We start from the raw sequence: 288,358 nt of genomic DNA, 5'->3' as shown, positions 1-288,358 counted from the left end.
AAAGTTATAATTGCACTATATGTGCTATAGTCTATTATTAATTATGCAATAGCATTATGTCTATAAAAATGATGCATATACCTTAATTAAAAATACTTCATTGCTAAAAAAATCATCTGAGCCTTTAGCAAGTCGTGATCATTTTGTTGTTTGAGTGTTACTTCCATGTTGATGGCTGTTGATGGATCAGGGTGGTGGTTGCTGAAGGTTGGGGTTGCTGTAGCAATTTCTTAGAAAAAACCACAGTGGAGTTTGCTGTATTGATTGACTCTTCCTTTCATAAACCAATTCTCTGTAGCATGCAATGCTGTTTAATAGCCTTTTACCCAGAGAAGAACTCCTTTCAAAATTGAAGTCATTCTCTCAAACCATGCCACTGCATTATCAACCAAGCTTATGTAATATTCTAAATTTAGGGGTGTCATTTCAAGTCTTCACAGTGTCTTCACCATCTCAAGAATCATTTTCTCTGCTCATCCGTAAGGAGCAACTACTTATCTGTTAAAGTTTTATCATGAGATCATAGCACTTCAGTCACATCTTCAAGCTCCACTTCTAGTTCTTTTGCTATTTCCACCACATCTACAGTTACTTCATCCACTTGAGCCCCCTGAAGTCATCCATGAGGGTTGGAATCAATTTCTTCCAAACTCTTGTACATGTTGATATTTTGATATCCTCGCCTGGAGAATCCTGGGGACAGAGGCGCCTGGTGGGCTGCCGTCAATGGGGTCGCACAGAGTCAGACATGACTGAAGCGACTTAGCAGCAGCAGCATGAATTATAAATGTTCTTAATGGCATCTAGAATGGTGAATCCTTTTCAGAAGGTTTTCAGTTGACTTTGCCTAGATCTACTGGAGGAATCACTATCTATGGCAGCTACAGCCTTACAAAATATATTTCTTAAAGAATCGGATTTAGAAGTCAGAATTACCTTTTGATCCATGGGCTGGAGGATGGATGTTGTGTTAGCAGGCTTGAAAACATGAATCTTGCTGTACATCTCCATCAGAGCTCTTGGATAATCAGGTACATTGTCAGTGAGCAGTAATATTTTGAAAGGAATCTTTTTTTTCCTGAGCAGTAGGTCTTAATAGTGGGCTTAAAATACTCAGTAAACCGTATCATAGACAGATGTACTGTCATTCAGGCTTTGTTGTTCCATCTCTCGAGCACAGGCAGAGTAAATTTAGCATAATTCTTAAGGGCCCTAGGATTTTTGGAATAGTAAATGAGCACTGGTTCCAACTTCAAGTTGCCAGCTGTGTTAACTCCTAACAAGAGAGTCAGCCTGTCCTTTAAAGCTTTGAAGCCAGGCATTGACTTCTCCTCTCTAGCTATGAAATTCATAGGTGATTTCACCTTCTTCCAATATAAGGTGATTTTGTCGACACTGAAAATCTGTTCTTTAGCATAATCACCTTCATTAATTATCTTAGCTAAATCTTTAGAAAACTCATCGGAGCTTGTACCTCTGCACTTGGGTTTCATTGTGTGATTTTTGTTGTAGTGATGACTTCTTTCCTAAAGCCTCTGCTGGCTTCAGACTTGCCTGCTGCAGCTTGGTCACCTCTCTTGGCTTTCATAAAACTGAAGAGAGTTATTACTTTGCCCTGGATTAGGCTTTGGCTTAATTGAAAAGTTGTGACTGGTTTGATCTTCTTTCCAAAGCACTAAAACATTCTCCATATCAGCAATAAGGCTGTTTCACTTTCTTTTCATTTGTGTGTTCACTGGAGTAGCATTTTTAATTTCCTTTAAGAACTTATCCTTTGCATTCACAACTCAGCTAACTGGTGCAGGAGGCCTTGCTTTTGACCCGTCTTGGCTTTTAACATGCCTTCCTCGCTAACCTTAATCATTTTTAGTTTTTGATTTACATGAGAGACGTGGGACTCTTACTTGAACATTTAGAGCCATTCTAGGGTTATTAACTGGCCTAATTTCAATATTGCTATATCTCAGGGAATAGGGAGGCCTGAGGAGGAGGAGAGAGATGGGGGCATGTCCTGGCAGCACAGCAGTTGGAATACACATATTTATCAAGCTTGCCAGCTCGTGTGGGTGTGATTTGTGAGCCCCAGAACAATTACAATGGTAGCATCAAAGACCGCAGTGACAACTAATACTGCAAATTTTATACTAGTAATGATGGAAAGTTTGAAGTACTGCACGGATTACTAAACCATGACACAGAGACCTGAAGTGAGCAAAAGCCGTTGGGAAAAGGGTGCCAATAGATTTGCTTGATACAGGGTTATCACAAGGATTCAGTCTGCTTTTACAAAATGAACAAAACGGTAATACTCATCAGAGAAGTGCAATAAAACTAGTTATGCCTATGTACAGATGTCCAATTATTACATTGCATACATGTACCAGTATAGTACCGTATGTCAAATATACTTCAATTTTTTTTTAAAAAGGAAATGTGATGTCCCCACAGATGATATCCAAAATGAAGGGACATTCTTGGATACTGATACCAGGAACTTCTGAATACAAAGTGGACTTTTTGTCATTTTTTCCCATGTTGACATATTTCTTTTTAAATCAGATAAAGCATTGATGACAATGATAAATGATGAGAGTTAACATTTGCTAGCTATTGTATTGTGTGTGAAATCTGTGCAAAGCCCTGCACAGACTTGGTTTCTTTATTCTTGCAGCCACTCTCTATGATTTGTATTTTCTCCTTTATTTTTAGACGGGGTAATTGAAGGTCAGACAGGTTAAGTAACTTGTCCAAAGTCACACACTTCACAGGGACACATCTGAAATATGAAAGCCAGGTATGTTTGACTCCAAAATTCACACTCTTGACCTCTGATTATGATGTTTCATAGCAAGCATGACTGTATTTTTGGTTTTTTCGTTTGTTTGTTTTTCACATTTTTAAGTATACAATTAATGTATGCTCATTGAGAAAATCTGAAAATCATACAAATGTGTCTTAGGTGGCATTTGGGAGCAACTGGGTGTTTGAAATAAGGGAATAAAATTGCTAATAAAATTATGATATAGATTAACTTTTACTGCTCTTAATGGATGTGTATGACATACCAAATGAAATATGGGTTAAACCTCAATGGGATCATGTGATCTCCTTACATATAAATTTTTATTATTTAAATATATGTAAATTACATATTGAAAATATTTGTAAAGAGAAAGATCTAGACATTCTTATATCAAAATGCTAACTGTCTCTGAGTGGATTTGGACAACTATCTTTCTTTTTGCTTTGCTGTATTTTCTGATTGTTTTAGAATCCTTGACTTCTGAACATATCAGTTCTCTGGATTAACTCATTCTTTCCATTTCCTTTGAGAATATGCCTAATGCCCACTTCAGGTTAGACCCTCCTGGCTAGTAGACTGCTCCTTGATAGCCCAGCACACTTCTGCTTTCACTGACTTTCCATTAGCCTACAATTACAATCCTGATCACAACAGATAAGAGTGACTCTGCTGTAATGGGAGCAGGCGGGGCACCCAGTGTCAGACAATTAGTAAGTGGACTCTAGTCACACGGGTGAGTTGTGTGAAGGGACCTCACACACAGACTTCACAATGACCGGTCTACGCATGTCCAGGCATTCTTTCCTTCATTTTGTTCGTCTGTGAGATTCTCCTCTTCCTTGCCTTTTCCTTCATATGTTTAACTGTCAGTCTCTGTCAGGGGATGACAACAACAGCCAGCAGAAAAAGCTTCTGTCGGTTCATCAGTTCAGTCCTTAAAAAAGGAGGGGGGGTGGTTAGTTCTTCTGAGGACAAATGTTTATCTCAACATAGAGCACATTGCCAGTATTTGAATATTTGTGTCTCCTTTTAATTATTCATAATAACTTGGAAGTCCAGGAAAAGGCAAAGAGGCTGTTGGCAGATTCATCAGTTTTTATTAATGATAACAAATTACATTTCTTAGAAAGGACAACAACACACAGGTTCACCCCTCTCCAGGGGGTTCAGAGAATGATGGTGCTTTCTCAAAGAAGGTCTTTCAAGTGAGTTTCTCTGTTCACGATAACAGATCTCAGAATGTGCAGGAAAAGGCCTTAGATATTGAGTCTAGCCCTTACCTCACAGATAAAATGCTGAGGCTGAGACAGGGGAAGTGGTCAGCCAAAAAGAAAAGAGCAAATCACAGTCCAAATCCAAGAGCAGAACTGAGTCTCCTGACTTTGGATCTAGGGCTCTTTCTGTACAGCATCCAGCAGTTAAAGTACATGGGTAACATTCACAGGGAAGGCCTCAGTGAATTGTGTGGACTGCAGTGAACTAGAATGAATACCATCTGCCATTTTGCTGAAAAACACACACATACATTTACAGGATGGATTTGGATCCTGACTCTTAGTGTGCACACCCTGCTATATTAAATATCTCATTTAGAAACTCCAATTCATTTATAAATAGCTTTCTTTGTGTATATTGAGTGGATGATTTCCTGGCTTCATGAAAGGGTTTCAGAGATCATTTACCTGAGTCTCCAGTTAAAATGCCTTTTGCAGCCATCCATTCCCTCCCAGTGATGGGGAACTCGCCACTATACAATTTAGGACATTTGATTGGCAAACAGCCCCAGTCGTTAGAATTCTCTTCATCAAGACAAAACAAAGTTCTTTTTACTGGTAAAACTTTTGCCTCTGAAGCCAAACAAGAATTAGCATTCTCCATTTTAAAACTATAAGCTTCTGAAATACACGAAGGTGGTTTGCATGTCCTTCCAAATTTTCTCATCTCCTTTAACCATTCTTCATATGATATATGATATTCAGCTGGGTGGTGTATTCAAAAAGGTAAGGGAAAGTCCCTCCAAACCAAAATAGCTCTTCAGATAGTCCATCATCATGCCGAAAAGTTAATCCAGGGTACTAAAGAATTCAAAGAGATGTCAAAAGAAGTGTAAGAAAGGTTCAGAAAGGAAACATGGGGAGGGTATTTGAAGTTAATATTAATAACAATGACATCTAACATTTATCAAAATCTTACAATATGCTAAGACTCTGTTGAAATCCTTATATATATTATTGCATTCTATTCTCATTGTTACCCCAATATACAGGCATTTTATCCCCACTCTGTAGATGAAGAAATTAAATCTCAGGGAGGTAAATTGACCTGCTCTCAAGTTGCTTCCCTGCGGCTCAGCTGGTGAAGAATCTGCCTGTGATGAGGGAGACCTGGGTTCGAGAATGGACCTGTTCCCAACACCAGTATTCTGGCCTGGAGAATTCCATGGTCTGTATAGTCCAAGGGGTCGCGAAGAGTAGGACGTGACTGAGTGACTTTCACTTCACACTTCAAGTTTACTTAGCCCCAAAGTAGCAGAGTCAGGATTTGAATCACATCTGTGTAAATACCAAGGGCTTCCCTGGTGGCTGGAACAGTTAAAGAATCTGCCTGCAATGCAGGAGACATGGGTCTGATCCCTGGGTCAGGAAAATCCCTGGATCAGGAAGATCCCCTGGAGAAGGGAATGACCACCCACTCCAGTATTCTTGCCTAGAGAATTCCATGGACAGAGGAGCCTGGTGGGCTACAGTCTGTGGGGTCTGTAGAGTCAGACACAGCTGAGCGGCTATATATAATTCCAAAATCAGTGCACTTACCTTCCATCCTGGGATGAAGTACTGGAAAGTATATTGGAATTTCTGTTAAAACACTTGGGTGTGATATCTATTTACTTCATCTCTTTGAGCCTCTGTCTTTTCATCTGTTCTGCATAATTCTTTCACTTGTCTCTTCTTTTCTATTTATTATGATCCAGTTTCCCATGAATGGGATTAGTGCTCATATAAAAGAGGCCCCACAGAGCTTCTGAGCACCTTCCACCAGGCAAGAGCACAAGAAGTCTGAGATCTGAAAGGAGGGCCTCACCTGACCTTGCTGGCACTCTGCTCTCAGACTTCCAGTCTCTAGAACTGTGAGAAACACATACATTTCTATTCATTATATTTTTATTTACAACATACAGCACATTAAAAAAAAATGAAGTTAGTGCCTACTAGGAGCAAGACGCAACGCATGCTAGGAGCTGCGCTGCCATAGCACCTGACAGTTTCTTTAATGAAGGAATAAATGTGTGAAGCCAGAAAGACCAGACTTCCTTCCTCCACAACAATTAACATTTTATTAAATGCGATGAATTCCATTTGCCACAAAACAGCGGCCCATAAATGACTTTCATTTGGATATAGAGATATAGCTTCACATTCAGGGAGCAGAAGATAAAATCAGGTGCCCTGTCGTTACCACCACCGCTGTCATTATGGTTATGATGATGAATATGAGATTATTATTATTTTTATTCTCTTTAGCAAATGAGTTTTCTTTCTTTCCTTGGAGCTTCCAGGAATGTGTCTCATGTGTTTCCAGCTGTTCCATCTTGTTCTGACACTTCTGCTAGGGAGCTATGTGGAGAGGGGCGAGGGGGCAGAGGGTCCAGGGGCTGACCTTGAACGCGGGCTGGCCTGCTGGCTGCAGGCTGCCCCGAGGCTGCCGCCACAACTTCATCCCTCCCTGGGATGCACTCAAGGCCACCACTGATCAGCGCGCTGAGCGCTTTACAGCTGCAGCCTTGGACAGGCTTTCAGAGAAATTGATGGCAGTCAATTCCCAGCAGATTGAGGCACATCGACTTGTCTTCTGGTCCCAGTGAGTACCTTGGCTCCCCTTTTAATTACTCCAGTAAGCTTTCTGCATATCAGCCAGGGCAAAACCTGGAGAGAGAGAGAGAGAGAGAGGGAGAAAGGCAGAGACGGAGAAGAGGGAGTTGAAACACAACAGAGTGGGGGTGCTTTCTTCACTTTTGCCAGAAAACTAGGTCACATGTGTTCATTTTGAATTAGGATATGAATTACTGGAGAATTTGATTAGAGAATCAAGAATCAAGTTGAGTTCAAGACCCAGCTCAGCCAACTAATTTGGTAAACTTGGCAAGCTGTTTAACGTAGCTGAATTCATCTTCATACCTAAAAGAGAAAATTAGTAAGACCACTGTAAACAGAGGTAAATGTAGATAAAACTATGGCCACTCCTACAGATATGATGAAGACAAAGAGAGTGATAAATGCCGATGTTTATTGAGCAATCAGAGCAACCATCATAAATGCTTTACACGGATGATTTCTTTAACTCTTTTTTTAAATCACCTTATCATTTGATATAGGGAAAATCTTTTCTTCATTTTGTATAAGCGGACGGTGAGGCTAAAAAGTTTAGGCTTGTTCATGTTTATAATACTAGAGATCAAACCTAGGTTTCTCTATACACAGAGTTCTTGTTCCATGTTGTCTATGTAAAATACTGGGGAACTTGTTTATGCAAATTCCCCTGATTTTATGTTTAGCCTTCCAGCTCTCTGTGTGCATTGTACAAGAGACATTGGATACAGGCATCTTAGCTGGATACTCATTTAATTTAAAAGTCTCGATTCTCTTTCTTTCTCAGAACAAAGGAAAGCTCTGTGCCTCCAGTATTTACATATTTGCATCTTTGCTTTTAAGACCAACCAGAAGTGTCATATATCAGTGGTTTCTACCTTGTATGTACATCTTTCTCATCAAGGCTTTAAAATCATGTAGTGATTGATTGTCATGATGTGCGCAGCAGACTTCCTACATCAAAATCTCTCCAGGGACTTGTTCAAAAATATATTCCCCATCCCCTTCCAGCACTATTTAATTACAATCCCTCGTGCAGGGACCTAGGACACTGCATTTTAACAAGGGCCCCTGCTGATTTTCAGAAACACTAATGTTTGAGAACTACTTGTGGCTGAACACTGTGGTTCAACCAGAGCTTGAATTCAAGACAGTACGTCGGCCTCTCCTCAGCCCAGCAGGCCCTGTATGATGCTGCCTTCACAGAGGGTTTAGAGCCTTCCTCCAGGATTTGTGATCCGAACACTCGGTTGTCTCCCCACCAACCCTCCCGACACCCTTCCTTTCCCGCAACACCTGCTTTCTTGCACATAATACTGAGTTTCGTTGAGGGGAATGTACCTCGGCCTAGAGAATGAATCATGATTCACTGATGGTCAGCCCCATTCCTCTTTGCTAGTGACTGGCTGTGGATGAGAGTGTGAGCTGATTCTGCTAATGTGAGGCAAAGGTGGGGGTGGGGTGGGGTGGGGTGGTGCTCCTGGGAACCATGTTCATTTCTTACAAAGAAATATACATAAGGAGAAATTCCTTTACTCAGTCTCCTTGCTGCTTTGGCCACAGACCTGTCAGGACATGATGTTTAAAAATACCCTCTTTATCTTGCTACTATGAGCTGACCAACACAAGAATGAGAAGCCAACATAGTGAGGATGACAGGATAGAAAAGTACATCCTCGAAGACAAGCTTAGATTGACTCTGGTCTCACTGTGTGAATCAGTGTATGAATCTCACTGTATGAAGCTTAACTTTGGGTTAAGCTATTGTTAGTCCATTGTTAAGTCATCATTAGATTCCTCTTTGCAGCCACAAACATCTTAAGTTTCTTCTTACAGTCTTGACCTGTAGCATTTCTTCCCTCTGAAATCTATGCAGAATAGTTGTTTTGAGACTTTATCAACCCAGCATGCTACCTCTCCAGTGGAGGAATTAGATGAAGAGAAGTTAACATGGCCATTTAACTGAGTTGTCACATATCTGATGTCATAACTAATCTTTGGCAGGTTGTAGAGCCCAGCCAGAATTGTTTCTGTAGACCAGGGGTCAGCAAGCTGTGGCCCATAGGTCAAGTGAAGCTCATTGACTATTTTGTAAATTAAGCTCTATTGGAATACAGCCACATTCATTTATTTACATATGGTATATGGTTGTTTTCATGCTACAAGGACTGGTTTGACCATCCCCAAGAAAAAGAAATGCAAAAAAGCAAAATGGCTGTCTGAGGAGGCCTTACAAATAACAGTGAAAAGAAAAAAAGCAAAAAGCAAAGGAGAAAAGGAAAGATTTACCCATTTGAACACAGAGTTCCAAAGAATAGCAAGGAGAGATAAGAAAGCCTTCCTCAGTGATCAATGCAAAGGAATAGAGGAAAACAATAGAATAGGAAAGACTAGAGATCTCTTTAAGAAAATTAGAGACACCAAGGGAACATTTCATGCAAAGATGGGCTCAATAAAGGACAGAAATTGTAGGGACCTAACAGAAGCAGAAGATATTAAGAAGAGGTGGCAAGAATACACAGAAGAATTGTACAAAAAAGAGTTTCATGACCCAGATAATCACGATGGTGTGATCACTCACCTAGAGCCATTCATCCTGGAATGTGAAGTCAAGTGGACCTTAGAAAGCATCATTATGAACAAAGCTAGTGGAGGTGATGGAATTCCAGTTGAGCTATTCCAAATCCTAAAAGAAGATGCTGTGAAAGTGCTGCACTCAATATGTCAGCAAATTTGGAAAACTCAGCAGTGGCCACAGGACTGGGAAAGGTCAGTTTTCATTCCAATCCCAAAGAAAGGCAATGCCAAAGAATGTTCAAACTACCACACAATTGTACTCTTCTCATATGCTAGTAAAGTAATGCTCAAAATTCTCCAAGCCAGGCTTCAGCCATATGTGAACTGTGAACTTCCAGATGTTCAAGCTGGTTTTAGAAAAGGCAGAGGAACCAGAGATCAAATTGCTGACATCCACTGGATCATGGAAAAAGCAAGAGAGTTCCAGAAAAACATCTAATTCTGCTTTATTGACTATGCCAAAGCCTTTGACTGTGTGGATCACAATAAACTGTGGAAAATTCTGAAAGAGATGGGAATACCAGAGCACCTGACCTGCCTTTTGAGAAACCTATATGCAGGTCAGGAAGCAACAGTTAGAACTGGACATGGAACAACAGACTGGTTCCAAATAGGAAGAGGAAGAAGTCAAGGCTGTATACTGTCACCCTGCTTATTTAACTTCTATGCAGAGTACATCATGAGAAACACTGGGCTGGAAGAAGCACAAGCTGGAATCAAGATTGCTGGGAGAAATATCAATAACCTCAGATATGCGGATGACACCACCCTTATGGCAGAAAGTGAAGAAGAACTAAAAAGCCTCTTGATGAAAGTGAAAGAGGAGAGTGAAAAAAATGGCTTAAAGCTCAACATTCAGAAAACAAAGATCATGGCATCTGGTCCCATCACTTCATGGGAAATAGATGGGGAAACAGTAGAAACAGTGGCTGACTTTATTTTTTGGGGGATCCAAGATCAGTGCAGATGGTGATTGCAGCCATGAAATTAAAAGACACTTACTCCTTGGAAGAAAAGTTATGACCAACCTAGACAGTGTATTAAAGCAGAGACATTGTCAACAAATGTCCAGTCAAGGCTATGGTTTTTCCAGTAGTCAGGTATGGATGTGAGAGTTGGATCATAAACAAAACTTAGCATTGAAGAATTGATGCTTTTGAACTGTGGTGTTGGAGAAGACTCTTGAGAGTCCCTTGGACCACAAGGAGATCCAACCAGTCCATCCTAAAGGAGATCAGTCCTGGGTGTTCACTGGAAGGACTGATGTTGAAGCTGAAACTCCAATACTTTGGCCACCTGATGGTGGCCATCAGTGAAGAGCTGACTCACTTGGAGAGCTGACCCTGATGCTGGGAAAGACTGAGGGCAGGAGGAGAAGGGGATGACAGAGGATGAGATGGTTGGATGGCATCAAACTCAATGGACATGGGTTTAAGTGGACTTTGGGAGTTGGTGATGGACAGGGAGGCCTGGCGTGTTGTGGTTCATGGAGTCGCAAAGAATCAGACATGACTGAGTGACTGAACTGAACTGAACTGACTGGTTTGAATGAATTCCACAAACACCACTGGCCTCAATGCTGAAAATATTCACTAGCTAGCCCTTTACAAAAAAAATAAAAATTGCTGATCCTTGATATAAATAAACCATCTGTTGGTTAAAGAGAATATCCTGTGTTTTAGATATCATATTGGAAGGAGATCATTCAAACTTTAAGCATCAGACTTTTCAGTTCAGTCCAGTTCAGTTGCTCAGTCATGTCCAACTCTTTGTGACTCCATAGACTGCAGCATGCCAGACTTCCCAGAGCTTATTCAAACTCAGGTCCATCTTGTCGGTGATGCCATGCAACCATCTCGTCCTCTGTTGTCCCCTTCTCCCTCCACTTTCAATCTTCCCCAGCATCAGGGTCTTTTCAAATGAGTCTGTTCTTCGCATCAGGTGCCAAAGTATTGGAGTTTTAGCTTCAGCTTCAGTCCTTCCAAGGAATATTCAGGACTGATTTCCTTTAGGATTTTTACTTTCATCCAAATGGAAGGGCAACCCTCTTTACCAACGGTGTGGACAGAAGGGGTCTCTGTAAGCAGAACCAGGACATTGTCACGCAAAAGAACCTCAAATCTTCCCCAGCCTTTGGACAGGCAGAGGGTAAAGCACAGCAAGACTCAGACTTGAATGCCTGCCAGGCAAATGGCAAAACCCAAAGGAGGCACGAACACAACCGAGAGTGAAGCTGGATCAAATACTGAGATTCAAAAGAGGATAATAGCTTAAGCTGAGCAGTGTGGTTTCTGGAACTGAAAACCAGAAGTAGTAAGCTTGGGGAGTCAGGGATGGAGGGTCAGGAAGTCCAGCCTAACTCTGATGGGCTGCAGTTTGTAGGTTTGGATTTGGCCTGCAACTCTCTGTTAAAGGGCTTCCTAGGACCAACCTGGTGTACAAATGGCTGCCAAGAACTGAGTAGCTGATGGAGGGCCCACGTTTCTGGGTAGCATGGTAGAGACTACGTGAGCCCCATTTTTTTTTCCTTGACGTTTGAATCACCAAATAATCTCCTTATCTATAGAAGAATGGTGTAGCCACCCAAATGTCTTAGGCAAAAAAGGAAGGATGTCTTTAAAGGGGCATTTAAGGTCAACTGAGCCCATGGGGGTCCTGGTTCACCCCTGCAACCTTAAGTAACATCTGCACCCCCTGGGCTTGTTCCCTTATCTACAAAATACAGTAGGTGGGGTATCAATAAAAATATATGTGGGTGGGCACATGATGTTTAGAAACATGAAAAGTGCTTGCTAAATTATAAAATTCTGTGTAGATGTGAGGTGTCACCGTTACTGAAGGTGACGCCATCCTGGTAGCCCTGCAGAGTGAGCTGGCCTAAAGGATCACCTAAAATAGCCATCTAAATTAACCTGTTGACGGGGAGAATTCACGACTCCCTGTAAGATGTTGTAGAATGCCTGCCAAGAGCTCTTTCTGCTTAGTGTAATTGACACTGAGAAGATCCTTGTGACAGTAACTAGTCGCAGATTCAACCTCTTCCAAAGACTGTTCCTTGTCAGAGATAATAAAGCAATAATATCCACATGGATATGGGTGCCCATTTTTCTGCTTGTTAGAAAGGAAATGTGCATGCAGCTCGGCTACCGAAGAGCACCAGCATACAGGTCTAATTTAATAAAGAGGTGAAGAGCTGTATCAGGCCAGAAACACAGTCATGGGAACTAGAATGCATGGCAGCACGATCTGGAAAACTGGAAACCACACGAGTACCCGAATCAGTGGACGGGATAAGCCAGGTGTAGAGTCCCGTATCAGGGTGCCCTTGGCAGAGGCTAGGCATTTAGGGAAGCCGCGGGCCCTGTCCGGGGCCGTCAGCTCCGCTGGAGGGAAGCAGGCAGTGTCCAGACATGGAGGTCAGAGCTGAGAGAACTGGGCTGGGGATGTTTGACCCTGGAGCAGAAACAGTTCACTCCGTTCTCCATCTGGGTTTTCACTCTTTCTAAAGAAGCTCTAAAATGTTTCAAAATTCTTAATCGTACGTGTAAAGTTTGTGTGCTCTGAATTAGACACAGTCTTTAACATAATACATAAATTTCTGGTATTGAATTTGAAAAGACAGCTTATCCTGCCTCATTTTACTTTACTATACACAGACAGCCTGCTTACTTGCATAGGACTGATCTTGCCTTTCTAGTTAAGTGCTGTGATGTTTATCCGGATTCATAGACTTCTCTCTGTTGAAGCTTGGCACGTGGGCAGCCCCATCCAATGCTAAATTTGCAAGTAATTCGATCTGAAATACAGCAATGAGCATGAACGATCTACAAGTGTAGTCAACAGAGTGGACGCCTCGCACTCGAGCTAAAGAATATCGGCACGAATGGTGCCATGTTTGTGAAGCACACAAAAGTGGCAGAATAACTCGTGTCAGCGGATGAACGACTCGTGTATCACTGAACACATTGAATCACAATAGCGGTTACTCTCAGACACGTAGTACTAGGAGGGAGCCTCAGAGGGGCTTGGGGGATGCTGATTGTCTTTTTTCTTGATTTTTAGTTCATTGAGGTATCCCATTCATAAAAAAAATCATCAAACCATGAATTTATGATATTTCTACTTTTCTATGCGTGTCATACCGACATAAGAAGCTCTAAAAAATGAATATGGAACCAGGGACCTAAGACAGTGAAGCTCACGAGCAGCTCAGTCACGAACTAACTGTAGCACCTTGGCAAGTCATGTTACCAGACTGAGCCTCAGATGTTCCACTTCTAAAAGAGGATTAGTGATCCCTGCCTCACAAGGCCATTGTGGATGTTCAACTGAAAGGGAAGATAACATGTAAAGCACTTAGCACAGTGCCCGGCACACAGCAGACATCTAGTGTCTGGTTGCCTCTCTGGTGGTGTGGTCCTTACATCGCCCAGGCTGGTGCCATTTCACACTGAATGGTAATGTCAATGTGAACCATCCTCTGGGATCCAAAAGGACACACACACTCACTGTGCCCTTTGGGGGCGCCCAGGCTGTGCACTAAACACAGGAAAGAGACGGGAAACTGTATGAGACAAGGAGATAGAGCAGCATCTGTGGTTTCACCTTCCCTCAGGCTCAGTTACCCTCGATCCCAAAATATTAAATGGAAAATTAAAAAAAAAATTAAAAATCCACATATTTTAAATTACATGCCAGTCTGAGTCATGCAATGAGATCTTGCAGTCCTGTTCATCCCGGGATGTAAACTGTTCCAGTATGTGATGTTTCCAAGCTGTATATGCTACTTGCCTGTGAGTTTAGGAATAAGCACTGTATATACAGGGTTTATACTATTGTGATTCCAGGACTCACTGGGGATCTCAAAACCTGGCCCCATGAATAAGGGGGTGCTAGTACAAAGCTAGAACAAATCAAATCCCCTACGACTATACAGCGGAAGTGACAAAAAGAGTCAAGGGATTAGATCTGATAGACAGAGTGCTTGAAGAACTATGGACAGGATACAGGGAGCAAGACCATCCCCAAGAAAAAGAAGTGCAAAAAGGCAAAAGGGTTGTCTGACGAGGTCTTACAAACACCAATGAAAGACGAGACGCAAAAGGCAAAGGAGAAAAGGAAGGATACACCCATCTGAATGCAGAGTTCCAAAGAACAGCAAGGAGAGATAAGCAAGCCTTCCTCAGTGATCAGTGCAAAGAAATAGAGGAAAACAACAATAGAAAAGACTAGAGATCTCTTCAAGAAAATTAGAGATACTAAGGGAATTTTCATGCAAAGATGGGTACAATAAAGGATAGAAATGATATGGACCTAATAGAAGTAGAAGATATTAAGAGATAGCAAGAATACACAGAACTATACAATAAAGATCTTCATGACACAGATAATCACGATGGTGTGATCACTCACCTAGAGGCAGACATCCTGGAATATAAAGTCAAGTGGGTCTTAGGAAGCATCACTACGAACAAAGCTAGTGGAGGTGATGGAATTCCAGTTGAGCTATTTCAAATCCTGAAAGATAATGCTGTGAAAGTGCTGCAGTCAATATGCCAGCAAATTTGGAAAATTCAGCACTGTCCACAAGACTGGAAAAGGTCAATTTTCATTCAAGAAAGGCAATGCCAAATAATGTTCAAACTACCACACAATTGCACTTATCCCACATGCTATCAAAGTAATGCTCAAAATTCTCCAAGTCAGGCTTCAACAGTATGTGCACCATAGACTTCCAGATGCTCAAGCTGGTTTTAGAAAAGGCAGAGGAACCAGAGATCAAATTGCTGACATCCATTGGATCATCAAAAAAGTAAGAGAGTTCCAGAAAAACATCTATTTCTGCTTTATTGACCTTGCCAAAGCCTTTGACTGTGTGGATCACAACAAACTGTGGAAAATTCTTCAAGAGATGGGAATACCAGACCACCTGACCTGCCTCCTGAGAAATCTGTGTGCAGGTCAGGAAGCAACAGTTAGAACGGGACATGGAACAACAGAGTGGTTCCAAATAGGAAAAGGAGTACGTCAAGGCTGTATATTGTCACCCTGCTTATTTAACTTCTATGCAGAGTACATCATGAGAAGCATTGGGCTGGGTGTAGCACAAGTTGGAATCAACATTTCTAGGAGAAACATCAATAGCCTCAGATATGCAGATGACAACACCATTATGGCAGAAAGTGAAGAAGAACTAAAGAGCCTGTTGATGAAAGTGAAAGAGAGTGAAAAAATGGCTTAAAACTCAACATTCAGAAAATGAAGATCATGGCATCTGGTCCCATCACTTCATGGGAAATAGATGGGGAAACAGAGGAAACAGTGTCAGACTTTATTTTTCAGGCTCCAAAGTCACTGCAGATGGTGATTGCAGCCATGAAATTAAAAGATGCTTACTCCTTGGAAAAAAAGTTATGACCAACCTAAACAGCTTATTGAAAAGCAGAGACATTACTTTGTCAACAAAGGTCCGTCTAGTCAAAGCTATGGTTTTTCCAGTAGTCATGTGAGAGTTGGACTATAATGAAAGCTGAGCACCAAAGAATTGATGCTTTTGGACAGTGATGTTGGAGAGACTCTTGAGAATCCCTTGGACTGCAAGGAGATACAACTAGTCCATCCTAGAGGAAATCAGTCCTGAATATTCACTGGAAGGACTGATGCTAAAGCTGAAACACCAATACTTTGGCCACTTTATGTGAAGAACTTGCTCATTTAAAAAGACCGTGATGCTGGCAAAGATTGAAGGTGGGAGGAGAAGAGGATGACAGAGGATGAGATGGTTGGATGGCACCACCGACTCAGTGGACATGAGTTTGGGTAAACTCTGGGAGTTGGTGATGGACAAGGAGGCCTGGTATGCCGCTGTCCTTGGCTTCACAAACAGTCTGATATGACTGAGTGACTGAACTGAACTGAATTGAGCACAAAGCTGGAGAGCTCATTAAGAGAGAAATCATGGAGGTTAAAGAAGCCCAGAGGTTGGATTTTATTCTGCAAGTGAAAGTTACTGAAGCTAGTAGTTTGGCAAAGCAGTCGCATGAAGCTGGGGTTCTGCGAGATTAATCTTGTAGAAAATTAAAAGGGATTAAAACAGAGAAGGGCTTCCCTGGTGGTTCAGAGGGTAAAGAGTCTGCCTGCAATTCAGGAGACCCTGGTTCGGTCCCTGGGTCAGGAAGATCTCCTGGAGAAGGGAATGGCAACGTACTCCGGTATTCCTGCCTGGAGAATTCCATGGACGGTGGAAGCCTGAAGACAGATGTTGCCTTAACAGAAAGCATATCAGCTCTCTAGAAATCAGACAATGATAATGTTATTCTAGTTGTTATTATTAATACTGTAAGCAATAACAATGACCCCAAAAGTGGGGAACAATGAGCACAATCACTGTTATTTCACTGTGTGTCTGCTAGGTACCACATATTTTAAAAGCATCTCATTTAATTCTTACTCAGAGCACAATGAGGACGGTAGTCATTTATCAGGTTCTTACTAAGTGCTAGGCACTGTTCCAAGCCTTTATACATATTAATGCTTTTAATCCCCATAAGATCCCTGGGAGATGGGTACTATTGTTGTCTTCAGTTTATAAATGAGTAAACTGTAGCAAAGAGAGATTAAATAACTTGTCTAAGGCCACACTGCTGTAAAGTGACAGAGGTGGGATTCAAACCCTGGCAGTCTGACTCTGACACATACGCATTGTATCAATATTCTAGGTATTATTATGCTTATTCATTCACACTAACTTAACTAAGACAGCGGTTAAATCACTTGCTCCGAGACACAGAGAAAGAGGGAGAGACCCTGATTTGCATGATGATGAAACTTATGGGCTTCATCACCATCCAGTCTGCTAAGAGCAATAGCTTCCAGTCATGATTGAAAACAAATGAAACATCAGTCAGATATTTTAAGGAAGAAGAGCAGTAACAATAGTAAACATTTATTGAACACTTTTACGCCTAGGAGTTTATATGTGTTATCATATTCTAGAAAGCCTATCAGGAAGGACTTTTTATCCCTGTTGAACTGATGAGGAAACTGAGTCTCAGAGAAGTCACAGACTAGTAAGTGAGAAATCCAACTTTAGGAGTTAGGCAGCCCAACCCAAAAGCATGCTCTTATCATTCTACTCAACTGCCTGTAAGCCATAAAGAAGCTGCTTCCAGGATTTGAAACATCTCCCACCCTTCTGCACCCCCATCCCCAGCTAATTCTGTACCCAGTGGTATCCCGGGGCAGTTTAAAAAGCATTCCAAGTCTTAACTACTGCAAGGAATTCTTAGCTAACCTTTGCAGGGTGAGCTGCAGCAGCAGATTTTTTCCCAGGTTACTAGAAACCCTCAGGCTTCAGAAGAGCAGGTGCTTGGCTAACCTGAGTGTCACCTACGTCTGATGTATCTCATTAGCCTCAGGGAGAAACACAGTCTGATCTGCTCCTTCTCCCAGATGCAGCCCTGGTGCAGCAAAAGGAAGAGCCAACAGCCTGCTTGTGGAGGAGCCGGAGTCAGCTTGTCTTCCGAAAGCACAGGAGCGGCAGGGCACCCCCGCCACACCCCTTCGTTCGTAAATGAGGCTCTGCTATGATCACAGGCCCAGAAGTGTGGCTGGGGCCCGCACTCGGCTTCTATGGCATCTGTTTCAGAGGGAGTTCAGAGGCCCCCTTTCCATAAACACCTCTGCTTCCAGTCTTGTCTTGAGGTCCAAAATCTGCCTCCACAGTTGGGCAAAACTCCTTGTATCAGTCAGGGTTTAAGCAGAGAAGGAAAAGCAGCAGCTTAACAGAAACAGTGCCAGCAGGACATGCACACACACACACATCCATACACACATATGTAATACACACACAGGTATCTTGTCACTGGAAAGACTGATGCTCAAGCTGAAGCTCCCATACTTTGCCCTTCTGTTGTGAAGAGCCGACTCACTGGAGAAGACCCTGATGCTGGGAAAGATTGAAGGCGAATGACAGACGATGAGATGGTTGGATGGAATCACTGATTCAGTAGACATGAACTCGGGCAAGCTCTGGGAGATGGTGAGGGACAGGAAGGTCTGACGTGCTACCGTCCATGGGGTCGCGAAGTGTCGGACACAACTTGGTGACTGAACAACAGCAGGAATCTGCAAAGCAGCCCAGAGGCTGGAAATTCTAGGGCAGGAGCTACGGCTCTTTGGTGGGGTTTCTTCTGCCTCAGGACAACCTCAGTCTTGCTCTCACAACCTTTCAACTGTTGAGTTGGATGAGGTGCATCCAAATGACAGAGGATACTCTCCCTTGAAATCAACTAATTATTGATACTAACCGCATCTACAAAATACCTCCCCAGAGACACCTCGTGTGTCATTGCCTAACTAGGTGCTAGCCAGTTGCCCAGTTTTATGCATAACTTGGTCTAGCCAAGTTGGCAAACAGAATTAACCATTGTGCTCTTCATGTGACAATGGGAAATTCATGAAGATAGTGGTTATGGCTCTGACTTTCTGTTATCTTGGGAAGGTCCTTTTTCTTCTCTGAAACTCAGGGCTCACTTCTGCAAAAGGGATGTTGTGAAGAAAATGCAATCGGAGCAAGTCGTGGCGGTTTACACTTGCTAATCTCATACTCCCAATTTATCCCTCCCACCCTTTCCCCTTTGGTAACCTGGAGTCTGCTTCCAGTGTCCGTGAGTCTGTTTCTCCTCTGTGTATAGAGTCATTTGTATTGTTTTTCTCAGATTCCACATTTAAGTGATATAACATTTGCCAAACCACTATACATAAAATAGATAAGTGAAAAGAGTTTACTGTGTAGCACAGGGAATTAGATTCAGTATCTTATAATAACCTAGTAATGGAAAATAAGCTAAAGATATATTTTATAACTGAATCACTTTGCTATACACCTGAAACTAATATAATATTATAAATCAATTATACTTCAATTAAAAAAATTGAGTAAGGCATGAAAGTTGTTTTTAGATATTTCAAAGTGTCTGTCGTGAAACAACTAGCTTTGTTCTAGGGAGTTCCAGAGGACAAAGCCAGGGCCATTGCCTGGAAGGAGAAATGAAGATTTCAGCTTGAAGGAAGATTGTCTCACAGTGAAGTTTCACCCTAAAAGAGAGGGCCTTGTAAGATAATAACCTCCCCACCTGCAGAGGAGTTCAAACAACGGATGAAGGAGCATTTATTTTGGGGAGAACAGTATAGTAAGCATTACGTTTGGTGCTAGATCTTCTGGAGAAGGAAATGGCAACCCACTCCAGTATTCTTGCCTGGACAATCCCTTGGACAGAGGAGCCTGGAGGGCCACAGTCCACAGAGTCAGACACGACTAAAGGGATTTAGCATGCGCACAGAGTCCCAAAAGACTCCCCAGGTGGTGCTATCGGCAAAGAACCCGCCTCCCAATGCAGGAGACTTTATAAGAGACGTGGGTTCAGTCCCTGGGTTGGGAGGATCCCCTGAAGGAGAGCATGGCAACCCACTCCAGTATTCTTGCCTGGAGAATCCCACGGACAGAGGAGCCTGGTGGGCTCCAGTCCATGGGGTCGCAAAGAGTCGGACATGACTAAAGAGACTTCACAAGCTCCAGTACTCAAAACTGCCTGCTAGCGTGATCTTTCTTCACTGCTAGTAAGACTTGCCTTCTTTCCTTCTCTCTTCCTGCACCCTCCCCTGCTTCCGAAGCTTGTCAACAGACTGTGCTAGGCGACATAAAATGTAAACAGATCCTGGAAGAAATATTACTCATTGTCACCCATCAGATATATTCTCTAGTTTATTCATGAGATTAACTGTATATCACCAGGATAATCTCTTAAACCAGTTTAGATGCTCTCACCCAGCAAGGCACTGAGAGATAAAGCACAGGAGCATTTTCTGATTTGGCAGATGAAACTGGACTTAAGAAAGAATACAGGGATGGCTGTTGTATCCAAAAGGTTGCTTTGCATAAAGATACAGTGAAAAAAAGGTGTGGCCCCTGGCCTCAGACAATATGGTGACATTTGGGTTAGCCAAGCACCTGCCCTTCTGAAGCCTGAGGCTTTCTACTAACCTGGGAAAGAATTTGCTGCTGCAGCTCACTCTGGAAAGGTTAGCTAAGAATTCCTTGCAGGGGTTAAGACTTGGAATGCTTTTAAAACTGCCCCAGGATACCAGTGAGTGCAGAATTAGCTGGGGATGGAGGCGGGGGTGGGGGTGGGGTGGGGGTCCTGGAAGCACCTTCTTTCTGGCTGAGAGGTAGTTGAGTGGAATGATAAAAGCATGGTTTTGGGTTGGACTGCCTAACACCTAAAGTTGGATTTCTCACTTCCTAGTTTGTGACTTCTCTGAGACTCAGTTTCCTTATCAGTTCAACAGGGATAAAATGTAGACACAGTAGCTTATAACAGATATAGTGTGAAAACTCCGATTGAGTGAGACCACGGCAGAGGGGCAGATGAATCATAGTGAGGATAAGCAACTACTTTTTAGTGGATGGGCAATTTTAGCCAAGATGGAACAAAAAAAGACTTGGACAGACAGGTGTTCTGGGGAAACGTGTGATGGATGATCTGTACAGGTCAATAGGGTAGAAGGAATGTACTGAATCTGGAGAGAGTTTAAGTGAAAGGTATCGCAAGGGCTGCAGGAGTAGCAATGATATGATTCTTATGGAGCTGAAAGAGAAGATGGGGTCTAAAAATAAAGAAGGAAGTTGAAAGAAAAAGTGACAGTTTCCAGTTTCAATAAATTACCAAGGGACAGGTTCTTATTAGGTTTTATCCTTGCTACCTGTAAAAACCTCTTATCGGCAAATGTAGTGGGGAGTCGCCACGTGGCCCAAAGCCCAAAGTCATGGTGGAGAATGTGCTGAACTCACTACCTGGGCTTGGTTACCTCTCAGAGCCTTGGTTTCCCAACCTGTATGATATGGATAATCTTCCCTGCTCTGCAGGCTTGCATGGATGCTGCTTTGTAAGCCGTAAACCTCTGTGCAAACACTCATGTACTCAGGGACATATCCTGTTGGTCCTGAGGGAATTTATAGCGCTTGAGACCAAGTCCCGAATCAGCTACATTTTACCATCCAAATGAAAGTGGCAGAGTTGACATAGAGCCTGGTGACAAAGACATTTACCCTGTGGCCGTCAGAGCTGTGTGCTGGGCATCTGTGGAGTGTGTTAGCTGCTTGGATTGTTCAGTGTGAAATTTAATTTGGGCTCCTGGGTGAGCAGGGAGGAGGGCGTGAAAGATATGACACTGGTTAATTTCATGTTTTACAGGCCCAGCAACCCCAAAAGTATATTTCTTGGCGAAAACTGAGACCCTGCAGGCCACTGCATGCAATGATATGCGGTCCAGGGGGAAAACAGAGATAGTGAGAGAAAAAAAAAAGCATCAAGAATATATCATTTCCTGAAATCAAATAAACTTACAGGCTTCCATCTCAATGGGTGAGACTGACAGGCAGAGAGAGAAAGGCGAAAAGAGGGTTTCTTTTAACTCTTGCCAATACATTTTCACATAACTGCAAACACTCCTCGGGATGGCATTCCAAGTGCCTCGCCTCGGTCCTCATCCATCTTTCAGTGGGCAGATCGGATCATCTCTTTCTCGCCGCCTTGTAGACAATAGCAGAAGACTCAGACTCCAAATCGTAGCACAGCTGTCCCTGGACTCAAGTCCTGCATCACATCCCCCCCTGCTCTCATGGCCACCCAGAGCTGACTCCACCAGCAGTGCCGATTGATGGGTTCCTAAACCTGCCGGCTCTCTCTGCTCCCCATCTCTACACCTGTGTATGTATAGGTTCCTTCTCCCTGGGATTTCTTCTACTTTGGCTGTTTCCTAGGTTTCAGGAAAACTCAGTCTGTACAGACAGCAACTGAGGGCCAAGACTTTGGCATAAAGTAGACCTGATATTGGGTTTCCCTCGCAGCTTGGTAAAGAGTCTGCCTGCAGTGCAGGAGACCGGAGTTTGGTCCTTGCATCAGGACAATCCCCTGGAGGAGGGAATGGCTACCCACTCCAGCATGGACGAGGAGCCTGGAAGGCTACAGTCCATGGGGTCGCCAAGAGCTGGGCACAACTGAGTGACTCACACTTTCACTTTTTTCAGGCATCTTAATTTTACTGGCTTCCGTCAGGTCATCCTGTGGTCCCCGGTTGTTATGGAGACTCAGTTGGTTAATGTATAGAGCAGAACAAAATGCCTGGCACATGGAAAGTAGCTGGTAAGTGGCTTGTTTTTATTATGAATGTAGCTCCAAGTACTGCCTCTATGAAAGCTTCTTTCGTTTCCACATGCAGAATCAAAGCGCTGGTTCCATTGCTCCGTAAATGGTCCAATTGCATCTTGAATGTGCATCAATTACTGCAAACATTGTGTTGAATATTGTACTTAATAGTCACTTTTGTGTCCCCCCCACCCCCATTACACTGTGTGTTTAGATGCCTGGACCAGATTTGGCCATCTTTGTATGGCCAGGGCTTAGCCAAATGCCCAATACAAAGTAGATACTTGATTCATGTTGGCCAAACTAGTGAAAGAGAGAATGAATACACGATTCCATGCACGGATTACCCTGCAAGGGCTGGATCAGGTGCCAGCTCTCCCAGGAAGTCTTCTCTGTCTTTATCAGCAGAATGAAGGATCCCCTTCTATGACAGCTCTTTGCCCACATCCTGCTGCCATCGTGCTGTGACTGCCACACAGGAGGCTCCGGGTCTTACTCACCCCATCAAGCCATCATCATTACTATTATTAGCACAGGTCCTGGAACAGAATAAGGACTCAGTATATGCTCTTTTCCCTCGTCCTTCTCCTTCTCCTCTTCATTATCGTTGTTTCCAGGGTAGCCAACATTTGGGAGTTCGTCAGGGTCAGGACAGGGGAAGGGTTTGCTAGATGCTGAGGTAGCCATGGGGGTGGGTTTAGTGCCCAGACCACACACACAAAGGCATATGGTGGCAGGAAGCTCTGAAGACTGTCCATAGCAGCCACAGAAAGTCAGTATCCAGGAGAAGCTGTGAAAACATTTCTTATGTTAAACACAACGTCCTTTAGCTTGATGGATACTTGTAGGCAGGAAGGTTTGTGTCAGCCTGTGAGAACAGCATCACGGGCCATTTCGATTCTGTTTAGGAAGCTATCAATTGTGAGTTTTTGAACAAAGAAAAGCTTTGAAACCATTACAGATAAACAAAGCAGGAGGTCAAAATAATTATTGGACGAGTGCATATATATTTGGAACTATTTTTAGAGTATGTTTGTATGTGAAGGAAGATAATCACAATATAATTTAGTGTGTGTTTAGTATGTGTCAGTTCCTGCTGTCAACCCTGTACACGTGTCAACTCATTTAAAACACACAACCATTTAAAGGAGGTATTGCTGGTCTCATTGTGAAAGGGAGACTCATGGTAAGTGAATAATTTGCCCAAGTTCTTACGGATAGTAAATGGTGAACTTGGATTTGTACCTGAGCAAGTGACTTCAGCACTCCTGTTCTCTGTGTATATAAAAAGGGTCTGTGGGTATTAGGAGTAACTGAGAGGCAAGCACATGCAGTGTGGTTTCTAAAAAAACATATTCAATGGGTGTTTACTGAGTATCTACTGTTGGGTCAGGTTTTCTGCTAGGTTCACAGAGTGATCCCAGAATGAATGGCTGGCACAGTCCTGCGTTCAAGAAGCTTACAAACTTGGTGAGGGAGCAGGTGGATCCAAATAGATATTAAGGACTTCAGCTCAGTTTCATCAACTCCTTTACCATTGATTCTGTGTTGGGTACTGTGTCTGGTCTGGGGCTTAACAGAAATGAGGACACGATGCAGGCTTTCAGGATGCTCAGAGAGTATCAGACAGTGGTAAGTTTTATAATTAACACTGCAGTCATCACATGCTTGTTCAGCACCTACTTCCTCTCAGTATAAACCCAAAGTCCACCGCGCTGAGCCCATCGCACATTCTCCTGGCCCCTGGCTACTTTCTTTTGTCCTTTAGAAGGCAGGCCCTTTCAGGTCTGGGTCTTGTCCTCAGTGTCACTCCACTGCAGCTGCTGGGCTGGTTCCAGGCTCTGGCCCACCGAACCTGCCTTATCTTGATGCGGTTAATCAGCTACTGGTACCATGTGGGCTATTGTGTCTGCCAGACCCAACCCCTCCTACTAGACAAAAGCGCCCCACTTACAGAGCCCTACTGTTTGGGGACAGATACTAATCAGCTCAGGAATAGTCACCTGACCTGAGAAGACTTATGTGTTAGCTGAGAGTGAAGCATGAAATAGCTTGTCCTAGAGGGTGAGCTGAATCCATCAGATTTCTTCTTAGAAAAGTTAGACCGGAAGGACAGGAGGATTAGGTTAGTTGTAGACAGGCAGAGAAACAGGCCAGTTCAATCGGTAGTGGGGCACTTAGTAAGGATTTAGAAAGCTGAGTTGGCTGAATGATTGCATGTTCTGCCATCTTGAAGCTGGGATAGTCACAGGTGCCTGGCCTTCCTGGAGTGGGTCCCTGATGACTTGAATTAGCTCCGTTGGTTCACTCTCCCTGGAAGCCAGAACTGGTGGGTTGGGTCATACCCCTTCCTGTTCTAGTGTGTTAGTGTTAGTCACTCAGTCGTGTCTGACTCTTTGTAGCCCCATGGACTATAGCCCATGGGATTTTCCAGGCAAGAATACTGGAGTGAGTTCCCATTTCCTTCTCCAGGGGATCTTCCTGACCCAGGGATCGAACCCAGGTCTCCTGCATTGTTGGCAGATTCTTTACCATCTGAGCCACCAGGGAAGCCCCAGTTCTAGTGGGTGGAGACAAACCAAAGGAAGCAAATGTCCATAGGCTCTTCCTGGAGAAGCTCCTGTTGACCACTTGATGATTATCCTCCGTCTAAACACACACACACACACACACACATGAATCATTCCTTCTCTCTCTGCCCCAACTCTCACCCCATGCCATTTTCTCTGTTGTGCTCAGTCACTTCAGTCATGTCCGACACTTGGCAGCCCCATGGACCTCAGCCTCCCAGACTCCTCTCTCCACGGGATTCTCCAGGCAATGATACTGGAGTAGATTGCCATGCCCTCCTCCAGGGCAGCTTCCTGACCCAGGGATGGAACCTGTTCCTCTTGTGTCTCCTGCACTGGCAGCCAGGTTCTTTACCACTAACACCACCTGGGAAACCCCTCTCTCTGTTGAAAGGGAAGGAATGATTTTGATGCAAGTGACTAACTAACCAAGAGGGTTTCATTGGGTATTCCCTCTTCCAAAGTAGCAAAGTCACTTCCGGAGAGTCATATAGGAGTAGATTAATAAAATGTCTCTTGAGCATCTGTTGTGGGCCAAGGATACGAAGATAAAAACTACTGCCCTGCAGGACTCCCCAGAGTGTGAGAGAAGCAGCGTCATAAATGGATGTTTACACTCTAGGGAGCCCTGGGCTTGGTGGGGGAAACACTGGCTATCGGGCCGGCAGTGAATCACTTAACTTGGCCTGAGGAGAGAGGGTAGGTGTGAGCACATGTTGTGGGGCCCATCACGGGAGGTTCTGAAGAGGTGACAAACAAGCTCGGTCTTTAAACATGAGTAGGGGGTTCTCATCGTCAAGGATGGGAAGAAAAAGATCCAGGGGAGATCCTAAAAATGGGAACAGCTTATGTGAAGACTTCAAGGCGCAGGAGAAATGGCTCTTCGCAGGAGAGCAGAGAAGGGTCTGCAGAGATGGGCAGACAAGTATCTGGAGAGGAGCTCTGAGGGTCCCTTGAGGAGGCTGACTTTTCCTGAACACTGTTGGGAAGAGACCAGTGACCAGTTTTAAGCATGGAAGTGGTGGCGAGTTTGGTGACTGTCTGTCTCCTGGATTGGAGCAGACGTCTGATAGCAGGAATCCAGCAGAACTTGGCAGAGCTGCTGGGAGTTTATGAAGAGGAGAGTGACCGGACTGAAGATGGTGTGTGTGCCCACTTCCCAGGGAGTCACAGGTGTGTGGGCGGGAGTCTCGGGGTCTCCAGAGCCAGGTGAAATCCCCATAAATGTGTGGCCGTGGGTGAACCCTGTCCCTTCTTAGGGCTTTGGTTTTATGACTTGAAAGTTGAAGAACGGGCCTTGGGAGTATCAACCGTGAAAGGCCTTGATGTGTTTTAAAAGGCTACTCATATGCTGTCTGCTCACAGTTTATTGGCTAGTTATAAGCAGTTGTGTGAGTGAGTGTTGTGTGTGTGTCCTTGTGTGTTGTGTAGATGGAGAAGCATTTTTTCAGTTTGGTGGTGAGCTTGAGAAATAGCTGGGACAATCACCTTCAAACTGAGAGGAAAGGAGCCCACCCCTGAAAGCAGCTGTCACTCTCCCTAGGACTGAAGCTCCCTGCTCCCTGGAGAACAGCCCGCAGCTGTGCCGGGCTGACTCACACCGCCCTGCGTTCGGTCCTTGGAGCAGAAGCCTCAGGTGGACGCAGGGTATGGAGCTTTCATCCTCACCTTCGTCCCTATGATCAGAAGATTCTTTCAGAGACACAAAGCCTCTCTGAACTGGACAACACTTGGGGTGCTGGCCAATGCCCGAGTTCCCGCCCTTCCTGCTGGCATGTTCTGGAGCCAGGAGCTTGTGTCCTCCTTGCCTCATCTCTTGATCTCTGCCCTCTCCAGCTCACTCCACATTTTCTTGTTTGGTTTGATCTTGACTGACGTACTCTGTCCTTCTTCCGTTGGGACCTTGCTTCCCTTACTGTTCCCTCGCTCTCTGGAACATCTGTCCCTGCTCACTTCGCCCAGCTGTGTCACACGCCCGCTTCATGCCCCCCGCATCCATCCCTTCCTCCCAGTGGCCTTCGCTCACCCTTCCTGACCCCGGCCGTCTGCCCAGCTTACCCCAGGGGTGAGCCCTGCTATCTCCCTACCCTTCTCCCTCACCACGTGGAGTTGCTTATGGAATCAGTTTTGTAATTTTCTGTTTGTTTACTTTCCGTCTTTCCTCGTAGACCAGTGGCTGTCAACATATGGCGGTTGTGTTCCCAAGGGACATTTGGCAACATCTGGAGATACTCTGGGTTCACAACTGCTCGGTGCTATCTCAGGGATACCACTCCTTTCCCCATAATGCACAGGACATCCCACTCCCAACTAAGAATCTGGCTCAAAATGTCAGACATGCCATAGACTGTGGGCTTGATGTGGAGAGACTGTATTCATAACCTTATGTCCTGCACTGGGCCACAAGCATGTGGACTGGCCTGCTATTGTCCAGTCGCCCAGTCGTGTCCAACTCTTCATGACCCCATGGACTGCAGCATGCCAGGCCTCCATGTCCCTCACCTGCTGCTGCTGTCACTTCAGTCGTGTCTGACTCTGTGCGACCCCATAGACGGCAGCCCACCAGGCTCCCCTGTACCCTTGATTCTCCAGGCAAGAACGCTGGAGTGGGTTGCCATTTCCTTCTCCAGTGCATGAAAGTGAAAAGTGAAAGTGAAGTCGCTCAGTCGTGTCAGACTCTAGCGACCCCATGGACTGCAGCTCACCAGGCTCCCCCGTCCCTAGGATTCTCCAGGCAGGAGTACTGGAGTGGGTTGCCATTTCCTTCTCCAATACAGGAAAGTGAAAAGTGAAAGTGAAGTCGCTCAATCGTGTCCGGCTCTTAGCGACCCCATGGACTGCAGCCCACCAGGCTCCTCCATCCATGGGATTTTCCAGGCAAGAGTACTGGAGTGGGTGCCATTGCCTTCTCCATGTCCCTCACCAGTGGATGCTTAATCAATTTCCGTGGACTGTCACACACACAGACACACACACACACACACACACACAGATCAGTCTTGTGAGCAAACTCATGCTCGTGCGTGCCTCCCTCCCAGTGGCCACTTCTGTTCGTCCGTATACAGGCCCCCACACCCTCAGGTTGTGATTCCAAGTGAAGCTACACTTTATACGTACATGCCTCATTCCACCTAATATGTAATTCACCACCTCCTCAACAGTGAAGTTGTCTTACCAACTTCCACCTAGCCCCAAACTGATCCCACACCCGCACCCACGTAGGTATCCCCGTGTGTGTACATGTAGGTATAACTGTGTGTACATGTAGGTATCCCCGTGTGTGTACATGTAGGTATCCCCGTGTGTGTACACGTAGGTATCCCCGTGTGTGTACACGTAGGTATCCCCGTGTGTGTACACGTGGGTATCCCCGTGTGTGTACATGTAGGTATCCCCGTGTGTGTACACGTAGGTATCCCTGTGTGTGTACCCCTGCCCAGAGACCTGGCACATTTCCCTTCACCTGCACTTCATCTCCCAAGACACAGCAGCTCTGCAGCAGAGGCTTTCTCTTCTTGATCACATAAAGCAGGTGCCAACCGACAGGCCTGCACGACACACCAGGAGCACACACTAGTGCTGCACACCAGAAGACTGGTGGGGGAGGGCACGGCGCAGAGGGACGCCCGGAGCACTTAACAAAACCTCCTGTGGCCCCATCTGAGCTAGGGACTGTGAAATGCTTGCCATTAAAACTCGATCCGAACCCAGACTTCAAGCAGAGGTAGCAAATCCAACTCCTATTAAATCCTCTGTCTCTCTGTCTCACCATCTCTGTCTCTAACACACAGAGACACACACAGACACACACACATACAGAGACCCCTTTACAAATTTTCTTTTAAAAAAAAAAGTCAAACTGCAGAAAATAATTTTAATCAGCGTCATGCCAGTGTGGGCTGAGGGTGAAATAGGATATTAATGCTTTTATCTCTGCTGGGGACACGGCTGACTTCACCACTGATTCCGTTCGAAGTCGCACCCCAGGTGTGTTCCCGTAGCATTTCTGCATTAAGCAGCTGCGAGACCAGATCTCACATCTTTTATTATCTCGGCAAAGCTGCGCGCACCGAGTGGCAGGGCCATAATGAAAAGATCCAATACCCCATTAACGCAGCTAAATATTTGACTTCTAAACTCAAGTGGAAAATGAAACTCGGGGCCTGGAGAGGAGCGGGGAAGGGGCTTTCACGTCTGAGAAGTGAACCACGACGGCTTCTCGTTCTGCAGCACTTTATGGTTTGCAGAGCCCCTCACGTGCATCTTTTCGCTGAATGTTCACCACTGCCCCCTGGTGTGGGCGTTCTGAGCCCTACTTTGTAGCCAGGGAGCTGAAACTTGGGGACATCAAGTGACTCGTCCAGACCCCACATGGCCCGACTCCAGGCAGTTTTGGTCGGCAGAGTAGGAGCCCCAGTAGCTTATATTTATTCCGTTTTAGTTAATTATTTTTGGCGGTACTGGGTCTCTGCTGCTGCGCATGGGCTTTTTCTAGTTGCAGCAAGCAGGGGCTCCTCTTCATTGCGGGGCATGGGCTTCTCTTGGGGGTGGCTTCTCTCAATGCGGAGCAAAAGCGTGAGGGCCCACGGGCTTCAGTAGCTGTGGTGCACTGGCTTGAGTTGCTCCAAGGCACGTGAAATCTTCCCAGCCCAGGGCTGAACCTGTGTCCCCTTGCACTGGCAGGCAGCTTCTTATTCACTGTCCACCAAGGAAGTCTCTGCCACAGTAGCTTTTAGTCCGTGTCAGTTCTCTTTTTCTTTCCCACCCTCTGGCTCAGACTTTCATGTTACATTGAGAATTTTCTCAACAGAGAATATGGTTTCCATCTCACATGGGGGGAAACCTGCCTTCCTGCCTTCCCTCTTCTCTCCCTCCCAACACAATTGTACTGAACCCCTGCTGCTACGATGTGCTGATCCTGGCTGGATGCTCGGGATGGAGCATCCCAGAGAGGGACTGAGGTGGTCCCAGTCATCATGAAGCTTCCCATCCATCTAGCAGGAGGGACAGGGGGCATTCCTGAAAATAAGGAACAGAGAAATACAAGGAGCCAGAAGAACTGAGGGGATGTGAGGAGGATGGCTTAGGGAAGGCTTCCTAAGAAAATGACCTCAAAGCCGAATTCATGTGAGGCTCAGTTATGAGGAGGGGAGGAGATGGAGTTTCCTGGAAGAAGTATCCTGTGCACATGCTCAGAAGTGTAAGGGAACATGCTGACTTCAGTCTCTGAGAGCAGTCCATTGTGACGGGGAGGGAAAGCTGGTAGGAAATTGTCCAGAAAAACAGACAAAGGATAGACCTCAAGGGAGGTGGGGAACTGAGTTGAGACGCTGTTATGAAAGTTGCTGGTGGCTACGGGAAAGGAGGGAACTTTCTCAAGCTTTAATATATGAATAAATCCCCCAAGGCGTGCAGATTCTGAGTACGGAAATCTGGGATGGAGCCTGAAATTCTGCCCTTCTCACAAGCTCCCAGCGATGTGCAAGGTGTGGTCCGTAGACCTCACTTGAGGAAGAAAGCCTAGACAGTGCTATCTGACTTGGTGTCCCCTGAGTACATGCGGCTGTGGAGCAACCGAGACACGGTCAGTTCAAACTGAGATGGAACCGGAGCGTAAAGCAGGCACCGATTCTGAAAGCTTTGATCGTAAAAAAAAAAAAGTTAAAATGACCTCTTACTACTACTATGACTAAGTCGCTTCATTCGTGTCCGACTCTGTGCGACCCCATAGAAGGCAGCCCACCAGGCTCCCCTGTCCCTGGGATTCTCCAGGCAAGAACACTGGAGTGGGTTGCCATTTCCTTCTCCAATGCATGAAAGTGAAAAGTGAAAGTGAAGTCGCTCAGTCGTGTCCGACTCTTAGCGACCCCATGGACTGCAGCCCACCAGGCTCCTGCATCCATGGGATTTTCCAGGCAAGAGTACTGGAGTGGGGTGCCACTGCCTTCTCCAAAATGACCTCTTAGTAATGTTTTTATTATTTGCCTGTTGAAATGATCAAATTTTGACACACTGGGTTAAATAAAGTGTCATTAGGATGAATTTTGCTTGGTTTTACCTTTTGAATGTGGCTAGAAAAATGTAAGTTACAGACGTTGATTACATGTTAACCTCTTTGGGATAGATAGGTTAATTTAAATAAAATAATTTCTAAATTTGATCCTACCTGTTTCTTTTCCTTCTCTAAATACAGGTCCTAGGAGACTTGGGATCCCCCTTGTGGCTCGCGTTCTATTTCTGCTGGGCTGTGCTGCTCTGGGCCTGGTTTTCCAAAGCCCACTGTCAGTTACAGTTATATATTGACACAAATGATTCACATATTCATACAAATGTGAAGCGAGCAAGGCTTCTCCTCTGCGTGCTCCTCTGATCTCTGAGGAATTACCCTAATTACAGTTTCCTAAGGAATCTCAGTCTCCAGACAGCTCCGGTGGCAGCACAGCAACTCTGGCCTTCTCTTAAACTATGTACCTCCCCCTTCTCTGTGGGTTCATGTTTTAAAGTTGGACACAATATATTTAGAAGGTTCTTCATTCATTCTAATTTCCCCTAAACACCCCTCTGGGCAGGAGAAAGTGTCTGTAGAAACGTTGCCTAATGAGTCCTACTAAATCAGAAGGGAGTTCAAGGCTGACTTTCGATGGGACCACTTGCACCTGGACAGCGTCACTCTGGTTTTATACAATGTCAGGCCCAGGAAGGGTTTTAGAAGTCACTGTGTTCATTGGCATAGAGGTCTGCAGACCACACCTTGCACATCACTGGCAGGTGGAGTTGCCTGGTCGTGCCCGACTCTTAGCGACCTCATGGACTGCAGCCTAGCAGGCTCCTCCGTCCATGGGGTTTTCCAGGCAAGAGTACTGGAGTGGGGTGCCATTGACTTCTCTGAGAGGTGGCAGTGCCTTAGCTGAGACTGTAAAGGCAGTTCGTGGCAGAGAAGGAAAGAGCTCAATATCTAGACTTCCAGCTCTTGTCATGGCCACCAGGGCAATGGTATTGACATATGGCCCAGCCAAGGACAACGTCAGTGTTGCTCCACTGACTGGCAAAACCAGAGCGAGCAAGCCACTGCTCTTGGCCTTAATCACATTAAGTGTGAATTCACAAGCACAGTTCAGTGTGAACATTGCAACTGTACGTGCAATGTAAGTGAGGCTGCGATTCCCAGTGTTTTTCTTTCTCATCTGGTGATAGGTGCTTTCATCCTTGGGGAGCTTTGTTTTTTATTTCTACATCCCTATAATACCTCTGGGGGCTTCCCTGTTAGCTCAGTTGGTAAAGAATCCGCCTGCAAAGCAGGAGACCCCAGTTTGATTCCTGGGTGGGGAAGGTCCGCTGTAGAAAGGATAGGCTGCCCGCTTCAGTATTCTTGGGCTTCCCTTGTGGCTCAGCTGGTAAAGAATCCACCTGTGATGTGGGAGACCTGAGTTTGAGCCCTGGGTTTGGAAGATCCCCTGGAGAAGGGAAAGGCTACCCACTCCAGTATTCTGGCCTGGAGAATTCCATGGAGTCCATGGGGTCGCAAAGAGTCGGACATGACTGAACGACTTTCACTATAATACCTCTGTCCAATAGAAAGATAATGTGAGCCAGAAATGCAAGCCATGTTTGTAATGTTAAATTTTCTGGTAGTCACATTTAAAAAAGTAAAAATAAATTGGTAGATATAATTTTAATAATGCATATTTGAATGAATATATCCAAAATGTTATCATTTCAATATGCAATCAATTATAAAACAACCCTAACGAGGTATTTTACATTCCTTTTTTCATACCAAATTTTGAATTAAAAAAAAAAACTGTGCAAAGAGAGTTAAAATTGATTTTAATACTGTATGGTTCTGTGTGCATTTTATGATTACAGCACAATTCTCAAGGTGGCTCCATTCTAGTGCCCAGAGCCACACGTGGTCAGTGGTCACCCTATTGGGCAATTCCAGCTTTAGAGCTTAGGAAAGTGCCGGGCACATAGTAGGAACTCAAAAACTACTTAGGAATAAGTGAATGGACTAGAAAGGTGTGCCTTGCCAGCCCCCTGGTAGAGTTCAGTCGAGTCAGAGAAGGGGACACGAGGCGGGAGGAGACAGTGCCTCACTCCCTGGTAGTTCACATAATTGCCTTCCTCCTGGACTAGAAAGCGAGTATGGCGCCCGGCCGGGGAGCAGGCCCTGCCTACCCTTGACCATGGCTACCCGGGTGCTCAGCACAACCCTGACATGTAACAGGTGGCTGGTAGGTGTGTGTTGAGGGAAAGGTCACCTCGCTAATTGGTAAGAGAGCAGAGAAAAGCAGAGGCTCCTGCCTCCCGCCCAGGGCTCTTTTCATTGTACCCTGCTGTCATGAAAATTGATTTATGCTCAGGACCTGGAAGAGTGTATAACAATTGCATCAAGGATATGCTGGGGGGTGCGGATGCTGAGACACCGATTACTGTTTAAATCTCTCTGTGAATAGGTGTTCAGTGGGCACAGTTGGAACTCATTGTGTCGGGGCCTGAATGGGCCGGCAGTTGGGGTGCTGGATGTCATTTACATGGAAGACAGGAGCCCGCTCCCCGGTTCCTTTCAAACAGACATATGCTTTGAGATGTACCTGGGGCTCCCTGGACTTCAAGCCGCAGGATGACAGAGCTGGCACAGCATGCATCAGCTAGCCCCGGCCTCTCCATCAGTATGGATCTCCATTCCCGCCCCCCATCATTTAGGGCCCAGAGAAGGGCAACCCCAGTGACCCCTCCCCAGACCTGTCCTATGCAGGGAGGAGCCCCTCTTTCTCCTCTGGCTGAGACGTAGCCAAGTTCCCTTCTCTCCAGCTGTTCTCACTGGTTTCCAGCAAGACCGCATTCCAAGGGAGAAGTCGTGTCTCAGAATCCCATAACTCATAGCTATCACATGTCTGGGTTCAAAGGCATCTTGCTTGTCTTTTAAAGCCGATTCCCAAACTTCACGTATTTGCACATCCCGTCACGATCTTTGTTACTCCTATCTCCCGTTCCCAGTGATGTTTCCTCTAAAGCTTTCTGCTTTCTAAAGTTAAATAAATTCATTTTTGAGGGAAAATAATAATAACTCTGGAAGTATATGCATGCATATTACAAATACATTCCATATGAAAAATAAATATACAGTCATTTGATGATAATCAAAATGTATTTAATATTTACATGGAGCCACACAGTCTCTCTGCATCTTCTACAACCAACTGTGCCTCCACCAGTGATACATGTCTCGCTCTTAAAACACTGTTTTCTAGGACAGCAGCCTCATCAGGCAGGGAAGACTGAGGCTCAGGGAGAGGCAGGCTCTGTCTGTTACCAGGCAGGTCTTACAGAGATTGGGTGGCAACGCTGGCTTGGCACTTGGACTCACTGCTTCTGCTGTGGGAGCAGCCAGTGGTGAACTCAGTGCCTCCATCTAATGTGGTAAGAAAACAGAGGCTTTTAAGTCACAGGTTCGAATCCCAGCTGCGTATTTGGGATTGCATGAGTTCATGCCAATAGCTTCATCTTCCCTAGTCTACACCTTTCAGGAAACAGGGATGATGCCCAGCTTGGAGTCATAGAGACATCTGCATTTGTAACCTGGCTCACAAAAAACTCTGCTCCACACACTAGCCCAGCTCTGTTCAGTAGAAACTTAAAGCAAGCCACCTAGATCCTTTTAAATTTCATAGGAGCCACATTTTAAAAAAAAAGAATAATAAGAAATAGGGAAACTTAATTTTAAAATAAACAATATAGTTTATTTAACCCATTATCTCAAGGATATTCTCATTTTGATGTGTATTCAATTTAAAACTTTTAATGAAATAGTTTTTCTTTTTATATGATAGTTTCAAAATCCACCCTTGTATTTCATATTTTAAAGGATGTTGAACTTGAACATCTTCAAAATACTTGTACCTGTGACGGTTTATTTGCTCACATCACAGCCACTGATGAGACAGGCTGGATAGATATTGACATCCCCATTGTAAAGATGGCAGAACTAACGCTCAGGAAGGTTAAATGACCAGTTTAGTGCCACACAAGTAGTGAATAGCAAAGCCAAGTCTGGAATTCAGGCTTGCCAGTTTCTCAAACAGGGCTTTGCTCAGAATCCTTAATGAAGATTCCAAGTTCACCTACTCTTTGTAAAGCAGTCTGATTTGGAGACCAATCTACCAAGCTTATTCCTTTAGCATACCTGCTTTACTATATAGTTGGTGTTTTTTTTGTTTCTTTTTAAGCTAAAAGGAAGGGAGATGAGGTTATTGCCAAATGCTGAACTAATTAGCTCCACTGTAGGTTTACTTAGAAGGCTCATTTTAGCAGGTGTATTATTTAAGCATCAGATAACTGATGTGTTAATAACTCTTTTTCTTGCTCTGGTGAGTATAATTTTCTTCTCTGGAGTTCAAAGAGGGAAAACTTTCCCCACACAGAGACCTGATTGTAATGTTCAGTCTTTGATAAGATTTATTCTTATGTCAGGTTTTCTGGTTTTCTTTCCCTGTTCTTTTTCTCCCCCCAGGTTGCAGGGTGTGTGGGAGTGCTAATCTATACAGAATCTTTTTCTTCTCCTCTGTTTGTCTTCCTTTGACTATTTTCTCTTGTGAAGGCAAATACAATAATAACATCTTACTTTCTAAAGCTCTTTTCATCCTGCTCGAGTTCCGAGTGCCACAGAACACACTGCATTTCAAAACTTATGGAAATGCAGTCTTATAGGTCACAAATTTAGACAACATGAAAAGTCAGACACGCAGGGCCCTTGAAGCACATTAATTCACTCACAACACGCTCCGTCCTCTGAGCAGCTACAATTAATCGTCTCTGAGCTAAGCCAAGCCTTTTGCTCAAGGTAGCACAGACCTCGTGAAGAGAAAGGGAATGATGTTTATTTATGTGTCTACATTTCCATGTGATTATTGGGAGCCCACGCAGATCTGTTGGGTTCATACCAGGGACGTTGGAAGAGGAGCTTGTATTCTTGCTGCAGTTTTGCAGACAAACCAAACGTTTGCATCTTTATTTATTTATTTTTTTTACAGCTCACTTTTCCTATTCCTTCTCTCCAGAGCAAAAGAGTCCATGTTTCTTTTATAAACTGTGCAAAGCCTGCCGATAATAATTTAGAAGAATACAACCCAGATGCCTACCATCTTGTGTGAACTCTGGCTTTAGCAACAGCCTGTCTCATCTCAAACCATGCATATCTCTCACCCACACTGCCCAGCCTGCTCCCTCAGCCACCTGGGCTCTCTGCCTTCAGCCACATTGGGATTTTCATCTGGACCAAGCTCCTTCTTGCCTCCAGGAACATTCTTCTTATAATGTTCTTCTGTCAGCAGTTCTGCTGGCTTCTGATTGCTCGGAAGGTCTTGGCTCTACTGGACCTGCTCTGTTAACCCATCAGTTTTTGTCATGTTTTTCTACGTTACTGTTTCCCTTGCAACTCTACTGTGTTTTCTGTCTTTGTTCATTTGTGTAATTGTTCAGCGTTTAGTGTTCTCAACTGGAGTGTAGCCATAGCACTGAACGCATAGTGGAACCTCCAGGAGACTGTTCTCGTCAGATGCGTCACCCTTGCAAAAGAGTGTTTGGAGTCATACACAGTGGTTTTTACTGCAAATGTCAGTGTTTAGGGTCTGAGTTCAGTTCAGTTCAGTCACTCAGTCGTGTCTGGCTCTTTGCGACCCCATGAACCACAGCACGCCAGGCCTCCCTGTCCATCACTGGCTCCTGGAGTCCACCCAAACCCATGTCCATTGAGTCGGTGATGCCATCCAACCATCTCATCCTCTGTTGTCCCCTTCTCCTCCTGCCTTCAATCTTTCCCAGCATCAGGGTCTTTTCAAACGAGTCAGCTCTTTGCATCAGGTGGCCAAAGTATTAGGGTCTAAGAGTAATTTCTAAGTCTATCATCCATGCGGGAATGTAGAGAGTAGCAACTGGTTCCCTGTCTCCTCCAGCTTGTGGCTGGAGAAAACTGTTACTCCATTGATCAGATTGGTCAGGGGATATGGCAAGACGATTTGAATCACTGACTTTTCCATCCAACTGCCTGGCATTATTTTTTGCCATTGGTATCCTCTCTGAGAATGTCTTACTTAGCTCTTCTATTTGTAGTTACTTTCTTTATATTGTGCATAATGGAAAGGGGACCCTAAAATTGGAAAGAATCAGCATAAGTCCCTTTCACTGTACCTTAGTCCAAATTAACATGTAAGTTGATTTCCAGGAGAAGAAATGAGCTTGTATTACACTGCAGCCATGTAAACTTTGTGAGAGAGAGGGCAATGGAGGTCAGAAAATAGAAAATTTACCATTGTCTAATGTCGGAACTTCCAAAGTCCTTTTGCATGTGTTATCTCATTTAATGTTCACATCAAGCTTAAGCGGAGTTGAATAGTGTAGGATGCAAACAGGAAAGTAAAGACTTAATAGGGAAGACTCTTGGGTTGCTGTTTGTACGTAAAGGATGTGTGTGTGTGTGTGTGTGTGTGTGTTTCACACGGGTTTCTACTCAAGTGTTTACCTGATCTGTTTGTGGTAGCTGTGGACAGAACTGAACTGTTAGGAAGTTCTGGTACTGTGTATGGTTTATCCAGACTGTGTGATGATTGATCGTGTTTGTCATGGATGTGGCCATGGTGGTGGTGAAAAGGCAGAACACACAACATATAATTTAAAACCTTGGCAAATTCCAAGTTCCAAAGTACTAGACATCTGTGTAATCTGGCTTTTGAGTCTTTGAGACACCAGGATCCTATTTCTGACTCCTCTAGTAATGAGTAGTGCAGTCTTCAAAAGGTCATTTCCTTCACAAAGGTCATTGTGAGTCTGTAAAATCTGAATATTGTAGTAGATAATTGATACAGTTTTATCCAGCTGAGAGTGTCTTTGATTTTATAGGAAATTTATAATGACTACATTTTTAGAACATGCATTCTTAAATAATGGCATATTCCATCCTAATAGACAAGTACATTTTTCTCCTCTTTTTCACCCATATAGGTTCCTTAAATAGGATATTTACTCGTATAAACAACAATATTGGCTATATTGGCTATTTAAAATGCCAATATTGACTCATTTTGTGTACAATTTGAAGATGTCATGTGTGTTCTCTAACACGTATCTTGGAAGCACTCAGATTCTCATCTCTTCTTACTTTTCATGGTGACAGCAGTTGACCTCCACAGTCCATTCTCTATAATGAATATATGTTGGGGAACACGCAGGGAGCACAGCAGAGAATCACAGATGCAAACTGTGTGAAAAGAGGATCAAAAGACACTATGATTCTTGAAGTTCTGAGGAATTTTTGTCCTTCCTATGACAAAAATAAAGCATGCTCATCATGGAAAGAGTAAGAGAGAAGAAAGAAGAAGCAGCTGGTTTGCACGTGTGTCCCTGACAGCAGAAAGTGTGTCTATCTTGCCAACTGTTGTATCTCCAGTGATTTGTAGAAGTTCTGGAACTAATTAATAGATAGATGCTGAGTTTATGAATAAGTAAATGAATGCCAGCTAGAAGGAAAAAAATAGACACACCTAATCCTGAACCACACAGATAACCACGGTTAACAGGGAGTGCACCTCCATCTAGACTTTTCGCCGACACGTGTGTATTCGTTTTTTAAAATCAGCCTTATTGAGTATAATTTACATACAATAGGCATCAAGTTTAGACTACAGCTCAATGGGCTCTGACAAATGCATACAGTCATGTGCCACTGCTACGGTCACGACTATTCCTTCATCCCCAGTAAGTCTCGTGATACTTTTGTGGTCAGTCTTTTTTCCCTTTGGTTGACCCGTCACCGCCACGGATCTGATTTCAAACTAATCTGGAATAACACAGCATGCAGGCTTTTATATTTGGTTTCTTTCGCATGGCATAAAGGCTTGGAGATTCATCCGTATTGCGTGTTATTCGTCTGTTCCTGATACTTTCATTGGTTATACAACAACTCGTTCATCTGTTCACCAGGTAATGGACATTGAGCTTTTCCAGTTTTGACTGTTGTTAATCCTGTGCAAGTCTTTATATGGACATATATTTGGCTTTCTGTTGGGTAAATACCTGGGAATGTAAATGCAGAGTTAAATTTTAATTGTATGTGAAATTACCGTCTTCCAAAGTGGTTGTTATTATTCTGCATTCTCACCAGAAAAACTTGTGAGAGAGCAAAATTTGCTGTTGTCTTTCTTAATTTTAGTCATTCCAGATGAACGTATAGAAGTATCTCACTGAGGTTTTAATTTGTATTTAGCTTATGACTAGGGATGTTGAATATCGTTTCCTGTGCTTATTTTGCCATCTCTATGTTATCTCTTAGTGAAGTGTCTGTTCAGATTACTTTTTCTTCCTTTTTTAAAAATCTAGTTGTTTATCTTTTTGTAATGGAGTTGGATGGGTTATTTACATATACTGGTTGCACGTTCTTTATCAGATATGCTTATTACGTATTTTTCCCAGTGTGGAGTTTGCCTTTGGATTTTCATTACAGTGTCTTTTTAAGAGCAAAGAATTTTAATGTGGATGAGGCCCTATCTGAGAATTCTTTATGGTTTCTCTTTTTGATATGCTATGGTTGAAATTTTTCTCTAGCTCAAGGTCACGTGGATTTCTTTCTGTATTATCTTCTAGATTTATTTTTTAGCTCTTAAATTCAGTTTTATGATACATTTTGAGTTAGTTTTTGTGACTGGTATGAAGTAAGGGTTGAGGTTCATTTTTAAATATGTACATGTTCAATTGTGCCAGCACCATTTGTTTGAAAGGCCAATACCTTTCCCCATTGAATTCCTTTGACTCCTTTGTCAAAAATCAATTAACCAATTATGTCTGAATCCATTTCTGATATTCTTTTCTGTTCCATCAATTTAAATGTTATTTTTATGCCAAAACAGCCCTGTCTTAGGTCTGCAGCTTTATTAAGTCTTCCAAACAAGTACTTTGCCTCTCAACTTTCTTTTTTATCAAAATTGTTTTGTTTTTCTTAGGTTGTTTGTATTATTTTGATTTCCACAAAAAAATGCTTATTGGGATTTATGTGAGTCTATTTATTAGTGTGGTGAGAACCGACATCTTAAAAAGTATTGCCTTCTGATTCATGAGCATGATACATATGCTCATGAAAAAACAGAGATCCCTTTTTTCACGTCTTTTAAAAGTTTTCTTTCAGCAATATTTTCTAATATTCAGTATATAGAAATTTTCATACTGTGTTAAATTTACCTCTACATGTTCATGGTTTTTGATGCTATTATAAATTATGTGTTACATATATATTTTTAAAAATTTCACTTTCTAATTATTCATTGCTGGTATATAGAAAAATAAAACATTTTGGGCATTTATCTGGTATTATTCAGATTAAGAAATTTATATTTCTTTCCTAGTTTGCTGAAGGTTTCTTTTTAATCACAAATAATTAATGGATTTTTCCAAATGCTTATTCTATATTGGTCAAGATAATATGGATTTTCTTATACTAATATGAAGTCTTCCCTGGTGGCTCAGACGATAAAGCATCTGCCTACAATGCAGGAGACCTGGGTTTGATCCCTGGGTCGGGAAGATCCCCTGGAGAAGGAAATGGCAACCCACTCTAGTACTCTTGCCTGGAGAATCCCATGGACGGAGGAGCCTGGTAGGCTACAGTCCATGGGGTTGCAAAGAGTCGGACATGAAAATATGGATTTTCTTATTAGTATACTAATATGATAGATAACATTGATAGACTTCGGAGTGTGGTTACAGAATAAGGAATTTGTCTGATCTTTGTTGTCTCTGGTTCCTGGAATGGAACTTCTGAACATTTGTAATTTCCTGACTGATAGAAATGTCCTGTTATTCATGGTGGGTCCCTGGGAATGTGTCTGAACTTTTACTAACAAGGCAATTCATGAGGAATTCCTAAATAGTATCAGAGTGAAAGCTGGCCTTGATGGAAAGACCAACTGTGCTGTTAAGAGGCTTGGGGTTTTGATCTAGCTGGTATCAGCTTGACTTCTAGGGAGAGCACAGAGGCAGGAGATTGAGTTCAGTCACATGCCCAGTGATTCTATCCATCAGCCTATTTAATGAAATCCCAGTGAAAATTCTGGACACCAAAGTTCATTGGCACTTCTGGTTAATTAACCCATCAGTGTGCCAGGATGGTGACTTGCCCAGATTCAGTGGAGAAAGAACATGAAATTTTCATGTTCAGCAGACCTCATCCTATAAGTCTTTCCTTTTAGCTGGTCCTGATTTGTACCCTTCATAATAAAACTGCAATTATTAGGAAAGCACTTTCCTGAGCTCTATGAGTCATTCTAATGAACTATTGAACCCAAGAGGATAGTGAAAACCCTTGCATTTGCAGCCAGTTTTTCAGAAGTACGAGTGGCCTGGGGACTTGGCAATTTATGGCAAGTGTCTGAAGTCATGGCAGTCTTGTTAGGGACTGTGTTCTTAACCTGTGAAGTCTGTGCGAACTCAGGATAGTCAGTGTCAGAACTGCATCGTAATATTGCAAATGTTGAACCAATATTTTATTCCTGAAAAAATAATTCCACCTAGTCTTAAAGATTTATCCTTTTAAAATATCACTGAATTCATTGTGTTAATATTTTATTAAGGAACTTTTCATCTACACTCATGAGAGATATTGTTCTATATTTTTCTTTTCCCTTAATGTCTTAATGGTTTTGATGTCAGGATAAGGCTGTATTCATAAAACACACTGGGAAGTGTTATCTCTTTCTATATTCATCTGAAGTGTTTATGTAAGGTTGGTATTATTTCTTCCTCAAATATTTGGTTGAGTTCATCGTTAAAGCTACATGCACCCAGACTTTTCTTTGTGGCAAAGTTTCTAAGTATAGATTCAATAACTTTAATAGATAGTGTTCTAGATATCTGTTTCTTCTTCAGTGAGCCTATGGTTAGTGTCACTCCATTATGTAATACATTTAATCTTGGTGTCAAAATTTTTGTCATATAGTTATTTGATAGGTGATATTCTCTTATTATTCATTTAATGTCTATAGGGTCTATAATGATGCCCCTTTTATCATTCCTGATATTGATCATTTCTATTCTTCTTTATTTCTGTTAAATCTGCTAAAGTTCTGTCTGTCAAATTTTTCTCGTTTCAAAAAATCAGATTTTTGTTTTATTAATTTACTTAATTATTTGCTTGCTTACTGTTTCTTTGATCTTCATTCTTAACCTGAGTGTTTCCTTTTTTTTCCCTACCTACATTAGATTTTCTTTGATCTTCTTTTTCTAATCTTCATGTATTGTTTTCTATGTATTTTTTAGCTTTTATGTATTATGCATTGACTTGAGACCTTTCTAAACTAAGTGTATGATGCTACAAATTTCTATCTAAGCACTGGTTTATCTGCATAGCACAATTTTGTCATGGTGTATGTGTGTGTGTGTTTATTTTCACTCAATTCAGAGTGTTTTTTTAACCTCCTCTGTGATTTCTTCTTGGACTCATGGATTATTCAGATACGTGTTGTTTAATTTCAAATATTTGAGGATTTTTTGGAAGACATTTACTTAGATTTTTGGGGTGCCTAATGGCACCCCACTCCAGTACTTTTGCCTGGAAAATCCCATGGATGGAGGAGCCTAGTAGGCTGCAGTCCATGGGGTCGCTAAGAGTCAGACTGAGCGACTTCACTTTCACTTTTCACTTTCATGCATTGGAGAAGGAAATGGCAACCCACTCCAGTGTTCTTGCCTGGAGAATCCCAGGGACGGGGGAGCCTGGTGGGCTGCCGTCTATGGGGTCGCACAGAGTCGGACACGACTGAAGTGACTTAGCAGCAGATTGTTATCCTTTGAAACATTTAAAATGAAAGTGAAAGTCCCTCAGTCGTGTCAGAATCTTTGAGACCCCATGGACTATACAGTCCATGGAATTCTCCAAGCCAGAATACGGGAGTGGGTAGTCTTCCCTTCTCCAGGGTATCTTCCAAACCCAGGGACTGAACCCAGGTCTCCTGCACTGCAGGCGGATTCTTTACCAGCCGAGCCACGAGGAGTGCTCTCTGGCACTACATTTTTACTTGAAAGATTGTGGATTCTGCTGCTGTCCTGTGCTAACCTTCCTTTAAAGTTTATTTTATTTTATTTTTAATACAGATACTTCAAATTCCTTCCGTTTAGTGTTACCATGATACACTTCTCCCCCATTCTTTTACTTTAACCTTGTCTTTGGCTCTATAGCCAAGTGGCTGAGGCATCATATAGTTCAGTCTTGCAGTTTGCTATACAATCTGCTGTGTCTTTTTCTAGAGTTTGATTACTTATATTTAATTATTGATATGGATAGCTTTATAGCTAATGTTATGCTATTTGCTTTCTATTTGTACCATCTGTTTTTGTTCACTTTCTCTTATTTACTTTTCTTTCTTTAACTGAGCATTTTCTATGATTTTATTTCATCTCTACTATTTGTTTACCAGTTAATCTTCATTTTCATTTTTTAGCAATTAGTTGCTCTATGGTTTATGATACACTTGAACTTATTGCTGTTTATCTCCAAGTAACACTACACCAAGTTACATATTATATAAAAGCTTTGCAACAGCATGCTTCTATTTCCCTTATTCTGGCCTTCATGCTGTTGTTTTCATACATTTTTACTCCTACATATGTTACCAATTCCACAAAACACTGCTAGCATGTTTTAAATAGGCAATTACCTTTAACAGTATTTAAAATTATGAGAAAAAGGGACATATACAAAAACTATGTGAATTATTAATTTTAAATGTGTCTCCTAAGGCATGACCTTACATTATAATTAATTTAGTTCAGTTATCTTCACCTTCCTCATCTTCAACTTCATGACTTAGAAAAATGTTAAAGGGCCCTTTTAGAGCAGAGGTCTTGATAGTACTTTTGATAATGCATCTCTTAGGAATAAAAATATCATAAATATCTCTCTCTATATGTCATATGTTTATTCATAAATGTTATACATTGCCATAGAGCTTCTCTGGTGGCTCAGTGCTAAAAGAATCTGCCTGAAATGCAAGAGACCACCTGCAATGTAGGAGATGCAGGTTCAATGCCTGGGGTGGGAAGATCCCCTGGAGAAGAAAATGGCTACCCACTCTAGTACTCTTGCCTGAGAAATCCCATGGATGAGGAGCCTGGCAAGCCACAGTTCCTGGGGTTGCAAAGAGTCAGACATAACAGCGACTAAACACATACACTGTCATACTTATAGACTGAGTGCATTTGTCATCAACTATGTGCATAAGAAAAATAAACTCCAAAAAATAAAAAAAATAGAAATAGAATTCCAGTATCATCTTCTCGGAACTCTTTAAGGATTATCTTTGCATCTCTAAGATGTATGTTTACCCATGTTAGAGATTGCTACTCTCGAATGTGGGATTCCCCTGGTGGGCTGCTGTCTATGGGGTCACACAGAGTCAGACACAGCTGAAGCGACTTAGCAGCAGCAGCAGCAGCTGGTGGCTCAGATAGTAGAGAATCCTCTTGCAATATAGGAGACCTGGGTTTGATCCCTGGATCGGGAAGATCCCCTGGAGAAGCAAATAGCTACTCACTCCAGTATTCTTGCCTGGAAAATTCCTTGGACAGAGGAGTCTGAAGGGCTACAGTCCATGGGGTCACAAAGAGTCAGCCAGGCATGAGTGAGTGACTAAACACTCTCAAATATAAAAGAGTATAAAATATGGGATAGACAGGCAAGGTAATGGACTTATTGACATGACATATGACAACTCAAAAAGGCATAAACTTATCATTCACATAGTATTTTATATATATAAGGAAACTGAGGCTTATATGGGTTAGCAAACCAGCTAAGATTGCATATTAGGCAGAGAGGAGTCAATTCTAAATGGAAGTTTCTTCATTATGAATCCAATTAAGTTTTCTTTGCACCACTGTATTCCACCTTTTGAAAAATGATACATTGTACCTGATATATAGACAGCATCATCAAGCAGCTGAATAACTGTCATTAACTCAAGAATCTTTCATAATATGAGATTAAAACTGTAGATTCCAAAATAAATCACACAAGGTATTTTATTAAATTAGCACTATTTAATAATGAAATTATAACCATGTTAGACTATATAGATGACATTTAATCCTGTGTTTCTATATCATTTGCCCTTAATGCTTTCATTTCAGATACAAAAGTGAGGTCAGTATGAATCAACTTTTCATTCCAATTAATACAGGAAGGTTTGTAGAGAAAAGTAGTCCTAGAAGAATGTCATGGATTCAGACTAGAAGGAAGGAGAGAGGAAGGGAGAATATTTGGAGAATCGAGGCCCCTTTGGAGGAAGTCCCAAATCCCAACTTCTGTTCACCGAGTAATCACATAGAGCAGACAGTGAGAGACTGGACCAGATTCAGTCACTGACCTGGAGATGAAATTCTCCACTTTCCATTATCAACTCGGCCAGAAATCCACTCCCCCTGGAGCCATACTTAGCCAACTTGCTATCTCCTTCTACCCTGCCTGGTTCATAAACACAGATACAGGCATGGAGGTGCACAGACCCAGCACTTCTTCCCCAAAGGGCAAACTATTTTTGTACAGCATCAAGCAGAGTGCAGGGACCAGAAATAGTTGTAGTAAATAAAATAACAATATTAAATCCTGTTCGCAGTTCTGTGAGTGATGGGTAAAAGGAGATAAGAAGAGAAGATGAAGAATCAGAACTGAAAATCTTCAGCCCACTGGCTATAGTAAAGTAAATACATTTTATAGAGGTTTATTTGGTGTAAGAGAAAGAGCATGGGCTTGACACTGGAGAGACTTGTGTTTATGCTCCCAGTTCTACCGTTTCCCATGGCTAGATTGTTAGCACACCACCTCAACCCTTCTGGCCTCAGTTACTTGACATTTCAAAAGAGAATGCAATTACTGAAGTCACCATAGAATTGTACTGGATATCAATGTGAGAATAAATATGAGACTGCTTCATTTCAGTTCAGTTCAGTTCAGTTGCTCAGTCATGTCCGACTCTTTGCGGCCCCATGAATCGCAGCACGCCAGGCCTCCCTGTCCATCACCAACTCCTGGAGTTCACTCAAACTCATGTCCATCGAGTCAGTGATGCCATCCAGCCATCTCATCCTCTGTCGTCCCCTTCTCCTCCTGCCCCCAATCCCTCCCAGCATCAGGGTCTTTTCCAATAAGTCAACTTTTCGCATGAGGTGGCCAAAGTATTGGAGTTTCAGCTTTAGCATCAGTCCTTCCAATGAATACCCAGGACTGATCTCCTTTGGGATGGACTGGTTGGATTTCCTTGCATCCAAGGGACTCTCAAGAGTCTTCTCCAACACCACAGTTCAAAAGCATCAATTCTTCAGTACTCAGCTTTCTTCACAGTCCAACTCTCACATCCATACATAGCCACTGGGAAAACCATAGCCTTGACTACATGGACCTTAGGTAGCATTTAATATTTACCATCTATACATTCTCCAGGGTCATGATGAAGTCAGTCTTCCCTCCCAAGTTCTGATCATTCCATTACCTTCATCTAAATTGACTGTTTGCTCTTCCTAGATCCTTCAGAACAATTGGTAGCCACTTTACAAAGAGTAAAGTGAAATGGATGAAATTTATTATGATATTTCATTAAATTCCACAGATCAAAAATACCAGAATTATAGCATGCAACTAATATAAAAGATAACAGATATTTTACATTCCTTTTCCATACTCTATCAATATACGGTATACATGTTACACTTACAGCACATGTCAGTTCAGACTAGCCATATTTCAGTTTCTCAGCAGCCACTTGTGGCTAGCCACTGCCACTCCCGAGAACTAGTCCAAGGGAGGGCAACTTTCCTACTCGCTATGGACTGCGTGCTTTTCTAAGGCCATTCTTGAGCGGCAACCACCATCCAGTGACCCAGGGCAACTCTCCGTAAAACCAACTTAGTTTTTGAGTTTTAATCATTTTAAATATCTTTCCTAATGGCTGAGATTCAAACGTCAGATCGAAAATGGGACTTGACCTGTGAGGGTACTGACTCAGTGCCCCAAGGGTACTTTTATTTATTTATTTTTTTTCCAAGGATACTTTTAAAGGCCTCCTCCATTGTTCAGATAAACGAAGCTGGGAAGAGAGATTAGAAGCCGATTGCTCTCCTTTAACTATCCAGCAATGTTCAAGAGCTGCAATGTTATTGGATTCCAAAGGTTCTGTTTGTGCTGCATGAATGCAGAAGTGCCCAAGTGTATAAGACCCTTGCTCAGTCTACCATAGCCTACATTTGGCAGGCTCACTAAGGCATGGAGGATTATGCAGCTTAAATTGGATGAGAATGGTGATGGTTGTTAAAAAAATATCATCAACAACAACAGAAATCAAAACAGAAGTACAACAGACATTCCCCTATCCGCCAATGTAATATTTTACCTCAAAGCTCTAGACTAGACCAAAGATCTCTTAGAGCCAGACAGTCTTAACTGAACCTGTTAATCTTGAAATTTCATGGCTATTAACATGTGGGGAAAGTGCCCATGGGTTTGTAAAAGCACGGAAGCCTGAAGAAGGGTGTGGATTCTACATCGTTTCTGCATAAGTCCCTAGGAAGCGCCCAGACTTGTGATAATTGAGTGGATGCACACTGATCTTCTCTCAGGTAGATGGCAGCTTCCTGGGAGACAGATGTTTGCGCAATGAATTCTGGGCACAGTCAAATAGGATCAGCACTTAGAGAGGTATTTATTTGCAGGGGAGAAATGCAGTTCTCATTCCATAGAGCCCTGGAGAACAGCGAAATATGAACGCAGCTCTCCTGGAGCACGTGTCACCTCAAACGAGCTCGTGATGAACAGGTCCAACTATTCTGACTTGAAAATAATGCACGCTGCAAGTGCTTGAAAATGGCTCCATGCTTCTTCCCATCTCACAAGCTGCATTTTATGAAAGCTGGAGGAGGAACAAGGAGGCAGGTCTGATTCTAGCTCATCAGTCAGGGGAGTTTGTAGCTAGTCTCCTCTGTGAAACATCAAGGCGAAATGAAATGTCCCTTCTTTTCTCAGGGGACCCCTTTCTTGCCTGCCTTCAGAGGAGACTTGCAGGGCAGGCAGGACCTATCTTGGCCCGTTTCTGGGGTGACCTGTCAGGGATTTGGGGCACCAACCAGAGCTGGAGTCCTTGCTGCACTTTTTTCCAGAGTCCAGGTTCATTTCAGTTTATAGGTAATCTTTTTTTTAACAGAGTAAATGTAAAAAATGGGGTGGTGAGGAGGGGCCTCCTCTCACTTAATGTGCTTTACCTTCAGAATTGTACAGGGCAAAAATGGTAACATTGTACATACTAGGGGAATATTTTCCCTTGTTTGAGTGGCTCATGATGCAGGTAAGTGCACCAAGCAGAAAACATTAGGGTTGCTCATCAGAATGAACTTTTCATTATTGTATGCAGAAAATGATAAAAAGAGAGAAAAAGGAAGATTGGATTAGGTACTGGTAAAACTAAGTGTATTGATTATTCATTCACTCAGTAGCCATTTGCTGAAGGCATGTTCTGTGTTAGAGGATACCCTAGGTTCTGGGTTTTAATCCTGCAAGTATTGTAAGGCCTAGGCCACTTTCTGAACCTTCATTCCCTTAACAGGGAGATCACACACAATCTGATTTCATCATATACTAGATTGAGAATTGTGTAATATTTTTATTACTGAATTTTCTAAGCTAAAAAGTATCGGGCCACTTTTGCATATGAGTAAATTGAGACTCGGAGAGGAGAAATAATGCCCCACTGGGCCAATGACAGAGGTGGGGTTTAAACCCTTCTCTCTCTCTCCAGAGGTTATGTTCTTTACCACTGTGTAAAGTGCTTATAACCACACAGAACTCTTCTCCCTTATCATTTTATTATGGTATAGCTAATTTCACATACTAACCCTTATTATCTCTATGGAAGATGAGGAGATTTTACCAGCCAACTTTTGGAGATGGAGATTTCCTTTTGGTTGGAGATGACCTGGTAGGATAGAAAGTGGATCACTGGCATCCTTAGGCCCAGTTCATCAGAGCCATGTATCAGCTAAGCTTCTGTTGCCACAGGGCTGAGACCTGGGCAGCAGTACCTGGTCCTGAATCTATGACTCCTGGATCTAATACAGCAGGCTGCCCCATGGCAGTTAGGCTCCCAGTACACACCAGAGCTCACGGACTCACAGGCAGGCAGAGACGGAAGGTACTTTTGAGAGGTTGTCATTCAGTCTTCTCGAAACTGAGGCCCTCAGGGGTTAAAAAATTTTGTTAGGGTCTGTTTTGGTAGTGTTCTCCAGAGTAACAGAATTTATGATCTCTGTCTACATAATAGAATACAAATATATAATGTTATAGTATGTTATTATATTAGAAATTATATAATAATATTTCTAATATATTACAAAAGTTATAATATATGCAATAACATATAATATGTATATTATATCAGCAGAAGAAAGCTAATGTCCCAATTGGAAAGCAGTCAAGGGAGAAGAATTTTCTCTGAGAGGGTGTGGGGATCACTCATTTTGTTCTGTTCGGATCTTCAGCTAACTGGGTGAGACCACACACATTAGGGAGGGCAACCTGCTTTACTAAGTCCACTAACATAACACACCTTCACAGAAGTAACCCAAATAGCATTGGACCCAATATCTGGGCACCCTGTGGCCCAGTCAAGATGACACATCAGATTCTCTAACCATCACGGGTCACCCCCTGAAAGGGTGGGAGAGCCACAAGGAGAACTCGGACCTCTGGATTTACTTGTTGGATTCTTTTCTTTTACATGCTAATTTTATAAATGTCTCAATATATTGATTAGACATAGCCATGCATGTACTTTAAAGAAATCAATATACTATAAGCTAATAATAGAGATCCAAGAGTGGGAAAATGCCATATTCAGGTTATTTCTGATTGGTTTATTGATATTTTGAACACATAGATGCCTAAATTATGCCCTGTAGTCTTCTTGAGCCAGGAAAAGGGGGTCATTAAAATATTTCTAGCTTCCATCTCTAGTCACATGTACTTTCTCCTGTTCTTTGGGAACATCATGAAAATATTTTAAAATTAACTGTGACCATTGAGCTATAAAATGTGTAAGGTTCAGCAATATCTCTCTGTTCTGGGATTCTGAAGCAAACCCAAGAAAGATGTAGGAAAAATATTAACTCCACGTTGAAGATGAAGATACAGGTTCTAAGAAATTGTTAAGAGACACAATTAGTGGTGAAAGTGAATATCCTGAGTGTTACCCAGTGCTTTTCAGATAAAAAGCTTTTTAAAAATTATTTAAAATGCCTTATGTGTGTTTTCCTGGGAGAGATTGATGGCCAGATATGATTAGCGTGAAATGGCTTGGTGATCTGGACATTTGTTGGAGCACTTATCTCTTCTTCATGGAGAGTCAACTGGAGAAAGTCTGTGTGTGAAGTTAGCCAGCCCAGAGAAGAACTGGGAGAGGCAGGATGAGTCCTATCAGGATTCACTGGGTTGGAGCCAAGCCTGAAGCTAGTTATATGTCTGTTTTCATCAGTTACATTATCCAACAAATTTCTTTTCAGTGTGTGCTTCAGCTGGTTTCATGTGAGTCTCTTGTCATTTTTAAGTAAGAGAGTGTTAATTGATACAGCAACTTTGATTAACTACTCCTGCTCAAAGCCTGTCTGAAGCTGTTGTAACCCCCTGGAGTGTGTAGCCATCCTGCAAGATGATTAGCATGGAAAAGTGTACGGCTTAGTTGTATCATGGTCTGATTATTTAACAGTGTTATTATTAGCAAGGTCTAATACAGGCAAATGTCCTAGCAGAGAAGAGCAATGACTAAATTCATTAACCATGGCTTTGTTTACAGTCTCATTGTTTAATCAAGCGGACATTAATGTGTTTCTTGGGATACCTGTCCCAAGAAAAGCCTGCAGTGCCCCCCTATGAGTGACAGAGAGTTGGATATCTACAGCTATGTCTGGGTTTAATATTGTCTTTCACATCAGCCAGCAGCAGGGACCCAGGCTCCGTCCACAGTGTTCTATGTGGACATTTGTAATAAAACAGAAGATGAGAAAGGTATGCAGTGTTTGACCTTCAGAGTAGAAAGGTCCTTAATTCACAATTAGATAATCTATTTGATCTTGCCATCAGACAAGCTTGCTTTATCTCACACACCCGCGGAGGAACCTTACCCATCTCAGGGAGAGAACATGCCGGGCTGACACTTAGCATCTCCAGTGACAAATCTAACTGGTATTTGTTGCCTGGAGGACTGTGCAGAGTCAGGTTTTGGACTACTGGGACAGGGTTCCATGATGAGTTGGCAGTGCCAACCCCAGGTAAGAGATGGACGAGAGAAAACACCAAGGAGACATCGAGACCTATTGAAAGCCTAGAATACCTAGTAGTTTGAAACAAAATACAGTTTAGCCAGTTCAACTCAAGCTAACTGCAGCAGAAGGCAGTTATAAACAGTGATGAAGGGATATTTTTGTCAAAATAATAATTGACCATACCTTCTCAAAAGCAGTAACCCTGAACCCAGAAAGGAAATGTGTTTATAAGCCAGTTTAATATTATTGCATAGGCTTACAGTATTGTGTCACGGTTTGCAAAGGTGTGACCCAACCTGGCTGAGCTGAAGAACATAATTACAGGGCTGGGTTTCAAGCCCTGGGCTGGGTTTCCACTTTGTCTGACTGTGTGTTCTTATGCAAATCATTCCACCTCTCAGATCCTCAGTTTCTTCATCCATGATAGTGGAGACCACCTGTGACTCACAGCCTTTCAAGGAAGATTGTAAAATTAATTTTTTAAGCTTAATAATATTTGTGAAGCTCTTAGCAAACTTTCTGTCACACTATGAACATGAAACAGGTGCAAAAACAGCAGTGCTAGTGATATCATTTTGTCTGACCCCGTGAGTGATGACAATGTGGTCGGAATTTGTTACACACGGGACCCTCAGGGTGTGGAAGCAGCATATACAGCCGGGATGTAGGGGAGGCTTCACCTTTCAAAAAAGAAACATGCAAATAGAAACTCTCTGCTTGTGTCCTCCGTTTTGCTTTAATGACATCTAATTAAAGGTGGTAGGGAATCATGGTTCAGTGCATGGAATTGTGAGCTTAGTTGTATGATTTAATTTCAGTTTGGTACTTACTAATTCTTTTCTCGTTGATGATGACAATCATAGCATCTACCTATTGGGGTTTTTGAGAAGATTACATAAGTTAGTACACGGGAAGTAGTTGGAGACATGCCTGGCCCAAAGTAGGTGTTCAATAAACATAATTATTAATAATAATATAATTCCTATTCAGAGGTATAACACTTCTAAGCATGTCTCCAATTGACTAAGGCTTACTGCATGTCAGGCTTTACATTAATTGCTTATCTCCTTTAATCATTACAGTAACCTTATTGGGATAGATGTTACTTCCTAAGGAAACTATATGTTCCCATGGGCAGCTGTGTATATTCACTGCTATAGACTCAATAGCTGACTCAGAAAAGGTGCTCATTAAATACGACCTGGATAAATTATTGGATCCTCATTTGCCGCATGAAATGAACATTAACTGAGGACGTTAATGTTAGGTGTGTGATATTCCTGGTAAGACTTACTGTAGTGATGGGGTCGCTAAGAGTTGGACACGACTGAGTGACTTCACTTTCACTTTCATGCATTGGAGAAGGAAATGGCAACCCAGTGTTCTTGCCTGGAGAATCCCAGGGACGGGGGAGCTGGTGGGTTGCCGTCTATGGGGTCGCACAGAGTCAGACACGACTGAAGCGACTCAGCAGCAGCAGCAGTGATGCCAGGTCTGGCCCAAATCTGTCTGACTCCAAAACCTGTTTCTCGTGTCTACTATGCTCACTCGAATTGACAATAATTAGCGTTTATTCATACCTCAGGAAAACGCGGTGTCACCCAAGTGAAAGTTTATCTATCTTACTATCTTACTGGGGCAAATGTGAATTCATCTTCACACCCCTTACTCCTCCAAATCATGCTCATGTAGATAGAATTAACTTCAAAATTATATTAACATCAACAGGGCAGGACTTTGTACAGAACGTAAATCACTGGATGGAACAGCTTTGCAAGCTAAGAGGGATTTCTCACTTTCTAGCCTTGGAGGTATTTCTGAATGGACATGAGCTGGCTGTCAGGGAACAAGATGTGGTACAGAAATCCCCAGACATTTAGCACAAACAGGTATTCACACCTGACCATGCAAGGTTAGAGCTGAAAGAGAAAACTGAAGGGATGGTTTCGTCCAGCCACCTCTTGATAGATTATATCAACGTTCCATTACTGTGAACCAAATTCCCACAAATTCAGTATCTTAAAAAAAACATATGTTTATTGTCTTACGGTTTCTATAGGTCAGAATTCTAGGCATGGGGTGACTTGCTTTTTCACTCTAGAGTCCCACCAGGTTGAAATCAAGGGATCAGCTGAGGCTGTGGTTCTCTTGCAGGGCTGAGTGTCCCCCTCTGAGCTCAGAGGGCAGAGGCAGAACCCATTTTCCTGCAGCTGTAGGACTGAGGTTCATGTTTTTCTGCCAGTTGTTAATCAGGGATTATTTTCAGCTCCTACTGGCCACCCTTGTTCTTTGCTGTATAATGTAACTTAATCCCAAGAGTGCTGGTTCATCATTTTCACAGGTTACACTCTCAAAGTAGAGGGGATTATACAAGGGCAAGGGTCACTGGGGGTCAACTGTGGAAATCTGTCTACCAGACACATTGAGAATACATGGCCCAGAGGACAAATAGACGTGATCTGTCTGGGAAACAGGGCTTTACTGGTGCCAGACCTGGATTAATGGCCATTCACCTGGCTCCAAGTTCATCTCTGTACTTCTGCTCTCTGTAAATCAAATGCTTCAAAGTTGTATACCTAAAAGTCAGTCATCCTGATTTATAATGCTGTATTATTCAGAACACATTAGGTAGCAAGTGAAAAAAAACCCAAATGAAGATGACTTAAATAGAAAGGAAGGTTATTGGCTCAAAGGGTGAAGTGTCTGTCTGTGACCTAAGGAACTTCCGGATCTGTTTTGTGGGTTAGTGCCCCTCCATGTCTCCTTCACGCTCGGGAAGGCCTCCTCAGGTGGCAAAAGTAGTTGCCAGAACTCTCAGCTTGGATTTTGCCAGCTCAGTATGTCCATTATTATTATTTTGGCTTTAGGAGTACTTTTAAATAATGGTTCCAGTAAATATTCCGGAGCTGACTCTGATTGTACCAATTTGTGTTAATACCTATTTCTAAACCAATCACAGTGACCACTGGGATAGAACACCCTGACTGGCCAGCCTTGGTTATACATCCTAGAAATGTGTTAGAATCAGCACCTGTAGGAACACAGGAACTGAGAAGGCTGGTTTCCCAAAGGAAAATAAAGGTCAGTTCAGTTCAGTTCAGTCACTCAGTTGTGTCCAACTCTTTGCGACCCCATGAATTGCAGCACGCCAGGCCTCCCTGTCCATCACCAACTCCTAGAGTTCACTCAAACTCACATCCATTGAGTCAGTGATGTCATCCAGCCATCTCATCCTCTGTCGTCCCCTTCTCCTCCTGCCCCAAATCCCTCCTAGCATCAGAGTCTTCCAGTGAGTCAACTCTTCGCATGAGGTGGCCAAAGTACTGGAGTTTCAGCTTTAGCATCATTCCTTCCAAAGAACACTCAGGGCTGATCTCCTTCAGAATGGACTGGTTGGATCTCCTTGCAGTCCAAGGGACTCTCAAGAGTCTTCTCCAACACCACAGTTCAAAAGCATCAATTCTTTGGCGCTCAGCCTTCTTCACAGTCCAACTCTCACATCCATACATGACCACAGGAAAGACCATAGCCTTGACTGGATGGACCTTTGTTGGCAAAGTTATGGTCAAATACTACCAACAGCCCATGTAGGGCTCCCCCTAGTGGAGTGTGGCAGAGAGTGAGAGCTAGGGTGCATGCTAAGTCCCTTTGGTCACCCCGACTCTGTGCGGCCCTACAGACTGTAGCCCCCCAGCCTCTTCTGTCCATGGGGTTTTCCACACAAGATACTGAAATGGGATGCCATGTCCTCCTCCAGGGGATCTTCCCAACCCAGAGATTGACCCCACGTCTCTTATGTCTCCTGCACTGGCAGGCGGCTTCTTTACCACTAGGGCCACCTGGGAGTTAGGGTAGGGCAGGCCTATTAGCGAAATGCCAGCCTGGATGAAGTACAAGCTGGAATCAAGATTGCCAGGAGAAATACCAATAACCTCAGATATTAAGATGGCACCACGCTTATGGCAGAAAGTAAAGAGCAATTAAAGAGCCTCTTGATGAAAGTCAAAGAGGAGAGTGAAAAAGTTGGTTTAAAACTCAACATTCAGAAAACTAAGATCATGGCATCTGGTCCCATCACTTCATGGAAATAGATGGGGAAACAATAGAAACAGTGAAAGACTTTATTTTCTTGGGCTCTAAAATCACTGCAGATGGTGACTGCAGACATGAAATCAAAAGATGCTTGCTCTGTGGAAGAAAAACTGTGACCAACCTAGACAGCATATTAAAAAGCAGAGACATTACTTTGCCGACAAAGGTCTGTCTAGTCAAGGCTATGGTTTTTCCTGTGGCCATGTATGGATGTGAGAGTTGGACTGTGAAGAAGGCTGAGCGCAGAAGAATTGATGCTTTTGAACTGTGGTGTTGGAGAAGACTCTTGAGGGCCCGTTGGACTGCAAGGAGATCCAACCAGTCCATTCTGAAGGAGATCAGCCCTGGGATTTCTTTGGAGGGAAGGATGCTGAAGCTGAAACTCCAGTACTTTGGCCACCTCATGGGAAGAGTTGAGTCATTGGAAAAGACTCTGATGCTGGGAGGGATTGGGGGCAGGAGAAGAAGGGGACGACAGAGGATGAGATGGCTAGATGGCATCACGGACTTGATGGACATGAGTTTGAATAGACTCCGGAAGTTGGTGATGACAGGGAGGCCTGGCATGCTGCAATTCACGGGGTTGCAAAGAGTCGGACGCAACTGAGCAACTGAACTGAACTGAACTGAACTGAACTGAAGCAGTCTCATATTTATTCTCACATTGAGAGTCCCTTGGACAGCAAGGAGATCAAACCAGTCAATCCTAAAGGAAATCAGTCCTGAATATTCATTGGAAGGACTGATGCTGAAGCTGAAGCTCCAATACTTTGGCCACCTGATGCAAAGAACAGACTTATTTAAAAAGACCCTGATGCTGGGAAAGATTGAAGGCAGGAGGAGAAGGGGATGACAGAGGATGAGATGGCTGGATGGCATCACTAACTGGATGGACATGAGTTTGAGTAAGCTCCAAGAGTTGGTGATGGACAGGGAGGCCTGGTGTGCTGCAGTCCATGGGGTCACAAAGAGTTGGACGTGACTGAGTGACTTGTCTGACTGAAGCCTATTAGAGTGATGTGAGAACAAAGAGAATAGACTAGACTGATTGTTCATTAAATCACCAAGACAGAGAAATCAGGAACCGTCCTAATGAGTCTCAACACCTGGGTTCAAGTTGTGGGTCCACCATTGCAAGGCATTACCTTTATGCAAATTGTACTAAGTCCTTGAGCCTGTTTCCTTTTCTGTAAAGTGGGGCTACCTGTTGTGCCTACCTCATCTTTCAGTCACTGCAAAAAATAAGGTTTCAGAAAACAAAGCGAAACAAGGGAGCAACTATCTGAGATTTCAAAAAGACTTACAGATGCTGAATTATTAATTCAGGTAGAACACTGAAATTTGCAATAAGGTTATCCCTTGAGCCTGAGCCAACAGGATAGTGTGCTTTTAAATACCTTTTCTAAAACCCCTTTTAGAAGTCACATTCCCACCGGGGTAACGGCCTGGGCAAGCTCAGATCTCAGGCAACTGAAACTTTGGCAGCCCAAAGGAAGCAGAGAAGAGAGAGAAAGCTGGGCATGTGTATTAGAACCAATGTTTATGTGCTTCTGTCCAAAGACATCCACTCTCATGGCTGGGGGAGGCAGTTGGTAAACCAGGAAGGGAACGGATCCTGGCTGAGGTACTTGTAGGTGATGACACGGCTCCAGAATTTCAGTGTGTTTGCTGAAAGAATGCAGCCATAGCTGAAGATAAAAAGATTAGGATTCACATATGCAAATAAGCTTCATAAAAGGCCGAAGAGTATCAGTAGACTGAGTGATTTAAGGGCTTAGGAAGACCTCCTGTTTATTCAATAAACGTATACTGGACTCCTCCCACGCAAAGGGGTAGGTAGAGTGGTGGCTGTGAACTTGGCTTCTGTAGCAGGGTGACTGGATTTGAATCTCGGTTCTTGTAGGTGATACAGGGCAATCTGTTTAACCTCCTCAGTTTTCCTCATAGTACAATAGGGTTCCTAATCATACTGATAGTACTGACGTCATAGGACTGTTTGAAGATTTAAATGAAAGCTTATTTGTCAAGCATGCAGAGTAGTTCCCAGGACATAGGGCATGGTTAATCCATCTTCACTGTACTTGTATGTACCAAGGTCTCATCACAAAGGTATCTTTTGTGCTTCTGAGTTTTAGTTCTGGCTCAAGAAATATATATTAAACAATAATATCACAAATAATTGTTTAACTACAGTGATGATACCTGTTATGAAAGAGAAGTTAAGAGTTGTGAGAGAGTTGATATCAGGAGACCTACCTTGGTCTGAAGGTCAGAGAAGTGACATTTATCCTGGGACCTACAGAGTGAGCAGGACTTAGCTAGTAATGGAAAATGGCTTCTGACAAGAGGCAACAGCCAGCCCAAAGACTTTGGGAGAATAAAGGAACTTTGTAACTCTAGTTATTGGAAGGGAGTCAGCATGTTTGGAGTGGAGGGGGAGACATGATAGGGAGACATGATTAGGGAGAAAGATCGTGTTCATCCTTGCCCACTTCTTGTTAAATTGAAGTTGTAGAGGATATGGCATGCATGCATGCTAAATTGCTTCAGTCATGTCTGACTCTTTGTGACCCCATGGACTGTACCCCTCCAGGCTCCTCTACCCATGGGATTCACCAGGCAAGATTATTGGAGTGGGTTCCCGTGCCCTCCTTCAGGGGATCTTCCCAACCCAGGGATCAAACCCACACCTCTTTTGTCTCCTGCATTGGCAGGTGGGTTTTGTTTTGTTTTGTTTTACCACTAGTGCCACCTGGGAAACCCTAGAGATATGGCATATGAATTAAATATTTAAGAAGGGGTCAGATTTGGTTGGGCTCCCCTGGTAGCTCAGCTGGTAAAGAATCTGCCTGCAAAGCAGGAGAGCCTGGTTTGATTCCTAGGTCAGGAAGATTCCCTGGAGAAGGGATGGACTACTCACTCCAGTATTCTTGGGCTTCCCTGTTGGATCAGATGGAGAAGATCTCCCACCTGCAATGTGGGAGACCTGGGTTCGGTCTCTGGATTGGGAAGATCCCCTGAGGAGGGCATGGCAACCCACTCCAGTATTCTTGCCTGGAGAATCCCATGGACAGAGGAGCCTGGTGGGGTGCAGTCCATGGGCTTGCAAAGCGTTGGACACAACTGAGTGACTAAGCACAGCATAGATTTGATTATACAGAAGTGAATGGTTGCTGGAAGAAAAAGACATGGCCGTGGAGGGACCAGTCTGTGATCCCTTAATTGGGGCGCAGAAATAGGGACACGGGAAGCCAGGAGCCAGTGAGCGTTAATTTTTGCTATCAGAGAAGGTTGTTGTGGTTGTTTGGTCACTCCGTCGTTTCTGACTCATTGCAGCCCCATGGACTGTAGCTTGCCAGGCTCCTATGTCTATAGGATTTCCTAGGCAAGAATACTGGAGTGAGTTGCCATTTCCTTCTCCAGGAGGTCTTCCCAACTCAGGGATCAAAGCCGAGTTTCCTGCATTGGTTGGTGAATTCTTTACTGCTGGGCCACCAGGAAAGCCCAACTGAGAAAGTACAGAGGTGATAATTAGATATGAATAAGATAGTAAAGAACACAGAGGCCAGGTGCTAGAAGGCTCTGAGTCCTGGGCAGAAAAGTTCTGATTTTGGTATTTTTATATTTTGGTATGTAATTACACATCCTCCAGGCTCTGGATAAGTAGAATGCTGGCTAAAAGTTGTGTTTTAAGCATACTGTTCCAGCAATTTTGGGGCAGGGTAAGGATGGAAATGGAAGGGCAAAGAAAGAGAGAAAATGAATTTTAATTTTTATTCAATTAGGGAGATATTCATAAAAATCTTGATGAAAGACATGGAAGGCTTGAGTGTTGCTCATACATGCTAATCACTCAGTAAATATTAGTTTTTATTCATTCAATTTATTTTAAAACAAAATAAAAAGAATTCAGTGGTTTAGTCACTAAGTCATGTCCGACTCTTGCAACCCCATGGACTATAGCCTGCCAGGCTCCTCTGTCCATGGGATTTTCCAGGCAAGAATACTGGAGTGACCTGCCATTTCCTTTTCCAGGGGATCTTCCTGACCCAGGAATCAAACCCAGGTCTCTTGCATTGCAGGCAGATTCTTTACCGACTGAGCTATGAGGGAAGCCCATAAAAAAGAATTCAGTAAGTGCCAAATGTTGTATCTCATAGAAGCAAATTGTTCCTCCTCTTATCTCTTGTAGTATCTACTGTAGACCTTGAATGTGCCAAAGCTACATTCTGTGGTGTGCTGTGATCATTTATGGAAAAGTTTGGCTTGTCTGTAGACACAGCCTCCTATAAGACAGAGACCAGGGAAGCTATTTACTTCTGACTCTTTCACATCACCTCACATTTTCTGCCTTTGTTCGGTCTATTCTAAACCCCAAACATTTCAGATTAAGGAATTTTAACTCCTTTGAGATCTGATAGGCGTAGTAAACTCAAACTTTCAATGCAGCAGCAGGTAGCTCAGATTCCTGCACTTTTCAGTCACTGAGTTGGGTCTGACTCTTTGCAACCCCATGGACTGCAGTACATCAGGCTTCCCAGTCCTTCACCATCTCCCGGAGTCAAACTTGTGTCCATTGAGTCGGTGATGCCATCCAGCCATCTAATCCTCTGTTATCCCCTTCTCCTCTTGCCCTCAATCTTTCCCAGCATCAGGGACTTTTCCAGTTAAGTCAGCTCTTTGCATCAGGTGGCCAAAGTATTGGAGCTTCAGCTTCAGCATCAGTCCTTCCAATGAATATTCAAGCTGACTTCCTTCAGGATTGACTGGTTTGATCTCCTAGATATTCAAGGGACTCTCCAGCACCATAATTTGAAAGCATCAATTCTTCGGTGCTCAGCCTTCTTTATGGTCCAACTCTCACATCTGTACATGACTACTGGAAAAACCATAGTTTTGACTACATCGGCTTTCACTGGCAAAGTGACATCTCTCCTTTGTAACATGTTGTCTAGGTTTGTCATAGTTTTTCTTCCAAGGAGAAAGCATCCTTTAATTTCTTCACAAATAGGGCCAACTCTTATCTTTATTGAAGGAGGAGAAAGTAAAACTTTCAGTTTAGCCCTGAACATTTATCTGTATTTCTTGTCTATTTGTAGGGGGAGGGGGTCAGTTTGACCAGTTTTTTGTTTTTCTTGTTGACTTCTGTTTTCCAATGTTTTAAGTTCATATATAAATGAAGCAATCTATAAAATATAATAAGGTCAGTCTGGAGACCATAAAAGTCATCTACTCTATGTGTCCTGAAGCCAGAGTCCAGGTGTAGACCATCATGAATGAGACTGGCAGAGAGGGATTCTATAAAATTCCACACAAAATTTTGTAGGTACTTAAAATATATATATTTTTCACAAGAGAGAGGATCCATAGAAATTGTGAGGTTCCCAAAGGGGTCCACGACTCTAAAAGTATAATCCAATGCTTATTAAACTATCATGTTTTGAGGACTAAAAAGGCACCATCCCATTGTCTCATTAAATGTCCTTGGGGAAAGTCCCATTCTAGTATCACCCAGGATCTACAGACAGGAAGTTCTTTCTTGAGTCTATCCTAATCCTTTGGCACCTCCCTCATCATACAAGCCCTTGGTAAATTCAGTGGAAATAGCAAACAGCTGCTCACCAACACCCACCCCAAAGAAAGAACAAGACATTTCTCACATATCTCAAGCTGCCTTAAATGTTCTTTCTTTGGCAAAGAAGAAAAAAAAGAAATATATTTTTGGCCTCTAAACCTTTTCCCACCCGTGTGTATTTCTGCAGAAATGTTATCCATATGGTTCCGACTGCTTCCTCCGTAAGTCATTAGGAATGCTTTGCACTGAGAACTTTTCTGATGACCAAAGAGTCTTTGGAGTCTTTTAAAAATGCCCCCTTTAGCCTTTCTTCATAGAAACAAAGCTGCTAAACAGAGCCAAATGGAAATGAACTAAGACCTAGAAAGGTTGAAGTTTTATTCAAAACTCAGAAACCATGAGGCTTGAGTGAGTCTTAAATATGTCCATGCAAAGCCTTCATCTCCTCTTCTAGGTACAAGAGCTGATAAATACTCCATTGGCCCAGAGGATGCCATGGTCTCAGACATTTAAGTTGATATTTAGCGTTGGATGTGGTGACCCCATTGAATTCTAAGCTCTTTCAATCACCCTTAAGCTTCCCCATTATTCCCAGATGACACAGTGAAGATTTTAGAGTCAATTTGGGTGTGGAATTTCTGACTCCATCATCTACTACCTGTACCTTGGCATACTGTTACCTATCTCATACCCCAAAACCTTTTTTAAATTGTGAAAGATAATATAGAGATGCCCCAAATTAAATGCCTGATGCACAGGAAAAGTTCAAAACTTCTCTTTCTCCATTTTCTCTTTCTCTATAACAGTAAATGGAATTTGGAAGGGTTCTGTGTTTCCTGAGGGAAATAGTGACGTGCTTGGTACAAGAGAGGATGATAGGAAAATGTCCCATAGTTTAGGTCCCCTTTTCCTAAGTCATCTGGACCACAGCCCATCTTGGGAATTTGATTAAGACAGAAAAATTAAAAGGAATTAGTCGGTACCTTGGTCCTTCCTGGAAGGTCCTTCTCTGAAGCTCCCTAACTAGGTGTTTCAGACTGATTTCAGAACTGCATTCCCAGCAGGGCTGCTGTAGCCTAATATGACTTAAGGTGGGATATTTGAGCTGGAAGATCATGGAGAAGCAGAAAGAAAGAGAAGAAAATAAAAAAAAGAAAGAGGGGGTAGCAAGACACCAGGGGTTGGGGTGGGGGAAGAGGAGAGGTAGAAGAGAACAGAAGAAGGAGCAAGCAATAAGAGAAATAGGAGATAGTGACCTGGGGCTGCATATTGACACGGATGGGAGAAGCAGTGTGTGTTGTGAGTGTATTTCTTTGTGGTCAGAATCAAAGACAGGGCTGTTTCAGGAACCATGGCCCAGGATCTGAACCTGAGCCAAAAGCTGAGGGAAGAAGAGAATTGTCCAAGCAAAAATGGGAGAAGTTTCTACCAGGCAGAACCAGAAAATCCCTCCCCTGGTCAGTGGCTGGAGAGCTGTCCGTGGTGCTGACTGCCCGTCCTTTGGAGCAGAGAGGAGAAGGAAGGAGGAACTTTGAACTGGCTACTGGTCACTCTATCTCCTCCTTCCCTCCTCAGTCCTGCACTTCTCAGACACAGGCTCACTCTCTTTTCATCTCTTTTCCCTTTCCACCTCGCCAATTAAATATTTTCTTCTCAAGTTTTCAATTCCTCACTCAAGAATGTCCTTTCCATTTTGTTTCAAGACTCCTCTTCCTCTAATTAATTCACTAGCCTCTAGATCTTTTAGGTCTAATCATCACATCTCTCTCTTATCACCCTTTGGATAATAATAAAATTAGTAACAATAGCAACTGTAGTTAAAGGTAGCATGCTTTGAGCACTCAGTATGTGCCAGGGAGTAGTCCAAATTTTCTTAGATATATTAACTCATTTAAGTATTACACCAACCATGTTAGTTGGTAGCTCTATTTTCCTATTATACAGATGAGGAATTAAGACTTAAGAGGTAAGTGATTTGGCCAAGATCACATAGCTGTAGGATTCTGACTTGTCTAGAGCCAGCGCTTTTGCTGAATCTGGTTTCCTTTAAATTTCTCATCAATTTATCGTTATTGTTCCCTGCCCTTTCATCTGGTACCTTCATCGATGCCAACCCTTGCCTCGGCTTCCAGGGACTTCAGGAGCCCTCACTGCTGATTTGGTTTAAATTTTTTAAAAAAGGAAGCAAAGTAAGCAAGCATACAGAATATGCACTGTGTGAGAATTCAGATTGTGTTCTGGCCTTCGTTTCTACTTTAGGAAGAGGCCCCGGTGTCAGCAGCCCCAGCCGGCATCTCAGACTAAATGGGGAGTCTTTGGTTCTGTGTATCAATGCCTTAGCCCCCGTATCCTCGCCCCTTTCCTCTCTCTGTGGTATGGAGAGAACTTTGCGTCTCCTCAGCGTCTCACTCCTACGTCCTGCCCACGTAGAGAAGCACTCGCTTAATTCTGGGAGGTTACACGGGCTCGTGCCTACACATACAGAAAAACAAACAGTCTTAAGTACTCAAAGAGAGGCACTAGATACAAACGGACCCACACGGGCACCTCCCCAGACAAAACCACACTCGGATAGTTACGCACCGACACACAAGCACCCGCATACCCAGAAACACTCGGATACTCGCGACGCGCACAGCTCCAGACACGCTGAAGAGCATCGCGACGCGGGGGTCTGCGCATACACGCCACATACAGTCCCTCCGGGTGCACACACTCGGAGACGCGCCACCCTAGCCCCGGACCCACGGGACTCCCTGGGGGCTCTGGCTTCAGCCCACCCAGGCCGCCCCTCCCTCCGAGGAGGAGGCCTCCCTTCCTCCGTCCTCTCTCCGCTCCTCCTCCTCCGCCTAAAGATGCACAAAACACTCCTCGGAATAAACCCTGGCTCCTGGCTCCTCCCCGCCCGCCCCCCGGCAGCCGCTCCCCCATTCATTTTCGCCCGTCGCCGGTAAGTCCCTCCCCCCGCGTAGCCCGGCCTCCGCTGCTCCCCGCCCGGAGACCGCGGCGCACTTGGACTTCCCTCTCCATTCGCTAGCCGCCTCGCTCCCGGGCCCCACGGCTGCGAACTGATCTGGCGCGGGGAGGGAGGGAGGAGGCAAGCGCAGGCGAGCGAACGGGCGAGAGAGGGAGAGAGCGAGCGAGCCACCGCCGGGGAGCCGGGAGGCAGAGGCAGTAGTGACCGCCTTCCGGAGCCGGGATTCATGCCTGTCCTCGGGACCAGCGAAGGGGTCTTGACGGCTGAGTATGAGCCAGGCTGCTAGGAGCCAGGGACCCCCACGCCTGCAGTCCCCGCGCCGTTCCCGGTATGCGAGCTGGACGCAGGGCTCTCCCAAGTTCCCTCCGAGCCGAATAAAAAGCGTCCGCCCGCAGCTCTCCGCCAAAGACGGACATTGACTCCAGGTAAGGCAGCGCCGGGCGCCGCGCCGGCAGCCCCGCTGCCCTTGGAGACCGCCCGGGACCGCATGCGGGGCGCCCCCGCCCGCCCGGCCCCTCCCCCTCCCTGCACCCTCCCGCGCTGCCCTCGGCCGCCCCGCCGCCTGCGAGTCCTCGCAGGTCCCCAGGAGGGAGGGGTGTCTCCGTATTCTGGGGCGCAGAGGGTTAAATGCGGGTCTCAGTAAGTGGCGTGTGTGTTCCCAGCGCGCTCCCGACGTGTGTACCATGGTGAGAACTTGATATGGTGCTAGTGTGTTTGCGTGTGCGGCGTCGTTTGCGTTCGATGCGTGTGTTTGTGATGTGTGTTTGTGTGTGTGTGTGTGTGTGTGTGTGTGTAGGGGAGGGGTGAAGAGAGGTCCTGTAACCTACTTAAGGCACGATGTGTGTGCATGTTTGTACGTGTGTGTTTGTATGTGCGCTCTTGTCTCTTTTTAATTAGGTCTCTCCGGCGCACAGGGAATCGGATCCTTGTTTTAGGATCACGTAGCCATCGGGAAACCCGCTGTGGACTCCCTCTGGGGCTCTGGGCTTGGGATTTGGCGAGGATTCTGGGAACCGGGATGGTACCTTATTCAGCCCAGTGTTGGTACCCTTGAAGGAAGATTTCTCCAAAGGATGGGGATCTGCTGCACTTGGACTCACCGTTTAATATGAAAGAGAAATGGCCAAACTGAGGCAATGAGACGCTGTCACTTTAAATCCCACACTGGGCAGATTCCAGGATTCTGGTGGGAATTTGGAGTCACTGGGTAGTGGGTGACGAAAGGAGAGAAGTCATCTGTGGACTCATCTGGGGCTTGGCAAGTCCGGGTAGAGTCTACCCTGCCTCTCTCTGTTTGTAATCATAACAGCATTACAACCCCTCCTGCTTTTGGTGCTCTGGGGAGGATCTGGGCAAGTTTGCATGGATGCCCCTCAAGGGAGAGGAGAAAGGGCCCTCAGGGACTTGCTCATCCATCATAGCTACAGAGAATCGCAGAAGAAATCTCATTTGGGGGCAGCTCTGGGAAACATGGTAGGAGATGGATGGGGCACTTTCCTAAGACAGGTCCGTCATTCCCTTCCCCATTCCAGGCTTGGGCAGTCCCAAGAGAATCTTTTCCTATATTGTGCCTCCTCATAGCTCCCCTGGGCTTAGGAGGGTACTGGGAGAAGGCAGAGAGGCAGTGTGTGTGTGTGTGTGTGTGTGCATGCAAGTGTGCGCATCTGTGTGTGTCTGTGTTTCAGTACTGAGGGAGACCTACAATTTGGGAACTGGTTGTGGGTGGGGAATTCATGGTGGAATGTGGCGGTAATTGACTTAAAACTGCTGCTGATGTGCACCTCGCAAACTGCCAAGGGCACACGGGTGGTGGGAAGAATCTCAGTAAGAAAGACAGTCCCTCTTTCCTCTTTCCTCTTTCCTCTGCCTCCTAGGAGGCGGCCCCGCTAAGTCCCTTGGCCTCCCTGGCCAGGTCCTGTTAGGCTTGGATTCCAGGGCCAGCCATTGATTTGATTCCCGGATGCCTCTTAAAGGCTTGCCCTACTCAGCAAAAAATGCTGAGTTTTACTGCTGTTAGCATGGCTTCCAGACTCCGGCAGCTGTTACTTTCCCAAGGTAAGAGGCAGCCATTCAGCTCTTAGGCAGTGAGGCTCCAGAGGACAAGGGCTGAGGTGCTGGGCCACAGCCTCTTGTCTGCCTCAGCAGGAAGGGGCTCCTGAATAGGCCTTCTAGGGGGAAACATAAAAATATACTTGTCTTAAATACTTACATGTATTTATTTCTCTTCCGGGGAGAGATAAAAGCTAACGTGTTTGCAGGAACCTGCCCTGGCGGGTGGGGGGCGGTGCTACCTGCAGGCACGTGCAGACACCCTGCTCTCTGGTCAGAGGCTGATGTCTCAGGCGGAAGCCTTCACACGGCCACAAGGAATCTGCTTTGGGAAACTTGGGTCAGAGCAGAGGTCCCCGGTTCACTTTGCTTGGGGTGTGGGAAGGCAAAAGAGGAGACCCCATGTTAGGAATTGCTCTCATCTTATTTTTTTAAAATACGTAGACAGTCAAAGCTGGAAAGAATATTAAAGAGCAGACAGCAGGAGTCTGCAGCAAGAGAGGACGTGAGAACTCCCCAACCTTCTCCAATGAGTTGGTGGGATGGCCAGGTCTAAAACCTGTAGTGCCTGACACCCAGATCCATGTCCTTTCTTCTTATATCGCTCTCCACCCCGACCCTGCCACCACACTCCCATCCAAGGTAATCACTTGTCTTCCCTCATCAAACTTCTCCTTTCAGAGATGCATTTCAGAGCTGCTCCATCTGGAAACATGACCTGGAGAGAAAAGGTCCAATGCTTTAATCACAGTCCCTATTAGACAGACAGAAACACGCACACACACACACGCATTCAGAAAACATACATTCTTTCTCCAGTGCCTTCAGAGAATTACGGACAGCCAGAGACCCATACTGACCATGCCTAGTAGACAGAAGCCAGCAGAGCATCTGGACTGTCCCTGAGCTCTTTATTAAGAAATGCTTTGCTTTACAGAAAGCCAAGTGTCCACCCATCTAGTGATGCAAATACTTCAGGCAAATTCATTTCTTTACATTAAGGAGACTTACCTCTATACAGTCATATGTATTGCCGTCATAGGAGCATACACAAGCACACACACATACATGCAGTCACCTGGACACGTGCAGATTCAGAAACCCTTTCTACTTGCTAAATTTCCCAGAACAGAATTGCAACCTCCACACCAAATTGCATTCCCCTATGTGAAAGCATCACCCACACAAAGACTGGGACTTATAGTCCCAGGGAAGGGGAAGTGTAAAGTCCTATGAAAGATGTGCTCTTAAGAAGTCAGGATCAGGCCCAAGCAAAAGTGAGCTCCCGGACTTCTTGGTGCTTGGTTTCGGGGTGCAGGTGAGCATGGAGGGAGAAAACAGGAGTTTCAGGCCCATCTGCAGTAGAGCCTTTCCACACAGGCTTTTCTGGGGCTGGATGGCACTTTAGCTCCCAGAAGGGGGAGCTGTGACTCCATTTCAACCATGAAGAAACAGCTCAGAGATTCCAAATCAGCTGTTGGGCCCCTGTTGAGTTTAGACAGCCCAGCTCAGGCTGCAGCGAATATATTTGAAATTGTACAGGCAGGGACCCTAGAAACACTCTCCCCTGGCCACTCCAAATAAGACATCTCCTCTTAATGCTTACAAGAGTTTATGCTTTTTACTGGAAAGTCCTCTATTTCTCTGGAAAGATCTGTGCCCAAGGGGCCTTCGGTTGTGGGAAGAGGCAGTTTCCTATTTGCATCCTCTCGCTTATCCCCCTCCCAGTTCCCCGGATGAGATCACCAGTACCTATCGCCTGAACAGGCCCCCAGGGTTAGACACATCTGCTCTTCTTCCCTCTTCACCTCCCCCCTGCTAAAATCTAAAGATGAACAAATTGTCCACTAAACTCCAGGTACTCATACTATAGACAAGACGGGAGTCATGTGAAGAGGACAGGTCTTCAAATGTCATTCTCCAAATAATTCCCCTCATTGTTCTCCATTCAAACCCCTTCTGCAAGGAATACCTCTGTCTTTCCTCCATCTCACAACGTCAGCCTCACGTTTTAAAAAATCCTACCTGTATTTCAACATGCAGCTCAAATGACTTTTCCAGGAAGTCTTCCCCACAGCTTATTTTGCAGTTAATCTCTTTCTACCCTGTCCTTGCATATAATTTTGTCTGACACTCTGTTTTAGCTTGCGTCTCTCCTCGCCCTGTCTCCTAGCTCTTTGGGCCTGCATCTTGCTTGCCCTCTTCAGTATGGTCAAAGATCTCAGGAGCACCTTTTGTCCCCAGGAACTGACACAGGGTAGTTGTTCTAGAAACGTTTGCTGTTACATCTGAAGCCCAGACTCATCAGCAGCTGTAATTTCTTTCTCTCTTTCTCTTTCCGATAATTGTTTCATATTCACTCAAAGCAATGCAATAATGGCTTCAACACCACACCCCCTTTGCCAACGATGTCGGGACACCAATAATGATACACAGGCCGGTAAACTTCTGTCCTTCTTAGAAATGAAAATTTCCCTGCTGTGTTCCAGGGTCTTTAGTTTTGTCCTTATTTAATCTTCCTTCTCACCCAATGAGACAGATACAGCCCCTTTTTTACAGAAGAGGGAAGTGAAAGGATGGAGCGGGCCCTCCACGCATCCGACAGAACTAGATGTTGAGTCTAAGACCGCCTTGCTTCGGCATCTCGGCCTTTCCCAGTGTATCGCTGAGTTAATGGTGGCCGTCGTGGACAGCCAGCAGGGTTGGGTTGTTCACTAGATGCCAGGAAGAGTTGGGGGGCATATCATTAACTCTTTGAAATTGATGTTTCATGATGTATTCATCAAGGAATCTCAGTGTTTTAAGATTTCACTGTAACCAAATCGTTCTCATCATTCAAGAATTAAGAATCCGTTTTGTAATAACCATAACACGTGGCCACTCAGCCTCATTTCTAGTACTTTTGGCAATAGTGACTTCTTTGTCACACAAACCAGCCTATGTTGTCCAGGGAGAGCTTTGTTGAATTGTTTCCTCACCTTGACACTAGATCTGTCTTCTGTTCACGGGTCTCTAAAACCGTGCAATACAAGTGTAATTCTCTTCCAGTCTTATAACTGCAAGTATTCCCTTTCAGACTGGATGGGCTTGTTTTCACAGCCCTGTCTCCTGTACTATCCATTTAGGCCTCTCACCAAGCTGGACGTTGTCCTAGGCATTGTCTAGTTTATCTTACTTACAGTGTAAGCCACAAAAAGGAGAGGGGAAATTGAGTGAGGATTAAAAGGAAGGTTCATTCACGTACTGATTTGGCTAGTATTTATCGGCTGCCTACTATCTTTCAAGACTTGCTGTAGACCCGTGCTGCCACAGAACTTTCTGTGATGCTGGATAGGCTTTCCACGCTGTCCAATATGGTGGCCCGTAACCACAAGGGACTGCTGAGCACTTGAAACATGGGTAGTGTAACTGATAAATGGGTTTTTAACCTTACTTGAGTTTTATTCGTTTTTAAAATCTGAACAGTTGTATGTGGACAGTGGCTACTGTATTGAATAGCGCAGATCTAGACATGAGAAATGTAGCATCAACATGGTCCTTTTCTCGTGGAGCTGATGATCTAGTGGGGAGAGATTGCTAACAGATGAGTAAATACATAGGCAAGCAGAATATAATTTCATATAATAGTAAATATCATGCAAGTAAAAACTGGGGCTAATAGGCTAGAAAGAAATGTAGGTCACAGAACTTTAGGGTCATCAGGAAAAGAACCTCCGGAGAGGGTGATATTAGAACTGAGATTTAAATGGAAAGGACCCACCCAAGCACGTGATTATGAGGGGAAATTCTATCGAAGGCAGAGAACAGTGATGGTGTCACTAGGCGGGGTCAGCCTCAGGAAATCTACGGGATGGTGGGACTGAAGCTTTTGCCTGAGAAAGAGAGCATCATAAGATGAGAATAAGGTAGGGAGAGGCCAGATCACAAAGGCCTCATACAGGGTGAGCGGCAAGAAATGTAGACATCTCCCCTTTGAAATCTCCCTGCCTAGGAAGTAAGTAGTCTGAGGACTGCGCTGAGGAGAGTTTGGAGATTGACAGAGCTCGTCGTTACGTATTCTCTCTGGGTTTCCATCGTGTCCATTTTTAATCAGTCATTTCAGTAAATGCTTCTAATCTTAATTCCTAGTCCTGCTCTGAGTGCTGTGAACTCTAGAAATTCCCAAATCTAAAGGGAGGAGGGGAGGACCTGAAGAGGGAAAAATGGCTAGAAAAGGAGGAGGGGGATGGATACCTGGGGAGAAGGTAATTGAAATGAAGTCTGATGAAAAAGGATGAAAGCTATAGTCAGTTAGGATCAGCAAATATTTATTGCATCTCTTGTCTGGGAAAGGCCTTGAACAAAATGGCTTAGGGGGTATGGTGATGAAATCTGCCAGGATTAGACGAGATCTGCAAATCCATAAGTGATTGTCTTTCATGGGGGACTGATTATTGTCATTTCAGAAGTTCTGGGAGACTTTGCAGAAAGGGAAGATTCAAGGAAGACACAGAGGTGGTGATGGTGGGAGGAAGGAGGCTGTGACTATAAGGTGTCAGAGATCAGAGACGATATCTTTTCGTTTTATGTCTTCATTAACTCCAAGTCTCATATACTAAGACCACAGGGACTCAGGGTACCTGATTCTAGTCCTAGCTCCCACCACCATGTATCTGGACTACCTTAAGAATGCATCTGCCCTTCTCTGACCTTGCCTTCTGCAAACTGAGAAGGACCATACAGTGGCCTGCTTTACAGAAGGGATTTGCTCAGCTTTATGGAAATGGTGCATGACGAAATTCTTGCAAAAGCAGAGAGAGAGACCCACACATGATAGTCACGCTTCATCATAAGGTACAGATGTCTTCTCAAAAGCAAATCAAAAAGAAGTCATGACTCAGGGCACAGATTGTGACTCAACATAAGGTTGCTGAGTGGGATAGCTCTGCCTTTCTTGTAACGCTTAATATCGGAGTGATTAAGTGGTAGCATGAAACCGGCTGTCCTCTTGGAACATGGTAGCCTAGAAAGGCCGCCTAGAAATCCATAGACAGTCCTTGCTACTGAGGGGGCAGAGAAGACAATTAAGAAGATAATAAGACTGAGGGAAAAGTGAAATTAATTTCTTTTTGCATGTGAGGGTGAAGGGGATCTTTATTTCTCAAAGGAACTATATGTTGGAGATTGCAGGTGGCCTGAAGGAGAACACACTGGAAAAGACAGGCTGTGGGAAAGTCAAGGGTGGGAAACCGCCTGGCCTGTCTGCTGCCCACAGGTGGGCACCCGTAGGAAGGAAGGCCTGTGGCGGACATGGAAGGCATCGTTCTGAACAAATCTTGTTCTCAGTTTGTGGAGATTTTCTCACGGGGTGCAGAGCTATACACAACAATGTCAGGCCATCTTGGGAACAGCTAAGAGACGGTGTGCCCCCCAAGGGTGAGGAGGTAGATGCATAAGGCAATTAACAAAAGCAAGATGCAGTCGTTTTTGTGCAAACTGCAAAGGTCGGAGCAGCGGGGCTCCCAGTAAATGGCCCATCTGAACAGCTAGAACCGTTTGTAAGGGTTAACCCAATACTGGCCCGCAGGGGTTTCTGAGATATAATTTATCTAGCCTTTCAGAGGTCCTGCGAATGAGCCAGTGGGAACCTCTCTGAGAAATAATGGATCCAGGGGGTATTGTGGAGCCGCCGAGTTACAGACTACAAGCTGATTCAGATGGAGGGAGGGCAGACATTTAGGATACGATTGCTCTTTAGAGAGCTCCCGCTTCTGAGTGGTCAGTTCTTACACATGTGAATTTCTCGTGGGCCATGGGATCCCTAGAGATTCCGGAAACCTCAAGATCAGTCTGGAAGAGCGTCTGAGCACTGTGGCAGAGACTCTACCTTAAGTGTGTTGGGTTACACAGTGGTTGATAAGCTGAAATTCTCACAGAATTTCATGGGTTCTGAATTTACAGGTGCATGGTAGGGGAAGGACCCACACAAAGCCTTAGCTGACACTATAAAAACATCTACACAAAACAGAGGAATCATTAAAAAAAAAAAGAAAATCAGCACTTCCGTGTATTGGGAATTCAGAGAAAGATGGAAATGTATATTACCCAGCAGGGGCTGGTAATATGGTTTTTCTGTTGGGACAAATTTTGGAAGCATGACTCTTTGAGATGGCAGTGGGCCTCATCATATGCCATTGCCAGGGGTAGATGAGGCTAGGTGGGGAGGGTGGTGTGGCTGAGAGGGGTCATCAGGAATTTTATTCTGAATGCATATCAGCAGGACAGCATCATTCAGAGTCCAGTGAAGCCTTACAAATGATCCCCGAAAATATTTCTAGATCAGCCGGAATTTTACCTGCCCTCTCCTCTCATTTCTAACGGTGGGAATTATGCATTTAGGCAGAGCCTAGGATGGAACTGGAGGAGATCTGGAAGGGTCTTCACCCACAGTGTTCAGAGATGGCTGAAATGTCACAGTGAGAAAGCCAGTGTTGAAGTGGAAGAGTGTGTGTGCCAAGCACGTCACCAGTTCCTTGTGTGGGGACGGGCGCTCGATGTAGACGTCCTGCCGCATGTTCTCAGCAAGCTCGTGCATGAGCGGTATCACCGCCCATTCGGCGCTCGGTGCAGGGTTGCCGCTCAGTCGAGGCCGCGCACGGAGCCAGTCGCATCGAGGATTTGTACTATTTCTGTCCTGCTGGAAAGTGCAGTGGCTGGAAGTTGGTCGCCGGATTTTGTGCCACCTCTGCCACTGGCTATCCCTGTGACCTTGGCCAGATTACCAGTCTATTTTCTGTGCCAGTCTCCTCATCTGTAAAATGCGGGTAGCAGTAGTCACTCTTCATAGAGACATTGCGGGGTTTTCATGAGTACAATGCCTGACAGACTATCACCATTATATAAACGTTAACTATTATGACTGGGTTTTTTATTATTACTCTACCCTGTTGCACTAGACGAGGTATTGCCCATGCCTCAGGTTTGTTCCCCAACTGGAAATGTTCTGTAGGAAAGAGATTATCCCTAGGTTCGAGGCACGACCTTGCAAACGAGCTTTCTCAATCGTCTTTGCCAATCCTGTCCCCTAATGTGGCAATGTGATACCAGCAGGTAGGGGAGAGATGAAGAGAGTGGGAAAAGGCCAAAGATTCAAAGTGATTGAGGCAGATTTTTAAATTCTTTCTGTCACCGTGTGTCCGAAACCAGATATGTTAATAGCTGTACAATCATCAAAAAGTCATCAGGGCTTTTCGGCCTTAGGGCTGAAAAGTCATCTTCAATATGGTCTGGGTCAACTTTCTCATTTTTTTTACATATACATTTTTTCCTCTTTAGGATCACACTGAATCTGAGTTGGTTGTGGTACCTCGTCCCCTGCGGCCCGGGTCACTGTAACTTGGTTTGATGCTCTCATCTTTCACTTTTGGTAAGGTCTGGGTATTCAGCAGATGTCTATGGGCAGGCAGCTGATTGACAGCAGGTTGCACGTGCTCCCGGGAACCTTGTTTATCCTTCTCCTCCTCACAACGACTCTCCACTGTCTTGTCTTTATCATGTATCTTACCAACTGCTTGCATAGCTTACCATGTTTCATCTTATTGAGGCTTCACAGTCACTTTCTGAAGTTGGAATTATTCTCCCCATTTTCCAGATGAGGACCTCATGGCTCAGAGGTGAACAGATTTGCCCCAAGATATGCAGTTAGTAATAGCATGACATCTCAGACCCATATCAGGCACCAAACATAACATCCTTCCACTGAACTGCCCTCCCTCCGCACACCCCCTAAGGCATGGTCCAGTCCTTAGCAGCTTGATGGCTTCCCCAGATCAAGGTGGATTCTTACTGTTTGCTCTCTACTGTTTCAGTCCAGGTACATTGTTTCAAATGTTTAAGCCTTCCCTCACATCAGCTCTGCCCTTAATCCCAGTCTTGTATGTGCCTAAATGAGAACGGCATCTATCTTACATGTTCCAGGAGATGTTATAAATGGTGCCATTGGGAGGACACTTCTTAAATCTCCTTAATAGCCTGCATTTTGCTTTCTCTCTGTCTTTATCTGTCGGCATCATGAGTATCTTCCACTCTTAGAGTGCTTTCTGGCTGCCAACTCCATAGCTGCTGGAAATAGACATTTAACCTCACGGTGCCTCAGCAGGAAACCTCAGCTCACCACGTCTATTTGGACCCTCAGTTGCTGAAGTTCCTGTGTTGTTGAGACTAGGACCAGTGGTCATAGAATAAGCTCCTTTTTCACTCTGAACTCCAGCCAAGAACCACAGTCTTACTTTTCTTGAGAACAGAATTGCCAAAGCCACTTCCGGTAACAGTAGCAGGTTTAAAAGTAGCTCAGGAAATAGACGGGTGGAGGTGGCATGAATTGTGATAGGCAGATGTTGCAAGACAAAAGCAATAGTTAGATAGAATATATATTATGTTTTATATATATATGTATATATATATATAGAGAGAGAGAGAGAGAGAATATGTATATGTGTGTATTCTCTCTGTATATACAGATAGATATCTAAATATAATCTCTCTTTTCACACACACACACGCATACACATGAGTGTATAAAGGATTATTGAATGTAGTTGAGAACAGGTAGAAAGGAGAAAGGCAATAAATATAGAGGGAAATTTCCAAGGCAGAGTTCTCTCTATTAATGAAACATGAGCCCAGATACGGTCATAAGATCATCTGTTGTCAGAATGTGATCGGGGAAAGGGTCTTCCAGCTGAAAATGGGATGGGGAGATTGGGCTGGGGAGAAAGAGGGGGTGGAACAAATTGGGAGATTGGGATTGATGTATACACACTATTGACACTGCGTATACAATAGATGACTGATGAGGACCTGCTGTGTGGCTCAGGGGGCCCTCCTCAGCGCCCTGTGGCAACCAAAACTGGAAGGGAATCCAGAAAGGAAGGGACCTGTGTGCACAGAGAGCTGATTCATTTTGCTGTACAGTACAAACTAGTACAGCACTGCAAAGCAGCTATACTCCAATAAAAATTAATTAAAAAGAGGGGAAAAAAAGCAGTGATACAAATGAGATGAAGCTGGTCAATAAACTTACACACAAAAAATATTCAGGTTCTCTAGTAATCGAATAAATGAACATAGTAATGTGATGCCACACAACATCCTCAAAATGTGTTTTTTTTAGTGCCAGCATCCAGTCTTGGCAAGAACGAAGGGAAAAAGACACTCTCCTGGGGCGTTGGCAGAAATCTTTATTGAATACAACCTTTTATGAAATGCGACTTTCATTCTTTCATTTAAGAAACAAACAGGCATTGTTTATCGAGCACTTGTTCTGTGTAAGACATTGTTCTAGGAGCTGTAAATGCAGCAGTGAGCAAAATCGACTCAGCCCTACCTGCTTGGAGCTGACATTCTCGTGGGGGAAAAGAGAAATAAATAAACAAGCAAACTTACAGTGCGTCAGGTGGAGGCGGAGCGTAGTGTGATGGGAGAGGGCGGGCTGATTTGGCAGATGGGCAGTGGCGGTTCCCAGTGAGATGTTGGGATCCGGCAGAGGTCTGTAGAAAGTCAGGGGAGAGCTCTGCAGACATCTGGGAAGAGCATTCCAGCTAGAATCAAGTCCCTGAGGTCAGCCTGTGTTCCAGGAACAGTGAGGAGACCAGCTGGGGCTGCGGTGAGGTGACCAGGAGGAGGGAGGGAAGAAGAGGGGGTGCCTTGGGGCAGGGGCAGATCCCTCTTCCCATCTCTACCACCATCATTGTCTCTGTCCCTTTTTTTAAAATAAGATGCAAATCCTTCCATTTTAAGAAATTTCCCATTCTAAGAAGTAATTAATTATTTGTGTGAAAAATAGGAACTCTATTAGAGTGTTCGGGGAAAAAAAAAAAGAAATAGCAAAACAAAGCATATCGGGGAACATCTAGAGTCATTCAGAATGCTAGCAGGGAAGCACACTGATACGTTAGGAGGTGGGGTGAAAAGAGGGAACCCGTGAAACGTGGCCAGCAGTGGTAGCTCCCTGATGTTCGGCTATGAGAATGAACATCACGTGCATAAAGCACTTAGCAGCATGCTTGGCATACCGTACGTGCTGGATCAATGGCACTCATGATGACTTTTATTGATATGGATAAATTTTTTGGTATCCTAAATTAAAAAAAAAAGCATAAGGTACAGAATATTGTGTATAGCATGCTATTTTTAAAAAGATCCCTAATATTTGAGTGATTATCTTGGGTGATAGGCTATGAGTGAATTTCAGTCTCTCCTTTATACGTACCTGTAGCGCCTAATATTTCTTTAATGAATGTGTGTTACTTGGGTAATGAGTGTTTTAATAGTAGGATGTGGTGGACCAGTGAACAGTTCTTGCTAGAAAAAAAGACCCAAGGTAGAGACCTGTGCTTTAATGCAGAGTTTGCTAAATTTCTAAGTCATTTGTCCTAAACCAAATTTAAATGGACTCAGTCTTTTTTTATTCCTTGATCTTGGCCTGAGCAATTGTAGTTATAAAAACCAGGTATTTGGTAAGTAACTTATGCAGTGCAGTATACACTAACGTAGCTATCGTGCCTTGGAAACAGACTGAGTCCATCGTCACCTTGCCGTCCACCTAGAGAGATCTACTGTATCTGCTTGGCTCTGTTACTCTTGTTTAAGAGTTGAGTAAAGGGTTCCAAGGCTTTAAAAGAATGACTTGAAATCATTGGTTTAAACATTAAACAGTCTCTAAAGGGGATTTAAAAATGATAGATTTGGTCCTCAATTAAGTCATTGTCTTGAGCTCTTTTGGAGGATATGTATGGCTCTGACATATCCCCAAAGGCTAAGTGGGAAGAGAAGGCATATAGAAGACTGTGTCTTTGCTACCTTTGTAACCCTGATATAATTGCCCTCAAAGATTGAATGAATTCACAAAGGTATACATGAGCTATATTCAAGGCAGCCTCTTCTGGCAATGAAATACTTCATAGGAAGCCTGAGGAGTGAAAGCGTGCCAGTCCAAGTAGCCCAGGAGAGGGTTTGTGGTGTTGTGGTTTAGTCACTTAGTCGTGTCCGACTTTTGTGACCCCATGAACTGCAGCATGCCAACCTTCCCTGTCCTTCACCAGCTCCTGGAGTTTGCTCAAACTCCTGTCCACTGAGTCAGTGAAGCCATCCAACCATCTCATCCTCCTGCCCTCAGGGTTGGGACAGGCAGTGGCATTGGAGGGAAGGATCAGACTTCATGGAAATGGAAAGGGGACATTCCACATAGAGGAAGTGGTTGGCACAAAACCATGCCCGCAAGCTTGTGTCTGTTTTCATCACAGAACCATAGAATGTTAGAACTGAGCTAGAAGGGACCTTAGGCTCCACCACACCTGACCCTCCTCATTTCTTTGAGATAAAACAGTGAAGGCTCTGACGGGGGAATGTCATGGCAAAGGCCTCGATCTTTTAATAAAGAGGTAAGGGTGTTAAACCTAAAACCCCCAACTCTGGACTCCCAGAGTATTGACTCCACAATTATTGACTCTTGGCTCCACAATTACTGACTCTTGACTCCACAATTATTGACTCTTGACTCCACAATTATTGCACCAACAGAACATTTTCATTTTCCATGGTGCGCATGCTATTCTGTAACTCTGAGAAAATGTCTTTGTGTGGTCAAGGAAATTTGGAAATTGCTTCAATGATTTACCCTCTTCTTGGTATGTATAAGCACATTCAAGGCTCTGACAAAGTCCTGTCATAGAGATTTTTATTTATTTTTATTTAGTTCTTAATGTTTTATATGGGGCTTCCCTGGTATAACAAATGGTAAAGAACCTGCCTGAAAGGCAGGAGATCCAAGTTCCATCCCTGGGTCAAAAAGTTCCCCTGGGGAAGGCAATGGCACCTCACTCCCAGTATTCTTGTCTGGAGAATCCCATGGACAGAGAAGCCTGGCAGGCTATAGTCCATGGGATTGCAAAGAGTTGGACATGACTGAGCGACTAGCACTTAATTTTCTACGTAGCTTACTTTGGGAAACTTTACAGTAGGCAAGTCTGTCTCCCATAAAAATAAGAATATAGTGAGTATGGAAAATGTTTATATAAGCAATTCTGATTGTATTATTTCAGACATGATTATCGTATTAAGAAAATAATCAAAGGTGAGTAAAAAGGGAAGTTTCCCAGATTTGACATAAATTTCACCTTCGTTCCCCTCTCCTCCTTCCTTCTGCTTTGCCACTGTTTGTCTTTGCCTCCCCATTCCCCTCATCTATCCCTCTTTCAGTTTATTCCGGCTTACCCCTTACTTTTCTTTGTGGAATTACCGTGTTCCACCATCTGGACAGTCTCCAGTGGATAGGACGTCTTTCTGATCTGAAGCTCTGCTGGTCTGATAATGAGACAGATGTGCATCATGAGGTCATACAGAGAAGCTGGTACTGAAATTGGAGCATCACAGCATGTTAGGGAGAAGAGAGGAGATCTGTCTGGGTGAGCCATGAGGGGTGGCTGGATGGAGGAAGGGCCTTCCAAGTGGAGAGTGGGAGATGGAATGGGCTTGATCAGATCTGCGGTTGAGAAAGGCAGAGAGGGGAGTGGGGGAAGGGGAGAGGGGAGTCTAGAGGTCGGGTAGTAGGTTATCAAAGTTGTTTAAATGACCAATAGAAATCTCCTTCTAGGCTTCAGTCCAGTTCAGTTCAGTTGCTCACTCGTGTCCGACTCTTTGCGACCCCATGAATTGCAGCACACCAGGCCTCCCTGTCCATCACCAACTCCCAGAGTTCACTCAGACTCACGTCCATCGAGTCCATGATGCCATCCAGCCATCTCATCCTCTGTCGTCCCCTTCTCCTCCTGCCCCCAATCCCTCCCAGCCTCAGAGTCTTTTCCAATGAGTCAACTCTTCGCATGAGGTGGCCAAAGTACTGGAGTTTCAGCTTTAGCATCATTCCTTCCAAAGAAATCCAAGGGCTGATCTTCTTCAGAATGGACTGGTTGGATCTCCTTGCAGTCCAAGTGACTCTCAAGAGTCTTCTCCAACACCACAGTTCAAAAGCATCAATTCTTCAGTGCTCAGCCTTCTTCACAGTCCAACTCTCACATCCATACATGATGTGAGAAAAACCATAGCCTTGACTAGAGGGACCTTTGTTGGCAAAGTAATGTCTCTACTTTTCAATATGCTATCTAGGTTGGTCATAACTTTCCTTCCAAGGAGTAAGCATCTTTTAATTTCATGGCTGCAGTCACCATCTGCAGTGATTTTGGAGCCTTCTAGGCTCAGGGAACTGGCAAGGGAGCGGATGGATTGGAGAAACAGTGAGGTGGGACGTGCGAAAGGGAGGGGTTAAGGATGACTTCCTCCAAGGTTCTGCCAGACCTAGGCCTGCTCTCTCTAAATAGTGCTTCCAGAAACAGCAGGGTCTCAATTATCTCACCGTGGGCTGTGAAATTCTAAAAAAAATAGTTCTCAAAACAAAATTAAGTTTAATTTGCTTTAATTGAAAAATAAACACATGCCATGTACAGCATTCTTTGGAGGAAGAGGAAAAGCTAGAAAATGAAATGAGCAGTTGGTTGTGGTAGACCCTTAATTATTAGAAATTCTGAATGAGAATTGGTATTGGTTGAGGACATTAATTGGAGTTACATTCAGGAATGGGACCTGTAGGCCTTCTCTGTAGGCACTGGTTTTCTTAAATCTCTCAAGAGGTTGTTTTTATTATTATGAAGAACATTAGAATGGAGTAGAGTCTGTAAAAATACTGAATCACTATGCCATATACCTAAAATTAACACAATATTGTAAATCAATTATACGTCAATTAAAAAAAAATGAACATTATAAGGCAGTTGTGGAATAAAGGAGTACAAAATATGGGAATTGGGGTTTCCTTGGTGACTCAGCAGTAAAGAATCTGCCTGCAAGGCGAGAGGCACAGGTTTGATCTCTGGATCAGGAAAATCCCCTGGGGAAGGAATGGGCAACCCACTTCTGTACTGTTGCCTGGGAAATCCCATGGACAGAGGAACCTGGTGGGCTGCAGTCCATGGGATCACGGAAGAGTCGGACACAACTCGGTGACTGAACAACAGCAAAACAAAACGTGGAGTCAGACAATTAGGGTTTGGTCTTTCTCTGCCACGTCAGCTGTGTGAGCTTTGGTGAGTCCTTTCATTTCTTAGCCTCAGGCTCCTCATCAGTGAAGTGAGCATACTAATCCCTACGTTATTGGATTCCTCTGAGGATTATATGACTGATATGCTTGAACGTTCTAACATACTGCTAAGAAATGATGGAGAAGGAGGGGGAAGATGAAAGAGGAATAGGAAGAAAAGGTGAAGGAAGGTTAAAAGAAGGCGGAGGAAGAATCCTGCAGAGAGTCCAGTGGAGTCACTCAGTCACGCAGGATTTATCGAGAGCCCACCCTGTTCCAGTGCGGGGGGCTGAGCCTTGCCTCTATGGCACCTCTGACAATCAGTATTCTCAACCACTAGGCCGTAGCATGGAGTCAGAGAGGCAGGCTGGGTGGAGGGAGGTGTTTGGAAAGCCTCGAGTTGTGTTTTGGGAGCCTGTATCTCAGGTGGCCCGCCCTCTTTCTCTTCACTGCCGCTCTGCCTTCCCCGAGCAAGTTCAGATGCCGTGGCTCTGACGCAGGTTCTGCGTATCACATGGGGACACAGTCTGACAGTCACTCTCATGTCAAGGTGGTGGCGGCTTGGAATTTTTAAGGCTTAAGTGTCTCATTCTAATGATACCAGCATGTTAGAATCATAGTTGTAGAATCTTAGGGTAATAAAAACTGAGAGTCAGAATCTCATGGACTCATCAGATCAGATCAGATCAGTCGTTCAGTTGTGTTCGACTCTTTGTAACCCCATGAATCGCAGCACGCCAGGCCTCCCTGTCCATCACCAACTCCCGGAGTTCACTCAGACTCACGTCCATCGAGTCAGTGATACCATCCAGCCATCTCATCCTCTTTCGGCCCCTTCTCCTCCTGCCCCCAATCCCTCCCAGCATCAGAGTCTTTTCCAATGAGTCAACTCTTCGCATGAGGTGGCCAAAGTACTGGAGTTTCAGCTTTAGCATCATTCCTTCCAAAGAAATCCCAGGGCTGATCTCCTTCAGAATGGACTGGTTGGATCTCCTTGCAGTCCAAGTGACTCTCAAGAGTCTTCTCCAACACCACAGTTCAAAAGTATCAATTCTTCGGCACTCAGCCTTCTTCACAGTCCAACTCTCACATCCAAAATGACCACAGGAAAAACTATAGCCTTGACTAGACGAACCTTTGTTGGCAAAGTAATGTCTCTGGTTTTGAATATGCTATCTAGGTCTGGACTCATAGAAAATAATATTAATGGAATATAAAAATCAAGCCTTAGTATCAACCAAATCTTAAAAATCATAGACTCAAGAAATTAGAGTCTCATGGAAAAGAATGGCATTTTGTGGTTATCTGGTCCACCCTCCTTCCTAGTTCCTGGAAAATACTAACATAGCATTAAAATTACCTTCTTGAGAATCTTTGTACAGGTTAAAGGTATCCATGCAAGAAATACAGTGCTTAATGTCACTGATGGTGATACACTGGCCAAGGGCCACTGCTGGTGGAGACAAGTGGAATTTCTGAACATCATGAATGTCCTCGATGGGGGAGTAGGGAGGGCCATTGTTGACTTTACTCTACCCGAGACAAACACTTAAGTAATAGAAAGCTTGAAGCAAAATAGAAGTCAGGGACTTTGCTCACTGACCATCCCTGCTGTGATTATTCATGTTGTCATTTTAGAAAATAGTCCCCTGAGCATCAGTCTTCTTTCTTAGGACCGTGAGCTCTGGGAGTGTGGGAGTGATACGTGGCTCTATGTGACTTCTACAAGGCTTCTAGAAAAGTGCTCTGCGTAGAGGACCTTGAGGCCTCCAGCCTTATTATCTTTTCTCTCCATAGTTTCTTCCTGTTTACCGAAGGTCAACTAGTGTTGATCCCTGTCTTTGCTTGTGTTTCCTCTGAAGTGCTGGCTTGTACGGCCAAGACTTTTCTCTAAAAAAAACAAAAAACCTGGCGTCCATTTTGTGTGGGGTCATTGTTTCCTCCACATCCTCTCACAGGTACAGAAGGAACCAGGACTGAGTGTGTAAGCGCTTTGCTTTACACAGTGGAAGCTGTGTGTGTGTGTGTGTGTGCATGTGTGTGTGTGTGCACCATATGTGGACATGCGCTGCCACGTAAAATGTGAGCTCGATTGCTTGCACGAGCATATACAGTTGTATCTAAATGTGCTCCTGGATTCCTGTGTGCATTCCTACGTGGATAAACTTGTGCGACATGATGTGCTTCTGAGTAGGTGAGATGTGTAAATGATTCTGTGGCTCTTGACATCTATTTGGTGAGCATCTACTCTATATCTGATATTGAAGACAGTGCCTCCATAGATGCAAATCTATTGCATTTACGGCTATGAAATAAGCATTAGAGTTTCTATTTTGAAGATATGCCAACTAAGGGTCTTAGGATTGAAGTGATCAGGGCTGGCATTTGGAATGGAGTCTCTATATGAAAGACGTGTTTGTATGTTTTTGTGTTTGAGTGTGTTGATATGTGAGTAGGGGAGTGTGTGTGTGTGGACTTGCAAGTTTGTTCATGGGTATATAGGTACATTTATATTTCTCTTCTTAACGTGCATTTCTTAATACCTGTGGACGCCTCTCTCTATATTTATATATGTGTGTGTATGTATATGAATATGTATGTAGTAAATATATATACACTGGCTGGAACAGTAGTCATCCAACAGAGAAAATCTGTGTCTTTGGATGTGGGGGCCAAGAGACTGTGGAGAAGCACGTCCGTGAGGCAGAGGGTGGAAGCTTGGTACAGTCCTTCCACGGTGCTGACATGACCATGTGCTTTGCAAGGATTCTTCACTACAAGTTCTTAACCCCAGAGATTTTTTGTTTTCAAAATAAGTATATTCAGGACCGATCCAGACCCATATCCGATCTTCCTTGGTAGTGCTCTGATTTGAATGTACTATAAAGTCCCCTCAGCAGTTCTGAAGAGCATCCTTAACTAACAACTTCTGCTCTCTGGCAGCCTTGCTTCAACAGAGGTTCCCAAAGACTGGTGTGTCTGCATCTTTGCAGATATTGATTGACAGGCAGGATCCTAGTCTCCACAGTCCTGGAGCCTCCCTCAGAAGTTCATGGTCTGGACCCAAGATGCTTTTGAAAAGCATCAGACATGTCCATTTCAGGCAACCCCAAGACCACAGTGAGTGAAATATTAAGGGAGGCTTTAAAGACAGAAGAAGAGGGAAGCAAAGAAAGCAGATATCCGAGGGCATCCATGATATGGATGCTGAAGGAGGGGAAAGAGATAAAGAATCGGGAGAAAGGATGCAGAAAGGTATCAGAATGTTCTGTGTGGTCCCTCTGGAAGGTACAGGAGTAAAAACCCACAGGGATTATTTTCTCTGTGTTCCACTGATGTTATTTCAGCAGGAACTCTCTGAGGCAGGCCCTGTTTCTCTGTTTTACAGATGATGTGGCTGAGGTTCAGATTTAAGTGATTTTTTTGAATTTGCACAAGAACAGAGCTGGGATTCAAACCTAGGTTTTCCTGCCATATGCTGTCTCCACCCTCCCCCAAACGTCCCTTCCCTATTTCCTACGCTGAGGTTTTCCTTAGACCCTGACCTGAACCCACATAAATCTCAAGCAGTCTGACACCAAGCCAAGCCACATAAACATCCCACATTCATTGTTCTGATGCTCTGAGGGGCTGAAATAGAACTTTGAAATTCTTTTTCACTTTTAATTAAAAAAAGATTTAGGCCAACCCTGGGTTCCCAGTTCTATTTAACTGCGACTGCTTTTAACCGTTGCTGTATTTTTATTGTTGCAAATGTGACGCACCGATCCATCTTCCCTGTAATGCTCCTCGGTTTCTGCTCCATCTGTTGGAGAGAAAACATTTGCAGAAATCTCTCGGCTTCTCTCCAAGGGCTGAAACTTCAGTTGTAGCAAGGATTACGGTGCCGGAAATGGGCTTGGCCATCGCTGGAATCAGGAAATTGGCAACATCTATTTCCAGTATCTTTTGGACGACCATTTCCCCAAACTCAGTGTTCTCCTACATGCGTGGCCAGTGCCATCACAGTTCCCAGGGTGCGTCTAGGGGTGACCGGGCACCTCCCCGTTGGGTCTGTGCACTCGCGTTTACAGTGGAACCATCCATTCTGTTCTCATTTTTGTCTGTCCCATATTTCAAGCTAGGTCTTAAAAACTGGGGCTTTTCTAATAAACTATCATTCACTCTTAATAACAAGGACTATGCTTGGTGTAGAAGGGCTTTAAGACTCACATGTTGGTAGACTGGGTTCAAGTCCTTTTTTTGCCGTGTTTGAACCCAGCAAAGCACTCAAACTCTCTGAGCCTGGATTTCCTGGGAAAGCCCTGGGATGGCCTAAGGATCAAATGGTTTAATTAAAGCCCAGATGTTCTGCAGATTGTGAGATGCTGCACTCATGCTACATACCCAGTATGCCGTGTCAGCTCAGTTTGGTGGTTCACTCTTTCATTTGGTTATTTATTTATGAGACACGTGATGAATGGATGCTGTGCTTTGGTGTGGGGGACACTGACGTGATGAGACATGTGATGAATGGATGCTGTGCTTTGGTGTGGGGGACACTGACGTGATGAGACATGTGATGAATGGATGCTGTGCTTTGGTGTGGGGGACACTGACGTGAACAGGACAAAAGCTACATGCTGCAAAGCTCACATGTATGGCAAGGGAAGTGTTAGCACATTTGCGACCTCTTTTCCTGGGGAGTCGGGATTCTTCAAAGAGGGGATGACCTTGAACTGAACATTAAAGAATAAGGGGTTTGTTAGGTTCAAGTTGGGGATAGGGTGAAGAGAGAATTCTTGGCAGAGGGATTGGTTTCAGAAAAAGGAACAGAGGGGCAAAACAGATCGGGACATGCTGAAATTATCTGCAGAGAACCTGGAAAGTAAAGGCAGAGATTCTGGGCAGAGGTGCGGAGAGTAAGGCACGGGGAACGATGAGGCACAGAGCCAGTAGCTGATAGTTGACATCCAGAGGTGGAAGGGAGCCACTGACAGGTGTAACCGAGGAAGTAACCCAGTGTGATATTGTGATTTGTAATAAGATATAAATGAGGTCTTCATCCCCCTTTCTGGCACAGACCTCTGAAAACTCTTGGAATTTCCTTAGTGATGAGCGCTATAAACCTGTCTTTTTTTATGTTAACGAGACCCCTTTTGCAAAGCACCTAAGAATGGGGGCTGGATGCCAGTGGACCTCAGCAGGTGATTAGAGGGCTGGGCCTTTCCGTCTTATCCCCCAACCTCTGGGGAAGGGAGAGGGGAATAGAGGTTGCATCAGTCAGCAATGGCCAGTGATTTTGTCAAGAAGGCTCATGTGATGAAACTTCTATAAAATCCCCCAAAAAGAGGGTTTGGCGAGCCTTAGGGTTGGTAAAGACGTAGAGATATGGAGACAGTGATGCCCTTCCTTGCCTTTGCATCTATTCCATCTGCCTGTTCCTGTAGTTATAGCTGTATTTTCTTAAAATAAATTGACAATCTAGTGAGTAAATGGGTTGCCTGAGTTCTCTGAGTCGCTTTGGCAAACTAAACCCCTGGTGGGAGTTGTGGGGACCCCTGCTCTCTAGCCAATCGATCAGAAGTAGAGGTATTTATAACCTAGGCTTGTGACCGACACTCTTAGATAGGGGGTCGTTGGAACCTTCAGTCTGTAACCAGCTGGTTAGAAGCACAGATAACAACCTGGGTTTTTGAACAGCATCTTCAGTCCAAGGCGCACAGTCTCTGGGTAGATAGTGTCAAAACTGAGTTGAATCTGGGAACACCCAGCTGGTATCCGAGAATTGCTTCTTGCTGTTGTGGGAACCACAACTCCCCCAACCCTGGTCACATGGTCGTTGTTCTCAGAAGACCAAAAGACCCAGCAATAACAATAGATGGCTCTTTACTGGACTGTGTTATTTTATCGAATGCTCAGAAAACTAAGATGCTATAGAAGAGGTGCAATTCAGCTGAAACAGGAAGTGAGGTGACAAGAGTTGACATGACTTGACCATTTAGAGAGTGGGCCCCACAGCCTGAGTCGAAGGCACACCTGTCTGCCTGTAGTCTCTGCTCTTTACCGACTCACTATCCACATTGGCATTTTTGGAATTCCCAGTTCACTTGGGAAGGAGCTGGTAAAGAGAAAGAGGCTAAACAAGTAACAAATTGTGCTTACTCCTTGAGGGTAAAGGGAAAAAAAATCCCTGTAGAATTCTAAAAAGAAGTCACTCTGGTAGTGGGATTCCTGGCATCATTCCCCGCTATTTCAGGGAGGCACTTTGGAGAAAGGAGGAAAGCCTATGTGGCAACTTATGTCTCACCAAAGGGGTGAGACAGGAGTAGGAAAGGAAGTGGAGCCCTCTGGCTTTTGTTAATTAACATCCTTCACATCAACTCTAGCAGGCTCTTAGGAAACACCTAACATTTCTGGATAATGTCATGGAAGCTGTCTTCCTTGGCAATCCACCAGACACAGAACCCCAAAGTGAGAAGGCCATAAAACAACCCATAAACTTTATTTTTTTTTTCTCTTTCTATAATTACATTTTTATGGCATTTTAAAATTCCTTGAAGGAAGAGCCATAGAATCACAAACTCTGTGGTCTGAAATGTCTCTGAGATTTTCAGCCTCTCTCTCCATCTGTGAATGCCAGCACCCACACCTCTCAACCCGACTTCCGTCTATCGCTGAAGTCTCTGCCTGTTGGGCTTTTCTTTCATTCTGTGCTCTTCTTCTTTGGTCGAAAAGTATAGATTGATGGCTTTCAAATGCAGATCTAAAATTTGTTGTCTAAATGTGAAGGACTGTCTTTTATTCTGTTTTCTGTCACTGGTTAGAACATACTTTCTTTTATAAAATGCTAATAGTAGTACTTTTGACTTCTGTTTAGCTAAATGTTCTTTCCTAGAACAAGAACATGTTGATAAGTTCCTACTGGTTCCAAAAATTGGTTTTATGAATTTGACTTGGCTGTGGAATCAGGAAGAATAATGTTGATGCTATAGGTCACACAGAATAAGTGTGGTTTTCTTTCCACATTTGACTGCAGGAGATTGCTATCATATCTTTGTATAGTTCGTCAGCTCCTGTAATACCTTGGTAATGTCTTGTGCCTACTAGGTTATCATTAAATATATGATAAGTAAGTGAATCTCCAGGTAATCAAAAACATATTGAGTATCTTTTCTGCATTCAGGACGGCTTAGTGTTAAAGCATACACAGTAGTATACACAAATTTCAGCCTGATACAAATTTTAACCATGAGCTTACAGTTAAGGCTTTGAAGCTGGGTAAGATTAGTGCTTAAGGATCAGTTTCTGGAACCAGACTGCCTGGGTGTGAGCCCACTCACTAGCTGTATAACCTCAGGCAGTATCCTTAACGATGTACATACCTGTCTGTAAAGTGGGTTATGATAAAAGCCTCTTAAAGTTGCTATGAAGAGTTTGCCTGGGTACATTTTTAGAGTAGTACCGGATACATAGGAAATGCTCAGCAGATGTTGACTCTCATCATTGAGACTTACATCATCAGACACAATAGAACAGTGAGCCCAGGTTGACCTGGATTCCCAGCGTACATGGTCCTGCTCCTGGTTGACTAGTTGAGTAAACTTGGAAGAGTTGCTTAACTTCTTTGTGTAAATCCAAATTCAGAATAGTCAGTAAGACTTTAGTAAGCTAACAAGTGTAGGATGGAGAAGAAAAAGACTCTGTGAAGAGGGACCATAAAGGATGAACAGTCTGTTGTTATGAAGAAGGCAGTGTGATGGGTGGCTGGAAAGGTGAAGTAGCCTATGGAAAAGGTCTGGGGCCACCTAGTTTCCTCCTTCTGGAAAGTTCTTTGAAGTATCCATAAGTTTATTCTTTTTCCTTAGGGTGGAGACATTAAAATGATTGCAGCTGAGACATTCTTTTTCACAGAGATACCTAGAAACAGAACTTCAGTTTCCCCCCCAAAATTCATTACCTTGACAAAGACCCTGCTTATTATAAAGGCGTTGATGAAAATGATGATGAAACTTAAAGTTGCAAATGAAATTAAGGGCAGTCCGGTTGTTAGAATGTTGTTGAGGGACTGGAATTGTTACCAAGTATACTTAAGATGGAATCAATCTGGTAAGGTTTTCTGTGTGACGTGAGTGGAATCAGATGTGTTTGTGAATATTCAAGAGGCAGAGGTTGTTGGTGCTTCTGGCTCCCTGGATTTTGCTTGTTGCCAGAGATGAGGCTGCCATCTGGATAATACCTGCGTCCAAGATGTTGCATAGATTCTTGCTGATTTTCAGAAGTTTGTCCACAATGCCTTTTGTTTATTTTCATGCAGAGAAAAAAATAAATTAAAATGCTAGAACATTAAGACTAGGAGAAGAGATTGGTCATGTAGGGTGGGGGTGGGAAGTCTGAGGCTTAGTTTTTCGCTGCTTGGGGGGGGACCTTGGCAAACCACAGCTGGAGCTGAGTTGAAAAAAAAAAAAAATCAGGCTTGAGCAGAAGATGGGGAATGGATTATCTATTTGAGTGTCTCTCTTGGTAAAGCCAAGGTGTCTGTACAACTGGGTGGGAGCTGTGGCATTTGAGGTTGTCTGCATGGCCAGAAACTGGGAGATTGCAGGGAAAGGCCTAACCTCAGCACTGGGTAAGCATTTTAACTGGAGTACCTTGGCAACCCACCTGTTCATTCACATGTTCATCTGCTCATGCAATGAGTGTGTGCAATAAGGCTCGTCTTTGTACTAGAGGCTGTGGTTAAAACGATAAAGTAGAGATGTCTCTGCTCTTAAGGAGTTTAATCAATTGATGAAAAACCTACCACGTGCCAAATACGGTGTAAAAGTGAACTAGACAGTGTGGGATTTACTTTTAAAGAGCTTAAAATTTAGGAGAAAGATTACTATTAAGCAAATAGAGTATGATATGAGTGTGCTAGAGCATGTATATATATATGTTCCAAATAATAATAATAATGACAATATATATTTATTGAGTGTAGGGCTTCCCTGGAAGCTCAGTTAGTAAAGAATCTGTCTGTAGTGCAGGAGACTGCCTGCAATGCAGGAGACCCAGGTTAGATGCCTGGATCAGGAAGATCCCCTGGGGAAAGAAATGGCAACCCACTCTAGTATTCTTGCCTGGGAAATCCCACTGACAGAGGAGCCTGGTGGGCTATAGTCCATGGGGTCACAAGAGTCAGACACGACTGAGTGACTAAACCACCGCCATATTTATTGAGCATTTATTTACTATGTATGAGGCATAGTAATAAAGCACTTTATTGTATGTACTTCTCAAATGATTTTCCCTGCTCTCGTCAGGAATAGGAAGAGTACCCTTACTCTCCAAATTTTACCAATAGGAAAACAGGTTCAGGGATGGTCGATAAGTTGCCCAGGGAAACAGAAGAACAGCAGCAGAGAGGGAAGCAAGCTGATGTCTGTAGGCCTCAGTGCCTGCCCGCTTAGCTTCCCTCCCTCTGCTCCATCCTCCCAGACACACGACAGGGGCTCTGGAGGAAAGAGCAAGTAACACGCTTGGGTCAGAGGGGTGGGGTGGGGGCAGGAGAAGACGCTTAAGCTGTGGGTCCAGTTAGAGTTCATTAGGAGGACACGTCCAGGCAGAGCAGCCCAGGGTGCCAGAAAAGAGTGGTCTGAACCATCACAGACTGTGGAGAAAGAATAAAGTGAGAGTGAAGTCGCTCAGTCATGTCCGACTCTTTGCAACCCCATGGACTATAGCCTACCAGGCTCCTCCATCTATGGGATTTCCCAGGCAAGAATACTGGAATGGGTTGCTATTTCCTTCTCCAGGAGATCTTCCCAACCCAGGGTTTGAACCCGGGTCTCCAGCATTGTAGACAGATGCTTTACCATCTGAGCCACCAGGGAAGAATTAAGAAAGAATAATCAGCTCTAAGTAGGTGGGTTGGGGGCAGCCAAGGAGTCAGGGCAGGAGAGAGTCAGCTCCATCCTTCCACACAGCACAGCCATGGGCAGGGAACCATGTCTCAGATTGCGGTACAGTCAGCCCTCTGTATCCATGGATGTGGAGCCCGCATGTTCAGATGGTCCACTGACCCGTGCCGTTTTATATAAGGGACTTGAGCATCCTTGGATTGTGGTTTCCATGGGGTGTCCTAGAACCAATCCCTGAGAATATCAAGGGACAACTTTATCTGCCAGGGATCACTTGCTTCTCAGAGACTGAATGAGAGAGGAAGAATTCACTGACCTGATTAGGAGACAAAGAGACCCTACAGAGATAAAGCAGGACGAGGCAGGTATTAAGTGTAGAAGATGGGCTTCCCGGTTTAGGAACTCCTTTGAGGGGAATAGACAGCTTTCAAACAGGGTGTTGTAGGCGGAGTAAATGTTTTGAAGAAGCCAGATCCGTCAGTTCAGTTCAGTTCAGTCGCTCAGTCGTGTCCAACTCTTTGTGACCCCATGAATCGCAGCACACCAGGTCTCCCTGTCCATCACCAACTCCCAGAGTTCACTCAAACTCATGTCCATCGAGTTGGTGATGCCATCCAACCATCTCATCCTCTGTCATCCCCTTTTCCTCCTGCCCCCAATCCCTCCCAGCATCAGAGTCTTTTCCAATGAGTCAATTCTTTGCATGAGGTGGCCAAAGTACTGGAGTTTCAGCTTTAGCATCATTCCTTCCAAAGAACACCCAGGGCTGATCTCCTTTAGAATGGACTGGTTGGATCTCCTTGCAGCCCAAGGGACTCTCAAGAGTCTTCTCCAACACCACAGTTCAAAAGCATCAATTCTTCGGCGCTCAGCCTTCTTCACAGTCCAACTCTCACATCCATGCATGACCACTGGAAAAACCATAGCCTTGACTAGACGGACCTTTGTTGGCAAAGTAATGTCTCTGCTTCAAGTTGAATGCAAATGCAGTGAGTGTGGTAAGTGCAAGTGAACGAGTCAGGAAAAACGCTGCCTAGTGCCAGGCAGGGAGTAGAGTGGTTGTTAAGTGCAGGGTTTATGACTGGAAGAACGTGACCCATATAGCCAGCTTTCTCTTGCTGATGTGTTTTTAATCAGATGTTCTTCTAAAATTCACCCTTCACTGACTCCATGTCTCATTCCCCAGAGGCAACGTGGAGCAATCTGTTTGTATCTGCACTTTATGCAGCTGTGGGTCCTTCTCCCATCACACCTGGTGGGACACATCTTGGACACAGCACAGCAGCCAAAGTACCATTGCGCCAAATGACCTGAAGGGAGCACAGCCCTAAGAACAGTAGGAAGCACTTGGAGCACACTTCCTAAGTTCCACGCACGTGGCTAACTGCTTTACATGCATTCATTGCTTTAATCTAGGTGACAGTCCACTATATTAATCTATCTTATAGATGTGTAAACTGAGGCAAAAAGCAATAAATCAACTTGCCAAACGTTTGTAAGTCATTAATGGAAAACCTAAGATGCAAACTGTCGATGTGTCAGTTCCAGAACCGCGTGCTTAGTCTCTCTAGTACACTGTATGCCTGCTGCTCTGTATAGATTTTCTAGCACAAACGCAGGGGCAGTTCTTATAAGGATAGTTACGTTTTAGAAATAGGAATGAAAGTAGTGTCAGGCCATTGCTAATACCATGGAGCTAATTGTGCTCACGACTCAGCTATCACCCACGGGGACGCTTACTGGTCACTGGTATGGAGCTCTTCCACATGCTGCACATGTTAACTCTGGGTCTACTGCCAGGCTGTGATGAAAATGCAAGTAAGATTCCTTCCCACTTTGTGGATACAGACGTGGAGGCTTAGACAGTGACGTAGTAGTCCCAAGTGACTTGTGGTAGTTGGCAGAGTTGGGGCTCAAATTGAGGCTGATCTGGTACCAAAGTCCTTGTTCTTCTGGGAGATATTGTGCAGGCCGTTTCCCTTCTCTTTGTTTCTGCTTCTTTGTCCTAAAACAAAGGAATTAGATCAATGTTTCTGAATTGGCAGCCTTTTAGGTACCACCGTAACAATTCTGCTCTGTGTTTGTTCCATTTATGCTACTTATCCTTCTTTAAATTAACCCACTTCTTATATTAATGATAACATTTACAAAGGAAGCTCTCTATCACTCTCACCAATTTGTTTTTAAAAAGCATTATGGTCACTAAATAGATGGTAACTGTACAAATAATACAATGAAAACGAAACCGGTGTAAAGATATTCTACTTTATAGTCTAATTTATACTTTCAGCTATGGTCTTGCCTGCCCAAGTCTCTAATCTCTCGCCCTGCCTTCTTTGTGTAAAAAAAAAAAAAAAAAAAATCTAAAAATGTTAGAGAGAGGCTCTAAAGATATAGTAGCTGCAAAAGGAGTCTTTCTCCTTGAACTAACCAGGATTGAGAGTTGAAAATATAATTTTTTTTCACTATAGGACTTAAAGGTACTTTATGAAAAATTGGATCTCTACTTAAGTCTCTGTCTGTTCTGGCCAGCATGAAATGCTAGACCTGGGAATCTGTAGCATCTTTCCAGCTCTTGCATTCTTTAATTCTAAGAATTTGCAAAAGCTCCTCCAATAGAGATCCAGTTTGAGAAACTTGATTGGATGGTTAAGTTGGGGGTATGACTCTAGACTGAGCTATAGAAGAAGGAAGTAGAGAGAGTTGTTCTTATGCTATAGCTGTCCAGGAACATCTACAAGGGAGACAAGGATTAGAGCCCATAAAAAGCTCATTGCTGGCAATTCGTTTCTAGAGCCATATCCCCCCATTCTAACCTTTTCATTCTTTTATCATTTCACCCTGATGCCCATCAGCTCCCTACTTTACAGCCCTTCCCATGAGTCTCATCTACCTGTCCCTCCCTCGTTTGCCAGAGAATGGAAAGGCTGATTTCCGTGTAGAAAGAGCTATTTCTAATGAGGATTTGCCTTTTTAACCCTCCTTTGAAAATTGAAGTATAGTTGATTTATATGTTGTGTTAGTTTCAGGTGTACATCAGAGTGATTCAGTTTATATAGAGATATAGATAGATATAGTTATATTTCAGATTCTCTTCCCTTATAGGTTATTATAAAATATTGAGTATAGTTCCCTGCACTATTCAGTAGGTCTTTGTTGGTTGTCTGTTTTATATATAGTGGCGTGTGTCTCCTAATCCTAATTTATCCCTCCCTTGCCTTCAGCAGTTCTGCAGGGACAATTAACAAGAACCATGAATGTAGTCTGCTCCCATCAATGGTTGAGCATTTGGCATGTGTGATGTCACTTCCTCCAGCAACTCAATGAAATGAGTGAGAGTTAGTGTCTCATTTGACACATCCAAAGATGAGATATGGAGAGTATTGGTAACTCAGTTAAGTCCCTCCACCTCTGAGGCCTGTAGAGTCTTTCTGTGGTGGTGAGGTGTGGCAGGTGTGCCTGGGTTGGGGAAGACTGGGTGCTTGGATTTGGGGCAGTTCCTGGACCATCCCTACACTCTGGGGGTGGGCACACTGTCACATGTCTCTGCTCAGCCTTTCTTTGTTCACTGATAAACTGATGATGCTAATGAGACCCTACCCATGGATGTGAGCCCCTTGGGGGCCAATTAACTTCATTTTAGTTCAGCTGCCAGGAACCTCAGAACTAAATCTAGATCAATTAACTCTTCCCAGGTGCCTGGTAGCATCTCTTCCTTCATTCATTTGAACTATTCTTTGTTCCATTTTGATTTTTAATTGTCCTAACATATTATTTAACTTTGTAATACAACTTTACATGGGTTTGAGGGTAGGTGTGGAATGGATTCTAGATAAATCAGTAAAATCTCTTTAGTATCATCTTGGTAGAGGGAGAATGGCTCTTGGGTCCTCTTCTGGATGGAGAAGAGGAGGTTGTTCCTGAGAATCTGACTTGGAGAGGTGAGCCCTTTCTGGAGCACAAGCGCCCTAGGGGAGGGGCCAAATCTGGCCCATGATATGTTTTTTGCCAGTAAAGTTTTATTGGCACCCAGTGATATTCATTTAAAAATATTATTGTCTACGATTGCTTTCATGCGATAGTGACAGAGTTGAGTAATTGAAACATGGACAATGTGGCCCCTAAACTTAAAATATTTACTACCTGACCCTTTAAAGAAAAAGTTTATATTCCTGATGATCCAGAGAAAAACAAGGTGAGTAGGTGACACTGTCTAGGTAAAAAAGAGAAGCTAAAGTTTTATCTCCCCCTTCATTTAATGTCTCATTTTTCCTTTCCTCCCTATTTTTTCTTCCTTCCTTTTTCCTTCTCTCCCTCACTTCCTTCCTTCCTAACTGCCTCTCTACCTTTTTTCTTCCCTCTCCTCCTATTTTGAGATGAAAGAGGCCTGCTAGTCAGTTCTTTTCTGTGTATGAACTCCAGAGACTGGAATTGAGAGTGGCCACGGAGACACAACCACTTCCCAGCTGCTATTTTTGTCCCAGCATGTTTCACTCTGTAATACAACATGATTAAAAGGCTAAGAAGAGATGAGCGATATAAAAATATAGGAAAAGCATTTATCACAGTGCCTAAGTACGTAAGTTCATTCACTCAGTTGTGTCTAACACTTTTTGAATCCATGGAAGCCTGATAGGACACCAGGCTTCCCTGTCCATCACCATCTCCTGGAGCTTGCTCAAACTCATGTCCATCGAGTCGGTGATCCCATCCAACCATCTCATCCTCTGTTGTCCCCGTCTCCTCCTGCCTTCAATCTTTCCCAGCACCAGGATCTTTTCCGATGAGTCAGTTCTTCGCATCAAGTGGCCAAAGTATTGGAGCTTCAGCTTCAGCACCAGTCCTTCCAATACTCAGGACTGATTTCCTTTACGATGGACTGGTTGGATCTCCTTGTGAGTCTTCTCCAACGCCACAGTTCAAAAGCATCAATTCTTCAGTGCTCAGCTTTCTTTATGGTCCAGCTCTCACATCCGTACATGACTATTGGAAAAATCATAGCTTTGACTAGAAATACCTTTGTTGGCAAAGTAATGTCTCTGCTTTTTAATACGCTATCTAGGTTGGTCATAGCTTTTGTTCCAAGGAGCAAGGGTCTTCTAATTTCATGGCTGCAGGCACCATCTGCAGTGATTCTGGAGCCAGAAAATAAAGTCTGTCACTCTTTCCATTGTTTCCCCCTCTATTTGCCATGAAGTGATGGGACCGGATGCCGTGATCTTATTTATCTGAATGTTGAGTTTTAAGCCAACTTTTTCACTCTCCTCTTTCACTTTCATCAAGAGGCTTTTTAGTTCCTCTTCACTTTCTGCCATAAGGGTGGTGTCATCTGCATATCTGTGGTGATTGATGTTTCTCCCTGCAGTTTCTTATGTGCACAGTGCTTGGCACATAATAAATGATCAGTGAAGCTCAGTTTATTTCAAGGAAAGCCCAGTCTATTTGCAGAGGCAACAATCATATGCTCCCAATCTGAATGGGGCTTCCCAGTGGTTCAGTGGTAAAGAATCTGCCTGCCGATGCAGGAAACCCAGGGAATGCAGGTTCAATCCCTGGGTCAGGAAAATCCCTGGAGGAAGGAAATGGCCATCCACTCCTGTATTCTTGCCTGAAAAAATCCCATGGACAGAGGAGCCTGGCAAGCTACACCGTCCATGGGGTCGCAAAGAGTCAGACACATCTGAGTGACTAAGCATGCACATGCAGTGTGGGGAGATAGCCAGGACCAGGACTCAGGTATTCTAGGCTCCCAAACTGTCTTTCCACTGTAGGATTCTGTGAAGTATCTATGCAATAGTGGCATACGTTTTAAGGAATAAAGAACAATTATATTCCTCCCAAGCTTTAGGATTTGAGAGGGGGCTGATGCAGTCAGGAAGGACTTTCTGGAAGAGGCAAGGCTTCAGTGGGACAAAATGGGCAGATAAAATGTTCTGCATGGATACATACAGGAGCACATTTCCCAGAGTGTTCGGAAAATGGACTCATTGTGGTTATAGGCTCTGCACTGTTGTACAGAAAAGGAAAACAGAGTGGGAATAAGGTTAGATCCTGTTAAGGGAGAGATTAATTAAGATATCTGGACTCGAGCCTGTAAACTCAGATGCACCTCTTAGCACAGGCATGCACTGTGTTTGACCCGCACGGGTAAAGGGTAAGGGAGAGAGCATTTGTCAGTACTTAAAAATGGAGAGATTTTACACACAAAAAAATCTAAATTTCCTTCTGAATTCTGAGAAATCAGGTGGCCTGGCAGCCTAGAAATATCATTCCTACCCAGAAGCGTCTGCTGTCCTAGACTGGGTAGTATGCCTACCACTTGTCACTATGCTTCCTTCTTAAACTCTGAACCAGACCACTTCATTCCCTCACATTTATGGTCTGGACTCTTTTGGCTTCTGAATTTACATTCCCTGAAGAGGTGGTGATGCACAAAAAATTCGTCATCATTGATATGATGAAATCAATGTTTAGAGGATGTTTATTTGCTCATCAAACATTTATTGAGCATCTATTGATATTTCCTGCAAGGCTCTGCAAGGGAAGAATTGAGTTCAGGAGATGAATTAGGAGGCTGGTCCAGTGGTTCAGATGAGAGAAGATTAAAACTGCTTAGGAATAGAGCCATCCATCGTGAAAGAGGTGGGACCCTTCTCCCTCAATCTTCATAGTCCCCCTTTAAAGAGAAGCCTGCCTCATTCCATTTCCATAGGATCCGGTCCCCGTCCTTTTAGACTTTTCCACCTGGCTTCTTTTATATTACATTCATCCGAGAAAAGAGATCCTTCCTCTCTCCTTCTCATAGTCTCTCTCTCTTTCTCATCTTGTCAGATGAACACATCCCATCTGGTCTCAACTCCCTGCGATTCACCCCCTGCATACAGAGTAGACGGCTCTGAACCTCCGAGGGTGGGCGTGTGCCTTCACAGACCTGCCTGGAGGAGGGCAGACCAGGAAGAGCCAGGCTGGCAGCGTCAACTTCAGAGAACTGCCTTTTCAAATCAATACAACCGCTTTGTTTTCACCTCTGCATTTGACTGCGGCAGGCTTGTTCCCTGCTCCCCAGCACGGCACAGCACGCATGCTCTCTCCTGCATTTTGCTCCCACCCTCAGAGGCCAGCCTCTCCATCACTTCCCCAGTGTGTTCCCCAAAGTCCCACATGTCTCTCCATCCCTCACTCACATTCCAGGATGATTGCTCTCAGAGTAAGGAGGAGCTGAATTTGGGAAGTTGGCATCACTGGGAATGGTTCTTATGCTGAAACAAAGCAAAACCTTACCAAAAAAAAAAATAATAATCAATACCTGTAGGAATAGGAGAGGATGCTTGGAGTAGTGAAAAGTGTATGCAGGAGGAGGCAAGAAGACTTGGTATTAATTCTTGGTTTCTGCTATTAACTGGCTATGGGACCTTGGGCAAGCTTGGTTTCCTTTTTTCAGGAAACGAAGCACCTGGACTCGATTCTCTTTAAGGACCGTTCAACCTGAATAGTTCAGAGGATTAAGAGGACATTTCTGATGGCTGTTCTTTTCAACTCATTCATGACATATTGATGTGCCAACCATAATACTTTTACCCGTATGTTTCAGCCTTAGAGAGAACTGTCCTCCTGGAGGGCAGGTGAGGCTCAGGTGAGACTCCTTGGAAGAACTTCCTGGCTGCACGAATCTCAGTGCTTCTTAAGCAGAGCTCTTTCCCTTCCTTGTAGACCATCAGGAATAAGTTTAACATCACATCACGCAATGTTAAGATTCTGTGCGCCCTGGAGATAGAAGGCTGGATCAGACGTCACACTTGGGGCCCCTCCCCACCTTAGGAGAGTGTTGATAATCTCACAGAAAGCCAGTTTTAGGTTTAATGGATGTCAGTTACCTCATCCTTTAGCCTGACACCTAGCGCACGAAAAGTATCCAGTAAGGAACTGTTGAAGGAGTGAACGTCGCTGATGTTTGATCATAGCGTGTCATAGGATGCCTGAGTCAGAAAGGCCCTTAGGGATCAACTTAAAAGCTCCCCTTGTTTTCTTCACGGACAGACTGAGGTCCATGGTCAGGATGGGATTGGACCCAGATCACACATGGAGTCAAGCCCAGCTGGGCCTGGCGCCCGGGCACCCTGACCAGGGCTTTTGCACCAGCCACCTCTCATGGCATCCAGCATGGTGACTTGGCTCCTGCAGTCTCACATTGACCATTTCCAGAGGCCCCTCTGGGTTTTGTGTAAATTATCCGAGCCTTCTGGGAGAAGCGCAGCTGGAGCTTTCTCTCCTCCTCCTGGGCTGGCTCCTTCTGTTGGTCTCTGTGAAGAGACTGTTATAATTTTCTCCCTGCGTTCCAGCAGTGCACGGCCACCCCATCACTCACTCTAACAGACCCCGCTGAGCACCCACAGTATATCTCGAAGCCATTTTCTGTTTGGAAGTCAGTGGCGGTCAGCCAACATTTCGGTAATATTTGCTTTCCTAAGGCTTAGACAAATCAAATCCATTCACTTCCTCAGACTCTATCTCTCTTGTCTGCCATAATTTCCCCTCATCCAAGGCAAGCCAGAATTGACCATGGTTCTCTCTTTCTCTTTCCTCCCTCCCTTTCCTCTTCCCTCCTCCTCTTCCTTCTCCTTCTTTTTCTTCCTCTTTCTCTAAGTTTCTTCTTCATTTCAGTAGTGAAGAATCATAGCTCAAGACAGTATTAGATTTGGAAAAAATCGAAAATAGCTAAGCCAAACTTCCTGATTCTAGTGGTGCAGAGACCAGATCCCAGAGACATGGGGATACTAGTTACCCTATGTTGATAATAACCTCTGCAGTGGTATTAGGAATGGGGTTAGAATTCAAGCATCCTGACTCAGCCTAGTCCAGAGTCAGTTAAACTTCATAGCATCCTCTAATTTATCCTGCCTCAGGCTTTATCTGCGCCGATGGTTCTGGGACTGAGGTTGGATCTAGGAGGGGGAGGGGCACCATGTTCGGGTCACCTTAGGTTCATTGCTTCAGCGCTCTGAGACTCAGTTTCCTTGCCTCTGAAGTAAGGGCTGAGTCCCACATCCTGCAGCAGATACAGTGTTGTTGTGGGGCTCAAACAAGGTAATGTGCCCCCTCAGTCCCAGAGTTTATATATATATATGTATATATATACACACACACCCATTCCTGCTGCTTGCTATTATTAGCGTTCTTCCTTGAATGGGGGCTTTCAATGGTTCAAAGCTGTGTTTATTCTATAGTAAGCATCTGGGGCATCCTGGTAAGGAAGCAGGTATGGTATTTTGGGGCAAAGAATCTCTTTTAGGAGCTCACCCATTCATCTCTCTGCCTACTGTGTGCTAGGCCCCAGGCCCAGCAGGGCAGCAGCCGCCTTCTGGGACTGCATTTAAAACTGCCTCTGTCAGGGAGTGTGCCAGCTAGAAATAGACCAGGCATTTCCTTTAGAGTTTCACAAAAATGGATCCTTTGGGTCAAAGGCTCCTTAATCTGCAAAACACAAGCTGTTTGCCTGACTTGAGGCCTCAGCAGACTTCTTAGGTTTGAAGGGGCTTTGGTATGGAAAAAATGGTTTGTGTTTTGAAGATTAAGGGCCCTTTCATCCAAAAGATGCAATTTTTTTCTTCTTTCCTCAAGCTCCCAATGAAACACCTTGTTCCTTTCTGGCTTAAAACCTACAAGCCTCCTTTCTTATGCATAGATGGATTAGGTTACACTATACATTCACAGCCTCCGAGAAGCAGGGAACCTCAGTGAATACTCAGTGCCCCCTCCTTCAAGACTAGCCCTCCTCTTTTACTCCCAATACGGGCCAATCATCCGTATAAATACATTAACATCATCTGTTTTTGCTTTTTTTTTTTAAGACTATATCTTCTGGGATTTCATCTTCAGAATTTATGATGAAGACTGGAAGAGAGAGTGCATTTAAAAACACTGCTCGGACTCACAGTCCACATGTGAGTTTAAAGATGCCAGCCTTGGGGGTCAGATTCCCCAGTCCAGTAGCTGACAGCACAGTGTGGAGTTAAGAACCTCAAATCACATGACAAATAACTCCTACTGTCCATGATGTGATTTTGAACAAGATACTGAATTTCACTAACCTTCAGTTTCCTTACCTACAAAATGGGAATACCTAGTGAGTCTGTAAGCCACTCTTGCTTTTACTCCCCTCCCCCCACTCATCACCAATTCAGTGGCTTTAAACAACTGGCATTTATTATTAAGCTCATGCATCTATAGGGAACTACAGTCAATATCCTGTAATAAGCCATAATGGAAAAGTTCATGCATCTGTGGGTCAGCTAGGGGACCACTGATCTAACCTAGTCTCACTGATCTAAGCTGGCCTTTTCTTGCTCCTGAAGTTCAGCTGAGGCTCTGCTCCAAGCTTGGCTTGGCTGAGGCATGTTAGCTGGACTTGATCCTCCTACTGAAATACCCATCACATTCGTTTTGTGGCAGTTACAGAAGCACAGTAAGTTAAGCAGAAACCTACAGGGTCTCTTGAGATACAGGTGAAGAATTAGCACAGCATCAATCCTGCCTCATTCTAATGGCCAGAGGGGTTTATGAAGATGAGCCCAGATTCAAGAAATGGGGAATAGACTCTATCCCCTTTAGTAGAAGAAATGGAAAACTCCATGCGGAAGTGCCTGACTAAAGGGAGGCGTGATCTGGGGACATTAATCAGTTCAGTTCATTTCAGTCGCTCAGTCATATCTGCCTCTTTGTGACCCCATGACATCTACAAATATCAATGGGATAGGCGTAGTATTGATACCATGCCTATCCCATTGATATTTGTGGATGTCACCTGAAATAAAATTTATAAAGTTCTTGACACAGCTCCTGTCATACACTGAAAGCTTATAAATTATCTTCATCATGATCATCAGTGTAGGAAGGCCTCAAAAATGGTGGCCGGAATGATTAAATACAGAATTCCTAAATATAGCAACAGAGATGGGGAAACGGATGCTCAGAAAGGTAACGAAGCTTTCTCAAAATCACACCATGGGACTAGTTGAGCCCTTAAAAATTAGACAGTGCATTGTTTTTGCTTTGGGATTTGGAGGACAATGGGAAGGATCCTGATACCAGCTCATGGTAACACGTGACATCCCAACAGTAGTGAGGCATTTTTTTCCTAGAGGTAAACAAGGGCCTCAGAGGATCCTGCTCATCCCCCGACCCCCCACCAGCACGTAGGTCTTCAGTGTGCATCATATTCACCTGGAACATTTATTAAAAACGCAATTTGTTTTGAGAAGTAGCTGTTATCTGGTGGGGTTTTGTGTGTTGCTAGCAGGAAAGGACCAAACTCACAGTGGATTAAAGTTAGAAAAATAAAAAAAGGAAACCAAAATAACACACTAGTTTTGAGACGATGAGAAATTTCTGAATCTTTCTGGTCTCTGCTTCGTCTCCCATTCAATGGGAATAATCAAGCCTTCTTCAGAGGCTTGTTTTGAGAGCTAAGTGAATCATGTACATTATATTGAAATGACTTACTGGTGTTCCCTTTGTTGTTATTTTTCTTTAGTCACTTAGTCATGTCCAACTCTTTGTGACCCCATGGACTATAGCCCACCAGGCTCCTCTGTCCATGGGATGGATTCTCCAGGCAAGAATACTGGAGTGGGTTGCCGTTTCCTTCTGCCTTGATGGATGTTAATTTCTCATTTCCTAAATAGGTATAAATCTGTGCCCTGTATATGTTAAAAGTAGCTCTGAGATCAAACAGGCTTGATGAAGCGTCATGAAATCTTGCTGGAATGCAAGGATGGAATGAGGAGAGTCTCAAGAGAGACGGTGCTTATCATCTCCAAAGTGACCATGCTTTTTAAAGTCTGTGACTGCTTAACTCAGCACCTGCTTAAGCCCTCAGATGTCTGTCCCTTGCCTTCTTCTTTGGGTTCCATGATTGTCAGAGACAAGCAGCAGTTGTCACAGTCCTTTTAATTCATTCTTTTAAAAGCATCATGTGCAAGGAATAAAGCCATTGCACAAGAACCAGCAGAGCCCTAGAGCTTCTATCCAAATGGATCCACCAGGAACCTTTCATCTGCTTTCATTAGTGACCTATTGAAAACATTAAGCCAAGGGTCAGAGCTTTTGATGAGTAAATGCTGAAATTTAGGTTCAGATGGAAATGTAAGTGTTTTATTTATTTGCTCCACTGAGTAATAAGAATAGATTAGCCACAGGGAAGAACTCAGGGTCATTAACTCAGCAGAACACTATTTGTTTATTGAACAATTATATTTTGAGCACCTGTAGAGCACTGGTCCCCATATTTGGCACCCCTTTCTGACTCAGGGACATTCGGTGTGCTTCTGTGGGGGAAGCAGCATTTTCTTGCTCATCTGTGTATTCCTTGTGGCATTTGGTTTAGTGATTTGCATCCAATAGGTCAGTTTAAGTGATCTGTGCCTTTTGCTCACGCTAGTCCCATTACCTGAAATACCTTCTTCTATTAAGTCCTTTTTTTCATCTCCCTTCAGCTGGAAAATGTTAAACCTTTAGTGCCCAAGAAAAATCTCAGAACCCCTGAGAAGTCTTCTTGAACTGGCTGTGTTTGAGTTATTTTTTCCCCCTCTTTGTCCCAATCACATTTTATTCAGTTGTCTGATAAAATACAATCCATTGTTTTGCAGTTTGGGGTATATGACTTTATCTCCCTGCCAGCATATGGCTCCCTAAAGCCATGGACATTATTTTTTTTTTGATTGACAGCGGCCAGTGCAGAGTTTGTCATTCCACCCCCATCCCAGACCTCATGCTGCTCTTTCAATCAGTACTAATTTCCTTTTGCTCCCATATATATATATTTTTTTCTTTTTAAAATTCTGTATCCACTCTCTGAGTTTATAAATACAAAATGGATAAACAACAAAGTCCTGCTGTACAGCTCAGGGAACTATGCTTAATATCCTGTGATAAACCATAGTAGAAAAGAATATGAAAAAGAATGTGTATATATATGTGTGTATATATATACATACACATATATATATGAAAGTGAAGTCACTCAGTCGTGTCCAACTCTTTGCGACCCCATGGACAGTAGCCTGCATCAGGCTCCTCCATCCATGGGATTTTCTAGGCAAGAATACTGGAGTGGGTTGCCATTTCCTTCTCCAGGGAATCTTCCCGATCCAGGGATTGAACCCAGGTCTCCCGCATTGTAGACAGATGCTTTACCGTCTGAGCCACCAGGGAAGACCTATATATGTATGTGTGTGTGTGTGTGTATATATATATAAATGTGTGTATATATATATAAATGTGTGTGTGTGACTGAATCACTTTGCTGTACAGTAAAAGTTAACAACAACATTGCAAGTCAACTATAGCTTCAATAAAATACATTTTATAAAATCCTCATCCTTCCATTGACTGCTTATCTTCCTGGTAGAATGAAAGGAGAAGCATTGACTACTGCTTTTTTCATCTTCTTTGCCAAGTACTCTACACTCTGTGCCTCCATTTATTCATGTCCCATGCATGCTTTATCTCTTTCAGTGAATCTTTCAGTTCCCATCAGGGCAATAAAAACTTTTAGCCTCCTCTGTATTCTCAAGTCCAATAGACATGTTAGGTCATTATGTTAGACAACTCTGTAGCTTTTCCAAACTTGAGAGTCTTCTGAAGTATTTCTGCTCCTCTCCTTGTTGGTATTATTGTCTCCTGATTCTCCCCTTCCCCTCTTACCATCCCTCCTTACTCTGCGTCATAGGATCCTTTCCTCTTCAGTCTGCGTAACTGTGAGTGTCACTCCACATTGGTTTCCATGACTGTCGACTCACACGTGTTCACGGGTACGCTCATCCAGTTCTAGAGCCCTAACTGTTGCAGGAAGGAGGACCCCTTCCAGGGCCCGAGAGTGGACTCTTGTCTAACTCTTGGAAAAGAGTTGTCCCAGGAGACACACGTGCTGACGAAACTAAGACATTATTGGGAAAGGACACCTGTGCGGAGGGCAGTAGGGTCAGGGAGCCCAAGAGGACTGCGTCTCAGGTTTTGTGGGAATAGGATTCGTTTCTGGGTTTTTTGGCCAATTATTCTAACTCAAGGTCCTTCCTAGTGGTGCACGCATTGCTCAGCCCAGATAAACGCCAGTGAGAAGGATTCTGGGAAGTGGTAGGCCATGTTTGCTCTTCCCGAACTCTTCTGGTTGGTGGTGGCTGATTAGTTTCATGTTCCTTACTGGACCTCCTGTCATAAAATAACTGAGGTAAATGGGTACTGTGGTGCCTGGCCAGGGAGCGTGGGTTCAGTCAGTGTGCTTCCCCTAATATAACTACCCCTAGTTCACACTGATTAACAAATTTCCACCCCTAGTCCTGGCCTCTCTTCTGATTTGTACTGAATGATTCTACAGCCTACTGAATGTTCAACAGATACCTCAAACTCAACAAGTCCAAGAGGAAACTTTTCATTATTCACTCTAAATCCATTGATTTTTCACTACCACTTATTATCATGAATGACAATCATCAAGCTAATCATCAAACCAGTCTTAGGAGTCATCAGAGATACTGTTCTTTCCTCGCCCCACTCTCCCAGAGTCACTGTGCTGTGTGCTTAGTTGCTCAATCACGTCCAACCATTTGTGACCCCATGGACTGTACCCTGCCAGCCTCCTCTGTTCATGGGGATTCTCCAGGCAAGAATACTGGAGTGGGTATCCTATCCCTTCTCCAGAGGATCTTCCCTACCCAGGAATTGAACCGGGGTCTCCTGCATTGTGGGTAGATTCTTTACCAGCTGAGCTACCAGGGAAGCCCAAGACTAGACTAGACTATTCGCTCAATCATGTCCGACTCTTTGCGACCCCATGGACTGTGGCCCACCAGGCTCCTCCGTCCATGGGATTCTCCAGGCAAGAAGACTGGAGTGGGTTGCCATTTCCTTCTCCAGGGGATCTTCCCGACCCAGGGATAGAACCCAGGTCTCCCGCATTGCAGGCAGACGCTTTAACCTCTGAACCACCAGGGAATCCCTAAGGGAAGCCCAAATAGTTACCAAATCATACTAATTTTGCCTTTCAACATTTTTACCTTTCTGTATCTTAAGTACGTTTTGTTTAGACTGTGTCTTACTTGGACTATCATCCTACATACGTGCTAAGTCACTTCAGCTGTGTCTGACTCTTTGTGGACCATAGCCCATCAGGCTCCTCTGTCCATGAGAGTCTGCAGAGAAGACTACTGGAGTGGGTTGTCATGCACCCCTTCAGGGGATCTTCCCAACCCAGGGATTAAACTTGGTGTCTTTTATGTCTCCTGCATGGTAGGCAGGTTCTTTACCACTGGTGCCTCCTGGGAAGTCCAGACTATTAAGATAGCCTCCTTAGTTTTATCCTTGTCTCTTCTTAAACCTGTCCACCACCCCATCGAAAATGAAACTCTTAACATAGAATTCATCTGTTTAAAAGACTTCATTGGCTCACTGTGATCCCATAGGGCTAACCATAGCTTTTGATCTGTTCTGTTCATTTGTGCCTGTCATATGATTGGTTCCAGTTCCTAGGCAAGGGGAGAAGAATCTATGTCTTCAAGAAACTGGTTGTGCATAAAGATATGATTTTTTTTTTTTTTAAAAGATCTTAATTTTAGTTCTTTTGCTTCATTTCCTGCCAGTTTTTGCTTAGAAATTGCCACTACAGTGACTTAAAAATGTTTGTATATTTTATGCTCACAACAAAATCCTTCATTCGTTTTACATGCTTCTCTCCTAGCCTGAAATATAAACCGCCCCCCCGCCCTGCCCTCCCATTTAGTCACCTCACAAATGCCCCTCGATTTTCTTAATCTTCTCCTGGATGGCCTTTCCAGGAAGCACTCTTGGATATCCTAGCCTGGGGCTCCATACTCCACAGAACACTGTTTTTGCCCTGTTACATTATTTTTAAATTATCCATTTTTTGTGTCCACTTCCTATTCTGCACTGTGAGAGCTAATTAAAATAGTAAGGATTCAACTAATATTTGTTGGATTTTACCAAACTGGCTTAGAAAAGACATTCCAAAATGTTAATTTCACTTTCCTTTTTGAAAGATCTCCTGCAGAGACTGCTGACAATTTTGAAGGAACACTTAAAAGGCAGCTTCCTTGAATTTAGATCTTCACATTTCCAAATGTGACTCCAAATAAAATATTTATTTAAAAAAATGCTGTACATAACTTACATTGTTAATTTAAAAAATGGTATTTATGAGCCCCCCCAAACAACAGGAATTCCACATATTTCTATTTTCTTCCAAGTTGTCATGGCCCTTTCCTAGATTCAGGATTTCCAGAAATTTACACCTCCATTGACTTATCGGTCATTCTATTCATTAACGTATTTGTAATTAGTGTTGTGATTTTTGTTTATGATTGTCAAAACAGGAATACTACAATCAAGGATGATGTGGGTCTTTAGCTTAATATATTAAAGCACCGAGTCAAAGAATTTAGATCTGGCTTAGGTTGAAGTTGTTGTTGTTCAGTCACTAAGTCACATTCTACTCTTTGCAGCCCCAAGACCACAGTGCACCAGGTTTCCCTGTCTTTCACTATCTCCTGGACTTGCTCAAACTCATGGCCATTGAGTTGATGAAGCTATCCAACCATCTCATCTTCTGTCATCCCCTTCTCTTCCTGCCTTCAATCTTTCCCAGCCTCAAGGTCTTTTCCAGTGACTCAGCTCTTTGCATCCAGTGGCCAGAATATTGGAGCTTCAGCTTCAGCATCAGTCCTTCCAATGAATATTCAGGGCTGATTTCCTTTAGAATTGACTGGTTTGAACTCCTTGCTGTCCAAGGAACTCGTGAGAGTCCTCTCGAGCACCACAATTCAAAAGCATCAATTCTTCAGTGCTCAGCCTTCTTTATGTTCCAGCTCTTACATCCATACATGACTACTGGAAAAACCATAACTTAGTCAGCAAAGTGATGTCTCTGTGTTTTAATACGCTGTCAAGGTTTGTCATAGCTTTCCTTCCAAGGAGAAAGCATCTTTTAATGTCATGGCTGCAGTCATTGTCTGCAGTGATTTTGGAGACCAAGAAAAATAGAATCTGTCACTGTTTCCACTTTTTCACTATTTGCCATGAAGTGATGGGACCGGATGCCATGATCTTTATTTCTTAAATGTTGAGTTTTAAACCAACTTTTTCACTCTCTTCTTCCTCCCTTATTAAGAGGCTCTTCACTTTCTGCCATTAGAGTGGTATCATCTGCATATCTGAGATTCTTGATATTTCTCTTGGCAATCTTGATTCCAGCTTGTGATTCATCCAGCTCAGCATGTGTACTGGATTCTGAGTATACAGCTCAGTATGATGTACTCTGCATATAACTTAAATAAGCAGGATGACAATATACAACTGTGATGTACTCCGTAAGTTGAAGTTAAATTCTGCCATTTTTAAATAATTTGACAATGCAAAAATAACCGTATTTGTTTTAGAAAGAGTCAGCATTTTATCATCTGCACAATAGAAATAATGCTATCTATCTCATAGGATAATTTTGTGGATTTAATGCCATGGAGAACATGAAACAATCTGGTGTAATATCTATCGGCAGCATATAGTAGGTGCATAGCAGTCATTCACTCACCCTTACTCAGGCATTTAAGTGTAAGGTGAAGCATGAGTACCCATTGCCAAAGTGGGCACTGGGAATGGACATTGTAAGAATCAGGAACAGAATAAGCAAAGGTAGTGAAGCGTGATGATTTATAGTGTAGTCAGTCAGTGCAGTCAGGGGGAGAATCTGGAGAACAGGATGTTTTGAGGGTGGGAAGTGGAAAAGTTAAGTAGAAAAACTGAGTGTATAGAAGATCCAGCTTGGAGACATTAAGTGCAAGACTAGGGGGCCAGGCAATCAGCAGGGAACTGTTGAGTCTGTCACATTAGGGGTGTGTCACGGTCATATGTGCATATGGGAAGATCACTCTGCTGACTAGAGTGGTGCTTAGGATGGAGGTGCAAGAGATACACAAAACAAGAAGTCCAGTAGGAAGGTGGGTAGGACCGTCCAAGTGAGAGAGCCATGTTCAGATGACAGATAGCAACAGAGGATGGGTTTCTGAGGTAAAGTATGCAATGAGAAGGAGGAGTACAGGATCACACTGAGGCCTACAGAGAAGCCAGAAGGATAGGATTGTCAAAAGAAGTGGATGAATATAAAACGAAAGGAAACTGACTGGACGTGGAGATGGCAGCGATGGTGGTCTCGGTGGCAGAGGTGGTTGAGTCAGGTGAGGAGGAATTTAGGAAAAGTCTCAGCCTTCTCACAGACTTGGTTTGGGAGACTGCTTCACTTCAGTGTGGATCATGAGAGGAGGAGATGGGAGAGAGCGATGATGGTTTTATTTGGGATACTTTGAAAAATCTATGGGATTTCCTAGAGATATAGATTCGGAGAAGGCAATGGCACCCCGCTCCAGTACTCTTGCCTGGAAACTCCCATGGACGGAAGAGCCTGGTGGGCTGCAGTCCCTGGGGTCGCAAAGAGTTGGACACGACTGTGCGACTTCACTTTCACTTTTCACTTTCATGCATTGGAGAAGGAAATGGCAACCCACTCCAGTGTTCTTGCCTGGAGAATCCCAGGGATGGGGGAGCCTGGCGGGCTGCCGTCTATGGGGTCGCACAGAGTCGGTCACGACTGAAGCGACTTAGCAGCAGCAGCAGAGATATAGATTATGCAGTTGAAAATAATAATATAAAATATGCAAGTTATGCATTTACTCCAGTGGTTTCTGGCTTAAAAAAAAAAAAGTGTCTATTTTCCGCCGTCCTGGGTCCTCGTTGCTGGGTGGCCTGGCTGCGGCGAGTGGGGGCTGCTCTTCTCGGCTCTGCTGGGGCTTCTCAGTGCAGTGGCATCCTTGCTGCAGAGCTCGGGCTCTGGAGCACGCGGGCTTCCGCAGGTGCAGCTCCCGGGCTCAAGACCTGTGGCTCTGCAGCTTGTGGAATCTTCTCAGACCACAGGTCAAACTCATGTCTCTTGCATTAGCAAGCCAGTTCTCTCCCACTGAGCCACCAGTTAAGCCCCAGACAACATAATTCTAAACTTGGTATACGAGGCACAGATGAATGCCAGGGCACCCCAATTCACGGAAAGTGAAGGAAAAGATGGAGCCCAGCTTCTTCATGTGGTAGGGCTCCCGTTCTTCATTCCAGTATCACCGATGATTTGTGACTGTCTGATATCTGGACTGATGTTGAAAGTAGATAACAAACACATCACTAGAAGTTCTGGTGTTGTTTTTTTTTTTTCCCTAACTGGAGTTCATTGGAGTTTTACATTGAGCTGAGCATTGAGTTACGTGTTTTAATACATGAAATCTTTACTTTTGGCCAAACAGGATTCATAGAGTAAAATCAGGAGAAACAAGCAAAAAAAATCTTAATTCTTGTCTCATCCTGTTTAAACTTATTTTTATTAGGTTTCCTCTGATATTTGGATGAGAGTTAAGGCAGGTCCATGATTTTTCCAAATTATGTTCAGTGTTTTTTCTACTCAGTTCTACTTCTCATATACAGTCTCAGTTCAGTAACTGAAGTTTCCATTTCACTGTATTACAACAAATAAATCTAATTTTATTTAAAATGGAAACTTTGCCTTCCTCCCAGTCTCTCCTGTCTTCTTCCAACTCATGATTCTGTCTTGTGCCCTCCGTCTTGTCAGCCTTGATCTTAGTTTCTTTACAGTGAGGGTTTTGGTCAAAGATGGAGAGATAAGGAGGTTGCAGGAGTCTTCCTTGCCTAGTACTTTTTTGACAGCTTAGCATCAGTTCTCTGAGGGCTTAGCAGGTGTTCGGTGCTAACTTTTTGAACTTTCAGCGTTTGTGAGAGAATATTTGGAGCATTCTTTCTTCCCTGAGATCTCTCACTGGTGATTCTTTGGATGAAGGAAAATGCACATCTCTTCGGCTGCTTGCTGACCACTCAGTCCTTGGACCCTTGATAAATGTCAGGGCAATTCCAGTTTCCTCTTGCTGGTGTCACCTGGAAAAAAAAAAAAGCGCAACCTTGAAACAAGAGTTTTATTTTATTTGATGTACAAAATGATGACTTAAGCCTGCCTTGCAGCCTCTCAGCTCTGAGAGACCACTCCAAAGAGATAAGAGTGGAGCCAGGAAATATAGGAGTTTTTGTAACAGAGGTCAGGTGGTTGGAACTTCAAAAGATTCCTGTTAATTAAAAAAAAAAAACACAGACATTGCAAGTTAATGAGTTGAACACTTCTCTGTGCATGGGAAGATGCAAGAGTCTGGGCTTATTGAGATCACCCCTTTTACACACACCTTCGCTACCTAGGGCCAGTGTTCCGTTCCGCTCCCATACTGAGTCCCTCTGGGTACACAGTCGGGGGTGGCTGCAGTGGTGAGAGCTTGGTCGAGGGCACCCTGTTTTTCTCTGGTGTTTCCAGTGTTTCCTTGGCTCTCACTATGGGTTGGAGGGTGGGGGCTGTAGTGGCTTGACGGTTGAGCCTCCTCTGTTTCCTGATAACGGCAGGCAGCATTTTCCCTTCACACTGGCACGCCCTTTCCCTCCACTGTGGGGGCTGGCCTCCTGTTGCATGTGGCCCACTCCCGATGATGGGGGACACATGCTCTACGTGCAGTCTCTACTCTGCCACCAGATTTCAGCCCTCTCTTGAGTGTCCCCCTGCAGAATTCTGTCTTTAGATTTCTGCAGTGTGAGACAGACACCCATCTGCCATATTCCTCCAAGCTCCTGGGACAGTTGTCATGTTCTTTGTGGGGTCTTGCTGAAGCTTGAGGTCCAGGGCTTCTCCCGATTCTCCCCTGGACCTGTGTGGGGTGAGTAAGGGGCCGTTCTCCCCCCAACTCCACTGGTGGCTCCAGCACCTCACTCTGGGTCATCCTGTGGGTGAGAAGTTATGAATCTCCACAAGTGCGTTTGGCTACCTTTTTTATAAGTCCTGGATAGTGGTCATGCACTCTCTTTAGAATACAATAGCTATTATCTTGGTCTTGGCTCAAACCTAGACTAAAATAATTGTATTTGAAGTCCTCTTTAATTCTTATCTGAACCCTGCAAGGCACTCATCCTCCTGTTACTGCCTGGATTTTACAGGTGAGGAAACCCGAGGTGATGGGGTTCATTCATGTGCTGAAGGTCACCCAGCTTTGAAGGTTTGTACCTCCTGGAGATGCCTCATCTGAAAGCTCCTCAGGTTGACCCAGGCTCAGGAGGCATGCAGTGTGGCTGATCTCTGATTTGGTCATCAGCCTCGGGGCTCCCAGGATGGGGGATGGAGCTGGCCTTCCCTTCTATCCTCTGGCCCCACGTGTGGGCCCCTGTCCAGCAGCCATTGCTGTAGAAAGCTCCAGAGGAGGAGCTGGTGACGGTGCTGCTGGAAGGCTCTGCTCCCCCCGTCTGCCTCCTGCGTGTGTGCTCCTCAGATGTAAATAATTTACCACAGCCACGATCAGAGGACGTGCTCTGTGTGGGGTGAGCTGTTCCTCAGTGACACTGCAGGCTTATATACAGCAGGGCTCAGGCGAGGGCCCTGCGAGCTTCAGCCCCATCAGCAGCTCCGCACCAACCCTGGCGCCTCGCAGCAGCCGGATTGTGACTCACAGAAGGTCACAGGCAGGTCAAGGACAGAGCTCAAAAACAGAACCAGCCTCTCTTTCCCAGGCTCTGCAACCCCGTGGCAGGATGTTCCTTTTATGAATGCTGGAGAAACAGCAGCGCTGAACTGCATGGTGACGGGCTACCCGGGGCTGTCCCTGGGACATGAGGATGGAGAGATGTGGCTCTGAGCAGGGGGAGTTTTTATTTCAAATAAAATGAAATGTCTGTTTGTTTATTTTGAAGGGAGGGGGCAAGTGCTCAACTAGTGATGGGGGGAGTGAACTGAGTTCTCCAAATGTTAGTAAAACAAGGAGAAGGAATCTTTAAGAAATGATACAAGTGAACTTATATATAAAACAGAAATAGAACCCCAGACAGAAAAGGAATTTATGGTTCCCAAAGGAGAAGGGGAGGGCATAGATTAGGAGTTTGGGATTAGCATATCACTCTACTCTGTATAAAATAGATAACAAACAAGGACCCACTTAAAGCACAGGGAACTATCATCAATATCTTCTAGTAACCAACAAGGGAAAACAACCTGAAAAAATATGTGTATCAGTTCAGTTTGGTTCAGTCGCTCAGTCACGTCTGACTCTTTGTGACCCCATGGACTGCAGCACGCCAGGCTTCCCAGTCTACCACCAACTCCTGGAGCTTGCTCAGACTCGTGTCCATCGAGTCGGTGATGCCATCCAACCATCTCATCCTCTGTCGTCCCCTTCTCCTGCCTTCAATCTTTCCCCAAATCAGGGTCTTTTCCCATGAGTCAGTTCTTTGCATCAGGTGGCCAAAGTATTAGAGCTTTAGCTTCAGCATCAGTCTTTCCAATGAGTATTCAGGCCTGATTTCCTTTAGGATTGACTGGTTTTATCTCCATACATACATATATATGTGTGTGTGTGTGTGTGTGTGTGTAACTGAATCAATTTGTTGTACACCTGAAACTAACACAACATTGTAAATCAAGTATACTTCAAATAAAAAAAGATAAAAAACAAGCAGATGGATGAGAGTGACCTTCTTAGGTAGTGTCACAGAGCAGAAAAGGCTTGTTTGAGCCCTGTCCTGTCCATTAAAAATAAAACACCATCCATATGTGTAATTTTAAGATTTTTGCAACCACATTAAATAATTAAAAAGAAAGAGGTGAAATAAACTTTAATAATATATTGTGTTTACTATTATACATCCAAAATAGTACTATTTCAACATATGACTGGGCTTCCCTGGTGGCTCAGCTGGTAAAGAATCTGTCTGCAATGTGGGAGACCTGGGTTTGATCCCTAGGTTCTGAAGATCCCCTAGAGAAGGGACAGGCTACCCACTCCGGTATTCTGGCCTGGAGAACTCCATGGACTGTATAGTTCATGGGATCGCAAAGAGTCAGACACTACTGAGTGACTTTCACTTTCACTTTCAACATATAACCATTATAAAATATCGGTGAGTCATTGCGCATCCTATTCCTCTAAGTCTTTGAGACCTGGTAGGTGTGTATTTATATTTACAGCACATCCCGATTTGGAAGAGCCACATTTTACCTGCTTGATAGCTGCACATGGTCAGTGGCCTCCAAGCTGGACAGCAGGTTGCTTGTCCAACTGGCCAGCTTTGTGGTGTTGGGCCAGTTACTTACGCCTCTTGGACCTCAGTGTTCCCTCTCCCCGTATTAAAACTGGGAATCACAGCCTCTCACCGTATTGCAGTGAGGTCACGTGTAATGCAACAAGTGCGTGTTGCTGGCACAGAGTAAATGCTCAGTTAATAACAGGTGATTGCCTCCTCAAACTGACCTGCATCCTAATTAAGTTCTAAGCTCCCTACGGGAGACTGGAAGACAACTTGGTCTCTGCAAACCATTGCTGACCTCCTCTCTTGCCTTTCCTTCCACTGACTTTTCTTTTCCCTGAGGTTCTGCCTCCCTCACTCCTTCACTTTCTTCAGGTCACGGTCAGAACAACTTCATCGAGCAGCTTTTCCTCAACACCGTGTATGGAAAGCAGTAGCCTCACTGCCCATCCCGTCTTAGCTGCCTTCGTTTTTTTTTTTTTTTAATTTTGAGTGTGATTTTTATTTATTTATTTATTTTGTTTAGGGCAAATGGTTTTATTTTACTTTATTTTTAATATAAATTTATTTATTTTAATTTGAGGCTAACTACTTTACAATATTGTATTGGTTTTGCCATACATCAACATGGATCCCCCACAGGTGTACATGTGTTCCCCAGAGCTCTCCACTCCACCACGTGTACAGCCATTGCCTGTTTGTTTGCTTCTCCCAACTGAGTATTAAAGAAGCTCTGCTTGCCATTTAATTTCCAGCCTAATATGTTAATGGATGAATGAATGAATATGTTGAACATCCACAATGCTTTGCCCTCAGTGTGTAGCTTAAAAATGAAATACAGTCCTTGCTTCATGAGAGATGCAGAGGGAGATACAGGTGACTGCAGGCCCTCCATCAGCCCTAAAATCTCCCTGAAGCCTCTGCCACCCTGCATGCTACCCTGGGCACACACCCCGTCACTCTGCCCTCTCCCACCTCTGAGACTTTTTGTATGTTGCCTGCTCTGCTAGAATTCTCTTTTCCTCATCTCTTCTTACCAAAACCTCACATCAGTGAGTGAGTGAAAGTCGCTCAGTCACATCTGACTCTTTGCTTTCTGACCCCGTAGACTATACAGTCCATGGAATTCTCCGGGCCAGAATACTGGAGTGGGTAGCCTTTTCCTTCTCTAGGGGATCTTCCCAGCCCAGGGATCAAACCCAGGTCTCCTGCATTGAAGGTGGATTCTTTATCAACTGAGCCACAAACCAACTCAAGTACCACCTCCCCTTCAGGGTTCTTTCCAGATCTCTTGATTGAAAACATCTCTGGCCTCTTCTCTTCCACTGGACATTTTCTGTGCTTATAGTATTGATGGTAGCATACTTCATATTAGAATTCCTCAGGTCTGTTTGTGACTTTGCAGACTATTTTGAATCTCTAGAGGGCATGATCTGATTTTACCTGTGTGTGGGGAGGGTAGCTGGAATCAAGATTGCTGGGAGAAATATCAACAACCTCAGATATGCAGATGACACCACCCTTATGGCAGAAAGTGAAGAGGAACTAAAAAGCCTCTTGATGAAAGTGAAAGTGGAGAGTGCAAAAGTTGGCTTAAAGCTCAACATTCAGAAAACAAAGATCATGGCATCCGGTCCCATCACTTCATGGGAAATAGATGGGGAAACAGTGGAAACAGTGTCAGACTTTATTTTTTTGGGCTCCAAAATCACTGCAGATGGTGACTGCAGCCATGAAATTAAAAGACACTTACTCCTTAAAAGGAAAGTTATGACCAACCTAGATAGCATATTCAAAAGCAGAGACATTACTTTGCCAACAAAGGTCTGTCTAGTCAAGGCTATGGTTTTTCCAGTGGTCATGTATGGATGTGAGAGTTGGACTGTGAAGAAGGCTGAGTGCCGAAGAATTGATGCTTTTGAACTGTGGTGTTGGAGAAGACTCTTGAGAGTCCCTTGGGCTGCAAGGAGATCCAACCAGTCCATTCTGAAGGAGATCAGCCCTGGGATTTCTTTGGAAGGACTGATGCTAAAGCTGAAACTCCAGTACTTTGGGCACCTCATGGGAAGAGTTGACTCATTGGAAAAGACTCTGATGCTGGGAGGGATTGGGGGCAAGAGGAGAAGGGGACGACAGAGGATGAGATGGCTGGATGGCATCACTGACTTGATGGACGTGAGTCTGAGTGAACTCCGGGAGTTGGTGATGGACAGGGAGGCCTGGCGAGCTGAGATTCATGGGGTCGCAAAGAGTTGGAAACGACTGAGCGACTGATCTGATCTGATCTGATCTGGGGAGGGTAGGGATATATTGGAAACTGCACATACTTGTAATCAGATATATTAATACATGAGTTAGATTCCTGAAAAACAGAACTTGTGAGCTTATTAAAGCTATTTAATGTCTCCAAGTCCCAAGGAGCTCATTTGTTAATGGGAGAGCTGTACCCATCTCTTGAGAATCACTTGGACTGCAAAGAGATCAAACCAGTCATTCCTAAAGGAATTCAACCCTGAACATTCATTGGAAAGACTGTTGGTAAAACTGAATTTCCAATACTTTGGCCACCTGATGTGAAGAGCTGACTCATTGGAAAAGACTCTGATTCTGGGAAAGATTGAAGGCAAAAGGAGAAGAGGGTAGCAGAGGATGAGATGGTTAGATAGCATTTCCAACTCAGTGGACATGGACTTGGGCAAACTTCTGAAGACAGAGACGAACAGAGGAACTTGGCATGCTACAGTCCATGAGGTCACAGAGTTGGACACAGCTTACTAACTGAAGGACAACAACAACATCCATCTCAAGGAAGAAACCTTTGTTAACCTCTAGTCTGTACTGAATGCTTTAGCTACTGCCAAGATAACAGACATTTTTTTTTTAGATCCAAGTACACAATAGATGCTCCATAAATATCAAACTTGGGGCCCTTATATTAACCCAAGTCTCTAATACAGTTGATGCTAATTCGGGCTTATTTACAGAATAAGAATCACTGTGTCTGTCATGAGTCTGTCATGATAAGACAATATTTAAGTAGCACACATACTAATCTTGCCCTTAGCTAATAAAACGTCCATTTCTATTCAAATGCACCTTCTAGAAACTTTCGTTATCATTTTTAGAGTTCTGTGAATTATCGTGATTTTTCTGAGTCAACAGAAAGATACTCAGACTTCTTCCACGAAGCACTCACCTGTGCTTGCGGAGATGTAGATTGTACCATAGTCCCCACCTACAAAGAAGGTTCAGACAGCTACTGAATGGTCTCAGCTCACCATCCTGCCAAGACAACGTGGCAGCATGAAAACCAGGAGCCAGAAGACAGGAGTCTGGCCCAGTCAGCCACTCAGTGGTGATCTTGTAAGGAGTTGGGCTAGAGCAGGATCTATCAACATCTGCACTGCTGACATTTTCGGTGTGGTTTTCTTTGTGGTGGCGGGAGGGGCTGTAGGATGTTTACCAGCCCCTGGCTTTTACCTGCCAGACACCAGGAGTATCCCCTCCGTTGTGACAATCGAAGATGTCCCCTATGGGACAAAAGGCTGCCAGAAGGGAAGCACTGGATTAGATCATCCCAATTTCTGTAAATTCTAGGACTCGGGGCTGAGGTCTTGCACACACACGCACACACGTATACACATGCTGCTATTTCCTTGTCTAGCCTTGTTTCACTTTTAAAAGCTGCAATGTTCTGAATCCTGTTTCCTTGCAAACAGTCTAACAGCCAGGCATTCTTGTTGGTGCCCACCCCGCACCCATTCACAACAGAAGCCATGCAGAAGCGCTGGATGGGTGACATGCTGTGATTTCAGCGTGTTGTAGCTCCCCGCCGGGATTTCTGAACAATCACCTCCACCCCCTGCTTGCCACTCAGGTGGGCTCCAGCAGACAGTTTTGGCAGCTGGAGCCGTTGTAGTTCTGCACTCCACATGGACGGCTTTGTTTTAGGTTCTGAACAAAACTTGCGGCCACAGCTTCTGCCAGCCCACTCGTCTGCTCACAGGCCTCTCTCCTTTGCCCCTGACAGCTGGGGCCTGTGGTGCCAAGTAGACTTCTGTAGCTACTCATAATAGACTGGCGCAATCAGACTATAGAGGGTCGTAGCCAATTGGATCGGAAATTCACATCTTTCTCCTTTTGCTTTTCTCTCTTTCTTAGCTTGACTTTCTTCCCATTTTCAGCTGGAAGAGTAGACCAAGAAGGGATCCTATTTCTTCATGTTTTTACATGGTTTTCCACTCGATAAAATGGTTTTGTCCTGGCAAGGTTTTTAAATGGTAGACATAAAAATCTGAGATCTAGATAGAGGCTATGACTGTCCAGAGTCCCATAGCCAGCCTTGTGTAGAAACAGTCTTTTAAAGATTCTTGCTGGTTAAAGACTCGCAACCCCATGAGCAAGACGATGGACACAGAGACAAATCAGTACAATAAAAGATAGTAAATACTAACATACTGTTATATAAGTGAACAACAGGAGCTGAAGGAAAGGAACAGCTAACAGCTTTTGAGAGGGATAGAAAAAGGAATGACCCTTGAGGACCTGGCCTCAGCTGGCTAGTAAAGAATAAATAGGACTTGATGTGGCAGGGGAGGCCACGGGAGCAAAGATGCTCCAGCAGGGGGTAGCCGGACATAGTCAACATTAATGTTTATCATCACCCGTGTCTTCGTCATCACTGATGCCATTTGTTGAGCACTTTCTAAAAAAAGTCAGGCGCTGCATGGGGCACTTGACGTAAATGGCGTCATTTCATTTTCACGCTAGTTCTGGATACAAGTGCTATTGCTGACTACATTTTATAGACTGAGACACTGAGGCTCAGAGAAGTGAAGTCACTTGCCTGAATATACACTGTTTATAACTGGCAGAACCTGCACTCCAAGCTGCCTTTCAGTGTAGAGTAAGATGAGCTCTTCTAGGATAAGTGGGGTGAAGGACACAGACAGCATAATGTCAAGCTAGCAGGTAGAATGATGATGTGACGATAAAAAGAAAACTTGTAAATTTGCCCAAGTCCAGGCATGGTCTAGTGGTTCCTCTTCCTTTCTCCCTACAAGGAGCCCCTACCTAAGTCCTCCCTTAAGCATTTCTCCAACATGGTGCCCCTGTGCTGTGCTCAGTTCAGTTCAGTCACTCAGTCGTGTCCGACTCTTTGCGACCCCATGAATCGCAGCACCCCAGGCCTCCCTGTCCATCACCAACTCCTGGAGTTCACTCAGACTCACATCCATCAAGTCAGTGATGCCATCCAGCCATCTCATCCTCTGTCGTCCCCTTCTCCTCCTGCCCCCAATCCCTCCCAGCATCAGAGTCTTTTCCAATGAGTTAACTCTTCGCATGAGGTGCCCAAAGTACTGGAGTTTCAGCTTTAGCATCATTCCTTCCAAAGAACACCCAGGGCTGATCTCCTTTAGAATGGACTGGTTGGATCTCCTTGCAGTCCAAGGAACTCTCAAGAGTCTTCTCCAACACCACAGTTCAAAAGCATCAATTCTTTGGCGCTCAGCCTTCTTCACAGTCCAACTCTCATATCCATACATGACCACTGGAAAAACTATAGCCTTGACTAGACGGACCTTTGTTGGCAAAGTAATGTCTCTGCTTTTGAATATGCTATCTAGGTTGGTCATAACTTTCCTTTTAAGGAGTAAGCGTCTTTTAATTTCATGGCTGCAGTCACCATCTGCAGTGATTTTGGAGCCCCAAAAAATAAAGTCTGACACTGTTTCCACTGTTTCCCCATCTATTTCCCATGAAGTGATGGGACCGGATGCCATGATCTTTGTTTTCTGAATGTTGAGTTTTAAGCCAAATTTTCACTCTCCTCTTTCACCTTCATCAAGAGGCTTTTTAGTTCTTCACTTTCTGCCATAAGGGTGGTGTCATCTGCATATCTGAGGTTATTGATATTTCTCCTGGCAGTCTTGATTCCAGCTTGTGCTTCTTCCAGCCTGTGCTACCACCCAAGAAAGAGGCGGCAAGACCCCACTAGTTCCTTGGCCTTTTGTTCCCCTTCTGAACACAAGATAACCTTGACGCTCAGAGACACTGACAGGTGGATTCTCTGGCTATGCTTCTTTGGGGTGAAGAAGACATTCCACTGAGCACTGTAGAAGGGATTCTGATGAGCTCCATAAACTCTCCACGTGTAAGGTATCCATCCTGGATAGCCGTGATCATGATGCATCCCAAGACTTTGTGCAGTCCGTCGACTGATGATGCGAAAGCAAAGCGTGTGTTCACTGGGTGCATGTCTGTGGGAGAGGAGAGAAATGTGTTCCCGCTTACTGAGTCACTGCTATGAGATTCAGGCTGTTTGTGAAGACAGCGGGCAGGGCAGATACTGAAGTTCCATCTCCAAGTCCCCTCCTGGCTGGAGGAAACTGTTTCTGCAGTTTTTCATTTCACTCTTGCTGTCAACCCATACACCTTGAATACCTTCGATGTGCCAGGTGCCAAGTTACAGATGCTTAAGCCCGGCCTCCATTTTACAGATGAGGAAACTGCATATCTAAGAGGCTAAGCAGTTTGTACATGTTTGTACATGTCCACACCACATGTGAACAGCAAATCAGGAGTGCGAGCCCAGATGTCCGTAGATGCCACACTCTTAAGCAGAAACTGCACTGATCTTCGTAAACCCTGACCCAGTCTTCTGATGTGAAGTATTATGATGAAAGTATGTTAAAAGCATTAAAAAATCTTTTCCTTTGTCTCTCTCTCTCTTGTCTGTATGTTTTTGCTTCCCCTCCCCACCTTTCCTCTCCCTCTCTCTTCCTCTTTCTTTCTCTTTTCTATTCCTTTCTTCACAGGACTCCACAGAATGGAGCAAGAATGAGAGGAAAAAGGCCGGCAGAAAAGCATGAACTGGAGGTTTGTTGAGCTCCTCTACTTCCTGTTTGTATGGGGCCGAATCTCAGTGCAGCCCTCCCACCAGGAACCAGCTGCAACAGACCAACATGTCTCCAAGGAATTTGATTGGCTTATTTCAGACAGGGGGCCTTTCCACCACTCCAGGAGCTACCTGTCCTTTGTGGAAAGACACCGTCAAGGATTTACAACCAGATATAAAATATACAGGTAAGAGCTGGGCTGAGCTCACCCTTGCCTTTCTTTCATTGAGCGCTTTGGGGGGTTATGCTTTGGCATGGGCCTTGTGGTGTGGAGGAGTATCTGGGCCAAGACTGCTAAATACTTGCTCATTGTGTATTAACTTATTTATTTTTCTATTTATTCATTTATCTGTTTTATTACAATGTGCAAGGGATTGTCAGGGACGAGTAAGAGTAGTATATTTTTGAGTACTGCATGTGTGCTGGGCCTAGTGCTTAGCACTTTGTAGGCATCCTCTCATTTAAACCTTACAGCACCATCAGAGAGACCACCTGTGTATCTTCTCCACCTTATATAGAAGGGGTACCTGGGCTTTCACTGGGTGAAATCACTTCTCTGAAGTCGCACAGTGAGTGGTAGGACTAGGGTTCAAGCCCTAGTTTGTGTGTCTCCACAGCCACAGATGGTAATTTTAGTCGGTTACATCAGGCGTAGGCTGCGGTGTTTTACAGATACTAGTAATATACCAGATATCTTACCCAAACATATTCATACATTTGGAAACAAATAGGGACACTCAGTGAATAACTCTTTCTTGAGCAAGTCTGAACTGGTCTTTGGCCTGTTGGAATCCTACTCATTCCCAAAGGACTTAGCCCAAAGTTCTTCTTCTTTGAAACCATCGTATAGACGCTCCGCATTCCACTTGAGCAGTCTTTCTTTGATATTTCCACAGCTCTCTATGCTTATGCCTCTTTAGTTGTCAACCATTTGGAGTTGGAGTGCATTCTTGTATTTCTTTCTCACCTAACTGGAAACTTCATGGGGCCAGGACTTACATATAATTCATTTCTGGATCCCCAGAGTGATTTTTTTTTTCTGCCTTGTATCATAAGCACACAAAAAAATGTGGTGGACTGAAATAAATTGAAGAGTGCAGAGAACTCTCTAGAGCTGGAGTCTTTAAGATCAAGGAAGAAAGGCAGGGTCTAACACTTCTGGGCCACTTCAAGCAGGAGACCGAGGACGCGTGTGTGGTGGAGGAAAGATGCTTACCTGCAGCTGGGAAGCCCTGAACTCAGGCCTTGTGTCCACTGTGTATTTGACATGAGCGCGGGCACGTCTCCTTTGAGCATCATGCGTCATGGGTGATTCATGAATCTGCCACCAGCTGCAGATGGCTGTGACTCTGTGCTGAATATTCAAATCTGCTTTCAAAGTTGGCCCTTAACGAGAGGACGTTTACCTCTGCCCCCGTGTTTAGATTTCACCTGTGCTTTTGTTTGGATTCCACTGCTCAAACAAAAGTCTGCAGTCATCCAATGAGCTGGTTTCTAAGATGCTTTCCGAAAGCTCTGAAATTAAACATATAAGATTGAACCAAGGTCACGTGGTTAATTAAATGATGGAGTTTAAATCCAGAAGTCAGGCCCCCGGTCATCTAGTTATTTCTTTCTTCCTTTATTTAATCCTCACATAATTAATAAGCACCAGCTAGAGGCTCAGAAACTGTGTTTAAGGCGGATGACACAGTGGTGAGTAAAGCAAACATGGGCCGTGCGCTCAAAAGAGCATTTTAATTAGACACACGAACACACACACACACACACACACACACACACAGTATAAGTGCTGCAAAAGAAAAAGGGCAGGATAGGCATGTTTGGGGGATGATAAACAATGGTTTGGGAGACTATTATGTGCAAAGATTGGGTGAGGCTCCTCTTGTAATCTTCACCTGGACACACATGCAGATAGACACCCAGAGGTCCATGTGCTCTTCTAGATCAGGTTTAGACCAGAACAAAACCAGCCCGGATGTGCTCACTGGGGCTGTTGCCAATTGACGTTTTCTCTTCACTGCTTTGTTGAAACACTAAAGTACGTTCGCAGGTGATTCCCAGTGTCTCCCCGTGTGCTAACATGGATACCGCACATTAGAAACCTGATGTTTGCATCATGAAAGAAAGACTTTTCTTCCAGCTTGTGCCATCTTGTCTGAGGCTACAGAGCCAGCCTCTCTGAAATGTCCTAGACCTCAAGCTTTGTCAAGTCTGCCAGACCCTAGAATCCAGGCTAGAACCCAGGGTGACCTGAGAGCTTCTCCTCACTTAAACATGAGGAGAAGGGTTAAGGCCATCTGCATCCTCATGCATATGCAGACAGAGGGTAACTTCAGCCCATGGCGTCCTGGTGGGGAGTCAGCGCCACTGGCAGTGATGAGAGCCTTTCAAATTAAATCTCAGCAGAAGTCCTCTCTCCCATGGCTGCACAAGCTGAGCTATGATCTGTGCACACACGGTTGTTTGGGTGCACAAGGTTCCTGCTCTGTCACTCTAAGCCTGAGCTGACACGTGGAGGCTGGGGAGTTTCCTGCTCTTGAATCTGCCAGTGCACAGCGGCAGCATCCTCGATCCTAGAGGCAGAGGACCTGGGTGCTGGCTCAGCCCACCCACCTCCCCAGGTATGATTTTGGCCAAGAAATGGAACTTCTCTGAGTTTCTGTTTTTTCATCTGTAAAATGGGAGTGTTCACTAAGATGATATCCAAGGTCCTTCCCTTCTCTGAAATTCCATGACTCCAGGAAATGTTGTCATTTGGCAATACCATGGGAGATTGGAGAGGACTCTGGACTTGGAGCCTGCAGACTCAAGTTTTGTTTATTTTGGACCCACTTTCTTCATTCTGGGCACATATGTTCATGCCTCATTCACTCGTGCTTCCGTCTAGTCCTCTAGACTTTAACGTCAATTGTATTCTGTAAGCCATGCTATGGTTTGGTAATACAGAGATGACCAACAGAAAACAGCAAAGCTCGCACACACACACACATCCCACAACAGCAAAGCTCACAGACACAGACACACACACACACACATCCCACAACAGCAAAGCTCACACACACACACACCCCCCCCACAACAGCAAAGCTTGTGCACACACACACACACACATCCCACAACAGCAAAGCTCACACACACACACACATACCCCATAACAGCAAAGCTCACAGACATACACAAACACACACACACACATCCCACAACAGCAAAGCTTGTGTACACACACACATATCCCACAACAGCAAAGCTTGTGCACACACACACACATCCCACAATAGCAAAGCTCACAGACATACACACACATCCCACAACAGCAAAGCTCACAGACATACACACACATCCCACAACAGCAAAGCTCACACACATCCCACAACAGCAAAGCTCACGCATGCGTGCACACACACACACACACACATCTTACAACAGCAAAGCTCACACACACACACATACATCCCACAACAAAGCTCACACACACACACATCTCACAACAGCAAAGCTCACATACACACACACACACACCCCATAACAGCAAAGCTCACAGACACACACACACACACCCCATAACAGCAAAGCTCACAGACACACACAAACACACACACACACACACACCCCCCACAACAGCAAAGCTTGTGCACACACACACACACATACATCCCACAACAGCAAAGCTCACACACACACACACACATCCCACAACAACAAAGCTCACACACACACACACATCCCACAACAGCAAAGCTCGCACACATACATACACACGCACACACCCCCCCCCCCCCCACAACCTGCCATGTACATTCACTCCTTCACCAAGCTCAGAGTTTGGGGTGGAAGACTGACAGGAAGAAAGAGTGAATAAGTAAGCAGTTACCATTCCATGGAGAGGTATGAATAAGTAACCACTCAGATACTCAATATTCTCCTCTGTAGAAAGCGATGATGATGTCTGTCCTACCTATGAAGTCAAATGAGATGAACCTGGTGTGAGATGCTTTGTAAAATTTAAATTTTCTTGTATCTGGGAAATTTTTTCATTAATGTTTGAAATCATCATTCTAAGATAATCATTCAGTTTCGCTTTCTGGGAAGCCCATACATATATTAGTTGTTAAATGCTCACCTTCATTCTGTGAGGAAAATAGCAGCATATTACAAATGAGAACAGCAAGTCATCAGGAGGTTAAGGAGATTGTCCATGTCACTCACCAGGCAAGTGGCAAAGCTAGGAATCAAAAATAGGCTTCTGAGACTCCACAAGTTGGGAGTCATAACCCTCTCTTAGTTCTTAGTTATCTAGCATATGACCAAAGACCCAGAGACTTCCTTTAACCACAGACAAGTTTCAACCTCTTTGAGACTCAATTTTCTCATCTGTAAAATGGAGATAATATTAAATGCTTTATGTAGTTGTGGCTGGAAATAATTCAGGGATCAGTCATGAAGACCTTGGAATTGTTGCAGGAGCTACATCAGACAGCTGGTGGTATTGCTAGAAATGATTTCTTCTCATGGTAATTATTTTTTAATTAATTAATTTTTAATTGGAGTATGATTGCTTTACAATATTGTGTTGGTTTCTACCATCTATCAACATGAATCAGCCATAGGTATATGTGTGTCCCCTCCCTCCTGAACCTCCCTTCCACCTTCCCTTCTGGTAATTTAAAAGTCAGTTTTGTCCGAAGAGTGTTTCCTATGTTTCCACTGTCTCTTTGCTTTGTATTTTTCTGTTTATCTTTTCTTGATTTTGAGATTGTGAGTAGTTGCTGTAAATTTGGCAGTTATTTCACAGGTGGACTTAAAAGGAAAATTGTGGTACCCTTTGTAAGCTTTGGCTTGGGAGGGTCAAGGCAGGGGAGGGGGACACTGATAGTGGTGGCCACTTTGCCACAGACGTGGTTTCATAATGAGTGGCTTTCCCTACAGGTTTCAGAGCAAGTGGTTTGTGGCTTATGGTGTACCTTCCTTTGAGCCTTAAGTAAGTACCTGAAACTTGAATGTAAATCAAGTCATTGTAAACCAGGTCTGATTGCCCAGCCGTCTTGCTCATTTATCAGAGTTGGATGAATTGTCATTCTAATCCACCATCTTAATGGTTGCTTCATGTATTTCATGAAAATGTCTCTAGTAGGCTTTCTGGAAAAGCTGCTTCACTCGGTGAATGGAGCTGGGGCCGGGTGGATGGTTCTGCTGAGATGAATGAGCTGTTGTCTTTGTCCAGAAATCATTCAAGAGCATGTATTGGGCACCAGTGTTTGCCAAACGCCATACCCTGGGGAGTTGATGATATGTGAGGTAGACAGGTCTCTCCTTTCGAAGAGCTTACAGACAAGGGAGGTGAGGGCCAAGTCCACCACAGCACCACTTGGGATGCTTGTGGTTGAAAGGAGACCCCAGTCTTGCTCTCACGTGGATTCCAGATACAGTCTTGGTATCACGTGGTCCAAGGGTTGTATTTCTATTAGAGTGGCTCCAGATTAGTCTAAATCAACATTTCTCACATGGAACTGGAGTTCAGTGTGATTTTAAAAGGCATTTTCTGGGGAAAAAATAATCCATAGTCAAATAAATAATAATAAAAACAGTGATAAGAGTAAGTCAGTTTCTAACTTTGGGCTTCCCACATGGCACAGTGGTAGAGTCTCCTGCCAATCCAGGAGACACAGGAAATGTGAGCTCGATCCTTGGGTCTTAAAGACCCCCTGGAGTAGGAAACAGCAACAGGCTCCAGTGTTCTTGCCTGGAAAATTCCATGGACAGAGGAGCCTGTCGGGCTACAGTCCATGGGGTCGCAAGGAGTGGGACACGAATTAGCACACGGACAGCACTGAAAGCGTGTGTGCCCACGTCTAGTGTGGACACACAGTGTACAAATCATTGCCACAGATCGGTGCTCGTAGCAATCCTGTGCTTAGGCATTTACATTTGCATAACTTGTCCAAGAAAAGAGTTTCTTCATGGTAGAGTAGAGTGTATCAGAAGCAAGCAGATTCCAGATCCTGTGTGTCGAACCATGCTATGCGGCCTCCCAGATGACATAAATATGTTTGTTTGGAAAACCAAACAAAGTTATATAGGCTTCCTGACCACAGGGCTTTTCAAGATCTTTCCTAGACTGTTTAACAGTGTTTAACCAAACCTCTTTGGCCCTGCAGCCTCTTTCTCAGAGAGACTGAAGTTCGAGTGAGCAGGCTTAAAGAGTCACTGACTCTGGCTGGCTTTGGCAGCTTGAGTGTTGTTTCCCTGGATAGCAGCCTGTGTCACAGCCATCTTAAATGACAACCGTCAGTTCACGGAGCTGGCACCCGACTGAGGAAGCCACCCTACCTGTTGGGCTTTTTCTTTGAACACTTTGGTCTACATCTACTTCCTGGTTTATAATTAAAAAAAAAAAGAAGAATTAACAGCTTCAGTTTTCCTGTCACAAGTAAATCTAATTTTCCCCTCCTCTTTCTCATTTTTTAAATTCTTGCACTGCTATTTCTTGTTCCTACATTTGGCATTCCACCCTGTAGAAGGGATATGAAAATTTCAGCAGAGGCCAGAGCCACAATTACACAGGAAGGTGAAGCCTCGGCTTAATACGCAAAGAAGTGGCTACGCATCATAATCATCGGCAAAGCTTTAAAAAAATGCCCACGCCCGGGCCCCTTTAAGATACCTGGGTTTATAAGTGGTCTAGGACAGACGTGAGAACCACCAGCCTAGGCGTGATTTGGCTTCCTAACGGGACATTCAGAAGTGCCCGCAGGCACTGTTAGTCGTCACCGTTCGTGGTGTGGGGTTGTTGCTGGCGTCTGGTGCATAGAGGCCAGAGGCCAGGGATGCTGCTGTGCACCCTCCAAGGTAGAGACGGCCTCTGCAGCGAAGAGTTGTCTGGCTCACAGTGCCAGTAACAGAGACGTTGAGAACCTTTGCTCTCGAGCAGATATTTTTAGGAAAAAAAAAAGGAAAAGTAATGGCAGGAAGGATTTTAGAATGAATGTTTTTAGATTTCAGTCATCATGAATTTAGGTTGGAATGGTTGAAATATAGGCACCAGGTAAGGGACTTTTTCCATGTTTTTAGACATGACCCCAGATCAGGGTGGCAATTGATGCATTAAAGAAGGTCAATTGATTTTTGCTTCCTGCTGCAGAGAGGCATCATTTAAGGGAAACTTCCACTTCAGAAATAGACAGCCTCCATTCCTCCAGGAGTTCTGGGGGATTCAGTGAGTTTCTCCTCTGATGATGGTGTCCCTTAGGAGGTAGGGTGTTTAGGCACCACTGTCAGGCTCAGATACATCTGGCCCGAGTCATTAAAAAAAAACAACTTGGAAAAGTGCAGTCAGAGATCCTTTTTTTTTTTTTTTTTTAAGAGCATGCCAAGTGGGCTCAAAAGAAGATGAAACTGGGATGGTGTCCCACATTTGTCGTCGTCAATTTCAGCCACTCAGAGGTTGGCATCACTGGTGAGAATCAATACCCTGTGCCCTTTCCCCCACCTTATCCCTCATTTAATCCAAGTTTCAGTTCAAGCTCTCCCTGAATAGAGAGGGATAAGGTGGGGGATAATCAGCAAACATCTCCTGGGCCACTTGGTGTCAATTCAGAGATAATCTTCTGTGTTGATTATTTAAAATTGATCTTCCACTTCCAAGCCCAATAGCTTTATTACTACCAAATTGGTACCTTTGCAGTACTCCTTGCTCCCATTCCATTACTGAACCAACTTCTGTGAGCTGCTAGGCTTCTTTTGCTGCAATCTCTGCAGAGCAATTGTCCAGCTTCAGTCAGGAGCCATCTCTGAAAATGGATTGGCTTTTACACACGTCCTTGCAGAGGGCAGACTGACATGGAGTCTCTAACTGACACAGATATGGCGATTATGATGACTAGAATGAAGGCAAGCCCTTGGGGCTGCAGACTCTATATCCCAGACTCTATGCCCCAAATCTTGGCCAGGCAGAGGGGGACTGGATCTGTGATCTGTAGCACCTGCCACCCATTCATTCATTTGAAAAATGTTTACTGATCTCCAAATTCCTGCTGACCAGTCCCTACAACAGTTGCCTGGAGATAGGGAAAGACTGAATCCCTGACCTCAGGAACTCAAAACTCTCTTGGGGAGAACTGACTGTTGGGCAGATAACCACAATAGCAGATGCTGAGTTCTGCGACTGATCAGTACGCTTGGAACTGTGTTTGCGGTGGGAAGGGCATAGAGATCATGAATGTGGGAAAGGATGGGGCAGGGAGAGACAAATCTAGGAGGTCATCCTACTGGACTCAGGCTTCGAGGAGAATCAGGGCTTTGTGAGAAGGTGGTGGTGAGAAAGCAGCCCAGGTAGGTGGAGTAGCGCCTGCAAAGGCAAGGAGGTAGAAGAAAGCCTGCATGCATGTGTGTGTGTGTGTTGAGTAGTACAGTAGTCTGCTCTTAGCCAAGGCTTCGCTTTCTGTGGTCTCAGTTACACTCCACTGCTGTCCAGAAGTAGTAAATGGACAATTCCAGGAATAAACAGTTCAAACGTTTTACACTGCCCCCCATTCTGAGTAGCGTGATGAACTCTCACACTGTCCAGCTCTGTCCCTCCCAAGACCTGAATCATCCCTTTGTCCAGTGTATCTCCTCCTGCCATTAGCAGCCACACTGATTTCCAGATCAAGTGTCCCGGGATCTCAGTGGTGGTATTCAAGTAGCCCTTACTTTATCTAATAATGTCCCTAAAGCGCCAGAGTAGCGATGCTGGGAATTCAGATATGCCAGAGAGAAACGGAAAAGTGCTTCCTTTAAGCAAAAAGGTGAGAGTTCTCCACTTAATAAGGAAAGAAAAAAATTGTATGCTGAGGTTGCTAAGATCGCTGGTAAGAATGAATCTCTTCTTTCCGTGAAATTGTGAAGAGGGAACAAGAAATTCATGCTAGCTTCGCTGCCACAGCTCAGACTGCAAAAGTTATGGCCAAAATTACATGATAAGAGCTTAATTAAGGTCGAAAAGGCATTACATTTGTATCATAAGGTGTTTGTAGAGAAAGGAAGGTGAGGGGGAGGGATCATATTTGCATAACTTTATCACAGTATATTGTTATAATTATTCTATTTATTATTAGGTACTCTTGTTAATTCCTTACTATGCCTGATTTATGTACCCAGTTTTATCGAAGGTATGTATGTATAGGAAAAACATATATAGTATATATAGTGTTCAGTACCAAGCATGGTTTCAGACATCCACTGGAGGTCTTGGAACATTTCCTCCATGGATAAGGTGGGTACTTCTGTAGTGATGATAAGAAATAGTGCTGGGATAGCAGCTTGGAGCCAACAATGAAAGGAATTTAGGATGGCAAATTGATTTCAGACAACCATCAAACTCTAGTTGTCAGAGTACTAGTACATCTCTTTAGAGCAGTATTTTTTGTTTGTTTCATTCTTACATTCCTTGACCTTACTTCTGCTAAAAAAATAAATTTTACATTGACACTCAACAGACATACAGATAAAAAGATACATAACGGAAATGAAAACTCATGAAAAAAGTACTTAACCTTACTCCATGTAATACATCTTGATGTACTATTTTCTATTCTGTTCTGGTATAACTCAGTCCTTTCTGCTTAATTTATTTTTAAAAATATTTGTGTCTACCAACTACATTGATTTCAGCCTTCACTAATGGGGTGTACCTTGCAGTTTGAATAGCACTGACCTTGCGTCTATGTTTTGGTTACACTTTGGTTCAGAGGAAAATTGTACCTAATGTTTGAGAAGCAGACGTTGCTGTGTGTTCAGGTCAGATCCTGGGCCTTGTCTGGGAGGGGTGATGGGATAGCAGTGGAGGATTTGGAACGGGAGATGGGCACACTCTGATTCAACATGGAGAAATATTGCTCAGGCTGCGTTGTGAGGAATGCGGGGCAGGGAGTAAGAGAGAAGGGCTAGAGGGCTATGGCAGCAAATACAAGGGAGAGGAAGAGGGCAGTGGAGCCAAGACAAAGGCAAACGAGATGAAATTCATGAACTCTAAAGCACCACGCAGATCCATCAGCAAAGCTGCTTGGGACCTGCCTGTCGGGCAGTGCCCTCCCTGGCTGCATCCAGGCTTCCCTGCTCTGGCTCCATTCTCAGCCCCCTGTGGCAGGGAGCATTCTCTTCTGTAGAGATCTCCAGCGGCTGGGTACATCTGTGGGTTTCTTATGAAAGGAGCCGGAATGCCCACGCTTCTGCCTCAAGGCTGTTTCTTTATCTCTCAAGGCCTTCCTTCTGGGCATGAGAATTCCTGGGTCTCATTAGCAGTGGTTTCCCAAGCTGGCTTGGAGGAAGGCTTTGCATCCCACCCTTCATGCACCTGACTTATCTCTGCAAACCTTGATGGAAACTTCTAGCTGCAAGTCTAAGCTGACGTGAGCCCTAGCACAGTCACTAAAGCCTAGTGATGAAGAGCAAGTCTACTTAGGCTCAAGCAGACCTCTGTTTGAATCCTAGCTCTGCCACTTCCCACCTGTGAGATCCTGACATATTACTGAAACTCTACGAGCCTCATTTTCTCCACTTGTGAAGTGGGGGTGGGGGGGGCTGCTTTCCAATATTGTTGTTAAGAAAATAATATGTGATCCAGTTCACCAGAGAACAAGTTGTTGAATATTGTTAACTAAGACAAGTCGTTGCTGTTGTTCAGTTGCCAGGTCGTGTCCAATGCTTTGTGACCCCATGGGCTGCAGCACTCAATGCTTCCCTGTCCTTCACTCTCTCCCAGAACTTGCTCAAACTCATGTCCATCAAGTTGGTGATGCCATCCAATGATCTCGTCCTCGGTCGCCACCCATTTATCCTCCTGCCTTCAGTCTTTCCCAGCATCAGGATCTTTTCCAATAAGTTCTCTCTTCACATCAGGTGGCCAAAGTATTGCAGCTTCAGCATCACTCCTTTGAATATTCAGGACTGATTTCCTTGAGGATTGACTGGTTTGATCTCCTTGCATTTCAAGGGACTCTCAAGAGTCTTCTCCAGCACCATAATCCAAAAGCATCAATTCTTAAAAGCTCAGCCTTCTTTATGGTCCAACTCTCACATCTGTACATGACTACCGGAAAAAACATAGCTTTAACTATACAGACCATTGTCGGCAAAGTGATGTCTCTGCTTTTTAATAAGCTATCTAGATTGTCATAACTTTTCTTCTAAGAAGCAAGCATCTTTTAATTTCATGGCTGCAGTCACCATCCACAGTGATCTTGGAGCCCAAGAAAATAAAGTCTGTCACTGTTTCCATCGTTTACCCCTCTATTTGCCATGTAGTGATGGGACGAGATGCCATGATCTTAGTTTTCTGAATGTTGAGTTTTAAGCCAACTTTTTCACTCTCCTTATTCACCTTCAAGAGGCTTTTTAGTCCCTCTTCACTTTCTGCCATTAGGGTAGTGTCATCTGTATATCTGAGGTTATTGATATTTCTCTGGACAATCTTGTTTCCAGCTTGTGATTCATCCAGCCTGGCATTTCTCATGATGTATTCTGCTTATAAGCAGGGTGACAATATACAGCCTTGATGTACTCCTTTCCTAGTTTTGAACTGTTCTTTTTTCCATGTCTTGTTCTAACTGTTGGTTCTTGACCTGCATATAGCTTTCTCAGGAAACAGTTAGGTGGTCTGGCAAGTTACCCATTTGAACTTGGGTAACCCCAGGTACACCCACACCTGGACACTGAGCATCCTTAAGGACTCTGAGAAGGCTTGCAGGAGACCTCTGACCTTAAGCGGGATGCTTGACCTGCATGCACTCCAGCCCAGGTGCCCTGGGAAGGCAGCATACTCCACCCTCATATTAAGAGGACACTTGTTAGGAGGAAACCACAGAAAAAGGACCAGAGAGAGGAAGATTGTGCTGTCCCGTGGCACATGTGGCAGGAATCCAGAGGCCTGAAAACTATCAAAGCATCCTTAAGCGATCAGCATGCATTGGTTCCTGTAGAAAAGTACACATAACACGATTTGCAAGCAACTAATTTATTAACCAGGCTTCAGCAATACGTGAGCCGTGAACTTCCTGATGTTCAAGCTGGTTTTAGAAAAGGCAGAGAAACCAGAGATCAAATTGCCAACATCTGCTGGATCATGGAAAAAGCAAGAGAGTTCCAGAAAAGCATCTATTTCTTCTTTATTGACTATGCCAAAGCCTTTGACTGTGTGGATCACAATAAACTGTGGAAAATTCTGAAAGAGATAGGAATACCAGACCACCTGACCTGCCTCTTGAGAAACCTATATGAAGGTCAGGAAGCAACAGTTAGAACTGGACATGGAACAACACACTGGCTCCAAATAGGAAAAGGAGTACATCAAGGCTGTATATTGTCACCCTGCTTATTTAACTTATATGCAGAGTACATCATGAGAAATGCTGGGCTGGAAGAAGCACAAGCTGGAATCAAGATTGCCAGGAGAAATTTCAATAACCTCGGATATGCAGATGACACCACCCTTATGGCAGAAAGTAAAGAGGAACTCAAAAGCCTCTTGATTAAAGTGAAAGAGGAGAGTGAAAAGGTTGGCTTAAAGCTCAACATTCAGAAAACTAAGATCATGGCATCTGGTCCTATCACTTCATGGCAAATAGATGGGGAAACAGTGAAAATAGTGTCAGACTTATTTTTGGGAGCTCCAAAATCACTACAGATGGTGACTGCAGCCATGAAATTAAAAGACGCTTACTCCTTGGAAGGAAAGTTATGACCAACCTAGATAGCACATTGAAAAGCAGAGACATTACTTTGCCAACAAAGGTCCGTCTAGTCAAGGCTATGGTTTTTCCTGTGGTCATGTATGGATGTGAGAGTTGGACTGTGAAGAAAGCTGAGCGCTGAAGAATTGATGCTTTTGAAGTGTGGTGTTGGAGAAGACTCTTGTGAGTTCCTTGGACTGCAAGGAGATCCAACCAGTCCATTCAAAAGGAGATCAGCCCTGGGTGTTCTTTGGAAGGAATGATGCTAAAGCTGAAACTCCAGTACTTTGGCCACCTCATGCGAAGATTTGACTCATTAGAAAAGACCCTGATGCTGGAAGGGATTAGGGGCAGGAGGAGAAGGGGACGACAGAGGATGAGATGGCTGGGTGGCATCACCTGATGGACATAAGTCTGAGTCAACTCTGGGAGTTGGTGATGGACAGGGAGGCCTGGCGTGCTGCAATTCATGGGGTCGCAAAGAATCGGACATGACTGAGCGAATGAACTGAACTGAACTGAACTGAATTTATTAATCAACCCAGGTGATGGGAACAGTCTGCAACAACTCATCTCCTCAGTGCCTCCCAGGTTGTCTTCGATGTGTATTACTTAGGAGATGCTGGGCCCCAGGGATGGCTTCCCACCCAAGCACCTTCATAGCAATTAGCAGCGTTTCAGGGGCGGGTGTGCACAGTGGTGACGGTAACTTTGCTTATTCTCAAGTTGCAGCCTTGTTATTGACAGAAGGCCAGCAGCCTCCATCCCTGAGCACTTGTGACAGCCTCTCTGTGACTCTGGTATGACGCCTGGTTTATACCATGTTGACAGAGGAGTGTGGTTTGTGTGATCAAAAAAAAAAGGAGATGACTATAAATGATATGGAAGTCTCTGCATTGCTCAGTGGTCTGGGATTGTCTGATTTGGGAAGGAAATGCTGACTTGTGCATGAATTCAGCAAGGATTCATTAAGTCTGTGCCCTGTGCAGGGACTGCGTTAGCTTCTGCTGGCACCAAAGCATTATTGATCCACGCCCTCAGGAGCTCAGAACATAGCTGGGGAGAGACAGACAATGAGGAGCCACATTGCTACCTCATATGAAGTATGAAGGGAAAGAAGCATCAAGTCAAGTATTAGTGCAAAGAAAGGGTGCTGAAGTTGGTCTTGCAAGATTAAAAAAGGCTTTAAAGAGGAAGTATTTTTAAAGGTGAGATCTGGATGGTGGGATTTAGGCAAAAAAAAAATATATATATATATATATAGTGATAGGTGTGTGTGTGAGTGTGTGTCTGTGTTTTGAGGGAGTCCCCAGAAAGAGGTAGACTTGTCCTGGAACCTACAGGGAATTCAGTGTGAGTGATATTGTTAGCATGTGAGAAAGCATTTTCTCTCAATAAAATGTGAGCATTCAAGCCAAAGAAATCAGAAGGGGGTCAGGTCAGGAAGCCCTGTGGATGTTATAGAAAGTACTTTGAACTTTATTTACCGTAAAGTGATGGCTCCCACACTTTCTCATTTCAAGATGCTCTCAAAGTTTCAGTGATTTTATATCCCTATCAGAGAAATACTAATAATTCTGTTTATTAAGTAATTAGATCCAAACAGCCTAATGAAATATTCATGTCCCCATAAGTCTAGTGGCTATGATTTTTCCAGTGGTCATGTATGGATGTGACAGTTGGACTGTGAAGAAGCCTGAGTGCCGAAGAATTGATGCTTTTGAACTGTGGTGTTGGAGAAGACTCCTGAGAGTCCCTTGGACTGCAAGGAGATCCAACCAGTCCATTCTGAAGGAGATCAGTCCTGGGATTTCTTTGGAAGGACTGATGCTAAAGCTGAAACTCCAGTACTTTGGCCACCTCATGTGAAGAGTTGACTCATTGGAAAAGACTCTGATGCTGGGAGGGATTGGGGGCAGGAGGAGAAGGGGATGACAGAGGATGAGATGGCTGGATGGCATCACTGACTCGATGGACGTGAGTCTGGGTGAACTCTGGGAGTTGGTGATGGACAGGGAGGCCTGGCGTGCTGCGATTCATGGGGTCGCAAAGAGTTGGACACGCCTGAGCGACTGAACTGAACTGAACTGAAGTCTAGCAGCCATTTGAAAAATAATACATGGGAACCTAAGAAAAGAACAATATCTTCATTTTATCCTTAAATAACCATGGTCACTATGTTCAAGTGCTGTGGTTCGATAAAGCATTTCCCTTTCCTGGTCATTCTGAACTTTCCTGCAGGTTTAGAATCACACCTTAACAGAGATGTGGCATCACTGAGAGGAATGTTAGTGTGTTTTCATGTTGAAACTGTGAACTCCCTCAGGGTAGTAGTTTTTGTGGTGCCGAACAAATATCAAGTATCCTTCATTTCCCTTGAACATAAAAAAGACCCTGCTATGCTCCTATGACTTGCCATGGTACTCCACAGCGTTTTGGCACACAATTCAGGAACTGAGTTCTAAGGACCGTGGGGAGCTCTTTAGAGGATTTTGCCCAGAGGCAAAGCACGTTCAGGTCATCATCTTAGACAGATCACTCTTGCTAAGATGGCGAGACAGCGTCGATGGGGAAAGTGGGGAAAGGGGCAGAAAAGCGCGGCAGGAGATGAAGATGGAGCGCCAGGCCGCGACCCACGGGGAGACGGAGCGCCAGGCCGTGACGCATGGGGGAGAGGCGAGCATCTTAATGTAGCGCAGATGGGGATTCAGATATGCTTTTAAATGTTTTTAAATTTTAAAATATTGATTGGCAAGAAGTTTCAGAGATAGTTTAGAGAGATCCCATGTACTCGATGGATGTGAGTCTGAGTGAACTCCGGGAGTTGGTGATGGACAGGGAGGCCTGGCGTGCTGCGATTCATGGGGTCGCAAAGAGTGGGACACGACTCTTCTCATTTCACCATCTTGAGACTTTGAGAGCATCTTGAAATGACAGGAAGCTTCACCCAGCTTCCTCCAGTGATTGCACCGTATGTAATTAAAGTACGTATCAAAACCACGGCCTTGACACTGGTACCCTGTGTGTGTGGTCTGTGCCACTTTATCGTAAGTGTAGAGTCCGGTAACCGCACCACAATCAAGGCGCAGAGCACTCTCCTCACCCTCACATTTCCCTTGTGCTGTCTCCGAAGAGTCACACGTCTCTTTTTTCCCCTATCCTCCCTAACCCCTGGCAGCCACTATTTTCTCTCCCATCTCTGTTGTTGCATCATTTCAAGAATGTCATAGAATGAAGTCATAACTTGAGATACTTCAATGAGGCAGAAATTTCAATATTTGAATGTGAAAGTTGAAAGAGAGGGAAGACTCAAGATCTGGAGGACTTGGCAAGACCCTACTTTAAGTGACCAATCAGTGGATCTAAGTTTAATAGGAGAAAGAGTGGAGGAGCATTTTTAACTTGGTCAGCTAGTGGGAGGTGGTACTTTTCATCAGGATGGGGAGCTGTGGAAGGCCAGGAGAGCTTTGGGGGTGGTTTATGCCTGAAGATGGTGTGGCAGCTTTGGAAACGATGAATTTAAATTACCTGGAATATCCAAATACAGACTCCATAGATAGTTGTTTTATAAATGGTTGTGACCCTCAAAAGAGCGTGCTTCAATAAATATATATATATGTATGTGTGTATATATATATATATATATACACATATACACAGTATTCAGAGTCATCAGGTAACCACTAATCACTGAAGACATCCCTTGGGAGTCTTCACTTATGGAAAAGCCCATTTAACATGCAGGGAAAAGTGTTGAGAATTGGAGGAATGGCCAGTGAAAAGAGAAAAACTGGGGACAGTTGGTACCATGGAAGCTAAAAGAAATAAAGGTTTAAGGAGGAAGATAATCAGGGGCCATGGTTTCTGACACAGCACATGAGGTAAGAACTGAAAGTAGTCTTTTATACATAAAATCTTGACCTCGACTAGAACTATTTAAATAGCATTTTTGGGACAGAAGCCAGACAGAGTGGGTTAAAAATAAGGGAGAAGCCAGAGAGTAGACATATATTTTTCTAGACACACAGTTACAAAAGGCAGGAGGGATGTGAAATAAAGAGGGTTTGGGTTGTTTTTCTTTGGTTTCCAAGAGGGAAGTGACTTTTAAGAGAGGGAGAGACTGATGCTGAGGGGCAGAGTGGGGTTATTTTTGATGAGGTGGTTTCCTGAGGAGGCAGGGAAGGAAAGGGTAAGAGCTTAGATGGAGGTAAAAGGAAGGATCCCTTTAAATTGAAATAGAAAGAACGAGGGGAAAGAGGTGTGGGTGTAGATCAGTTGGTTTTACTCATGTTGATTTGAAGGGACTTCCGATGGCTTCTGTTGTCTCCATGAAGTAGGATGTGAAACCAGCTGCTAAGAAAAGGGTTATGGGGAAGGACAGGCAAAATGTAACGCTGTGAAGTGTTTAATCTGAAGAATGGAAGAAAGCTTTAGTTAAGGAAACACAGAACCATCACCAGGAAGCAGCCAGGGCTCTGATCGTGTTTGTAATCGCATGTTATACCTGTTGTCATCTGTGCAACTGGGATATTATTCTCCAAAAGAACTGAACATGTCTGGTAAGATCATGGAGAGTGAATGTGGGGTTTGCCAAGTGGACGAGATGGAAGGACAGCCAGGTAAAGGAGTTAGAGGTGTGGGTCAGAAGTAAACAAAGGGTTGGACCACTGGGTCTCAGTCAATCCAAAAGGAAGGAAAGAGAGTTGATAGTGGGTACAGGGAAAGAAGATGGCCACGGGTCACACAGTCTTGAAGAGGCAGGGAGCAGGTGTTGTGACAGACGAGCTTGGACAGGAAGGCTTTAGTCTCGTGTGTCGGTTAGAGGGACTTTGGGAGATAATGTAATATAAGAGTCACCATGGGAGGAAATAGGAGGCTGGAAGAGGGAAAGGGTGGAGATCATTGAGATGAAGTAGGTCATTGGGCTGAGGGGCTGAGAGTATTAGATGTTAAGGATAAAGACAGGGCTTGGGGTGAAGACATTGTCTGAAAATTAGATGCTGACATGATCAGTTAACATGAGAGAACACCTTGGAATTTGGTTATTGAACACAACAAAGAAATGAATGGAGAGGATGGGGTGGAGGAGGAAACCTGTAACAGAAGGTTTGCATTCAAGTCTTTATCCCTTCTCCAGTAGATCTCTGACTAGTGATCTTGGCTGTCAGAGCCTCAGTATCTCCCCCTTAAAGAGGAACTTAGAATCCTTACCTCCCTGACAGATGGCAAGTATGATGCTCACAAGAGGAAGAGGGAGTAGATGTGCTTGGTAAACCCTACGTGCATGCTGCATGCATGCCAAGTCACTTTACTCATGTCTGACTTTGTGACCCTGTGGACGGTCCTCTGTCAATGGGATTCTCCAGGCAGAAATACTGGAGTGGGTTACCATGCCCTCCTCCAAGGGATCTTCCTGACCCAGGGATTGAACCCTTGTCTCTTGTAGCTCCTTCACTGCAGGCAGATTCTTTTACTGCTGAGCTGCCGGGGAAGCCCAAAGCCTGCACCTTTGTGTAAATATGGGCCCTATTGTTCCTGTTACTGGCACCCAGGAACTGGCTTGGATTCCTTCCACTGCTCTGATGGAAGATAGTGCTTTGGTACCTAATCACTGCATATGAATAGCCTGATTTCAAAATATCATTTTAGGATAACAAAGTGAACGGACTGTTAGATGTCCTATCTTTTAGATGTCCAGAATAAATGCACGAGAACAGTTGACCCAGACAAATTGACCGATGAAAGGATAACTTGCGCTTCAATATAATGAGTTCAATATTCTTTTGATTTACAAAAAAAAGCACTGGGGCATTCAGGCCTGGGATGCTTGTCAGCAAAAGGGAAATGTAGACTGTATTGCATTTCCCTTTTGCTGTTCCCTGTTCTAACAGCTTCAGCTCAACCTGCTTCTATTTGTTTTTATTTTTTTTAATTTTGACCACACTGCATGGCTCGCAGGATCTTAGTTCCCCAACCAGGGATCAGACCTGTGCCCCCTGCAGTGGAAGTGAGGAATCTTAACCACTGGGCTGCCAGGGAAGTCCTCCAACCTGCTTTTAAATGTAGTGGTTGCAGCAGCAGCAGTAGTAGGTAGCAGTAGCAGGAGGAGTAAGGGCAAGGGAAAGAGGCTCCTAGGGAGCAGGGGCTTCCAAAGACAGAGTGTTTTAAGGGGGAGCCTCCTTGCCACGCAACTCTCCCACCCTTGATGCTTCAAGCTGAGGCAAAATGAATAAGATGATAGGAATTCCAAAACAGAACTCTCTGGCTGGAGTTCATTCCAGAAAATAGAATAACGTTGAACAGCAGCAAAGCACACACAGAATGGAACTAATAAACTAGTGTGACCTGATCCAGAGTGTATTAATAGCTGAATAATCTAACAGATCCTCACAATAACCCTATGTGACAAATACTACCTTTAATCCCATTTTACAGATGAGGAAACAGAGGCTCACATAAGTATTTTTGCCCAAGGTCATGCAGTTAGGAAGTCACATAGCAGTGATTCAAACACAGGCAGTCTGGTTAGACTCTGTGCTTGTATGCCCTGGCTCTCCAGAGTGCTGCTGGCGGGGGTTTGGGTGGCTGGGAGGGGGCTGATGAAGGGCCAGCAGCCTCAGGACTCAAGGGGCCTTTGTCCTACTCCGCGGTTGGCATTAAATCACCTTGTGACCGCAGCGAATTTTCCTTTTCTAATACTCCACCGTTTCATTTCCCTTCCTTCTTCATGTTGTTTTTCTTTGCCTTTTCCATTCATCTTTTTCCTGCTGTTCTTCCTGTTGAAATATACCTTCCCTGTGTAATGCTTTAAGAGTCATAAGGTACTTTCCCATATCAAGTAGGTAGTAATGTCTCATTTTGAAGAGGAGGTAGCCAGTACTCTGAGAAGCTAACCAGTTTGTCTGGTAAGTGATCGGACACTGACTTGCATCTGAGCCTTCCAACAGATATATCTATTTTTTTTTTTTTTTTTACCTGCACTGGGTCTTCATTGCAGCACAAGGGCTCTAAGCGTGCAGGCCCTGTAGTTGTCCTGAGGCATGTGGGATCTTAGTTTCCTGACCAGGAATCGAGCCCCTGTCTTGGAAGGCAGATTCTTAACCACTGGACCGCCAGAGAAGTCCCCCAACACATCTTTCTGTGCTCATTTTAACTGCCCCACGCTGCCTTTTTGTTTGATGAGCTTATTCTTATCACTGGGACTCGATTTAGGAACATCATCCCTGCTGCTGGCAACAGCTTTTTCAGAGAGAATGGAGATTATTGCAAACATGCAGTGTTCCTGCTTGTATATGCATAAAGACTCCAGAGGTGATACTTGAAAGGAGGAATGGAGTATATGCAGTTCTCACATGGTGTGGTTCCATGGGTCCCTTGGCTTCTCAGAGATTTCAGAAAATTAACTTTCATTGAGTGTCATCTAGGAACAAAGTACATTTTTAAAGATTGTTTTCTTAAAATTAGCAGATTGATGTGGTTATCATTAAAAACAACCAATGCACCACACTTGGGAGAAGGCAATGACAGCCACTCTAGTACTCTTGCCCGGAGAATCCCATGGATGGAGGAGCCTGATAGGCTGCAGTCCATGGGGTCGCTAAGAGTCAGACACGACTGAGCGACTTCACTTTCACTTTTCACTTTCATGCATTGGAGAAGGAAATGGCAACCCACTCCAGTGTTCTTGCCTAGAGAGTCCCTGGGACAGGGGAGCCTGGTGGGCTGCCATATATGGGGTCGCACAGAGTCGGACATGACTGAAGCGACTTAGCAGCAGCAGCAGCACACTTGAGTGTAGAGATTCTTTTGTTTCTTGCTGACAGAGGATGGTAGAGAGAAGACACATAGCTGTACCTATTATGCTGTTCTATTTCAGTCTACTCTGTAATTCACTTCCTTTTTTTGGATCTTATTCTTTTGCTAAGTACCACCCACCTACTTCTGGGAGACAAGGCCAGGTGAAAGACATCTTCAGATGTCTCAACTTCCTCATCTGCTTGTCACTCACTGGGTACTAATTTGGAAGCCTGTCTCTCAAAGAAAACTAGAGAAAGTGGTCCCTGACCCTGGAAAAATACCTGTTATGTATGGGAAGCTTGTAAACTTATGCATAGAGAGGCTACCCTGGTGATCAAAAGTCAGTTAGCGCTGGAGACAGAATTAGTAATGGTTACTAGAGGACAGTCTTCCAGTTGAAAAGATTTTAATGGTCAGGGTTGCTTGAAGATGGGAAGGAGGACCTTGGTAGAATTGAGGAGGCAATCACTCTCCATCACCAAAGGGAATCTACTTATCATAGTCCGACTGAAAGGGAATGTGAGCAGGTGAGACAGTGGCTTCCATGACCTTTGATACCCTTGGCAGCCCAAGGTTGAATAATCACACCTACAAGGTCTGCTTTCCTGACGTTTGTCTGTCTGGAGAGAGCACCTTTCTCTGATTTTCTTGCGGAGTCTGTCGTACGAATGGAGGGGCTGAGAGTCTGCTCAGCATCCATGGGACACTCCTGCTGTGTCCAGGGTGTTTCCTCTAAGTCTCCTCTGTGGGCCCCTCCTCTTCCAGATGTCAATTAAATGCTGCTTTTCCTCCCACTCCTGCTGGGTTATCACACTGACCCCCCTGTCTTCCCTTATCCTTCATTCCAGCAAGTCCCAAATATCTGGTTTCAGATTTCGTCTCTCCTCCAAACTCAACAATTCTTTTACGCAACTGCCAAACGGACATTTCCGTTGGATTTTTCTGTCTCAGAATCCTCACTTCCCCTCTTCTTTACCTATCTGTTTCTCTTCCTGTGTTCTCTGTCTCAAGTAATGGCACCAGCATCAGTCAGAGGCCCAAGTGAGGAGGAAGGTTGGGCAGTATTCTTGAGTCTTTCTTCTTCCTAACTCAGTATAATAATAGTAAAAATAAGGAAACAGTAGTAATTTCATAGTAACTGCTATTATTTGAACACTTGCCATATTTCAGACTCCACATTACATGGATAATACCACATAATCCTTCTGTTACCCTATGACTTTTGCCTCATATCACGAGTGGAGGAAATTAGTAGGTTGCCCAAGATAGTTACTAAGTGGAGGGGCTAGGATTCAGGACTCCAGAATCTTTGTTCTTCATCTTCTTGATATCCTGCTTTCATATCTAATCACTCACCAGTCTCCTTCTCTCTCAACTTGTGTAAGTCTTCCAGTTCATGTACTTTTCCCTATTTTAGCTTCCTTTTTTCCTATCTTATTTCCTGTGTTCGTTTACATATTATAAACACACAGCATACCTATGCTTTCTACATATTATCAACAAGAACTAATACGCAAGGTTTCCTATAACACAAGCACAAACACAGACATTTTAAAAGATGTGTCCACTTCAAACTGTCACCGCGTTGTTAACCAACAATATGAAATAAATATGAAATAAAAAGTTCAATTTAAAAAAAATTTTTAAAGATATGGAGGAATAAATAAGAATGGTTAATTTTTTATAAATTATTTTGGTTTATTACTTACCAGTACATAATTAGCAGTTGTGGAAAGATGAACACGCTAATGTCAAACATTCTTTTCAATTATTCTAAATTTGGGGAAGAAAATTGGCAGATATGGTTGCTTCATGATGATTTTTTACTTTGTCCTATGATTGCTGGTGTACTTTCTCCAGGAATAGGAGAAATATCAACTCTGCCATTTTCTTCTGTTTGTGTTATTTGTCTTATCTTCAACTGGTAATTTCTTTGCAGGAATCTGTCAAAGCAAATTGGTCATTTTAGGAGGGTTGGCTTAGTTGCTGCTGCTGCTGCTGCTAAGTCGCTTCAGTCGTGTCCGACTCTGTGTGATCCCATAGACGGCAGCCCACCAGGCTCCGCCATCCCTGGGATTCTCCAGGCAAGAAGACTGGAGTGGGTTGCCATTTCCTAGTACTAGATAAATAATTCGAAAGTCCCACTTGACCGTGATAGGTACGTTGCAGTAGGCTGCAATGAGCAGAACACAGAAAGGAGCAGAGGTTGTCTCTGCACGGCCCTCTCGGCCAGGCAAGGAGAGCCGCTGGGGTCTGTCTTTTCCAAGATCAGATACTTACTTGTAGACCTGTGGTACCTGGAATGTATATTTCAAATTAAATTTTGTGTATGGTGTTAAGTATGGGGTCAATGTTTATTTTTACTCAATATAAATATCTGTGTTTTTTTTCCATTTCTGTTTATTGAAAATGCATTTCTTTTCCCATAAAATTTCACTGACATCTTCCTTTAAACTTTTTGATCATTTATGTGTGGGGAAAAAAAGTGAAAAAAGGTTAATCAGTCATGCCTGACTCTTTGCCACCAATGGATGGCAGCCCACCAGGCTCCTCTGTCCATGGGATTCTCTAGGCAGGAACACTGGAGTGGGTTGCCATTCTGTTCTCCAGGGGACCTTCCCAACCCAGGGATCGAACCCGGGTCTCCTGCATCGCAGGCAGATTCTTTACCAGCTGAGCCACCATGACCACTAATGTTACCCTCTTATGATTACTGGTTGAAATTTTGATTGGGATTTTATTGAATCTATATATAAATTTGGAAAGAACTGGCATCTTAACAACATCAGGTTTTCTGATTTATGAATGTGGTTTATTGCCCCATTTATTTAGATACTTAATTTTATTCAGTAATAAATTGCAGTTACCAGTGTGTATTTCGCATACTTCATTAAATGTGACTCTTAGCAGTTTGTGTTTTTGAAAGATATTACAACTTAAAATCTATTTTTTATTTTACTTTTAAACATTTTTGTGCTATGTTAGAAATATAATTGAACTCTGCATATTGTATTCTACTTGCTGCCTTCACTGATTACCTATGGTAGCTACTTTGTAGACTCCTCAGGTTTTCCCACATACGCTATCATGCCATCTGTGAAAAGTTTTAAGTTTCCTTTTCCAATCCATGTTCCCTTTATTTCTTTGTCTTGCCTTATTGCAGTGGCAAGAGCCTCTGGTAAAATGTTGAGTAGAAGTATTGAAACTGTAAATCCTTGCCTTGTTACTAATTGAGAGAAGGGAAAATATTTATTATATGATGTGAACAGTGGGGTTTTGCTGTTGTTGTTGAGGGCTTTGTTTTTATCCTGCTTGAGCTTTGTCTGATTCATGCAAGTTAATGTTTTTAACCAAATTTGGGGGGTTTTGGGACTTCTGAGGTAGCACTAGTGAGAAGAACCCACCTGCCAATGCAGGAGACTTAAGAGACCCATGTTTGATCCCTGGGTTGGGAAGATCCCCTGGAGCAGGGCATGGCAACACGTTCCAGTATCCTTGCCTGGAGAATCCCATGGACAGAGGAGCCTGGCGGGCTACAGTCCACAGGGTCACAAAGAGTCGGACATGATTAAAGTGACTTAGCGTGCACACATGGGGAGTTTTCAGCTATTACTCTCTTAGATATTTTTCTTCCCTCCCTTTTATTTTCTTTGGGGACTTCTGTTACATATGTTTTGGACTACTTGTTGTTAGACACGTGTCTAAGGTACAATTCATTTTCTTTAATCTCTTTTCCTATTCATTTGATTGTATAATTTCTTCAAATTCCCTGGGTTTTTTGCCATCTCAATTATGCTGTTGTACTTTAAAATGTTAGATGCTGTTTCCACCTCCAGAATTTCAAATTTTTGTATATAGTTTCCACTCATCTGTTGTGTTTCTTGTTTATTCATTGTTTTCTTATTTCGTTCAAGTAGATATGTGTGTATATTTTTTTAATATTTGAACATATTTATAATACTGTAGCTGTTTCGAAGTTTTATCTGGTAAATCCAGCATCAGAGTTTATTTGAAGTCAGTTTCTTTTGTCTGCCTTTTTTTTTTTTCTTTTATGGATTTCCTTTTTTCTTTGCATTGGGCTTCTCTCATAGCTCAGCTGGTAAAAATCTGCCTGCAATGCAGGAGAGCCCAGTTCAATTCCTGGGCCAGGAATATCCACTGGAGAAGGGAAAGGCTACCCACTCCAGTATTCTGGCCTGGAGAATTCCATGGACTGTACAGTCGGACACGACTGAGCGACCTTCACATCACTTCATATTAATTTTGGTTTGAAACTGGACATTGTAACTGATATGACACAATACCTTTGGAGTATACTGTATATTTTTGAGTATTTGTTGTAGCTGTTGCCTAAAATGCACTTAACTTGCCTGGACTTACTGCTGCTAAATTTGTCTCGGCCATGGCACACAGGCACGATCATTTCTTTGTTTGCATGACTTCCAACTGCTATTTTTTTTCAGCTTGGCCCACACGGGTCTTCTCTGTGCCTATGCAGTCTTGTGGTCAGCCAAACATTTGGGGAGAGAATCCAAATTGGAGCATCTCTCTCTTTGGTTTTCTTATTTCTAAGGGTTCCTCCTACCCCAACCTTCCTAAGTTGAGTTTTGTCTTCTAAAACTTCAAGCCCATAAGGATTCAATCTTTGCCACCCAAAGTGTGCACATTTAGGACATCCACTCACGCTTTTTGTTGGTGGTGGTGGTGGTTCCTGTGTCATTTTATTTTGCTTTTGCTTTGGCCATACAGCTTGCTGGATCTTAGATCCCTGCCCAGGGGTTGAACCTGGACCCTTGGCAGTAAAAGCACAGAATCCTCACCACTGCATCACCAAGGAATTCCTTGCACTCAGTTTTTTTAAAGTAGCAAACATACAGACCTTGTTCCTGATTCTATAGCTGATGGATAGATTCTTTTCTATCCTCTGCCTTTTCTTTCCACCGGATACCCTGTAGTTTCTCCTACTCATATGGAGTTTAGCCACCAGCAAGTAATTTGGGCAGAATTTTAAATTCAAAATTTAGTTTTTACTCTTTTTTCAGTTCTGCTGCTGCTAAGACTCTCCTTTATAATTTTCTTCTGTCCTTCCATTCCTGACGTCCAGGCCTGTGAGGCTGTAGATTTCCACCACTGTTTATTGCCTTGGAGCAGGTAGGGAAGCACACTCAGGCCAGAAAGCTATAGACTTGCAGTTCTTATGTTTTTCAGCTGTAATTTTTCATGGATAAACTCTCCTCCAGTTTTGTCTGCTTGGGGGTGCTTTACATTATCTTTAAATAGTTGTTGTTTTTAAGACTTACCTGGATTTTATGATTGTTACTTGTAGGAGGTTTTGTTTGACCTGACGCCTCTTCCTGAAGTTCCTGTTTCCCTTGTTAAAGGATCACGGTAGGATTGACCAGTAGGGGACACTAGAATGCAAAGCTTGGACCGATAAAGAGGCTGTCAGAATTCCCTAGGCAAGAGACAGTAATGGCTTGTTACAGAGTTTGTGAGAATTCATCCAGTTCAGGAGGTTAAAGATGAGTGGATTGTGCCAAGCCACATGGTCAGTCAAAGACAGAAAAAAACATAGTCTTCTGACTTACATTAGTGAATTGTTGGCCAATGCATGGGTTCTTCTAGATGTCTAAACTAATGAGAACTTAGAATGTTGGGCTCCTCAGCTCTCTTTATACATTATCTATGGTGGTTGGGGTTCCGTAAAGGGGACTTCTCTTAGGGCTCAGATGGTAAAGAATCTGCCTGCAATGCAGGAAACCCAGGCTCAATCCCTGGATTGGGAAGATCCCTTGGGAAGGGAATGGCTACCCAGTCCATATTCGTGCCTGGAGAATTCCATGGATGGAGGAGCCTGGCTGGCTACAGTCCATTGGGTTTTGCAAAGAGCTGGACACAACCGAGTGACTAACACACATGAGGTGAAATCCTTAACGAGTATCTTAGACATGTCTCTTCTCGCTTTCCACATACCAAATGGATCATCAGATGCTACTGTTTCTGATTCATCCTTTCTGTACTCTGGTTTTCATTCCCTAATACAGACCATCAGCATCTCTCCATCCCATAATTGCAGTTGTCTTCTAATTAGATGTCCCCCTTACAGAGAACAGCCAGACTTAACTGATTTCTCAAAATACAGATCACGCCTTACTTTTTCTTCTTCTCTGTCATCTTCAGTGGCTTCTGGTAACCGGAAATCTGCACACTCTAGCTTCTTCTTCCAGTTTGTTTCCTTACTATGTATTTCTTTACAAGGGCAATTACTGTGTATTTCTTCACATGCCCAATCATTGCTCACTCCCCGAGTGTCATTCACACTGCCCTGCCTCTCTGCCTTTTCCCATCCTGTTCTTTTTGCTCTTTTTCTTTCCTTTCCATCCTCTGCCTTTTGAAACTATATTCACACTCCAAGAATTGTGCGAAGTGGCACCTCCTCTGTGGGGCATTCACCTCTTTTCATTGATTCAAATATTTATTTATTTATTTTTTTTGAGCATTTACTAGATGCCAGGCACTGTCCTATATCCTAAGGCTATGAAATCAAGTCAGAAACCTTTTCCCACCTCTTAACTAAAGATATTGCAAGCAAATGGTGTGATCCTAGTTAAGATTTAGAAATTTCCTCTCCCAAAATCTATTACTCCCAGGTCTTGTTTTACCTTTGACGCTCTCACTGGATCTTGCTTAATTACATGACTGCTGAAAGACCTCCGTTTGCTTTCCATATTGTATTTTTCCCACTTTTTCCCACTTCTCATCACAAGGAGTCTCTTGGTTGACGAAGTCAAGACCCATGTTCTAGTCATTCACTCTTTTCTCCAGAGCATTCCGCATTCTATTTTGCATCCATTGGGTTACCAGTTTATGTTTGAGGTATGGCAAAGTTATCTCAAAAAAAGGGAAACAAGTACTGAGAGGTGACTCTTGCTTCTTATATATCCGCCTGCTAAGCTGCTGCTGCAAAGTCCCTTCAGTCATGTCCAACTCTGTGCGACCCCATAGACGGCAGCCCACCAGGCTCCCCTGTCCCTGGGATTGTCCAGGCAAGAACACTGGAGTGGGTTGCCATTTCCTTCTCCAATGCATGAAGGTGAAAAGAGAAAATGAAGTCGCTCAGTCGTGTCCAACTCTTAGCGACCCCATGGACTGCAGCCTACCAGGCTCCTCCATCCATGGGATTTTCCAGTCAAGAGTACTGGAGTGGGGTGCCATTGCCTTCTCCGATATATCTGGCTACCAAGAGTCAAATACTGACAGCGTCATTCACAGTGAATTATTTACAGAAAGTGACTATCAGGTGGAAGTTACTTGTCCTCCTGAAATGAATCTCTTCAAGTGAGATGATAAGAAAAACGATGGTAGGAAGAAGTCCTTGCATTTAAATAGACGAGACATTTAGCAACCACCCCCTGCCACCTGTTCTGGCCTAGATATGTGATATATAAATCTTGGTCCAAAGACAAGACACGTATATGTAAGGTTGAGTCCCTTTGCTATCCGCCTGAAACTATCACAGCATTGTTAATAGGCTGTGGTCCAATGTAGAATAAAAAGTTTAAGAAAAACAAAGACAAGACATGTTTTAAGTTGGTTTGTAGTGAGTTTTAAAAGGAAGGGTGGGCCTCTGTCCTAAAAAGTAAATAAGCAAACAAATAAAGTAGATGCCTGAGAAAAACCAAAATATCTGTTTGTTCTTGAGAAATGGATAAGTCTGGTAAATTTTTATGATCATTTGGGTAGATCAGGCTTCCCTGGTGACTCAGACAGTAAAGAATCCTCCTGCTATGCAGGATCAGTTCAGTTCAGTTGAGTCGCTCAGTCTTGTCCAACTCTTTGCAACCCATGAATCGCAGTACGCCAGGCCTCCCTGTCCATCATCAACTCCTGGAGTTTACTCAAACTCATGTCCATTGAGTCGGTGATGCCATCCAGCCATCTTATCCTCTGTCATCCCCTTCTCCTCCTGCCCTCAATCCCTCCCAGCATCAGAGTCTTTTCCAATGAGTCAACTTTTTGCATGAGGTGGCCAAAGTATTGGAGTTTCAGCTTTAGCATCATTCCTTCCAATGAACACTCAGAACTGATCTCCTTTAGGATGGACTGGTTGGATCTCCTTGCAGTCCAAGGGACTCTCAAGAGTCTTCTCCAACACCACAGTTCAAAAGCATCAATTCTTTGGTGCTCAGCTTTCTTCACAGTCCAACTCTCACATCCGTACATGACCACTGGGAAAACCAGATACCTGGGTTCAATCCCTAGGTCAGTAAGATCCCCTGGAGAAGGGGGTGGCAACCTACTCCAGTATTCTTGCCTGGGAAATCCCATGGACAGAGGAGTCTGGCGGGCTACAGTCCACGGGGTCACAAGAAAGTGAGATACAATGTATGTAATTTCTGACCTGTTGGTAGCCTGTCTCGTTTCTACACTGAGGGCACCAGAGGCTGGGTCACTTGGCTTGGCACCCAAGGTCTCTCCATCATCCATCCACACACTGCAGCTATCCCATCGCCTCCCTCTCCTGCGCCTCTGTGCTAGTGGCTCTGAGCAGCTCCCTGTTGCCCAGTTGCTGTTATCCAGTTGCTCAGTCCTGTCTGAAGCACACACCTGCACATGGAGACCCACAGTGGGCTGTAGCTGTGTCACAGAACTGTCGGCTGTGGATGTTGTTCACACATCACCCCTAAGACATTACTTCTGTGACCCCAGAAACCTTTAAGATTTGATTCTTTTTGTCATTTATATTGCTTTATTGATAGGTCTGTTTCTCTGATCTTCAGGGAAAAGCTTCAGTGTAGAAGGCTCAGTGTTCTGATATATGTCACCAGTCAAATGATCATAACTACTCTACCATAGAGATGCAACTCTTGCATTTCTACTATGAGATGTATGTGGTTCAGAGAAGTTAATGAACTTGCCCCAGGTAACACAGGCAGTGATGAGAAGAGCTAGGATTCAAATCTAGAGCTGTCTACTCCCAGAAGAATATATGAAATAAAAGTAAGAAATGTGAACCATCTCCGAGTAGGGATAATGAGGAAACTTCATCCCACGATGATGTATTAAGGATGCTATTCAAAAACCGTTCCTTGGAACCAGGTTTCTCTTATGATGGAATACTCTCGAAAGGGAGAGCTTAAAGCACCATGTGAATTATTTAAAACTAAAGTGCTCCATACCCTGTAAATGAGCATTTAGAATAATCCAAGATTGGGTCTTGAGATAGGAGAGATAAATCAGATGAGATTTGCAAGGTAGGTTTTTTTCCCCCATCTCAATTTTCTCACTGCCTTTGATTTGCTAAAGGTGAAATCAACAAGACTATTTGGCTATTTGGAAAGAAAATATGGGCAACCACATGATATGCAATTCAAATGTTCAGGGACTATATAGGCCTAGAAAATTGTTTTTAAAAGTCTACGTAGCACTCACTTCTCATTTTCTGTTGCATAAACTGACACAATGAATAGTAGACTTTGTCAAAATTATGCATGTGTTAATGAGGGACAGAAGACTTGAGTTCCCTGCCCAGTGGGCTTCCCTTGTCCTCTCGAGTGAGGCCTCTTGTAGCATGTCAGACCGTCTCTGATCCTTCAAATTACTAAATGGCATTCTTTTGGCATTTAATATTAGAGCTTTGTATTGTCAGTTATCTTGTCTACTCAGCAACATCAAAAGTTTGTATATGAAAAGGCTGTACCCTTTATCCTTTGTATTTCCAGTACCTAGTAGGCATGCATTAAATTTGTTGCTCTTTGTTAAAAACGACGATAGTGAGGACACTCTTGGCGCCTTCAACTCTGCAGAAAGTATATTATTTATAGTAAAAAAAAATGCTATTGGTAATAGTGATGTTGGCAATGACAAAGATCGACGATGACAATTAGGTAGTGACAAATTGATTCCCACCAGTGACAGCTGGTTCCAATGCTGATGTTTTAATGATGACAGCAATATAGGGATGATGGTTTTGAAGGCGCTGCTAATTGGAGGAGGAGGAGGAGAAGTATTACTCTTTTTCCAGGTTGTTCAGCTCTTTGCCGAAAGACGATGGATAGTCAGGGGAGGAGGAAAAGTAAAGAGAGGATGGATAAATAGAAAGAAGCTAGGAGGGGCAAGGTTTAAAGAGCCTTGGAGCCAAAAGCCTGAACTTGAAGTTCCCGTGTGGTATTAATGCCCATGTGCAAACCTTTGTCAGTCAGATGAGTAATTAGATTAAGGTTTATGAGGATGGCGGCCTCTGATGTCAAAGAGCTCTAAATTGGAATTGTGCCTCTGCCACCTAGCTGTGTGGACCTGGGGTAAATCAGTAAACTCCTCTGAGCCCCAGTGCTCCCCTGTCTATAAATCGATGACACTCTGATTTACCTTTTCCTGCTGTAAGGGTTAAATGCATGTAAGTGCTTGAAGGCAGATCCCTCAGTTCCCGACACACACCTGCACTCCCCTCATCTGCTGGGTTCCCTTCGTGGTCCCTGATCTGTTCTGAGCATGCAGATCCATTCAGCACCAGTTCCCAGAGCGCCAAGACGACCTTTCTCACTGCTTTTTGTTCCATGTCCTGATTTCAGTGATTCTCTAGAACTTTTTTTTCCCTCCATGCCTGTAAGAACTTGATTAGTATGCGAAGGAGTGGCCGGTCCACTCCACGCTGCAGCAGGAGCCCAGCGCAGAGTGGAGGCCTTGGGAACTGGGCAGTGTGTTTCTCAACAGCAGACAAAATGAACCCGGAACAAGCTAAGCTTTGCTTGTTTCAAAAACTCTGTCATAAATTAACATAAAGATGCTCTTTTTCCTCACCAGCCAGAGGACGGGCGCATTTCAGTAGGCAATTAATCTTGGCTGATCTATATTAAATATTTATCTGCTGAAATGAGCCCAGTATTGTAGTGGTATTTTTCATTATAGGACTTTATCATTTCCAAAGAGATTTCCATGCGCCGGCTCCCTTGTACATATTAAACCCAAATTTCCTGTGGAACGACACATCTTTCTTGGCGGTGACCTTTTCTCTCTGTAACAAGCTACTGATATGTTGGAATTTACAGGGCGATAAACACTTTTATTGAGAAGGAGGGGGAGGAGCAATCCAGTATTTGCTTTCCTAATAAAAACCCAGGGACATGGGATGTGGAAATTGGTGCCTGTTTTTCAGCAGCATCTGGTGAGGGGGCAAGAGTTTGAGATCTGCTCTTGGGAAGGCTCTGGGGAGAGGAGGAGGGAAAATGGGGCCTTGGTAATTGTCATTACAGTCCTTTGTGTTTGAATTGGGTCTTTTACATTCATTTCCATGCTCTCATTTGATCCTCACACACAATCCAAGAAAAAGACATGAGTATCTCCATTTTAGAAATGAGGCTCCAAAGGTTAAACGTATTTTTATCAAGCACAGAGGTGGTGGAACAGTGGGACTGGAACTCCGACCTGCTGATGGCTGAGTTCAAGACACTGCCTCCCACAGCGGGAGGAGAAAAGTGCAGCTTCGTTAGCTGTTGGCTCTGAGTATGGAATTTGATCCTGCAAGTGTATGTCTAGGTAGAGGGCAGTTTGTTAAACCTGATGGTCAAGCCAGGTCTAGGCTGTGCCTCTAGAAAGCCTGGGCATGTCCAAGGGTAATTAAAAGAAAAAGATTTGTGCAAAATGAGCGAGTGGAAGAATCAAGAAAGAGGGGAGAAAGAGAGAAAAAGAAGAGATCTGGTGGTAGACTTTGAAAATGTAAAGTGCCTTTATTTTTTTTTTTAAATTTTATTTTATTTTTAAACTTTACATAATTGTATTAGTCAGGATGGGGAACACATGTATACCTGTGGCGGATTCATTTTGTAAAGTGCCTTTAGATCAGCTCAGCATCCTATTTAAAACACGGATCTGGATTCAGTAAATCTGGAGGGGAACATCAGGTTGTGAATTTCTAGCAAGTTCCCCAATGGCACTGATGCTGCTGGTCCAAGGACCACGATTTTAGCCAGCCTGAGCGGGGAGTAGGAGGGGTGATAGCATCACGTGTCAGTGTAGCCCTCCCCTGGAGGATCTGAGATGAAAAAAGAGGTTTTTTTTTAAATTTCACCTCACCCCCCCCCCTTTTTTTTTTTAATCCTTAGGCCTAAGCTGTGTCCCGTGAAAGTAGAAGGTACCTTTGTGGGTTTTTTTGATTCAGTGGTTGCCCTGGATCATAATCACCTGGTGGGTTTACTAAGCTCACTGGACCCCACTCACAGTTTCTGGATCAGTAGGTCTGAGGTAGAGTCAAGAAGTTTGCATTTTCAACAGATTTCCAGGTGATGCTGCTGTTGATCCATCTGGGGACACTGAAGACCATTGTTTTGTTTCAACCCCTTCATTTTAGAAAATGTCACAGGAGGCCCCAAGATACATTATAGAAGCAGCGAGGGCAGGTTTAGACCCCAGGCTCGGTTAGCTCCTCGTGCGGTTCATTTTCTCCTTCTCTGCAGCTCTGCATCATGGGTCAGGTCCGAGCCTCAGTTTAAGAGGAATCTAAGCAGCGGTGGTGAGTGAGGCTGGTGTGCTGGGCAGTTGTGATTAACACAACATGGACAGAGGGGCCTGGTGGGCTGCAGTCCATGGAGTCGCAAAAGAGCAGGACATGACTTAGCACCGACTAAACAACAACAACAATAGCAAAGAGAAAAGACCCCGTCTTCTTCCCGGGGGCAGAGAGGTTTCTTTTGTATCTGCCGTACACACGAAAACACACAGCCCAAGAGATAATCTGTCCCTCGCTTTCTGCCCCATGACCAGCTATTATTCTCCACTTGGTTTCACTCCACATGAAAAAAAAAATTCTGGGCAAAATTAAATTTAGAGGTTTTGAAAATAAAAGAACAACATTCTTGTTCCTCACTTTCCTTTTGTAATCCCTTCCTCTTTCTTCCTGGCATTGCTACCTATTGAAGTTTTTAAAAGACTTTTCTGTAACAGTGAGTGGAGATGAGCATCTTCATTGCATCCTTTATCTGATTTCTCTCTTTTTCTTTTCTTCCCCATTTTTCTTCTTCCTCTTCATTACTTCTCTGTTCTCCTCTCCCTCCCTCTATCCTGCCTTCCCTCCATTTTTCCTTTCCTGGAATTGCTGATATCAAGAGATCCTCAGTCATAATGGCCAATTTGCTTGTCTCCCAGGTTGAAAGCCAAGGTCCAGAGTGCCTCAGCCCTGCATTACTGGGTCTCATAGGAGGGGCTATGGCCAGCGTGTGGGCACTGCTAACTGCAGGGCCAAGCTGGACCCAAGTGTTGTGTTGCCTCCTCCCCAAAGTGAATTTCAGCCACTTTCCATTTCAGCCCCATCCTCCAGTTTAGCGCACTCCTCAGCAGCCATGTCTCCTCTGCAGGTGATAATTCTCAAAGGGAAAGGGGTCGGAGTGAGGCCAGGGAGGGAAAGGCTTTGACCAAACTGTTCAGACCCTCAGAGGATGTGGAGAAGCCAACACTTCCAGACCTGACTGATGGAAGTTTTTGAGATTTCAGTATGTCTGTACCCAATGGCTCTGTAATTCTACTTTAGCAATCCATTTCAAGAAATGCAGTGTGTACACAGGTGCATTTACAGTGGCATTTTCTGCAGCACTGTTTGTATTGCACTGTTTGTACTAGCCAAAAAGGAACAAAGCAATGGAAACAACCTTGATATCTATTGATAAGAGTTGGTCAAATAAATTAGGGGACATCCCTGTAATACCACAAAGCCACTAAAAGGAATGGAGGCAATCTTTGTGTACTGATCTGGGGGAAAAATGATATATTGTCATGTGAAGAATAAAGCAAGTTGCACATACTCACTTGGCCCAATTTTTGCTTAAAGAAAGAAGTTTTGTATGTCTGTAGGCATATGCTAGATTTATATACGCATAAGTAAAAGAAATAAACATACAAAGATCTAAGCTAGTAGAGCAACAAGTGATTTTAATGGTTTTCGAAAAGGAACACCCCTCCCCTAGTCTTCATATTCCCTGTTAATGGTGATTTATTCTCACAGGTCCATAGGAAATCCCTTTCATCCTTAATCTCTTTCTCTCTCTCTCCCTGCCTCTTCCTCTCCTCCTTTTCTCTTCATACACATTGCATAAGTGAATTTTGAAGGCTTACATCAACATGCCTCTTCCTCTCCTCCTTTTCTCTTCATACACATTGCATAAGTGAATTTTGAAGGCTTACATCAACATGCCTCTTCCTCTCCTCCTTTTCTCTTCATACACTTGCATAAGTGAATTTTGAAGGCTTACACCAACACTAAAAGACCGGTGGAGGAAAACTCCTTTTCTGGTAGTTCTTCCGAAAAGGCAGGCTGATGGATTGCCGACTGCAACCAGCTCCAACTTCCTGTCCCAAGTGACAAATGAAGAGCTCTTAAAAACAGAATAAAACATCCCCTATAAGGAGAAGTATCTCCGCCAGGCCAGGCATGAAAGGCAGTGAGCAATGAGAACTGTGTGTAATTCCTGACCTATTGGTAGCCTGTCTCATTTCTATACTCAGGGAATCAGTGTAAGCGGAGTTGGCTGGGCTCCTTGGCTTGGCACTCAAGGTCCCTCCATCATCCATCCCCAAACTACACCTGTCGCCACCACCTCCTTCTCCTGTACCTTCGTGTTGGTGGTTCTGAGTGTGTCCCCATTCCCTAGTTGCTGCTGTTGCTCTGTTGTGTCCAACTCTTTGTGACCCCATGGACTGTAGCCCATCAGGCTCCTCTGTCCATGGGATTTCCCAGGCAAGAATACAGGAATGGGTTGCCATTTCCTTCTCCAAGGAACCTTCCCAACCCAGGAATCAAACCCATATCTCCAGCATTGGCAGGCAGGTTCTTTATCAATGAGCCACCAGGAAGGCCCTCATTTCCTCAAAACACACTTTATGGTTTACTTACGTTTCTGCCATCAGTTAAGCTCCTAAGCAGTCTTCAAGACCTAGCTGAATGCTTTCCCTTCTAAAAAGTCTTTTTTCATATACCTCTGCTGTTTCAGAATTAACCAGTCGTCTCTGGCTCTGTTATTAGAAGAGCTATGGGATGTTATATTGTGCTACCCTAGTTGGGGCCAGTGCTTCACACCAGATTATCCTTGAGGACAGGAATCCTATCTCATTCTTGGTCTCCTAAGTTCCTCCTCACACAAAGTAGATATTCAATGAATGAAGTAAAGGATGACTGGGGCTGGAAGATGATTAGGCAATAAATTGAGTAGTGAGATTCCTGATTTAGTTAGGCTTCCTAAATAATTACTGTTAAACCTCAATTGGGCTTAATTCAGCTGTATCGCAAAGACAAGATATTTTACTCTTGTTCTAATGATCTAAAACCCTGCATCCTCCTCTTTCTTTCCATTTTCCTATAAATCCATAACTCTAACATTAATTTTCTGAACACTTGCCTACATCCCAGGAAGTCTCTCTTGAGATCATCTACCATTTTCCTTATGTTGGGCATTTTATTTTATTGCCATCTTTTCAAAATTATATCCAAGGCTGTTAGGATCCTCTTTGTGCACATAACACTTTTCTTTTGAATTATTTCCTTAGGACAGATTCCCGGGAGAAGGATTATTAGGTCAAAGCATATGAACATTCTTATAAGCCTCATTAATTTTGACCCCAGTAATTCAGAATTTGTGCTGATTTGGGCAGGTAGTGAGCTTTCCTTTATTCACTCTTTTGAAAGGAAAATTGCTAAATAATAAATTGGCATGAACACCATTTCCAGAGCGCTGTTGACAGTCTTTCATGCAAACATTTTAAGCATTTTTAGAGGCTTCATTCTCTTGTATACGGAAATGATATGTTAATTATAATTTATTTTCATCAGTTTATTAGTGCAGGTTTCAATGATCAACACTTGTTTAACTAATTTCCACCCTCTTCTGCACGACTGATGTGAACGCAGTATTGGCTACCTACGAAGAGTCGCCCACTGGGTTTCACCTGAGCCATGTGTGTTAATCCCCTATCGGCCACTAGATACCATTTTAGGTGTTGAAGACAATGTGTAAGACCCAAGCCCCTTCTCTCTAGGCCTTCAGGTCTCATATGGCATGGTGGGCCAGGCAGATAGTGGATGTATGGACAGGAGACTGTGACAGCCCCACAGTGGGGCGCTGGCCCAGCCTGGGGCCAGGGCAGAGTCCCAGCCCTTTAATCACAGAGCTGAGTTCGGTTTTAAAGGAGTGGGTGTTTACCAACCCAAGTCTTTAAATAGGGACAGGTATTTTAGTTACTATATGCACTGAATGGTATTGGGTTGTTTTCGAGTATTAAATTGTTCAGCCTTTTCATTAAGTCAGACTGAACTTTTCCCAAATAGCCTGAATTTGTTGCTTTATTTCTCTTCTCTACAAAAAACGTTGGCGAGTACCTAGGAAGATCAGTGTTAAGCTTGGCTCTGTTGTTGATTCGCTTTGAGCCCTAGCACATCATTGTATATGAGAGTTGGACTGTAAAGAGAGCTGAGCACTGAAAAATGGATGCTTTTGAATTGTGGTATTGGAGAAGACTCTTGAGAGTCCCTAGGACTGCGAGGAGATCCAACCAGTCTCAGGGAACCACTGTTCTGCTCTCTGCTTCTATGAAAAATCTTTAAGCAGAGACTGGTGACCCCTTCTGCAAATATATTCAACTAGGGGGTTGAAGAGTAAGGGAAAATAGGAGATGAGGTGGGCTGTCCTCACAATGACGTTCAAGGCTGTTGTTATAGATGCCATACTTCCTGCCCCCAGATATTTCCAGGAGGCTTACATTTCTCGGGACATTTCTCTTTTTCTGTAAAGTTATAACCTTTTTGTCCTAACTCAAGATGAAAGTCACCTCATTCTGACCGTCGGGTACCCATTATTCATCTGTATTAATCTGTACCACTCACTTTGGGTCTTTTAAGTAGCTTTGGGCTTTTTCTCTAGTTCTGTCATGGTGGGATTCTCTCTTGGGATCAGTGGTACTCTGGTAGATGCTTAACGGCTGTTCCCGGTGTTGAACAACCATTAACAATGTGTACCCTTCCCTCACTACAGAAGCTCTGGTGATTAGTATTTGTCAGTTTCCATGGTGGAAGTATTCTCCCCATTAAGCTCCCAGCTTGATGCCACTAAGCATGGTGTTAGGAGGAAGGTCAGAGAATCAGCTTCCATGAGCCAGTAGAAGCTGACCTTTGCAAATCGGTGCATTCTCAGTTTCCTTTACAGAGGTTTCAATGCCTCTAGTTTGTTGCAGAAGTTAATGTTTTGGGGAAAAGGAAGAAGGAAGGAAAAGAGGAAATGATATGAAAAGAATAAAAATGTAAAGATGGGGAACATATCAGATGCCCTACAACAGACGAATGGATAAACAAACTATGAGGCACCCACAGATAATTGCAAATGAAATTAAGAAGGAAAAATATATGTGTGTAGCTGCTTTGGAAAGCAGTTGGACAGAATCTGTATCATTTTAAATGTGCAAATCCCATGATCCAGGAATGCCCTCTGATAGCATCCTCCCTGGAAAAACATCCTCCCTATTCTGGGAGGTATGGACCATGGTGATTATTGCCAAGTGATTTGTAAACGAATAGTTAAAATATTAGAAGTAGCCTGGATATCCACTAGGAGGTTAAAATACATTGCACTTTATAGTATAGAAAGCTCTGAAGCAATTAAAAAGAATAAAGCTCAACCATTTTAATTGACATTAAAATGTTCTATAGGGGATTTGCTGGGACAAAAATGCAAGTTACAGAAAAATCCACAGGCTAGTGTTCTGCACATATATTAAATACACACACACACGGCAATACTTATATTTTCTAAGAGTGTATTTATACACATGTAAATGAAAAAGAAAAATCAGGAAAGTTTTGCCCTGATAATGGTGATTATCTTTAATTACAACCTTTTTTGAAAAAAACAAAAGACAATGTGTTCACGTATTGCTTGGATAATTAAACATAAATGCACTGTCATTAGGAAATATTATGATGGAAGCTTATGGACCTTGTTTTGGATATGTTTAGGAAAGTACCCAATTAAGATTACTGCTCTAGATATTTCAGGAAAATGCGTCCTCAAGTAAAGATGTTTTGTCTGGCTGTCACAAGGGGGAAACCAAAGGAGAGAAGGGAAGAAAAGATAACTGATAAGGAAATAAAGGAGATCAGTGATAAAGAAAAAGTGAAAAGAAGCAGAAACTGTGGGTGAGGGAGTAGGGGGTGGGGTGCAGGGCTGGTGAAAAGGAAAACAGGAAAGGGCAGAAGTCTGAGGGAAGATGGGGATCATGCCCCTCTCAGGTAGCAGGCTTGGTTTTGATATAACCTTAATGCCTGTACCCTGTAGAATGCGGGCCATTGGTAGGGTATGCCCTATCAAGGTAACAGGTGCCCAGAGATTCACAACTCTTGCCTTGGAATTAATATTCAGCAAAAATCAGTGGAAATAGCACTGCAGGTGTGACTGGTACTTGCTCCTTATGAGGATGTAGAAGATCTCATGGTATGGGGCAGACCTGGTCGCAAGCATCCGCTATGCCACATTGGACCTGCCCAACAGTGGAGCTCATTCTGGGGGTCGGTCTTGGAGGGTCCGTCAAATTAAGACTGCGTGAAACCTCCCCACCTCTTCTTAACACCTTCAGTTCAGTTCAGTTCAGTTGCTCAGTCATGTCTGACTCTTTGTGACCCCATGAATCGCAGCATGCCAGGCCTCCCTGTCCATTACCAACTCCCAGAGTTCACTCAAACTCATGTGCATCGAGTCGGTGATGCCATCCAGCCATCTCATCCTCTGTCATCCCCTTCTGCTCCTGCCCCCAATCCCTCCAAGCATCAGTCTTTTCCAATGAGTCAGCTCTTCGCATGAGATGGCCAAAGAATTGGAGTTTCAGCTTTAGCATCAGTGCTTCCAATGAACACCCAGGACTGATCTCCTTCAGAATGGACTGGGTGGATCTCCTTGCAGTCCAAGGGACTCTCAGGAGTCTTCTCCAACACCACAGTTCAAAAGCATCAATGCTTCAGTGCTCGGCTTTCTTCACAGTCCAACTCTTACAGCCATTTATAGTCGTCAGTCAGAACAGTGGGCCTGGGGGTCCTGTGGACTCAGCACGTGTTTCATGAGCCACTACTCTGAGCCAGGCACTATGCTGAACAGAGGAAGAGGGGGCAGAGATGACCAGAGTGCAGTGAGCATCCTAGAGGGCGAGCTCACGGTCTGGGGGGAGTCATCGGTATGTACACAAAGGTAGGCAAAATAGCATGAAAGAAAGCAATGGTTTGACGTTAAACTGTGATACGTCCTCACAGACTGGAAGGTGCCCCACTGACTGGAAGTGAGACTTTTATAAGCCTAAAGTACTTATTAAAATCTAGGTTACGCGTTATGAACTCCAGTCACCCATTATCAGGAATTCAGTAATGAAATAGTTGAGATACACAGGTGAACAAAATCCTAAGTTCAAATCCAGCTCTGGGTTTACCTATGGGTGACCTTGGGTAACTAATGTTCCCATTTAAGCCTCCATTTCTCGTATACAAATGGAGAAACGATTTAACTCACAGGGTTATCATGAGCATTAAATATTGTAATTACATAACATACATAGCATAGTGTATTGTGTATATGTATATACTACATACATATTATATATATACATGCACATGTTTGTATACATGTTGCATGTACAGTATATATACATATATGTGTGATATATACACAGAGAATTTAATTATTAATAGAAGATCTTCCAAGATAAGTGCTGAATTTGTGACTTGGAGTCACCCTTTGATGCCTTACTTACCTCTCTTGAGGTCCCATTTCCTAACTTTTAGAATGGGTACTCATTTGATTCTGCGCATACTTTCTCATTTGGGCTCTGAGGCTGACTTATGAGGTTGGCAGGGCTGGAACTACCCCTCCCATTTTGCAGAAAAGGACCGTGGTTCATAGCAAGTTGGAGGGACTTTCTCAGGGTTGCCCAGAAAAAGAATGTGTGTTCCTCCAGGTCTGTGCTTAGTCACAGCGAGTAAGGTCCAAGCCAGTGAAGTGAGTCTAGTCCCACCCCACTCCATCCATTGGCAGAAGCACATGTGCTCTCACAGGTTCTCTGTAATCTCCACCAAATCCATCTCTCTGTTGCTACAGCTGAGCCACTTAACTGTGTTTACCCTTCATTTTATTTTTCCTACTGGAGCTTGCAACTGCCTCCTGTTCCCTCACTCTCTTGTGTCCTGCTTTGGAAACCTGGATTACTCAAGGCCAGAAGCGGGAAGCTGGCTTCTCCCTTCATCCTCATTTCCTGCAATGTGCTCTCTGTTCCTCTGAGCTGGGAAACACCTGCCATTTAGAGAGCACAGCCAGTGGGTGGGAGGAGAGAGGAGGGCAGAGGTTTCCTTGGCTGGCCAATCTGGGGGATGACTCAGGATAAATATAATGTGATTGACTCAGTAGGGTAACGTTGCCAATGGCATTCATTCTCTGCTTTTAGCTTCCTGGCCTGCTACAGTCTGTATCTAGGCCCAGGCATTTGAGTTTGCATTTTGATAGTCAGCTTCAGTTTGGTGTCAGGACCTGAGAGTACCCAGGGAGAGCTGATTTGTCCTTCGAAGCTCTTCATCCAGGAGGAATACAAGCAATGGACAAATAGAATGAAATAGGGTGAAGAGATTTGGTCTAGCTGGGTGCTTTTGGGCAAGTAACGTGACCTCTCTGAGGCTGATTTTTTACATCTTCATCTTGGCCTTTGGCTGAAACAGTTGAGTGAGATAGTATCTGAAACACATAGCTCAGAGTAGGTGGTCAATAACTGGTACTAAGGAGCACTAAGGAGATCATTTTAAAGAACCAACCAATTCAGGCTGGAGAGGAGGCAGGGCAAATACTGGAGATCTGGAAGGTTCCTGGAGGAAGTGGTGTTGGCTGTACTGGACCTTGCAGGGTGAGCTGGACTGTGAGCCAGAGCTTGCATGCGGCCCCCCACCTCCCAGCCTGTTTTCAATCTAGTCTTCCTCCCCTGCTCACAGGGCTCCCAGCCCTGCAGTTGTTTTGTCCCTTTCATTTCCTCACTTGAATCCTCACTTCCCCTCAAACCCAGCAAAGTCCTGTCCTTCCATTTGCCCAACATCTTTGGCCTCATTTTGGATTCAGATTAAGAATCAGCAAGGATTCAATGGAAAACCGCACAGAGGTTCCTTAAAAAAACAGAAGTAGACTTGCCATATGATCCAGCAATCCCACCCCTGGGCATGTATCTGGAGAAAACTCTAATTAAAAAAAAAATACATGTATCTCAGTGGTCACAGCAGTGCTATTTACAATAACCAAGAAATGGAAGCAACCTAAATGCCCATTGATAGATGAATGGATGAAGAAGATATGGTATATATACACAGTGGAATGCACTTAACCACTTAAAAAACAAATGAAAAAATGCCATTTGCAGCAATTTGGATGGACCTAGAGATTATCATACTAAGTGAAGTAAATCAGACAAAGACAGATATCATATGATATTACTTACATGTGGAATGTAAAAAAAGATGCAAATTAACTTATTTATAAAAATAAAACAAAGCAAAAAAAGAAGTAGACATAGAAAACAGAGTTACCAAGGGGGAAAGGGAAGGAGAGATAAATTAGGAGTTTGGGATTAGATACATAGTATACATAATAAAACAGATAACCAACAAGGTCCTCCTGTATGGTGCAGTATCTATTCAGTATCTGTAATAAACTGTAATAGTAAAGGATCTGAAGAATATGTATAAATAATTCAGTCATTTTGCTGTACAGAAAAACCTAATACAACATTGTAAAGCACTTTAAACACATCAGTTAAAAAATAATTAGCCAGAGTTTACATTCATTTGCCCTTTAATTGTTACAAAGAATCACAGGATGTATTGACAGGGACCTCAGGGAAACAATATTCAAACCTTCTGTCTGTAGATGGGGAAACAAGCCCAGCGAGCAGAAATCACTATCCAAGTTCGCAGCGCTCTTGGACGCTAGAGCCAGAAGTAGGGTCCTGCATCCATTCTGTTTTGCAGAGTTCTCTGAGCTTTATCTCCAGGGCAGGTTATCAGTATGTAGAGTGGCTGTCCCTCTCTACTCCCCAGGCGGTGCTTGTTGGCAGGAAGCCGCCTTGCCCTGCGCCCCTGCTTCCGGTGCGGTTCCAGCCGGGATTTTGTACGCACTTCTTTCGAGGCTCCGCTTTCTCTGACCTGACGACCGCCTCCAGGGACGGAGCGCACACCCAAACTGCTCTCTATTTCACTTACAAGCATGAGTAAATACAATGTAAATGCAGACTACCCCGAGTACTCAGGGAAGGAGCAAGGGCGCTGGTACAGAAACAGACGTCAGAGAGAAGCGGCGGCTTCCACAGCGTAGCTGCCGAGGCCCATTTGGCCAAGCTGGAGCTGGAAGCTGGTCTTTGATGTTTGTCGCTAGAGCAGGAAATGGTGTGGGAAGAATGCCTGGAAGCAGCCAGTTCAGCACACACAGGGCCTGTGTCTCCTCTGGGCTGCCCCTCTGCAACTCAGGCTGTGCCTAGATAGCTGGCTCTCCTGCTCCGTGGAGCTGGCTTGTCAGGACTTGCAGGTGGGGGCCCTTGAGGCCTGTTCCACAGTATTCCGGGAGAGAATGGTTTCGTCCGCTCCTAAGAATTCAGCATTGACACTCAGTTCAACATGGATGCCCCGGACCAGCGCCCCCAACACAATGCCTCTTTGAAGTACTCTGTCTACCAATCTATTATCCAATATCTATCTACCTAATATCTATCTATACACACACTCACATATACACATACACTCACATATATATTTAATACATAGCAAAGTGCAATACTGGGCTTCCCTGGTGACTCGGGGTAAAGAACTGCCTGCCAATGCAGGAGACATGACTTCGATCCCTGGGTTGGGAAGATGCCCTGGAGAAGGAAATGGCAACCCACTCCACTATTCCTGCCTGGGAAATCCCATGGACAGAGGAGCCTGGCAGGCTACAGTCTATGGGGTCTCAAAGAGTCAGGCACAACTGAGCGACTAACACCACACAAAGTGCAATACTATATAGGATTACCTCCTAAAACTAACTTCCCCCAATTTTTAATTTTAAAATAATGTTTTTGAAATATTTCGAAGAAAATAAATTTTGAAAAATTATAAAAGTGAAAATCAACAATTTTATACTCTTTTAAAATTTATTTTATTTTATTCTTTTTAACACCAAAAACATTTTGTACTGGGTTATAGTCAGTTGACTCACTGGAAAAGACTCTGATGCTGGGAGGGATTGGGGGCAGGAGGAGAAGGGGACAACAGAGGATGAGATGGCTGGATGGCATCACTGACTTGATGGACTTGAGTCTGAGTGAACTCCAGGAGTTTGTGATGGACAGGGAGGCCTGGCATGCTGTGATTCATGGGGTCGCAAAGAGTTGGACACGACTGAGCAACTGAACTGAACTGATAGTCAGCTAACAATGTTGTGGTAATTTCGGGGGAACAGTGAAGCGACCCAGCCATACATATACATGTAACTATTGCCAGGAGAAATGTCAATAACCTCAGATATGCAGATGACACCACCCTTATGGCAGAAAGTGAAGAGGAACTAAAGAGTCTCTTGATGAAAGTGAAAGTGGAACGTGAAAAAGTTGGCTTAAAGCTCAACATTCAGAAAACGAAGATCATGGCATCCGGTCCCATCACTTCATGGGAAATAGTTGGGAAACAGTGGAAACAGTGTCAGACTTTATTTTTTGGGGCTCCAAAATCACTGCAGATGGTGACTGCAGCCATGAAATTAAAAGAAGCTTACTCTTTGGAAGGAAAGTTATGACCAACCTAGATAGCATATTCAAAAGCAGAGACGTTACTTTGCCAACAAAGGTCCGTCTAGTCAAGGCTATGGTTTTTCCAGTGGTCATGTATGGATGTGAGAGTTGGACTGTGAAGAAGGCTGAGCACTGAAGAATTGATGCTTTTGAACTGTGGTGTTGGAGAAGACTCTTGAGAGTCCCTTGGACTGCAAGGAGATCCAACCAGTCCATCCTGAAGGAGATCAGTCTTGGATGTTCATTGGAGGGGGACTGATGTTGAAGCTGAAACTCCAGTACTTTGGCCACCTCATGTGAAGAGTTGACTCATTGGAAAAGACTCTGATGCTGGGAGGGATTGGGGGCAGGAGGAGAAGGGGACGACAGAGGATGAGATGGCTGGATGGCATCAATGACTCAATGGATGTGAGTCTGAGTGAACTCCGGGAGTTGGTGATAGACAGGGAGGCCTGGCCTGCTGTCATTCATGGGGTCGCAAAGAGTCAGACACAACTGAGTGACTGAACAGAACTGAACTGATTCTCCCCCAACACCCCCTCCAAATTATTTATTTTTAAATATTTTATTGGACTATAGTTGATTTACAATGTTGTATTAATGTCAGCTGTACACCAGAGTGATTCAGTTTACAAATATATATGTATGCTGTTGCTGCTGCTGCTGCTGCTGCGTCGCTTCAGTCATGTCTGACTCTGTGCAACCCCATGGACAGCAGCCCACCAGGCTCCTCTGTCCACGGAATTCTCTAGGCAAGAACACTGGAGTGGGTTGCCTTTTCCTTCTCCAATGCATGAAAGTGAAAAATGAAAGTGAAGTTGCTCAGTCGTGTCCGACTTAGCAACCTCATGGACTGCAGCCTACCAGGCTCCTCTATCCCTGAAGTTTTCCAGGCAAGAGTACTGGAGTGGGGTGCCATTGCCTTCTCTGATACATATATGTATACATACATATATCTGTGTACATATACATATTCTTTTTCAGACTCTTTTCCTTTATAGGTTATTGCAAAATATTTACTATAGTTCCCTGAGCTATACAGTAAATCTTTGGTGTTTACTTATTTTATATGTATAGTGGTGTGTATCTGTTAGGCCCATACTCCTAATTTATTCCTCTCCTTCTTCTCCTCTGGTAAGCATAAGTTTGTTTTCTGTGTGTGTGAATCTGTTTCTGTTTGTATATACTCTTTACCTAGATTTGAAAATCGTTCACGTTTTGCTACATCTGCTTTCTCTTTCCCTGTCTCTCTGTTTCCTTCTCAGAAATAACAGGAATGCAGACATCACACCCCTACTCTTCCTAGGATATTTCTGCATGCTTCTTCTAGGAATAAGAGTGTGCATAAATAATAAATAAATTTATTAATATAATTAATACATCTTCCTATAAATAATAAATACATACATTTCATAGTAAATAAATAATTATACTATTAAAACCCCTTAGCAAATTAACAATAGTCCCATAATACAACCTAATAAATAGTATATATTTATTCAAATAGCCTCAATATTCTTCAAGATTCTTTTCATTGCTGTTCTTCATTTCCAGGATCCAATCAAAATTAATAGATTGCTTCATTGCCTCTTTTTTTAGTATCTCCAATCTCTTGTCATATAAAACTGTCTACCCCAGCCTTTATTTATTATTTTTTAATAATCCTGATTTTGTGAAGTTGTTGTTCCGTCGGTAAATCATGTCTGACTTTGCGAACCCATGAACTGCAGCACACCAGGCTTCCCTGTTCTTCACTATTTCCAGGAGTTTGCTCAAACCCATGTCCATCGAGTCAGTGATGCCATCCAACCATCTCATCCTCTGTCCTCCACTTCTCCTCCTGCCCTCAGTCTTTCCCAGCATCAGGGTCTTTTCCAGTGAGTTTGCTCTTCACATCAGGTGGCCAAATTGTTGGAGCTTCAGCGTCAGTCTTTCCAATGGATATTCAGGGTTGAAGAATCCAGAGCACTATTTGTAGGGTCTTCGTTTGTGGTGTTGATTATCCTGCCCCTCTGTCCCCTGTAATTCCTGTAAACTGGAGGTTAGGTCTGGACTCTTGCTTAGGTACAGGATATGTCTTTTTGGCCAGAAAACATCACAGGTGATGCTTTGAGTGTCAGAGCTCACAGTCCGAGCTCTTCCATTTCATCTCATGACATCAGCTCTCCTACTGTGTGTGGACATCTGGACCCAAATGCTTCAGGCATTCGGGCGTCCCTCTGGCAGCTCTCAGAGTGAACTGAATGATTTCTATCCCAGAGCATAAGGCACTTGGGTTCCCAGATTGAAAATAATTTTTGGCCTCTCTGTGACCCCAACCACCCATCCATCCCTTTGCTCCCCCACCCATGTGCCGCATCCATGTCTGCTGAAAGCACCGTCTCCATTGCCAGCGCCTCCAGCAGGACATGTCTGCACCATCATACGAATTCCCACTCACCTTTCTCCCCAACGTATGTGCCATTTTCCATAAATATTTATAGCGAGGGTCTGACAGGCTAAGCTCTCGGGATGATGCAATAAATCAAGAACTCCAGGTGGTCCCCAATGTAACAGAGCTTCGAGTTTAGTTTTCTCTGCCAGATGGAATTCCTTGAGAGGAGCAGTGTGTCTGACTGTTAGGTCCCTAGCACCCAGCAAAGAACTTGCTGGGCGAGTCACGTTGGGCACCAGCTGGACCAGCCTGAGAAGTTCCCACCTGTCCCATTCCTTTCCCAGGATGGGCCAGAGTCATGGACTTTGATTAGATGGTGTGTTCCAGGATGGGGCCTCGAAAGGAAGGTATTGATCAGCCTGTTCTGGGAAATGGACTGCTGTGCTCCCTTCTGCTTTACCCTGGCCCATACATCTTGTCCTTATAATGGAGTGGGAAGCTCAAGATTGGGTTCAGCGTGGAGTAGGCGTGGGGAAAGGTGGCCCTCAAATCAGCTTCGGTTCAAGGCTGTTGTTTGATCTGGCTCAAACAACAACTTTAACACAGGAGACCTGCTGAAATCAGTTGTACTGAGAGGAGAAGCACCACTGATGACAAAGACTGTGTCTCTGGGAGGAGTTCCTGATCTAAGGCGGGCTTTGTAGTGCCATGTGTCCCGTGCAAATGCTTCCTGAATATTACCCGCTTCCTGTCACCTTCAGCAGCTCTTGTCCACAGGTTGAATGAATGGGTGAAAAATCCACGAATTGAACCTAGTGACTTCTCCTGGGATCTCGCTCAGTGGTGAGCAGCCCTCCTCTCTCCCTGGCCGGTGCTCAGTGACATGATCCATACCAAGGTGGACCCAGCATCCCTCTGCTCTTGCCAGGCGTGTGGCTTCTCATGATATTGGTACCTCTGCTTTGCCTGCTCACATTCTGCCAAAACCCAAGAGGAGATCAGGCTAGGGTCTGGCCTCGGTTAATGCATAGAAGGACTGGGCCTGAGATTCCCACAGTAACTCCACACCCTGGCCGTCCTGAGGGATTGCTTGTTCTTCATCCCTCCCTCCCTCCCTTCTTTAAGATAAATGGAGTCTTGAGTAGCTACAGGAGAGGTTCTACCACCAACTGGGACAAACAAAATCCTTTTGATAGCATCTCACAGACCTTTCCTCTGATGGGGAGTCTGTGAAAGCGCTTTCTAAACTGTCTAAATTTGCCCTCTTATTATGGGATTCTCTTCATTATCCTCTAGATGAATCCTTTTATGATCTGCCAGCATCCATTTTTCTAGCATCTTCTTTCATCATGTCCACCAAGCCCTCCACCCTACACCTACCTGATCCCCTCTAAACTTTTCTTATTCTTTCATATATGTCGCATCCTCACTCACCTCTGCACTATTCCCTCTGCCTGAAATACTCCTCATTTTCCTGTGCTTCTGGCTAAATATTTCTGCAGGTATCGTCTTATTATATCCCTTCCTTCAGGAAACTTTCAGGGAAACCCCTAGATTAGGTCAGTGCCACCGCTATGTAATCCCATTACACACTGTACTTCCCCTGCCAAGGACCTTATCATAAGTAATTACCATAATTATTTATTTATTATGTTGACTCTTCCTGATTGACTGTAAGCACTGTGAGGCAGGAACTTTGCTCATTTTCTCTCGGACATATGAACACCAATCTAGCACATTTACCAGTTAAATAGTAGGCACTTATTGGTGGGTTGAAAAAGTCTTCACTCAGATGATTTCTGAAAGTGAGTGAGACATATCAATAATATTTCTGCCCAAACTTCACTCTCAAATCTGTATTTGTATTCCCACCTGCACACTGAACATCTCACCTGGATGTTAGGTAGACATCTCAGTATGTCAGGTTCAAACCTGTACCTCTAACTGCCTCTCCCCATCACCAGCCAAAGCTTTCTTACCCATAGCTTTCCCCATCTCAGTTCATGAAAGAGTCATATTTCCAGTTGCCCAAGCCAAATGCTGTTTACTCTTCCCTGATTCCCCTTGTTCGCTCATATCTCTCATCTGGTCTGTTAGGAAACCGCATGTTTACTACCTTGAAAATACAAACCCAGAACCTGCCCATTGCTTGTGCCCTTTCCTGTTCCTCCCTGGTTCAAGCCACTGTCCTCTCTCTCCTGGATGATGGCAGAAGCCTCCTTCTTATCCTCTTGCTCCACTGCGTTCTCATCAGCATTGAGTGGGATGTAAGTTAGGTCATGCCAGTCATTTAGCTCAGTGACCTGCAATAGCTCCCTACTTATTTCAGCATAAGAACCAACATCATCATATCACAGTGGTCACCAAACCCTTAGATGGTCAGACACCCCTCTCTGACCACACCTGCTGCTACTCCCTGCCTGTCACACACTCCTCTATGGTCACCAGCTCTCCTGGGATCTCCTCTGCTTGGAAACCTACATAGCTCACTCCCCATCTCCTGCAGGTCTTTTCTCAGTAACATTGACACTGACCATCCTATTTTATACTGTGCTCCCTTCTGCAAGCACTCCCCATCTCCCTGACCGTGTTCCACCTTCTCTTTTTTTCCCATAGTATGTAGCATGTTTTATTTTACTTGCTTAAACCATTTAAAAAATTTTTTGTCCTCCTCCTCCTACTAGAAAAGAAATTTAGAAAGGAAAGATCTGTGAGTGTTTTGTCCTTTGATAGATCTCAAATGCTTAGAACAGTGTCTGGGGCTTGATATTTGCTGAGTGAGTGTATTACACGCATGAATGAGTGAAAAGTGGAATGGATGAGTGGATAGTGTGGTGAAGTGGAGAGAGCAGAGTGTTCAGAATCACATACCTATGGAGCCAGAGGTTCAGCATTTAAAAAACGGAGCAGATAAAAATCTCAACACATAGGACGACCTTGAGGATTCAACTCAGATATTTGAAAGGTGCTTTGCAAACTGGAAGGCACTGTATAAATGTTAGCTTAAAGGGAGGGCGGGGGAAGGAAGAATAAAAAGTGGAAGGGAGCCATGAAGTAAGAGTGTCCAGCAGGGGATTATATGGGCAAACTCCCACAATCCCAATGCAAGTACTGGACAGGATAAGACACTGGTAAATATGAAGTGGAAGAAACTCAGGCTAAACATCCTGCATGCCCCTGAGGAAGGGGAGGGGTGCATCACTCCACAAGCATTGACAAGGAATCCAGAAAATGGCAAGTCCCTGCACCCAGACAGAGAGGGACTGGCATTGCTAGTCACAGTGTTTGATGGGAACAAACCCTACATGCAAAAGAATCGTAGTCCAGGGTCATGAGAGGTTCGGGTAATGCAGGGGAGGACAGGATGGCAGTTATGAGATACTCCTCCCCGCTTATGAACTCTATATGGCCAGCCCTTTACATCCATTATGTCTAACAAGAAACTTGGGCAAGAAGGGCCTCTATCATCTCCGTTGTGCAGAAGACAAGCCCAGAGAGTTCACATGAGGAGGGCGAGGCCACCCAGCTGGTGAGAAGCAGATGTGGGACTTGAGCCCGGTTCTGACCTGATGCTCAGACCTGCCCTCTTTCTACAACATGTTACTCTGTCTCACATTTGCCTTGAAGCAGAGGTGTTAAGGAAATTTCCAGAAGTGAGAGAAGATTTCATTTTGGTCTTGATGGATGGGATTTGGACGGTGAATTCTTTGTGTTTAACATGTGTTTATTGAGCACCTAATAAAGTCTGGGCAGGGTCAGTAGGCTCATGTGGTGAACCATCCAATGGATAAGACAATGTCCTTTTTCTCCTGGAATTCAGGTTGTAGTGGGGGAAGGGCTGGGGCCTGAAGAGTATATAGAGGAAGATAATAAAGTATAAACAAATGGATGAAGTAACTGCAGACAGTGACGCAGCTGTCCTAAGTAAATGAAAATTGGGTAACGAGGTGGGGGCTAGTTTGGCTTTGGTGGTCACAGATTGCCTCTCTGAGCTGGTGGCCAGGGCATCACCCTGCACATGTGAGGGGAGTGCGGCCCCTTCTGGCTGTAAAGGCACTGGGAGCCAAAGCATCCAGGCCCGTCTGAGGACAGAGAAAGGCCACCGAGGTTGGCGGTGCAGTTAATGGGAGAAGAGTGGGAGAAGATGAAGTTGGAGGGGTGAGCAGAGGCCAGTTCCTAAGAACGATGGTAAAGAAATGCAATTGTACGTTAATTAAATGACTGTGTTTACTCATCCTCTCTCCCGTTGATCCTCCTTACTCACTTCGATCACCTTCTCAGTGTCTTTGCTGGATCCTCTTTCCAGTCTCTAGATATTGGAACACTCTCATCTCAGTCCTTGGGCCTCTTTTCTGATGCCCATATTTTGATGATCTCATCTGTTCTTACCTGTTCTCATGGTGTCATAGAATCTATCCTGATGATACATGTGTATATTCCCAGCCTAGACCTCTCCCTGAACTCAGGCTCATATAGCCAACCATTTAGTAGCCTTCTTAAATGTGTCACATCAAAGTCGAAATTCTTGATTTCTCTTTTCAACTGTACTCCTCAACCAGTGTTTCCATTTTTGTCTACTGACATTACTATCAACCCAGTTACTTCTACTCCAAACCCAAAGCATCCATGGTTCTTCTCTTCTTTTCATACCCCATATCAGCAAATCCTATAGGTTTTACTTACAAAATACATCTCTGGTATTACAGCTATCTTGACTACTGCTTGACAGAAAGGCACTCTAGTACAGGGTAATACATATTAATACTTGGAGAAGTGCCAAATGCTCTCTCTTGGTGAGTAAGAAGGAACAAGTAACGTAGAAGAATCTTTTTTTTTTTTTTTTTCCCCCAGCAGAAAATAGTACATGAAGGTAGGGAAGCCTGGAGGTAAGAGCGAGTTTGAACACTTATTTAAAAAGTATCTCCCCGCTTTTGGCTGTGTCGGGCCTTGGTTGTGGACGCAGGGTCTTCACTGCGGCGTGCTGCACTTTTCCCTGGCTGTGGTGTGGGCTCAGCTGCCCGGAGCCTGTGGGATCTGTTTCCCAACCAGGGATCCAATCCACACACCCTGCATTGGAAAGTGGGTTCTTCACTACCGGACCACCAGGGAAGCCCCTGGGCTTGCACACTTGAGGGATATTAATAAAAAATTAAGCTGCATACCAGCCAGGGCCAGGGGAGATTAGAGATGAAGAAGAAGGAAGTGAAGTAAGTAGTTGCATAGCAGGCATTCCCCTCAAGAGTTAGGCGATCTGGAATGTGTTTTAGGTGGTGGCTGAGCTCTGGAATTTTCATAAAATTGCAAGGAAGGGGGAGGGATAAATTAGTAATGTGGGATTAATAGATATATGCTACTGTATATAAAATAAATAAGGATCTACTAGATAGCACAGGGAACTGTACTCACTATTTATTAATAACCTATAACGGAAGAGAATCTGAAAGTGTGTGTGTGTGTGTATATATATATATATGTATAACTGAATCTCTTGGCTGTGTACCTGAATCATTGTAGATCAACTGTACTCCAGTAAAAAAATTTAAAAGAAAAGAAACATGTAAGGAAATTGATATGAGTTCTGAATGGATCACAGAGCGGTTCAATTTGACCAGAGTAAGGATAGGGTAATAGACGAAGGAGCTAAGAATTTCAGGTTTAACTCTGGTCATGAGAAGTCTCAGAATCCAGATAGTTTCCTATTTATTTTGTAGACAGTGAGGGCTTACTGTTGGCTTCCCAACAAGGTGGAGGCAGCCGCAAGAGCCAGCCCACACTTTGGGAAGATAATTCTGGCTGTGATATTGAGCAGGAATTGTAGACTTGTCAAGGTTGAAGCAGGGGAGTCAGGTGGGCGACGTTTGCACCTCCATGTGTCTTGGCTATGAACCTCATTTTCTTTAATCCCATAAGAATCCTTTCCTGCCGCTCTCTGGACTTATTAGATGTGCTACTGATTGGAAAAGGGAAAAATGAAAGCACTAAGGTGTTGAGGATTAATTCCAAAATTCCTCACTTCTGAGGTTTAAATTGCCACCTCCACCTACGCCTGGCACAGGGTGTGGTAATAAATAGAAACAGGAAGTCACAGAAGACTTGGGCAATTTGGAAACAGAGTCCTGAGGTAACTTGCCAGACTCCAGGGGCTAGGCATTGGAAGTGAAATAATCTGATTGCAGAGGTGCCTAAAAAATGAGTTTCTTAATGCTGGAAAGTAGAGAAAAAAATATTCATAGACTTGTACTGCCTTGATTTATTTAAGGATTATTTATTGGGCACTTCTGAGTTCCAGGATTGCAATGAAGCCAAATGAATACAGTCTCAGCCCCGTGGAGGCTACTGTCTAATGGAGGGGATGACAATAAACTGTCACACGTGTCCATGACTGCCACTCGTGTTCAGTGGTCGGGGGGCCAGAGCTGGCTGGAGAAGACGGGGAAGTTTCCTGGAGAAGTGATGCTCAGCTGAGATCCAGGAGGTCGGGAAAGAGTTTACTAGGAGGGAGTGATGGGAAGAGTGTCCAAAGGAGTAGAAACGCCAGAGCCCTTCAGTCCTCAGGCTCTCAATGTTGCTCTGTAGAGGGGCCCCCTGGGAGCTTGTTAGAAAGGCAGAGGCTGAGACCTTTGCTAAGTTGGAGTGAGTTTTCATTTCTGTATTTTAACATGGATTCCCAGCAAATTCTGGTGCAGGTGGCTTATGGATCCCATTTAACAAAGCACAGATGGAGCCTGGGACTGAGTTTTCAAATTGGGCTCCTTAGCCCAAAGGGGTATGGTGGTGAAGGAAGAGACAGGATCCTGTGACCATCCCCATTCCCAGAGAAGCCCTTTATATCAAACTTACTTATTTTACAGAATATTTATTTGAAAATTATCCTGTGTGTTTTCCCCGGAAAAATTCAAGTTCTGTATTGTTCTTTCTGGAACCCTAGCAACTAAAGTAGAGACAGAATCATGGTAAATGCTCTAAAACAAACAAAAACTTACTTGAAATAATGACTTAATGAATCCAGTGTTTCAATTCAGTTCAGTCGCTCAGTCGTGTCCACTCTTTGCCACCCATGGACTGCAGCACACCAGGCTTCACTGTCTGACACCAACTCCAGGAGCCTGCTCAAACTTATGCCCATCAAGACGATGATGCCATCCAACCATCTCATCCTCTGTCGTCCCCTTCTCCTCCCACCCTTAATCTTTCCCAGTCAGTTCTTCACATCAAGTGGCCAAAATATTGGCATTTCAGCTTCAGCATCAGTCCTTTCAATGAATATTCAGGACTGATTTCCTTTAGTATTGACTGGTTGAATCTCCTCGCAGACCAAAGGACTCTCAAGAGTGTTCTCCAATACCACAGTTCAAAAGCATCAATTTTTCGGTGCTCAGCTTTCTTTATTGTCTAACTCTCACACCTATACATGACTACTAGAAAAACCATGGTTTTGTCTAGACAGACCTTTGTTGGCAAAGTAATGTTTCTGCTTTTTAATATGCTGTCTAGGTTGGTCATAGCTTTTTTTCCAAGAAACAAGCGTCTTTTAATTTCATGGCTGCAGTCACCATCTACAGTAATTTTGGAGCCCAAGAAAATAAAGTCTCTCACTGTTTCCATTGTTTACCTAACTATTTGCCATGAAGGAATGGGACCGGATGCCATGATCTTAGTTTTTTGAATGTTGACTTTTAAGCCAGCTTTTTCCACTCTCCTCTTTCACTTTCATCAAGAGGCTCTTTAGATGTTCTTCACTTTCTGCCATAAGCATGGTTTCATCTGCATATCTGAGGTTATTGATATTTCTCCCAGCAATCTTGATTCCAGCTTGTGCTTCGTCTAGCCCAACATTTCACATGATGTACTCTGCAAGCTCAGTTGGTAAAGAATCCACCTGCAATGCAGGAGACCCCAGTTTGATCCCTGGGTTGGGACGATCCCCTGGAGAAGGGAAAGGCTACCCACTCCAGTATTCTGGCCTGGAGAATTCCGTGGACTGTATAGTCCATGGGGTTGCAAAGAGTCAGACACAACTGAGCAACTTTGTAAAAAAAAAAAAACAAAACAAAACTCTGCATGCAAGTTAAATAAGCAGGGTGACAATATACAGCCTTTGTGTACTCCTTTCTCAATTTGGAACCAGTCTGTTGTTCCATGTCCAGTTTTAACTGTTGCTTCTTGACCTGCATACAGATTTCTCAGGAGACAGGTAAGGTGGTCTGGTATTCCCATCTCTTTAAGAATTTTCCACAGTTTGTTGTGATCCACACTGTCAAAGGTTTTGGCATAGTCAATAAAGCAAAAGTAGATGTTTTTCTGGAACTCTTGATTTTTCGATGATCCAGCAGATGTTGGCAATTTGATCTCTGGTTCCTCTGCCTTTTGTAAATCCAGCTTGTTTCATGTCTAAACAAAAGTCATCCAACTTTTGTTGGCTGCCCATCCAACTCAGCAGTCCACTTTACGGATAGGAAGAGTGAAGTCCAAAGAGAAATCATGGCTTTTCCAAGATAGCCCAGCTTATTATGGTACAGTAGATGGTAGATTTATGATGCCTTTGGTCAAAGGCCAGTGCTCATTCTTTCAGACCGAATGTTAGCCCTTAAGGAGGCCAAAATATTGGTAGTTTCATTCTGAAAATGCAAAAAATACAAGCTAGTTTAAGAATAGTTCATATCAATTCATAGCCAGCAATTAGCTTGCTAAATAGAATCTTAGGTTGCATGTCATTGTAAGTCGCATCTAGTGTGTGCATAGTGTGATAGAGTTAAAACCTGGGTGGGTTTTTGAACCTGAGTTTCCTCATCTATAAAATGGAGATGATTATAACCACTGCCCAGGGCACTTGTGCTTAATGCAAGGCACTGGGCCCATATTTGGTGCCCAATATTATATATTTATGCTTTAGGCATATCAATCTGAAAAGTCAACCATGTCCAGTGTTTGGAAAGAAGTTTTACTCGTGGCTAAGTCTATGAATTTAGGTGGATAAGCATCTGTGTAGGAGAGGGGGGAGTTGGATTCTTCTGGAAAGTACCAAATGAACTTGTAGGAGAATCATTGATTGACAGTGACTTTGGTAGGATGGATGTGGCCATTAAAATAGCTTTATGCCCAGGAAAAATAAAACTTGCTCATCTTTTATAGGGATGCCAAAAAAGAGAGAGAGGGAGAGACTGAAGGATCCTGTGACAGAGAGGAACTGTATTTAGGTGCTTTAGAAGAGAAAATAAAATTAACATTCAGAGTCTGGGGGCAGCCATGGCATAAAGCAGGTGGCTGGCATCTCTCAATGTGTTTCAGAGTATCATTAAATTAACTCACGACTAAAAATAATAATTAAATAGGCCATCTCTCCCATAACTATTGTTAATCCTGGTGTCTGAGAGACCAGGAGACCTGTCAAATGGTTACAAGGAAATATCTCCAGTTCACCTGGGCACTCAGAAGACAGCTCCTCATGTTCTTTTCTGAGACACACAGGGTCTCCCAGTCAGTAAAGATAGCAACAACAACACTCCCCAGTGATTGCATGGGTTCTGAATCCCTTCCATAAGCATCTCTGTCAATCAGTGACTCAAACTCTGCTCCTGTATCTTTAGACAAGGGCTCCCTACTTCCCAGGGCAACCTGTTCTATTCTGATTCATTCTGACAGTCAGAAAAAGCTTGCTCTGTTGAGTGGCACTTGGCCTCGCTATCAGTTCTTGATGGTCATTACAGTTCCGGCCATGGGAACCAGGGTTTCATGGCACTACAGCTCATCCCCCAAGAAGGAAAATCGGTGGTACCTTCCTTCTTCATGCAGCTCGTGGGCAATCACATACCTCTGAGCGTGCCATCGACCCCTGCATGGTATTTTTTTCATCATTGCATATGTGAAATCAATTACCTTGTTTAATCATCAAATCACAAATTTCACTTGAAACATGTTTCTTTTCTTAACTCAGGTGTGATCTAGGCTTTTCTTTCTTTTTTAAATCTATGACTTCTAATGTGTATTTAAGTAATGACTTTGTTATTTAGTCTTAAAGGAGCTTGAGGCAGGCTGTCTGGGAAACATCCTTCTTTTCTGATTTTCTTTGGTCCAGTGTTTTTAAAATATTTTTAGGGCAAAAGAATCTTTAAAAAAAAATACAGAATTTAATGATCTATCTCTTTGAGTAGCTCAATCTATAAATCTTGAATCTAGCATTTTTATTATTTCCTTAAAATGCATCATTTGACTGGCCAGCTCAATGGATTAAACCAACATCAGCCAACATTTTCACTATAGAGCCAGATCATATGTATTTTATACTCCATGGACCCTATGGTCTCTGTTGCAGCTATTAAATTCTGAGATTATAGTGCGATAGTAGCCACAGATAATACAGAAACACATGAGTATGACTGTGTTCTAATAAAAATTTACTTCCACAACAGTCAGAGGCACAAACTTGGTCTGTGGGCCATAGGTTGTTGTCCCCTGAGTTCAATCATTTTTAAGAACTTTGAAACATTTGAGTTAAGTAAAGGATGGCCTTAAATTGCCAATTCCTGGTATAAGATCAGAAATTCAGTGAATGTGTGTTGACTGGATTGAAGAAAAAGATCTTTCTTAACGAGTTTAAAGCAGGGCCTGGGAAGCTTTCTATATAAGGAAACAAAAGAAGGACCTCACTGGGGAAGCAGATTTGAAGGAGGCTCTCAGGTGGCAGCATGCTTGACAATCCTAAAATGTTTTAACAAGAAAAAGATTGGCAATTAAGTGCCATAATACTTGCTGGGGGAGAAGTTTGCTCATATTTTCTCCTAGAAAAATGTGCTGTGGCAGAGGGAAATGAGCAGACGTCTAGATGTGCAAGACTTGGATTTTATAAAACCAGCTACTGGACTTCCATGGTGGCTCAGACTGTGGAGGATCTACCTGCAGTACAGGACACCCAGGTTCAGTCCCTGGATGGAGAAGATCCTCTGGAGAAGGAAATGGCAACCCACTCCAGTATTCTTGCATGGAGAATCCCACGGACAGAGGAGCCTGGTGGGCTATGGCCCATGGGCTCACAAAGAGGCGGACATGACTGAGCAGTTCACACTTTCCCAGTTGTGTGTCCCTGAGAAAATGATCTTCCCTCTCAGAGTTTCCATCTAAAGATTGGAGGCAGTACTGAGACGTTCTATGTGGTTCCTTGGAGCTCTCAAACTTTGTGATCTGAAAAAGAAAATTCATCTAATTGCAATGTTTAATGGGATTTATGATAATTGGAAAACAATTGCTGCTCCAAACTTTTATTAATCTATATTTAGTTATGAGTCATGCTTTCACAATAGATGCTTTGGAAATAAGCAGAGAGACAAATCGAGTAAACAGAATTTTAAATATTTTATTTATATGCAGTTTGTGTAATCCCTGGAGCCCACGGGCATATTAAGATCATTTAAAATATCCATTAAAAGTTATGTGTTATGTGACAAACTCCCCTTTTAGAAAGCCTTGCCAAAGGATAAATAGCTCACATTTATTGAGTAGCTACTACTGCCAGATTAATTGCATTCATTATGCTTAATCCTTCCAGCAACCCTGCAAGGTGAATACTAGGATTGCAATCGCACTGATAAAGAAGCTTGAAGAGGCTGAGCAATCTGCAAAAGACCACTCAGCTGATGAGTGGCTTTATGCTAAGGTTCAAAGCCGGGACTTTCTGGCTGTAAACTCTGAGCTCCTCCCACATGTCAAGAAAGGACCTTTTTTGCGCCCTTTGTTCAGGTGCTCTGGGGATGATCATTGGCTTTTTCTGGATATCCTGGATTTTGTTCCTCTGCAGAGCATCACAGGTGCTCCTGACAGGGTGGTTTGGGCTGGTTGACGCCTGTCCTCCACTGGGCTTGTGATGCCAGAGGGGGCCAAGGAGGAGGGGACAGGAAGAAACAGAGAGGAACCCATGGAGGAGGGGACAGGAAGAAGCAGGGAGGAACCCAAGGAGGAGGGGACAGGAAGAAGCAGGGAGGAACCCAAGGAGGAGGGACAGGAAGAAGCAGGGAGGAACCCAAGGAGGAGGGGACAGGAAGAAGCAGGGAGGAACCCAAGGAGGAGGGGACAGGAAGAAACAGAGAGGAACCCATGGAGGAGGGGACAGGAAGAAACAGAGAGGAACCCATGGAGGAGGGGACAGGAAGAAGCAGGGTGGAACCCCAACAGAGCACCTGGAATCTGAGTTCTTGTCCCAGCGCTCACGTGGGTTTGCCAGGTGGCCTTCATGGCCCTCGACCTCAGTGTCCCCACTTGTGACCAGGATGGAAGTGTCCCCCTTCTAGGTTATCAGTAGGAAAATGTATAGACGACGGAGCTTCGCAGAGGGCCAAGTGCACTAGGGACCCCACAAAACTGGCATGATGGAAGGGATGGCAGGCCAGGGCAGACCCTTAACCCAGAGTTGGGTTCCTCTTGCCATCCAAGGTGCTGAGACCTTGGGCAAGTCCATTGCTCCTGAGTCTCAGTTTCCTCATTGGTGAAATGGCAGCGAAGTCCTTGGATGCTTATTCCAAACCCCTTTTCATCCTCATTCTGATATTTTGGATTCTGGGTATGACTGCAAGGCAGCTCAGGTGACTAAGGGTGTCTCAGGAAGCTCTGTCAGCTCTGAGTGAAATAAAGCAAAAAAACCTAAGTCACTTTCCCCATGATGAATTCCCATAACCCCCCATGGTGGTCCCTGTCCTCAGGTACACTGCTCCATGGAGAATCCCACTTGCTTTTCTGGAGATGGTCCATTTCTCTCAAAGCTGGGCCATTCCAAGTGTGCTTGTTGTGTTTCTTTTTATCCCTTTCAAGTTTCCGCTCAGTAAGAAGCATGCAGCCCAACTCCAGGATGCTTCCCCTGAAGTAGTTGCTCCCATTTCTCTGAACTTTATTCCCATAAGAGCCTTCAGAACTCCTACTAGGCTTGGCAGAAGAATAAAAATGCCAGTACTTAAGTGAACACGCTTTGGAAAATAGAAAGACTGACCTACAAATTGTGAGCAAGGATTATTTGCTCTACAGTTAAGTCAATGTCTTTGCTTCTAGTTAAAATAACAGTATTCACAATCACGTTCTCAGGGACAGCTGTTTTTGGTTGGTTGCTTGTTCTCTGTGTTTCATCTCCTCACCCTTCTAGACCTAAGTTACCCTGGAGATCCACTTGGCCTGCTGGGACTCCTCAGCTGTCTTCTTGCTTATGTTCTGGGGCATGGAGACAGGCAGGGGGTTTGTCGAGGACACCATGATGTTAAGATGGATAATTTCCACTTCACATGTGCCCTTGGGTTCACCCTTCCCTGAGCTGACTGGGGAACATGTGGGGAGAGGCTGGGAACAGCAGGCAAGGGGAATACATTCTCTCTCTCTCTCAGCTCAATGATTTCATCTCCTCACTCCCCTCCTCTATGATTCCCCTGTTCATCTCTGGGGCTAATTTTCTGCTAATAGTAATGGATGTGGTCCCAGATTCCCCTCCCCGCAGCCCCAGAGACTCAGAGGCTTATTTTTATTTCACGCCCAAATAAATGCAGTCAGTGGAATAAGCCACCCAAAATAAACAAATGCAAACATCCTGTAACCTTAATCAGTTATGTTTTCAGTGAACATTTATTGGAGATACCACGTCTATGTTGGTGTGCTGTGGTTAGTCACTCAGTCATGTCCGACTCTTTGCTACCCCATGGACTGTAGACCACCAGGCTCCTCTGTCCATGGGGATTCTCCAGGCAAGAATAGTGGAGTGGGTTGCCATGCCCTCCTCCAGGGGACCTTCCCAACTCAGGGATCGAACCCAGGTCTCCCACATTGTAGGCAGATTCTTTACACCTGAGCTACCAGGGAAACCCAGGGATACTGGAATGGGTAGCCTATCCTTTCTCCAGGGGACCTTCCCAACCCAGGAACTGAACTGGCATCTACCATGTCTATTCAGTTCAGTTCAGTCCCTCAGTCATGTCTGACTCTTTACGACTCCATGGACTGCAGCATGCCAGGCCTCCCTGCCCGTCACCATCTCCTGGAGTTTACTCAAACTCATGTCCATTGAGTCGGTGATGCCATCCAACCATCTCATGGTCTGTCGTCCCCTTTTCCTCCTGCCCTTAATCTTTCCCAGCATCGAGGTTTTTTCAAATGAGTCAGCTCTTTGCATCAGGTGGCCAAAGTATTGGAGTTTCAGCTTCAACATCAGTCCTTCCAATGAATATTCAGGACTGATTTCCTTTAGGATGGACTGGTTGGATTTCCTTGCAGTCCAAGGGACTCTCAAGAGTCTTCTCCAACACCACAGTTCAAAAGCATCAATTCTTCAGCACTCAAGGCAAGATTCAATTCAGTTCAATCACTCAGTTGTGTTCGACTCTTTGCGACCCCATGGACTGCAGCACAATAGGCCTCCCTGTCCATCACCAACTCCTGGAGTCCATCCAAACCCATGCCCATTGAGTCGGTGATGCCATCCAACCATCTCATCCTCTGTCGTCCCCTTCTCCTCCTACCCTCAATATTTCCCAGCATCAGAGTCTTTTCCAATGAGTCAGATCTTCACATTAGGTGGCCAAAGTATTGGAGTTTCAGCTTCCAACATCAGACCTTCCAATGAACACCCAGGACTGATCTCCCCCAGGATGGACTGGTTGGATCTCCTTTCAGTCCAAGGGACTCTCAAGAGTCTTCTCCAACACCACAGTTCAAAAGCATCAATTCTTCGGTGTTCAGCTTTCTTTATAGTCCAACTCTCACATCCATGCATGACAAGTGGAAAAACTATAGCCTTGACTAGACGGACCTTTGTTGGCAAAGTGATGTCTCTGCTTTTGAATATGCTGTCTAGGTTGGTCATAGCTTTCCTTCCAAGGTGTGTCTTTTAATTTCATGGCTGAAATCACCATCTGCAATGATTATATATGCTAAAATGTATCCTTGGATTAAGTCAGATCACTGGATAACTTCCTGTTTAGACAGTAATGTTAGTGCCTGTTTCATACATATGCATTAGGCTACGTTGAACCAATCAAATATTGGTGGATCAGTGAGGATATTCCCCATCAGCTTCAACTACATCCATCTCTTTATGAAAAATCATGGGAGACATTTGTATATCTTATCACAGCATCCAAGATTCTGTGTATCTCCAGCAACTTTGAACAACTGATCTGTTTTCTTCTTGACTATGTGGCTCTGTGGTCCGCATTCCCTTTTTCTTCTGGCTGCAAGGAAACTCAGAGACATTTGTTGTCCCTTTCTATCAAGTGTTCAGGATTTTATATGATTAATTTTGCATGGTAATTTTAATCTAAAATTCATTTTATTCTCCTCCTTTTTTCCCCAGTGTTCTGTATTTTAAAGTCTATATAGTAGGTGTGTTTTTGAATATCCCTTCACCTGGTTTTGCTATGGGATCAGGTTCAATTAAAAAAAAAAGAAAAAAACTGCAAAACATGCTTAGTAAAGAAGAGTAAAGCAACCCCCCACTTTGTTAGAGGTCGTTAGTAACTTTGGTTATCTAGAAAACAGTGGAGGAAACTCACATTTATCCGGTGTTCACTAAGGACTCAGCATTGCTGAGATGTTCACCTCACAACCCTGAGAAATAGAAATTTTTTCCCCCACTTTACACACGAGGAAACAAAAGAGGACATTTTAAGGAATAGTAACATGGCTCAGATGGTAAAGAATCCACCTGCAATGCGGGACACCTGGGTCCGATCCCTGTGTTGGGAATATCCGTGGAGGAGGGCATGGCAGCTCACTCCAGTATACTTGCCTGGAGAATCCCCATGGACAGAGGAGCCTGGTGGGCTGCAGTCCATGGGGTCGCAAAGAGCCGGACACGACTGAGGCAGCTTAGCACGCAGGCATGCAACATCACTGATGCTGGGCCTTTGCAAGTGACAATAATAATATCAGCAGCAGCTTACGACTGTCCATACCTCGCTGCAGTTTACAAAGAGTTTCCCAACCATTATTTCATTTATCTCTCAGAACAACCTGGAATATGCTTTTTTTTTTAGTCTTCATCACATACATGAGAGTGGGAGGAAGTTTATAAACTCAGTCCATTTCTTGAAAACAGACTCACTACTTGTAACATAGTTCACAGGAATCAAATCCCACCACAAAAGTTCTACCTACTGAGAGCTTTAAAAAGAACAGGATTGTTTCCTCTTATCTCCCACCCGTTGTCCATCATGCTCTGTCCTCCAGCTTCCCAGAGGTGCTCCTTCCAGGGCATGGCGACAGTGAAAAGATTGATACTAACTTTAGTACTGCCTTATTGTTGAGGGTTATTATGTTCTAGATGCTGTGCTCCATGATTTAATGTAATTCTAAACCCACCCCTTTAAGGTAGATATGCTTCCCCTAGATGGCATCTGCATCTTTTTTGCAGTATATATGCAAACTCGTCGTGGTTTCACAGCTAATTGATGGCAGAGTCAAGATTGCCATCTCTGAGGCCCTGGCTGCGAGCTACAGAACTGAAGAGCATCTAATACAATCAGCTTATTTCCCAGGAGAGTAAACACACACCTCCCCAAGGGCACAGAGCCAGTTCTGCTTGCTCGCAGTCCTTTCTCCTTCAGCGCAACTCACTCTCAGCGTGTGTGTGCGTGTGCATGCATGAAAGCAGAGAGCTGACAAAGAAGACAAGGGCAGATTACTATGAGAACAGTGCTCTTAAATGAGAGTCTTGGGATTGCAGTTTGCTCTCTACCCTCATCCTAAATCCTACGACCCTGGATCCAGTCTCCACCCATCGCGGCCTCTGTCATCATCCACCCTCCACCTTCTGCTCCCCCAGCTGGATGGGCCTTGCTGCAGCCACCCCATGCCTTCCATCCAGGATCCTTTTTTAATCTCAGTCTAATTGGTTCACCTGCCCTGCTGGGATGTTTAATTGGGCATAAACTTATCCTATGCCTTTGTGAGCTCTGCCTTCTCCTCCAAGGGGAATTTGCTTGCTCTGTGGACTCAGAAAGATAGATATATTTTATGTTGTGCTCAATTCACTGAGAACTTACACGAAATTGTTCCTGGGCCAGCAGAGCAGTTAGACAACATGACCAGCAAGACGTTTTCTCGCTCTTATTTTCTTTTACTTTTTTTTTTTTTTTTTAAGGTGGCATGTTCCAGTGGAAAGACCACTGCATTTGAAATCAGGAGCCCTAGGCCCTGAGTTCAGCCCTGCCAATCATTTGCTGTGTGATCTTGGGCAAATAAGTTACTGTCTCACAAATTCAATTTTGCCATCTATGAACTGAGTGGGTTAGATCTGATGACTTTTATGAAAGGAATCACAGTGGTGCTTTTAGAACAGGGGTCATACTCACTGTGGGCCACATCAGGCCTGAAACCTGATTTTGTAAATAAAGTTTTATTGGAACACAGCCATTCTCAATCATTATTGTCTGTGGTTCCTCATACTACCAGGACAAAGTTGAGTAATAAGGTACCTTATGGCTTCAGAGCCTAAAACATTATCTGGCCCTTCACAGAGAAAGATTACCTACCCCTCTTTTAGAACACAATTTAGATGGTGTCATTACTCAAAATCTTCTTTTGGCTTTCCATATTACTTAAAATTTAAAAATAAAAAATATTTTCTGAATATAGACTTGCCTTGTGAGATTGGTGCCAACCCCTTCCCAAGTTTTGACGGTGTATATACTTATTACCCTTCCTGTCGTAACATCCGTTCTACTCATCTGCTCATCTCGGCCTGCCTCCTTGTTTCCAAACCTGGCAAGCTTATTCCTACCTTGGGACCTTTGCACCTGCTGTTCCTTCTTCTAGATTGCTGTTCCACCATTCCTTGTTTCCTTCAAGTCTCCTTAAATGTCATCAAATTAGGAAGCTTTTTCTGACCACAAATATGGAGCTCCATCTTTCCCTTCCCCTGGACATTCGTACTTCCTTCCTTTGCTGTGTATTTGTCTTCATACATTTTTCTCCCTCTGACATGGTACGCATTTGTCTCTTTATTAGCTGTCCACTCTCATGAGAACGTAAGCTCCTTGATAGCAAGACTTCTACTTAATTTGTTTACTGCTGTAAATGCAGATCTGGAAAAATAACAAGTGTTTTTAAATTTTGAAAGCAAAAACCAACTATTTCAGTTGTTTACATCTACTTCTGAATAGATCCAGGTGCTATGAAGACCTTTTGCTTAAGTGTATTTTGGTAAAGAGGATAAAATCATGGTATCCTGATGGTTACAGTCTTATTAGGTCCAGCATTCCCTTGATTGTCACAGAGTCATGTAGACTCATTATTAAAACATTTTTAGTCTTTATTATTGCCCATTAAGAAAAGAGTTTATATCTATAAACTCTGTTTATATGGTTTATAGATATATAGTTTATAGATAAAACAGATAAACAGATAAACTCTGTTTATATGGTTTATAGATATATAGTTTATATATAAAATCTAATATATAATTTATATATATAAAAATCTAATATCACAGTTCAACACAGAAAACCCTCATTGTGTGGTCACGACAGCCTTTTACCTCTTACATTTCATATGCACACACATGAATGCTACACACATATGTATCCCTTTCTCTCCAACTACTGTCCTTTTCTCTTATTTTCTGGCATTTTTGCACGTGGAGCTCATTCTTCCCAAAATATCCTTCCCCTGTCTTCATCTAGCCACATGCAATGTTCCTTTCAAGATTAAGCTTTACAGGATGTTCTGACATCCCCATTTCCACCCCAGCCCCTCCTGCAGACTGGGTTAGAGATCCTTCTTTCTGATCCCTCTATGACTAAAATGACTGTTGCAAATAGCACATAATTGTTTAATAACTTTCTTAAACATCCACTCTTTTTCAGTAAGATGTATCAGTTCCTTGTCTGTGGTGCTGAACAGGCAGTGCCTGGCAGTCAGAACTTCATAACATCCCCCAGTGACTGAACTTTTCCCGAGTGTGCACACTGAGTTCTGCAGATCACAGTGCATCCTCCAGCATCCACATGGTGAGGGAGGAACCAGGAACGCAGCATTGTCTTCCTCCCTAGTTTTTTCAGGGAAGCAACACAGATGGCAGACCCTGGATGTATAGCTGGAGAACATCAGAAAGAATGTGGAGGTTGGTGGAAAAAGACAGAAAGAAAGAAAGAAAGAAAAAAGTTAAATCATGGGATTTGTAATTTGATGGTGGCGTGGCATCATTCCTTTGTGTCAGTACTGGTTTTATCATGGTTTTTATATTCTCCTTCTCAATATCTACATTAAAAGAATGATTTAAGAATCAGGATACAAATTTTCTACTCCCAGCTCTACCAGTAATGAGCTGTGTGACTTTTGACACAGCTTTTAACCTCTCTGCGTGTAAATTCATATTAATTTTGAGGAATGTAGACATATTCACATGAAAAAAAATAGTAACCCAAGTTTGTAAGTCATAAATAAAAGTTATGTATATATATTATCCCTGTATATAGCATAGTTATATAACATAATATTTTAAAACTATTATTTATCTATAATACTGAAAGAAGTATATGTTTCTATGCCTATACATATATATTTAATTCCATTTTATATATATATATATATATATATGTATAGTTTTATACATGTCAGTGATACGCTGATGAGGAAACACTCTTTCCTCAGAAATATCTGATGATTCTCATCATCTTTTCTTGGTCATCTGATGCTGAGAAACAGATTACGCAGGTTGTAGCTTAATACAACTCTATGTATTATCTCAGCTTCCGTGGGTGGGGATCTGGCTGTGGCTCGGCAAGATGCCCTTGCTCTTGCTACACCATCATCATCTCAAGGCTTTGCAGGGAAGGGTCAGCCTTCCAGCTCATGCACATGGCTGCCGTTAGCACCCAGCCCCCGTGTGGTCTCTGTTCCTCAGAAGCTGTTGACCAGAGACTTCCCTTCCTCTCCATACAGATCTCTTGATAGAGCATCTCACATCAAGGCAGCGTGAGAGCCAGATGAGGACAAAGAGAGAGAGGCTGACGGAGAGAGAAATGGAGGGGAGGGGAAAAATGGAAGTTACCATGCTTTGGGTGGTTTTTAAGTAATTTTATTGAAGTATTGTTGATTTACAGCTATACTTGTAAATTATCAGTTAATTCATGCTAGGGCTAGGGCTAGGATTAGGGTTAGCAAAGTGATTCAGATATATATATATATGTCCGACTCTTTGCAGTCCCATGGACTGTAACCTGCCAGGCTCCTCAGTCTATGGAATTTTCCAGGCAAAAATATTGGAGTGGGTTGTCATTTCCTCCTCCAGGGGATCCTCCTGACCCAGGGATCAAACCCCTGTCTCTTGGGTCTCCTGCATTGGCAGTCGGATCCTTTACCGCTGTGCCACCTGGGAAGCCATAGATATGTATATTCATTTCCACATTCTTTTCCATTATGATTTATCACAGGATGTTGGATACAGTTCCCTGTGCCACACAGTAGGGCCTTGTTGTGCATCCTGTATGTGCCAGTTTGCATCCGCTAAGCCCAAGCTCCCCCTCCTCCCCTCCCACCCACCTGGCAGCCACCGGTCTGCTCTCCATGTCTGAGTCTGCTTCTGTTTCACTGATATTTCCATTTGAGTCATGTTTTAGATTCCACGTATAAGTCACATCACACGACATTTGTCTCTCTGTCCGACTTACTTTGCTTAGTGTGGTAACATCCGAGTCCATCCATGTTGCTGCAAATGGCATCATTTCCTTCTTTCTTATGGCTAAGAAGTTGCCGTATTTTGTAACCTGATCACTAAATTCACGTGCTGTCTCCTTCACATTTTGTTCATGAGAAACAAATCACTGGGTCCTATTCAGCCTGCACTCTGGGGGAGGAGATTACCCAGAGCAGGATGAGTAATCTTAGGGACTCATGCTACCAGCTGCCGACCACCCCTGTGAGACCCCCTCAGCTGGCTCTGACATCCCCCACCTCTAATGCCTGGTCACCCCACATGCTCCACTTTGTCCCGTTTCACACCCTCTCCTTCATACACTTCACCTCCTGTGCAGCTCTTCCCATAAAGTGTTCTGTGTCCTCTTACTCACTCTGCTCCTGCCCTTTCATCTACGTGGGTATTTGGATTTTTTTAAACAACACTTCTGTTTGTTTAAATCACAAAACTGTAGTTAAGATGTGACCTTCTCACTGAAGCTTCCCCTACCGACCTCAGAAGTCTGTGTTCCTTCTTTTGCGCCTTGTAGCCTTTGGTTTACAATAAGCAGGGCGTGATTGTCCTGCTGGACTATGAGCATCTTAAGGACATGAGACTGGGGTGTGTCCCCTCCCTCCTGTGGACATGATATTTGGCCCTGGGTAGGTGCCCTGCAAGGTTCACTGAGTGCAGTTGGTAGATTTGATACGTACCTACCTCGTATAGAGCACTGAGCTGACTTTATTTAGAATTCAAACTGCGTTATGAATTATGGACAGAGGTTTCTTAAGCAGACACAGACCGTAGGCTCAGAGGCTTGGAAATGCTTGTCACTTTTTCTTCAGACACAGCTTTCTCTGCATCAGGGGTCAGACTCCACCACTGAATTACCGAGACATATTCTGTCCTGTTTCCCACCCTGTTCTGCGTCTTCTTGCTCCATGCCCCTTCCTTTATTCATCTCTCCCAGCTTATGGCAGGAGAGGGGACCTTTTCATTAGACGCCCACTCCCATCATCTATCTGGGCTGACCTCACTGTCCTCTTGACTAATCTGTTTTGCTCAAGGGACCTGGAGCTTATAACTCAGACAGGTCAGAGAGCTGCTTGTTCCAGGGGGAGCTCCATTTTTGCTAGGAACAGAGGTCATTATTAAAGCAAAAACAACCTGAACCAAGGCCCTTAAAGCGTCTACTTGTATTTGGTTTGCATGCTCCTCGTCCATCACCTGTGACCCTTTAATGATTCATATATCCGTGAATGTGTGAGGAGATAAAAGTTATAAAACTTTCACGTTGGATTAGTGCCTGGCATTTCCCAAGGGTATTTTCACACCCTATGCTTCATGTACTCTGGCCACCAGCAATAGGAAATAGATAATATTAATTGGATTTTACACATAAGGAAATGTAGATCCAGAGAAGTGACATCCTCTGGCCAAGATCACACCCCATAATTTACAGGAGGCACAGTGAGACCCTGACTGTAGACTCCCAAGTCCAGTGTCTCTCCATCTTGACTTTCTCCATCATTAGTGAAGGGAAGAGCGGAAATTCCCTCACTTGGTGTTCAGAACATAACTTAGTTTCTTTCAAATAGTAGTTGTTCAATGAATGCATGGGAAATTTTCTATTGAAGCTGAGTCCTGGGCTCATTATTGGATCGTGGAATTGTCTTCAAACAACTTTCAAGTTGCATTGAGCCTTATGCCTTGTCCATTGGTACAGAGCCTTCCTTCCTTTCTTTATTCTTTTGCTTATTTATTCATCCAGCCTGCATGCTTTTGACTCCACCATGTACCATGTACCATGTACCTAAGAAGATCCCATCTCTATGGGTTCACTCACGCTCTAGTGAGGGAGATGAATAAGCAACTAGATGACAGTGATTTTTGGGTCTGATGCTCCGTAAGCATCAGGACAGCATGACTGCGTCTCTCTGGCTCACTGCGGTATCCCAGAGATGAGACTGTGTCAGTGGCTCAATCGTGTCTGACTCTTGGCGCCCCTGTGGACTGTAGCCTGCCATGCTCCTCTGTCCGTGGGATTCTCCAGGCAAGAATACTGGAGTGGGTTGCCGTGCCTCCCTCCAGGGGATCTTTCCGTTCGAGGAGTTGAACCCAGGTCTCCTGAGCTGTAGCATACTTTTTATGGTGTGAACTACCAGGGAAGCCCCTAGTGATGAGAAAAGCATGCAGTAAATATTCGTGGTGCTGAAAAGAGCAAGGGTTCCAGAGCTAAGTATCAGTTAACAAATACTGAAAATAGTTGCAAGCACTCTCACCTAAGGATACATGCCTGGATGGGCTGGTTGGGTGGACTTGGCTTGGGGGTAGAGCTAGTAAGCTGAGAGTCTCACCCATCTCTTCTGCCCAGGGAGTTTGCCCGTTGGAAGGTGAGGAACACAGCCATCGAGAGGAGAGACCTGGTCCGCCATCCAGTGCCCCTCATGCCGGAGTTTCAAAGGAGCATCCGCCTGCTCGGCAGGAGACCCACCACTCAGCAGTTCATTGATACCGTCATCAAAAAGTACGGCACCCACCTCCTCATCTCTGCCACCTTGGGAGGTAGGTCGACAGTCACGGGGCCACATAGCCTGGTCGTGACTTTGGGTCTGGGAGGGAGGGGACCATGGGGTGGCCTGGGATCAAAGCCATCTTAACATCTCTGCCATTGTACATCACTCAGAAGGCTATGTTGTCAGAGAAGCCAGATTGTCTTGGCTGATTCTGTTCTCTGGGAAAATCTAACTTGAGAGTTCTCTAACTTTTTGTGGGAACAATGGCATCACCTTGGAATTAGCTCAATCTGTTCAGAATGTTTAATCTTATTGTATTGATTCCTTTGGAGGACAGTCTAATCTGAGGGAAAAATTAAATTTGAGATATTGTTGCAAGAAGTCTTTTTGTTTATCAGAATCTGCTTTAGGGGCTGATAACTTGAGGTTATCATTTTACAAAGGGGATATCATTGCATCTTCTATGGGTTTGGACTAGACCAGTAGGAAAGCAGACTAACTGCTCCTGCCTACTCAGCTTTACCCGTTTCTCCTCTTTGTGTCCAGTTCATCTTGAAGGGACTGAGGGTAAGAGGGGAGGATCAATGAGAGAAAGGAAATGCAAAGGACACAGGAGATAGTAGAGACTACTGCACTTAGCCGCTTGTGGGTCTTGCCCACATGCGTCATCATCTTGTATTATGAGCTACCATCCTTTGGACGTCAGGTTTCTGCCACAATGACTGGGTCCAGTGAAGTTCGAGAAAGCCCCTTCGGTGGTGGAGCACCACGCCACCTGCTCAGAGAGCTGCAAAGTTGCGTTTAGGTTCGGCTCATGTCAGTGAAACAATCAGGACTGGCATGTTGGCAAAGGCTAGTGGGTAGCCCGAGTCATGGTTATCACAACTGATCCTCTTTTTCCGAGGAGGGTGAGCACAAGCTGGAGTGGTTCGTGTAAACTTCCTAGAGGAAGTGACAGTTTAGCTCAGTAGGAGTTGTCTGTGTAGGAGAGTGGTGAAACTTTCTAGGCTGAGCACACAATATGCCTTTCAAGGCGGATCAGCTTAGAAACGTGATGATGTGGAAGCTGTGGGGGGAGAGGTTGGTCGGGCCAATTCATTCTTTTGAATCCACTACTTAGGAATTCGTGTTGTTGTTCTTGTTGTTACTTAGTTGCTTCAGTGTGTCTGACTTCTTGCGACCCCATGGGACTGTAGCCCGCCAGGCTTCTCTGGGCATGGGATTCTCCAGGCAAGAATACTGGAGTGGGTTACCATTTCCTTCCCCAGAGGATCTTCTCCAGGGGATCAAACTAGCATCTCCTGCATTGCAGACCAGGAAAGCCCCAGTTACTCATACTTGCCACACCTTATTGAATATTTTCCTTATAGTCTTAGCAGGCATTTTATGCCCTCTTTAGTCTGCAAAAATGACGTTAGATTATATTATCTCCATTGTATATATAAGGAAGCTGAAACTTTCAAGAGGTATAGCTAAGATTGGTGACAAAATTAACATTTTAACTTAGGGTTTTCCATCCACAAATCTTGCATTATTTTTTGACCCAACATCTGTCATCTCTTTAACCAGCTCACTGACCTGCCAACCCGCCCAATCCAACAATCAATCAGCCAGCGTGTATTGGTTAACTGATGAATGTTAAATCATGTCATATAAATTCTGCTCTATCATAAAATGAAAATGAAATCACTTCTACATTGAGTGTGGCATTAACACGTACTCTTTTCTTTAAACTTCCCCCACCTCCCATTTCACTTGGGGAAAAAAAAAAAAGTTACTAGGGTCAATGCAGCTCTTCCATTAAGAACTGTGCTCTGTCCAAGTCCCCGGGAGTCCCAAATAACAACCACTTTTCTTTTGCAGTGAAATATATTTTTAATTTCTCTGAGGCGAGGTGGTGAATTATTCACAGAGCCTTGTTCCTCTCCTGTTTTTACAGCACAACATTTTAAAATATGCAGAGCACTGGACTGAGTTCCAGGATTGGACAGCAAGCCCTAAATGCTTCCTCCATCCTCAGCGGGCGGAGCGGGGAGCGGGGAGGCGGGAGGATTTACTGTTGATGGACACAGCATCAGCAGCCATGTGAGGTCCTTCTCACATCATCACTTCATTCATTCATTCATAGAAAAGTCTTTCTTAAGAGTGTCCTCATGCGATGGCAGAGAAGGGGGCCGTAGATCGTAGGGTCTAGAAGGGCGGACTCTGGTGTTTGATCGCCTGGTTCTCACACGTTTTGTGTCACCTTGACAGTTTATACTCTCAGCCTTGGTTTCCTCTTGTGTAAATAGAAATAACACTGCTATTCACGCATACTTTGAAGGTTATAGAAAATGATGCATTGATAGTGCTTGTTTCGGTGTTTGGCCCCTAACAAATCATGGCCCTTGTTGTTCTTGTGATCATTATTGTTATTGTTTGGGGGCTCCCCTGGCAACTCAGCAGTAAAGAACCCACCTGCTGACGCAGGAGACGTAGGAGGTGTGGGTTCCATGCCGGGGTTGGAAAGATCCAACCAGGAGGGCAAGGCCACCCACTTCAGCATTCTTGCTGGGAGAGTTACACAGACAGAGGACCCTGGTGGGCTGCGGTCCATGGGGTCACAGAGAGTCAGACAGGACTGTGTGACTGAGCACAGCACAGAGTGTTACTGTTTAGTGAGACTCACACCCTGGGGACTCAGGACTACAGCCCCTTCCTCCCACTCACTAGATGAATGGCAGATGCAGAGAAATTCACTTTCTTGTCTGGCTCTCCATTTTTCCATATAAATATAAGGAAGTGCAGAGAATTGTATTCACTATAATTTTTCCTAAGGAGAACACCATATTCATTTAGAAGAACTGCTTTGATGAGCTGTTTGAGGTGTCAGGTGAGCTCCTGAGGGCATACTCAAACAACAAAAGATGATCCTTAAACTGTCACTTACAGGACAAGTGGATGCATTTAGAGACGAGGAGGAGAGGGAGTGAGAAGGAGGAGGCGCAGTCGGCAGGAGGGCTGACGTCTAAGACGTTTCTCTGGGATCCTCACTTTTGGGGCGACGTCTGTTCAACTCATAAAATACTTGATGTGAGAACCTTTTACAGACAGTGATGAAGTGAAAACACTGGGGTCTGGAATGACACAATCAATGCAGGGATGGTCATTCCCCTTGGTTCCTCTGAAGCTTCTGTTTTAGACCAAAGGGAACACCTTGCAGGCTGGGTGTCTGTGTGATATATAACTAAGCTTGTACATGTGCATGGGAGTGCATGCCCGCTTGCACAGATGCCTGCTAATACTTTTGTGAAAGTTAATCTATACATGGACATACATATATATGCATTGCACACATGCATATGCCTTGAACCCGTGAATATGGTTGCAGTGTATACATATATAAGTGAGCTTTCACATGTATGTGAGTGTATGCATATTGCAGGAATCTCTGTTGAATGTGTGAAAGCCTATGGTTTTGTGCTTGTGTAAATGTGTGGGTGTGTGTATACTCATTACCCACCCTGTATTTTGGGAGAGCTCCCCTTGGCTAAGAGGAAGACTGTGAACTAAGTCGCTGGGGAAAGGCTGAGGAAAGGCTTTTCAGAAGGAAAGGCTTTTCAGAAGGAAAGGCTGAGGGATACCCCAGAGACCTGAAGTCCAGACATGCCCTTCCCTTTTCTGGAAACAGTGTCCCCTAGTGACTCAGAAGGTAAGATGATGGATTTTTCCCCTCATCGCCCATCCTCTGCATGTCCCACTTTGTTCCCCCCCGAAAGAAGTGCTGCAGAGAGTGAGACAAAACCCCCAGAGGACAGAAAGACTGAGGAAAGGGCTATGAGGGGTGAAGAGGCAATTTGCAGGAATGCCCAAATGGGAAAGCAACTCTAAACAGAATGTTCTCTTAATAAACAAGAAATTAAGTCTTAATAATGCAGCAAGAAGCCCATTAACCCCTCTTGATCTAAGGTTTGCTTCTTCCAGTTCTCAGTCCTGAGGGACCTGGGCTATTTCGCCTTCTCTTTCACAGGCCCCTTAGAGAGCCTGAGCTGACACGTGTAATATTTATTTCCTCTGCCTCCTGGCTCTAACTTCTAGCTTATATTCACTTATTTAATCATTTACCTCTCCACTCATCTATCTGTTCATCTATCCATTTAATCATCTGTCTCCCCATCCATCCATCCATCTACCCATCAAATGGTAACTGAACTTTGGCTCTTCATTTGACCTGGGAGAAGCACTGGGAACATTACAAAGAAAAATCAGATAGAGTCCTTCTTGCCTCAGGCCACCACTCACCCTCTGGAACTCAACATCTAATTGTTGAGTATTGCTACTGCTAAGTCGCTTCAGTCGTGTCCGACTCTGTGCGACCCCATAGACGGCAGCCCACCAGGCTCCCCTGTCCCTGGGATTCTCTAGGCAAGACTACTGGAGTGGGTTGCCATTTCCTTCTCCAATTGTTGAGTATAAAGTCATCTTTAAGCCAAGTCTGTTCAGGTTGCTGCAGATCCAAAGGATGGACGGTCATGCTCTCCTGTATAATCGGCAAAGGCTTCATGGGAAGGAGCAGATATGAGTTTCTTATCCTGAACTCAGCTTAAATCTAGGCATGTGGAACCCAGAGATTAATTTTAATGATCCTGAATCTTCTCACAGGAAGATTTCAGTCTAGTAGTTAAGGCAGATGTGTCATTCAACAAACACTGTAGAGCCGGACCATTTTCGTATTTATCCCTTCATCCGCACATAAAATGCTGACCGTTTGTTAAGCACATAATATATGCCCAGATAGTGCTAGGCAATGACAACGAAGTGATGAAAGGCTCTTACATCCTCGTTGACTTCACAGAGCTTCTTCTTTAGTAAAAGAGACAGGCTGTTCAAGAAGCAATCACCAGGAAGTGTAGCAGAAACACAAGGAGGCCATGCATGGAAGCATGTGGTTAGTGTCCTTACTTCAGCCTAAGTAAACAGTTGATGACTCATGGAAGGCTTCCTAGAGGTGGTGTTGAGTTTGGTGCCACCTGAGCAATGAGTAGAAGTCGGCCAGGAGAAAAGCAGAGCCCCAACCATGAGAGGAAAAAGGACACATTTGTGTAGGACCGAGCATAGCTGGAATGACAGCAGATGCAGTGGGGAGAGATCAGAGCATCAGTGGCTTGGGTCCCACAGTACCGACAGGGATGCAGGTGCCCCCTCCAGGCTGCATCCCACCCCACGCAGCGGTACCTTCACTCTTCATCTGGCGTGTGTGTTGAAGTGATTCCTGTGTGTGTCTGTCCACTAGACCAGTGTCGTCCAATCGAAATATGACATGAGCTGCTAGTGTGAGTCACATATGCCATTCACAACTTTCCAACCACGTTTCTAAAAGTGAAAAGAAAAAGGGGAGAGTCAATTTAACCATATATTTTATCTCACATAATATATCCAGAATATTATTTCAACATGTAATGAAAACCTATTATTGATATTTTTATTTCTTTTTTTCCTGTTAATCTCTTTTTATTTTGTAGTTGAAGTATATTTGATTGACAATATTGTGTTACATTTAGATGTACAGCAGAGTCATTCAGTTTTGTATATATTTCTTCAGATTCTTCTCCATTATGAGTTATTACAAGACACTGAATCTTGTTCCCTTCATTGTGTAGTAAATCCTTGTTGCTTATCTTTTATGTATAGTAATTTGCACCTGGTAATTGCACACTCCTAATTTATCCATCCTACCCTCTTCCCTTTGGTAACCATGAGTTTGTTTTCTGTGTCTGTGAATCTGCTTTGTAAATAAGGTCATTTGTATCATTTTTTAGAACCTGCATGTAAGTGACATCGTGTGATATCTGTCTCTCTCTGTCTTACTTCGCTCAGTATAATCACCTCTAGGTCTCTCCATGTCGCTGTAGGTGGCCCTGTTTCGTTCTTCTTTGTGGCTGAGTAATATTCCACGGCGCATAGGTAACACATCTTCATAAGTCAAGCATCTGTTGATGAGTGTCGAGTTGTTTCCACGCCTTGGCTGTTGTGGATAGTGCTGCTATGAACACGGGGTACATGGATCTTTCCAAATTAGAGATTTCTCTGGATATGTGCCCAGGAGTGGGATTGCTGGATCATATTTTTTAGTTTTTTAAGGAGCCTCCACACCATTTTCCATAATGGCTGCACCAGTTTACATTCCCATCAACAGTGGAGGAAGCTTCCATTTTCTCCACACCCTTAGCCTTTGTTATTAATGCGATATTTTAGTTTGCTTTTTTTTTTTTTTTGACATTGTCCAGTTTTTGGGATTCCACTGTGTAGTTTATAGGCACAGTGCATCTCAGCTTGGAACGACCGGATTTCAGAAGCTCAGCAGCCGCATTTGGCCAGTGGCTCCTACACTGGGCAGCACGCAGGTTCACTGGGGGACTCCAAGGATGGGCGCGCTTATTCACTTCTCACCGTTGCCTGGCGGTGCTCAGAGCACACGGAATACGGTGCATATATGCGAGCTACAGAATGGACGCCCTGGAGAGCGATAAAGCCAGGTGGTGACAGCTGTCTTGCGTGGGAGGGTGTGGCCGGGGAAGCCGCACCAGGAAGGCGGTAACGGAGCAGGTTCTGAAGCGCGTACGGGAGACACGAGGCCACTGACACAGGGCGGTAAGAGGACACACTGTCATAGGGCGCAGAAAGCTGGACAGGATTTCAGGAGCCAGACGTGTAGAGGGAGGAAATCATGGCATTCCAAGCAGAAAATAAATAAACAAATAAAAATGGAGTCTGAGGAAAGACCGGGAGGAAAATTGGCAAGAATAAAGCATGGAGGCAGAAGGAATGGTTTGGCTGAAAGACAGACTGTAGGCTCCACAGGGAGCGCACTGAACCACAAGGAAACCCCGTTCTAAAAGCAGTCAGGGCGGGCCGAGGCGGAGGGATTAACCTTTGTGTCAGGACCGCGCCTGCCTCCTAGGATAACCACTGTGCTTCCCAGAGTAATTGTTGTGTGTGTGTGTGTGCGTGCGCGCGTGCGCGTGTGTGTTTAACCTTCCCTTTAACTCAAAAAATCATCAGCATTCTAAAGAAATTTCAGTTATCTTAGATATCAGTCTTTTGTCCTCAGAAAGTCATCGGTAACGTTTGTTCTTTGACGACCCTATTGTATTGGGTTGACAAAAAGGAAGGATAAGTCTTATATGACTGATAATTTGTGGTACCGAACAATGGCAGAAGTTATTCTGTGCCAGGCAGAGCTCAGGTACTTTATGTCATTAACAGATTTAGTCCTATGACAACCTAGGAGGTAAACGGCTACTGTTTCCAATATTACACATGAAAACCCCGCCATGCAGCAGGATTTGCAACTGACTCCTGTAGCTCGTTCAAGTCCAGGCAATCTAGTTCTAGAATCAAAGGTTCTGCTACTATTCCAAATGATTTTTGGTTGCTACAACAAACAGATACTAATGTAAGGACTTTGTATATACTAATTAATTTATTCTTCTTAATTACTCCATGGAACAGGTGCTCTTCTTCTTCTAATCTTGTTTGTGAATAAACTGAGAAACAGAGAGGTTGACGAATGTCCCCAAGTTCACAGTTAGTTGAGAGTGGAACCAGAGGTGCAAGAATCAGATCTGTTTAGGTGGAGCTTCTCTTCTGAAGTTCTGATGAATCATCCTGTTATCCAAAATAAAATCCGCCATAAATTCATACTCTTAGTAACATATGCATGTATTTCTAAGGAAAAATTCATGGAGTAAATTAGGTGAGGTTTTCTCTCTCTCTCTCTCTCTTCTATGCTATGCCCAACTTTCTTGTCATCTCCCCTCTCCTGCAAAATGTAGCTTAAGAAATATTTATTGAATAAATGAAAAAAGTGGATGGATTAACTGTTTACTATTAATATATCCCAAGCACCAGACTTTGAACAAAGGATGATGTTACACGCATGCCCAGTCCCTCAGTTGTGTCTGTCTCTTTGCGAACCCTCTGTCTGTGGAATTCTTCAGGCAAGAATACTGGAGTGGGTAGCCATTTCCTCCTTTGGGGGATCTTTCAGACCCAGGGATTGACCCCAGTCTCCTAAAGCAGTGACTAATATAGACAGTGGGCTTCCCCAGTGGCTTAGTGATAAAAAGTCCATCTGCAATGTAGAAGACCGAGGTTCGATTCCTGAGTCGGGAAGATTCCCTGGAGAAGGAAATGGCAACCCACTTCAGTATCCTTGCCTGGGAAATCCCATGGACAGAGGAGCCTGGCAGGCTGCAGTCTGTGAGGTTGCAAAAGAGTCAGACACGACTTAGCAATTAAACAATAACAACAATAATATAGACAGTATCTGCTTTCACAGAACTGACAGTTTAGTTCTTCCTCTCTCCGCAGACACGTAGTTATTCCTATTTGTTTATCTGTATCTGTGTCTAAACTGTGTCTTATCTCTCTCTCCTCCATCTCTCACTCTCTCTGTCCATCTGTCTATCTGGGAAGGGGTAGCAGAAGGAGAAAGAGAGGAAGGAAAGGAGGAAACAAGGAGGGAAGAGGAGAGGGGAGAAATGAGAGGAGGAATAAGAGGAACTGGATGGTAAGAAGGAACCAGAGGAGGCGGAGAAAGGAGCAGGAAGGGATCAGCTAAGTTTGTTTTCACGATTCTCCTCCTGTTGAAGCTTTGTGCTCACCGCCACCTCTGGACTGTCTTGCTTGTACTGTGCTCTTAATTTTCAGAGGCAGTAGGAAATCTGGGCAAAATTAGAGGTTCAAAGCTGTTCTCTGCTTTGAAGTCCTGAAGCATCTCTACCCCTCACGGAGTTCAACAGCCTGCCTGACTTCTCTACTTTTCCCTGCAGGGGAGGAGGCCTTGACCATGTACATGGACAAAAGTCGCCTGGACAGAAAGTCAGGGAATGCCACACAAAGTGTTGAAGCTCTACACCAGCTTGCATCATCCTACTTTGTTGACCGCGATGGCACCATGAGGAGGCTCCATGAGATCCAGATATCAACTGGAGCAATCAAGGTACAGCTTGAGGGTGGCAGGTTCTTAAGACAGCAGCACTGCGCTAAAGTGGTCTGAGTCGATGGGCAGATGAAATTCCTAGCTTCCTCATTTCCTATGGAGCTAGCAGTGCCCCTGTCCAGCCACTCTGACTGAGGTTGTCCAATGCCGTATAATACCCTGAGCATTGTCATTAAGACCACACATACTGATTTCCTGGGGCAGCCCTGGCTGTGGTCATGAGGCATAATTATCCATAGTACTCTCTTTCAGTCTTCAAGTTCTGTGTCAATGATTTCCAGGTGCCCTTTTTAGGTGAAGAAACTGAGGCTACACTGGGTAATTCATTTTCACAAGGTCATAGAGTTCACAGAAGTCAGATTATGCCTAAGCCAGTAATTGGTTAACTCCTGTGTTTTTCATCTCCCTCTCCCCATTTTATAGATATGAACACTGAGGTCCAAAAGTTGAAGACTTTTGCTCAGGGTTACACACCTAGCCAGTTCGGTAACAGGGATTAGAACTCTACTCTCTACACCAGGGTCAGGAATATTTTTTGTCAAGAGCCAATAATAAATATTTCAAGATTTGCAGGTCATATGATCCCTGTTCCTACAACTCATCTATGCTTCTGTAGAACAAAATCAGCCATAGACAATGTATAAAAAAAAGATCATAGTTGTATTCCAGTAAAAGTTTATTTATAAAAACAGCCAGCCTGTCACATGCTGACCCATGCTCATCACCCAGCGCTGTAGACCCTTCCAAGGTGATGGAACAGCTCTGAATGTGTGCTGGCCAAGACAGGAGCCACTAGACATATGGGGTTATGGAGCTCATGACATGTGGCTACTTACAAACTATATTTGTAAGGATTTTTTTTTATTTAGTTAAATTTAAATAGCTGTATTGGAAAGAGCAGCTGTAAAGTTTCAGCTCACTGCCTTAGAGCATAGGTACTTAAATACTTCACTTTCAATATAAGAAATTCAAGGATTACCTTTATAAAGAGAATGAAGGAGGGCATTTTTGATAAAAAGGATTAGCTCTTTGGAGGGTTTCCGTGAAGATTTTTTTGCATCTCAAGTTCTCTTAAACCAGATTATACCTGCATTTTTTACCTCTCATTCTCCAGTCTGGTTTCTTCTGAATAAAATGCAGACTTAGTGTTAGGTGGTGGTTGTTTTTAGTCTTCTATCAAGACATTAAAAGGTACCTCTCAGGATAGTGTGCGTGTGAATGGTGGGCGGGTGGCAGGGGAGTGTTGGTAGGAGTCAGGCAGATGAGTCAGAAATTGACCAAGGGAAGAGAAGAAACGTGGGTGGGAGAGCCTTGCTGAGGAGGGAGAGAAATAAATCAGATCGACAAACAAAGAGCCAGCTTATCCGAGAAGAATCGCCTATATCGGGGGGATTATGTTGTTAGAGAACTCGGCACAGAGAGCTGGGGCTTTATGAAGCCATCCGACTCAGAGGAGCAAAGCAAAGGCCTGGTTTTCATTATCACCAAATGGCTCCCTCCCCCCGGGATGGGATTCAGAATTGAGATATTGAAGCTCTGTTGGGAGATAATCCTCTCTTGTGCATCCTGGAAGTGCAGTCTGCCTCTTTAGGAGGAGTTTCTCAGAGAAATTAGACAGAGGCCGCTCAAGAAACCATTCTTGCAACAGCTCCACCCTCGACATTCAATCTGGGACTCAGGTTTTTCTAGCCATTTCTTGAGGCTACTTCAAGACCCTGCTGGTTAGAATGGGCCTCCCTGCCAGCTTTGTCTAAGATGAGCAGCCGACCCAGGTGGGGAAGTTTTGCCTTCTTGAGTCGTTTTCCTCTTCCTGAGTATCTCTATAGCAAGATGAATTGGTAGTTTTGAAAGTCTTTCAACAATAACCATGCTATTATTCTATACACACAAAAGGATAAATTACTTTTTAAAAGCAAAGCCTAATAACCTTCTATTTATGTACTGTTTCCTAAGTGCTGAACACTTCAAAAACATGATCCCTTTACTGTTAGAGTTGATATTGTAGAGATAGGGAAATTGAGGCTTATAAAAGGGAGTTACTGACCCAAAGCTCTGCTGCTGGACAGAGGCGGAGCTGGCATTGCTGGCATTGCTAGAATCCTCCTTCTCTATAGCAGTCAGCGCTGTGTCTTAGCAGTAGGATGCAAACCCCAAAACAAGCCCACCAACGATTGTGTGAAATAATGGCAAATAAAGACCGAAGAGATGAAGAAGCCACTTTACATACGAAACCATCATATTTCAAGGTTATCTTTTAGAATAGCTGTTCGCCCTAATGTCCACCACCTCGGTTATTCTCAGACAGTGTTTTAGAAACACACCGCCAGAGGACAGGGGCGTTCATTCTGCAGTGGAGCTGATTGTGCTCTTTGCTAATTTTTCTGTGAAAATGGGAATGAGTTTATTGTTCTTGCCTAATGACAATGCATACGTACTCATCCATAATGCACACTGCAATTTATAAGGCTCTTGGTAATGAGATGTCTATTATCAAACATACGCCACGTGTCAGGCACTTCCGCCCATCAGGTTTAGTCTCACAACCTTTGTGGGAAGGATTTATTAGCTTCAGCTTTCAGGAACCTAAAGAAGTGCCTGCCTGTGGTCACACAGCAAATCAATGGCCCAGCCAGGATTTAACACTGACCCTCCGATTTCCAGAGCCCATGGTTTCCAAATACCCTGTAGTGTTTCCACTTGTTATTAGTTCATATAATACAGTGGCTCGGTGGCTTGAGAACCAAGGATAGAACCTGGGCATCTGGTTCCCGTCTGTGCTACATTGCCCCGCTAGCCTGTCTGCTTGGCGCCAGTCAGCGCTGGTCCTCGGCACAGGCAAGGGGCTCGGGGAGTGGTCACAGGCGCAGTCACAGACTCTCCCTGCTGCTGCTTCGCTGCTGGGGGCCGACTCTGCAGGATCCGTCTCAGCCAAGGGCATCTGTCTCACACCTGTCGCCCTCACTGTCCACTCAGGTCACAGAGACACGCACTGGGCCCCTGGGCTGTAACAGCTACGACAATCTGGACTCTGTGAGTTCCGTCCTTCTGCAGAGCACCGAGAGCAAACTGCACCTTCAAGGTAGGATGTCAGTGAAAGTGATGGGAGCTGAGAGGGGAGGAGGGAGCAGCCTGCCGGAGGAGGGATGGGAGAGTACCAGGAGGCCAGAAGGGAGGGAGAAGGAAGAAGAAGATGAAAGGCAGAGAGAGACCAATGAAAGCTAAAAATGTGGAAATCAAGACAGTTATGATATGATGTCTTTTTAAAAATTTTAACATATATGGGACATTAAATTCATGGTTATTAATTAGTTTTCAGAGATAAAGTATGGAAATGTGAGCTTTATCTGATTATTTTGATGAAAATGTCTAAACAGTGTTATTTATAGATGTTCCAGATCTAATATATATTAAAGTTTCATATCATAGCATCTGAATTTCCCACATTATTGTGTTTGATTCTCAATGTATTTTGGCAGATGTTATTTGAATTCAAAGAACTATAGGACACTTTATAGAATTTGGGGGTTCCGTGGAATCTTCTTTCTCCTTTGTTAATCATTTGTGGTCTTTAGCACACTCATGCATATATATGTGTTTGTGTAGGCGAGTGTACTTTTAGCAGAGTTTGCAGATGAGAACATTCAGTGCTGGCTAGAACAGAGCAAAACAAACACTCTTAGGCATTGCTAGTGAAATTGCAATAATTCTAAGGATTAGTTTGTTGAAGTATATATTTGTATTTGTTCATTATCTATTGTATGTAAGGTCCGTATATACTCAAGACCTTGAAGGAAACATGTTTTAAAACAGTCATTTTATCCTGATTAATTCATCATGAAGAGAAGGGGAGATTGTAGGGGGGGGGAATGATAAGACTCTTAAGTATAGATAGTGCTGTTTTAAAACAGCAAAAAAAATAATAATAGCAAAGAAAAAAACAGTGTAAAGATCTCATCTTTTTACCTGAGGAGACTAAATGAATTATGTAGCATCCATATCACATAATATTAGGCAGGTGCTAAAATGTTGTTTGTAAAGAATTTTCAAGATATGTGAAAATGATTTGGTATGATGTTAATTTAAAATGGATGATTTTGATTGAAGGAATGGTATGAACTTAATGTAAAAAGATAAGGAAAAATAAAATTGCAAGGAATTATGCCGAGATGTTAAGAGGTTACTTCTGTATGATTAGGTTAGAGGTGATTTATTTTAGGCTTCCAATTCCTTTTCTAACTTTTCTACAATGATCATGTATTAACTTTATAGTCAGAAAAAAAAATGGCATATACTTTGAGCGAGCTAAGAATGTGACCTTCTAGAAAGGTATATGATAAAGGTGATTCTGAATGTCAGTGGGAGGAAAGTTGGGTTGAGATTGGCAGATCGAGCTAAGCAGAGCCTAATATGACTTTTATATTCCGGTTCCTTGGCAACTCTTTGATTCATGCTCCTGTTATGGAAGATGGTTGGAAAGCTGTACGGGGTGAGCTTGGCAGTGTCACTTGGGAGCAGTGAATGAAAATCCATCAGGGAAATTCAGGTCAAGAGAACGGTCTAGTGTTAAAACAAAAGCCGAGAAAACAAAACCTCAAATACATGAAGAATAATCCTATCCCTCTTTATTAGAGAAAAGAGTAGACAGATGGGTTTGGTCATGCCTGATAAGAAATGAGTAAGAAAGACCAACCAACCTCGGGGGTGCCAAGATTTCCAGCGTTAGTTCCCAAATGCCTACAGTGAACTTGTGGAGTGAGAGCAGGGTTTGAATCCAGGAAGGGCGGCTCCGATCTGCGTCTGATCACCCTGCTGTGCACGAAGGAGGCAGAGAGGCCTGTGAGTTATATCTGGAGTAAATTTAGATGGGATGAGCAAGATGTTGCCAGGCAGTTATTAAGATCTTAGGGACATTTAGAAACTGATTTACCTTGAAGCTAAGGAAGTTTAAGATCCAGGGCTCTCTGGCCTTCTAAGTCCCTAACATTTTGCATTCTAAATATTCACATTCACATGTGATTTTGAATTCCTGTCCTCAGTAGGCACCTGTAGTATAAGCCTCAGTCGTCCAAAGTGCTCAGTCACTAAGCACTTAAATGAAGTGAGCATTAATTTGACAGTAGTAGGAACCATGAAAGGGTTTTAAAAAACAAAATAGCAGGAAGAGATTAATGTTTGGAAAGATTGATCTGGCTACTGTGTGGTCAATTAATTAAAAAGAGTAGATTAGAGGTTGGTGACCAGTTAGTTAAGAACTGCTGCAGTATTCAAGACGAAATGCCACAAATTTAGGAGGTAGCAGTTGAGATGGAGTGAAATAGACCAATTTGGAGTTACTTAGGAGGCATCATGACCAGGATTTAGTGAAAAGAACATGAAAGATTTAAATATTTGAGTGACTGGAGTGAAAGGATAAGATAGAGCTGATGGACAGGAAAATACATATGATTCAAGGTAGTGTGTCATATAATAGAGATAGCAAAAGTAATGCACATTATTATGGAGATTCAGGAAAATAAAAGGGTAATTCGTTCTATCTGCCTAGGTAGAGGAGTCATAGAAAGGAGAAAAATACTCACCTGGTGGAGAGTAGAACAGAGAGAAGCTTCTTACTGTAACACAGAAGAGTATCTCTTGATTTAGAGGTAGGCTGATATTTATACTTGGACTGCAAGAACATCCGACCAGTCCGTCCTAAAGGAGACCAGTCCTGGGTGTTCATTGGAAAGACTGATGCTAAAGCTGAAACTCCAGTACTTAGGCCACCTCATGCGAAGAGTTGACTCATTGGAAAAGACTCTGATGCTGGGAGGGATTGGGGGCAGGAAGAGAAGGGGACGACAGAGGATGAGATGGCTGGATGGCATCACCGACTTGATGCACATGAGTTTGGGTGAACTCCGGGAGTTGGTGATGGACAGGGAGGCCTGGCGTGCTGCGATTCACAGGGTCGCAAAGACTCGAACACAACTGAGCGACTGAACTGAGCTGAACTGATATTTATTCAGTAGCATACAGAAAGCAGCAAGTGAAAGAAAAAGGTTGATAAACTGGACTACATTAAAATTAATTTCTGTTCATTAGAAGATGCCATTCATAGAAGGAAAATTCAAGTTACAGAGTGGAGGGCAATATCGATGATAAATGTATCTGACCCAGAACTGATGTGTAAAATGTGTACACCCCAGGATCGAACCTGGGCCTCCTGCCTTACAGGTGGATTATTTTACCAACTGAGCTACCAAGGAAGCACACAAAATATGTAAACAACCTCTGAAACCAGTAAGTAACAGGCAGACAATCCAGAAAGACAAGAAGAGGGATGCAAAGACATGAACAGGCACTTCACAAACAAGAATATCAAAATGGCAAACAGATATTTGAAAAAGTGAATAACTTTACTTGTCCTCAGAAAATGTAGAATAAAACTGTTCAGTGTCATAACACAGCAGTCAGTCTGGCTCAGTTGGAAAAAACTGACAATATCTAGGACTGATGATGTGGAATGGTGGGTGTGTACACGCATTGCTTCCAGAAGAATAAATTTTCCAAATTACTTTGGAAAGCTCTTCTTGGCAGCTTCCACTAAGAACTCAATATGCCTTGACCCCATGACCCAACAGTTACAACTCCTAGGAATATGCCCAAAAGAATTATTACATATGTTCACCAAAAATCATGAATGTTCACTGGCTTTGTTCAAAGCAGTCTCCTAAATGGAAATAGCCCCCAAACCCCCATCAACAAGAAAATGGATAATTTGTCATACAGTCACATGACGAGCTACAGTACAGAAATGAGAAAGAATAAACCATGATTCGTGTTTTATGTCTAGCTGCTCTGGGTCTTCATTGCAGCGTCCGGGCTTTCTCAGGTGGTGGGACGCGGGCTCAGTCGTTGCAGTGCATGGGCTTAGTTGCCCCGCGACATCGGAGACCTTAGCTCCCCAACCAGGGTTTGAACCCATGCGTTGAAAGACAGGTTCTTAAGCACTGCACCGCTGGAGGGGTCCCTAAACTGCCGTTCTGTGCGGCAGTATGGAAGAATCTCATGACCGTTGAAAGACAGATTCGTAAGCACTGCACCGCTGGAGGGGTCCCTAAACTGCCGTTCTGTGCGGCAGTATGGAAGAATCTCATGACCGCAGCACTGAATAAGGCGAGACTTCCCTGGTGGTCCAGTGGTTAAGAATCAGCAGGCAACGCAGATTCAATCCCTGGTCGGGGAACTAAAATCCTACGTCTTGCAGACCAACTAAGCCCTAGTTCCACAACTAGAGAGAAGCCCACGCTGCACAACGAAAGATCCCATGTGCCACAAGCAAGACCCGAATAAGTAAATATTAAAAAACAACAACAACACAGAGTTAAAGAAGCCAGATAGGAAAGAGGAGACGCTCTTATGATTCTGCTCTTCCCACTGGTCAGAAACAGTCAGACACATACACTGTTTCAGGATTCCTTTGCAGAGGAGGAACAGGGGAGTGACTGGAGAGAGATGAGAGAGGTTTCTGGAGGTCTTGGTAAGGTTTTGATCACGATGGCCACACATGGATGTGTTTACTTTGTGAAAATCGATACAGCTGTACACACATGACTTATATGTATACATTTCTGTGTATAAAATATGCAGCTATTAAGCTTTTTAATAATGTGCTCTATTTTGACATCCTCTGCAAAAAGAAAACATGAATAAAATGGAGACATAAAAGAGCAGGAGGTGGTCCAGCCCAGCCTAAAGGGAAGCTGCATGGTCTTGCGAGTTGAAGAACCAGAAATAACAGACGTTGCTTATTAAGCATGTCCTTGTGTGCCAGGAGCTGTGTTAGTTTATTTTTACTATACTTATATTTGTGTGTTTCTTTTTATTTAACTTGTATTTGTTGTATATAATGGGATTTATTACATTTTTAATGCTCATAGCATTTATAAGGGAGGCATAGGTAAATAACATTCCCAATTTGTAGGTAAGGAAACTGGGACTGAAGAGAGGTTTCTTAATAAGCGACTGAGCCAGAATTTTAACCCCAACAGCCTGACTTTAGAGTTTCTCCCTCTTAAAATGGGTGGCTCGGCATTCCTCTGGTCCCCTCCTGATGCCTCTGCATGAGGGTTGGGGGCAGATTCTGCAGGTTTATTAGGGTAGATGGAGGATGATACGAATGGCACTCGAATGACCTTCACTTTGTGGTGTTTCATAAAAGGTTCACAGAACAAGGCAAAGGCGGAGAGAAATAGAAAAATTAAAAAAAAATAAAAAAGGAAGTTTGGAGATGGAGACTCGAAAAAGAAAGTATCATGGAAATGAAAAGAGGCTATTAGTAGTCAAAGCAGCAACCACCGAGCTACTTGTAATAATGCTAATGGCATAATGATAACTTCTCATTTTTATCCTTCTCTCTCCAAGAAGCCCATTGAGTGTTTTACCGACATTGTCGTGTAATTGAATTGAGTATCCATCTGGTGAGATGGATGTACAGAGAACAGACCTCTGCCTCCATAGCTCACTGACGTGGAAAGGGATGCAGAAAAAATAGTTTGCTGAAATCTAGGGATAATTCAGAAATGTATTCATTCACACATTCACTTACTCATTTAGTAATATTTATTGAGTGTCAGCTATACATCAGACATTGTTTTAAGAACAGGATACAGAGCCCTGAATAAGCTAACTCTCAGTCATTTTGGAGTTTACATTGAGTGTGTGGGTGTTGGGGGAGCAGACACTAAACAAGTAAACAGAGAAATATATTTTCTTTACAGTCAGAGGGATAGTGAGGGAATAGGTCATCTAGAAATTTGTAGACCGTGGAACAGGCTTTAGATTTTACTCTGAATGAAATGAGAAGCCAGTGCAAATATGGGCAGTGGGATAACTGGACCTGACTTCCGTTTTATGTGAATTACTATGACTGTTCTGTAGAAGAGACTTGTAGAGGGCAAGATCACATACAAGGAACCCAGCTGGAAGGCCATCATATTTATTAAGCTGAGAGAAGAATGACAGCCTGGGCCACCGATGGTGACTGTGAGGGTTGTAAGAAGTGACTGAATTGTGGACATACTTTTAATTCGAGTGGTGCTGACATTCTTCGGCAGTGGACTTAAGAAACACTTATGAGAGAGAGAGAGACAGAGGATGTTCCCGGAGTTTTGCCCGAGCAGCTGCAGTGATCGGATTCCCTTACTGCTATGGGGAATACTGTCGAAGGCCGTGAGGAATTGGGTCTGAACCTAGGTTTGAGAAGTCTGATATGTCTATGTTGAGTGGACACGTGGAAAGTCAGGGGAGAAGACAGTGATGTAAATTAGCATACGGATGATAGCTAATGATGTGAGATTGGATAAGATCACCTTGAGAGAGAGTATAGATAGAGAAAAGAAGGAGCCCAGTGATTGAGCCATGGGGAATTTAATATTTATGAGTTGGGATAATGGCATCATAATGAGGAACAAGGAAAGGAAGCTAAGAACTGGCTGAGGAGCAGAGTGGAGGCAGTGATGGGAAGAGAGCCAAGAGAATGTGGCATCCTGGAAATCAGGTGGAGAGCTCATTGTCAATTGTGTCAGTTGCTGCTGATGGGATGGGGAAGATGGACATGAGAAGAGAGTAGCGGGGTTAGCAGCGTGGAAGGCATGGGTGACCCTGACAACAATGCTTCGGTAGAGTTATGGGAGTGGAAGCCTGAGTAGAGTGACTTCAGGAGAAAATAAGAAGAGAGGAAGTGAGGGCAGGGCTTTAGCAAACTCCAGAGGAACCTCACAGTAAATGGTACAGTAGCAGGTGACGTGGGGTCCCTGAGCTTTTCTTCTTTTTTAATATAGAAGCAACAAAACTCTGATATGTTGTCGGGGAGTTATCTTCAGAGAAGGAAACCTTGATTCTGTGAGCAAGAGGGATTTTGCTCCATTGGGGTCATGGTTGAGCAGGGAAGAGTGAATAGGATCTTGTATATGACTGGAATTATTTACCTTAGATAAGACCTCCTGCAAGTTCGTACAGGGTAAAGGGAAAAAGAACATATGGACCCAAAGGTGGGTCCAGTTCACAGTTGTGGTAACAGGGCCAGTTTCTTCAACTTTACTCCCGGTCACTTTTCATTGACCTGTTAAAAGGTCAGATTTTCAGTTCAGTTCAGCCGCTCAGTCGTGTCCGACTCTATGTGACCCTATGGACTGCAGCACACCAGGCTTCCCTGTCCATCACCAACTCCTGGAGCTTGCTGAAACTCATGTCCATCGAGTCAGTGATGCCATCCAACCATCTCATCCTCTGTTGTCCCCTTCTCCTCCTGCCTTCAATGTTTCCCAGCATCGGGATCTTTTCTAATGAATCAGCTCTTCACATCAGTAGAGTATTGGAGTTTCAGCTTCAGCATCAGTCCTTCCAATGAATATTCAGGACTGATTTCCTTTAGGAAATCACTTTCAGATCTTAAGATCACTTACTGATCTTGGATTATTTCTCTCCCGCCTCCTCCTTTGTTCTTCCCTCCTTCTTCCTCCTCCTCCTTTCCCTTCCATTCTTTCCCTGTATCTTCTTGAAAGCTCAGCTCCTTCCAGAGCAGTCTCTATCGCCTATCACTGATGCCCTCGGAATCTGTTCATGCCCTAAATGACGGCTCTTCTCTCGTTCATTGAGTTCAGTCCATCTTTCCACACCCAACACAAATGTCCATCCTCTCATCAGGAATCCTTCCTTCTTTACCTTGTCTTGGCTCACCTCCTCCCATCACCATTTCTCTCTTCCCTGGCTCATCGCAATGATTGTCAAGCCAGTTTTCTTGATTCTGATCACTTCTGCTGACCCATCCCCATCTAAGCAGCCAGTATGCTCTTCCTAGCACCAAATCAAATGCTGTTACTTCTCTGCTTAAAACCCTTCCCAGTCTCTGAGATACCTGGGCGTCAGGCTGGTGAGAATCAAACTTGCGCCTGTTTTCTTGGCTTTGTCATATTCCACCATCCAGTACATACCCGCATCCTTACTCCAGGCCTGTGGAATTTCTTACATTTTACTATAGGCATCTTTTTTGTTATTGTTTTTATTACTTTGCACCTTTGTACATCATTTCTCCAGTTCCTGGACTTCCGCTTCTCCTCGGAAAGCTCCTCTTCCTGCACCTGCTCAGGCTGTTAGACACCCTGTACACCTTCTTCTCTTCGATCTGTCACGTGATATTATTAATCTGGCTCCCTAGTTGGAGTATAAGTTCCTCATTGCTAAGGGCCATCTCTGTCTCTAGCATGATATATACAATCTGGCTCATAAACAGTGTACATACATGGAAGATACATGTTAAATGAATTTATAAATAATTGATGAATAATTGAATGAATCACCCAGCCCATAGTGAGCTCCATTTGCTCTGAATTCTTATGATTCTCTTTGCACATCATGCCGGATCCAGTTCAACCTGAAAGGACGATGTCCTGAGACCTCCTCTGTGCCAGGAGCCTCCCTTCCTGCACGGAGAGCATTCTTCAGAGGGCACGTGCCTTTTCTGCGCTGTGGCTGTTCTACCTTTCAGGTGAGAGCCACGCGCCTTTACTCTCCCAAATGCCACCTCTCCCCAGAAGCCTCTTTTAAGACCCCTTGTATGGCTTTTTTTTTTTTTTAAACTTCATCTTGCAACATGTTCATTTCATTTAGGTTTTACCTTTCTTATTAAATTTAATCATAGGTTTCTTTAAGGAAGGGATTTTGCCAACTTTGTGTTTCATTATATTAAATATAGTGCTGTGGCCATTGGGACTCATATAATATCTATTTGCTGAACTGGAAGTTGGTATAGTATTGGTGTAACAGTGACCGGAGAAGGCAGAGGACCAGGAGGCTGGGGGAAAGGAGAGAAAGAGGAAGGGAAACCGGCGTGGGAAGAAAGGGAGGCGAGAGCAGGTGAAGGATGAGGAAGTGAAGGGTGGAGGAGGGGGACGGGGAAGGGCAGAGAAGAAAAGGGAAGAGGAGCAGGGGGGTGAAGAAGAGGCGGAGTCGAGGAGGAGAGGGAGGGGTGAGAGGAGGCGCCAAGGCAAGAGGAGTGCAGAAGACCCCTTTCTTCAGCGGTTCCTCCTTTGCATCATAAACAGAGCAGAGATGATTTTCAAGGCCTCTTGCATCAAGTAGGAGAAAGAGAGGGACAGAGCATGTGGAGCTGTTTAAAATCAACATTATTTTGAGCTGTTACACCTTCTCAGGCATCGTGCTTATACCCATGAGCCTGTTTATCTCTCCCACCAACTGAGAGCTAGGGATTATGTTACCCCATTACACAGATGAAGAAACTGAGGCCTCCCAAGGTAAAGTCACTTTCCCAAGGCCCCCACCCCCCAGCTTCTGGCTCCCGGCTGCCTGGGTGCCAAGATAGCTTTTCTCAGGGAGCTTTGAGTCCGCACAGCACATTCTGTGTGTGGAGAGAATGGGACTAAATCCCTGCACAGCTGCAGTGGTAGAGGAAGCGAGGAAGGAAGGTGATTCCGTCTTTCTTTCATGAAGCCCCATGGCCCCCGGCGGCCTTGTGACCCCAGAGGGAACGCCGAGCGATTGCTACCAGCACCGGCTCTAGTCAGCAGCTTTGGGCTGAAACCTCATTAAGAATTAGCCCGGGGTTGCAGGCAATGGCTCGTGACTAAGGGCCTTCTTGTTGATTAGCAGGGGTCTAGGAGGCACTGATGGGGATCCAAATTTCCGCCTTCCCTCGGCTCTGTCTGTAAAAGCCTGTTGGACAAAAGAACAGCGCCTTCATGACAAATGGGATTGCTGACTGCCACCCAACTGCTTGAGTCCAAATATTGGTTTTCCTTTATGAGCCTAGGAGCACTGTGTTCTCTGCCTTGTGAGAAAAAGTGGAGTTCCTCTTAGGAAGTAGATTGAAGATGCCAATTAAAGACTGAATCAGAACACAAGTAGAATAGGGAGGCAGGCATAAGCAGTTGCTCAGTCATGTCCAACTCTTTGTGACCCCATGAACTGGAGCCCATCAGGCTCCTCCGTCCGTGGGATTTTCCCAGTAAGAATACTGGAGTGGGTTGCCATTTCCTCCTCTAGGGGATCTTCCCGACCCAGGGATCTATCCTGTGTCTCCTGCATTGGCAGGTGGATCCTTTACCACTGAGCCACCAGAGGAGCCCAGAATGGGAGGATCTGAGAGCAAATGTGATAGTTATAAGTCCTTGAACTAGTTAATTAAGTCTCTGAGCTTCTTCTGGTCTTCTAATCTGCAAAATTAGACTGATGCTGAAGCTCCAATACTTTGGCCACCTGATGCAAAGAACTGACTCATTGGAAAAGATCCTGATGCTGGGAAAGACTGAAGGCAGGAGGAGAAGGGGACAACATAGGATGAGATGGTTGGATGGCATCACGGACTTGATGGACAGAAGTTCGAGCAAACTCTGGGAGTTGGTGGACAGGGAAGCCTAGTATGCTGCAGTCCATGGGGTTGCAAAGAGTTGGACATGACTGAACTAAACTGAATCTGCACAAAATTGGAATGAAAATACTCCTGTCTCAGAGCCATGATCCTACATTTATTTGGAAAATATATAAAAAGTTCAGACAGTAAAAAATCTGCCTGCAATGCAGGAGACCCAAGTTTGATCCCTGGGTTGAGAAGATCCCCTGGTGAAGGAAAGGGCAACCCACTCCAGTAATATTGCCTGGAGAATTCCATGGACAGAGGAGCCTGGCAGGCTGCAGTCCATGGGGTTCACAAAGAGTCGGGACATGACCGAGTGACTTAATACTTAACACATATATGGAAAGCATCTGACCTAAAACGAAGGGGGTTGATATAAAGTAATAGACGATTTCCTGGATAATTCTCACATGCCAGGTATAGAGTTCATTCCTTTATATCAATCTATCGTGGAAACCTCAACACAATCCATTTTCCAATTTTGAGAATTGAGGCTCACAGAAGTTAATTAACTGTCTTGTAGTCAGCAGAGCAGGAATTTGAGCCCATGTCCACTCAGTGGCAGTGCTCTGTAAGTACGTACTGCGTCGTGTCTCAACCTGAAATGAATAACATAATCATGGTTTTTATTGGAGCTGGTAGTTCTGTAGCCCTTTCTATGTGCCGATAGGTTCTGCTGTTGACTTTTGAAAGTCTGTGATTTTCCTAAAATTACTTGCCAACTTGTGGATGTGCGTAGGCGTGCCATTTCCATAGCTATTCTCATACTCTCAAAAGAATCCAGAACCATAAAAGATCAAAATACCTTTAGAACAGACGATTGTGAGAGCCTTGCAACATTCCAGGTGTAGATGATGATAAAAAGGGCTGCCTCTGACCAGGGGAAACCTGAAATAAAGTGGTGACTCAATACTCAGATCTGTATAGAAAGAGCTGGGTATGCTGATGGAGTATTAGCTGTATTGTGTGTGTGTTAGGCGCTCAGTCGTGTCTGACTCTTTACAACCACATGGACTGTAGGCCACCAAACTCCTCTGTCCATGGAATTCTCCAGGCAAGAATACTGGAGTGGTTGTCATTCCCTTCTCCAAGCTGTGTTGCTGCTGCTGCTGCTGCTAAGTCGCTTCAGTCCTGTCCGACTCTGTGCGACCCCATAGAGGGCAGCCCACCAGGCTCCCCCATCCCTGGGATTCTCCAGGCAAGAGCACTGGAAGCTGTGTTGAGGGAAGGCCTATTAGAGGGTTCATCTTTTGGTGTGTGGTCATGTGAGGCTCTGCCTTTCAATAAACTTGTGGCCAAGTGTGCAGCACAGAAATCCTGGACTGATCAGTGATCAATGAGACTATTTGATCTACTTCAACCACCACGTCTCACTCGATTCCTCACTGATCTCATTGATTGTACAGAAATCAGGCATCAGGGTGGCCAAAACCTGAATCACCCATGGAAATTAATATATTGACTCTCTTTAAACAAGGTCCCCGTGTATTTTTATTTTATTTTTTATTTTATCTTTTGTTCTTACCTGTCAGAATTTATCTCAGGCAGAATTAAGCTCTCCTTTGGCACTGCAAATATAGCTCTTTCAATGCATTTCACTGTATTCTGGGTACATTCTACCTTTTGTTATGTGCACAATTGTTCATATTTGCTACTAAATTGCCCTGATCCCTGAAAGTAGAATCCATATCCTTTTAAATTTGCTCATTATTCAGTTTTTACTTACTTGATGTGTGCTCTTACTTATATAGTGTATGCCCAATATATATTTACTGATTTAAATTTATGTGAACTATCAAATCAATTTGCTTTGAATCTTAGTTTTTTTAAATTGTGATGAAATATACATAACAAAGTTTAATGCTGTAGGCATTTAAAAGTACACAGTTCAGTGGCATTAAGCCTATTCACAGTGTTGTGCAACTACCATCCCTTACTAGTTCCAGAACTTTCTCACCATCCCATGTGGAAATTCTGTATCCATTAAACTGTCCTCTCAGCTCTTCACTCCCTCCAGTTCCTGGCAACTACTAATCGCATTTCTGTCTCTATGGATTTGCCTGCCCTGAACATTTCAGATGATTGGAATCATATAATCTGTGTGTGTGTGTGTGTCTGGTATCGTTCATGTAGCGAAATGTTTTCAAGGCTCATCCATGTTGTGGCATGAAACAGCACTTCATTCTATGACTGAGTTAATATTCTACTGCGTGGATATCCACACCCACATTTTGTTTGTTCATTCATATGTTGATGGATATTTAGGGTTTCTCTGCCTTTTGATCAATATTGCTCCTGTGAACAACATGTTCAAGTTTTAATTTGAATACCTGTGTGCAGTTTTTTTGAATATATACCTTAAGAGTGCAATTGCTGGATCATACAGCAATTAAATTTTAAAAAATTTAAATTTTGTACCAAAGCCTTGGTACAAAAATAGGTTTATTTTGTGGTGGATTGCCTGACTCCATTGTTCTCTTCCCCTGAGAGGATTATTATACACACTAACGCATTACCATGTGACAGGCAGTGTTGTCCTGTAGGAGACATATACACCTCACTTAGTTGACATTGGACTTGGCCATATGACTTGCTTTGGCCAGTGGAATATAACGCACGCTTCATTTTAGGAGACACTGCCTGGTTTGGCTTTTACCCTTTTCCCTCTGAGAATGGCATATATACCTGAGAGAGGCCACTCCTTCAGCTTTGGTCTGAAGAAGAAGACATCTGACACAGAGCCAAAGCCCAGCCAACATGAAACATGAGCAAGAAATAAACCTTTTGTGGTTGTAAACCACTGGGATTTTGGGGCTCTTTGTTGTGAAACAGAAACTTAACCAAAGCTCAGTGGTACTGAAATGCTGGCTTAAGCAACGCAAACCACACTTCCTTACGGCTTGGCTTCCCGGTGCCTTAACTGGGCTGATGTGCATTATGGACCTCAAGAGCTGGATTGAATACACAAAGTCTCCTGAATGTATTTGATCTTGGTTACATGTGCAGGTCTATGATTCTGGGTCATACAACTTGGCAAATGCTGGACTATTAATATAATATCATTTGGGTTAAATCCTGTCCAAAATAACTTTTCCTCTGCTCTTACAAATGTAGAAGGCTTTTCTTTATTCCTTCTGCTGAAATGGGTGTATATTTTATTTTAATTTTACATTTAAGAATTTAGTTCTCCTACCCAACTGGGGCCCCTTGAGTTCAAAACCGTCTTATTAACTTTCTGTATCTCTAGTATCTAGTACATTGTCTGCCTCAATAAAGTGGTGAGTGAAAGGACTTTTCTAAGCGTGGCAGAATTGAGCAGCTTTATTTTTGCACACGCACTGTGATCTAGTTTTGTATTTGATATCGTGGAAAGAATGCAAAGACATAGAAACCAGTCGTAGTTCTCAAGAATCATAATTTGTAACAATGGATCCCAAACAAAATATGTGCTGAGTTTAGTGGCCAAGTCTTTTAGCATCATTGTTATCTTAGAAGGTTTTTTTTTTTCAATTTGTGAATTTTTTCACTCAGATGTTTCTTAACAATATTGAGCTGAAGTTAAAATAGCTTCAGGTTTCAAGCTATGATGTCAGGAAAGACAGCACAGGCCCTGCTCATGAGGAAGAGCTCTAGAGAGGTGAGATGTACTAAGCCCAGAACAGAGACCCACAACCCTCTCTCAAGCACATTTTCTCTAAATTCACCTTTGTTCAAAATTATTTCCTGGGTACCCCCTCATGTGCCAGATGACAAGGAGGTGGGAGATGAATGACGTATTACCCCTGGCATTCAAGGAGGAGCTCACAGACCAGGAGGAAGATGAACATAAACATACAAAATATGATGCAATACTTGTTCTATTAGCATTTGAGGTACATGCAAGGTGCTTTTGGTTGTCTACAGAGGAGCACCTGGATTGCCAAGGGCTTCCAGGGAAAGCACTGGAAAACCGGGTGAGCACAGAAACCAACATCACTTGAAATAACTGTCATGTATTAATGCTATGGGGCTCCCTGGTGGCTCAGCTGGTTGAGAATCCACCTGCAGTGCGGGAGACCTGGGCTCCATCCCTGGGTTGGGAAGATCCCCTGGAGAAGGGAAAGGCTACCCACTCCAGGATTCTGTCCTGGAGAATTCCATGGACTGTACAGTCCATGGGGTCGCAAAGAGTCAGACACGACTGAGTGACTTTCACTCACTCACTCACATTAACGCTATGAGTTTCACATGGATTACACAATTGATTTTGTTTTCTAATTCATTGAGATAAAATTTACATCCAGAAAAATTCACCATTTTGAGATGAACAGTTCTATGAATATGACAAATATATCCAATCATGTAATCAAGATACTGCCACAATCAAGGTATAAAATTATTCATTTAACTTTCACACCAACCCTACACATGAACTTTAATGAGAAAACTGAGAATCGGAGAAGTTAAGCCTCTTTATCTTAACTTCCCAAGGTCACACTGTTAATAAGAGCTGGAGCCAAAATTTGGACAGAGAGAACTTGCATTCTGGTAGCAGAGGTGGTGGTGGTACAGGATGTCTCAAAAAAGAGAGAGACAGGGGATAAAAGACTCTGTGGACACCAGCTGATCCAGGGATCAGGTGACAGAGTCTGTGAGGTGTAGTTTGGGTTTCATCATGAATTCTGTGAAGAAGCTTAGATTTAAATTGATTCAACCTCTTCTTCAGTTTCAAGGGTATCTTCATGTTGCAATTTTATGAAACTGAATTTTAAAAGTATGTTGGAGGGAAAAAAAAGGTATGTCTGCCTCCTTATCATTGATGATTTCATAGTTTAGACCATATTCTCTTTTTCCAAGTTAAAATTGTCATTTAGAAGTCTCCCTGCCCCCAGTCCTTTTTGTCAGTTTAAATTCTCCCCTGATTATCTCTCCCACTGAAAGGTAAGTTCTGAGAGAGCACAGATTTTGCTTCTAACCTTTTCTCCAGCACCTAAAAGGGCCCAGCACATAATATATGCCTAATCGATCTTTGCTTAATAATTGAAATAAGACCAGCACAGAATAGACTCATAGAAAATCAAGGTTCAGAAAATCATAATGATCAACTAGTACAGGGGCTGGCAGATGTCTTCTGTAAAGAGCCAGATGGTAAATATTTTAGGCTTTGTGGGTCACACGCAGTCTCTGATGCAACTTATTCGACTCCTCTGTTGTGATGTGAAAGCAGGTAAATGATACTTCCGTCTGTGTGGTTGCGTTCCAATAAAGTTAATTTGTGAAAATAGGCTCATGGCCCCTGTTTGCCGATTCCTGTATCTGTCAGTATATGCTAGGTTATGTTGTGCTAACAAACAATCCCTGAATCCCAGTGGTTGGCAAATGTGAGTAGTCATTTCTTACTGATTCTGCATCATTGTCACAAGTCAGGTGTGATTCTGCTTCACAGAATGAAGACCTCTGTATGGAGAGCAGTGGTGTGCTCTAGATGGAACATGGCTGTTGCGGTGGTGATGGGCCAAGAGAAACTGAGGGGCCCATATGTTGGTTCTTGTAGCTTCATTTTGGAAGTTGCACGTATCACTTATACATTTCATTAGCCAAAACATGCTGTGGGAACCTATCTGAGTTCAGAGGGTGAATGTGAAAGTCACTCAGTTGTATCCAACTCTTTGGGACCCCATGAACTGTAGCCTTCCAGGCTCCTCTGTGGAATTCTCCAGGCAAGAATACTGGAGTGGGTTGCCATTCCCTTCTCCAGGGGATCTTCCCAATCCCAGGATCAAACCCGGGTCTCCTGCTTTGTGGGCAGACTCCTTACCATCTGAGCCACTCAGAGGTGGGGGTGTATAATTTTTCCCAAAGGAGGACACTTCAGGGAGGGGCACTGAATATGCATGAATGGGTTTTTGGAGCATCCCTACAGTGTCAGCTTTCAGATTCTGCTTCTGTATTTCCAATGACGAGAAGCCCTCTACCTACTAAGGCAAGCTGTTTCATCCCTCAAAACTTCTGACAGTTAACAAAAGGTGTTCATTTTACTGTGTGAAATTTTGCTTACCTGTATCTTTCCTCCGAGGGTTCCAAGTCTTCTCCTTAAGATCCTGCAGGATAGATAAGGATACCTGAGAAAACAAAAGGGCACTCTATCCGGAAGGGGGAGCCAGACCCACCCACTTCCCCCCCAGGTAGCTGCCTTTCTTCATTTCCCAGAGCGTGGATGACCGGTCACGGAGACAAGGCTGAACTTCTGAATGAGATCATAGCCTTTTCGCCCTTTCTGCACAGTTTCACCTGGTGAATTATCGTCTTATTTCCATTCCACTCCAATGAGCTGTCAGCGATGGATACTGTAATTCACAGCAATAGAAACACAAACAGATGGGTAATTGACCTGCATGCCTTCATTACACTGGGGTTCAGAATGACTGCCGAAGCCATAAAGTCCTTTATCTGCCCGTCTGAAATCCCTGGGCTTTCACAGGAAGGGGGTCAGGCTGACTTTTTGCAAAAGGTAGAGTCCTTGTTGTCGTTCTCCTTACCTCGTGTTTTTGAGAAATGGACAGAATTTGACAAGCAGAACTTAGCAGGCACAAGACACCAGCTGGGGCCCCTGCAGGGCTCTGAGATATCTACAGGGGGCCACATTCTGATGCAAGAACGAGATAGGAAAATATTTAATCTCAACCAAAATAGAACCTGTATGTTTCGCTCTTCCTCTTAGCCCCATAAGAGAGTGTCATTTAATATTTAGTGAAATAGGTCAGAAAAGAGCAAATTCATCAAAAATATTACTATCTTAGGCAATTAGGATATAGAATAAAATACAACAAAGCTGAGGAAAAAACAGAAAGATATAGAGCCCTTGCCTTGAACAAGACTTAGATGGACCCAAGGTATGCCCACACTGACCCATCTCTGCTCAAGGTGTGCCCTCTCCATGGAGCACTGGGGTTGCCCTTCCTTATCTGTTAAGATCAGGCTTGTTTTTCAGGATTCTGCCCACATCACAAAATCACCCATAATTACTGTGTCCAGGCTTATTTTCCTTCATCTCTGTAATAGATGCCTGACTTATTTAATATTTGAAATATATTTATTAAACACTACTTAACCAGACATCATGCTGCTCTCTCTGTTTGAGTCATCAGCTAAAGCCTTTGTCTCTTGGATTCCAAGCTTTAGTTTTGAATATCCACGTAGCCCCTCTGTGTCTTTAGAAAGGAGGAAAGTCTCCTCCAGCAGTTCTTCAGGTACTTCTCATTGAAGGAAGGAGAAGGAGGCTCAGAGTTCCTGGCAACAAAAGAGAATCAGAAATGAAGGCAGGCCGAAAATCTCCAATCTCAGGAGCACCTCGGTTTTTGTTGATAGGGTCCTCTATTCCAGACATGAAATGTTTCCCAGCTCGCTGAGCACTGCCCCTGATCTAGGTGCCGGCTTTACACAGCAGTGTTGGCAACTGAAGATCTCCAGGGATCTGGTGCAAGGTTTCCCTGAACGCTCTGTTACTCCAGCGCCCCAGCAGTGGTTGAAATGCAGCCACGCAGAGGGCCTTCTCTTCTTTTTCTGAATCTCAGGTTTACTCCCAGCCTGTAATGACAAGGATCCTTGACCTCTGTTGCTGTATGAAGTGCTGTTCCTCTAGTGAGCTGACAGATCTCTGCCCCATGTCATTCTTCCCTTCAGAGTTCTGGTCTCTTCTGAGGCATCAGAGTCATTGTTTTCTTCTCTAAAGAATTTGGAAAAATCGAACAACTGAAAAAAAGAGGAACCTTAATCAGATAGAAAGGCGATGGCTAAACCGGTCCTTAGCTGGAAGGAGTGATATTGCCTAACGCCTTTGCACATGGTGTTTCCACTTTCTAGACCACTCTTCTTGTGGATCTCCCATCCCTTGACCCCTGTTGATCCACTGGGTCTCAGCCTAAATGCCACTTCTCTGGGAGAGTGCCTTTGACTACCCCTGCTTGAGGCTGGGCTAGGTGTTCTTCCTGTGCGTTCTCCAAGCACCCTTGTGCTTCTGGCAGAGCCCTGGGCTCATTGCATCCAAGCAGCTTGTTTACAGATCTGTCTCCCTCCTAAACTGTGAGGTCAGTGAGGGCAAGGAAGGTTTGCCTTATTTGCCCTGGTATCCACAGCACGGTGCCTACCACATAGTAGGGCTTAAGCAATATGTGGGGAGAGAAGAGAGGAAAAATGGAAAGAAGGACAGATGTCAGGGAGAGGGGAGGAAGGAAGGAAGGGAGGAAGGAAGGAAGGAGCACTGAAGTACAAACAATGGAGTGATAATAATAAAGACCTACAATAAATACTATAGTGCTATTAAGACAAAATGCCCATTTGGCCTTTTCCTACTAGCCCAAATACGGCTGTTTAAGAAGGATTTTTCCAAGAAGGGCTCAAGTGTGGTCCAGATAATGGGTTATGTTCCAGTAGGGTGCAAATGGAAGAATCTAACATTTACTGAGCACTTAATTCTGTCAATTGGTGTCTTGGTCTGCTCAGGCTGCTATACCAAAATACCATAGATTGGGTGGTCTGAACAAGAGACAGTATTTCCTGCCATTCTAGAGGCTGGAAAGTCTAAGGTCAAGGTGCCAGCAGTTTCAGTGTCTGGTGAAGAAACATTCCTGGCTCTTAGCTGCCTTCTCAGTGTTTGCTCACATGGCCTTTCCTTACAGTGTGCTCACAGAGGGAAGGAGGGGGAGCCCAGGGAGAGAGAGAAGGAGAGAGAGTGACTTCCTGTCTCTTCCTCTTCCTATAAGAGCAAAGACTCTTCAGAGTCCCTTGTACCACATGGAGATCAAACCAGTCCATCCTAAAGGAAATCAGCCCTGAATATTCACGGAAAGTCTGATGCTGAAGCTAAAGCTCCAATACTTTGGCCACCTGGTGTGAAGAGCTGATTCAGTGGAAAAGACCCTGATGCTGGGAAAGATTGAGGGTGGGAAGAGAAGGGGACAACAGAGGATGAGATGGTTGGATGGCATCACTGACTTGATGGACGTGAGTTTGAGCAAGCTTGGGGAAATAGTGAAGGACAGGGAAGCCTGGCGTCTCACAGTCCATGGGCTCTCAAAGAGTTGGACATGATTTAGCAACTGAATAAAAACAACAAACCCCATCATGGAAGCCCCACCTTACTGACCGTATCTAAACCTAGCCTCGGGTGTTAGGGTTTCAACACGTGAAATCTGGGGTCAGAGGACATAGTTAATCTGTAAGAGTCAGATGTTGCTGAAGTGCTGTTTATGCCTTGTCTCCCCTCATTCACTCTTCACAGTAGCCCTGGAAGTGTTTATTGGGAATTTAACTTCACAGGCAAGAAAACTAAGTTTCATGGAGGCTAAGACATTCCCAGAGACTACTCTGTGCACCCCTAGGGACCCCAAGGCAGGCATTTGTCTCAGTTTGCATCCCTTCCCACTGGAGACATGGAAGGACCCGCCAGTGTTTCAGAATCCAGTCGGAATTCCCAGAGTCAAGTCCTGAGTCTGTCACTGTGGCTGTAGAGCTCTGGACTTGTCCTCAACTCTAACAGCCTCCGAGTTCTCAGGGGCAACTCTTTTTCCAAGTGGAATGAGAAAGAGGACAGTTCTTCAACAAATGAATATCTGAAACCTCCCTGGGGCTTGGCCTTAACTTAAGCTCAGAGGGACTGTCATGGACAGACAGGCCCCTGTCCCCCTGAAGCCCACTGTCTAATGGGGGGAAGGAAAGGAAATGAAGACAAAAGAATAAAATAATTTCATTCAGTAGCTAATTCTGTGAAGAAAATAGAAGAGGCATCTGAGCGTGGGTGGCCTGGGCACATCCGGATGGCAGGACGCAGGAGCCAGGCCGAGATCTGGGAGAGGAGCATTCTGGGCACAGAGACGGGCAAGTGCAGAGACGGTGGAAAGAGCAAGCTCGGCGCCAAGGAGGGGTTGCGAAAGGGCGGGGCCCCCGGTGCGTCCAGAGCAAAGGAGAAGGAGGGGCCAAGGAGGCAGAGACGTCTCGTGTAATGGGGAAGACAGGGCGCCTTGGCACGCGAAGACTGCACGCACAGGACAGAGAATACGCAGAGGACAGAGAATACCGTGAGGCCAGAGTGCTGAAGGTGCGGTGGAGGCGGGGCTGAGGACTGCGGGGCGGAAATCAGGGAAAGGGCAGGCAGATGCCGCCAGGGTTCCCACGTCGGCTCCCTGCAACAGCCGAGTGTTCCGTTTTAAAGTATAACAAGATATTTTTTTTTGTTTTTTTGGTAAGTATAATGAGACTGGGGGGAACAGATTCCATATGTTTAGCGTGGGTGAGTTGGTGTGCAAATGGAACTTTCAACTCTTGCCTTCCTGGGTTTTGTGAGGCCAGATTTATATGCTTGGCATTAAGGGTGGCCTTTTTTTCTCTCTCATTTTCTCGGTTTCCCTGTTCGTGTGTGTGTGTGTCTGTCTTTGGGAACTGAGGGGACAGGAGGTGCCACCCCAGCCGGCAGCTGTATATCTTTCACACGGCGGATCCCCAGGCCAAATCCCCCTCCACGTTATTTACAGCTCCCATTGAAGCGGGCAGGACTCCGGCGCCCATGAAGGAGGCGCCCAGCAATGGGCCTCTTTGTTGGACACAGGTCACAGGGAGACGACTCCGGTGGTGACTGCTATGTGAACCTCCGCTGCCGGAGAAATGGTTATGTAACTTTAAATAGTAATGACATTTCGCAGAAAAGTGCCTTTTAATTGCTATGTCTTCATTATTCTCTTTTCAAATTTGCCCAGGAGATTCCGCCTCGGAGTCAGCTTGGCAGGTTCTGGGTTTCCATTTTTAAAGAGCAGCCAGTTTTGTGTTTCAGCTGCTCCCAGAAACCCCCCAGCCCCAAACTTCATCTGTTTTCCGTTGCATTAGATGGGGTAGGTAAGACCGGCTTTTGTATCCTTGCCAGACAGAAAAATGATTTGACGCAATTTTTGAAAAACGCTCTCCCCCAATTCCTTTTGGGCCAGCACCAAGAATAGAATATTTTATCCCCTGCAAAAGAGAGAAAGAAAATGATGAGCAAGCTAGAAAAATAGGACTGAGAGTACAGTCTATAGAGTTTCTTTAAGCAACAGAAACTTAACCCCAGTCCATAGACTCACATGCCTATAGGGGATTGGGATCAGCTAAAAATAAATTTTGCTTTGGAAGCAAAAAGCGGTGATACAGATAAAATGACTCAATAGTGCCTACTCTGAAAGAACTGGAGACTTGGTCTAGGACTTTACTGCTGGATTCAGTTTGCTTTGCCTTTCCGTATTTGCATCTCACGCCTCCGTACAGGAGCCCTTGTGAGCAGTGACTCAAGCTAGTTTGGGCCCTTTGCTCGTGGGGTGGAGCTCCCATAGCCTTGTGGTGGACCGTCACCCCGGCTGCCCAGCCCTGCTTGTTAGAACACCTTCTGTGAGTATTGACAAAGGATCTACCATTCCCAATAGCCCTCCCATCAGTGCTGGTTCAACAGCACAGAATTCTAAACCCCACTTCTTGTGGAAGCTCTCCAGATATCTCCACACTGTGTTCTGGGTATCTTTCCTTCTGATTAAATACTCACAGCTATATTGTTCTTTCATTTATCCGGAGGCTTCTGTGGTAACTTTAAAAAACTTTAATCATAGGAATGACTGCAGCAGCATCATCAAGAAGAAGAATAAAGCACATTTATTGTTGGCTATGTATCAGAGAGTGTTCTAGACAATTCTCAAGAATTATGTCACTTGGCTCCCTCAGTCACCCTCTGATGGAGGTACTGACAGTATCTCCATTTTAGAGAAGAGAAAGTGGAGCCTTTGACAGGTTGGCTAGCTAACCTGAGAGGACTGAGGCAGTCGTGGGGAAGCCTGACTCTAGCAATGCCCAGCTCTTCCCTGTGCTACGGTTTCTGCCAGAAAGGCATGCTGGAGACACCATCTTCTTTTTCCCAAGTCCCCTCTGAAAATAGTCCTTTTTTTAGCTGCCGTATGACGATAGGTTGAAATGATGGGTTTCACTTTTTTTTAAATAATTTATAAGCAAGAGAAAGATAAAAATCTAGAGACACAACTGTGAAGTCGAGAGTGAGAGAAATGTCGAGTCTGTTCAGCAGATCCCTGATGAGTAGGGTTAGGCGTGTCCGTGAAGCATGAATGAGGAGAACATTTCAATTCGAAGAGCGCAGTGGGTAGTAAAACCACTGCCCCAAGACACATCGGTGGCAAAACCTGTCAGCAGCTCCAAATGAGGGGGAAAGAAATGTCCCAGGTGAAAGTACTTGAATGACTTAATTTAGCCCAGAGTTGTCCTTTTTTTGGGGAGCACCATCGGCGATGGCCTGCTCTTTTGACATTTCCTGGGTGCAAGAGTAGTACTTCTGCCCAGATAAACCCTTCTCCTTCACGGGTCCTCAGGATCAGGACTCTGCTTAGTCAGGTACTTCATAGAGAAAAGATCATGCAGTGCGATCAGGAGTACTCCTCTTATAACCATGAATGGCCCATTTCCTCTCAGTGAGCTTTGCCTTCTTCATTTTTAAGCAAAGGAGAGAAAATGAATTGGACACCAATCTCCCCTGATCCCATTGCGTGTATGTGTGAATGATACGGTGGTCCTGTTAAATTATGTAACTCTGTTTATGTCATTCTTACCTGGGGAAACTACCAAAGTATCCCATTATTCACAGGATAAAGTCCAAACTCCTCAGCACATGATAAAGACCTTTCATCTCTGGCATCTGCCCTTTTCTGAAATCTGCTCTCCTCCAGCACTGCCCGCCCACCCATCCGAGTTCATGTCCCTCCCAGCAGCTCCCAGACATGTGAAATGTTAGTTCTTGCTACCCGTCTCTTTAGAATATGCTTCGTAGCCCTTTTTACATAATGACTCACTTTTCAATCAGCCCACGTATCATTTCCTCTACAAAGGTTTCCCTGCTGTTCCAGCGATGCTAACGCTGCCTCAGCTGTCCAGTTGCCGCATACGGCCAGCTCTACCCTGGGTCCGTAAGGCTGTGTTGTGATGAGGTGTGATGTCGTGCCTGCTGATTATATTGTAAACTCCCCAAGGGCAAAGATCATGCCTTTTTTTTTTTTAATCTCTTATAGACCTAGCGCCTAGCTCAGGATCGTGCTTCATAAATAAGGTTCACAAATATTAGAAGAAAGGAACAGGAAAGAAATGAAGGAAATAAGGAAAAATAAACAGTGAGCTTGTGCTTTCAATAAGGGCTTTCTCCCACAATGGAAAAGGTATATTAATGGATCTGGCTCTAGCTTCAGTGCTAATATCACGCAATAGTGTATGGAGAGAGCAGAGGTGGCCAGGATCACACTCTGAGAAGTTTAAGGCGAAGCAAGGGAACTGGAGGCCTCGCCAGCACTGCCCTGCATAGATCTGGGCAGGCCCAGACCTAGTCTGTCCCAGTGCACAAGGGGAAAGCCTAGCAGCTTCAGATTCCTGCATGTGAAACTCTTAATGGAACGCCTCCTCTATAACCTTCCATTTCCTGCTTCTCGCTGCTCTCCTCCAGGTCTTCAGATCATCTTCCCTCAGTATCTGCAGGAGAAGTTCGTCCAGTCGGCCTTGAGCTACATCATGTGCAACGGCGAGGGGGAATACGTGTGTCAGAACAGCCAGTGCCGATGCCAGTGTGCCGAGGAGTTCCCACAGTGCAACTGCCCCATCACCGACATCCAGATCATGGAGTACACACTGGCCACCATGGCCAAGTCGTGGGCCGAAGCGTACAAGGACCTGGAGAACTCAGGTAGGGAGCCTCGTGGGACTGTTGCATGGAGGCCACACATCCTGACGGGCATCAGGATAGCTAAAGGGAACCCGCTCAGCAACTGCCCTCCCCGCCAGCCTTTCACCCAGGAGGGTCCAGAGCCATTCGAGTAGCTGTCAAAGAGGAGGCACTCAATAAATCTCCACTGAGTGGAATAATGAATAACATAATCAAGTTTGTGGTCCTGTGATATATTGCTTCTGTGGTACCCAGACGACAGACAGAATAATGCCTTGGAGCACAGAGGAAGCCTCTGGAGAGAGGAGTCAGAGCTAGTTGTATTGATTCCTGAGTCTGTGTGTGTGTGTGTGTGTACATGTCTCTCAAAATAAATGAACACACACATATGTGCAAATATGGGTATGTATATAGGTACATATATGTGTAGATATTGATGTAGATAGCCAAGGAATTCAGCCTTTCATAGCTGGAAGTCACTTTTCAGGTAATTTGGCCATTTCCTGCTTTTTGTGGTTGAGAGAAATGCATTTCAGGGGAGGACAGTCACCCGAAGCCATAAAGCAGGTGAGGCCCAAAGTTGGATCTCTGCCTTGCAGAGCTTCTAGTTAATGGGCCGTCTAGGCATTGATCAGCTAACTACGCAGGTAATGGTGACATGTTAATCATTGGTGTATGTGGACTGAGGAGCTCCTGTGAGCAGGTCACGTGCTGTTGGAGGGTGGTGTGGTCAGGGAGTCAGGAGAGGCCCCCTCCAGGGAGAGTGTCAGCATCTGAGCGTGTGCAGAGCTCAGAGGGTGAGTAGAGGTCGGCCAGCGGAAGGCACCCAGGAGCGACACGGCTGCGATGTGGGATAGGAGGATGGTATAGACAGTAAAAATGAAATGTGTAGAGACGCCATTGCCAAGATGTTTAGGAGGAAAACTTGGCAGGACTTGATGGTAGACTGGCTCCAAGAGTTGGAGGAAGGGTCTTCAGGTGAGCTCCAAGGACTTTTAGGTCTTACATTAAGCAGTCTGATGGACGTGGGTACCTTGCACAGAGCTAGAACACCCCGGAATGTTTAGAAAGAAGACTGTGTACTGAGTTTCAGATGTGAAAAACTTGGGAACCCTTGAGACTTCCAATAGAGATGCCAAGTGGATATCTGGCATTTAATATGTTCTCAGAGATGTGTTAAATAAATGGACATATGTGTAGAGCACTTCTATTTTTAACACAACTTTACATTCCTTAAATCTGTTATAAACTACACTGAAATATGTAGTGATATCACTGTGTTCTAGGGGAGGGAGGATGCCAAGCGCCAATGTCTCCCCAGGGCCACAGAGTCAGTAAGTGACAGCTTTGGTAATGGAACCCCGATTCCAAATCCAGTGCTCACAGCAGCTTCTGTAACTTATTAATTCTACTTTTCCCACCCAACCCCCCCACCAGGCCTCAGTCTACCCATCTGATAAATGAGAGGACATGTTTTTGTTTTTAATATTTGCATTTATTTAAATCTTTCTCCAAGAAACTCTTTGATCAAACAAAATTGTACCTTGGAGCCACTGTGTACCACAGATAAAAGCCAAGCCGTAGAGCACTGGGTTTGAAAACCACTGGTTTCCATGAACTCCAAGCCCTGCTCCAGCTCTGGGAGCACAGAAAGCATCCAGGATTCTATTCTTTCGGGGTCACCCAGTGGAGCTGCGATGCGTTAGGAACCTGCACCCATTAGTCCATTTAAAATCCTGGGAATCTATGAAAGAGGAGAGCTTCATGAAGGAAATGTGTTATGACGAGTATTTGGCCTCAAAAAAAAAAAAAAAGAAGCATTTGATAAAATGCTTTTGCGAAGAGATTCTACTGATTGCTAAAAAGCAGAGGTGGGTGTCGGCTGTGTGCACATGTAGTAGGGATGCCTAGCCTAGCATCCTTTCTCCCAAGAAGCGAAGCCGCGTAGGATGGGTGGGCGGGTAGGCGGGGGGAGGAAATGCAGAAAGCGGAGACGCTGCAGAGTAAGCTGAAAAGGCCGCAGAAATGATTGCCGTGTCACAGTTTGTCTCCACAAAAGCACATTTTCCCCCAGATATCCTGCACTTATCCATTTTGAAATGTTTGTGCCTATGAAGACAAACCCATCCATCCACACGTATATGTGGCTTGTACCTGTGTATTTTCCTCCTTTCCTTTGCAACCCATAACCTTAATGACTCAGGACCAGGTCATTTGGAGGGATTAATGTCTGGTCAAAGGTCAAAGCCATTGATTCCTTCATGGCTGGAGTGTTAGTGGACAAATAGGACCTAGTTTATACACTTAAATAGGGGTCTGTGCCTCCTTTGGGCTTCTCTGGTGGCTCAGTGGTAAAGAATCCTCCTGCCAATGCAGAAGACTCAGGTTCGATCCCTGGAAAATTGTCTGGAAGAGGAAATGGCTACCCATTCCAGCGTACTTGCCTGGAAAATCCCATGGACAGAGAAGCTTAGAGGGATCTAGTCCATGGGGTCGCAAAAAGTCAGACATGACCTAACGACTAAACTGCAACGCCTCTTTTATTGGGAGTTTTAGTCAAGAAATTAAATCATTTTCACTTAAAAAAATGTTTTTATTGAAGTATAGTTGATTTACAATGTTGCATTAATTTCAGGTATACAAAGTGAATCAGCTATACATGTACATATATCCCCTTTGTAGATTCTTTTCCCACGTAGGCCATTACAGAGGACTGAGTAGGGTTCCCCTGCTGTTTATATTTAGCAGGCTCTTAGCCATCTGTTTTGTGAACAGCTGTGTGGAGGTGTCAGTCCCTGTCTCCCAGTTGGCTGCCATGCCTCTTCTCCCCTGGTAACCATAAGCTTGTTTAGATGTTCCTACCTGACCCGAATTCTGGTTCGTTGAAAGGACCGTTATCCCCAAGGTCAACAGAGCCCTTTACAAGATAAGCTGCGTTGAGGGGAGAGCTGGACTGGTTAAAGCATCAGAGTCATCAGGGCCAGTCCCCTGCCTCCAGCCGGCTCACTGAATATATCTGTCCATGCAGTCATCCTTCCCATCTTACACAACCGTCCACTCAGCACTTTCTGGATTTTGAAAACGAGGCAGATGCCGTCCTATGTCACTCTCTGAAGATTTGGATTAGATGCTATTATTGACAGATGGGAAAACTGAGGCGTTGAATAACAATTGTATAACAATCATGGTTATACAGCCATCCACAGTTTAAGAATCAGCTTGAACTCCTGCGTGTCTGATTGTCTGTAATGAGGTGCTGAGGACTCCTGTTTTTAGCACCTTGATATAAAATATATTAAAAATACATAGTTTTGGCTCCCAGTTCTCTGATCCTGTTTATGTGTTGAGAGTAAGTAAATATGCTAAGAGTACATGATTTGGAGCCATCCAGAGTTCTGATTCTTCCATTTGCTGGCTGTGTGACCTTGGCGAGTTAATTAACACCTCTGTGTCCCAGTTTCTGTAGAAGGAGGGCACTAAAGCAGCCATCTCGTACGTTTGCTATAAAAATCAGTTATGTGTGTTAAGTGTTGAAGACTGAGCTTCATGCTTATTGAAAGCTCTGAAGGCTTTTTTTTAATGAATGCCTAATATACCCGAAATTTCCTTGTAGCTTGTTTTTTTTTTTTTTTTTTTGATTATGTAGCAGGTGGGATCTTAGTTCCCCTGCCAGCGTGCGAACTCATGTCCCCTGTGTTGAAGCGTGGAGTCCTAAGCACGAGACCGCCAGGGAAGTTCTTTGCGTAGGGCTTATAACATAAAGTGAAAGTATTAAGGTTCAGATATAGATAGATATGATTAATAGATAGATATTCTGACTAGTTAGGCTTTTTTTTTTTTCCTGCAAATGGTTAACCCCTTAATTCATTAATATTCCCAATACCTGGGGGTGGGTGAGGGTAAATATTAGATCAGAAAACAACAGCTCATGTTTTAATCCTTCCTCTTGTTACCCGTGGACTATTCTACCTTCCAAAAATCATTTTCCCACTTGAGGCTTCAGTGTTTCCAAATGTAGAACAAGAAATCTGACCCAGATCATTCCTAAGGCTGTGTCACACTGTGGCTCATGCTGATACACTGAGCACCCCAAACTGAGGCAGAGGCCCTAGAGACCCAAGCGTGTGTCCCCATCTCTTAGGCTGGAGTTTCCCAAACTGTGACTTGAGGAGAGGTGGTCCACACACACAGCTTCCAGTGAGCACGGGACTCACAGACAGGCGGGGATCCGTGTCAGTTCCCCGTCCCTCTGCAGATTACATCACAGAATGTTTTGGTTGCTGCTGATATCCTTCCACACTGTCTCTTGCTACTTCCCTAAATTTCAGATTGAGACCAGGCATGGGTTTCAGTCATCCAGCAGGCCACAGTATTTGGCTGGAATTCGTTCATATCGTTTTCATCATATTTATTTTTACAGCCTTATTTCTACAGCTCCCATCCTACCAAATGCATGTTATAGTGATTTTCTTTGTCGATTGGGTGAAAATGTGGTTTAATTACTTCAAAGAAAATATTAAGTAAGATATAAGTACAAGTGATACGTGATCACTGTTATAAAGCTGGCATTCAAATGATAGAAGTTTGGGCAGCCTTGTCTGAAGTAAGGATGCGGGATGCAGTGAAGTACTGGTAAAAGACCCATCGTTGAAAGTGCAGTGGCCTCTTCACTACCTGCCAGGAGCAGAGCAGGCTGGTACCATGTTTATAGTCCACCAAGGAGTTGGCTTTAGTGCGGGCCTGTTTACTGGTGGGTAGGGCTGAGCATTTGAGGCAGCCTCCAATGGGGAATGTCGTGCTCAGCCCGTCTCCTTCGCCTTTGTCTCTTGCTAGATGAGTTTAAATCGTTCATGAAGCGTCTCCCTAGCAACCACTTCCTGACCATCGGGAGCATCCACCAGCACTGGGGCAACGACTGGGACCTGCAGAACCGATACAAGCTCCTGCAGAGCGCCATGGAGGCCCAGAGGCAGAAGATCCAGCGCACGGCTCGAAAGCTTTTCGGCCTCAGTGTCCGCTGCCGCCACAACCCCAACCACCAGCTGCCCCGAGAGAGGTGAGTGCTGGCCCTCCCACCGCCCCTGCAGGCTCAGAGCCAGAAAAGAGGCGGGCGCAGTGTAGAGGACGCACTTGGAACCCACGGCCTTGCAGGGTCCAGAACCGCGGTTTCTCGGGCTTCTCCCCTACTGGCTCTGGAAGCCCTGGGTTTCTTAGCTTTTCTGGAAAATGCCCTGAACTTTCAGCATATGTGTTGTCTGATCCATCTCACTGAGGAAGGAAATTAACAATAGCCCTGATCACTATGTGACATTATACTGGTTGCTTAAATGTATTATCTAATTTTAAAATTACTTGGCAAAGCTGTTTTTAGCATCCTCATCTTAGTAGTGAAGAAACTAGGTTAGTGAATGAATCAAACAACTTACTGATTGAGGGCCTTTGATTAGGGCCTGGAGTACAGTGAAGCAAAGGAGGCGCCTACCCTGAGAACTTTAAGGGAGCACTCCCTCCCCAGTCACGCAGAGGCAGGGTCCTCACTGATAGGGAGTGCCCTCAAATGCCCACCTGCCTTGCTGGCCTCAGCACCACACCAGCCCTGCTCTCCACATACCAGATATTCTGGTGGATGATGGAGAAGATGGGGGTGAGCAAGACTCACAGGGCTCATGCCCTCCTAGCACCTAGGATCTATCTACTCTCTTGGGAGGATTCAAATTCAGAATTCAAATCCAAGTCTCTCAGACTCTGCTCTCCCAGGGCATTTATGAGCTACATCAGGGGGTTTTCTGTTTTGGTGTCTCCAGGGTTTTCATGCAGGCATCATGGGAGAGCAAGAAGGCAGGCTTGGGGGTCTGTCCACCCTGCTCCTGCCAGAGCAATGATGCATTCATCTGTTTCATATTTGGGGGTTCCATGTTCAGCTTTGGTCAGTGAAAATGGGTCCTCCCTCTAAAAGACTGACGCTTGGTCACCTTCACTTAACAGTCTATGCCAGTGTGCATGCGTACATGCTCAGTCGCGTCCGACTCTTTGGATACCAGTCTCTTTGTACACTCTCCCGGGCTCATCTCTCTTCTCCCATTCCCCCCAGCTTAGATCCCTTTGCTTTGCATCTAGCTTGTGATCCTGATTTTACGAAACAAATGGAATTTCAGCCAGCAGCGGCTGACTTGTTGAAGTGCTGCAGAAGGAGGGACTGGGAAAGAGGTCCCTTGTCATCTGCGACAGAGGCCCAAACTGCCACTGTGCGTGAAGATGTGGAGTGGATTCTGTTCAGACCCACCGGGCATCTGTGACCTGCATCAGGCACTGGGGGAGATTCAGAAACGAACACAGTAACAGTGTCATGAAAGAGATCTCCTAGTGGAGGAGTGAGGAGGGGGTTCTGTTGGCCATCAGCAAGTGCTCCCCACGGGTATTAACTTGCTAGGAACACCGTAGCAAAGTGCCATGGACAGAGTGGTTTAAACAGCAGAAGTGCATTTTCTCCCAGTTCTGGTGGCCAGAAGCCTGAGATTGGCGTGCGTGGTTTCTCCCGAGGCTCCTCCCCTTGGCTCATAGCTGGGTGTCTTCGCCCTGTGTCTTCACGGGGTTTTCTCTCTCTGGGTGTCTGTGTCTTAACCCTCCTTTCTTATCAGGACACCAGCCCTGTTGGCTTAGGGCTCATCTCAGTGACTTCATTTTAACTTAATTACCTCTTTAACGATCTTATCTCCAGAATCGCATTCAGAGATACTGGGGTGAGGACTTGAACGTATGGATTTGCGGTGATATAATTGAGCCTAGACCCAGCAAGAGGTGGCTTTTAACCAGATCCCTAAGTGATGGAATGGTGCATCCCCAGGTGGACCACACTGGCTGCCCATCAGGGCAAAAGAGTAACGTTTAACGGTTACCAGACTTTAAACAGATGTAGGTGTCAGTTTGGCTGGTTGTCAATCTAGAGGATGAAGTGGTAAGTCTGGAAGCCCAAAGATGTGGGGAAGACACATGATTAAAGGTGAGCAGAGTGTCCGGGTCACAGGGTGTAGAGCACAGCAGGCACACGGGGTCCAGGGAAGACTCGGGTCAGCAGGGAGTGTCCAGAGGAGAGAGGACTGGGCAGGCCTTAGAGGGGAGGGAAGAGGGGCAGAATCGGGGGCCTGGATGAGATCACACCCTACCCTTGGCAAGCTCTGTGACCTTGAGCAGGTCGCTTCTCTGCTCTGAATGTGGATGTCCATATGTATAACGTGCTCTTCTCCCCAAGACGACAGGCATAGACAGCTAGAAGTGTCCTCTCACCAGTGGGACCTGCAAAGAAAGAACTCGCCGTGTTGCCATCTCTCCTCCTGAACCAGAACCTCCCTCCTCCCCACATCTGGAGAGGACCTCTGGGTTCCATGTTGGCAAGTCCCTCGGTTCTGTTCACATGGCGCGTTTTGGACTCTGGATACCGGAGAGCAGGGACACACACGTGTGCACTGTGCCGACTCGTCCGACGCCCTCCCAGGAGAGCTGGGCCTCCTTGCTGGCAGCAGGCCGCTTCCTGCCGTGCTAACCGGAGGCTTTCATGAGCAGGCAGGGCACCTCCCCGCCACGCAGCCGTGTCACGCAGAGGTGCTGACACTGGGAACCCTGGGCCACCTGAGCCGATCAAGCTGGAATTGGCTAATGAGCCACTTGCTCTGCTGTGATTTGTCTGTGTTCTGGGCTCCACGGGCGCTGAGTCCACAAGCTAATGCTCTCCCTAGAAGGGTGGGTGGCGGTGTTGAGGCGGGGGTGGAGTGGGGAGAGGGAAAGAGCACAGACTGGGTCCAAACCCTGACCCCCTTCACTAGCCACAAGGCTTTATAAGTAACTCCCTGCAGCTAATTTGGAACAGCAGGTAATTCCACTAGCCTTCAGGTTAAGTATGAGGATTAAGATTTTAAAATTCAAAATGCCTGTCTCAGTTAATAGAGAGGTGTCACTTAGTACAGGTTCCCCCCACTATCTGAAAGTAGAGTGTTTCCATGAAACCTTCCATAAGCTCAAATGGCATAAAGCAAAGACGCAGTTACCTTTATTCAAGAAAGCTAAAATCTTGGGGTTTCTTTTGGTTAGGTCTTTTGTAGGTCTTTATTATTAATAAAAAGTGAAGTGGCATAAAGCAAACTTTCGAAAAGCAGGGGATACCTGTATATGGATTCTAAAGGCCAGACGTGGTTCTGAGCATCTCCTGTGAATTAACTCCCGTTCCCCTCACTGCAATGCTGTGAACTAGGTCCTCTTACTATTTCTGTTCTACAGATAAGGGAACCGAGGCACACACACAGTGTAACACCCAAGGGCAATAAATGTAATTTTATTGTTACTCCAAAGAGGTGTTTGCCTCGAAAATTTAGTGAGAAGTCAAATCTAGATAACTGGAGCTTGGTTTCAAGGCATGTTGGAACCTTAATACTGGACCAGAAGGATTTTGGTTATCAATTGTTGCCAGGAGTATTCTGGTTATCAGCTGCTGCCAAACAAGTCACTCAAGACTTCTTGGTTCAAAGCAACACTTGCTATAAACTCTCAGGATTCTGTGGACTGACTGGGTGCAGCTGGGGCTCCCTCAGGTTGGCTGGGGCTGGGGTCACCAGGGGGCCTGACTGGACTGGACATCCATGATGGCTCACTCCCAGAGGTGGCTGGTGATGCTGGCCCTCCCGTGCCTGCTTCACGCGGCCTGGGCTTCTTGAAACGTGGCAGTCTCCTGAGACCAAAAGGAAATCTTAAGTCTTCTTACAGCTTAGCTTTTGAAGTCAGAGAATATCCCTTCTACCATATTCTCTCGGCCAAAAGCCCATCGGAGATTCAAGGGTGTGGATATTGGGAGGTGTGGGGTGGGGGTGGGGTTGCAGAGGGAATCCTTTTTGGAGATTAAGTACCACAGGATAAATGGAGTACAGTTGGAGCTAGAGGTGGCTATTCTGTATATAGGGCAAATAAGATGAATGATAATAATAATAAAAATCACAAAACAATAACAGACACCTATTAGTATGGATGTGAGAGTTGGACTGTGAAGAAGGCTGAGCGCCAAAGAATTGATGCTTTTGAACTGTGGTGTTGGAGAAGACTCTTGAGAGTCCCTTGGACTGCAAGGAGATCCAACCAGTCCATTCTGAAGGAGATCAGCCCTGGGATTTCTTTGGAAGGAATGATGCTAAAGCTGAAACTCCAGTACTTTGGCCACCTCATGCAAAGAGTTGACTCATTGGAAAAGACACTGATGCTGGGAGGGATTGGGGGCAGGAGGAGATGGGGACGACAGAGGATGAGATGGCTGGATGGCATCACTGACTTGATGGACGTGAGTCTGAGTGAACTCCGGGAGTTGGTGATGGACAGGGAGGCCTGGCGTGCTGCAATTCATGGGGTCGCAAAGAGTCGGACACGACTGAGTGAATGATCTGATCTGATCTGATTGAACATCTATTATAACAAGCAGTACAGCTCACTAAAAACTCTAGAGTCAGATTGCCTGGGTTCGAATCCCAGCTTTATCACCTTCTCAGTTTATAACCGTGAGGAAGTTAGCACCACCTTTGAGCCTCAGTTTTCTCTAAAATGAAGCGAACAGCAGTGCCAATACACAGGGCTGTCTTGAGGGTTAAACGCTTGAACCCACTTAAATGTTTAGAACAGGGCCTAACACATGGAAAAACCTTAATACATGTTGTTCGGGCACCAAGTTGTGTCCGACTCTGCAACCCCATGGACTGCAGCACACCAGGCTTCCTTGTCCTTCACTGTCTCCCAGAGTTTGCTCAAATTCAAGTCCTTTGAGTCAGTGATACCATCCAACCATCTCGTCCTCTGTCACCCCCTTTTCCTTCTGCCCTCAATCTTTCCCAGCATCAGGGGCTTTTCCAATGAGTTGGCTGTTCGCATCAGGTGGCCTGTTTTTACCAGGCGCTGATTTTTGCATATAAATTGCTTAGTCCACAGTAGCAGCCAGTGAGTCTGAGTGTTGATGATAATGATGACATATATTTTTTTTCCATCTAATCCTCACACAATCTCTATGAAGCTGATGCAATTGGATTTGTTTTGTAGATGAGGAAACTGACGAGGCAGAGATGGAATTGACTTGTCCGAGGTCACAGGGCAGATAAGTGGTAGGATTGGAATGGCCTTGCTGACCCCATGGGTGGGGCTGGTGGTCAGGAGGCTGGTGCAGGCTCCAGGCACTGAACAGAAGCAGGAGAGATGGCTCTGCCTGCTTGGGGCACTTTGGTGTGAGTGTATGATGATGTTAAAGGCAGGGTTGGCTCATCAAGGTCATGGAGATGGTGGTAGACCAGGAAGAGAGATTCAGGAAATGGCCCCAGTCCTGGAACCCTGAATCAGCTCTGGAGGCCAGGCAGACAGGGCAGACACATCTCTAAGTAGAGAGAGGAGGTCAGGTTCAGGACAGGTCAGTGCAGCCAGTGTTTCCAGAGAACTCAGCCTGGGTGAGCTCTAAGATAAACAGGACACGCCCCTCCCCCAGGATCAGTGCCAATCCAGTTGAGGGCCACAGGACTAATTCCAGACCACACCTCCAACAGGGAATTCGGCTCCTCACCAAGTACCTGTAGGGTTCCCAGCGCGTATTAGGTGACGTGGTGGGTCCCAGGGATAGTGTGTGAATTTCTTTCCGCCTGTGCAGGACCTCGCCTACAGTCAGACCACAGTACTGCATCTGGGCATGGCTAAGAAAGGCAGGACCCACGCAGAGGTCCCTGTGGATTGTCTCACTACCAGGAGATCCTTATGTTGTGCAGTTAAAAGGGGGAACAGACTGGGAAGTGCGCTTTGAGTTTGGTCACTACTATAGCTAGACTTTTTGAACCTTGGTTTTCTCCTCTGTAAAACAGACATAATCATTTCCTCCTCCTGCTTCTAAGGGCTTTATCTGGCTCACCTGAGATGGTATGTCTGGCAGCACTTTGTAAAATCTGAGTACTCTATGAGAGGGGGCTCTGGAAGCAGGGTGAACTTGAAATTAAATTCATCAGGAAGAGAATGGGACTGAGTTTAGGTTCAAGGCAACACTTTCAGGGGGCTTCCCTGATAGCTCCCTTGGTAAAGAACCCACCTGCAATGCTGCTGCTACTGCTGCTAAGTCGCTTCAGTCATGTCCGACTCTATGCGACCCCATAGACGGCAGCCCACCAGGCTCCCCCATCCTTGGGATTCTCTAGGCAAGAACACTGGAGTGGGTTGCCATTTCCTTCTCCAATGTGTGAAAGTGAAGTCACTCAGTCGTGTCCGACTCTTAGCGACCCCATGGACTGCAGCTCACCAGGCTCCTCTGTCCGTGGGATCTTCCAGGCAAGAGTACTGGAGTGGGGTGCCATTGCTTCGGGTTACAACCTGCAATGCAGGAGACCCCAGTTCAATTCCTGGGTCAGGAAGGTCCGCTGGAGAAGGGATAGGCTACCCACTTCAGTATTCTCAGGGTTCCCTTGTGGCTCAGCTGGTAAAGAATCCACCTACAGTGTGGGAGACCTGGGTTCAATCCCTGGGTTGGGAAGATCCCCTGGAGAAGGGAAAAGCTACCCACTCCAGTTTTCTGCCCTGGAGAATTCCATGGACTGTATAATCCATGAGGTTGCAAAGAGTCGGACATGACTGAGCAACTTTCAGTTTCACCACCTTTAGGCATTTCCACTGTCCTGCACACTTCCACCTCATTTAATCATCATGACAACTCACCTGGCAGTGTCAAGTCATCCCATTTTATGAATGGAGAATGTTAAGACGTAGAGATGTTAATTGACTTGCTTCATAATTTCTATGAACAAGTGAGAGGCAGGATCCAAACCCAGACAGAGTCCTTTCGTCTAACATCTGTGCCATTCTGTCTGCTCCCGAGACAAGATGATCCCCTGCCTGCACTGCTAACTGCGGAGTGGTGGAAAACACCTCTCATTGCAGAGGAGGGAGGGAAGCAGGGAGGGAGGGAGAATGGAAAAGAGAGGGGGAGGAAGGAAAGAAAGAGGAAGGGAGAGAAAAAAGGAAAGCATAAACTCAACTTGAGCAATGAATTCTGCTGGTTTCTGTGCAACTCCATAATTACTGACTCCCCGATCTCCTGCCTTATGCCAGACACTGGGAGGCACTTAAAGGTCATTGCTAAGGGGTCTTTGTCTTTTTAGCATCGTTATCTAGCCTCAGGATGTGCTTTTGAAAAGGACACTTGTTTGAACCAGAAGACCTGAGTTCGTATCCTGGCCTGGGCCCTGTGTGAGCCTGTAAGTCCAGCATATATTCAGACTGAGCACACTGAGTGCAAAAAAAAACAGCCTTGCAGGGATGGAGACAGCCTGAATAAAGAACAGTTTATACCTCACCTTTACCCAGAACAGCTCTTTATCCGTTTTCTTTATGGGAATTCTCATTAAAACTCATTTGGGAAAATAAGGCGATTTTTTATTTTTGCTAAAACAATGTGCAAACAGCTGGGGCTCTCTGAGGCCCTTCCCAACTCCTAGGAGAAATATCACTCCCACGGAATGAGAGAGTAACTGTTCAACTCCAAAATATTGATAGAAGAACAGTAATTGAATCTGTGAGCCCTACTGCTTTCTGATGACGCTAATTGGTCACGTCTCATGAGAAGCCTACAGTTCAAACCAAGATCTTCTTTTGCCTCAAATGACAATAGCCTTTTGGCGGAGTCTCCCCAGATCTACTCAGATCACTTTCCAATCTTTATTCCAGGAGGTAGTCAGAATTGTTACTTAAGAAAATTTGATCTTGCCACATCCCTGCTTAGAATCTGTGGTGACCACTCCCTGCTCTTACGCGCAGACTCTGAAGATGACCTGCGAGTCTGCCATGGTCTGGCCCTGCGGCCTCTTGCTCCGTGTTTCACACCCTTTCCTGGTTCACTCAGCTAAGCCCTGGCTGTGCACCCTCTCCCACCTCAGAGGCTTCACACAGGCTGTTCCCTCTGCCTGAAAGGTGCCTTCTTTCTTCCTGACCTGCAGTGGTAGCTATGCACCCCGCAGATCTCAGCTCAAAAGCCTGTGTTCTGTGCTCTGAAAGCCTGTATTGGGGCCTGCCTTAGATGCTTCTCTAGCAGTCTGATTTCCCAAACGAAGCCCCAGGCTCACTTTACCACTATATTTTTTTTTATCCATTTATTAACACCTGTCTCTCCTGTAAGGCCGGCAGCTCCATGTATGCATCTGGACCCAGGTTTTTAATCACTTTAGCAGCGTACTTTGGAGAAGGAAATGGCAGCCCACTCTAGTGTTCTTGCCTGGAGAACCCCAGGGATGGAGGAGCCTGGTGGACTGCCGTCTATGGGGTCGCACAGAGTCAGACACGACTGACGCGACTTAGCAGCAGCAGCAGCAGCAGCAGCGTACCTTCCTAGCACAGTAATTGACACACAGGAGCTATTCAAAAAACTGTGCTCAGTGAATAGACAAATTATTTTTTACTTGGAACAGGGTCCCCAAAACATGTCAACACAGTACTTTGCAGTTGTATCCCACTGCCATATAAATGGGTTTCCCAGGTGGCACTGGTGATGAAGAATCCACCTGCCAATGCAAGAGACACAGGTTTGATCCCTGGGTGGGGAAGATTCCCTGGAGGAGGAAACAGCAGCCCACTCCAGTATTCTTGTCTAGAGAATCCCATGGACAGAGGAACCTGGCGGGCGACACTCCATAGGGTGGCAAAGAGTTGAACATGACTGAAGCGACTTAGCACAGAAGCACGCCATATAAATACATCTACGGATTTTTCACACATTACATTGTATGTGGTTAGATTGTCTTCATCATTCATAAGAAAGAAACTAAGGCCAAAGGGAATGAAGTGACTTGTCCAAAATCATTCTGGGAATGTGTGAACAGAGCATGATGAAAATTCAGGACCACAGACCGTGATAGTCCAGGCAGGAAAATGGAAACTACAAATGAAGATCAGATCAGATCAGTCACTCAGTCGTGTCCGACTCTTTGTGACCCCATGAATCGCAGCACGCATGACGATTGTCTTTAATTGACCTGTATCCAAATTTTGCAAGTATCTGTTGTTAAGTCCCTTACTTTGGGAAATTCACCCTAGTGAGAGAAAAAAAAAAGGGGTGGGGGGACAAAAAAAATACTTCCCAGAGTTTGTTAACTTCAGTCAGATGGAGAGAAATTCCTAGCACTGACTAGAGCAGTGCGATCAGGACAGGGTGTCCTGATTTTTGTGGAGGTTACGGTACAGTAAGACAGAGGAGATTCACGAACTTGAACTTGAGGGCAGGCAGTATAATTATTGGCATTTTACAGTGACTGCTGGTCCTTGGTTTATTTTTACTTTTCTCATACTCACGTGGCCTTGACCCAGCAGTCCGGGCTCTCGCCAAGCACAATGTAATTACGCATTGTTGAGATGAAAATCTCTTGGGGGCATCCACCTCAGGCTTCAGTCCCGAGGCCATAGCTTCTGAGCCCATGTCAGCTTTTAACAAACTTTCTCCTCCATGCAGTGTTTAATTGGTGTCTATGGAAAGATTGCAGCTACCGAGATAATCGTTCTCTCTGTTATGGGACCCTCAGTATCCACGCTGATTTTGCTTCTTCTCTCTGAACCTATACTTACTTGCCTCTGGATTTAATCTCATAGACTCCTGCTGGGGGGCAGAGGGATGTGACTTCTTGTCTTTTATTGAGCTGAAGTCAGTGGCAGTCTATTAGACTGACAGTCCCTGCTCTCCCAGTTATTAGATTATGTGACTTCAGAAAATCTCTGAACCTACCTGAGCCCTATGTTTCCTCATCTGTATGATCAAGATGATAAGAAAAGCTGCCCTGTGGAGTTGATGTCTCAGTCAATTTATATGATATATGTGAAAACTCTTCATAAAGAAATACACAGATACGATGTTAATATAATCAAGAGCGCAGTCATAGTAGATGCTAGATTTTTGATGAAGACACCACTTCTGCTTCTAAGAAACAGATCTTTCCATTAGAGAAAATAAGCCATGAGCCCAGCAAAATGTAATAATGCAGTAGAGAGTGCAGTAGAGACTTAGACAGTGCAGTCTGACAGGCCAAGTGTGGACTGACACTTACTGCCAATGGAACCTTGGTACAGCATTAAGCTGACCGAGCTTCATTTTTCCCGTTGATACGGTAGAGATAAAAATAATACCTACCAGTAGAAAATCAGTAAAAGAACATATATGCCGCTTTTAGCACGTAGTAAGAAGTCAAGCACCAGCCTCCTTAGCAGACAAATTTAGAAACTAATAATTTCTCAGTTAATAGAAAGTTAGGTTAAAATAAGGAATCCTATAATGCTGCGCATATATAAATACAAATTATTTTAACTTAAGATATATATATATGTTTCTCGGCTTGTCTTTTGAAGTAGCGCCAGAATCTTCTCTGAGGGAGTCTGTATGCCCCGTTTGGCGTTTGCCTGGCTTTCTTGCATAAACCACACTACCATTTGTATAGTGTTTCCAACTTTGGTTTATTGAAAGTGAAGCAGTAGTTTAAAGACTCTTAAAAAGCAATCTAAATGTTTGTAGAATTTTATGAGCCCTCCCAACCTTTTTCAGGTACTTCTCCTTTATTTAATTTGATGGCAGTTCTTTCATCAACTGGTCTTTATAGAATTTTCCCACAGAATCCAAATGCGTTCCCACAGAAAAAGACAGCTCACATTTCATTGATTTATTTGACTTTTAATTCCATGATCTCATAGTAGCAAGTACAACTGGCATAAGCAAGCTTGGGAATAAACAAAACCAACTCTCGGTGAGAGTGCTTGTTCCTTGGAGGAACCAGAAGCACGTGGGCTTTCTAGGAGCGTAACTGACCTGCCACGAGCATTCCGTGTGCCTGGAGCATCAACCGGATGCTGGCCGGGTGGAAAAAAGCATGTCAGTCATGTGCCAAGTCAGTTGTAGGCAGGTCAGTTACAGGAGCGTGTCCCGAGAGGGGAGCTCTTACTCCTCCTAACCCGTCACTGTAACAATAAATAATGATAATAATAGTTCACATGGAATCACTGCTTATTATTATGCACCAGGCACAGCTTTAAACGCCTTACATAATGTACTCATGAATCCACACAACAATCCTGTAAAATAGATTCTGTGATGCTTCCCCTTGTGTAAACATAGAATTTGAATGGCAGTAAAGCAAAGAAGGGAGAGAGATGTATTTCTGTCAGGAAGACTCAAAGAATCCCCTTTTCTCTTTGCCCAGGTTATTCTGTTCATCCTTTAAACTTCAGATCAGACCACTAGTCCTAAGCGGTGCTTGTCCTGATGCTGGACCGAGCCGCACTTTCAGCAGTATGCCTTTGCTGCGTGCTGCGTGCAATGTTTTTCCACCACGTGGCTCATTTGCAGGGGTCTGTTTAATCCCAGACTTCCCCTACTTGAGCACAACCTCTGTGAGGGCGGGGATTCTTTTTTTTTTTTTTTTTTAATTTAATTTGATTTATGTATTTATCTTTGGCTGGCCTGGGTCTTCACCGTTGCATGAGCTTCTCTCTAGTTGCGGTGAGTGGGGGTTCTTTTTTGTGGTGCCCAGGCTTCTCTTGCTGTGGAGCAGAGGCTCTGGGGCTCACGGGCTTCAGTAGTTGCAGCTCCTGGGCTCTGGAGCACAGGCTCAGTCATTGACCTGCACAGGCTTAGTTGCCCCAAGGCACATAGGATCTTCCCAGACAAGGGATCGGACCCGTGTCTCCTGCAATGGCAGGCGGATTCTTACTCCCTGAGCCACCAGGGAAGGAAGGCGAGGATTCTACTCTTATTGTTCACCAGTGTGTCCCCCCAGTGACAGGTAGGTGGCACGTAATGACACAGCGTTTACTGACCTGAAGTGAGGGACCATTTGAGGTGGAAGGTGAAGGATGATGATGCTTTGAACTTGGGGTGGAAAGATGGTTGTTTAAGAAAACAGCATATACTTATGAAGAATTGAATGTGACACTGATTTCACCCAGACATGGGAAATAAGAAATCAGAGAAGGCACATAAATCAAGATTGAGTACATGGGATCTGGAAGCAGCCAGTGTGGTGTAGAATCACAGTGAGTTGTGAGCTCAGAGCTTCTGGCCCTAAGTGTCCTCATCAGTAAAATGACAATAATAACAGTGCTTTCTCCCCAGAGTTATTGTGAGGATCACCCAAGACAGACATGCAGCGTTCTTCAGTTCAGTTTACTCAGTCGTGTCCGACTCTGCAACCCCATGGACTGCAGCACGCCAGGCCTCGCTGTCCAACGCCAACTCAGGGAATTTACCCAAACTCAGGCCCATTGTTTCCACTGTTTCCCCATCTAGCTGCCATGAAGTGATGGGACCAGATACCATGATCTTCGTTTTCTGAATGTTGAGTTTTAAGCCAACTTTTTCACTCTCCTCTTTCACTTTCATCAACAGGCTTTTGAGTTCCTCTTCACTTTCTGCCATAAGGGTGGTGTCATCTGCATATCTGAGGTTATTGATGTTTCTCCTGGCAATCTTGATTCCAGCTTGTGCTTCTTCCAGCCCAGCATTTCTCATGATGTACTCTGCATATAAGTTAAATAAGCAGGGTGACAATATACAGCCTTGACGTACTCCTTTTCCTATTTGGAACCAGTCTGTTGTTCCATGTCCAGTTCTAACTGTTGCTTCCTGACCTGCATATAGGTTTCTCAAGAGGCAGGTCAGGTGGTCTGGTATTCCCATCTTTTTCAGAATTTTCCACAGTTTCTTGTGATTCACACAGTCAAAGGCTTTGGCATAGTCAATAAAGCAGAAATAGAAGTTTTTCTGGAACTCTCTTGCTTTATTGATGATCCAGCAGATGTTGGCAATTTGATCTCTGGTTCTTCTGCCTTTTCTAAAACCAGCTTGAACATCTGGAAGTTTACGGTTCATGTACTGCTGAAGCCTGGCTTGGAGAATTTTGAGCATTACTTTACTAGCATGAACTCCGGGAGTTGGTGATGGACAGGGAGTCCTGGTGTGCTGTGATTCATGGGCTCGAAAGAGTCAGACACGACTGAGTGACTTAACTGAACTGATGCCCATTGAGTCCGTGATGCCATCCAACCATCTCATCCTCTGTCGTCCCCTTCTCCTCCCACCCTCAATCTTTCCCAGCATCAGAGTCTTTTCCAATGAGTCAGTTTTTTGCATCAGGTGACCCAAGTATTGGAGTTTCAGCTTCAGTATCAGTCCTTCTAATGAATATTCAGGACTGATTTCCCTCAGGATGGACTGGTTGGATCTCCTTGCAGTCCAAGGAGCTCTCAAGAGTCTTCTCCAACACCACGGTTCAAAAGCATCAATTCTTCAGCACTCAACTTTCTTTATAGTCCAACTCTCACATCCATACATGACTACCGGAAAAACCATAGCCTTGACTAGATGGACCTTTGTTGACAAAGTAACGTCTCTACTTTTTAATATGCTGTCTAGGTTGGTCATAACTTTCCTTCCAAGGAGCAAGTGTCTTTTAATTTCATGGCTGCAGTCACCATCTGCAGTGATTTTGGAGCCCCCCAAAATAAAGTCTGTCACTGTTTCCACTGTTTCCCCATCTATTTCCCATGAAGTGATGGGACCAGATGCCATGATCTTCGTTTTCTGAATATTGAGCTTTAAGCCAATTTTTTCACTCTCCTGTTTTCACTTTCATCAAGAGGCTCTTTAGTACTTCTTCAGTTTTTGCCTTAAGGGTGGGTCATCTGCACATCTGAGGTTATTGGTATTTCTCCTGGCAGTCTTGATTCCAGCTTGTGCTTCATCCAGCCCAGTGTTTCTCATGATGTACTCTGCATATAAGTTAAATAAGCATGGTGACAATATTCAGCTTTGACGTTCTCGTTTCCTGATTTGGAACCAGTCTGTTGTTCCATGTCCAGTTCTAACTGTTGCTTCCAGACCTGCATACAGATTTCTCAAGAGGCAGATCAGGTGGTCTGGTATTCCCATCTCTTTCAGAATTCTCCACAGTTTAGGGTGATCCACACATTCAAAGGCTTTGGCATAGTCAATAAAGCAGAAATAGATGCTTTTCTGGAACTCTCTTGCTTTATTGATGATCCAGTGGATGTTGGCAATTTGATCTCTGGTTTGTCAGCCTTTTCTAAAACCAGCTTGAACATCTGGAAGTTCACAGTTCACATACTGTTAAAGCCTGGCTTGGAGAATTTTGAGCATTTCTTTACTAGCCTGTGAGATGAGTGCAATTGTGTGATAGTTTGAGCATCCTTTGGCATTGACTTTCTTTGGGATTGGGATGAAAACTGACTTTTTCCAGTCCTCTGGCCACTGCTGAGTTTTCCAAATTTGCTGGCATATTGAGTGCAGCACTTTCACAGCATCATCTTTTAGGATTTGAAATAGTTCAACTGGAATTCCATCACCTCCACTAGCTTTGTTCATAGTGATGCTTCCTAAGGCCCACTTGACTTCACATTCCAGGATGTCTGGCTCTAGGTGATTATCTGGGTCATGAAGCTCTTTTTTTGTATAGTTCTTCTATATATTCTTGCCACCTCTTAATATCTTCTGCTTCTGTTAGGTCCATATCATTTCTGTCTTTTATCGAGCCCATCTTTGCATGAAGTGTTCCCCTGGTATCTCTAATTTTCTTGAATCTATCTCTAGGACCTCTAGTGTTCTTAGCATATACCAAGCAGTAAACAAATACTAGCTCTTAGTGGGGTTGCCCTAATTGTTATTAAATAAGATTAGATCAGTGTTTTGAAGTGAAATTGTGGAGGGATTGAATACCTAGCTGTGGAATTTGTATATTACCTTTTAGATGATGAATAGCCTTTGGGGAAAAATACCAGGAATGCAATTAGGAAATGTTCTCTAGAGAATCAGTGGAATCTCTCACCGGGATGTAAAAGGATTTGGTGTTTCTTCCCTGTGCTGACATGAGCTTTACCACTGATCTGTTGGCTAGGGCAGTGGTCCTCACCATCACCAGGAGGGCTTTTTGAACACAGCTGGCTGGACCCTTCCCCCAGGGTCTCTGATTCCATAGGTGGGGGATGGGTCCCAGGTCCAAGATGATAGTGATATTGCTGGTCTGGGGACCAAACTCACCTTGGATTGGAAGCCTCTTTTCACTGCCATAAGTATAGTCTCATCCCACGATGTGTGCACTTGGTGGAAACCATGCAAAAATTAGTTCCCTTAAGGGCATCGATAGGATATTGGGAAGGGGTGAAGGAGTGGGGGAAGGGGAGGAATGTGTTGGTTGAAAAGTTTAGGAAATATTAAGTTTAAAAAAAAAAATCAGTAGAGAAGGGATCATGTGTGTATTTTCTAAAACTTGTCTGGTCACAGAAGCATTCTTTCTAAATGTTTTAAAGGGTTTGGGTTCCTCTGCACACAGCAGAGGAAGAGAATGAGTTACTCCAGGTGGAGAGGCAGTGGCCCAGAATACTTGGTGTGCCACCACAGGCTGTGAGTTCCTGACAAGAGAGAGCCTCAGCCTCCAGCCAGACTCCTTTGAGTTGAGTTTCTAACACCTTCTGCTTAAACAGATGCTAATGGCTCAGTCTCCCAGCAGGTACAACTCCTGCTGAGAGGTGGCAGGACTGCTAACCAGCAGCGGCCAAAATAACAGCAGGAAGATACTCAGTCTCTGGTATAATTAGGGAATAAATTTACCCCATTTGGCTTAGAGGCATTCCTAACTCTAAAAAGTAAACTATTACTAAGACAAATACCTTATGTACAAGACAGATACCTTACATATAGATTATTTTGTTTTGCAAAGGACTGTCACAGCAGTGGTCTTATCTGATCCTTGTATTAACTTGAGAGGGTAGAGCTAGAACACGGATTAGACTCCCCAGGCACAGGTGAGAAAACTAAGGCTTACAGAGATTAACGACCAGCCCAGCATTATGAAATAATACCCCTTCTTCTGTTGCCCTCCTGTATAGGCATAGCCCTTTGTTCTTGTTGGAGAATATGTGCATTAATAATTACACCAAATCTTCGTTCATTTACCCATGCGTTCCTTCATCCAGCAGATACTTAGTGATTACCTGCTAAGTGCCAGGCATTGTGCAAGGGGTCCTGGTGGAGTGGTGAATAAGACAGCTCTGTTTACAGAGATCTTGAGATCGGGCCTGCGCCTGTGCTTTACCTTGGGAATCTGGAGCTCAGGAAGGCTAAATGGCCTAAGACTACAAAAGCATACAATGCCATAGCTGTCAGGGAGCCTAAAAGTTCATCTAACCTACTCCTGTCATTTTATTAAAGAGTGAAATGAAACAGAGCTGTCGTTCAGTCGCTCAGTCATGTCCGACTCTGCAACCCCATGAACTTGCAGCACGCCAGGCCTCCCTGTGCTTCACCGTTTCCCAGAGCTTGTTCAAACTCATGTCCACTGAGTCAGTGATGCCATCCAGCCACCTCATCCTCTGCCATCCCCTTCTCCTCCCGCCTTCAATCTTTCCCAGCATCAGGGTCCACTGAGTCATTGATGCCATCCAGCCATCTCATCCTCTGTCATCCCCTTCTCCTCCCGCCTTCAATCTTTCCCAGCATCAGGGTCTTTTCTAATGTGTCAGCTCTTCTCCTCAGGTGGCCAAAGCATTGAAGCTCCAGCTTCAGCATCAGTCCTTCTAATGAACATTCAGAATTGATCTCCCTTAGGACTGACTGGCTTGACTCCCTTGCACATATGCACACTATATTGCTTGTGTATTGCTCTGTAGCACACCACCACACATTTAGAGGCTGAAAGCAATGCACAGTTATTATCCCGCAGCTCCCATGGGTCAGAAGGCTAGGCCTGGTGTGGCTGGATCTTTTGCTGGTGTCTCACAGGCAGAAGTCAAGATGTTGAAGTTGTGAGTAGAACCCTCTTCCAAGCTCAGTCTGGTTGTTAGCAGGACTCACTTCTTTGTGGTTGTAGGCCTGAGGTTACTTTTTCCTTGCTGGTCATTGGCCCAGAGGTCACTCTTAGCTCCTAGAGGCTATTCTCCAGTCCTGGCACATGGACCACTGCGCCTTCATAGGAACAAAGGTGCAGCAAGTCCTTCTCTTGCTTCAGTTCAGTTCAGTTCAGTCGCTCAGTCGTGTCTGACTCTTTGCGACCCCATGAATCACAGCACGCCAGGCCTCCCTGTCCATCACCAACTCTCGGGGTTCACTCAGACTCATGTCCATCAAGTCAGTGATGCCATCCAGCCATCTCATCCTTTGTCGTCCCCTTCTCCTCCTGCCCCCAATCCCTCCCAGCATCAGAGTCTTTTCCAATGAGTCAGATCTCTCCAAATTCCCTTTCTGCCAGCAGGAGAGAAAACTCTCTGCTCTTAAAGAGATACCTCTAACTAGATTAGGTCACCTAGATAATCTGTGTGCCAAATATCAGGACACAGTCTTGGGAATGATATCTTACCATATCCACAAGTCCTGGGGTTAGAGCCTGGGAAGAGAGGAGACGTTTTTAAAGTTCTGCCTCATTCAGTTAAATAACTTGGGTAGTAATGGAACAGGGAAGAGAGATCCTGGGTTCTCTCCGGGGGCTCAGGGTATATAATAGTTTGAATACTTATTGCTGTTTAACAAAGTGACCCAAATTTAGGCCCTTAAAGCACCAATCATTATATTATGCTCATGATCTGTGAGTTGGAAATTTGCACCAGAATTGGCTGGGCAGTTCTTCTGTTGCACAGGAAGTTACTTGCAGCCTCTCAGTGGTATTCCACTGGCAGCTGGACTGGGCTTGAGGTTCTAAGAAAGCTTTGCTTGCATATCCAGAGCCTTAGCAGAGAGGGTCAGAAAGCCAGGTTCAGCTGGGCAGCTCCCATCTTCAGGGTCTGTTCATGTGTTCTCTCCAGCAGTGTGGTCAGACTGCTTTTAGTGGCCTCAGAGCTCCAAGGGAAATTTTCCAAGAAACAAGAAGTAGAAGCTACTGGTCTCTTGAGAGCTGAGTCCGTGAATCGCTAAGTGAATCGCTTCTGCCCCGTTTCAGCGATCAAAGGTGCCGGGAACCCGTCCAGATTCAAGGGGAGGTACCAGAGATCTCCTGTCCGTGGCAGGAGTGTCAGAGGATGCAAGGCTACCTGCTGTACATTGTGGGCTTTTCATTTGTTTGTTTTTTTCCACTGTGATACATTTTAGTACAGAGGGCAGTGCACTGTTCACGGACCTTGTGAAGAAATATTTTCTAATACAAACCGGCCCTTGAGAATCTTCATCAATCAAGACAGCGGTTGTTTTAGTGGCTTTATCTTGTGGTTTATGCCCCCTACACCGTGCTTCAGCCTGGGTAAATGTTGTTGTTCTTCTTTTGTGCTCTTGGAAGCTGGTTAAAGCAGAGGATGTTCCACAGTATAATTTTTATTATTTGGAAAGGGTACCAGAAGTGGGAAGGAAGGGGATTGTGCCAGCTGTGGAGTATTCCAGAATACTGGGGAAATAACCACAGGAAATAACCGCCAGACCTTCTGAGAGAACCCGAACGAAAGTTCCACTGATACCTGACCCCCGCATAAACACCTATGCTGATTAGTAGACCACAGTGACGTTCTGTGTCTCCTAGAAAGATTATCCGTTCAAAGCCAGTGTCCAGTAATGCTTGAAAAGTGTGAATATTTCCTTTCCCCCAGTGCATAGGCACCTAGGGAGAAGGCTGTGCGTCCCCTTGAGAGAGGGTGAGCTGTGTGCAGGGTGCCTCCTTCCTCCAAGGAAATACTCTGCTTCGGGGGGTCCAGGTACTACTTGTGACCTCAAGTGGGTTATTCTCAGGTGCCCACGGACCAAGGCTCGCCTAGGCATCATTCCAGTCTGGAACTCTGAAAATCCGCCGTGCTAAACACACAGACCGCTGCACCCGCCATAGTTAATTGCTGCTTTCATGGTTCCTGGGGCTTCCCTCACAGCTCAGTTGGTAAAGAATCCGCCTACAACGCAGGAGACCCCAGTCACTTTTCACTTTCACCTTCTTTCATGGCCCCTGACCTGCTGATGGGTGTATGCACCATACCAGTGCAGGCACCCTGCGTGGGGGGGGGAGGGGCAGGGGGGCGGTGGGCGGGCAGCGAATTCGTGACAAAGATCCATTTTGAGTGTGTATTCAACTGTCCTATGGAGGAAGAGGTACAAGCCCACAGATAACCCTTGGCTGGCTCAGGGCAGCCTGCTGTCAGTCACAGAAGCCTAGAAGTACCCTCCCAACCATTGGGGCAACGAAGCTTTTAACTAAGAATATGTTTTGCATTTCTTTTCTATTTATGGGGGTAAAGAAGGCAGTGAGGCCAAACCCCACAGCACCCCAAGGGTGCACGCTTGGGGTGAGGGGCAGAGATGTGTGCCGGCAGCTGACTCCTGCATAAGAGATGCACAAGGCTTGTTCAGCCCAGCACTACCAGGGATCTCCAGGCCCACCCCTGGGTGTCCTTGTGCATTTGTAGCAGGTAGGGCAATTGACTCACTCCGTTGACGTAAGACAAGAAAATAAGCATCTTCAGACCCTTTTTGTTGTTTTAGTTTTTCTTTTTTTTCTTTCCTGAGGCTCAGAAGTGGCTTCCTGTTCAGAATAGACTCCAGAGGAGTGAGTCAGAAATAGAACCGAGTTCTAACCATTTCTGTAGCTCTTTATCCTCTTCAGCACCATTTCCCTGTGCTCCTCCCCACCTCCACCCTCCACATCGCCCAACAAACTCACACCTGGGCAAGTTGTAATCTCAGCAATGCGACAACTCACTGGTGACCTTGAGGACATCATGTTGCCTCTCTGAGCCCAGTTTTTCATATTCTTAATAATCCCTGATACCCTTTCCAATCCAACCTATGACACAGAAAAAGTGTGCAGATCGAAATCTGAGAACCCATTGGAAGAGCTTTAGAAAGTTTAAAAGTGATAGAAAAATGTAACATATTGCTGCCTTAATAGTGTTTTTCTGGTTGTTTTAAAGGATGATTTTTTGGGGGGGTAAATGTTTTATGGAAGTGTTAGAGTTATATAGCAAGTGAAAATCCCGTTAAGTGTGCAGCAAGATGAATTTTCACAAAATAAATTCCTACATGTAACCAGCACCCAGATCCAGGAGCAGGGCGTCATCCCCAGGGCAGAAGCCCCTCAGTCCTCTTTGCTCCCATCAGGTACCACCAGCCTTCCCTCCAAGGGAGTCACGCCTCTCAGGGCTGCTCCCACTCTAGTGCAGTTTTCCCTCTTTTACACAGTGTGGACCTTGGTATCTGGCTTTCTTTTACCTTTCGTTCTTCTGTGAGATTCCTCCGCGCTGTTTCGTGTGGTTTCGGCACACTCATTCGCAAGGGCACTCCGCTGTGTTTCTAGACCTCCGTTCTCCTGCTGCACAGTCTCCAGCATGGGGCCGCAAAGGACGTGCTGCTGTCTTCCACATGCCCTGGGGTGAATTTCCGTGTGCATTTTGTTGGGTGTCTACTGCTGCTGCTGCTAAGTTGCTTCAGTCATGTCCGACTCTGTGCCGTCTGCTAGGGGCGGGCTTATTCAGCTTTACAGATGCTTCAGTAGGTACTTCCTGATTTTCCCACCTTGCTGAGCCAGTGATCTCTGTTGCAGGTAGCACAGCACAGAAGAGTTTTCCATTGTTCCACGTCCTTGTGGATATGAACATACACTTAGTGTGTGTCGTCCTTTTTATTTTGATCGTAGCATCCTGCAGTGTATCCCGTTGCAATTTTAGTTGACGTGGTCCTGATGACTAATGACATGGAGTTTCATGTGCTTATTGCCTTTTGAATATCCTCTTTTTGACCTGCCCAGTCATATCATCATTATCAGTTGCCTACTTCCCCTTTTGGTCATTTTTTGGGGGTAGGGGAGACATATCACATTTATTAAACAGTTTAGTGAGAACTTTGTGAAGAAAAATGTAAATCGTGATAATTGCATCTCCTCTGGTTTAAAGAGACTCAGAAAGGAGTGGCAGACTCAGGCAGTATGAACTGCCTTCTAGCCCAGCATCCAGCCAGCGTAGGAGTTATTTATGGACTATAAATACAGTCTGTGATTGGGTAGAGGTAATGCAAATATATTTTCTAACTCAGGCTTGTCTTTCCACTCTTTGAATGGTATCTTTTGATGGATATGTTTTAATCTTAATATACCCCTATTAATCAATGTGTTTTTTCCCCTTTTATGGTGAGCTGTGTTAAGAAATCTTTACCTACTCCAATCTCGTAATGATGCCCCTCTCTGTTTTCTTCTAAAAGGTGCTTTAGAGATGCTAATATTGTATTACTTTTCACATTTAGACCTATAATCCCTCTGTTAATGAAACTGGGGTATAGAAGAGATTGTGTCAAGAAGAGATTTTGAGGTTGCTGTTTTAATATCAATATTCAATGGATCCAGCAACAATTATTGAATTCTTTCCCTGGAATTTTAAAGCTGTACTTATTTCAAAAGGACCATTTTCTTTGTGAGCTCAAGAGGAACACAACAGTTTGTTTTCGTGAGAGACAGTGTGCGCCTACTCTATGTCAGGAGCTTTGCATCCATTATCTTATCTGATCTTTAAGACAATCCCACAAGTAATGTATTATTCTTCCATTCTGTAGTTGAGAAAACTGAAACTTAGGAAGGACAAGCGATTAGCTGAAGGTTAAGTAATGAGCAGCAGAGCTGGGATTCCATACCCCATCTTTTCTGACTCCAGAGCCACATCTAGCTCTTTCTTCAAGCTTCATGGTGACAGCATTCATTAGAACCGTGGAAGGTGAGTGACCAGTGAGATTAGGACATTAAGCTATAATCAACTGGGCTGTTCTAGTAACCAAAAGGAGTATTTTTACCTGGAACATTTATGAAACACAGTTATTCTTTGCCCTCAGTAATAATAACGGTTAATGGTCAATCATAGCGCCCTTTCACTGCAAACCTCCCAGGAGTTTTGTGTGTCTGATTCTTGTTCTGAAGATTAAATGTAAGGTAGGTATTAACTTTCCCATTTGACAGATAAAGAAACTGAGGATCAAAGAGGTGAAATGAGTTATCCAAGGTCAAATGTCCACAGCAAAATAGTGGTAGAGCAGGCCCAGCATTTCCTCCCTGCCTGGATCACTGACCTCGAGGGCCACCTCTGTACTTCAGGATGCAGCCCCTTAGCCCTGACCAGCTGCTTCTACCATCCCTGCCTTTCGGTCTGTGTCTGCCTTTCTGCCTGCCCACTGCCCAGGAAGAGTAAGTCGCTCTTGCAGCTCTCCACCTGGGAGCTTCCTGCTACTCTAGCCTCTCTGTCAGCCCTAAGGAGGCTTCTGGATCCTTCCTTCACTTGCCTTCAGCACAGCCATGCCCCAAAGCAGAAAGCCAAATTTGAAAATGTTACCTGTCACCTCTTTCCAGACAAAAAACTGTAACTGCCAAAGCTGTTTTGTAATCCTTCCCAGTTAAACTTCTGACAATCTGATTTTAAAGACTGTCAGATTTTTGCATTGCTGATCTTCCTCTCCTGCCTTCTGCCCTCAGCTTCTGCCCTCCCCCCAAAAGACCTATTGCCTTCACGGCACAACACCAAACCAGAAAACATCTGCATCGTGGGGAGAGACCCCAGGATTCTCTTCGGGTCTTTTTCCCACTGCTGTGAACTCTGTGAATCTCTGACATCATGTGAAAAACTGAGAGAAAGAAGAAGAAACTATTAAGTCAAAGATAGGAGCTCAGAGAGGGGAATGATTAAAACTAAATAAGAATGTGGGGAGAATGGACACTGAGTGGGTCTGATGGCCAGTTCCAGTTCTTGCTGGCATGTCCATAAACTGAGGCTTCTTTCAGTAGAGCTCCATGCATGGATATATTCATCTACTGTCAGCACTGTTACTGTAACACACACACAGAGTCATACACAGCACACCCCCCAAAACACTGCATCATCAGAAACCTAAGAACAACTGTTTGTCTTCCTAGTCTCTGCTCTGTAAAGTACACAGTTTGTAGAGTCTCACAGAATTACTCAGACACCCATTACAGTGTTACAGAAATACCAAGGAAGAAGCACAAGGCATAAATAATGATTCAGAATTCCAATTTCATTATTTAAAAAATAAAACTCTCCCTTTTAAACAAACACTTCCGGTAGGCAAATGAGACTTCTGGATTCTAGTTTTCTCTTTGAGCCTAGAGCTGTTCTCCCCTTTCTCCTTGGCACTTGATTTGTATGATCGTCCCTAAAATGCCACTGGCCTGGCACTGCATTCCTGTCTTGGTCAAAACCTCCAATTAAAATCAGCAGGAAGTTTGCTAGAATTAGGAATCCCAGCCTGGGCTCCCCACCCGGGTGGTTCTGAGAGGGAGGCGTGCACCTTTGAAAGCACTGATGGGAAGCCCCGGGTGGCAGAGTCTCTGCCCTCCAAATGCGGAGTGACTCCAGCTGTGCTGCCAGGAGGCCTGTCAGTTCCTGGGCAAACCCTGGCTGAGGCCAAGACCTAGCCTGCAGGGGAGCAGCGGGGGCATCTCCGTGGACCGCCGTCCAGCTCCTCCTCCAGCCTGGGTTTGAGAGGGGAGGAACAGTACAGTGGGGAGTGGAGGGCACAATGGGGTTTGGATGGAGACATCCTGAGCTCTGATCTTCTGTGTCCATGCTGTGTGACCGTGGGCACATTGCTGTCCGCTGTGGTCCTCCGAGCCCTCTCGGTGGGATGGAAATCACGAGGCAGTCCTATCTCCTGGGGCTAATGTGAGGGTAAACGTTGGCTGCCATGATAGAGAAAGCACTTGGAAAACATCAACCTTCCACCTCACCAGACCTCAAGGCTCAGGTCTAAACATGAGGGAGATGGGCTGGATATTTCCAGGGCTGCTTCTTCTCGAAGGTTCTCTGCCTCTGTGGTCAAAGCTGCTTCGTGTGTCGCCTCTGTGGGAGCCTGCCTACCAGGCCCCAGGGGGTTCCAGCTTTAGGAATGAAAATGCAAGTTCCTGCCCTCCTTCCTTTCCTTTCATCAACACTCCCCCCGACCCCCACTCCATCAGAACAAACTGGGGTCCTATCCAGCAGAAAGATGCTGAATTGGACGTATTGAAGTTCAGCTTTGGCTGAAAAGGGAAGATGCTTTGGATCTCCAGGGACAGAGAAAAGCACCTTAAAATTTGGTGCCCACTGTCACACATGGACTACCTTGTGGTGGGAACTGTGCCGGCCCCCACCCCCCGGAGCTGGCCTATTAAACTGCTCCTGCATTGCAAGGGTTGAGGCGGGCTGTCGCCAGCCAGCCTGGGGAATGGTATTTATAGATCACGGTCCCTCCTACCCCTGGTCCCCAGCCTTTCCTGAGCACTTGTCGGTGAGCTCCAATTATCTGTGAATGGAGCAGAGGGATAACTGGCAGGTCCAGGGGAAGCAGGAATGTGCTAATAGGCCCTTCACACGTTCAAAGTTTCAGTATTTTCCCATTATTTCCATTTACATCTCTTCTTATGGCATGCTTCCTTCTTTTGGCCGGCTGTAATTTTATACTGTGGTTCGTCGGAAAGCGCGCCCATGCTGGAGTCAGAGAGCTTGGTCTGGAATGTGGAATAAGTTTGTGATGTCAGACAAGTCTGCCTGCTTCTCGGGGCTTCGCTTTCTGTGCTGCCAATGGTTATCCACGCTGCTCTGGGAGAACTCCGGCATGGAGCCTGGTGTACAGTGAGTGCTTGGTGGTTGAGCCGCTCACTGACTCCCTGGGCTGGCTTTAAGCATGCCTGCCATCCAGCCTGGCAGGATTTCTGAGGATCAGTGACCGCTCCCCAGAGCAGTAGCTAGAGGTGGAGAAGGTGCAGGAGATTGCTCTGATGGCAGTGGAGTCCTCATTATGAGAAGCTGCTTGTGCTAAAAGGACAGGGGTGCAAAAAACTGGGATGAGCTTGTTTTTTCTGGTTTCGCTCATCTCTTCAAAATGAAGGACTTTGGAATCTAAGGAAAGTTCACTGACATTGGGAATTGGGACTTAACAGTAACATTTCTACCCGGTCTGACCACTCTCTGGGCCCTCCTTCAGAAAAGGATTGTTTGCAAGCAGATGGCCCATCAGGGGTCTACATTCCCTGATTCTGGGAGTTACAGTACTGCAAGGCATGGCTGAGTTGCTTCATTCGCATTCCACCTACTCTGATTATGGGGCTTCCCTGGTGGCTAAAGAATCTGCCCACAATGCGGGAGACCCAGGTTCGATCCCTGGGTGGGGAAGATCCCCTGGAGAAGGGAATGGCAACCCACTCCTGTATTCTTGCCTGCAGAATCCCATGGACAGAGGAGCCTGGCAGACTTACAGTCCACGACACGACGGAGCCACTGCCACTTCCACTCTGCTTCACTCCGTCACCTCTGCCCCCTCTCCCGCCCCTCCTCCTTCACTCTGGGTTGGCCCCTGCTCCCGCACCTCCTCCAGCACCCAGGATTCCCGGGGCCCCACCTCTCTCCTCCCTACTCTCTTCCTCCCGCCGGGCGCTCCCCACCCCCTCCCGGGCGCCCGCCTCCTTCGTGGTCCTCCTCTAGACCCTTAATGCCTTCTTTGATCCGGCCCACAACCTCACGATTATGCAGGTGCCAGGCAGCTCTCGGCTGCGCCTCAGAGGGCCTCTGTCCCCGGTGCCTCCCGCTCGACAGGGCTGGAATCCTAATCGGCCCCTCGCCCCTCCGCCAGTGGCCGCCTCCCCGGGGGCCTCCATCTGCCCCCTCCCTCCCGCCCCCAGGGTGCTGAGAGCCCGGCCACAAGGAGGCATTGATTCAAGGAGAGGGGGGTGGGAGTCCTGACAAAGGGTCCCAATGATGAGACACGAGAAAGGGGGCGCTCTCCGGGCTTATAGAATGCCTTGCAGATGGGAGCAGAGGAGCTCTCAATGGGGTACTGTCCTGTCGCCTGGAGAGGGAGTGACGGGGCTAAGTGTGGGTCCTTTGAAAGGGGCGTTTTGAAATGACGCTCTGGTCAGATAGAACCACGCAATCGGAGACGTGTGGCGGGCCCCTGTGGCTCACAGCACTCTCCGATGACTCAGACCCCATATTCAGTCGATGCTCTGGCTCCGGAGGTGGGAGCCGCGTGGCTCATTATCATTCCAGCTCCGTTTCCTGAAGGCTGGGCCCTCTGCTGTTCTCCAGGCTGTAATAGGATTGGTCCACGCGAAGCAGAGACCGCCGAGGCCTGGAGCTGTGTGGGTGGAAGGGATTGAAAACTAATACTGCAGCTTGGGAGACAGAAGCGGAGTTTGTTGTTGTTTAATGAAAAATAAGAAAAAATATTAATTTTGGTCTGTTCATTCATTCAGTGTTCGTTCACTCATTCATTCAGCAAACATTTCTGGGCTCCATGCTCAGAGAAGGAGGGCTCCCCTCTCTCATGCCTTAGAGCCTGGAGGGGAAACTGACCAAAAAAATAGGGGCTGCAATACAGTGTTCAGAATGTCCTGAGGGAGGTTTCATTGCCACAGCCAGGATCATTCCGTGGGCTTAAAGGCAGAGCCCTTTCAAGGAGCGCTCTAATTATGCCTCCATTTTCTCTCAGCTGATAAGCAGGCAGCATTCTAGGAAGCCAAGTTTCAACAGTATCCATTTCCAAACGTCCCAGTAACCAAATGGTTTCCCTCCACCCCAGAGATATAGGGAAATCCTGAAAGCGTCTCAGTAGCTTCAAAAGAAGAGCTTATTCTCTAGGATAAGAATACTTATTATTACCTTTAATAATTGGTCTATGCCTGGCTCTGTGCTAAATGTTTAAAGGCATCATCTCATTCAGTCCTCTCCCTCAGCGCCTAAGATAGGTTTTATTATTCTCCTTGCATATGGACACTGCATCTCAGAGACATGAAGTGACTTGTTCCTTGCAGAGCCTCGAACTAAGTTCAGCCTGGGCCAGTGCACGAGCCGTTCAGGATTAGGCTGCACTGCTTGTCTCCTGGTTCTTGGTTTGGCGATTGTGGCTGGGCAGAGGAAGCGAGAGAACAGGGGCGTGGCTACCACGTCGCACCAGAGACACAGCACAATGCAGAAGGGCTTCTGTCTCCAGTTTTCTAAAATGGGGATCCCTGGCAGTCCAGTGGATAAGACTCCAGGCTCCCAGTGCAAGGGACATGGGTTCGATCCCTGGTTGGGGAACTAAGATCCCACATGCCACACAGCATGGCCTAAAATAAAAAATGGGGGATCAGGAGCCACTGCTACCATTGTCATCCTCACAACAATACTGTGGCACTCAACAGCCTTAAAAAAATGCTTCCTTGACTCTTTGGGGAAAAAAAAAAAAAAAGCCTTGGCTATGAGCCAGAAGGTTCCTCTACCCACTCGCTGTATTATTTGCCTCCAAGCTTCTCTTGCCATGTCTAGAAAATGGAGCTGAGAGTCCCTTTGCAGGAATAACAAGAGCCTAACTTTTATGGAGCCCCTAATACCTACCGAGTTAAGGGCTAAGACTTCACATAAAAATTCATGCCATCCTTACCACAGCCCAGCGTGGGCGGAGTGATTAGGGAGGTGAGGGAAACCGCCAGCATTCCCCAGGCTCAGGAGTGGAGGAGCCAGGACTCAAAGCGATCTCAGACTGACCTCAAGTTGCAAGCTATTTTGGGGGTGTTGTTGTGAAGCTCAAGTGAGAAATGGGAGGGTAAAAAGTGCTAGACACATGTAAGGAATTATTCTTACTGTGGAATACGGCCAAGAGGGGACTTGCACAGAAATGAGGAAAGATGAGAGGCTGCTAAGCTGACTGTCTTACATCTTTTTTTTTTTTTTTTTAACTTATTCTTCTGTTGCTTCTTATCTGATTGAGTATCTGTCTTCATTGGAATGTTCCAGAGGCTGGAATCTGGGACAGGCTCAGGTTTGTTTATAAAAGTGTTGAGGGGCTGTGGAGAGGGGGACCTAGACATTTGTAATGTGATGGAAATTTCACTGAACTGAAATTTCGGAGAAAAATGGGGAGAATAGCATTTTTCTTACATGTTTTGAAACTGCAATGTTAGGATCACGTGAGATCATCAATATGGAAGCACTGCCATGAGCTCTGGAGTAATATAAGATAGAATTCGTTTTTTGCTGAAGTTTTTGGATGTTATGGGAGGAATCTGTGAAGAGGGTTGAAACATCAGGTGTAGGTTAAAAGAAATAACCCCTCAATTCGTCTTTACTGCTGACTTGCTACAATCTGTTGTCATTCAGCAGGGTTTTTGAGTTTATACACTTTAATTTTCTGAATCAAATGCCTTTGAGATGAATGAATAATAGATTTAGAAAGCTGGGAGGACCTCAAAGAACACTTTTACTTCATCCCTTTCCTTTTTACACATGAGGACACTGAACATTAGAAGGGGAAGTACAAGGTCATATAGCTGGTCTTCAACATTACCCAGAGCTACACTGTCACTCCCAGCAATGACATTCAGTGCTCTTCCTGTGAGAACTGCCCTACCCTGTGCTTTCATTCTCTGGGCAGCCCCAGTTTGCATGAGCAGCTGGAGAACCACAAGCCCACCCATGATGGCTAACATTCTCCATCTCCCCTCTGTCCCCCAGGACAATTCAGCAGTGGCTTGCAAGGGTCCAGTCGCTTCTCTACTGCAATGAGAACGGGTTCTGGGGCACCTTCCTGGAGAGCCAGAGGAGCTGCGTGTGCCACGGTAGCACCACACTGTGCCAGCGCCCCATCCCCTGCATCATCGGTGGGAACAACAGCTGCGCCATGTGCAGTCTGGCCAACATCTCTCTCTGCGGCTCCTGCAACAAGGGCTACAAGCTGTACCGAGGCCGCTGCGAACCGCAGAACGTGGACTCGGAGCGCAGCGAGCAATTCATCAGCTTCGAGACCGACCTGGACTTCCAGGACCTAGAGCTCAAGTACCTGCTGCAGAAGATGGACTCGCGCCTCTACGTCCACACCACCTTCATCAGCAACGAGATCCGCCTCGACACCTTCTTCGACCCCCGGTGGCGCAAGCGCCTGTCCCTCACTCTCAAGAGCAACAAGAACCGCATGGACTTCATCCACATGGTGATCGGCATGTCCATGCGCATCTGCCAGATGCGCAACAGCAGCCTGGACCCCATGTTCTTCGTCTACGTCAACCCCTTCAGCGGGAGCCACTCGGAGGGCTGGAACATGCCCTTCGGCGAGTTCGGCTACCCGCGCTGGGAGAAGATCCGCCTCCAGAACAGCCAGTGCTACAACTGGACTCTGCTGCTGGGCAACCGGTGGAAAACGTTTTTCGAGACGGTCCATATCTACCTACGCAGTCGGACTCGGCTCCCTACCCTCCTGCGCAATGAGACTGGCCAGGGCCCCGTGGACCTGTCTGACCCCTCCAAAAGGCAGTTCTACATCAAGATCTCGGATGTGCAGGTGTTCGGGTACAGCCTGAGGTTCAACGCCGACCTCCTGCGCAGCGCTGTGCAGCAGGTCAACCAGTCTTACACGCAGGGCGGCCAATTCTACTCCTCTTCGTCTGTCATGCTCCTCCTGTTGGATATTCGGGACCGAATCAATCGCCTGGCCCCCCCTGTGGCCCCGGGGAAACCCCAGCTGGACTTGTTCTCCTGTATGCTGAAACACCGCCTGAAACTGACCAACAGCGAGATCATCAGGGTGAACCACGCCCTGGACCTCTACAACACTGAGATTCTCAAACAGTCGGATCAGATGACAGCCAAGCTCTGTTAACCCGGGCTCCTGGCCGCGGGCGTTCCCTTTTGTTGTACAAACAGAACAGAACCAAGCAAAGCAAAACAAACACACATTTGTAAAGTGTAATTACTATTCAAAAGAAAGGAGGAAAAGTCTTCATTTGTTGGAAACGAAAAAACGTTCTAGCAACTGTATAAAACCGTGGGGCATGTTTGTTATTTCTATACTCTGTCGTGAAGAAGGGTCTCAGTCTTGGGAGGAGCTTGGAGGGAGGTGCTGCTCAGGCCTCAGGTGCTGGATTGAGTGGGGGGGATGGGAGAGAGCATATGCAACGAATTGTAAAGATCTCTGCTGTGCAGGTGCTACGATTAAACACGAAAGAGAAAGCTATATGTAATGTACAACCGACACTGCCATTTTTCCTTGTGGGAGGAAATGGACATAGATAAAGAAGATATTTCTTCGGTTACGATTTCTTCCCTCTTTATGCCTAATTCCTTGTGGTTCTTTTGACTCGTCTACACATGAGGGTGGAGATACAGTGACAGCACTGTCTCACCCAGATAGCTTCTCTCACACTAAGTAGACTGGAGCTCACTGAAGCTGAACAACAGGGGACCCTGGGACCCTGGGGGAGAGGCATTCACATAATCACAGGGTGTTAAAACCATCAGGAAACCTTTGAGATCGGCCTGTTGATCTCCTGGATTGCGTTTGGGAACTAGCCTCAGAGAGGACTGGCGAGCCCAAGGCTACATGTGGTTACTGGCCAAACAGCGAGGTGAACCTGCCTTTGACCCCGTTGGCTGCGCTCCTTCTAACATCACGCTGGCCACGGTGGTGGTTACTCCTCTAGCTGAGCTGCCAAGGGATGGAGTAGCTTTCAGTCTCAGGTTGTTTTGATAGCCCTTTTTTTCTTTTAACGAAGAAACCCATTTCAACTAAACTGTCTCCAAAAAAAAAAAAAAAATGGTGTCAGATACCCTGGAAGCGCTCTGCATATTTTACTTTGATTTAAAGTCAACACCCAAAATAAAATAGGGTGGGTTTTAAAATTGCATTGGTCTGCCAGGCCGACTTCCCCAAGTAGGTATCTAAAACATGATCCTTTAACTCAGAATACACACACACACATACACACACACAATGCACTAACACTGCCACTTCTTGGGCATCTCTGAAAACTGAGAAGCCTTGTCTGGGACTTGGGTTTAAATTGAAAGGAGAGCTGTAAGGAAGAGAACTCATTTCAAAGGACATCTGTAGAGGATTGGGGCAGAAAGCATGTCTTAGCCTTCAGGAACTCTGCATTTATCTTCCTGCTATGGTAGTACTTGCTAGAGATGCTTCGAGCATCTGAGTCTTCATTTCCAAATTGGCAGAGAAATAGGATCACACACGTCAGGGTTGGGAGAGAAAATAGGACTCCTCTGGTCTCGGTGTCTGCCCAGTGCAAATCTTATCTTTGGGACATCACCCCTGTTTGCTGACTGGCCCATTTCTGGGATAGGAAACCCATGTAGTTCTGTCTTCTACATTCCTTGGAGTCCTCTTTTACTGAAGGGGATCAGTAGTGCTCATGCCAGCTTATGTTATTAAACAGATCTAATTATTAGATGGTTCTTCTATACATTTACCAGCATCTGTGTACCTTCCACTGACTGGTTCCAGTTCTAGAATGTACCTTTCTCATGTCAGTGCTTTCATAGATAAAATACAGAAACTATCTCAGGGCTCACCAGAGTCTGTAACACTTTGACTCAAAGAAAACACTTACCCCCACCCCCACCTGTATAATTTAAGATGAAAGGAGGAAGCTTCAGTGCATACAACACATAAGACCTATCTAGTTTAAGTATGTGTGTGGAGGGGGGAAGTTATATCCTTTTTTTTTTTCCCATAGTGAAATTCCAAATTTAATGTTCCAGTTTTTAGTATGAACTAGCATGTATTCTGATACCAATTTAACAATTTGTGCTTCACACCATTGTAGTTGTTTGGCCCTCAGATTTTGAGCAGATTCGGTATTCATTTAGGTTGGAAATCATTCATGCAAAAGTCACATAGCAGCTATTCATCAAGCAAAAGATTTTATAGCAGGTCAGTAAACCATCAAACATCTCAACAGCCCACACCCTCTACACATGGAGCCGTGACCACTGGGCCATAGGGAAGTCCCTCTTCAACACTTGGGAGATGAATGGGGCATGCCAGAAAAATATCTGTAAGGAAATGGGTTATGCTTTTTGTGCCCCTCATACATTAATGAGAAAGACATATGAACCAATAAAAAATAAATAATTACAGTACACCATGATGAGTGCTGTTGTGGGGTCAGACACGCAGAGAGCAGCCCTGAAGAAGTTATGAACTCAGTTCATGCAGTTGGTACAGCCTTTAGATGAACATACTCATCCTGAGTGTTGAAAATGAAAAGGACTTGGGCAAATAACAAGAAGGCTCTTCCCCAGACTTCACCACCCATGTGTGTGTGTGTGTGTGTGTGTGTGTGTGTGTAGGAAGGTTTTCTTCTCTTTACCTTGACAGTATTACTGAATAATTACATCATATCATATTACAAAGAGAATAAACAATGTCTAATGATTGGAAAGGACAGGGAAATCAGATAAATTTTCAAGGACAGAGAGATTCAGACATCAAAATATTTGTTCAAAGGTGAAAGGAAAATACTTTTATAAAAGAATACAACGTTCTGGGGATTTTCAGGCACCTTCTGCTTGGGTCCAACTCTTTGAGCTAACAAGGTCCCTCCAGCTATTGGGGAAGAGAAGCCTGAAGCCTTCAAGTGAGATTTTAATTCAATTAGCATCTTACCAGTTTGATGCAACAACCAAGGACCTATGGTGTCTGATTAATATGCTGATGCTAAGGCAAAAGAGTGAACAGAATGCCCCGTTGGATAAGCCTGACAGCAAAGCGTGGCATTGCCATGGAAACCACAGAAGGCCATTAATTAGCTATCAGATAAAATCATTGGAAAATTCTGGACCCTGGCATATCTGCCCCCTTCAAAGAGGAGGGCAATAAGAGGTCACACTAACAGCAAGGCTCCCTTCATTGATTGAAATCATAATTGCACAGAGACTACATGTCATAAGTGGAAGAAAGATTAGGAAGTAGAACAAGTTGACACAATAGAAGGAAAGAGGCTCAGGGATTATCCATCACCACAAATATATTTTTAAATGTAGCATAACTTGTTGGGTTGTCTATGTTGATAAAATCGTCTCAATGACAAACACTTTCTCCTATTCTCCATTCTTTTTGGAAATAAAGTGAGAAGAATAATATGGATCCACTAGATGGTGATAAATGATTGAGGGAAGGTGTCGTAGAGCCAAAGCGTGAGAAATGATGAACCCCTAAAATAATAGATGAAGATTGTAGAACTTTCAAGTTAATAGGGAGACATTTTTTAAATTAAAAATAAGGCAGACAGGAGAAATAAAAGATTCATTAAAATATCAATAGCTAGATACATAAACATAATAACCAAACATACTACACAAATAACCACAATAAATGTACTTGGATAAAACTGATCAGTAAAAAGAGGTGGTCAGACTACAAGTTACAAATGTAAAAGTAAGGTAGAAAAGTTTGAAAAGAAAAAGATGCATAAAGGTATCCTAGACAGGTATTAACTAAGAGGAAGCTGACGTAGTACCATTAATAGCATTCAAAATAGACTTTAAGGCAAATCCAATAGGATTAAAGATGGTCACCACCGCAGGGAAAGTGGAGAGAAGTGCAGACACATGGAGCTATGGGCTCTTTGGGCTAAAGCGGTCATTAAAGGTGTGCAAAATTTCAACCTTCAGAGATGAAGTTATACTCAAAGTTATTTGGCAAAATTTGCACAGTGATCATGATCATAGTTCCCTTTTCACTATCTCAAGGTAAAAGATTATCCAGTCCAACCTCCTAGCCAAGACAAGAAGCAACCCCATGATATTGAAAAGAATCAACCGTAATAATAGGGAACTGAACTTCATATGCAAATAGTCTCTCTCTTCTATGTCACCAAAATCATCTCTAATGGGCATTTTTTCAGTTGAAGATCAATGCAAATCTTTGGTTGGTTATAATGAGTTCAGACTGAGCAGAGCGCCCTCTCTACCTGAGAACAGGGTAATACCAGTGGCTCTAGCTGCACCAAGCCAAGAACCTAGACGGAAGATGTTACCTGAATGAACTCTCCTTTCTCAATATCCCTGTCTCTTTAAATCATGATCAGAGCCTGAAATGAGAAGTGTAAGGTCATTCTTCACTTCAGTGTTGCATCTATTGGTTAGCATTCTGCACGAGGCAGGCAGTACATTCTCTGACTACTTGGGTCTGGAACCCTCTTTCCTCTCAACAACACACAGATCAAGATGCATTCGGGGAATGGAATGGGACCGTTTTGATCCCATGGGGAGAAAATCACCTCTGAGGGGAATTACAGATCTTTTTGAGAAATGCAAAAGCTCTGGATTCTTTCCAAATAAAAAAGTACCTTCACATACACTTTTGAATATTTCACAGATCCCTTAATAATCTTTCTTGAACATTCTGAAATACTACAAACCTTCAGTAAGTGCCTCTAATCTAGTCTAAACCCTGTATTTTATGGAATTTAAAACTTCACCTTTTAGCGATGAGGAGTTGTACTCAAAGTCATCCTGAAAGCCTTGAACACTGGGCATGCGTCTAGTTCCCTTTTCCCTGTCTCAAGCATAGTTTGGCCTAGGATCCCATATCAAGCCAATGTAGCTCATACAGCTGAATCCTGCCCCCAGCGAAGGAAGTTTCTAACATACAGGTAAACACCTTAATGGAAATGACAGTTTCGGTCACGTTAATAAAACCCAACTTATATACTGTGGACTATATAGACCATGGAATTCCCCAGGATATTCCCCAGGAATTCCCCATGGAATTCCCCAGAATACTGGAAGGGGTAGCCTTTCCCTTCTCCAGAGGATCCTCCCAATCCAGGGATCAAACCCAGGTCTCCCGCATTGCAGGTGGATTCTTTCCAGTGGAGCCACCAGGGAAGCCCATACTAAATACTAAATTTATTAAATAGATACATTGTGTGTAAGCACTAAAGAAAGAGGTCTCTAAACCAGAAAGTCATGAGCTTGGTGAGAGGATGAGCAGGCATGCACTGGTGAGTATTACATCATCAGTGGAGAGAGAGTCCGGTTCCCTGAACCTGGTACAATTGCACATGAAATTGAAAGGAGACTGTCCTCCTCGATTCAGTCTGTTCCAGCGATACCACAGATGGGGTGGCTCAGACAACAGACATTTATTTCTTACATTTCTGGAGGCTGGGGTTTCCAAGATCAACACCCCTGCAGATTCAAGTGTCTGGTGAGGATCCGTTTCCTGGTTCATAAAGCACGGGGTCCCCACTTGTCTTCACAAGGCAGTAATGGTAAGAGAGCTGTCTGGGCCTCTTGAAGGGAAGTGAAGTGAAGTCGCTCAGTCCTGTCCCGACTCTTTGCGACCCAGTGGACTGCAGCCCACCAGGGTCCTCCGTCCATGGGATTCTCCAGGCAAGAATACTGGAGTGGGTTGCCATTTCCTCTAAGGCAATGGCACAAATTAAGGGCACAAATCCCATTAATGAGGGTTCCACCCTCATCACCTAACCCCGCCTCCCACCCCCCACCCCGTCCCATCTCCTAATACCTGGGGGTTATTTATGTTAATTTCAAAAGAACACAAACATTTTAAAGTATTAAATCAGTTACCAAAAAAAAAAAAACCAAACTTCTCCATCAAATAGCTTGGAATAGACACATGAGCTTCACAAGTCACAAATTTACTTTCTCTCATTTGAGTATCTGACCTCTGCTCCCAAACTTGTTTGGTAGGTGTTCACCAAAACTGCACTGGCTCCACTCCAGGAATGAACAAGGAGCCTGTCCTCATTCAAGATGCCATAGTTGCAATGAAACTTCTACATGGAGCCCCTTGTGCCAGGAAGAAAATAGCTTTGATATAATTTTTAAATAAAAGCTGCAGAGCTGCTTGATAAGGGCAAGCAGGGGTCCACAAGCTGCAGGCCCACATTTTCCTACTCATGTCACCATGGATGGCAAATGATCTGTGTCAGCCTTAACTGGGGATGGAAGATTGGTCTGATTCTGCCACAGGCTTGCACCAGTGAGGAAATTGTCATGTTCTTACAAATTAGAGGGTGATTATAAACCCTGCCAAGGGATATTAATTATATGGTATTAATTGCAGGTTATATAATTATAAATTAATAATAATATCACCTAGCATTTTGTTGGTGTGCAAAAGGATGCCGTGCTTAAAACCTAGACCCAGGAGCTGGGTTTTCCTGAATTATTAGACACCTCGGATTTGGACTCGGATCCCCCAGTTTCCAGGTGAGTGGTTTAACTGTTACAGTCAACATTATTCCTGACATGAGAAAATCACTGGCACCATAGGGCTGTAGCTAAGAGTACAGCCTGGAGACAGGAGAAAATAATTAGAGCTCATCCACTTAACTACCTACGCTGCTTCACTGAGACATTTAACCTCTGTGTGCTTCAGTTTCTTCCTCTGTAAAAATGCGGTTCTCAATAGGTTCTCTCTAACATCATGGTTGTTATAAGAATTATGTATGTTTAATCCCAGGGACGGGGAAGCCTGGTGGGCTGCCGTCTATGGGGTCACACAGAGTCGGACACGACTGAAGTAACTTAGCAAAAAAAAGGACCTAGAACAGTGACTGGCATATAGGAAGCCTATAAGTTCATTAAATAAGTGACATATATAAAAATATACTTTAGATAGATAGATATGTATGCAAAGTAATATTCTTAATAATAGTAGCTAATATCAATGGGGCTCATTATACAGGTCAAACACTATAGTAAGAACTTGATGCAGGTTACTCATTTAACTTCACTGCAACCCATTGAGGTGGGTCTAATTATCACTTCAGGTTACAAATGATGAAATGGAGTCTTAGAAAGATGAAAAAACTTGCCTATGGCAAGCTAGGGTTGGAATGAGGATGTGTCAGTCTCCAAAAAAACAGGTCTCTTAACTCTGCTACAGTTTCCCCCAATAAGTGAAAGTAAATGGCTTTGCAAAGTTATTTGTAAGAATAATCCAGACCTTAAAAGGCATCTGACACCACTATTTGATTACAGAACCATTCAATTCCTCCGTGAGCCAGAGTCAAGGGCACCCAGATAGCTTTAAATGTACTGACTCCTGGAATCACAGAGCCTCAGCAGGGACCCAGGAGAAATGTGTGTCTGGGGTGGATTTTCCATCCCAAAGAGCAGGATCTGCCACAGAGCCCAGATGCATCTCATCCTCCTGCACGAACTCCTCAGGGAAGCCTTTTGGCTCCAGGTAGGCCCACCATCTTTCTGGGCAAAGTGCTATGGATTTGTGCATTGCTTTTCTCTGGGAAAGAGCAGGGCTGAGGGAGTGAAATATGCAGGTTGGGGAGCAGGAGATGAAAACCATAGTCCAAACCTAGGATACAAAGAGAAGGCCTTTGATCTCCAGCTGGGTCAGTTCCTACATTTCAACATGGTCTGAGTCAGTCTGATCCAAGACCCCTGAAATCAACCCATGGCCCATCCCCCCACAGGGCTGAAAGGGATCTTTTGGATTTTTGGGGAGGATGGAGAACGACTTTTATAGATGGTGTGATTCTGTAAAGACATATTCCTTGTTCCTCATTCAGCTTCCTGTGTCACTCCACTTTCTCAAACTATTTGTACCCCTCCATCCTAGAAGTCCCAGAATTGTCATTCTTGGTCATAACATGCAAACCAATTTTCTGTCTCTTACAGTGATCCAAAGACAGAAAAACAGAATAAATAAACTATGTTGTGATTAAAGAATTTTAAATGTTTACCCAAAAGTCACATCTACACGTGATTTTTCAAGCAATGTGTATGGAAAGGGGAATATAAATAAATGCCTTTTTCACCTTCTAACCTTGTAAGGTCAGTCTTGTAAGGTCTTAGGAAATGCAATTCAGCACACATTTACAGGACAGGAAAAAAGGCATGGTATCCTAGTACTTCACACGTATCTAATTCAAGCCTCATGAATCCCTAAGGGAGAGCTGTTTTTATCTGCGTTATATAGGTGAGGAAATAAGGGCACCAAAAAGTAAGTAACTAAAGTTTAGATTCATAATTTACTCTCTTAGCACAAAATTGGAGGGGGAAATGGCAACCGATTCCAGTATTCTTGCCTAGAGAATCCTGTGGACAGAGGAGCCTGGTAGGCTGCTGTCCATGGGGTCGCACAGAGTCAGACACGACTGAAGCGACTTAGCATGCATGCATGCGTTGGAGAAGGAAATGGAAACCCAGTCCAGTGTTCTTGCCTGGAGAATCCCAGGGACGGGGCTGCTGTCTATGGGGTCGCATAGCATCGGACATGACTGAAGCGACTTAGCAGTACAGCACAAAATTAAGCAGTAAGATGGAACAGTTACAGCATGGGCATCTGGGGACTAAAGAGGCTCAGTTCTTGGTTCCTTCTACAGACTCTGGGACCTCGAAGAGTTACTCATCCTCTCTGGTGTTTCTTCCTCTGTCCCTTGGGGAGAATAATAACTCATCCAGTTGCCATGAGGACGTTTCCTTTGCCAGATTTCCACTCTTTCTGTGAATTAGTGCAGGTAAGGGCCTGTCTAGAACTTTCTGGGTACATGCTAAGCACTCAGTAAAAGCTGGCTCTCGTGATTCCCTTGGGCATGGCGTGGCTCAAGACAGCTTGGAATCATGGCCCCAGTAGGCCCCTTGGCTTCCCCATGTTAAGTATGGTGCTCCTCGGCTGTCACCTTTAGCATAGGAGCTCGGTGGAAGAGTTAGACAAATCTCTAGCTTCCAAAAGTTCACAGGCAAAACACACAGAGGGAGGGTAGAATTGAAGAAGACATCGTTTTTAAATGGCAGAAATGGAATCAAGGAAAAAGACAATGAAAGACTGAGTTTGTAAGAGAAGTAATGAAGAGAAGTGGTGGCTGTTCCCAGCATCCTCTCTGACAAAGCCTGGTCCAGCCTCACCCCATTTCCAGGCAAGCAGGAATGTTGCTTAGCAACCCAGCCAGGAACAGCAGAGTGAGCTCCGTGTTGGTACATTAAGGGCTGCTACTGCCTCCTGAAAAGGACCAAACTTTTTCTTAAAATCCCACCCACAGCACAAAGGACACCTGCAAATTGGAAGCACCTGGGAAGGGAGTTTTCTGCTAGGTTCAGTTGAACAGAAGGCTGGCAGAGGAGGAAATAGTCTAAATATAGTGGAAAAGTTCAGGGCAGATTTTTTTTTTTAAATTTCTTTCAAATGTTGTAGAGATGAGGTGCTAAGAAAGATTTGCCAAGCCAAGGACTTGGTGAGTCTGCTCCATTGAATGTGGGTATGGCAACTGAGGACCTGTCTGGTTCCCAGCTCACATGGACTGCCTCTCCCTACAGCTGCAGCCGCTTGACAACCCCTTACAAGTTCAGTCTCAAAGTCAGAATATTGTTCTTAGTAGAGACGAGAGTGTCAGGGTTCAACTCTGACACTCAGTCAATGGATAAATCTCAAAGTTTGGGTCTATACTTTGGAGAGAAAGATAGGTATTAATTGTGAAGTGGGATACGTGTTAAGGAGTGGGAAGTATAAGATGCAATGGCAATAAACAGCATGAACCCCTAAACCTAGATTGGACAGAGAAAGGAGAAAGTCATGGAAAGCACTGGAAGATCTGATGTTGAATGGGAGCCTAGAATGATAAGTAAGAGTTGAACAACGACGAAGGGAAATGTGTTCCACGAGGTGTAACAGTTCATGCAGATAGTTCAGGTCAGCTGCAGATGAGAGAGAGAAAAGGGGAGAGGGCGAGAGAGAGAAAGAGGAATGAACTGGGGATTGGGAGGAGGAGTGGCAGAAGGTAAGAGTATGTGTAGTCATGGGCCCTGCGACTCACAAGAGGATTCTAGACTTTATCCTAAGAGCAAGTGGCGACCGCTGCAGGATTTCAAGTATGACAACATGGGATCAAATGCACTGGATCTGGTCAGCCCTTCTGCTATCCCATTTTATGCTTGGAACCCAGTACGTGGGCTCCTGGTCTAGTGTCTTGAGCTCCTGTCTCTTTCTTCTGCCTTGTTTCCCCTGTCCCTGAAGAAAGGAGAACCTACATTCTTTGAGAGTGCTGGAGAGGCAGGGGGACACGTCACCACCCCTTCCCTAAATGCATGGAGTCTTGCTCTTGTACCTAAATTCATGTATCATCTGTTTCCCAGCCTCCCCTTCTGACTTTGCCTGTTCTAAGACTCTCAGCCACGGGGCCTGCATTCCTCATCTGTCATCATGGCTGACCTGATGCTGTTTGACTGGACTCTCTCTCTCTCATTCACTTTTGCTTTCTTCATCCTACCAATACCAGGTGAAATTCAACTAAATGGCCATCACCCCACAGCCTGCAGCAGCTGTGTCTGAACCAAGTGCTTGCCCAGGAACTGACCCACTTCAAAGAACTTGTCTCGTAAAAAGTTCTGGTCAGCTTAGTGATGATGAAAGAAACCCATCTGACCTGCCTACCTCTTCATAATAGTGAATAAGGGCCCAAACTCTGGAGTCACCTTCCTTTGAGGGTGAACCCTGGCCCACACCAAGCCTTAGCTATGTGGAAAGTTAGTTCATCACTCAGAGGCTGGTTTCATCATCCTTACAGGAAGGTATCAGCACCCACCAATAGGGCTGTTATGAGGATTTAAAAAGACTATGGAGATAAAATGGGCTTCTCAGGTGGCACTACTGGTAAAGAACCCAGCTGCCAATGCAGGAGATGTAAGATATGCAGGTTCGATCCTAGGGTCGGGAAGATCCGCTGGAGTAGGAAATGGCAACCCACTCCAGTATTCTTGCCTGGAGAATCCCACGGACAGAGGGGCCTGGCAGGCTACAGTCCATGGGATCACAAAGAGTTGGGCACAACTTAAGTGATTTAGCACACATACACATAAGATAAAATACCCAGAATCAGTTCAGTTCAGTCTCTCAGTTGTTTCTGACTCTTTGCAACCCCATGGACCGCAGCACGCCAGGCCTCCATCCATCACCAACTTCTGGAGTTTACTCAAACTCACGTCCATTGAGTTGGTGATGCCATCCAACCATCTCACCCTCTGTTGTCCCCTTCTTCTCCTGCCTTCAATCTTTCCCAGCATCAGAGTATTTTCAAATGAGTCAGCTCTTCACATCAGGTGGCCAAAGTATTGGAGTTTCAGCTTCAACATCAGTCCTTCCAATGAACACTCAGGACTGATCTCCTTTAGGATGTGCTGGTTGGATCTCCTTGCAGTCCAAGGGACTCTAAAGAATCTCCAACACCAGAGTTCAAAAGCATCAATTCTTCAGCACTTAGCTTTCTTTATAGTCCAACTCTGACATCCATATGACTCCTGGAAAAGCCATAGTCTTGACTAGATGGACCTTGGTTGGCAATGTCTCTGCTTTTCAATATGCTGTCTAGGTTGGTCATAACTTTCCTTCCAAGGAGTAAGCGTCTTTTAATTTCTTGGCTGCAATCACCATCTGCAGTCATTTTTGGATCCCAGAAAAATAAAATCTCTTACTGTTTCCACTGTTTCCCCATCTATTTCCCATGAAGTGGTGGGACCGGATGCCATGATCTTCGTTTTCTGAATGTTGAGCTTTAAGCCAACTTTTCCACTCTCCTCTTTCGCTTTCATCAAGATACTCTTTAGTTCTTCACTTTCTGCCATAAGGGTGGTGTCATCTGCATATCTGGGGTGATTGATATTTCTCCTGGAAATCTTGATTCCAGCTTGTGCTTCCTCCAGCCCAGCGTTTCTCATGATGTACTCTGCATAGAAGTTAAATAAGCAGGGTGACAATATACAGCCTTGATGTACTCCTTTTCCTATTTGGAACCAGTCTGTTGTTCCATGTCTAGTACTAACTGTTGCTTCCTGACCTGCATATAGGTTTCTCAAGAGGCAGGTCAGGTGGTATGGTATTCCCATCTCTTTCAGAATTTTCCACAGTTTCTTGTGATCCACACAGTCAAAGGCTTTGGCATAGTCAATAAAGCAGAAATAGATGCTTTTCTGGAACTCTCTTGCTTTTTTGATGATCCAGTGGATGTTGGCAATTTGATCTCTGGTTCCTCTGCCTTTTCTAAATCCAGCTTGAACATATCTGAAAGTTCATGGTTCATGTATTGCTGAAGCCTGGCTTGGAGAATTTTGAACATTACTTTACTAGCATGTGAGATGAGTGCAATTGTGTGGTAGTTTGAGCATTCTTTGGCATTGCCTTTCTTTGGGATTGGAATGAAAACGGACCTTTTCCAGTCCTGTGGCCACTGATGAGTTTTCCAAATTAGCTGGCATATAGAATGCAGCACTTTCACAGCATTATCTTTCAGGATTTAGAATAGCTCAACTGGAATTCCATCACCTCCATTAGCTTTGTTCATAGTGATGCTTCCTAAGGCCCACTTGACTTCACATTCCCGGATGTCTGGCTCTAAGTGAGTGATCACAACTTCATGATTATCTGGGTCACGAAGATGTTTTTTGAACAGTTCTTCTGTGTATTCTTGCCACCTCTTCTTAATATGTTCTGCTTCTGTTATGTCCATATAATTTCTGTCCTTTATCGAGCCCATCTTTGCATGAAATGTTCCCTTGGTATCTCTAATTTTCTTGAAGAGATCTCTAGTCTTTCCCATTCTATCGTTTCCTCTATTTCTTTGCACTGATCACTGAAGAAGGCTTTCTTATCTCTTCTTGCTGTTCTTTGGAATTCTGCATTCAAATGGGTATATCTTTCCTTTTCTCCTTTGTTTTTGGCTTCTCTTCTTTTCACAGCTATTTGTAAGGCCTCCTCAGACAGCCATTTTGCTTTTTTGCATTTCTTTTTTTGGGGGATGGTCTTGATCCCTGTCTCCTGTACAGTGTCATGAACCTCATTCCATAGTTCATCAGGCCCTCTGTCTATCAGATCTAGTCCCTTAAATCTATTAGTCACTTCCACTGTATAATCATAAGGGATTTGATTTAGGTCATACCTGAATGGTCTATTGTTTTTCCCTATTTTCTTCCATTTCAGTCTTAATTTGGCAAAAAGAAGTTCATGATCTGAGCCACAGTCAGCTCCTAGTCTAACTTTTGCTGAAATTAATTGATTATATTTTTGCAGAATATAATCAATCTGATTTTGGTGTTGGCCATCTGGTGATGTCCATGTGTAGAGTCTTCTCTTGTTGCACATAGTAGGAAAAAATAAATATTTATACCCCTCTGGTCGCACAGAGTCGGACACGACTGAAGCGACTTAGCAGCAGCAGCGGCATTCTTCCTCTGAAAGTGCATTATCTGCTTACATTTCCATCTGATCCTTACAATGACTTCCTTAAATTGGAGGATTAAAGGAGACTGTGCATATAAAGCACCAAGTATGTAGTAAATGCAAGATAAACACTAGCTATTGTTATTAATTTATCATTAATGAAGCAGAATATCTTGATTAAAATATTAACTGTGTCTTGTTTTCTTCAATATGGGCTTGTCACAAATGAACAGAAGGCACCACCCACCATGACTATCCTTTTGCAAATTCACAGAGAGCACCAACAGAATGTAACATTTGACCTTCAAGACAGTTCTGACCCCTTGGGAAAGACCAGCAGCTCCTCCAGTTTCAGAGACTATCCTGAAGAAGACGCCATCAGGGGAGGTCAGTAGACCGGATACTCTGCAGAGCTGCATGGGGCCCTGTCTCATCGTAGTCTAACGATGGTGTCTTTGGGAGTAGTTGGCAGTGATGCTGGCTGTTCCATGCTAAATCATGTCTCCTCTAACTCATATGGTGAAGCTCTGACCCTCAGCACCTCAGGATGAGAATATATTTGGAAATAAGTGATAAAGTTAAAATGAGGCTGTTAGGTGGGCCTACCCAATCTGACTGGTGTCTCTGTAAGAAGGAAACAAGTAGACACATAAACAAACACCAGTAATGTACGAACACAGAAGAAAGACCGTGTGAGAACACAGGGAGAAGTGGCCTTCTGCAGGCCAAGGAGAGAGGCCACAGAAGAAAATGAATCTGCCAATTCCTCGATCTTGGACTTCCAGCCTTCTGAACTGTGAGAAAATAAATGTTCGTGGTTTAAACCGCCTAGTCTGTATATTGAGTTGTGGCAGCCCAAGCAGGCTGATATATGAGGCTGGGGCAGGAGGACAGAGACAGGTTCCTGATCAGAAGAGAGAATTGGTTCTCCAGGGGATGACATGGTGACTCAGATTGTCTGAGAATGTGCCTGCACTTTGCTTCTCCATGGGGAGTAGGACCTTTGATATAACTGCTGACTGAAATTACTTGGAGAATGGACAGCTGGGATGTGAGGGTATCCAGTCTGCCTTGTGAAGACCCTGAGGCATGAGATGTACCTGAGTGACCGCCGTGTGACTCTGTTCAGGCATGCAGGATTCCTCTGAACATCTACAGATAAAAGACGCTGGGTGGTGGTCAGTAGAGTCCAAGGACCAGGCCTCTGCCTAATTTTCCTGGGCCATATGTGTGCAGGATTAAAGCAGTGTCCAAGAGACTATTGGAGCAAATTCCATTAATGAGGGCAATGGTCATTCTGCTAATCAGGTAGACAGTAACTCAGAATTATATAATGAAAAAAAATAGGTAACACATCTCACAGCTCTATGTAATTAAATAAACTAATATCAGTTATATTGTTATTTTTCTTTAGTCGCTAAGTCATGTCTGACTCTTTGTGATCCCATGGACTGTAGCCCGCCAGGCTTCCCTGTCCATGGGGCTTCCCAGACAAGAATACTAGAGTGAGTTGCCATTTCCTCCTCCAGGGTATCTTCCTGACTCAGGGATTGAACTTGAGTCTCCTGTGTCTCCTGCATTGGCAGGCAGTTTTTTTTTTTTTTTTTACCACTGAGTCACCAGAGAAGCCCAATATCCATTTATATAAGTAGGCAGAACAGCTAAGAAGACACTGTACTAGCATAAGGGGTATATTTATCTTGGTCTCTGGTACATCTCAAGTGACAGGATGACACCTGGTACCAGGTTTATGCTCAGTATTTGTTGAATAAAAGAAACAGATTACACATGTGCTTTATCCTTTATTTCAGACAGGTACAGACAGAGGCCCAGAGAAGTAAAAAAAGGCCTAGCCAGGGTCACACAGTGCGTCATTAGCAGATACAAAGTGTCTTAGTCGGTTTGGGCTTCTATAAGAGCATAGCATCAGGTGGACAGGTTGAACAGCATACATTTACTTATCACAGTTCTGGAGGCTGAGAAGTTCAAGATCGAGGTGACAGAGACTCAGTGCCTTTGGGAATCTTGTTCTTGGCTGACTGGTGGCTGTCTTCTTGTTGGGTCTTTTCACATAAAGGAAAGTGCAAGCACCTCCTTTACAGGGATGCTAGTCACAGGACTGCTACTGCTGCTGCTAAGTCACTTCAGTCGTGTCTGACTCTGTGTGACCTCATAGACAGCAGCCCACCAGGCTTCCCTGTCCCTGGGATTCTCCAGGCAAGAACACTGGAGTGGGTTGCCATTTCCTTCTCCAATGCATGAAACTGAAAAGTGAAAGTGAAGTCACTCAGTTGTGTCCGACTCTAGCGACCCCATGGACTGCAGCCTACCAGGCTCTTCTGTCCATGGGATTTTCCAGGCAAAAGTACTGGAGTGGGGTGCCATTGCCTTCTCTGAGTCACAGGACTAGTATCCCTGTAAAGGATGCTATTGGCTTCCCCGATGGCTCAGTGGAGCTCTGCCTGCAATGCAGGAGACACAGGAGACATGGGTTCAATCCCTGGGTCAGGAAGCTCCCCTGGAGAAGGAAATGGCAACCGACTCCAGTATACTAGCCTGGAAAATCCCGTGGACAGAGAAGCCTGGTGGGCTGCAGTCTGTGGGGTGGCAAAGAGTCAGACGTGACTGAGCAACTGACACACAGTCCCATGAGGCTTCATCTCATGAGCTCATCTAAACTTGATCACCTTCCCAAAGCCTCAGCTCTCAATATCATCACACTGAGTTATGAGGTTTTAAGACAGAACTGAGATTGGAAGGTTGGTGGGGGGTGTAAACAATTGGTCTATAATACAGGACAGAAGTGAAAATATTGGATGTTCTCTGCTCAAAGACCATGTAGATATTTAACATCCTTTCTCCAGAAGCAGCTGATTCAGGACTCTGCCTTGGCCAGGCCAATGGATGGGCAAAATAATCTAGTATGACAAATCCTCTTTGCCTCTGTCCCCTTGTGAAGGGAATTTGCCATCTTCTGTGATCATCAAACTGGCAACATCAATCTGGATGTTTGTTAATGACACTGACCTAAATATGTCATGTTGCAAGGAACCCTTCGCAGCAGCTGGGATATGCTGCCATATAACAGCTTTATTGTATGTGGAACTCTCTAATAAGCTGATTAAAAAATAATTTTTTTGAAGGTGTAATATGTATTTTTCAGATATCTGATAAGAAGGAACTTGAATGGAAATCTCATGCTGAGTGTAGGAAAAGGAAACCCTGTTGTATTAGAGGATGTTTGAGCTTTGATCAAGCCATATTTCTCACAGTTGCCAGAGCCAAGATCTGGGCTGATTATCTCATTTAAACCCCACCTTGGTTTGTTTTGATGCCAATTCCGCATAGAAGGGATAAAGTCTTGGGTAAGCCATGATTCTCCCAAGGATGGGTTGACATCTGTCTGTGTCTCAGTGAGGCAGGATCATTTTATTACTCATGTGCCTGCTATCGAGCTATGGGTTCAAATCTCTAATTCTCCAAAAGACTTTGAAAGAAAGACAGGCACAGCCATTCTCATTTGACAGAAGAGGAAACAGTTTCAGAACATGTCTTTGACTTTGGGACTTTGGAAGATCTGGATTCACACTGGCTCTCATAGCCAAGTTCATATTGCTGAAATCATTCATTCCGTCTTTCATCTAGCATACTTGAGAAACTGCTGTGTACTTGGTACTGTTCTTAGCTGCCTCAAAAGCAAAGGGTGGACCTTCCCCCACCAGAACGTTTTCACGGTATTCTTTAGGGTAGCGATATTCAAGGTGAAACACAGACCTCCTTCTTATCAGTTCTTTACACTAAGAAACCTAATGTTATGGATGAGTATAGTCCTTTATGACTGACCTTTCTGCAAGAAAGGATTAGTTTGGCTACTTGGGTTGCTCAAACCTTGCAGATTTCCAAGGCCTGTCCTCAGGACTGGCTCTTGCCAACTGCTGAGAGATGAACTCTAAATCCTTGGAATGTTCTGCCTGATCAGTGTTTTTACATGCCTGGGGACTTGAGCTACGCTGCCAGTTTGACCATATAGTTCTTGCTAGCAAATGTGATTTAGGGTGAATGTCTGTTTTTGTTCTGAGGACCTGGAGTCAGAGTAGCTGAGGTCAGTCATGTGGACACTGTGTGCCTACATAACTGATCCCAGGAGAATCCTGGGTACCATGGTTTAGATGGGCTTCCCTGAGTGGCAGCACTTCACCCACACTGTCACATGTCACTGCTGGGACCATTTAAAGTGTCCCTGCAACTCACAGGAAGCAGATACCTGGGCACTTGCATTTGTTTCTCTTGGACTCCATCCTACACACCTTGCCTTTGCTGATTTTAATCTACCTCCTTTTGCTGTAATGAATTAGTAAGTGAGTATAACAACTTCTGCATCCTATGAGTTCTTCTAGTGAGTCATTGAGCCTTGGGGTCATCTCAGGCAACCCTGAACCAACCATCCACTTCTCTACTGATCATCATCTTTATTCCTCAGCACACCTGGGAGAGGACCTGCACTGGCATATCCACTGTGTGAATGAGAAATGAGGCTCCCTGAGATCAAGGGTTTTCCTGGATATCGTTTTGGGGGTCCAAGGTCATCTTCATTCTAAACCAGTGGAGTCTGAGAGTGGTTAAGGCATTAAAAATCTAAATAGTACCTGTCACATTGATAATGGAGAGATGGAGGATATGGTTTAGGTGTGCATGATAACATAGATCTCTGTATTACAGACATGTCCATGCAATCACATACAGCAGTCTGCAGCCATAGGTCTCTCCGCTTGAAGATAAAACTTCCATTTCAAGTATATGGGATGTCAGTGTTGGGGAAAAAAAAAGTTTTTCTCTGCCCTTCTAGGCTCTTCCAGCCAGTCTAAGAATTAAATCAACATGGGATAGATTAACGAGAGAAAAACAAATTTACTCATGTATGTTCAAGTACCCCATAAGAATATGAAACCCCAGATAAACAGGCAATTGAAGCTTATATGCCATCCTGAGCTAAGGCAAATGAGACAGAGGTCTGGGACATCAAATGAGAGACAGACAATTCACAGAGAGATGAAAAGAAAAACTGTTTAGAAAACAAATGTTTGCCCTGACATGGAGAGAAGCTTTTTGATATAACAAAAGTTGTCTTTGGTAATAGCTCTCTTTCTGGTACAGGTTCCCTATCTAAATTCTTTTAGGCAGTTAAGGGGGTGGGGTGGTGAAAAGAAAAATTTCTTAAGGAATCTGCTTCTTAAAAATAGCCAGCTCCAAACAATTCTTACACCAAGGATACATTTTGGGGTGGCAAATTTTGCTCTCCTACATTGAGAAGACCAGTGCACGTTTTGTGAGCAGGCAGATCCCAAAAAAAAGAAAGGTCACTCACTCTTCCAAACAACTGTTAGAACCCTCACTACTTCTATGTGAGCAATAAGTGAGGAGGTGGAGTGTGTCTGGAGCTTGTTTCTAGTTAGTGGATGTCTGTCTGGAATCAGTGAGTAGGGGAAAGAAAGTATCTTGAAGGTTGCAGCAAGTAAGTGATGCAGCCAAGGCTGGAATTCCCACTGGTGCTGGTGCCCAGGGTACATTCTCCAGACCCCATCCTACCCTGACTCCAATGTAAACACTAGGCTTTTGAGTGTTGATGTCCAGCTCTCAGGGTCTCAGTGGTGTAGGGTACTGCAGAAGTTTAAAATGCAAAAAGCCCTATGTAACCTTCACTGAACTTAATTAACACCACCTATTTAAGGAAAGCAACTCCCCTCCCTTCAGACCCAGGACTATTTCCCAAAGCCTGATGCTTAAGATAAACATAAGCCTTTCAGTTTAGTTTAGTTCAGTCGCTCAGTCGTGTCTGACTCCTTGCGACCCCATGAATCGCAGCACACCAGGCCTCCCTGTCCATCACCAACTCCCACGGTTCACTCAGACTCATGTCCATCGAGTCAGTGATGCCATCCAGCCATCTCATCCTCTGTCGTCCCCTTCTCCTCCTGCCCCCAATCCCTCCCAGCATCAGAGTCTTTTCCAATGAGTCAACTCTTCACATGAGGTGGCCAAAGTACTGGAGTTTCAGCTTTAGCATCATTCCTTCCAAAGAAATCCCAGAGCTGATCTCCTTCAGAATGGACTGGTTGGATCTCCTTGCAGTCCAAGGGACTCTCAAGAGTCTTCTCCAACACCACAGTTCAAAAGCATCAATTCTTTGGCGCTCAGCTTTCTTCACAGCCCAACTCTCACATCCATTTGTTGTGAGACCTTTGTTGGCAAAGTAATGTCTCTGCTTTTCAATATGCTATCTAGATTGGTCATAACTTTTCTTCCAAGGAGTAAGCATCTTATAATTTCATGGCTGCAGTCACCATCTGCAGTGATTTTCAAGCCCCCAAAAATAAAGTCTGACACTGTTTCCACTGTTTCCCCATCTATTTCCCATGAAGTGATGGGACCAGATGTCAGCCTTTAATTGTGCTCAAATTGCTCCCTATCATACCAGGATGCAGCCAGATACTCAGATCTGGCTATGTCAACCACTTTCTAAACCTATTTCATCTCTCTCCCTTTTTATGAACTTAAAAAAAAAAGACTGTTCAGAGACATGACAGGTCTGTGTCTTCGTTTTGTTCCTTCAGTTCATTAAATGAACCTCATTAAACATTAGTTGTACCTCAGGTGCTATATTATTTTTCTGGAGATACAACAACTAAGTATTTGCCTCAAAGGGTTTACTCTCAGTTTTAGGAAGTGGGGCATGTTCACAAATAATGCAAATATGGATCCTAAGAACAAGAGAAGCATTTGCAGGTTAAAGTCAGGTATAAATGAGGGAGTAGTCCATTTCTGGGTCAGTCTGGAGGAGGAAATGGCAACCCACTCCAGTATTCTTACTGGAAAATTCCATGGACAGAGGTGCCTGGCAGGCTACAGCCCATAGGCTTGCAAAGAATCGGACACGACTGTGCGACTATCGGGGGAGTGTGTAATTTCCTCAGTTCTGTCTCACCGCAGCAAAAATTTGAAATGGCGGACCAGTGTTACAGCTCGGTTACAGCTCAGTTTTATTTGGCAAGCAAAGGAAAATACATTCTCGAGGCGTGAAGGTGGGCCAACCCAAAAGAGATGGGTGGCTCAATTTTGGCTCCTCTTTTATGTATTTTTTTCCCTTCCCCCTGAGCCTGCCCTATGACAACTGGGCTAGCCAGGAGGAGTGTCTGTTTCAGCCGAGGTTCTCAGACCTTCCTTTGTTCTATTTTTGTTCTTTTCCTTTCTTTGTGTTTTAGCCCCTGCTACTTTGGACCCCCTTTTCCTCTTCTAACTACCTAACACGACTAACACGTTCATTCTTATTTGTGGGCAGAAGCATTACTCTGGTTCTTCCTTCCCACCCACTCCTCCTTTTTTCCCCAACCTTCATTTGCTTCTTTTCTGCTTGGCTCCCCAACTGTCCCTAACATCCACTCCAGATTTGGCCACTGTGGTAAGTGTCTACATCCCTCACCAACTCTGATGGTCGAACCAGATGCTCCACTAAAGACCAGTCTGATGCTCTGCTGCTGCTGCTGCTGCTACTAAGTCACTTCAGTCATGTCCGACTCTGTGTGACCCCATAGACGGCAGCCCACAGGCTCCCCCATCCCTGGGATTCTCCAGGCAATAACACTGGAGTGGGTTGCCATTTCCCTCTCCAGTGCATAAAAGTGCAAAATGAGAGTGAAGTTGCTCAGTCGTGTCTGACTCTTAGTAACCCCATGGACTTCAGCCCACCAGGCTCCTCCGTCCATGGGATTTTCCAGGCAAGAGTACTGGAGTGGGGTGCCATTGTCTTCTCCAAGTCTGATGCTCAATCTGTACCAAATCAAAGTGTCACCCAGCTGTGGGCGGGGCCTGCCCTGCAGCTTGCTTGAGCATCTTTTAGTGTAAGACTTTTGCTAACAAAACCCAAGTTGCTCCTTCAGAGACCCTGAGCCCGAGGGGCACTTTCTATGGCAAGCCTGTGCCCTGGAATTGCTTAGACAAGCTGAAACACAACCCACTCACCTCCTGGCTGCAGGGCAAGATTTAAAGCCTTAATGGTGTCTCATTGATTTCTTAAGGTACACTCAGAGTTGGCGCTCTGCCCTTGCATATTTAAATTGTTACTGTTTTGTTCTAGCATCTGAGGTGATTTTATCAGGGGGAACACATGTTTGAAGAAACTGAATTAAGCACAGGCAAATCTCATTAATTCAGACTGCACTAATTCAGGCTGGACGGAAACATAACTTTGTGTTATCTAGAAGTAAAAAGATTTTCTAAATGAATGAATGGTGGGAATAAGACTGCAGGGGGGGTAGAAGGTTTCACTTGTTTAAAAGGCAGTGTTCCCAAACTTCTTCAGGGATTCCAAAAGGGCCATCAGCATATAAACAATTTCCTTTTATGTTTGTTCATTAAAGCTAAAGACTTTTTCTTCAAAGGATAATTTACTATTTGGCAAATGTTTCCTTTAGTTGGTTCTTCTATGGAGTTGGGCAGTAATACAGCTAAACAGCTTTTCAAATATTCCCTGATTCACTCCCCTCCATAATGCTAAATATATTATAGACATATTGTACCTAAACATAAATACATGTGTGTGTGCATTAAAAATACAATAGAAACATCTTAAAATAAAGTGGCATATTTATGGTTGGTAGGATTAAAGGTGATTTTTATTTTCTACTTCATATTTGTAAGTATTTTCTGTAATGAACTCATTTTTATCATCAACATCAAAATGTTAAAAATATCATTAGCATTTTGTAATATTTAACAGCTTTTTTCCCAAATGGTTTATTTAGAATAAAGTGGGGTCATATCTTGCATTTATGGATGAAAAGGCTTGGTGGGCAGAACAAGAAGCTCACTTAACCACAAGCCAAAATGCACCTTTTACCACCTTTGTGAGAGGCAGCTGGGTCCTGAAATCACTTTAGACTATGTATCAGCAACCCTCTATTACTCTGCAGCCAGGGTGAGGATGAGCGGATGCTGGCATTGTGCGTGTCCAGAAGCTCACAGGGGTCATGGTCAAACAGACACAGCTCACACCGCGGAGGAGACGGCCTTGGAAGCCAAAACAAGTGCTTAACTATCTCCTGTAACACTCCGCCAACTACTTCTGGTTACATTATAAGCGTTGCAGCTGTATTGAATATTTCATTTGTGCCAGATAATTTTCCATGCATTTTCCAAACAGAATTTACTTTTTTTTTTTTTTGCTACAAATAATCACAGATGGATGCTCAGGGACATCAAAGTACTTGCCCAGGTTCCCACAGCTGATACGTGATACAGGTAATATTCAAGCCCAGTCAACCAACACAAATCTCCTGCCCTGAATACCATGCGGTACTGTCTGCCACAAGCTGAAAAGCCAGACTGCATTCTGATGATCTCAAATATCTTTCCAGGCAGAGCAGCAGGCACTCGGAAGAGCCTTGGTGCTTGTTGGTTATTCTTGAATTTCAGTGTTTAATTCCTGAGATAAGCACGGGTGTGGATTGACCAGATAACTCTGTTTGAGGCTGATACATATTTTTAGGCTCAAAGAAAGTACATTATATAGAAAGACCACTGAGCTGAGAAGATCAGACAGTTTGAATTTTGAGTCCTGCTTCTGCTATTAATTAAATGTACAGTCTCGAGTTTTGTGGTTAATCTCTCTAAACCTCAATTTTCTGTAAAATGGTTAAGTTTTTTTTTTTTTAACAATGCCTCAGAAAGTTTTCTTTTTAGTTGTATAATTTCTTAATAGCATTTCATCTTTAGGATTAAGTGCACCTCATAGGTGGCCCTAGTGGTAAAGAACCTGCCTGCCAATGCAGGACACATAAGAGATGCGGGTTTGATCCCTGGGTTGGAAAGATCCCCTGGAGGAGGGCATGGCAACCCATCCCAGTATTCTTGCCTGGAGAATCCCATGGACAGAGAAGCCTAGTGAGTTGCAGTCCATGAGATAGCAAAGACCTGGACACGACTGAAGAGACTTATCATATGTCTAAACATACAATGCAGAATTCTCTGTTCTAGACAGTGCTGAAAAGCTTTTAGCAGCCTCCCTCAGTATCCCCTGGGGATTGGTTACAGAACCTGCTGGGAAAATCCCCAAATCAACAGATGTTCAAGTCTCATTTTTGGCCCTCTGTATCCACAGTTCCATGTCTCTGGATACAACCAACCCTAGATTATGTATGAGCTGTGCTTAGTCACCACCAATCTAAGTGTCCAACTCTTTGTGACCCCATGGACTGTAGCCTGCCAGGCTCTTCTGTCCATGGAGATTCTCCAGGAAAGAATAATAGAGTGGGTTGCCATGCTCTCCTCCAGGGGATCCTCCCAACCCAGGGATCAAACCCAAGTAACCAGCATTGCAAGTGGATTCTTTACCGTCTGAGCCACTAGGGAAGCCTGATTATGTACAGTACTGTGTTTATGGGAAAATTCACATATTAACTGGACCTACATAGTTGAAACCCATGTTGTTTGAGTAAACTTTATTTAATATGGGTTTCAGGAGGTCTTTCAGAAAGAGTGCCCTTCTTAACATATAACCCTTCTCAAGTCCAGTCTGAAGTCAGGCAGGTTTTTATCATTTGTCTTTCTCCTGCCCTAACTTTCTAAAGCTCCAATCTGAGCACAAATACTTTAATATTGATAGAATAATGCTTTGATGGACAACCACTTAGGCAGGTTGCCCTACTTGAAATAGTTTCAAAATCTCAGTGTCATAACACACAAGTCTATGTATCTCATATCTTAATCCAGTCTGGATTGGGTAGTTCTTGAGGTAGTTACTTGACAATCACACTCCTTTCTTCTTGTAATATTTCTTAATGCTGTGATGTCTGGGGCTATCTGGGAAAGGAAAGAGGGAGGCTCTTACTGAAGATTTTAGGAGCCAGGCCTGGATAAGCTATGCATCCTGTTAGCCCATGTTATATGGCCTAGGCTGTTGTTTCATTTCCAGTTGTAACTGTTGTTTCTTGACCTGCATACAGGTTTCTCAGGAGGCAGATAAGGTGGTCTGGTATTCCCATCTCTTTCAGAATTTCCCACAGATTTTTGTGATCCACACAGTCAAAGGCTTTGGCATAGTCAATAAAGCAAAAGTAGATGTTTTTCTGGAACTCTCGTGCTTTTTGATGATCCAATGGATGTTGGCAATTTGATCTCTGGTTCCTCTGCCTTTTCTAAAACCAGCTTGAACATCTGGAATTTCATGGTTCATGTATTGCTAAAGCCTGGCTTGGAGAATTTTGAGCACTACTTTGCTAGCGTGTGAGATGAGTGCAATTGTGCAATAGTTTGAACATTCTTTGGCATTGCCTTTCTTTGGGATTGGGAAGAAAACTGACCTTTTCCAGTACTGTGGCCACTGGTTCCAAATTGGGGAAGGAGTATGTCAAGGCTGTATATTGTTACACTGATTATTTAACTTATATGCAGAGTACATCATGCAAAATGCAGGGCTGGATGAAGCACAAGCTGGAAATAAGATTGCCAGGAGAAATATCAATAATCTCAGATACGCAGATCAGTTCAGTTCAGTTCAGTTCAGTCACTCAGTCGTGTTCAACTCTTTGCGACCCCATGAATCACAGCACGCCAGGCCTCCCTGTCCATCACCAACTCCCAGAGTTCACTCAGACTCACGTCCATCGAGTCAGTGATGCCATCCAGCCATCTCATCCTCTGTCGTCCCCTTCTCCTCCTGCCCCCAATCCCTTCCAGCATCAGAGTCTTTTCCAATGAGTCAACTCTTCACACGAGGTGGCCAAAGTACTGGAGTTTCAGCTTTAGCATCATTCCTTCCAAAGAAATCCCAGGGCTGACCTCCTTCAGAATGGGCTGGTTGGATCTCCTTGCAGTCCAAGGGACTCTCAAGAGTCTTCTCCAGCACCACAGTTTAAAAGCATCAATTCTCTGGTGCTCAGCCTTCTTCACAGTCCACCTCTCACATCCATACATGACCACTGGAAAAACCATAGCCTTAACTAGATGGACCTTTGTTGGCAAAGTAATGTCTCTGCTTTTCAATATGCTATCCAGGTTGGACGTTACTTTCCTTCCAAGGAGTAAGCGTCTTTTAATTTCATGACTGCAGTCATCATCTGCAGTGATTTTGAAGCCCCCCAAAATAAAATCTGACACTGTTTCCACTCTTTCCCCATCTATTTGCCATGAAGTGATGGGACCAGATGCCATGATCTTCGTTTTCTGAATGTTGAGCTTTAAGCCAACTTTTTCACTCTCCACCTTCACTTTCATCAAGAGGCTTTTGAGTTCCTCTTCACTTTTTGCCATAAGGGTGGTGTCATCTGCATATCTGAACGCAGATGATACCATCCTAATAGCAGAAAGTGAAGAAGAACTAAAGAGCCTCTTGATGAAAGTGAAAGAGAGTGAAAAAGTTAGCTTAAAACTAAACATTCAGAAAACTAAGGTCATGGCATCCTGTCCCATCGCTTCAGGGCAAATAGATGGGAAACAATGGAAACAGTGAGAGATTTTATTTTGGGGGGCTCCACGATCACTGCAGATGGTGACTGCAGCCATGAAATTAAAAGACACTTGCACCTTGGAAGAAAAGTTATGACCAACCTAGACAGCATGTTAAGAAGCAGAGACATTACTTTGCCAACAAAGGTCCATCTAGTCAAAGCTATGGTTTTTCCAGTGGTCATGTATGGATGTGACATTTGGACTAAAAAGAAATCTGAGCACCAAAGAATTGATGCTTTTGAGCTGTCGTGTTGAAGAAGACTCTTGGGAGTCCCTTGAACTGCAAGGAGATCCAACCAGTCCATCCTAAAGGAAATCAGTCCTGAATATTCATTGGAAGGACTGATGCTGAATCTGAAACTCCAATATTTTGGCCACCTGGTGTAAAGAACATACTTCTTAGAAAAGAAGCTGATGCCGGGAAAGATTGAAGGCAGGAGGAGAAGGGGACTTCAGAGGATGAGATGGTTGGATGGCATCACCGACTTGATGGACACGAATTTGAGAAGGCTCTGGGAGTTGGAATGGGCAGGGAGGCCTGGCGTGCTGCAGTCCATGGGGTCACAAAGAGTCGGACACGACTGAGGAACTGAACTGAACTGAACTGGCCCAGAATGAGTCATGTGGTTTCAAGCCTAGTCTAGGTCTCACTGTGTGCTCAGGAAGAGGAAATGGAAACTGCGAACACTGTGGCTTCTTCTGTGTAAGGCAGGGTTGAAACGGAGCCTTTGTAAATCAGTATGCCCAGACTCTATCCTTATTGTGTGGCATTATCAGAACTGTTGACCCATATACCCTTGGGAAACAACTTTATCAACAAGAGTACAGTGTTTTTGTGCAGTTTCTTTGTCTTTTGTCTTACAAGCTCTATTGGCATTTCCTTCCCCACCACCACCTTCATTGAGGTTGTTTCATGCATTTGTAATACACAAAGTCACAGCTACAGTGTACATTCCTTTCTCCTAAATTATTTTTTTTAATTTGCATGTATTAAGTTTTGCTCTTTGTGCTATAAAGTTCCGTTGATTTGACTAATACGTAATGTCATGTATTCACCAGTACAGTATAGTATGCAATAGACTCACTTTTATAACAATCCCCTATGCGTCACCTATTCATTTCACCCTCTTCCATGCTCCTCCTAGGAACTTTACTAATCTTATTATCTCTATAGCTTTACCTTTTCCTGAAGGCATTTAATTGAAGTCATGCAGTATATAGCCTTCTAACACTGGATTTTTTAGCTAGCAGTATGTGCTTAATGTTAATTCATGTCTTTGATGACTTATTTGCTAATTTCTTTTAATGATTCCATTTTATGGATATATCATAATTTGTTTATCTATTCACCTATTAAAGAACATTTGAAATGTTCCCAGTTTTTGTTGATTATAATATGGCTGCATAAACATTCACATGAAGATTTTAGATGGAGATAAATCTTTGAATCAGTTGAGAAGAAAAACCTACAGGCACAAACGGTGGATTGAATGGTAAGACTATATCTGGCTTCGTAAGAAACTGCCAAGCTATATTCCAAAGTGGCTTTGCTGTTTGCTTTCACAGCAGCAACAAGCCAGAGTTCCTGTTACTCTGTATTTTTTCCCAGCATTGGTATTGTCAGATTACGTATTGGTTGCTCTCATTGGTGTGTATTGGTTCTGTTGTTTAGTTGCTAAGTCATGCCCCACTCTTTTGCCACCCACGGACTGTAGCTTCCCAGGCTTCTCAGTCCACAGGATTTCCCATGCAAAAATACCGGATTGGGTTGCCATTTCCTTCTCCAGGGGATATTCCTGACCCGGGAATCGAACCTGTGTCTCCTGAATGGTAGGCAGGTTCTTCAGCACTGAGCCACTTGGAAAGCCTG

The 288,358-nt window shown here is 44.4% G+C and overlaps 1 protein-coding gene across 6 annotated transcripts; it reads left to right on the top strand.

Annotated features, from left to right (window-relative positions):
* The first annotated feature begins 64,015 nt into the window (after positions 1–64,015).
* Positions 64,016–261,088, top strand: BRINP1 (BMP/retinoic acid inducible neural specific 1). Of its 6 annotated transcripts, XM_086414610.1 has the most exons (9): positions 64,016–64,433; positions 73,372–73,462; positions 120,030–120,297; positions 189,809–189,999; positions 198,764–198,933; positions 201,907–202,012; positions 225,837–226,073; positions 230,886–231,108; positions 259,512–261,088. In XM_086414610.1, exons 3-9 carry the CDS (start codon positions 120,080–120,082, stop codon positions 260,650–260,652), a joined length of 2,286 nt encoding a protein of 761 aa, XP_086270736.1. In that variant the 5' UTR covers positions 64,016–64,433; positions 73,372–73,462; positions 120,030–120,079; the 3' UTR covers positions 260,653–261,088. The 6 variants fall into 6 exon arrangements, with proteins under 6 accessions (XP_086270736.1, XP_086270735.1, XP_086270740.1 ...); XM_086414609.1 differs by lacking the exon at positions 73,372–73,462 and having other exon boundaries at positions 64,017–64,433; XM_086414614.1 differs by lacking the exons at positions 73,372–73,462; positions 259,512–261,088 and adding an exon at positions 233,302–234,394 and having other exon boundaries at positions 64,032–64,433.
* The last annotated feature ends 27,270 nt before the right edge of the window (positions 261,089–288,358 follow it).

Source organism: Bos grunniens, chromosome 8 (assembly GCF_055505025.1).
Source record: "Bos grunniens cultivar Pamir isolate PY7600 chromosome 8, Bosgru_T2T1.0, whole genome shotgun sequence".
Lineage (NCBI taxonomy): Eukaryota > Metazoa > Chordata > Mammalia > Artiodactyla > Bovidae > Bos > Bos grunniens.
The sequence above is the reverse complement of the archived record's forward strand: the minus strand, read 5'-3'. Positions and strand labels throughout refer to the sequence as shown.

Bases quoted from the DNA above. Each gene is read 5' to 3' on its own strand.
- BRINP1 (XM_086414610.1), top strand. From the start codon at position 120,080: ATGAACTGGAGGTTTGTTGAGCTCCTCTACTTCCTGTTTGTATGGGGC. The intron at 120,298-189,808 runs GTAAGAGCTGGG...TCTTCTGCCCAG, and splicing joins ACCAGATATAAAATATACAG to GGAGTTTGCCCGTTGGAAGG. The intron at 231,109-259,511 runs GTGAGTGCTGGC...TCTGTCCCCCAG, and splicing joins CACCAGCTGCCCCGAGAGAG to GACAATTCAGCAGTGGCTTG.